This window comes from Pezoporus wallicus, unplaced genomic scaffold (assembly GCF_028554395.1).
Source record: "Pezoporus wallicus isolate ANWC-B61680 ecotype Strahan unplaced genomic scaffold, APGP_CSIRO_Pwel_v1 contig_8723, whole genome shotgun sequence".
NCBI classification, from domain to species: Eukaryota; Metazoa; Chordata; class Aves; order Psittaciformes; family Psittacidae; genus Pezoporus; species Pezoporus wallicus.
In genome coordinates, this window is record NW_026635404.1 from 421,812 (window position 1) to 635,096 (window position 213,285).

General features: G+C 46.5%; 7 protein-coding genes and 2 long non-coding RNA genes across 12 annotated transcripts; 4 read left to right on the forward strand and 5 right to left on the reverse strand.

Moving 5' to 3' along the window:
- Nucleotides 1-5,052: 5,052 nt before the first annotated feature.
- On the forward strand, nt 5,053-27,764 carry LOC130606713 (uncharacterized). The gene is made up of 4 exons (XR_008974038.1): nt 5,053-5,345; nt 6,184-6,293; nt 12,223-12,375; nt 27,673-27,764. It is a non-coding gene; the product is annotated as an uncharacterized LOC130606713 (long non-coding RNA).
- LOC130606642 (myosin heavy chain, skeletal muscle, adult-like) lies at nt 13,452-30,904 on the reverse strand. Its single transcript, XM_057423161.1, has 38 exons — nt 30,683-30,904; nt 30,453-30,596; nt 30,203-30,359; nt 28,947-28,974; nt 28,744-28,855; nt 28,566-28,658; nt 28,377-28,440; nt 28,186-28,284; nt 27,987-28,090; nt 27,769-27,907; nt 26,808-26,926; nt 26,555-26,704; nt 26,023-26,193; nt 25,235-25,544; nt 25,061-25,134; nt 24,314-24,401; nt 24,104-24,221; nt 23,803-23,926; nt 23,581-23,717; nt 23,224-23,479; nt 20,874-21,116; nt 20,617-20,793; nt 20,389-20,534; nt 20,212-20,302; nt 19,169-19,558; nt 18,878-19,004; nt 18,590-18,708; nt 17,805-18,001; nt 17,326-17,509; nt 17,074-17,239; nt 16,777-16,901; nt 16,289-16,597; nt 15,985-16,188; nt 15,580-15,705; nt 15,315-15,485; nt 15,124-15,228; nt 14,922-15,017; nt 13,452-13,734 (listed from the first exon to the last, which is right to left on the reverse strand). Exons 1-38 carry the CDS (start codon nt 30,887-30,889, stop codon nt 13,576-13,578), a joined length of 5,829 nt encoding a protein of 1,942 aa, XP_057279144.1. The 5' UTR covers nt 30,890-30,904; the 3' UTR covers nt 13,452-13,575.
- Nucleotides 27,807-69,041, forward strand: LOC130606721 (uncharacterized). 2 transcript variants are annotated; one of them, XR_008974039.1, is made up of 7 exons: nt 27,807-27,922; nt 36,883-37,042; nt 38,806-39,842; nt 44,958-45,110; nt 54,781-54,897; nt 55,019-55,122; nt 68,673-69,041. It is a non-coding gene; the product is annotated as an uncharacterized LOC130606721 (long non-coding RNA). The 2 variants fall into 2 exon arrangements; XR_008974040.1 differs by lacking the exon at nt 55,019-55,122.
- On the reverse strand, nt 46,208-62,616 carry LOC130606655 (myosin heavy chain, skeletal muscle, adult-like). Its single transcript, XM_057423171.1, has 38 exons — nt 62,395-62,616; nt 62,166-62,309; nt 61,916-62,072; nt 61,334-61,361; nt 61,124-61,235; nt 60,935-61,027; nt 60,745-60,808; nt 60,559-60,657; nt 60,369-60,472; nt 60,149-60,287; nt 59,045-59,163; nt 58,784-58,933; nt 58,063-58,233; nt 56,993-57,306; nt 56,826-56,889; nt 56,150-56,237; nt 55,942-56,059; nt 55,563-55,686; nt 54,981-55,117; nt 54,635-54,890; nt 53,004-53,246; nt 52,725-52,901; nt 52,497-52,642; nt 52,318-52,408; nt 51,840-52,229; nt 51,487-51,613; nt 50,958-51,076; nt 50,489-50,685; nt 49,888-50,071; nt 49,636-49,801; nt 49,339-49,463; nt 48,889-49,197; nt 48,585-48,788; nt 48,198-48,323; nt 47,933-48,103; nt 47,742-47,846; nt 47,511-47,606; nt 46,208-46,458 (listed from the first exon to the last, which is right to left on the reverse strand). The coding sequence occupies exons 1-38, from the start codon at nt 62,599-62,601 to the stop codon at nt 46,306-46,308; spliced, it is 5,817 nt and encodes a 1,938-aa protein (XP_057279154.1). The 5' UTR covers nt 62,602-62,616; the 3' UTR covers nt 46,208-46,305.
- Nucleotides 69,042-80,072: 11,031 nt separating the features above from the next.
- Nucleotides 80,073-106,238, reverse strand: LOC130606676 (myosin-3-like). The gene is made up of 40 exons (XM_057423190.1): nt 106,061-106,238; nt 104,187-104,235; nt 103,488-103,699; nt 101,326-101,469; nt 101,087-101,243; nt 100,036-100,063; nt 99,846-99,954; nt 99,245-99,337; nt 98,780-98,843; nt 98,610-98,708; nt 96,352-96,455; nt 96,133-96,271; nt 95,571-95,689; nt 95,223-95,372; nt 94,631-94,801; nt 93,689-93,998; nt 93,447-93,523; nt 92,302-92,389; nt 92,092-92,209; nt 91,462-91,585; nt 91,242-91,378; nt 90,911-91,166; nt 90,493-90,735; nt 89,979-90,155; nt 89,753-89,898; nt 89,578-89,668; nt 88,232-88,621; nt 87,998-88,124; nt 85,634-85,752; nt 84,941-85,137; nt 84,481-84,664; nt 84,085-84,250; nt 83,370-83,494; nt 82,871-83,179; nt 82,582-82,785; nt 82,339-82,464; nt 80,903-81,073; nt 80,724-80,828; nt 80,552-80,647; nt 80,073-80,429 (listed from the first exon to the last, which is right to left on the reverse strand). Exons 3-40 carry the CDS (start codon nt 103,689-103,691, stop codon nt 80,148-80,150), a joined length of 5,949 nt encoding a protein of 1,982 aa, XP_057279173.1. The 5' UTR covers nt 103,692-103,699; nt 104,187-104,235; nt 106,061-106,238; the 3' UTR covers nt 80,073-80,147.
- An 8,140-nt stretch (nt 106,239-114,378) lies between these two features.
- LOC130606750 (protein SCO1 homolog, mitochondrial) lies at nt 114,379-122,173 on the reverse strand. The gene is made up of 6 exons (XM_057423276.1): nt 121,892-122,173; nt 121,686-121,776; nt 120,378-120,575; nt 119,471-119,563; nt 119,246-119,361; nt 114,379-115,105 (listed from the first exon to the last, which is right to left on the reverse strand). Exons 1-6 carry the CDS (start codon nt 122,150-122,152, stop codon nt 114,977-114,979), a joined length of 888 nt encoding a protein of 295 aa, XP_057279259.1. The 5' UTR covers nt 122,153-122,173; the 3' UTR covers nt 114,379-114,976.
- On the forward strand, nt 122,106-124,145 carry ADPRM (ADP-ribose/CDP-alcohol diphosphatase, manganese dependent). The gene is made up of 3 exons (XM_057423285.1): nt 122,106-122,661; nt 123,211-123,327; nt 123,553-124,145. Exons 1-3 carry the CDS (start codon nt 122,106-122,108, stop codon nt 123,837-123,839), a joined length of 960 nt encoding a protein of 319 aa, XP_057279268.1. The 3' UTR covers nt 123,840-124,145.
- A 1,034-nt stretch (nt 124,146-125,179) lies between these two features.
- Nucleotides 125,180-129,817, reverse strand: TMEM220 (transmembrane protein 220). Its single transcript, XM_057423296.1, has 6 exons — nt 129,620-129,817; nt 129,485-129,514; nt 128,559-128,619; nt 126,647-126,770; nt 126,132-126,191; nt 125,180-125,350 (listed from the first exon to the last, which is right to left on the reverse strand). The coding sequence occupies exons 1-6, from the start codon at nt 129,695-129,697 to the stop codon at nt 125,218-125,220; spliced, it is 486 nt and encodes a 161-aa protein (XP_057279279.1). The 5' UTR covers nt 129,698-129,817; the 3' UTR covers nt 125,180-125,217.
- A 6,043-nt stretch (nt 129,818-135,860) lies between these two features.
- Nucleotides 135,861-211,481, forward strand: MAP2K4 (mitogen-activated protein kinase kinase 4). Of its 3 annotated transcripts, none has more exons than XM_057423251.1 (11): nt 135,864-136,161; nt 160,996-161,098; nt 178,405-178,579; nt 188,906-189,025; nt 195,515-195,634; nt 196,840-196,891; nt 197,180-197,307; nt 204,765-204,842; nt 205,859-206,007; nt 209,578-209,623; nt 210,522-211,481. In XM_057423251.1, exons 1-11 carry the CDS (start codon nt 136,062-136,064, stop codon nt 210,633-210,635), a joined length of 1,185 nt encoding a protein of 394 aa, XP_057279234.1. In that variant the 5' UTR covers nt 135,864-136,061; the 3' UTR covers nt 210,636-211,481. The 3 variants fall into 3 exon arrangements, with proteins under 3 accessions (XP_057279250.1, XP_057279234.1, XP_057279242.1); XM_057423259.1 differs by lacking the exon at nt 135,864-136,161 and adding an exon at nt 136,905-137,038; XM_057423267.1 differs by lacking the exon at nt 209,578-209,623 and having other exon boundaries at nt 135,861-136,161.
- Nucleotides 211,482-213,285: the final 1,804 nt, after the last annotated feature.

Genomic DNA, 213,285 nt, shown 5'->3' on the forward strand with positions numbered 1-213,285 from the left:
GGAACCTTCTTATTCTTATGCAAAATTAAAAAAAAAAAAAAGTACAGATAAAAAATATAGAGATGCCTTAAAAGAAAATGGAAAAACTTAGTCAGAAACCAGTTTCTGAGGAAAAAATACGCTTCACAATATGCAATAAAGGTGGATACCTAATTTCAAAAAATCTCTAGACCCACCACACTTACCGTGACACTCTTATTGGAGACAGTGCAGAGAGTTGCAAAGACTCTTTTATAGAGTCTGTTTGGCAGATGCTTTGGATTCCTCCTCTTTCTTCGGTCAAAATATTTTTTGGCAAACATACTTTGGCAAAGCATTGTCTGGCAAACTTAACCAAGGGCATAATTGTCATTTGATTTGACCAGATATATTTAGAAATATTTTGTATCTTACCTATGATGCGAATGTATTGACTATAAATAATTCAACAAGAGACTTAAGGAGAGAATCTGAATTAGTCAAGGCACTTAGAGAACTTGGATGTATGACTTACGGATTCTACTGCTGCATTTCCAGTGATTTCCTTCTGGACGTCAGGCAGGTTTTTATTGCATGTCTGTGCTGCAGCTCTCTCAGTTGCACTGTGCAGATAACATTAATGTTTTCTACATAGTGAGACTAATGAGGAAATGAATTAAGGACAGTAGACAAACTGTGTGGAGAAAAAAAAAGCTAAAATGTATTTGTATAATAAATTTAACCCTTGTGGTCATCTAATATTTGTAACGAGAGAAACAAAATGTATTACAGTCCAAATTCCTGCATAAAACATTTTTTGGAAGAGAAATGCAGGTCATGACAAAGAAACAAACATATTCTTTTTCTAAACATTTCTATTAAAGATAGATTAAATGCAATAATGCATTAGATACACAGCTGAGTAAGAAGAAATGTGTAATATTTGGTGCCTAGCACTAAAGTAACAAAGTTTATACGGTACTTCCACATTTAGTACAGTTTTTTATGAACATGATAGAGTGAAAAGTGCAAAGTAACGTGCTAAACAGCTTAAGCCTCACCTATGTGCCCATTGTTAACATATATTAAGCAATGTTGTCAACCAACTCAGGAAGCAGGAGGTCCTCTAGCCCTTCACTACCTAGAACTCCCCCACAAAATACCCATCTACCTAGACACAACTCTATATACAATCACACACCCAGCGTACACTCCAAGATCTTCTGCACTCCGACACTCTCAGCCCAGCACTCCCATCCCATCATAATGTCTTATACCCATAATCACACAGATACAGCAACAAAAGCTATCAACACAGTGCTGCCTATATCAAGGCATTTGAGGCAGTCCTGTAACAATGCTGATACACTGAAAAAGAGGGAATTTGCCAGTATTCTTTGGAGGGTGACTGATCTAGTTGTAGGAAAAAGGCACTGGCACTTGAGCTGCTTTAAGCACTGTCAGTTCAAAACACACCTTTCTCCTGGTCATTGGCATTTTGGTTACTAAAAGAGCACAGTGGATAAGGCTTGGGGAAGAGCAGAGTGGCAAGGTCAGAAAAATGATGCCTGTGATTCAAGGTAGTATTCAGCATCAAACACTGGCCTGTGCATGAAGAGCTTGTTCTAAAGAGGGCTGTGACACTGCAGCACCCACTTTTCTGGAGCTCAAACTCAACAGCTCATCCATAATATCCTTTTGCAGTAAGCTGATGGAAGCACCCTGTGCCCTGCCCAGGTGGAGCCCAGAAACAACCAGTGGGAAACAATGAGCACAGAGGTACACCTGAAATCTCTGATCAATCACTGACTCCCATGGGCATGCACAAGTTAGAGGATAGAGTCATAGAATTATTCAGGTTGGAAGGAGCCTTAAAAAGGACTTTCAAAATGGGGCTCTCCATCATCTGTGCTAGGAATCTGTCCTCAGTGTACTCTGGTACTTTCCTGGACTCTGTGCAGCTTTCTATGCTCCTTTTCCAGTATATGTTTGGGTGATTAAAGTTTCCTGTCAGGATCAGGGCCTGTGATAGCAATCAGGTCATAGTTTTCCATCTGGCCAGCAGATATCAGGTCTTCCTGTTTATTTCCTATGTTGCATGCACTGGAATAGAGGCACTTTAGCTGGGCTATTGGCCATGTCCACTTTGTAGAGGAGTTTGCCCTAATTCCCTTACATAAATTCACATCCATTTCCCTGTTATTTCCTAAAGCGTCAGCAGCCCCTGGCTCTTCTCAGGTGCTTAGAACTCCATTCCTTTCCTCCCCTAAATTGAGTTTAGTGTGCTATTAATGAAGATATTAAATTTTATTGATTTCAGTACAAACCCCAAAGGGACACCACTGCAAGGGCTGTCTTTGCTATGATGGAACAAAACTTGAAAGGTGATTGCTATTAATCAAGAGTCATGTGGAATGTTGAAAGAAGGAAAAATTCTCTTAACTGCTACATACACAGGTTCAGCCTTCACACTGAGAATACTTCTGTTAGTAAGTTCAGCTAAAAAAACACCAGACCTCTCCATCTAACAGTGATATCACCACCATTGTGTGACTTCTGCAAGGGGCACCAGCTGTGTCTTTTCATCCTTCTGTCAGTTGTCTCGTAGTGCAAAAATGGCACAAGCTCAGTAGGCTGGGCCCAGTGTTGGTGGTGACAGGGTTGAGTATTACACTGTTCCAGGCTCAGCTTTAAACATTCAACTGTAATACAAAGTAAAAAGAAACAAAGTAAAAAGAACACTGGACAATTCCCATTCTGTGTTGTGTTAGCCATTCAGCGTTCCCACCATTCATAACCATAAGCTGCAGCATGTCCTGTTGGAAATTAATGATAATTCTTGGAGCAGCTTGTAACCTGTCTAGTTAGAAGAACACTGCAGTGCCCAGTGTCCCCATGTCATTATCAGAAAAACACCTTCAGGCCTCCTGCTTTGGTACTCCACTCCTTCCACCCTGGACCGAGGTGACCAGGTCCTCCTGGCAGTTGCAATATCAGGAAAAGAAGCATGATTTCAAGCCTCTAGCCTCATTTTCCAGCTCATTGTTCCTTTCTGCTCAGAGAAAAGCAACTAGAGCAAAACCAGCTGAACCATGTGGGAATCAAACAGCAAAGTTCAAGAAGGCATCTTCCTGGGGCTCGGTATGTGTGGTGTAAATTGTAACCTTGAAAGCAGTGAATTCCAGTACAGAAAGGTGGCTGAGCTGGTGAGCTCCCATCTGAGTTCAGTGCTGAACCCAAGGCTTTCAGGGGTAAAACAAAAGCATTTTGCACATGATCAGAGACAAATCATGTTAGAAAACATACACTGTAAGAAGTGCAGCTTTCAAATCGTGTTGTCACTTATGTTGCAGTTATTTGTTAAGCATGCTGAGAGAAATGTCACCAGACCCAACAGGCAGTCTGACAAGGAATGCCCAGCCTCCACTCCAGCAGTGTTTCTTCAGACAGCAGTCCTCTGTGTAAAAGAACTCCTCCCAGGAATGCTAGCCCTGGCTGAACAGAAATGCCAGCACCCTGATCCTTTGGAGGGAAACTCCTCTTCCCTGACCCTCTGCTAAGACACAGCTGAGTGCTGGAGCCTACAAATGGTACACACACTTTCTCATTAAAAAGCCAGTCTTTTCTGCTGATGGGCATTGACTCGTGGAATTAAACACGAGGAGTGCTTTCTCCACACCTAGCATACTATGCCTACTCCACTTAGGTGTTTGTGGATTTTCTGGTTGAGATGCATCCCATCTCAGGATAGCCATGAAGAGACCAGGATGGCCTTTAGCCATCTCCTCCTGCTTCTCTGCTCAGGGACCAACTTCTGCAGATCTTTCCTGACCTCACAGCAGGGAAAAGGGGAAGAACCTATGTGTATTTGTGGTTTTGAATACCTTGCTTTGAGGTAGTTTCATTTGATGTACACACACAGTCCGTTCTCCACCTTGTGCTCTCTGTGCCCCCATTTCTTTTAATGGGAATTCTTCATTTCCAAGTTTTTGGCAATGCTTTTCAGTTACATGCAGTCTGTAGCGTCCAGAAATCAAACAAAACCATGGTCATTATAATCAGACTTTATAAGTAAAATCTTCAGGCTATTCACTCTCTGTAAGAAGTTTTATAGACATCTAACTGAAACATCATCTGCTCGTTCTTCATCATATGCTATGGTTATTTTCAGACTTCAAAATGGCCATCCTGCACTGTGGCCCTGTTAGGCAAAAACTTACTACTTGACAAGGTCATTTGATTTCTATTGGAGGAAAATAGAGGCCTAGGATCCAGACTAGGACATTAATCATGGAATATTTTGAATAAATAGCAAGACAAAAGCATACAGTACTGTTTTGTTCTACACAGAGGGATGATCTGCTTCCATTTTGACCAGAGATCCTGTAATTAAATTTTACCCATCCATATCACTTTGAATCAAACTTTCTCTAAGGGTGGATAGTCCAGGAATTCTCCACATATCAACCAATGCTTCATTCTCTTGTTCAAAGTGGGTAAACCACAGGGTTCAGTCACTGGCTCTTGTCAAGCTACTGGCCATCTGTTCAGAAAGTGAAGTGATTTCCAGGTGGTGTGTGAATAGATCAAGATGAGATGTATGAGATGCATCCTTGAGAAATCCATACTTCATAGCACAAAATACACCTTCTCAAACTTTCTATACAAGCCCTTTGTGTTCCAAGCATTTTCAGATCTAAATCCCGTAAAGCAAAAACTCTCAAGATTTAAATGTTTTAAATAACTGTCTTCATACTGGTTATTGAAATAGCTCAGTTTCAGTAGACTGAACCCAGAAAAAAAAAGCCAACAAGCCAAAACAAACAACTAACTCAAATGCTACGGCTGGAACACATGCACGTTTCACATGGATTTAGGAAATGGACTTAACACCCACAAGTTTACAAGAATATTTAATCTTGGGAATGAGAGTGGTAGGACATGACAAGCTTTTAGCTAAAAGAGTCAAATGATCAATACGAAACAAAACAGGTTGTCTCATAATGCTGACTTGCTCACAAAATGCAGACACCCATGTTTCTTGTGGAAAATGAAAGACATTCACAGATTTTTATTGTTTAGTGTTAGTTTTTAAACTAATCTTGAAGAAGATTCCTGATGGTATTTGCAGCTTGCAAACGCTGATCTCAGCTATGCTGTTAATATTTATAAAACATGCCAAGAGGCACCTTTGTGCCTGTGGATCCTTAATAAACAGACTGATAAGGAATGTGTTGACTCATACTGAAGATCCCTGGGTAAAATAAGACCTCTCGGGAATGCTGGCTTAAGACAAGGAGAAATGCCAGAACACTAATTCCGTGGCTCAAAGCTTTTCATTCTGACACTTCTGCTAAGATGTGGCTAGGCTCTGGATCCTGGAGATGGTAAGGACAATTTTCACAAAGTTCTTTTTATTCTACTGAAAGGTAGTTGTTGCTCTGAATTGGAATCATAGAAACATAGAATAGTTTGGGTTTGAAGGGACCTTCAAAGGCCATCCAGTCCAACCCCCCTGCAATGAGCAGGGACATCTTGAACTAGAGCTTGAATTAAAGGGAATATGGTGAGTGCTTTCTCTGTTCCTGTCATATCATACCTAGTTTGGGAAATTGTATATGTTAAGACATGTCTTTCAGGGATCTGAGCTATTATTCCAGATGAGCAATGTTAAAAAAGATGGAGTAGGAAATAAGTTTGAAGTTATTTCTGGGGAAAAGCCAGTGATAAGCCTAAGAAATAGAACACTAACCTGGTAATAGGTAAGGAAGGTTGGGACAGTTATTGATTTGGCTACTGCAAAGACAAAGCACAAGTGAGTTAACCTTTGTGTCTGTTGCTGTTCAGAACATCCTTGTACCTCAGGCTAATTGTGAATGGACTTATATGGCCTTTGCTATCTTCTGATCCTGCTACTTTGTTTGGAGACTAATTTCTGCAATGCTTCATACAGTTATTTGTCCTCACAGCAGGGAAAAAAGAAGTGACTCCTACTTCAGAAGTTTCAACAATAGTTTTTAAACCCAGGAATATCTTTACTTTGTTCTGATGAAACTTAAGTAGCTGCCCACTGAATAAAAGCAACAGTCATGCAAAGAAGAATGAAGAGGGAGGGCAAAATCAGCTGAAGACAGTTAACACATAGTTCTTGGAGATCTTAAGAGGAGCAGCTCTTGAGTGTGCATGAGATTTCTATGGTTACTCAAATTCCTCCTATCTCCACAGCAAATGTCAGAGAAGATATGTGAGCAGTAGGTCCTGGCCGAGGAGGTGACATTTAGGATGCCCTTTCCATCACATGACAAAGCAGCTGAACAGCTTCAGTTACAGAACAGGTGAGTGGGGCATGGAAGGGGAAGGAAAAGGCAAAAGGAGTTGGAGAATGACATGAAAGGAGAAGAAATAAGGACAGCAATACAAACTAAAATTACCAGAAACTTGATGAATTGGCTTATTTCCCTGTTGACAGTACACCTGTGAGAAAAGCAGGGAGAGGCTATACTATGGAGATACATTTGTTTAAATTTTCACAACTAGCTTTTTGTTGCTATAAGCAGATGTTACAATTACATCCAAACTTTTTGCCCACTTTTGTGATAAAACAAGAAAGTCTTCTGAACATTAAAACTATTTAGATTACACAAGGCATTCTCAAGTGAAGGAAGAGTTTGTAGTATTGATAACATGTGAGATGTCTTCTATTGGTAATTCCCATATTCATTATTTACACTGAAAAAAAGAGGATTCTCAAAACTTGCTTTCCATTTGGAGAATAATAGGATAACACCTTGCACTGGAGGACAGGATACACACTGGTATTCACACAAAATTACCCTTTTCTAATATTAGACTATTATATGACTAATAGGCTATTAGACTATTATATGTTGTTAAACGTGTAACAACCACTTCTTCTGGTCACTGCCATTTTTGGCAGCACAGATCAGTCTCTTCAGTTCCTTGACAAATCCCTTCAGTTGGCCATAAATTCCTGAAGCAAGGTGCCTTGTAAGCTCTCAAAGCAGAGCCATCCCATGATCCCACAGTGCTGTCTGATTCACATGTTAGCTAAACTTGAACTTTACGTCCTTGGGCTTCCAAAGCTTTCATGTGTGTTGAACTGTATGTCTCCCAGCAGTACTGGGCTGGTGTTGGGGCTGTGCTGCTGGCATGGTGGGGCTGGGGACATACCTATTCTGTGGAAGGTGCAAGAGCACTGTCATGAACCCTGAGTAGCAAAGCTGAGGCGCTAGGTGATATCCTCCTCTTTGCTTGGAGTGTGATGGGGAGCTTTACTTTATTGACAAACAGTGTCTCATGGGAAATATCTTCAATCATTTGTGCTACTATTACTAGAACACTGCTTTTGTGCTCCAGATATTTGCTGTCAGTCCCCTACTGACTATATGGGCCACAAGCTCTATTTGAGCCCATTATCTACATTTATTTTAAACTTTTCTCTGAGAGGTCCACATATAGAAGATAATCACAAGTCAAGAAAAAGAAAACTTCCATTTTTCACTAGTGTTCTAAATGCCTTCTAATAACATAATATACCACATCCTCAATAAAACTGCACTGTAATTCAAGCACAGAACAAGATGTAGGGCTAGAATAATCTATTTACAGGTGGCTTTAGAAAGAGCACAACTTGACTGAGGTCATTAGTTCAGATTGAAGTGCAGCAAGTTGCAAGGATGAAAAAAAATCCCTGCACAATAAAACACCTTATAACAGTGATATAAGTTTGAAATCCTAAAGAATATTATACCTTTCGAGTAAGGCAAATAATATATTTAAAGTATTTCTAATTTACACTAAATATTTTCATTATCTTACTTTGTTCAAAATATATTTTCCACAAAAAAGGTAGTGTTTTTCCTAGTCACATAATCACCAAACAAACCCATTGAAATTTGAATTGTTTCCCACTATAGACACTTTCTAGATCTTCAACAATACATCCAAATACCAGTACAGACCAGAAACTTGCCTAGAAGCATTCAAAACTATCAAAATATCTTCTTTTTCCCCAGTTAACGTCTATTATGTTACAATCCCCACTTCCTTTCCTTCTTAGCTCAACAGCCATAAACCATGCATTGTCTGCATCTTCCCCAAAGTACCTTGTTTCTCTTCATATATTTCCTTCTGAAAATCTGAGAAAATTTCTCCAATTTCCCATAGCTACTTCTGATTCTGGTGCCATTTCTCCCTGAAGAAGTGCCAAGATGCCCCTCTCCTATAGACTCTCAGGCCCTTCACAAACTTTCACATAACAACCATATGAGGTAACCGCAGCAGGCAGTCATGGTAATCGTGGTGTGGTTAAAATGGCTGCTGAAGTTTGCAGCTGTATGTTGTGGTTCTCAAGTGTAGCACTGAATACCCCTTCTTTAAAAGCCAACAGAAATCCTGGGACAGGATGCCCAAGTGTTCTTTACCTGGTATTGTGTATTTTATCCCAAAGACTCTTGGCCCTGAGGGTCCAGGTCTCTGGCAGGCTCATGCTGGGACACCCTGTTACCATCTCAGTACTTGTATCATGAAGGAAATCTCACATTCTTGCCACAAGCTCCTCCTTGAGAGGCAATCCACAGAGTCAGGGGCATGAAGCACAGCTTACCTAAATAAGTCAAGTACTTGGCCTTCCAAAGCCTTCTCCTCCTGCAGTCATTGCTAACTCCCTGCCACATAGCAGGGTAGAAGTAAAGACTTCACCCCTGTCAACAAGAGGAAGGAGAAGGTTTTAAGGCAGTGCAACTGGAGAGCATTTCTGTAACTGCAGCCTCAGCTGCACAGAGACACCCAAACTGGACCATCCCCTTTGGGGCAGGGATATATCTTTGAGGTAGGTGTCACCCACCCCCTGCCTCACCTGAGGACCACACATGCATGCCATGGTGCAATCACCATTAATTACATGGGGAGTCGTAAGTGCTTAGTTTCAAACAGGAAAATGCTATTGAAGCAAATCGCTCCCCAGTCTGCCTCCAAGAGCACATCTGATGAGCATCCATCTCCAACTGGCATTCACTCCTTGTCACTGCCACTCTTTCCCCCCAAAGGCCATTTAGTCCAGATGCCAAATCCTCAGCACATGCTGTTCTGCCCCACTGATTACCTATCCTGCCACTCTACTCACTAAGGAAGACAGCCTGTATTTCAACTGTGTGTTAGTGACTTACCGTGCCTGTCACAGGAGACCTCTCTCCCAGGGAGTTGGTCCTTCTAGGGGAAAGAGGATTGCTCTCATCCCAGCCCCAGGCTTCTGCTACAAGAGGAATCCTCAGGACAGGAGAAGCAGATGAGTGGCAGGATTTCTTCTTCCCACTGTAGTCCTACCCTGCTTCCCTGTTTAAACATTGAAGGTCTAGGGGAGCTTACCTTGGGTCACAGTGTCATTTTCACATACACTAAGCAAGGAAGAAAGTTGTGATTACTTGTGTGTTTTGAGATAGCACAAAGGTAGGCTACAGGAATGGCTTGTCTACACTTTAGGCTGCAAAAAGCTTTCCCTGTCACCCTTGCTGACCTAATTGCCTAGTAGGTCCTCATCTGTGGAGGCTGGATCTCATAGTCATCCGAAGATGAGCAAGGGTGATCCAGAACTCTGGGCCTCTCCTTGTACCCACACTGTGAGGCTCAGACAGGCAGATCACGGCTGTCACAGCAGATGCTGCAGTCGCTGTCCTTAAGCTGCTCTACCAGGTGCGTGGTGGAGTTGACAGGGCCGTTCCTCATGTTGTCCTTTTGATAGCCACACGCTTCTAAGTACCTATGAGGTACTCAGGGGAGCGCCCAGTGCAAACGAGCCCCTTCACACTGACCTGTGGCTGCTCCTGTCAGCTCAGGGTCTTTTCGCTCAGAACTATGTTCCTAGCAGTTCCAGGGCCCATTCCAGCTGTCTTTGTCCTGTCCCAGTGGAGAGCACACGACACTGCCTGACCCAGCAGGCTGGGGTTTAAGCCGCCTGCCTGACTGCCGGCCTGCAGCGACCACGCACCCACAGAGGAGGCTCCACCTCGGCGGCTCCATGGTGCCACCCCCTGGCAATGGGGCCTCGGGCCCGGCTGGGCTCCGTGGGACTGACAGGAGCTGCTGCAGTCCTGCCGCCGGTGCTGTGGGAATGAAGCCACCGTGTTTCTGCCAAGGATCCCTAAAAGCACTTGTCTGTCCCTTCAGTGCCAGGTGACAAGACCAAGCTGAGAATAAAGCTGGAGGGGCCGTGTCCTCTGAGCCGCAGTGCAAGTGCTGAGGCGAAAGGCACAGCCTCCGGCCCAGCTGATGTCTCTGGGCCTCCATTTCCTCAGCCTGATTGCTGCTGGTGACCGCATCAGGCAGTGACTCCGGCTCTACCGAGCTCTCCCAAGGGCTTGTGGAGGCAGGCTGCAGGCAGAGCTGGGTCTCCATAACCACCCTGTGGCGGCCACCGGTCTGGCCAGGGCTGCTTCTGCAGCCCTGATGCTCCAGTGGCCCTTGAGGGATCTCTGGTGTACAGCACAAACGTCTTCATACTCACCCAGACAGGGCCTCAAAGGGAGGCAGCTATAAAATCCTCCATGTTCAGAGCTACAGCTCAGCCCACCTATTTAATTTTTTGTTTGCAAGAGAAGGATGCCCCCATCCACCCCAAAGTGAGCTGACTGCTGGAAGTACCTGGGCAGCTGCTGTGCTCCCCATGGGAGAGCATGTTTTTAACCTTTCAGCTCAGGAAGGAGCTGTGCCCGAGCAAGTCTCCCTGGGGTAAGAATAGCATCTGCCACCTTAGGACACACCACAGTTGTCCAGCTCCTGCATGGCAGCACGTTGTGCTGAGATATAGAAGGCAACCTACCCGCCAAGGAATGTCTTGGAGCGCTATTAGTGGAAACGGATCATCTCCACAAACAGGCATGACCCTGTGCAGGAGTCTTGTGAGAGCAGGGCTATTCTGAGCTCCTGACACTGAGGTTCAAGGGACACACATGATGGGCTGGTCCTCCTGGCTCAGGAGGAGGGGTCCAGGAGGGAGCTGGGAATTTGCTGGGGATACAAGGCCAAGCCTTAACCCATCAGCACTGCCCATGCTTATGGCAAGTCCTGCCTGAAGATGTGTATCTGTCCCTGAGCTTAGGGCACACGGCTGCCTGCTTCATTTTCAACCACATCCATGAAAGCTACACAAAACCAGAGGCTGTGTAACTGCATGCAAGTGAAGAAACAGTTGACTTTTCAAAACGGAGTCTGAGAGAGGCTATGTTAGATCAAAAGAGACAGAGTCATACTGCTGCTTCTTCAGTGCCTTGCCTGTCCTTTCCCATCAACGTTCTTTGTGACAGTGCTTTTGTATAAGCCATCAGAGAAGCTATCTCCAGGCATCACATTTTGGAGATGCCTGCAGGTGGGGCTAGAGATAGGCGCAGTTAGCTCATAGGTGGGCTTAGCAGGCAAGGCTCCCACGAGAGACCCTGGCTGCGGACACAGACCAATGCACTCTGCCAGGCAAGAGAAAGGCTACAGGGGTTGAGGACTGGTGAACAACGTTGGGCGTCTGCGAGGGACCCATGGGGAAATGTGCAGTGTCATGAGAAGGGGCAACTAGTCTGGAGTCTCTGCAAAGGTCCTGGGAGGCTTTCTCAAGGTCCTTCTGTTTAAAAACTGAGATCTGCTCCTAAAGAACCATTTCCTATTTCTCTCTATGTCAGTGACAGCACTGACACAGGATCTGCTCTCCAATACTCAATAGTGATAATGGAAGCAGGCTGGACTTCCTTTTGACAGCTGATGTGCTGATGTAGCTGCACTTGGGAGATAGGAAGGTGAAAGCCCTTTGCATATTGTGTCATAGATGTACAGCTGTGAAGCTGTCAGTTACAACTTCCCAGCACTGTAAGCACCTATTTGGAGACCAAACCGCTGGCACTGACTTAGGCCAAGCAGGTAGTGTCAGCCCTAAGGATAACCCCAAGGATTTACTGGCAAGCTCTACCTTGAAAACACTGTAGGTGAATTAAGGTGGAAGGCATTCAGCAGCTACCTCCCTCAGGCTTGGGCACAATCATTTTCTGCATGACTTGCGTCCCTTCAGCACACATCACCAGCCCCACTCCCATCCTTGTGGCCCTGCTAGGCTATAATGCCTCATGAAGGACCCACCTCTGCTCTGAACACTAGTACTTTGTATGGTTGCAGAAGGGGTGAAAAGATGTGGACTGTCAGAAGTTCTCAACATCACTACGTACCCTGACCTCTGCTCCTGAGCTGCTTCTTCTTTCATTTTAGTGCCAGCTGCACTTCACTCCTCAGTTGCTGTTAAAGTGCTTCTCATTCCCTCCACACTGGTCTGCATCAAGAGCTCCTGCAGCCTGGAGTCACCTGGGGTGCCTGGCAGTGAATGCTTCAGACAGGCAGAGTTGCAGCACTGGATGCAAATTTGTAAGTTGATATGGCCAAAAGGATTTCCAAATTAACTAAACAGCCCTCAGTTACTGGTAACCTGTGGTTGATGCTCTGTAGACACAGCCCTGCAGGCTGAGAGGCTCCTCAGAAAATCCTCCAAGGCAGGGTGGTCTCCCTGAAAAGAAGGGACAGAAGTTATTTGGAAGCAGAGAACTGTGGGTTCTATGAGCACATCATCTTAGGCAGACATTTGGTGGGCTTGTCTACAACATAACTTGATATCGTGCGTGTGTCCTTCACCCAAACTAGAGGCGAGGCTTAATGCATCAGAATAATCGAGTTGAGATGGCTGATAGAGTGCACGAGAAACCACAGCTGCACATGCCCACTGTGCCTGTGCTGTTCAGGCCATGGTCTGAATGAAGGAAAAAGTATTTAACAATTTCCTCCTTCCTTTCTCCATAATATACTGTCTCTTTAGCCAGTAGGAAGGCCAGAAGCAAGGTACGGGATGTGAGGAAGGAATAGAGGTGATGTGTTGAGGAGGCTGCTGGTGCCATGCAGTGCCTGAAGGGACAGTCTTTCCCCCAGGAGCAGGGGTGGAAGCAGCTGAGAGGATCTTCAGGTAAGAGAGCGACACAACTTAGAGGCACTATCAGTGTTCCCTGACAGTGCCCTGTGTGCCAAAAATCCTGTCTGCCAAGGAAATGTTGGTTGTTCATTGTGCACTGCACTGGAACTGATATTTAGGGTTTGTGACTGCCAGGATCACAGACAATAGCAGGGAAAGGAAAAAGGAAAGGGACCAGCCTCTTTCGCCTCTCACATGGGAAGTAAGCTGTGATGAAAGGACAATGGGAGAGGCATGACGGGTACGTGAAAGCAGGAGCAGGGCAAGGAGTTAGTGGAGATGGAACAGGCTAGACTACCAGTAGCCTCCACAGGAATGGACAACATCCAGGTTTGTGAGTTCTTAATGCAGAGTTTTCATTAGCTTCTCCCTTCCCCAAGCCAGGAAAAGTGAGATAACTTGTTCTGCAATGCAGTATCCTAAGCTTGATCAGAAAAAAAGAAACAAAACCAAAGGTGGCACCATTTATAGCGTGCATGCAGAGGAAACTACGGTCTTTATTCTCTAGACATTAGGGTGGGTACAAAGACTCATTGAAGAAGAAAGTGACCAAGAGGTTCACATTTTGTGCAGCCTCCAGGTCACTTTGCTGCCTCATGACAGCCTCACTCTTCCTCTCCTATCTTCTTGATGTGAAACACCTCCCGGGTCTTCACTCGGAGCTTGTTGACCTGGGACTCTGCAATGTCAGCCCGCTCCTCGGCTTCCTCCAGCTCGTGCTGGATCTTGCGGAACTTGGAGAGGTTGACATTGGACAGCTCCTCCTGTGCGGGGAGAGGGAGTTGGTGGTGAGGAGCCCAGGGCAGGGATTTCTCTCCTGCACCTCAGCGTTGTGGCTGAGGTCTTTGCTGAGGGAAGGCACAAATCTCCATTCCCCATCCACACTGCTTACACGTAAGCCTTACACAGACTTCCTCATCCTCCCTTGCTTAAATTATTTCACCCAAACCAACCAAAACAGCTTTTGAATTGTCCCAGTTCTGTCTTCTGGAATGCAAAGTAGGGTGGACAGCACAGCAGTTTCTGATTTTAGCTGCCAAGAAAATCTGTTTGGGCTGCAGTTTGTTACTCTCCGCACTCAAACTTTAGGGCTAAGAAAGAGCACCAGCACCAGAAAACAACATGTATACTCCCCAGAGGGGAGTTTATATCATCCTCTGAGAGAAAGTATCTGCTCCCTCCTGCTACTCCCCACTAGGTAAGTGTAGCTTCTCATTCTTTCTCCATGCCTGCTGTGACAGCACTGTCAGGTAGCAGCCTGTTTCTTCTTCCAAACTGATACAGTATCATGCACAATCAACCCTCCTCTTCTAGATATTGTTTCCAGTCACAGATATCATTGCTTTGTCTTATGAAGATAGTTGCTTTGCAGAAAAAATAAAAACTTATTTCCAGCTCATCAGATGAGCTAAACATGTCTGTCTCCTGTTCTGGCTCAGTGTTCTAGGTCTGCACCCTTTGAAATAAGGTGAAGAACTTAGAGGAGATGAATCAGAACACAGTCATGTCCCTCTCACAAATCATTCGCTTATCATAAAACAACAAAACCTGTCTATACTGGGCAATGCAGGAAAGAACCTGCAAAAATTTATCAGTTGAGAGGATGGTCGTGAGCTGCATCTCCCAGTCTGTTGTCTTGTACAAAAGATTGTAGGACATCACTTTAGTTCATCCCTGACAGGAGAGTGACCAAAAGAGTAACCAAAAGTATGTCAACCATACTCAGGATTGTGTTCCTAGAGTAATTAAATTTCTCATAGGTAACCACTCCTTACAAGCTTTACAAGGAGGAATTTCTTGTAGGCATACACTAAACTATTCTGTGATGACTGACATTTCTTTCCATGCACTTGCAGACCCTATGGTTTCCAAAAAAAAACACATATTCATTTCTTATATTTGTGTTCCTCCTCAGAAAGAGATGTCAGTTACCACCACACACAATACTTACAGCCTCTTCAGCTTGTCTCTTGTAGGATTTCACCTTCGCTTGCAGCTTGTCCACCAGATCCTGCAGCCTCAGAATATTCTTCCGGTCTTCCTCAGACTAAAAGAGTTGAAAAGCAGGAGAGTGAATTGCTTTCCCCACACGTGTTAGCAATTACCCTTGTCAGAGAGAGTGTGTGTGAGCCGAAGGACACCACCTGCCTTACCTGGTAGGTCAGCTCCTTCACCCTCCTCTCATACTTGCGCACACCCTTCACGGCTTCAGCGCTGCGCTTCTGCTCAGCATCAACCTCCCCTTCCAGCTCCCGCACCTGCAATCACAAGCCCATCTTTGGAGCTTCCCTGCTATCTCTCCAAGGCACATGCTCACTCTTGCACAAACACCAGCCCTACGCACTCTGGCCTCCAGCTTCTGGATTTGCTTCTTGCCTCCCTTCAGTGCCAGCTGCTCAGCCTCATCCAGACGGAGCTGCAGGTCCTTCACCGTCTGGTCCAGGTTCTTCTTCATCCTCTCCAGGTGGGCGCTGGTGTCCTGCTCCTTCTTCAGCTCTTCTGCCATCATGGCCGCCTGAGGAGTGCAAAGGGTCAAAGCCATTTTGGGGCTGGAGACATTTTTGGGGAGAATACATCCACCATCAGCAATGAAAGAGCCCCCAACTCACATCTGTGATGGCCTTCTTGGCTTTCTCTTCAGCATTGCGGGCTTCCTGGATGGTATCTTCCATCTCACCCTGAATTTGGGCAATGTCTGTTTCTAGCTTCTTCTTGGTGTTGATCAAACTGGTGTTCTGTGCAAAGAGATATGGCAAGACTTGTAATCTGAGGTCTGCAACGCCAAACCCACAGCAGCAGCCAAGTCTTTACTCTTCAAGCCCTGCAACTCAAAACCTTTGTAAAAATGGTTGTTTACAAAATGCCAGTGGTGGCCTTAAATGATGGGCATTGGGCATGCCTCTCCTTGTGGACAGCAGTAGACAGCTCATTCCAGTATTCCCTATCCTCTGGTATATAGCAGCATTCTGTGTTTGGCGAGTGTCAACACAACTGGTTTTGCACCATGCCCTGACCTGGGTATGGAGGAGCTGCACACGTTCAGTGGCATCCAGAAGCTCCTGCTCAGCTATTTTCCTGGACCGTTCTGTTTGCTCCAAAGCTGCCCGTAGCTCCTCAATTTCAGCCTGCAACAAGTTTGCTCTGCGCTCCACCATGGCCACCTGCTCCTTCAGGTCCTCCTGTGTCCTCAGAGCATCATCCAATTGAATCTGGGTATCCTGTAAAAGAGGCAACAGAAATGACAAGGTGGCAGTGCAAGCTTGGGTCTCAAAAGTGTCAGAGATGTCATATCTCCTCCTGTAGCTTTGATGAACAGACCTTGAGTGCTGCCTGTGTGTTTCTCAGGTGCTTTTGTGACTCAGCAGCCACTCGGTTGGCATGGCTGAGCTGGATCTCCATTTCATTCAGATCTCCCTCCATCTTCTTCTTCAGACGCAGGGCTTCATTCCTGCTCCTGATCTCAGCATCCAGGCTGCTCTGCAAGGACTCCACAATTCTGAGGTGGTTTCTCTTCAGCTGGTCAATTTCTTCATCTTTCTCTGCTACCTTCCTGTCAATCTCAGCTTTGACCTGGTTGAGCTCAAGTTGGAGGTGCAGGATCTTTCCCTCTTCATGTTCTAGGGAGGCCTGGAGAAGTCAGCAGGAATAGTGACTTAAACTACTGCTTCTTTTCTAAGTACTCTTTTATGAAGCGCTTTAAAAAGTGAAGTAAGCAAGCCTCACTTGTAGCCTTGCTTTCCTGCCATCTCTGCAAATAACTGTTACCATACGTTCAAGCTGGACACAATTATTAGCTCTGTGTGTACCTCAGCTTCCTCCAGTGAGGCTTGGAGCTCAGATTTCTCCTGCTCAATCTGCTTCTTGACTTTCTCCAGCTCATGAATCGCTTTCCCTCCCTCGGCAATCTGCTCCGTGAGGTCAGAAATCTCCTCTGTGGGAACAAGGACCAATGGCATGGTCAGGCACAGAGCAGAATGGGAAGGGCCCTCACACACCAACGTGACAGGCACCTTTGCCCACGTGCAGGCACAGACCCATGTGAAGCGGTGGGTACTGGTGGGTGCTGAGAAAGCCCTGCCAGGAGCAGAGGGACAGGCACTTACGCTGCAAGTTCTTGTTCTCGCGCTTCAGCGTTTCCAGGTGGTCCAAGGACTCCTCATAGGCATTCTTCATCTTAAACAGCTCCGTGCTAAGAGAGCGGGCCTCCTTCTGGGAGGATTCCAGCTCAGCCTGTGTTTCCTCATACTTCTGCTTCCATTCTGCCAGGATCTGAAGAGAAAGGGGGTGTCAGTATGGATGTGACAATCAGGACAGGATGCTCTGTCCAAGAGACCCCAGTCTGGAGCCTGAAAGACCTTGTCAAAGTTCTTCTGCTTCTTATCCAGAGCTGCACAGGCAGCATTTGATCTCTCCACGTCAATCATCAGGTCCTCCACTTCATTCTGCAGCCTCTGCTTTGTCTTTTCCAGGGAGGCACATTTGGCATTGACAACTTCAACATGTTCCTCTGCATCCTGCAGGCGCTGTGCCAGCTTCTTCCTGAGAAAAGTTCCTTACTTAGCACAAAGAAACTAGTGTGCTTTTCACAAGAACTTACTTAATTATTTTGCAATCTGCCGTCAAACAGAAGGAAGGGCTTCATATATGCTTTTCTTATCCTTTGCCTTTACTGAAACACTAGGCCTTCTACAGGATAAAGATTCGTACTCTATGTCACCCTTCCCCAAGGCAAATCTGTGACTTATTCCTCAGAACATCTTGGTGTGTTTCTTTCCAATGTTTTCTTTATATTTTCATCCCCCCATTGGGTTCTTCACATCCTTCCACAACATACTTTGCCTCCTCCAGCTCCTCCGTGCGCTGAATAGCATCCGTCTCGTATTTGGTTCTCCACTGGGCCACTTCGCTGTTGGCCTTGGACAGGGCACGCTGCAGCTCCCCCTTGGCATCCTGCTCCTCCTCATACTGTTCCCGGAGCAAGTCACAGTCGTGGCGAGCGGACTGCAAGGCGTGGGCCAGCGCGTTCTTGGCCTGAGTAGAGAGACAGTGCAATTAAGAGAACTAATTTCTTGTGAGATAATAAAATGGCAACCTAGAGAACACTTTTGAAAATTTTTTGGACCTGACACTTAAAGTCTGAGGAAGACAGGTACACTATTCCATGTTCTAAGAATCTTCTTATTGCTTCATTCATCAGAATCTAGAATGTTACCTCAGGAGAGATTATGGGCAAAATGTAAATTACAATTTTAAGGCTGGGAATTGCTGAATCCTTTTAGATATGTCCTAAAGTTTCAGCTTCCATTACAAAAGCAAAATAAGAAGCAAGGTTTTTTAGACATATCTCAACCTGTTTTATGTCATTTGCAATATGAATAAAGACCTAATGTTGTCCTTTCCTGTCTCAGTAGCCAGATTAGAGGTGATACTACCCTCAACTTTTCTTCTCACATGTGAGACGGAAGTGGCAATATTGTTAGTCTAGTTTGAAAGCTTCCATATTAAAAACACATGGTTAAGATATTCTGATTTTATGTGAGTGTAGGAAATACCCAGAAAGAAAATGAAATCTGAATCCAAAGTCAATCCCCGTACAGGAAATATAAACATGTTTCCTACCTTTACTTCTTCATCTAAATGTCGCTTTAGTTCCTCGATCTGTTGAGTAAATGCCTGTTTGCTTCGGGATAGCTGAGATATCAAACCATCTTTTTCTTCTATCTTGCGTGAATATTCACCTGACAAATATTACAGGGAGACTGTAACTTCAAAAGCAATTCTAAACCTATATGTCTTCAAAGCACATATACCAGCTTACAAAATATACACCAATTTGAGTAAAACACCATTTTTCTTGTCATCATCAATTACAGGTTCTCCCATTCCAGGGAGAGGGAGGGGTGTTACCTGCTTCTGTCTGAAGGCGAGCTCTTTGACTATTGAGGTCATTGATCATGCGTTGATGCTCTTCTTCTTTTGACTTAATCTCACTTAGCTGGTCTTCTAGAGTGCGACATGTCTTCTCCAGGTTTGCCTGTAAGTCAAATGCATTTAATGAAAAATGACCATCAATAAGTTCCCGAATCTGTTCTCATGATGAAAACAACACAACTATGTGTGAAAGAAAAATGTAATCAGAAGTTTCAAAATCTATCAGGTCATGTACCATAGAGCAGTAACCTGACAGATGCTCTGTACCTTGGCCTTGGAGACAGACTGCATGTTACTGGACAAGTCATCGATCTCCATCTTCAACTCACTCTTCTCCTTCTCCAGCTTCTGCTTCACTCGCTGCAGGTTGTCGATCTGCTCCCCAAGCTCAGCGGTGCTGTCCGCGTGCTTCTTGCGCAGGGCAGCCGCTGTGGCTTCGTGCTGCAGCGTGGCCTCTTCGAGGTCACGACGCATCTTCTGGAACTCGGCCTCACGCTTTTTGTTCATCTCAACCTGAGATGCTGTAGCCCCTCCTGCTTCTTCCAGGCGCTCGCTGACCTCCTCCAGCTCCCTCGAGAGGTCAGACCGATGCTTCTCTGCTTTTGCCCGAGAGGTTCGCTCTGCCTCAATTTCCTCCTCCAGTTCCTCAATACGAGCCTGGGGAACATCAGGGACCCTTCACACCCATGGCCTCCTCCTACCTGACCTGAGGATGGGTGTGGAAGGGTGTCCTGGGTTCAGCTGTAACAGTTATTTTTCTCCTCCTGCAGTGATGCATTTTCAGCTTTAGCCTGAGAACAATGCTGATAACACTGATGTTTTTAGTTGTTGCTAAGTAACATTTACTCCAGTCAAGGACTTTTTCAGTCTCATGCTCTGCCAGTGAGGAGGGGCACGGGAAGCTGGGAGGAAGCAGAGGCAGGACACCTGCCCCAAACTAGCCAAAGGGGTATTCCATACCATGGCACGTCATGCCCAGTATATAAACTGAGGGAGTTACCTGGAAGGCCTAGATTGCTACTTGGGTTGGGCTGAGTATTGGTTGGTGAGTGCTGAGCAATTGTATTCTCTCTCCTTGTTATTTTTCTCATCGTTACTATTACTGGTGGCAGCAGTAGTGGTTTTGTGTTATACCTTAGTTACTGGACTGTTCCTATCTCAACCCATGGGATTTACATTCTTTTGATTCTCCACCCCCATCCCTTCAGGAATAGGGAGGAGAAAAAGGGGGGAAGTAAGTGAGCAGCTGTGTGGTTGTGGGTTACTGGCTGGGCTTAAACCATGACAGAGCAGAAAGAACAGAGACTTACCTGCAGCTCCTTGATCTTCTTCTGTAATTGCATGGCCAGGGTTTGCTCGTCCTCAATTCTACTCTGGATCTGGCTGATTTCAAAGTCTTTCCTTTGGGCAAAGAAAACCGTGTTAGAGCTGAAAGAAAAAAAAAAAGCACAGCAGCTCAGCACTCGCATGCTCCACACCACACTTACTTCTTCAGTTTCTCATCCAGCTGCTGCTTATCATTTTCCAAATCCATGATGCTGTCTTGGGCCAGCTTCAGGTCCCCTTCAAGTTTCCTCTTGGCTCTCTCAAGGTCCATGCGCAGTTTTTTCTCTTGCTCCAGGGACCCTTCAAGCTAAAATGAACAAGACCACCAATGAACCAGACAGTTCTAACTCCCTACCTGTTCTGTTCTTACTGTGTGCTTGTGTGCTTACATCGTCCACTTGCTGCTCCAGCTTGATTTTAGCTTTGGTGAGTGTATTGACTTTGTCCTCTTCTGCCTGCAGGTCATCCAGTGTCTGCTGATGGGCCTCCTGGAAGGCCTTCTTCTCTTTTGTCAGCTTGGCGATGGTCTCGTCCAGGCCTGCCATTTCTTCTGTGAGGTTTTTCACCTTTGAGAAGAAGGGAGCAAGTTAATCTTGTATAACAAAATGTCTTTTCTGGAGTGACAGTGACATCTTCTGCCTCATACCTTGTTTTCAGTGGCATGTTTTTCCTTTTCAACCTTGGCCAGTGTTAACTCAAGGTCATCAATATCTTTCTTCAATTCTGAGCATTCATCCTCTAGTTTCCGCTTCTTGGCTGTCAGCTCAGCATTTATTTCCTCCTCTTCCTCAGCCCTTTCAGTCACCTCTTTAACTTTTGCTTCCAACTGGATTTTGTTTTTGATGAGCTGGTCACATCTTTCCTCAGCATCAGCCAAACTATCTGCTTCCTGGTGGGGAGACACATGTGTTCTTGGTTTGTTTTCTGAACTTTTTAATGTGTGTTAAAATGTGACCTGAAGTTGACGTCTCCTCAAACAACTTTAAACTTGTTTTTTGCTTGCTTCTAGAATGCTTCTCAGTTGGAAACAATTTTGTTTCAGAAACTTTTTTTCTCTCCTAAAAATGACTCACTAATGCAGTAGGTGTGAGAAATTCTCATTTACATAAAGGGGAAAGTGTTTGAAGACATTTCTCTTCACAAATGTAGTATTAAATATGTTTTTGTAACTCAATCCTTCTGAACCCTTTATTATGCTGGGAGTAAAGGCTCTGGTAGTATCAATAGTAATTCAATGGAAAAAAGTTTGCTGTCTCTACATGTATTATGATTGCTGCTTGTGCAAGTGGCTCTCACTTTTGTCAGTCAGGTGTGTGTCATCCTTTCATACTGTGTCTGGAGTGGCATATGTGGCTTTCAGCAGATCACCACATCATCTTACTCTTTGGTGGGCTTTTGGTATAATGAATTTGTTTTGTCCCAAATGAACGTGAAACACAAATCTTATAAGAAAGTCCAATGGGATGTACTAAGGCAAACAAGTAACAAAAATTTTCCCTTTTCTATAGCAATTTTCAAATAAACAGGTAATTAAGTACAGTGTTCTGATTTTAGTTGGTAATTTAAGAAATTTAATGTGTACTTTAAGATGAATTTGTAAAGTGACATTTGAATATCAAATACTTTTGTGTATATTTAAAGCAATATTTTATTTGTGAAGTGCTGTGTGCCTACAAGGGTCATAGGACTGTGGTGGTAAAATTATTAATATTTAAAATTGAGGGGTCTGGCTATGAAGTATCTTTACTAAAAGAATATTCCTTTCAACTAAAAGCAATCCATGATTGTTTTCAACTCCTCACTTTTGAGCTAAAATAATACTGGCTATGCCACTTCACCAAGAGCCAGTCTCTCCATATTGTCATGTTGTTTACTGTTTGATTCCTTAGAACTGTTGCAGTTAACAAGCTACTTCAGTAGAACATCCCCCCCAGATAACTGGCTTTGTTAACACTGAGCTGATTGATTTTCTTCACTCCTTTCTTTTTTTTTGTGTTACAACATATAGGCTGCGTCTCTGCAATCAGTTGGCAGAGAACAGGAGAGCAGAAGAGGAGATGCTGTCCTAATGCACTCTCACTGTACTTATAGCTAAAAAAACTTCAGTCTAACCTGTTTTAAATTGTGCCACCCAGACTGGGGACCCCAACACAAGTACATAACAGAAAGGCAGCTTGTAGAGGAAAAGAATGTTCTTTAATAAAAATACATTTTTAGCCAGCCTCTCAATATTAAATATTAATATTTTACCACCACAGGATTTTGTTTATATTGGAAATACCATAGAAAATCCAGATTAGAAATGAAAAAAACTACAATGCTGACGAAAAACGAAAACTTCTATTTCAGTATAAATTCCATTTATAACCTTGATTCATACCAGTTAAGTTTAAAGCATACAGAGCTCTTGTGTATATAACAACTAAGGGAAGAAAAATGGTTGTGAGTGTTTCACAGAAACAGAAATTCTGTGTCTATATATACATAGACTAAAGAGAAAATTGAAGCTTTCTTTCCCAATCACTGAATGAATGATTAACTGTTAGTTATTAGGCACAGGGTGGATGGCTTTTTCGGCACCTGAATTTACAAGTACCACTTCAACTCTGGCTCGCATTTACACTCCAAAATTAACATTGTTCTACATCCTGGTGAGATGGAGATAGCCCCTGAAGGAATCACAAGCTCAGACAGAGTTGGGGGTCCAGGCAAAACTCTGTTCTGAGTATTTCATGTTGGCTAGCTGAATCTGCCTCGTTCCTCTGAAGGCAAGACCACTGACTTCCCCTTTGAGCTCTCTGCTTCTTTTTACTGGCTGTCAGAGTGCTCACAATGCCACTGCCAGACACTTGTTTCCCCAACTTCACGCACACATGATAGATAATTCACCAAATATTTGACTTTTGGTCTTCTATAGTCTGACCTTCTGCTTTGTAACTAACAGTCTGAATGCATAACCCTTTTTCTGAGTGATAAATTAATGGTTACAAACTCACAGCCTGCACTTGGAGCTGCAGATCATTTTTTTCCTGCGTCAGTTTGACCATTTTCTCTTCCAGTTCCTTTCTCTTTGTCTCAGACTTTGCAAGCTCTTCCTTGGTTTTCTGAAATTCTTCCTTCATAGTGGCCATCTCCTTCTCAGATTCTGCACTCTTCAGCAAGGGCTTGATCTTGAAGAACAGCTTCATCCAGGACCAGTGCTTCACATTCATGAATGCACGAATATTGTACTGGATAGAATAGATGGACTCCCTGAAGAATAATAAAAATGTACATTGAATATTTTCAGTAGAACGAGTGTTAACACTTTCCTTCAACTACAGTGAGTTTAACTGAAGATGAGAAATGTCTACCTTCTCTCCACCATTCTCTGGTATGCCACTCTACTCAGGTAGCCCCTGCACACAGCTTGTGTGCGGGTGATGAGCTGTGCCAGCTTCTCATCCCTCATCTCCTCCAGGAGTCCCAGCAGCCCAGCTTTGAAGAACACCTTGAGAAAGGGAATGTTGCTGCACATCACTGGCAAGTAGAGCAGAGCACAGAGATGTAATGAATGACTCAAGAAAGGTTTGTACCTTGGTGTGACCAAATTTGTACTGGGTATGGTCCACATCAATTGATGCAAGAAGCTTCTCAGAAGCCTTCTTGCTGTCAATGAACTGTCCCTCTGGGATTGCACTGGCATTAAGCACCTTGTATCTGTCAAAGGAGAAGGGAGAAGTAAAGGGTATTCTTTCCTACCCAACACACTCTAGTTACTGAACCCCAGCAACCCATATTTATCTGTAACTGTTGACAACAGAGTGCAGCCTGAATGAAGCCATATGAATGAACCAGAGTTACTTTTAACGATGCCGAGAAGCGCAGCGCTCTTACCTCTGTTTGAAATCAGCATAGAGCACTCTGCTGGGGAAACCTTTCCTGCAAATCCTGATGCCTTCCAGCACACCATTACAGCGCAGCTGGTGAAGTACCAGTTCATGCTCCATGGCACCTAGCAATACAGACCGTAAATGAACACCAATTTCCAGTGCAGAGGGGAATGGCTGTATCAGAGCAAGTTCTCTTTCTGCTTGAGCATCTTACCAGGTGTTTTTGTTTCATTTGGGATGATGCAACGCACAAAATGAGGATGAGTGCTCCGTAGGTTGGTCATCAGCTTGTTTAAGTTCTCCTAGAGGGACCAATTAGTAATGTGAGTGGCCTATGTCCAGCATTTGATGCATCAAACCCATGCTAATAACTTTACAACATCTCAATATTAGCTGTGTTTCAGAACATAGATAAAGCCCCAGAAATCAAATATTTCTATTATTTGAAGATACTGAACATCATTTTTAAAGACTGAAATACTACTACTCATCCAGTAGGAGCATAAACGATTTCACATTTTCCCACAGTGTAATTAACTTTTAGGTTTTTTAAAGGTGATCTTCTTGAGTTTAAAAAGTAGGTTGTTTATTTTTCAGGTAAGAAGAATACCTCCTTGGAGAATGTTTGTAGGGGGATTTCCAATTCCCTAACATATCAACCTCACCGAAATGCTGGAATGCTAAAATTATAGTTCTAGTCTAACCCAAATATAAAGATCTGAATAATATCCTCTCCAAACAAAAACCAAATGAAATTATTTCATTTTTTATAATCTTTGAAGACTGAATGCTTGTTTTTGAACATGACACGTTAGCAATATAAAATAGATCCTGAAAAACCTGATGTGGCATTTTACCACTGTTACAGCAATACAAAATATTACCTTATTCCCTATAAAATTTAATATTACATCCCCTCCTTCCTTCATATTACAAAGAGAGAAATAATGCATTACTGTACCCGGAAAAGTGCTGAGACAGTCTGGAAAGAAGAACCCTTCTTCTTGCCACCCTTCTTGCCACCACCACCAGCCTCTGTAAATGGAAGAAAAGAAAAAAAGCAGTTCAGGGTTCACTGTTTTAATTCTGTTTCAACATTGTCCTACACTGATAGTACAATTTTCACAAAGCTGACCTGCATCTGCTCCACCATAATTGGCAAAAAGTAAGGACAGTGTCTTCAGAGATGACTTCTGGTACAACCCAATGACAGTTTCATTCAGAGGGTCTTTGTTCTTCTCAAGCCAGCCAGTGATGTTGTAGTCCACTGTGCCAGCATAGTGCACCAGAGAGAAATGGGCCTCAACCTTGCCTTTGGCAGGCTTTGGCTTCTGGAAGTTGCTGGACTTGCCCAGGTGCTGGTCATAGAGCTTGTTCTTGAAAGAGGTGTCAGTTGCCTTGGGGAACATGCACTCCTCTTCCAGGATGGAGAAGATGCCCATGGGCTGGAAGAAATTACAACAAGAAGGAGAAAGAAATTAGAAAGGAGAAAGATTGGAAAGTTTCTGGAGTCAGAAGAGAAAGCTGTTCTCATGTGTTTTACAACACTAAGTTGAAGAAAGTTAACCAAGTCTCTACTTTTTTCAGTGTTGCATTTCATTCAGATTTATGTAAATGCCTTTGCCAATGAAAAAATTGCAAATACATCATTGTGAAATACAGTCCTCTCCATAAAACCTCTGTACTGATAGGTACTTACAGAACATGGCAGTCTTTTATACAACTTCAATTTGTAATCTGGAAATTAATGCTCTCACCAGAATCTTAATATCTGAGTATCATCTCCGAAAACATTTCCACCCTGTCACCATTTTCACACAGTACAGATTTGAAAAAGCTAGAATATTCTCACATGCTTCTTCAATATGTCTCTTGGCAAGTGTGGAAGATCCAACATATTATAGACTTGAACAGGAAGGATACCTTCTCAATGAGCTCAATGCAGGCAGCCAGATCCATCCCAAAGTCAATGAATGTCCATTCAATTCCTTCCTTCTTGTACTCCTCTTGCTCCAGCACAAACATGTGGTGGTTGAAGAACTGTTGCAGTTTTTCATTGGTGAAATTGATGCACAGCTGCTCAAAGCTGTTGAACTGCCAGACATCAAAAAAAAACAACAAAACATGCAGAGTTTTTAAGTGTTAGTAATAGTAGCCAGGTGATTTCTTGTGTAATCCTAATTCACCATGGGTCATACTTTAAATACAAGGCTTCTTCCTTTGTAGTTTTCCTATGTTATCTCTCTAGGATAGTCTTTGCATTTAGAAAAGAGAGGAGGTTAGGAGACTAGTTTTCTATTATGATTTGGGGGGGGGGGGGGGTTAAAAATGAGATTCTGAAAGCCCTGCAAATAAGTGTAGGAAGATACTAATTGCTACTAAAAAGGTATCTCAAAATTTCCTTTATTCTCAATTGTAATATCAATGAAAATGCTGGAACAATTATTTTCCTTACATCAAAGATCTCAAAGCCAGCAATGTCCAGGACACCAATGAAGTACTGTCTGGGTTGCTTTGTATCCAGCTGTTGGTTGATACGAACAACCATCCACAAGAACATCCTCTCATAGACAGCTTTTGCCAGGGCACCAACTGCATTGTTCACCTACAGCAAGGAGAAAGGTTTGGAGTTGTATATAACCATACACAATAGAGGAGAATCAACAGGAACCATCAAAGCATGTTTCAGGTTACCACATTTTTCTTACCTGCTGCACGGTTTGACCCTTGGTCACATATTCATTCCCAACTTTGACTCGGGGGTAGCAAAGGGCCTTCAGCAGGTCAGCTGAGTTCAGACCCATCAGGTAGGCAGCTTTGTCAGCCACTAAATACCAGAAAAGAGACAGAAATAAATACTGGCAATTCCTAAAATTTTGTACTTGAGGGACTGTCTCAAAAGCAACAGGAAATGTTCACTGTTACAGAGCTGCACAAAAGTACCTGAGCCAAGTAACAAAGTTAATTTCTCTGTGGCTTCAGGATACAGAGTCTGCAACACCTCCTGAGCTTCGGTTTGCACAAATGTCCTCCAAGAGAACTCATTGCATTCATTCTTTTTCAGGCGTGACTATGGGACTTCACACTTTCTTTTTAGTCTTATACCAAGAGGATCATTGCTCAGAGCTGGAGGTATGGATTGTACTTACTGCTGTGGCAGAGACTAATCAAATACACATCTCAAATCAAAGCTCCCCCTATTGGGTGAGGGTGCATAGGAGCATAGTCTCTTACTCTGTAACAACTGAGACACTTCACAGCACTATACAGCAGATTCTTTACAACAGTTATTCCACTATACAGCAGATTACAAGGTGTATTCCAAATAAACTGTGATTAATAATATTAGTGTGTTAATATTGTTAGTAATAATGTTAATAATAAAATTCTAATCTTAATAAAAATACTTATGACTATAATAATGTTACAGGAATTGACATCCATGCTTCCTCGCTTCCTGGCAGGGTACACCAGATCATTATTAAGTAGTAACAGAATAAAGTTACAGGTATCATTGAATGAGATACATGTCTTAACAGATATCTAGCCACTAAACAATTTTTTTTTTTTTAGTTTACAGATTTCCATACTTAAAGCCTGAAATTTGCCTAAAGTCCTTCATTTGATGACAAAGAATCCTTTTGGAGAGTTTGCTGAATCTGCTGATACCTTCTGTGCCTTCTGGCTCTGCCTGCTCCTCACGCTGCCTTTGCTTGAACTTCAGATTGCCATAGTGCATGACAGCCCCTGTCAGCTTGTAGATGGCTGTCTTCTCATCGGCAGTGAAGCCGAGTATGTCAATGGCACTCTGGCAACAGAAACAGTAAATAAATGTATGAGTACCAGGACTCATATCCACTACATGACCTGTTTGGTAAGTTACTTACATCTGTAGCCATAAGCTCCTCCTGGTCATTAATGCTAGGAACAGTGATTTCACCTTGACTCACGAAGTGGAAATCATAAGGGTTGGTGGTAATGAGGAGCATATCTGAAAGCAATAAAAGAGGAAAATTGGGCTTACTTTAGCTTCCCAGATGACAGTTGCTCATTGAAATTCCTTCAAAATGTTACTGATCTTCCTACCAATTAGCTCCGGCTTCTTGTTAGAGGTGACCTGATAGAATATATGATAGCTTCTTTCTGCCTTGAGCTGGAAAGTGACTCTGGACTTCTCCAGCAGATCTGGCAAGGAAGGGAGAAAGATTCAGTCACAGGAAGGCACACAGATGTGGGATTTTAGGAAGGAAAGGGATCAGGCCAGGAGAGCATCTTACAAGTTTCAATGTCAGCAGAAGCCAGTTTGCCTGTGGCACCAAAATGGATTCTGATGAATTTGCCCTGTTAAGAAGAAGCAGCAACATTTCAGCCAAAATGCATTTAACCTCATCTCCTTATGTGAGAATACCACTAGCCCATCACTACTGTTATAATGAGAAGGGATTTCGTCCAAAGCAACAACTTACGAAGCGTGAGGAGTTGTCATTCCTCACAGTCTTGGCATTCCCAAAGGCCTCCAGCAGTGGGTTGGCGCTGATGATTTGATCTTCAAGCGTTCCCTGCAGAATGATAGTTATTCAGTTATAGTGTTTCATTGACACAACAGTTACATGCCAAATGTTCAATCTGTTGTTCTTGACTCACCTGCATTTTGCCTGAGTGAGCATCCTTCTTCCTGTCACCACCCGCTGCAATTGTTGCAAAGTACTGGATGACACGCTTTGTGTTCACAGTCTTCCCTGCTCCGGATTCTCCACTGTGCAACCAAAGAGAAGCAGAAAGCATGTGGTTAGGCAGGAGGTCCCTGGCACCGGGCAGCCCCACAGGGATCAGAGCAGCATACATACGTGATCAGGATCGACTGGTTCTCACGATCTGTGAAAAGACAGAGATAAGAAAACTCTTCCTAGTGATCATGAACAACAAATAGCTCAGAAACTAGGAGAAAAATACAAGGTAAAACTTCCAGAGAATGCAGGAACAAAAGACAGTGAAAAGCCCTGGTAATTCTAATGGATACTTTTGATACTCCCACCTACTTCAGATGTTATCCACTGGATCAATTAGGACATCACTTCAGAACAGCTTTTGGAGCTTTCTGCCTTTCAAGATATTGACTTATCAGGCTACCTATTTCACTCTTATACTGTAAGTATAAAAACAAAATTATTGAGGTTGGGCTCTAACAGCATGTGAATTCTTCTGAAACCAAAACTTTCCTGAGTGATCTTACGGATTTTTTTTTACCCCTATATATACAGAAATTCTGTATTTCCAAGATCATACATAGAGAAGATTAAATTTTCCTTTTTTTTCTGAATCTATTTCCTATTTCGTAACAAAATATCAAGAATAGAAGGTCTAAAATCCTGCACAACTTTGGTTTCACTACACACATAAGAGAAAATAAGAGGCAGAAGGAATAAAGGGAAGGCGATTTTTTTTTTTTTTTAAGCTGTTCAGTATAAATCATAAAAGCTTTATTTTTTCCTTGGCATTTTTTTCTGAAGTTTACTTTTGACTATAAGGTACAACTGATTTACAGTTGCATAGATCAGTGTAGGAGTTACATAGATCATTAAGGGCTGCAAATACTTTAGACCACCCGGTCATCTTTTCCATCATTAATTCCATTTGCATACTAATCTTATTAAGCTTATGTACCTGTTCAATGCAGAGATACTGTTTTACTTGTTAGCACTGATACTTGTAAATTTGAATTGAATGTATACACATCACTTATAGGATAGGTGTGACGTTATTGTACTTCGTAGACTACAGCTGACATTAGTTTAGTGATTATTATACATAAACTTATGCACTTAGGTATGACCCCCTTACAGTCAGTAAATTCTACACCATAAAATAGGTGACTTCTTTCCAATGAATTTCCTCCTTCTAGATTGTTTTCATTAGGTCCAAGTCTTTATTGACTCTAATGGAAACACAGACACTCAGTTCAAACAGACCATTACAATTAAGTTCATTAATCTTCCATTCTTATCACACACACTGTATTTTAAGTGTTGCATCATATTTTCAGAGAATTTCCCTCTACAGATACATCATTGCATGAGATATTCAAAAGAAATCAAGCACTCACCAGTCAGCATGAACTGATAGGCATTGTCGGAGATGGAGAAGATGTGTGGAGGGGCCTCCTGGCGCTTCTTGCCTCGGTAGGCCAACACCACCTCCGGGTTGTACACCGGCAGCCACTTGTAGGGGTTGACGGTGACACAGAAGAGACCCGAGTAGGTCTGTGGGGAAGGGAGACAGTGCGTTGGCTTCCACTTAGCCTGGTAGAGCAGTTCCTCCCAGCTACCCAGAGAAAGACTGCTGCTGGTACTTACATAGATCATCCAGGCTGCGTAACGCTCTTTGAGGTTGTACAGCACAGCGGGTTCATGGAGGTGGGTCATCATGGCCATGTCCTCGATTTTATCATACTTCGGAGGGTTCATGGGAAAGACTTGGTCTTCCTTCACAGTCAGGGTCTACAAAGGAAGCAAAAGATCTACGTATGTCAGCTAAGAGCCAAGAGTCAGAATCAAATGGTGTCTTTCAGCCTTTTCTTACTCACTTCTCCACCTTCTGTCTTGACAGTGACATTCCCTCCTTCTTTGCTCTGGACTGTCCCTTTCACAAAGGATTCTTTAGGGTGGGCCACAAAGACTGATGTTTTGGCATCGAAAGGCTTGTTCTGGGCAGCAATTCTCTCCTTCTCTGACTTCCGGAGATAAGGAGCTGCCTCCCCGAAGACAGCCATCTCAGCATCTCCGGAGGCCATGTCTGCACTTTAGCGAAGGTGCAACAAATGTCTTGTGGGGAAAATAAGGTTATGGATCAATGTCAAAAATAATATAATCCATATAAGTGAGAAAACTTCCTGCTCTTAGGCTAGGGAAGTGCTAGCTACTCTCCCAGAAACTCTCTTGGAAGCAACCACTGAAATCCACTTTGATTTGAACTGAAAATTATCCTAGTCCCACCAATGAGTAAGACTTAGTTGTCTAAACCACACAGGCCTTGGAATGATAAACAGAAATTCTTTAGAATATTTACTACATTTTTGAAATTTTATGAATTCTGCCCAGATTTGAAGTCTTCATGTAAAGGAATCTACAGCCAGAGGAAATCCATGTTTGTTCTGTTCCTTAATTATGAATGATGCATCTTCAACAGAGTACTTTCTTGTTAAAAGTATTACCTTATGTGCTCAAAATTCAAAATTACTTCACTTTTCAGATCTTCCCTATTTTCAACAGTCTTGCCTATACTAAAGTCAGCAGAAATAAGCAGATTTATGAAAATAACTCATGCAGCTTTATAACTTTCTGTATAATATTCCTGCAGTCTAGGAATGCATTATTTAAGGTATTACCTTTGGAGAAGGTTTGTATCTTGGAAACTGGCCAACTCTGTAAAATAGGAATGGCAACTGTTTCTTATTGCTGCATGGGATTCCAGAGACAAATCATGGGCTGAAGATCAGACATGCATTAAAATGATAATAAAAAGTTTTGTTTGCATGGGCACTCCCTCATGGGAATGGCTGCCAGAGGCAGAAGAAATGGAACAGGGAATTGCAAGGGCTTTGTCCTCTTTCTTTAAGCTCACAAAATCCATGCACTTACCTTGGAGCCTTCCTTGGAAACAGGTCAGACTTGTCTCTGGGAGATTTTATAGTGTCTCATCTGCAGATGCTCCTTCTTTCTTCGGTCAAAACATTTCTGGCAAACCTTCTTTGGCAAAGCATTGTCTGGCAAAATAAGGGCATAATTTTCATTTGATTTGAATGATATAATTAGAACATTTTTATATCTTACTGTGTGAATACATCTATAAATAATTTGCCGAGAGTGTTAAGAAGAGAATCTAGACTACTCAAGGCACTTAGAGAACTTGGATGCAGGGACTTATGATTCCTCTTGCTGGCTTTCTCAGTGATTTGCTGATTGGCCCATGGGAGTTTCCTGGGTATGCTTATACCACAACTTTTCAGTCATGCAATGGTGATGATAACATTTGTGATGCTTTGAAAACATGTGCATTGAGAAAAACAGGAAAAGTATGTCAAAAAGCAGCAAATAATTGTTCTTGAGACACTTTTCCGTGGTATTTTCTAAAAAGTAGAAGTCAAAATGTAGTACAGCTGAGGTTTCTGTGTGGGACACCCTCAATAGCTGAAAGAGTTTGAAATACAGTGAGTTGGAAGCCTGAACAGAAGTAATGGGAGACTCTGCTTTGAAACACAGCTCCTGAATAGGATCCTGAGCTGACTTCTGAGATATCAAATTAAAATACACGCTTGTGCTTGCATAGATAGTTTTGTGCATATTTCATGTAAAAAGTGATTTCCCAGAAACTGCTTTCTCACTGTTCACACTCTTATTATTTGCATTTGACCTATGTTTGCTCCTATATTATCTGCATAAATAACCAGCTTCCTCTGTCAAATCTGAAGTTCCAGAGGCACCAATAGCCTTTCCTTACCTCTAACTCTCCAAAACAATGTGGCTTAGCCTGCCATGTTCATACATACAATCACACATATCACCTCAGCATATAGTTCTAGATACTATGCATTGAGAAATCCTCAATCTAGCACTGCCTTGCCATCAAAATATAATATTTACACATTCACAGTCCCAGAAAGCTTTGTACCAAAGCATTAGAGGTAGCAGCCAGTCCTACATAATGCTCATGGATTGGGAAAAGGAGATTTGCTGGTAGTCCAAACTGATCTAGTTTTAGGAAATGTTGTAATGACTTAAACCTCTTCAGATTCTCCATATCTAAACACATGTATAAACACATGCTTCTCCTGGTCATTTACATTTCAATCATTAAAATAGCTTAGCAAATGATACAGGGAAGAGTTAGAAAAACAATGTCTGGTGTCCAGTGTAATATACAGCATCAGATGATGCCCTGTGCTGTAGGAGCCCCTTCTAAGGGTGCTCTGGCACTACAGCACCCACATTTTGGGCCCCAGACTGGAATCCAAACCCAGAGCTTACTACACAAGGTACAGAGATAGTTGAATCTCTCAGAAGGCTAATATTTTCACATAGATTAGGAAGAAGAGCTGCCCATTACCATAGAACTAGCATGGTAATTTTTAATTCTTGTCCAGTGCAAAACAGCAGTGTAGAGGGCATTTGACATCTTATTCAGTCACACAACCTTCACAAAATGATCTGTTATAGAGGAACAGAGGTCTGCCAAATTTCCATCTATGTCCAGCTGCCATGCACAGATTCTTGGAGAAAGGTGTTGGGAACATATACTGCCTTGTCTTCCTTTTTGGTTGAACAGCAAATTTATACCAAGTAGACTACACTCAAGAGAAGTGGAACTTGTCAAGCTGAATTCCTTTTAGCTCTTGGCACGTCCAGCACTGAAGCCCTTTGTTAATGTTTTTCCATGCTCATGCTGTTCAGGGAATTCAGGTCCCTCAAGTTTCCTGCTTCAGGCGCTTCAGAAGTCTCTTCTCATTTCTTAAGTAACACCAACTGCTATTGAGATAACTAGTAGACTGCTAGAGCAATTAATGTGACACTAATAGGAGACCCCACTACTACTCCACATAAATGGGCAAGTGTTATTTTAGATTGTAGTACCAAAACTGTATTTGCAGACACTGTCAACAAATGCTTCATGAGTTAGAGTATAAAGGAAAAGCAGCGTTGGCTTACCTGGTTTAAATACAGACTTGGACATAGTTAAAAATAAAGCTGTTTAAGGATTGATCTGTGGCAATATATGTTATATAACATCCTCTGAGGAGTTACAATAGCCCCCAAAATCCTACATGATTGTGTTTTAAAGCACATACAAATAAGGAATCAAAGGGAAGTGGTTAAGTTTTAATGATATCATAGTAGAGGTCCAGGTCAAAGATTGCCAGAAGAGAACTGATAAAGAAAACAATCACTTCATCATAGAAACCAGTCAGGTTAATCAAGTATGATTACTTTCCCTGTTAGATACATGTTGGCTGTTTTCAGTTATCTTCTAGTCCTTCACATCATTAGAAATAAATACCAACGACGTATTTGTGACCTTTCAAATAACTAAAGTGAAACTGAGCAGCTTACAGTTTCACTGCTTTTTTTAAAAAATGGGCATAACATTAGCCTTTTTCTAGTCATATGGGACCTTCCTTGTGTGTCATCATTTTTCATTAATGATAAACATAGGCTTTGCAATTACATGGGTGAACTCCTTTAACATCCTTTAATGAGACAAACCCACCCCATAGGTATGAATACATCCAGCTTCTCTTAGTAATTCCAGCTTCACTAGGTAACAGGTTAGGACTTACTCACTGTTGGCTACCCCTTTGCTTCTCAAGCTCCACTGGAAGATGCAGATGCCTGGGGACAAGTTTGTCTATAAAGACTGATGCAGAAAATGTGCTACATACTTAAGTGCTTTCTGTATCATCTCTCAGTAGGTGGTCTTCCACATTCAGCAGTAGAAAGATATTTTCTTTGAACTCCCTTCTGCATCATTCATTCAGAACCCTTATGCTTAATGTCTCCAAGTGCCCAAGCCTTGTTTTATATTCCTATTTTTGTTACCAGTCCTTGCCTGAACCTCTCATACACTTCTGTGTTTTAGTTCAAGAAGTTTGCTGCTTCCTAAGATCAAAATCCCAGTCTTCCTGCAGAACAAGGTAGTTTGTTCCTGAGGTGTCCATAATTTTCCTTAAAACCCTAACGATCTCTCCTGAGCAGTGTTCTCTTTCACAGCTGCTGCCAAATGTGTTCTAACTAGCAGTTCCCTGAATACAACAAATTCCAGTCTTATGAACTGTAGAGTGTTAATTCTGTTGCTTACCTCCTCAGCTTTCCACTAGATCCTTCACTCAGTCATCATGTGGTTGCTGCAGCCTGAGCTGTCATCTAGGATCATATTTAACCCTGCTTCCAACACTCAGCATTGCCCATCCAGTATTTACACTAGGATATTGTCATTAGCACAGTCTAAGAACTTTGGGCATTAGTTTCCCAGTGCTGTTGCCCTCCTAGCAGATGTCCAGATGGAATCCTCCCAAAGGCTGAAATCCTCCCAAAGGCTGAGGGGACTTCTGCCTTTCTAGAGTTGTAGAAATATTCCTTTACTACGTTGTCTTGGTTGGGTGGCCTATAACAGATCACATCACAATATCCCTCATTTTCCTCCTGTCTCTGACAGATTCACTCTGGAGCTTTGCACAAGGAAGATGCACTTTGACATAAAGTTGTCCTCATCTTCCCTGTCTATTGTTCCTAAACAATCCATATCCTCCTATCACCATGTTCTAGTAGTGTATACTATCCCACCAAATCTGCATGATTCTGACCATGTTCCCTTTCTCCCTTGCAATTTGCAGCTATTCCTCTGCAACTTCTGGGCTTAAGGCTTGTTCCCATGATGAAGCTGATTTTACACCCTTGTCACCAGGTTAGTAGTCTCATTGCAAAGAGCCCTTTCTTTCTTATTTCTCAAATACAGATGTCCAAAATGCTAGAAGAACTCAAAAATGAAGTTGCTAAGCTTCCAAACATGGCGTGTAAGCTCCTACTTAAAAATCCATTTCGATATCACAGGACTGGCAGATGACCAATGTAATCCCATGGTATTAAAGCGGCTTACGAGGAAATCAAGGGATATACAGTATGGTGAGGCTGATGACTATACTGGACAAATCAGTAGAAATTATAATAATGAAATTAAAAGATACAGGAAAAATCAACAGTCTTTCATAGGTATTTGTAAAGGGAAGTCTTACTTCACAAACCTGCTTGCTTCTTTGAAGGCATGTATATTTAACTACAAAGACTGCGTCTGTAATGCTAAATAAATCTGCTCTTGAGTGCAGTCTCTGGTATCAGGCAAAATGGTACAGGGTGCCTTGCAGCCAACCTTCACTGCTTGTGACCACCAGAATTGTCTGGTTGTATCCATACTGCATAACCCTTGGCTTGGGTCTCAGCCCATGCCTACTTTCTCTTTCACACCAACTAAATTAAGTATCAAGCTGAAGCTTCTCCCCTGGTGATTTTAATAGGTAACATTAAACAGTGGTATAGAGGGAAAACCGTAAACTGCAGCACTGGGTGCATGCACACTGCTCACAAAAATGGAGCATTAACTATCAGCAGTTTTCAAAAGGAAACCAACCTTACCCTATGGAATAGATCTGGAGGGACTAGAAAAAAGAAAACAAGAGAAGAAAACAACAGAGAGAAGAGAGATAAAAGGAGGGAGAAAAGAAAACAAGATCTAAACTTTTACCCTTTCCCCCACATGTTCTTTATGGACGATAAAGATTATATTAATTCGTATTTGCAGGCAAACTAACTTGAAGATTTTTCTTCCATAGATTTAAAAATCCTGGTCATATGGACACTCAAATAGGTATCTTGGAATAAGCTCTGGGATATACACCAACTGCTTTGGATCTGTTTTAGTTCGTAGGGATTATCAATCCCACACAAGTGATTAATTTTTGTTACATGGCCTATTAGGCATTCCAGCTTCTTGCAAAGAGTAATCTGTAATTTGACTTACCAGATCCAGACTCCAAACAGATTTAGCTCCACAGTTCTCAGTGAGTTAGGCCACAGAAAACTGGCCAATTTCCTCTGTCCAAGCATGGGGCAACTGAGACACTACATGTCCTTGGGAACCATGTATCTGCTGAAAAAGGCAGCTATGCCCTGATGCAAAACAAAGAGGGAGATGGATCCAGACATTGACTTCCTACCACTTCTGTTTCCATCCCTATAGGGTCTGGAACTCACTGGGAGTAGAAGCAAACCACAGCACAGTTAAAAGAGAATGAGAGATATCCCTGGATACAGATGGTCCTGCACAGACACATGGTGTGGGCAAAGTGCTGGAGTGATGCCACCCAAGATTGCTGAAAAGCGATCCCATCCCACTTTCTGTAAGTCCCCACAATGTGATTTCCATTCTGTTTTGTTCAGTGAGCATGAGCTGGGGAGAAAGAGCGTGGTGAAAGTCGAGCACCATCAAAGGCACTTGAGTTTGTGGCCCAATGGAAACCTCACTCCCTGCTCTGCTTCTTAGAGCAGCAGGAGCAGCAGCCTTATAACCTACCTAGTTAGAAAGATATTAGAGGAGTAGTATCTCCATGTCACTGTCATGGAACCACCTTCAGGCCTCCACTCCTTCAACCACTGACCAAAGTGACCTGGACCTCCTGGCCAGTTGTAATATCAGGAAAAGAAGCATGATTGCAAGCCTCCAGCCTCCATTTTCAAGCCCATTGGTCTTCTGCCCAGAGAGAAGCAAACCCAGCTGGCCCATCTGGGAATCAACCAGTAAAGTTCTAGAAGGCACCTTCTTGGGTCTCAGTATGTGTGGTATGAATTATAACCTTGGCAGCAGTGAATTCCAGTACAGGAAGGTAGCTGAGCTAAGTCTTTGAAAGAGCACATCAAGGTCACCCTCACAATAGCATTCAGTACCTTTGTTACTCTCATTAGGTCCTTTAACAATTCAGCCATTCTAGACCAGCTACGCCGTGGATTTCATAGACATTTTGTCAGGGGTGCATCCAGTTGGTGGATATCAAAACAGAATATTCCGATCCATAGAATCTCCCCACCAAATGGAGGGTGCTTTCCAAAAAATAAGTAGTTCCCTCCTTTGCACTGAGCTTGCCCATCTCTCCCATGCTGCTTTTCCTGAAGATTGTCACCAATGGTATTAAATTCTTATCCCCTGCAAAAGTGGAGAGAGTTTATTCACATAAACATACATATATGAAAGTATGTGCTTTTTTTTTATTTGTAGGTTGCTCTGTTGAGTTAGGTAATTTATAGTTCTCTAGTAGGCAATAAGATCTTTGATCAGCTTTAACAGCCTTTTCTGTTAAATCACACCTCCAGCAGCATATTTAAGATTCCTTTCATCATCCTGCGAATTTTAGTTGAGAAGCTCAATATTCCAAATTTAAGATTTTTTCCATATTGTCTACGTTGTAGCCTATGGTGAGATGAGCACTCAACTCCCACTTACCAGACAGGGCAAGATTCCCAGGTGAAGAGATAGATCAGATTATCTGTGTTCTACAGAAGCCACAGGGAGCACTGTACAATCTGAGTTCCATGAACAAAGTATCTGTGCTGCAGAGATTACCAATGACTAACTGGATACATTTACCAGTGCTTGAAGTGTTTAGGTGGCTGTTGTTCAGGAGGAAAAGCTCTAATTCCATCCATATTCATAAATCTGCATAGACCAGATGCTGAGGAAATAGTGCAAAGTGGAACCCAGGCTGGAGACTAGAGCATGATGCAGATACTTGTAAAGTATTGCAGACAGAAAGAAAACCATGTATGGCAATGTGACACCTAGCTACTAAAAGATCACTTTCTGGTGTTATGCTGCTTCTTTCCAGATTCTATAACTCATACAGAGTAGAATAGCATCAACCCCAGAATATATGGCATCATTTCTATTCTGGAATAAGTACATTAACATATAGCACTTTCCAGGTGAAAAAAAAAATTACAAAAACCAAACCACCAACACTCTCTAACAGCAGAGGCCGAGATAGTGACAGACCTGAGAGATACAAAAATGCCGTGGAAGAGAGCTACACTTATGACTCTTCTAGAAAGAACAAAGTTACAGGATGGAGTCTGAATTTCCCTGACTTCCTCATAATTTTGCTCGTTGCAGGATTTTTAGCTTTCAAGTGCTGTTGTTGGCCATGCTGTCATTATGGTAGGACGTATCTAGACATATCAGTTCTCTCTAAGGCTGTCATGGACAGTCTGACAAAGAATGCCCAGCCTCTGCTGGCCTCTGTGTAAAATGAGAGCTCACAGGAATGTTAGCACAAGACAAGCAGAAATGTCAGAACACTGCTCTGTAGCAAAACTGTTCATCCCTACACTTCTGCTAGGATGTGGCTGGACACTGAACTCTAGAGATGGTAAGAGCACATTTTCCATATTAAAAGTTTCTTTATCAATTCAATGTAGATTTGCAAAGGTGCATGCTTTCAACATTGTGTGCAGAATGTGCTCAGTCCATATTTTTGATGTGTCACTGCTTAGGAAATGTGCCATTAAACTAACATTTCTGATAAATGTGGCTGAAAGAATAGGCTGAGAGAATTGCTGGAAGCTGTAAGTGATGTCCCAGGAAGAACTACTGAGGATCATAGCTACCGAGACTTGAAACATGCTAGTTTTTAAATAGTGTGCACCACCCATGGCAAATGTAAGCAAAAATGCAGGGTCTACATGTGAGCACTTGGGAAGACAAGCTGATGTCACTGGCTAGCCAGACCAGGGCTATAATAGCCTTGCTATCCCCTGTCCCTTCTGCTCTATTCAGAAACTAAGTCTGCAGATCTTAACACAGTTGGGATTTACCTTCACTGCATGTCAAGGAAAGTGAGTGCATCCATCCCAGGGGGAATTTCGATGACTAATTTGTCTCTAAGTAGTTTCTCACAGTGTATTCTTGGAAGTTCTCAGCATGAGTTAACTGAACATGAGAGTCAAATAATACCCACAGCCCGGGATTAGAGGATGGGCAGCTTTCAAATGTGCACCCACCATAGGTGCCCATTACTCACACTCCTTCTGTCTCCACAGCTAACATCAGTGGAAAAGATCTGGGCAGTAAATTCTGGCCAAGGAGATGACATTCAGGATGCCCTGTCTATCACCCATCAAAGCAGCTGAGGGTCTCCTGTTACACAGCAGGTGAGTGGGGTGGGCAAGCTGTGTGACCACTTGGGTGGAAAAAGGTAATTGAAAGAGCAAGCTGTCGGAAGAGGAGGAAGGAAGGGGAAGGAAAAGAAAGTAAGGAGGAAGCATGACATTAATCCCTGCAGGCAACTGTAGCATAACCTAAAATAAACTGCACTTATGAGATCAAAGGTCCATGTCTTTGAAAGTGATGCCCAGGAAGGAGTGTCTTCTTGCCTAAGGCAACGTAGAGCAGCACTTCTCTAAATACTCAGTAATTTGTATTGTACGGCGGGCAGGACACCATACCTGAGTATTTAAAAGCTCATGATGGATTTTTAGCTGATTAATTTCTCCTAACATTTTTTGAACCCATGAACTCTTCCCTGGACATATGGCAGTTTACTGTCATACTCTACAAAGGCTAACTCATAGAAAGCAAACATTCTTGTATGCAATTGAATTCACTTTATTATTATCTTAGACTGTTAGAAATAATATATCTTCTTTGCACTTTATCCAAATTCTTATATCGTCACATATCTGAGGAAGTAAAAATAGCGATTTAACTGAAGAGAGAATCTCGCAGATGCCAAGTTAGACTATGCTACAGTTAATCTCCAGTACATATTTATACTACAACAGGATTTTCTTCTTGTAGTATTTCAAGGGACATTTTTTTTTTCCAAACACTATGGCTCCTGTCACTTTAGAGACTCTACCACAGCCTCCTATGTAAAATCAGCAGACAGATTTCCTTGGTGTCAGCATAAGTGTTTCCTTAATTTCTCTCTGCATCCTTCTGAGATGGCAAGGGAAAGATACAAGTCCCTGCTCCTCCTGAAGGGCAAATCAGTTGTGTAAGGCAGAACAGCTCCAGCAGGAGACAGTGATGGTGACATGCCACCAGATAGCCTGGAATAGCTAGCTGAGGAGGTAACAATGTCCCTCTAGTCTAGGAGTTCATAGAGGATCTGAGATCCTCTGCCATGGGGCAGCAGTTCTGTTGAACATATGCAATGTTTCCAATTTAAACTTTCTCTTCAGTTCTGTCTTTTACAGCCACTTTGGAGCAATATGTTATGGCAATAAATAACCAAGAGGAAGGAATCCTTGGTTTTCCTCCCCCTGGTATGCTATTTGCATCCTGGTAATTCATCATAATTTACGGCCTCCTCAAGAGAGGAGTGCTGTTAATTCAGCATGAAAGAAAACCTGACAATACAACTTTTTTTCCTTTATGTTCCAGCTATATGAGATGTACCCTGTTTAGGTTACCACATTGCTAAAATTCATATTGCATCACTAGAGAGGTATTTTTTTACAAGTTAAAGAATTCTTAAAAACAGTGTCATAACAAGAGTTCTCATATTTAAAGGGTGATTACACTGTGTCTTAAATTAAAGGCAGATTATTTACCCTATATATATAACCTAAAGTACATACTAAATATAAATTTAAATCAGTTAAATTCAATTAAATTACTTTACATTATTAAATTGATATATTAATGAATTAAGAAATAATTTTAATTAGTCCATTTTTAAAGTTTAATTACATATAAATTTATAAATCAAATACTCATCTTAGCGAGTATTCCCCAAACAAAACTTGTTGTTCAGGGAAGCAAATAAACAGAACCTTAAAATGGGAACTCTTTCCAACTGGGAAAAGGAGCTTTTAATAGATAAAAATAAAATTTCAGGTATTAACACATCTACATAAGTTTGCTGGGTATGAGGCAAAGTGGGGTATATACACCTTCTCAGAAATTCTAGCACCTTAGCACCTTTCCTAGGCAAGATCAGTAGCTGACTATGAAATTAAACATAAAAATAGACATGATGAGCATCACAGTTTCAGTTGCATGAAAGCTGTTGATACACTTGCTATTTTTCTATAAAAGCGCATATGATACCATCCATATCTAGACAGCCTATCAGAGATGCATGTCTAAAACAGAGACTTAAAAGCACAGAGTAAAGGAGATGATGAACTATTATACATCTTCTATTCTACCATACACTTTTTCTCATTCAAATATTTCCTTAATATTTACTCCAAGTCCTTTTCACTTCAAATGAAACAGTTACAGTCCTGGCAATATAACATTCTATGTTCCTTACTGAAAATCTTTTTCATTTGAAAAAAAATATTTTCATACTCCTATACCCAGTCTTAACATTTATTGTCTCGTAACTTAAAATATGAAGCTCTATCCATACCTTTTTTTCTACGTCACAATTTTCATATTTGTCATTCTGGCTTCTTTCCTCCTTACTCTTAAAATGACATTTATTTTTCAGAAGAAGTCTACAAATTAAGCTCTATTAGGGATACTGTGGACTACCACTGAGATTAGCCATTGCTGAGGAAAGCAAACATTCACATCCAGCAGTATAGAAAGGATACTTATACCAATATGTGCAGTAATGAGGTGAACCATTTTTGCAACGGTTTGATATTGTTGAGCTGGATAAAATGGTGCCCTTGATTCCTTTTCTCCTGCTCTCAGATGACAAAGCCCATGCATTTCCCCGTCTGATTTCATCCTCCAAAAGTACTTTGTTTACCTTCATTAAATTTCCTTCTGAAAATCAGAGGATACTTACTCCAATTTTCCAGAGCTACTTTTAAGTCTGGTCTCACTATGCCCTGCAAAGTTCTTAGATACCACCTTTCCCAAAGGGCACACTACCAGTGGCTGCTCCTGTCAGCTCAGGGTCTTTTCGCTCAGAACTATGTCCCTAGCAGTTCCAGGGCCCATTCCAGCTGTCTTTGTCCTGTCCCAGTGGAGAGCACACGAGACTGCCTGACCCAGCAGGCTGGGGTTTAAGCCGCCCGCCTGACTGCCGGCCTGCAGCGACCACGCACCCACAGAGGAGGCTCCACCTCGGCGGCTCCATGGTGCCACCCCCTGGCAATGGGGCCTCGGGCCCGGCTGGGCTCCGTGGGACTGACAGGAGCTGCTGCAGTCCTGCCGCCGGTGCTGTGGGAATGAAGCCACCGTGTTTCTGCCAAGGATCCCTAAAAGCACTTGTCTGTCCCTTCAGTGCCAGGTGACAAGACCAAGCTGAGAATAAAGCTGGAGGGGCCGTGTCCTCTGAGCCGCAGTGCAAGTGCTGAGGCGAAAGGCACAGCCTCCGGCCCAGCTGATGTCTCTGGGCCTCCATTTCCTCAGCCTGATTGCTGCTGGTGACCGCATCAGGCAGTGACTCCGGCTCTACCGAGCTCTCCCAAGGGCTTGTGGAGCCAGGCTGCAGGCAGAGCTGGGTCTCCATAACCACCCTGTGGCGGCCACCGGTCTGGGCGGGGCTGCTTCTGCAGCCCTGATGCTCCAGTGGCCCTTGAGGGATCTCTGGTGTACAGCACAAATGTCTCCCTGCAGTGTGAAAGCACAGCCGGAGCAAAGGAAGAGCCATGTCCTTCTGCAGGGCTGATGAACCATGGAGCAAGCCCTGCCTCTGCCTTCCTCCTCACCCAGACAGGGACTCAAGAGGAGACAGCTGTAAAATCGTGCATGATCAGAGCTATGGCAAAGCTCACCTTTTACATTCACTGTTTTTCAAGAGAAGGGATGCCTCCATCCACCCCAAAGTGGGCCCTGGCTGACTGCTGGAAGGACCTGGGCAGCTGCTGTGTTCCCCTTGGGACAGCATGTCCAATGGGGGGCACGGTGAGCACCCAGGTGCTCTTGATCTGTCTCTTACCAGAGAGAGCACCCTCATGCCTGCTTCTGGTTTTTAACCTTTCCGCTCAGGAAGGAGCTGTGCCCGAGCAAGTCTCCCAGGGGTAAGAATAGCATCTGCCATCTTAGGACACACCACAGTTGTCCAGCTCCTGCATGGCAGCACGTTGTGCTGAGATATAGAAGGCAACCTACCCGCCAAGGAATGTCTTGGAGCGCTATTAGTGGAAACGGATCATCTCCACAAACAGGCATGACCCTGTGCAGGAGTCTTGTGAGAGCAGGGCTATTCTGAGCTCCTGACACTGAGGACAAGGGACACACATGACAGGCTGGTCCTCCTGGCATGGCCCACTTCCAGAGCTCTCTGTGGCCCTGTCTCCTCCCCCGGGAATGACTCTTGGGAAGGCTGATGGGTGGATTTGTGGGACCTCAGAGCCCAGGAGGAGGGGTCCAGGAGGGAGCTGGGAATTTGCTGGGGTTATCAGGCTGAACCTCAACCCATCAGCACTGCCCATGCTTACGGCAAGTCCTGCCTGATGTGTATCTGTCTCTGAGCTTAGGGCACGTGGCTGCCTGCTTCATTTTCAACCACATCCATGAAAGCTACACAAATCCAGAGGCTGTGTAACTACATGCAAGCAAAACACAGAGGAAGCTACCTGAAGAAATAGCTGACTTTTCAAAATAGTCTGAGAAAGGCTATGGTAGGTCAGAAGAGACAGAGTCATACCCGTCATGCAAGAGCTGCTTCTTCAGTGACTTTTCTGTCCTTTCCCAAGGAAACCCTGTCCTTTATGACAGTGGTTTTATAGAGGTCAATAGAAAAGCTATCCAGGCTTTATACTTACCAGTGTAGCCAGAAGACACTGCTCAATCCTCCTCAAGCCTGATACCTTTCCTCTTCCATATGCCTGGCTTGCTTTGCTGGCTGCATTCCTTCATTCTGATCACCCATCCTCAAGTTTCCATGATGGAGGAACTGTGGGGCAAAGGATAGTGCAAGGTCTATAAAGTAGGATTTCAGAGTGCCTCAGAAGTTTATGCTTGTACAAACCATTACAGATAACAGCGGTACTTGTTGGTGCCTGGGTGTCATCTAGACCCTACCAGCCTCACCTGAAGCTCTTGGAGATGCCTGCAGGTGGGGCTAGAGATTCTTGGGGCCATCTAGAGGAGCAGTTAGCTCATAGGTGGGTTTGGAAAAGCTGGCTCCCATGAGAGACCTGTCTGCGGTGGTAGACAAATGCATGCCACCAGGCAAAAGCAAGGCTGCAGGGGGATGAGGAGGGATGAACAAAGTTGGGCGTCTGATTCTGAGCACTAGCACTTTGCACCAATGTTCAGTAGATACAGGCGCCAAGCTGTAGACTGTCAGAAGTTCTCAACATCAATACATGCCTTGGTCTCTGCTCCTGAGCCTGCTTCTTCTTTCCTTTTAGTGCCAGCTACGCTTCACTCCTCAGTTGCTGTTAAAGTGCTTCTCATTCCCTCCACACTGGTCTGCATCAAGAGCTCCTGCAGCCTGGAGTCACCTGGGGTGCCTGGCAGTGAACGCTTCAGACAGGCAGAGTTGCAGCACTGGATGCAAATTTGTAAGTTGATATGGCCAAAAGGATTTCCAAATTAACTAAACAGCCCTCAGTTACTGGTAACCTGTGGTTGATGCTCTGTAGACACAGCCCTGCAGGCTGAGAGGCTCCTCAGAAAATCCTCCAAGGCAGGGTGGTCTCCCTGAAAAGAAGGGACAGAAGTTATTTGGAAGCAGAGAACTGTGGGTTCTATGAGCACATCATCTTAGGCAGACATTTGGTGGGCTTGTCTACAACATAACTTGATATCGTGCGTGTGTCCTTCACCCAAACTAGAGGCAAGGCTTAATGCATCAGAATAATCGAGTTAAGATGGCTGATAGAGTGCACGAGAAACCACAGCTGCACATGCCCACTGTGCCTGTGCTGTTCAGGCCATGGTCTGAATAAAGGAAAAAGTGCTTAACAATTCCCCCCTTCTCTTCTTCTCCAGAATATACTGTCTCTTTAGCCAGTAGGAAGGCCAGAAGCAAGGTACAATATGTAAGAAAGGAATAGAGGTGATGTGTTGAGAAGGATGTTCGTGCCATGCAGTGCCTGAAGGGACAGTCTTTCCCCCAGGAGCAGGGGTGGAAGCAGCTGAGAGGATCTTGTGTGGCACAACTTAGAGGCACTATCAGTGTTTCCTGACAGTGCCCTGTGTGCCAAAAATCCTGTCTGCCAAGGAAATGTTGGTTGTTCATGGTGCACTGCACTGGAACTGATGTTTAGGGTTTGTGACTGCCAGGATCACAGACAATAGCAGGGAAAGGAAAAAGGAAAGGGTCCAGACTCTCTTGCCTCTCACATGGAAAGTAAGCTGTGATGAAAGGACAACGGGAGAGGCATTAAAGGTACATGAAGGCAGGAGCAGGGCAAGGAGCTGGTGGAGATGGAAGAGGCTGGACTACCAGTAGCCTCCACAGGAATAGACAGCATCCAGGTTTCTGGGTTCTTAACACAGGGTTTGCTTTAGCTTCTCCCTTCCCCAAGCCAGGAAAAGTGAGATAACTTGTTCTGCAATGCAGTATCCTAAGCTTGATCAGAAAAAACGAAAACAAAAACAAAGGCTTCACCATTTATAGTGTGCATGCAGAGGAATCTACAGTCTTTATTCTCTAGACATTAGGGTGGGTACAAAGACTCATTGCAGAAGAAAGTGACCGAGAGGTTCACATTTTGTGCAGCCTCCAGGTCACTTTGCTGCCTCGTGACAGCCTCACTCTTCCTCTTCTATCCTCCTGTGGAAATCCCGGCTCTTGGCTCGGAGCTTGTTGACCTGGGACTCTGCAATGTCAGCCCGCTCCTCGGCTTCCTCCAGCTCGTGCTGGATCTTGCGGAACTTGGAGAGGTTGACATTGGACAGCTCCTCCTGTGCGGGGAGAGGGAGTTGGTGGTGAGGAGCCCAGGGCAGGGATTTCACTCCTTCTACACCTCAGCCTTGTGGGACTGCAGGTCTTTGCTGAGGAAAGGCACAAATCTCCATTCCCCATCCACACTGCTCACACGTAAGCCTCACACAGACTTCCTTTTCCTGCCTTTTTAGCAGATACAGTGTAGACTGTGCACAACAGGCTTTAAAAAGAATACTGCTCTGCAGTGTGGGAAAGAAATAAAACTAGGCAGCTGGTAATCAGATTTTGTTAGCTCTGAAATTAAATGTTCAGCTACCCCTGTGGACCCTCAGATAGGGCTAGGAATGCGTAAGTGACATTGAGCCCCTGCTATCTCCTCAGTATCCCAAGTATCCCTGATAACTCTTCTGTATCTCCTAAATTGCCTCAGTGTCCCTATGAGTCCAGAAACCTTTATCTGTAGTGGACTGTTTGCAACAGCAAAGAAGCAATGCTGAGACATTCATAAATTAAGGGGCCTCAGGGCTTCCCTCAGGCCACCCCTGATGACTGCATGCTGAGAAAAGGGCAAAGGCTCCTTGCACAATTCTAAATGCAGTGCTCAATATGGTTTATGGGCATACTTCAGACACCTTCTCTACCTGCTGAAATTGCTCTGACCATGTGGCATCCCCTGTGGTAGATGAGCATATAGTGAATGACAGGATTTCTTACACAAAGTTCCTAGGCGCAGTAGTCCTAGGCACAGAACTCTGGAGTTTTGGCAAGTCCTTTGCTTTGCACTAACGAGCAAGCTTCTCCAAACTCCAGGGTCACAGGCATCTTTTGTAAAGTTACTTATATGAATTTCAAATCTGCTTTAGTTCTAATGCAAAAAAATCAATTAGCCTTCTTATTTGCTCATTGATTTCATTCTCAAAGGCTAGGCTACTGTATAAGCATTTCACAGAACCTGAAGAACTCCATTATTGACCAGGGACACTTTCCAAGTTTCCTATGTTCATCTCCTCAATGTCCATTCTACCCAATTAGAAAGTGTTTCTTGCCTTGCACAGAGAGTGATACTTACAGCCTCTTCAGATTGTCTCTTGTAGGATTTCACCTTCATTTGAAGCTTGTCCACCAGATCCTGGAGCCTCAGAATATTCTTCCGGTCTTCCTCAGACTAAAAGGTTCGGAAAACAGGAGAGTGAATTGGTTTCCCTACCACTTGAGTTAGCAATTCCCCTTGGCACTCAGGTGCAAAAATTTTTACTTTCTGCAAGAGTGTGTGTGAGCCCAAGGACACCACCTGCCTTACCTGGTAGGTCAGCTCCTTCACTCTCCTCTCATACTTGCGCATACCCTTTACGGCTTCAGCGCTGCGCTTCTGCTCAGCATCAACCTCCCCTTCCAGCTCCCGCACCTGCAATCACAAGCCCATCTTTGGAGCTTCCCTGCTATCTCTCCAAGGCACATGCTCACTCTTGCACAAACACCAGCCCTACGCACTCTGGCCTCCAGCTTCTGGATTTGCTTCTTGCCTCCCTTCAGTGCCAGCTGCTCAGCCTCATCCAGACGGAGCTGCAGGTCCTTCACCGTCTGGTCCAGGTTCTTCTTCATCCTCTCCAGGTGGGCGCTGGTGTCCTGCTCCTTCTTCAGCTCTTCTGCCATCATGGCCGCCTGAGGAGAGAAAAGGGTCAAAGCCATTTTGGGGCTGGAGACATTCTGGGGGAGAATACATCCACCATCAGCAATGAAAGAGCCCCCAACTCACATCTGTGATGGCCTTCTTGGCCTTCTCTTCAGCATTGCGGGCTTCCTGGATGGTATCTTCCATCTCACCCTGAATTTGGGCAATGTCTGCTTCCAGCTTCTTCTTGGTGTTGATCAAACTGGTGTTCTGTGCAAAAAGAAATGGCAAGATTTTTATTATAAAGCTTATAATATGAGACCTACAGCAGCAGCCAAGTCTTTACTCTTCAAGTCTGCAGTTCAAAATCTGGAATCTTTCTAAAATGATTGTTTACAAAATGCCAGTGATGGCCTCAAGTGATGGCTGTGAACAGCAGTAGATAGCCCATTCCAGTATTCCCTATCCTCTGGTATATAGCAACACTGTTGGGTGAGTGTCAACACAACTGGTTTTGCACCATGCCCTGACCTGGGTATGGAGGAGCTGCACACGTTCAGTGGCATCCAGAAGCTCCTGCTCAGCCAATTTCCTGGACCGTTCTGTCTGTTCCAGAGATGCCCGCAGCTCCTCAATTTCAGCCTGCAACAAGTTTGCTCTGCGCTCCACCATGGCCACCTGCTCCTTCAGGTCCTCCTGTGTCCTCAGAGCATCATCCAAGTGTATTTGAGTGTCCTGTAAAAGAGGCAACAAAAATTATAAGGTGGAACTGTGAGCTTGAGTGTCAAGAATGTCAGGGATGTCGTATCCCTTTTTGTAGCTTTGATGAACGGACCTTTAGCACTCCCTGTGTATTTCTCAGGTTCTTCTGTGCCTCAGCAGCCACTCGGTTGGCATGGCTGAGCTGGATCTCCATTTCATTCAGATCTCCCTCCATCTTCTTCTTCAGACGCAGGGCTTCATTCCTGCTCCTGATCTCAGCATCCAGGCTGCTCTGCAAGGACTCCACAATTCTGAGGTGATTTCTTTTCATCTGGTCGATCTCTTCATCTTTCTCTGCTACCTTCCTGTCAATCTCAGCTTTGACCTGGTTGAGCTCAAGTTGGAGGCGCAGGATCTTCCCTTCCTCGTGTTCTAGGGAGGCCTGGGAAAGTGTATGCAAACATTTGGGATGCTGATATAGCTTTCTAGGCAATTACAGAATATTTATCACCAGGCAGTTTTTAGACATATTTGCCCATTGCTCATATTTCTAAGGCAGAAGCCAGTGATTATTGGTATTTACCTCAGCTTCCTCCAAGGCAGCCTGGATTTCAGATTTCTCCTGCTCAATCTGCTTCTTGATTTTCTCCAGCTCATGAATCGCTTTTCCTCCCTCAGCAATCTGCTCCGTGAGGTCAGAGATCTCCTCTGTGGGAACAAGGACCAGTGGCATGGTCGGGCACAGAGCAGAATGGGAAGGGCCCTCACACACCAACATGACAGGCACCTTTGCCCACGTGCAGGCACAGACCCATGTGAAGCGGTGGGTACTGGTGGGTGCTGAGAAAGCCCTGCCAGGAGCAGAGGGCCAGGCACTTACGCTGCAAGTTCTTGTTCTCGCGCTTCAGCGTTTCCAGGTGGTCCAAGGACTCCTCATAGGCATTCTTCATCTTAAACAGCTCCGTGCTGAGAGAGCGGGCCTCCTTCTGGGAGGATTCCAGCTCAGCCTGTGTTTCCTCATACTTCTGCTTCCATTCTGCCAGGATCTGAAGAGAAAGGGGGTGTCAGTATGGATGTGACAATGAGGACGGGATGCTCTGTCCAGGAGCCCCCAGTCTGGAGCCTGAAAGACCTTGTCAAAGTTCTTCTGCTTCTTATCCAGAGCTGCACAGGCAGCATTTGATCTCTCCACATCAATCATCAGGTCCTCCACTTCATTCTGCAGCCTCTGCTTTGTCTTTTCTAGGGAGGCACATTTGGCATTGACAGCTTCAACATGTTCCTCTGCATCCTGCAGGCGCTGTGCCAACTTCTTCCTGGAAGGTGGTAAGCACAGGTGCAGGTGAGGAAGCAAATAGGAGCCTCTGTTGGGCAGCCAGTATGTTTCTCAGAGGAGCACCCTATGCCACTTTGTTGTGTGTGATCCCCATTTACACAGAGATGTACCATGTCTCCCAGCCAGCCACTGTATTTCTATGTCTGAATCCAGGGCTGAAGGAATTCATGCCGTGCTATTCACTCTGATACTCACTCCAGCAAGTCTCTGCTATTCTGCATCTGAAGAGCTTTGCTGCTTCTGCTCTTCCCCCATGCATACCTGCTCTTGGTTATATTCTCTCACTTCTTGCCACCCCATCCCAACTCAGAGCAGTGACTTCCTCGTGACAATATCACAGTAGTCTCCTGAAATTTCTATTCTGTCTCTTCCAGCCTTGCCCAACATCCCCACATACTTGGCCTCCTCCAGCTCCTCCGTGCGCTGAATAGCATCTGTCTCGTATTTGGTTCTCCACTGGGCCACTTCACTGTTGGCCTTGGACAGGGCACGCTGCATCTCCGCCTTGGCCTCCTGCTCCTCCTCATATTGTTCCCGGAGCAAGTCACAGTCATGGCGAGCAGACTGCAAGGCGTGGGCCAGTGCGTTCTTGGCCTAGAGATAAAATCAGTGCCATAAGGAATAAATGTATCCTGGGAATTTTTCTCTTAGTGGCACTTAGACTCTGGAATATATCCCAGAGAAGCTGTGATTAACTCACTGCTTTTATAAGGCAAGGTCTGACATACTGCAAAAAGCTGGGAATCCTGCACTGACAGAATCTCAATTATATGACCTAATGGGATCCGCTTTTGAACTCATGAACAATGAACAAAAACTGTGTGATGCAAAGTATTTCTTTCCCATCTAACTTGAAATATCTTCACCTTTATCTCTTCCTCTAGTTGCCGCTTCAATTCTTCAATCTGCTGGGTGAAAGCCTGTTTCCCTCTAGACAGCTGAGAAATTAAACCATCTTTTTCCTCCACCTGGCGTGAATATTCACCTGGAAAAGTTTGCAATTAAGAAGCTATTTTACCAGCCAAAAGAGTCAGTTACAGGGTTGTCCCATATCACAGTTTAACCTCAGTTGGCAACTAAGTACCACACAGCCCGCATCCTCTTGCTCACTCTTCCCAGTGGGATGGGGAAGAGAATTGGAAAAAACCCATGGGTTGAGATAAGAACAGTCTAATAGTTAACATTAAGGAAATAATAATAGTAATAATAATGGGATAACAAAAAAAAATACAATTAAAAAGAATAAAGCCAAACAATAATCCCAAGTGATGCCCAATATAATTGCTCTCCACCTGCTGAGCCATACCCAGCTCTTCCCAGGCAGTGATTTGCCACTTCTGCCTAACAACCCCAAGTTTCTATCCCATTTCCAAACCAGAGGAGGAAGTGCCGTACCAGATTCTGTCTGCAAACGAGCTCTTTGAGCACTGAGATCACTAATCATGCGCTGATTCTGCTCCTCCTTTGTTTTATATTCACTTAGTTGGTCTTCCAGAGTGCGGCACATCTTCTCAAGATTTGCCTAGGTGCCAATCACACATAAGAAAATAGTTAATACCTCAATTCTGACTGCTACAACAGGAAAGTGTGTCCAGAGATGCAGTTTATATATCTGCACATAGCACACAGTTCTATATATTAGATTTGGAGAAAATAGTTATATTAAACTTCATAATAGCTAAATAAAATTAACACAACTATTACATCGTTTTCAAATTATTAATAACTGAGACAAAGTATTTGTGTACCTTGGCTTTGGAGACGGACTCCATGTTACTGGCCAGGTCGTCGATCTCCATCTTCAGCTCGCTCTTCTCCTTCTCCAGCTTCTGCTTCACTCGCTGCAGGTTGTCGATCTGCTCCCCAAGCTCAGCGGTGCTGTCCGCGTGCTTCTTGCGCAGGGCAGCAGCCGTGGCTTCGTGCTGCAGCGTGGCCTCTTCGAGGTCACGACGCATCTTCTGGAACTCGGCCTCACGCTTCTTGTTCATCTCGATCTGAGCTGCTGTAGCCCCTCCTGCTTCTTCCAGGCGCTCGCTGATCTCCTCCAGCTCCCTCGAGAGGTCAGACCGATGCTTCTCTGCTTTTGCCCGAGAGGTTCGCTCTGCCTCAATTTCCTCCTCCAGTTCCTCAATACGAGCCTGGAGAACGTCAGGGACCATTCACACCCGTGCCCTCCTCTTACCTGACCTCAGGATGGGTGTGGGAGGGGAAAGAACAGAGACTTGCCTGCAGCTCCTTGATCTTCTTCTGCAACTGGATGCCCAGAAGCTGCTCATCCTCGATTCTGCTCTGGATCTGGCTGATTTCAAAGTCTTTCCTTTGAGCAAAGAAAACGATGTTAGAGCTGAAAGAAAAAAATGACAAGCACACCAGCCGAGCACTCACATGCTCCACACCACACTTACTTCTTCAGTTTCTCATCCAGCTGCTGCTTATCATTTTCCAAATCCATGATGCTGTCATGGGCCAGCTTCAGGTCTCCTTCAAGTTTCCTCTTGGCTCTCTCAAGGTCCATGCGCAGTTTTTTCTCTTGCTCCAGGGACCCTTCAAGCTAAAACGAACAAGACCACCAATCTACCAGGCAGGTCTAACCCCATACCTGTTCTGTTCTTGCTATATTCTCGTGTGCTTACATCGTCCACTTGTTGCTCCAGCTTGATTTTAGCTTTGGTGAGTGTATTGACTTTGTCCTCTTCTGCCTGCAGGTCATCCAGTGTCTGCTGATGGGCCTCTTGGAGGGCTTTCTTCTCTTTTGTCAGTTTGACGATGGTCTCATCCAGAGCTGCCATCTCTTCTGTGAGGTTTTTCACCTTTGATAGGAAAGGAATAAGAGTAGATAAAAAATGTTGTTTAAAACTTTATTTCTTATAAAAACTATTTTCTCTGGAGTGACATTGACATCTGCCTTATACCTTGTTTTCAGTGGCATGTTTTTCCTTTTCAACCTTGGCCAGTGTTAACTCAAGGTCATCAATATCTTTCTTCAACTCTGAGCATTCATCCTCCAGTTTCCGCTTCTTGGCTGTCAGCTCAGCATTAATTTCCTCCTCATCCTCAGCCCTTTCCGTCACCTCTTTAACTTTTGCTTCCAACTGGATTTTGGTTTTGATGAGTTGGTCACATCTTTCCTCAGCATCAGCCAAAGCATCAGCTTCCTGGTAGGAAAAGAGCATTTTTATGGATACATTTTTTGAGGCAATATTGAGGTGCTTACCTTCATAGATCAGCGTCCTGTACAGCAAATTTGTCATTGAAAGTCTGGGTTATGTTCCAACAGAATGAAATATAATACAGAATTGACTGCATATTGTTAGCTTTGAAACCACCAATTTTGAAAGTTGAAACTGAATAAAATTCTTCTCAATCTACATAAAGACATATGTATTTACATATTTCTGCAAGGTATTGTATCCAACATTATCCCATAATATCAAACATTAGAACAAAGTACATAAATTTAGGTTTAATCATAGGAATATCTCCCATATTTATGGAGTGCCAAGTCATAACCATACTCCAAGCTGCATATAAATATCAAAGTCACAATTATGCTTACATGATTCCTGTATTTCTCCCTGTATTTTTCACTCTACTGTTTTTCTGGAACAACCATTTCTGATTTAGATTTTCATCACCATGGCCCAAAAATACTCATCTAACAGAGTTTGCTTTTCTATGCAAGCCTCTCATCGCCTAAGAAGAAAAGGTGTTGCTGGGAAATTTGCCTCTAGGCTTTTTTTTGCAACAGATGTCCTGGGTTATTTGTTATACTTTGCCTCAATACTCAGTCTAGCAGAAATAATATGAAAGAAAGAAAGGCATTCTTAGCAGCAAGTGGATTTTTTCATCTTTTTACAGTTCAAGATACTTTAAAAAGTGAGCCATATAAATATTCCTATATGCCACATATAGGTGCATAGTGTTACTTTGAAGATACAGATTTTTCTATTCTGTGAATGATTTCATTTAGAAGGCACAGTATGACAACACTGCAGATGTAGCACATAATTTTATGTAATGATACTGAATGATTTAGGAGAGCAAGTGAGAATATAAAATTCCATTTCCTCTCAGTTCAGTATTACAACATAGTAATGTTTGTAACATCTGTCACCACCTACACTGGTAAGAAACAAGCTATCTTGGAGGATAAACATGTGAAATAGATGCCCTTTTAAGTTGTCATAAGAATTCCTAATCAGGTTTGCATAGGGATACTTATACTCAATTTTGGAGACGTAGGAAAAAAAATCTTAGGAGACCATTATATAATAAATGTAAATGTTTTCTGTTTGCTCTAATGCAGTTTAACTGAATGTAAATGATAGAGACCTCAGAAAAATCTCACCCATGTATTATACTAACTGCAGCCTTCTGAGTCCTTACTGAAGCTAGTTACATGTTTAAGAGCACCACTTAATGAAATACAATTGAATTTAATTTAATTAAGTTGTAATTTCTATGTGTTTTTTGAAAATGTAGCTCTAAATAACAGCCTGCTAGTCACAATGCACTTAGGATAAGGCACACTGGTAGTACTCACAGCCTGCACTTGGAGCTGCAGGTCATTTTTCTCCTGCACCAGTTTCACCATTTTCTCCTCCAGTTCCTTTCTCTTTGCCTCAGACTTTGCAAGCTCTTCCTTGGTTTTCTCAAACTCTTGTTTCATGTTGGCCATCTCTTTCTCAGATTCTGCACTCTTCAGCAAGGGCTTGATCTTGAAGAACAGCTTCATCCAAGGCCAGTGCTTCACATTCATGAATGCACGAATATTGTACTGGATGCAGAAGATGGACTCTCTGCAAGGTAAGTCAAATTAATATGAAGTATTTAGACCATGATGACATAATAAGCCATATACAGTCAACTAAATTTGAAGAAATGTCTACCTTCTCTCCACCATTTTCTGGTATGCCACTCTACTCAGGTAGCCCCTGCACCTCGCCTGTGTGCGGGTGATGAGCTGTGCCAGCTTCTCATCCCTCATCTCTTCCAAGAGGCCTACAAGACCAGCCTTGAAGAACACCTTTGGTAAGAACAAGAAAATAGGTGCAGTTTATGTGTTTGTTATTCAGTGTAGCCCAGTACCCTATTCTCCATGGCAAATAATATGGGAAGTTAAGAGAAAGAGCAAAAGCACAAAAAAGGTATGTAGTGACAGACTCTCTTGTATCTCTAAGTATCCAGTTACCTGCAGTTGAGGAATTATAATAGCCAGACATTTTGCTTTTGTTTTTATTAACCCTTGATTATTTTACTCTACAACTTTGCCTTAAATTAGCAGTTGTATTTATCCCTTAATTAAATAATCCTATGGTAATGAATTTCAGTATTATTCAAGTGTTGAGTAAATAAGTACTTAGATGATTTCTTTTAAATACACTATTTGATCATTTCACATGCTACCTGGAAAATCTGAGTATCATTCTCAAGGCACACAAACCAAAAATGGAAACAAACACTTCTTGTACCTTGGTGTGACCAAATTTGTATTGAGTGTGGTCTATGTCAATTGATCCAAGAAGTTTCTCACAAGCCTTCTTGCTGTCAATGAACTGTCCCTCTGGGATAGCACTTGCATTTAATACTTTATATCTGGGGGAGAAAACAGAAGGACTTGCATTGGACGCAATCTTAAGGGTCTTTTCCAACCTAAATGATTCTATGATACTATGAATACACCACTGAGGTCCACTGTTGAGACCAATTGGCTGGTACACTCCAAGAAAGAGTCTAAGAACTGTTATGAACATAAACTTTAGATAAGGCTTCAGTCACCAGAGTTGAAACTTTAATTTCACAAGCTACTCAAAACGGACAAAATGATCTGGTAAGGGGAAGAAGTCTGACCTTTGCTTAAAATCTGCATACAGGACTCTGTTGGGAAATCCCTTCCTGCAAATTCTGATGCCTTCCAGCACACCGTTACACCGCAGCTGGTGAAGCACCAGTTCATGTTCCATGGCACCTAGCAATTCAGAGCAGAAATATATGCTATGTTCTGTAATACAGAGGGGAAGAGCTGCACCATACTGAAAAACTTCTATATGTATCTTACCCGGTGTTTTTGTTTCATTTGGGATGATGCAGCGCACAAAGTGGGGGTGGGTGCTTCTCAGATTGGTCATCAGCTTGTTTAAATTCTCCTGGGAAAGTCATTAACAAAAGTTTGTATTAGCAAATGTAAGTTCCACTATAAGCATCGGCCCCCTGAAATGAGATCATAAGACAAAAATCAGCTTGCAGAACCCTGAAGCCCCCTGCATCACTTTTTCTGACTTTACACAGATTTCTGCTGCTATTAACTTAATGAATAAAGTTCTGAATAATCAGGCATACAACAAATAGGCATTCAAGATGGGTCATATGGAACACTACATAGAACCTTCCTGTTTTCCTGAAAGGCAAATAGAAGGCAAAAGGAACAAAAATTACATGCTTTTATATTCTTATCTTGTAAGGTAGATGAGAATAAGGTGAGATGAACACCAGTCTTGGTTTGTAATTAATATCTGTATACTTATTTATAAATAATTATTGTCTGTAGTTAATGGAGTGAAGCAGGTGCCTCCAGAGACCATCACAGAGTATATAAATTAAGCAGACAAAACATTAGGATGTCTATACACCAACATGTCTAAACAAGAGGGACAGTGGAATAAATAATAAATAGCCATGCTAAATGGTGGGTTTATCCCTCATCTTAGGAAGAAGCAGTGAAAACTCTACTGTACTCGGAAAAGAGCTGAGACAGTCTGGAAGGAAGAACCCTTCTTCTTGGCACCTTTCTTGCCACCACTAGCCTCTGCAAAATTGAAAATAAATAAAACAGGTTTTAGACTCTTGCTTTTGCCTTTCATGATTCCTCTTTTCAAGGTGCACATGAGTGAAAATATAGGACCAACCTGCATCTGCTCCACCATAGTTGGCAAAGAGTAAGGCCAATGTTTTCAGTGATGATTTCTGGTACAACCCAATGACAGTTTCATTCAGAGGGTCTTTGTTCTTCTCAAGCCAGCCAGTGATGTTGTAGTCCACTGTGCCAGCATAGTGCACAAGGGAAAAGTGAGCCTCAACTTTTCCTTTAGTAGGCTTTGGCTTCTGGAAATTGCCGGACTTGCCCAGGTGCTGGTCATAGAGCTTGTTCTTGAAAGAGGTGTCAGTTGCCTTGGGGAACATGCACTCCTCTTCCAGGATGGAGAAGATGCCCATGGGCTGAAAGAAATGCACAAAGGAGACAGATCGTAACTTAGTTTTCAGGGCAATAATGACCTCCAACTAGGCAGAGTAGCAGAACATAGACTGAGATACACATTGGAAAGGATTATAATTCAGTTACATTTTCTGCTAGAAAGGGAGATTGAGTATGTTGATACTTACATGCTGTAACCCCAAATGAATCATAAAGACTAATGGAAAGTGACTTAGTTTGTGTGGAGAATGTGCTTTAAAGAATCAGAGCACTACCTTCTTATCCAGAGGGAGTCAGAGCACATACAGATGTCTTAGACGAATTGAACATGGGGCAACAACGCACCCTTGTGGCAAAGGCAGCCAACTGATCCTGGCTGGATTAAAGAGTGTTGTCAAGGGAGCTGATCAACCTTTTATCAGCTCTCATGAGAGCCACCTGGAGTGCTGTGCCCAGTTCCCAGCTCCTGGTACAAAAGAAATGCGGACATAGTAGAGAGAAAGGACTCTAACTGTTTTGGAAGAACAAATTAAACTTGTTCTTCTTGTTTGGAAGAACAAGTTTGGCACTTGGAAGGAGATCAGTAAAGACTTGCTGCCACAAAGCTGTGTGAAATGTCCTTCATGTCTCACTTCACAGAAAAAGAATAAACTACAGGGCAATGTGTTTTAAGTAACAAAAGCTGAATAGTTGGACATGAACATAGAAGATCCCTCTGAAAATATGACACTAAGTTATTATAGAATTTACCCATGTAGTGCATTTCAATGGAAAGATACCTTCTCAATGAGCTCAATGCAGGCAGCCAGATCCATCCCAAAGTCAATGAATGTCCATTCAATTCCTTCCTTCTTGTACTCCTCTTGCTCCAGCACAAACATGTGGTGGTTGAAGAACTGTTGCAGTTTCTCATTGGTGAAGTTGATGCACAGCTGCTCAAAGCTGTTGAACTGGAAATAAGTAAGAAATATCCATATATTCATGAGGCAGCAATAATTGCAAAACCTCATCCTTTTAAAAATAAGGAAAGCAGTTATATTGGCTTCATTGTCAAGTCTGTGAATTTCTTCAGTCTGCTTTATGTCCGTGTAATGAAACATAAGGAGAAATGCATCAAAATAATTGGCCACAAGGATTTATTTTTTTTCCATTGCTAAATGTGTGAGGATAAAATATATTTCCTGTATAATCTGGGACCAAATTACAGGGAGGAAAAAATCAAGCTTAGGCTTATCATGGTATACATGTTCTTATATTCTCTTGTGCTTCATCATTTTAACCAAGACATTTTTCTTATTGGACCATTCTGTACTTTTGAGTTTGTACAACCTGAAATACAACAAGTCTTTTGAAAGATAAATTTTATTTCATGAGAAAAAAGGCAAATAGCTGCAAGTAGTTATGTGATGATATTATGTACTCTTTAAAAATGTGTCTCAGAGTGATCATAATACCTAATGTTTACTTCCAAATAGCTCTTACCTAATCTTTGTTACTTACATCAAAGATCTCAAAGCCTGCAATGTCCAGGACACCAATGAAGTACTGTCTGGGCTGCTTTGTATCCAGCTGTTGGTTGATGCGAACAACCATCCACAAGAACATCCTCTCATAGACAGCCTTTGCCAGAGCACCTACAGCATTGTGCACCTATAAGAAAAATAAATACCTGGAGTTAGAGGAGAATAAATGCCTACAGATCAGAGGATAATCAAAAGGATCTTCATTCTAAACATGGTTGCAGGTTACGACGTTCCCTACCTGCTGCGCAGTTTGACCCTTGGTCACATATTCATTCCCCACCTTGACTCGGGGGTAGCAGAGTGCCTTAAGCATGTCTGCTGAATTCAGACCCATAAGGTAGGCAGCCTTATCAGCAACTAAAAAGAGGAAAAAGGAAGAATTTAGTGCCACATAGACTTTGAATCCTGGACCCTTCCCTAAAGGCTGCCAGGTTCAGAGTTCCGTTCTTTGAAATCTTTCAGTAGACTCCAATAGAGGAGGGGATCTTGGTAACAGCAAAGCCATCATAATGCATATAAAGCTTAAAAATGCTTATCGAGGCTTTCTGAAAGAATTCGCGTTCAAAAATCTTCACTGAAGTATGTAGAAAATAATGATATTTTTAAAAATCTCCTGGCACAAAACTGAAAGCTGTGGCTTGCCAGTCTGCATAACTGTAGTACACATGCATCTCCTGAGCGGCAGTGCCATCAGTCAGGTACTGACCAACATTCAGGTGATCAAACAACCCACTATTTAGGGTGGAACACAGGTACAGTATCTGTTCACTTTCAGATCCAGAGTCTACCACCCTTTCTGAGCTTTGGTTTCTGATGTTTGGTAAAACTCACTGGGTTTCATTCTTTTAACTACAGGACTTCCCACTTTCTGCCTTGTCCTATAACAACAGGAGCCATTTCTCAGAAAGCTGGAGACGTGCGTCATAGGTACTGCACCAACAAAGGAAAGGAATCAAATGCACCTCTCACACCAGAGTCCCCTGAGTGTCTGACAGGTGAGTGTGAATGGGAACATGGGCCCCCATCCTCTTAAAGCTGAACCACTTGGCTGTTTCACAATTGCAAGCCATATTCTAACAAAGATATGACTCATAATGCTACAGGAAGGGCACCCATTGCTCCTGACTTCCTGGAAGTGTATAAAGGACACTTTAAAGTACTAATTGTTCATAGCATAAGATACAAAAATCCTGAGATCAGGGAGCTTGGTATGTTAAGAGGACAAGAGACAAGTGTTTATTCTGACTTACTGTTTTCCTTAGGATCCTAAAGTCCAACAAAGAACAACTTTTGCTGTTGTATAGTAGCTTACAGAAGGGGTAATTATTGAGCTTGATAATACCTTCAGTGCCATCAGGCTCTGCCTGCTCCTCTCTTGGTTTCTGCTTGAACTTCAAGTTTCCATAGTGCATGACAGCCCCTGTCAGCTTGTAGATGGCTGTCTTTTCATCAGCACTGAAGCCCAGGATGTCAATGGCACTCTGGTAATACAATCAGCAAAGTATTTGCATGTTGTGTGATGTATGACCTGTATCTGTTGAACTGCTTTGTAAGTAACTTACATCTGTAGCCATCAGCTCCTCCTTGTCATCAATGCTGGGAACAGTGATCTCACCTTGACTCACAAAAGGGAAGTCATATGGGTTGGTGGTAATGAGGAGCATTTCTGAAAACAAATGGGTTCATGGGTTAAATTTCTTTTTTTTTATGTAGTGCAATGTTCCTCCATGATCTTCTTCAAAAGCCTCCTACCTATTAGCTCCGGCTTCTTGTTAGAGGTGACCTGATAGAATATATGATAGCTTCTTTCTGCCTTGAGCTGGAAAGTGACTCTGGACTTCTCCAGCAGATCTGGCACATGGTAAGACAGAGTTAGAAGACTGCACTTAGAGGTGGGATTTTAGAAAGGAAAGGGATCAGGCCAGGAGAGCGTCTTACAAGTTTCAATGTCAGCAGAAGCCAGTTTGCCTGTGGCACCAAAATGGATTCTGATGAATTTGCCCTGTTAAGAAGAAGCAGCAACATTTCAGCCAAAATGCATTTCATTGTCATCTCCTTATGTGAGAATACCACTAGCCCATCACTACTGTTATAATGAGAAGGGATTTCGTCCAAAGCAGCAACTTACGAAGCGTGAGGAGTTGTCATTCCTCACAGTCTTGGCATTTCCAAAGGCCTCCAGCAGTGGGTTGGCGCTGATGATTTGATCTTCAAGCGTTCCCTGCAGAATGACAATTATTGCTGGTTATCCTCCCAAAAAAAAACTGTATCAGAAACAGAGGAAAGCATTAATTCAACACAGTGTCTATTAACTTACCTGCATTTTGCCTGACTGCTCTTCCTTCTTCTTCTCCCCGCTCGCTGCAATTGTTGCAAAGTACTGGATGACACGCTTCGTGTTCACAGTCTTCCCTGCTCCGGATTCTCCGCTGTGCAACCAAAGAGAGAAGCAGAGAGTGTGTGGTCAGGCAGGAGGTCCCTTGGCACTGGGCAGCCCTGCAGGGGCCAGAGCAGGGAGTGTACATACGTGATCAGGATCGACTGGTTCTCGCGATCTGTGAAAGAGGCAGAAAGAAAGATTAGGAGTTGGCCTGGGTAACACTGAGTTGAAAGAGAAATAAAGGAGTAAACACATAAGTTGGGGCTTCATCAGAAAGTCAAAAGGTACCCAGTTCCCTTCCAGGTTCTAGCAGTACTACAAGCCAAAAACGATGCACAGGGCTGTCGTAGGCACATAGACCCAAAATAAAGCTGTGGACCCACTCACCCTCACTTCTCATCAGGAATTAAAATGCTTGTATTAGAAATAGTGGGATACATAGAACAACAACTTTTTCTTCCCTACCAGTGAAACAAAATATAGTAAGCTGAGTCATGTGCTATTCCCTCAGTAGAAGAGTGACAAATTTCATACAATAAAGTGTAAATAATACACAGTGCTGAGTCCAGGCTTGCTTCTGGGACAGTTTCACTTGAAAACAATTCCTGCATGACTTGCTCAAGCTCTCAGTCATATAGCTCAGAGGTGGTTTTAGCTGGCTTGTCACATGCCCCAGTGAGGTCAGTGGGGGCTTTGATCTACATTGCTGTGAGGGAATCAAGCACTCACCAGTCAGCATGAACTGATAGGCATTGTCAGAGATGGAGAAGATGTGTGGAGGGGCCTCCTGGCGCTTCTTGCCTCGGTAGGCCAACACCACCTCCGGGTTGTACACCGGCAGCCACTTGTAGGGGTTGACGGTGACACAGAAGAGACCCGAGTAGGTCTGTGGGGAAGGGAGACAGCACGTTGGCTTCCACTTAGGCTGGCAGAGCAGTTCCTCCCAGCTACCCAGAGGAAGACTGCTGCTGGTACTTACGTAGATCATCCAGGCTGCGTAACGCTCTTTGAGGTTGTACAGCACAGCGGGTTCATGGAGGTGGGTCATCATGGCCATGTCCTCGATTTTATCGTACTTGGGAGGGTTCATAGGAAAGATCTGATCATCCTTCACGGTCAGGGTCTGTCAGAGGAAGAAGGAGATGTACGTATGTCAGCTAAGAACTGAGAGAGGGAATTAAACGGTGTCCTTCAGACTTGCTTCTTACCTCTCCACCTTCAGTCTTGACAGTGACCTTCCCTCCTTCTTTGCTCTGGATTGTCCCTTTCACAAAGGATTCTTTAGGGTGGGCCACAAAGACCGATGATTTGGCATCGAAAGGCTTGTTCTGGGCAGCAATTCTCTCCTTCTCTGACTTCCGGAGATAAGGAGCTGCCTCCCCGAAGACAGCCATCTCAGCATCTCCGGAGGCCATGTCTGCACTTTAGTGAAGGCAGGACAGCAGAGGACTGTAATGGGGAGGGACAATATGGAAGCGAGTTAAAAATTATTTACAATGAGGATGGTAAAACACTTGCACGGGTTGCCCAGAGAAATGGTGGGTGTGCCATCACTGGAGACATTTAAGGCCAGGCTGGATGTGGTTCTGGACAACCTGATCTAGTTGAAGATGTCTGTGCTCATTGAAGAGAGGTTGGACAAGATGAGCTTTGAAGGTCCCTTCCAACCTAAACTATTCTGTGATTCTATGACTGTGGCAGTGATTATTAACGTCTGCTCTGTACGACTGGGAAAAAAATTCATATCCTGTGCCTTGGTTTCTCTTTATACTCTGAGTATTTGGAACATCTAACATGAGCTATCTAGAGACTTCATTCTTAGGTCAAATTAGAAAATAAGAGGTTTTCATTGGTGAATCTAGGTCTTCAAACATTTAGGAGAGCAACTTTTAATAACCTTTCAGAACTGTGGGTTTGGTGCTTTAAGAATACTGTGTCTGTGAGATAAGAGTGGATTTGCAGAGCAAGTTTCAGTAAGACATCAGTGTTAGGAATGTGACCTTTTAATATTGCATTATAATTGAATTTCTTATGTGCATTTGTCATTCTTAGGTACAGTATCTGAGTAATTCCAGCCCCCAGTGTTCTGACTTAGGTGAAATAAAATCCATGAATTGAAAGCAGAATCGCCAAGCCTGTGTGAAGCTCCAGACTAAATACTGAAAAAAATCTAGGAATAGGTAAGTTTTAAAAGCTTTAAAATAATTACAGCAGTTCTTCTGAGGCTTTATTAAACATGTAAGTAGTTAAATTTAGCCAACAGCACTTGAAAATTCTCTACCTACATCAGTAACATTTATTCCCTCTTTATTCATTAGGTAACAAATATTTATTTATTTATTTTGTCTGGAGTAAGCAAATGGATACCTAGGAGAGCTCTGGCATTTTACAAAGGTGGGTAAAAGGTTTGTGTGCTCAGATGATTTCTTAATTCATGCAATCTCAGGTAGAATGCAGAGTTTTCATGTTTTCCTGCTGTGCTCATCTTGGTCCAGTTCTATTGCTGCTATAACAAAGATGGGAAGCCAGCATGCCTTGATCCCAGTTAAGAAGAAGTGAAGAATTTCCCCATGGGGATTTTCTGCTGTGTCATCAGTGGTCAGAAACTTCAAACGCATCCACTTTAAAACCTTGGCCATCTCACCACTTTCTACTCTCATCACACTGGGTTTGAATACAGGGTGAAGCAGTGACCCTTCCAGAAATCCCACCCAAAGGATCTTTCTCTGCCCTCTAAGAATTAATAAATCAGGCTCTTACCTCTCTTGATACCAGATGGGTGGCTTGCAGGCTGGCAGCTGGTCAGTACTGTAAAACAGAAAAGGCAAATCCTTACTTGCTGCTGCACAGAATTCCAGAGTGAAAATAGGCAGGTGGCTGGAAAGCAAATGTAAAACTTCAGCTGCGAAAATGCATGCTGTCCTCGAAATGAGCGCTGGAGGCAGCAGGAATGCTGTGGCAGGCTCATAAGGGCACCATCACCTTCCTGCAAGCCTGTGGACACCATACACTTACCTTGAAGCAGTCCCTGGAGACAGGGCAGACTTGTTGCAGGGATGTTTTATATGATCTAGTCTGCAGATGCTACAGATGCCTACTCTTTCTTCGGTCAAAAAATTTTTGGCAAACCTTCTTTGGTAAAGCATTGTCTGGCAAACTGAACTAAGGGCATAATTGTCATTTGACATGACTAGATATAATTAGAAATTTTTGCTGTCTTACTGACTATATGAATACATCTCCTATAAACAATCTCACAAGGGTGTTAAGGAGGGAATCTGGACTAGTCAAGGCACTTAGAGAACTTGGATGCAGGACTTACGGATTCTATTGCTGGCTTTCCCACCGACTCACTGTCAGTCCCAGGATGGATTGCTTGGTATGTCTATGCTGCAGCTATCCCAGCTGTATAATAGATAAATCAGGATGTTAAAGGATAAATTAGCATTATTAAAAGCTTTTGGTGGTTGTGATGGTAAAATCCTGAATGAAGAAGTGCAGATGTATAACAGTTCATGAGGGTTACAAGACACAACAAGATGGCCAGCCAAACACTACAGCAATGAGAGGCTGGGTTCTACCTGGACTTTAAAGCTGGTGTCTCAGGCAAAGATGTGAGGCGTCTTCAGGCATTTCAGGAAGAGTGTGCATGCACACAAGCACGCAGAGAGGCGTGTGCATGTATGTATCTACATACTTCAGATTGCAAACAAGTGGGGCATTCTCCAAGAAATATTGTTGGGAACCTCTGCCCCACCTTGTTGTAAGGGAGGGATTCTGGCTGCTGAGACTTCTGATCTGCAGGTCAGTGCCAGTGAGCAAGAGATGCTCCCTTCTTTAGCAAGCAATTTCTTAGCTTATCCAGCTGTTCCCATGCCTATAACCTTAGGAAAGATAACTCTGATCTAGGAATGGCCCCTTCCCACATTTTTTTTTTCTATGTACAAGTGGTAGAAAAATCCTCTAGTCAGCCATAACTATACAAAGAATTGGACATGTGCACAAACACATCATTTCAGTGTGCAGTCCCAGATGCTCTCCAGAAAATACATCCTCAGTCTAGCATGTCCATTCCACCACAAATCTTTCACACTTACAAAAAAACACAGTGATACCTTTATGAGAGCATTGTAGGTGCAGACGTGCCTGTACAATGCTGATAGACTGGAGGAGAAGGGGGATTTGCTGGTAATCCTGTAGAGAGATTCATTTAGTTTTAGGAGAAGGGCACTGTCATGTGAGCTGCTTTAAGTCCTGTCAGATTTAAACACATTCCTCCCATGGTCATTGACATTTTGATTATTAGAGGAGCTCAGTGAATAACTCAAGGGCAAAGTTAGGAAAACGGTGCATGGATCTGATGTGATATCCAGAATTGGGCAATATCCAATGCTTGTAAAGGCCATTCCAAGCAGAGCTGCAGCACTGCAGTGCACATGTTTTTGGAGCCCAAACCCAAAGCTCCATACTGAGGGCATGGGGAGGCTTATGGAAAAACCCCACACCTTGTCCAGGAGGAGCCCAGAGCCAGCCAGTGGGAAATGGCGAGTGCAGGAGTGTACATCATGTCTGCCTCTCTGGGGAGCAGGCATCAAGGGGTGCTGGTAGGGATATCTACCTCCAGTGAGATCTGGCTTCACCATCTCTGCACCTTCCCCTCAGGTGTTTATACACATTGATGAGATCCCCCTGATCCTTTTCATCCCCAGGCTGAGCAGTCCCAACTCTCTCAGCTTTTCCTCATTGGAACAATGCTCCAGTCCCTCAGTCATCTTAGTGGTCCTTTGCTAGAGTCCCCAGTAGCGCTGTATCTGTTATACCTGGCAGCCTGGAACTGGACAACCCGTGCTAAGCAGAAGTTAAAGGATCATCTCGTTCAATCTGCTGGAAAACGTCCTCCTAATGAAGTCCATTACAAGGTTCACCTTCTTTGTAGCAAGTGCACATTGCTGGCTAATATTCAACTTGGTGTCCACCAGGACCCCCAGGTCCTCTTTTGCAAAGCTGCTTTCCAGCCTGTCAGTACTCAGCACATACTGACGCATGGAGTTGTTCCTGCCCAGGTGCAGGGCTTTGGCCTTCCTTTACACCACTAAACCCAGAAGTATTGACTTCTGGGTTTTGCCTAACCAGTACCCTGTTGCACATCATCCTTAACACAGAAAACACTTCATGTTAAATGGGCCCTAACTGTTGCAGAATCACAAAGACTTCAAGTCTTATCACCATGTTTACCAGTATTGTTAATTGAGTGAACTAAATCATGTGTGGACTTCCAGCTAAAGACCTTCTTTGACATTAAAGCAAAGCAACCAAAGTGCACAGGCACTTCTACATTTCAACGGTAAACTCCATGCTTTGAATACACAGAGGGTGAGATACCTGTAGGTTCAATATAATGTCCATGGAGGTAAGAATGTATATGCTGGCTTAGAGACCAAATAATTTTTCATTTACTTCAGGGACTTGGCTCTCCCTATCTCAAGTATTGAACTATCCAGTTCACTAAAGCTAGTCTCTGTTTGATCCTTGGAGGAGAGTCTGAACGGCAGGACTACCAGCCAGCAGGATCTGGTTCTAAAAGTGATTCTGGCCCACTCAGTTTTAAGCTGTTTTCAGTATAGGGCCTTAACAGCCAAGTGGAAATAATAGACATCCTGAAGGTTGAAGGGTAAGAGCTTGTGATCCCATTCAGTAGAAGAACTAGCATCATTGTCCTGAAGGTGTGAATCTGGCAGCTTTCCTGTCACCAAAAAGAATCACCACTGACACAGAGAAATGGCAGCTATAGAGCTATTCACTGAAACAAGAAGGAGCAGGCTCCCTGTCGTCAGAGAAGATAATTTCTGCCAATCTATTCTTCTTGGTCTGAGTCTACAGACCTCAGGCTCTGAAAGTCCAGGTATACTATGGCTCTGGTCATCTTAGGAGGGAAAGCTACCTTGCATACAGAGAAATGACACAGGATTTACACAAGAGAACTCAGATAACTGCAGACAGTCACATCCTGTAAGGAACACTGGGAATGCTGCCTTACTGCCCGGTGTGTGGAGGGGCTGTAGGACATACTGCCCCACCCAACAGCTCATCAAACGTTGGAGGACGTCTTACTATGGCTGAAGGTTTCTGTGGACAAATGCAATATGTATGCTGGCTTCAGAGAAGAAGAAATTATTGTTACTGTGAATCCCTAATTTGTATTTCTGTGCCCATCAGAAGTACTGACCTATGTCTACAGTAATAGCTCTGCATTAGTGCCTCAGTATCATTATAAACCCCAAAGTTATAAACCCCATAATGTGACTACAGGCATAAGCACTTTGCTTGGTATCTTGGAGTTAAATCCCTGAAAGGTCCTTGGTATAAAAGAGTCTGAATGATTACTGAAATACAGCAAAGTTCTCCAGAATGTTGTATATGGAGATGCAGCCCTCATGCCAAGAACAATTTGCATATTGAGTTCAGCTAAAACTTATGTACTTTATATTAAATAATACAACCTCCACCACAAAGCAGCACTTATAGATGACACAAAGTGTGTCTGCTTACTTTTCTGTCATCTGCACTGTAATACAGAAATAATCCTGGTGGGTTTGACCAGCAGGAGTGAAAGGGCCTGACTGAATTCAGCATTAAACAGTCCAGTGCCATTCAAACTGAGTATCAAGGCTATTCTAGAAACTCCTCTGGAAGAACTAGCATTAAAAAACTCTATTAGGCAGTCAACAAGAAGATAAAATGTTAAAGCACTGACTACTTTCACTTGAAAACTATAACTTCAGATCCACTTCCTTTTCTTTCCTCCTTTTGCATTAACTAAATAAAACATGGGAAACAAGAACTTCTCATTCAGTGTTTTCAGGAGATGTTTTTAAAATACCTTTTTGAAGGAAATTATTGGCAAAAGCAATGTCAGTTGTAATAGCATATGCTGTGAACACAGGTAGTACGTGAACTCCCAGTGAATGTCTACAGGCGAAAGACATCTGATAATTGTACTGTTTGTGGAGACTGAGAGAGGAGGCAGAAGAAAGTGCAAAAAAGTTTGGAAGAATAACCCAGCATTCAGTGGTTTGATGTATGACATCAAGATCACAGAAGATAAGTGTTTGCTCAGCTGGCATAAGCATCCATGGAAAGCATTCTAAGCTACTGAGCTTCTGCTTTCATTTTAATTTATGAAGCTCATCTGTCCCACCCAGGTATCAGTTATTGACATTGGCACAGTGGCTTATTAGAAAGCTTCTTACAAAGAGGCAGTGTCTAATCTGAAGGAGATGATACAGATTTCACTGTAGCTTATTGGTCACAGTAAGTTATATGAGAGAAAACTCTGCCCTGTTTCCCATGTCCTGGTGCAGCTAAGGAGAAATCTGTCCTGGAAGGGATCTGTTGAAAAGAAGTGCAAGTGCCTCAATGCAAAAGAAGAATACAACATTTCATGCCAGTCACTCATTTTTTGTCAATCCTATTTCCATCTCTCCAGGGCTGGACTTCACTGGGACCAGAAGCAAACCACAGCACAGTTAAGAGGTGGACTGAAAACCATCTCTGGATACAGCCTGTCCTGCACAGCAAAGCATTGTCGGCAGTGCACAAATTCCTCAGGGAGGAGAAAGGATTCAGTTGTGCTGAAAATAGACCCTTCTTGAGACAGAGATCAGGCAGCTGCCTCCCCTCTGCCAGCCTTTAAGATGTATACTTTCTTCTCCTGATCCCTGTGGTTAGCTATCAGACAAGGAGTGAGAAGGCATTTTTTAGCTGGACAGCACGGCAAGGCTAGAGAAGGGAACTGGATGTAGCTACAGATTGCTGGAATTGGCTAGCAAGAGCCTCCCTCTCATGCATAGTCAGGGTCATCAAGCTCCTGAACTGGAAATATGAGAAACAGGAGGTTTTGTGTTAGGAAAAGGAATAGAACTATAGAATTATAGAATGGTTAGATTTTGAATAGACTTTAAAGATGATCTGTTAGACGTGTGTTTAGCTGATTGTAGGAAGCTGTTACCCCTTTTGCTTGACACTGGTGAGCCCTCATCTGAAACAGCTTGCCCAGTGTTAGGCTCTCCAGTTCAAATGGGATGTGAACTAATGGGACAGGGTCCAAAAGAAGGCTAGAAACATGGGCAAGGGTCTAGAATACTTCTGTTATGAAAAGAGTTTGATGGCATGTTAAGTCTGAGGAAAAAAAGGGCTAATATAGATGAGAGCAGCTACAAAGACAATGAGTCAAGCTTTCTTTTTCTCATGTGTAGCAAACAGTGCAACAAGGGGGCAATCACAGCAAATTGTTGCTTGAAAGTATCTAGTTAGACATTAGGAAAATACTTGACTATTGAGTGATGCAGAATGGCACAGGCTCCTGGAGAAGCTGTGGGGCATGTGTCCAAATAGCTTGGCTAATCAAAGCCATGACTAATGTGACCAGCATCAGCAATAGATCTGCTGAAGGGCTAGAATGAACTACAGATCATGAGATGGTCCTTCACAACAGAATTTCTGTGGCTTTAATGTAGAGGCTCCCTCTATCTATCCAGAGCAGATAACTGCTCAAAGCTAAGCAGCAAAGGTATCTGTAGCTTTTAAGAAACAGAAATTTTCATGGAGTGTGTCCTGAAAAAATGGCTTTTCTCAAGTGGACCCCAGGCATAAATTTTTGATCTCGAGGCATTGCTCAAGGCAGTTAATCCCATGCAACTTGTCAAAGCATGTGTCCCCAGAACACCAATTCCAGAGCAGCAGTAGGCTTTGGTAGTTTTCAGTCCTTGAAGAACAGTGTGACATGGAGGCACAGAACTGTAGAGCTCTCTGGGGCAGCGAAGTGCATCACATCACATCATAAAGTTTTGCCAGGTTAGGAGCAACATGGCAGGCAGAGTACAGGAGGGTCCTCTTGTTATCACAGGCTGGACACATTCACAGTGCTAATTGCATGCTGGTGAGTATCTCCCTGGTACCATTTGTCAGAAAATGTGTGTATGATATAGTGAACTATGGCTGACATCACCACTGGGTGTTATTTCTGATCATAACATTGATGGGAGTAAGATTACATGATGCCCCTGCCAATGGCATGGGGTTTTGAACTAGATGAACTTTAAAGGCCCCTTCCAACTCAAACCCTTCTGTCATTCTGTGAATGGCTGTACTGGCTAAGATCAAAGGAACATGTAGACTCTCATACCTGGGACATTTCTTATCATTCCAATCTCTGCAGATACCCACCCTCCACACGATGTCCCACCCATGTGGTGAAGCCTTCTAGGGCATAAACCACCTCAAGCTGGTGAAAAATGCCTTGTGAATGGAGCAAAACCAGATACGCACACACTTTACTGAAAACAGCAATGAATTTTCTCTGTCACTGCCAATAACACAAGATAGAAGCACAAGCATGTTCTGTATGTCTATATGAAGCCTAAGAAGAAGCCTTTGGCCTTCTCAAGTGACCTACTTGTCCCCCCACATGGAATCTATAATGCTAATGGGATACAGCAAACATCCCCTTCAACAGGGATCCCCTTGCACACCCTGCTAGTGATCCTGTGGGCCAATGGCCTGTAGGACATTCAGGCCTGAAATGCCTACACAGACAGCAGCATCTCCTGTGCCTGGGTACAGGTCACTTCAGCTGCTCACCCTCAGGTCCCTGATAAAACGCTGCAAATACTCGAGAACATAAATTTTGTATAATACCTCTGTTCAGTGTTTATATACACATCAATGTCTGCTGGTTTACCAACTGTCTCTAAGCACTATCACAGAGGTGACAGACTTGGTGACAAGCAGCTTTGCTTGGATGTGCTTCTGAAGTTAGGTCCCTCTCTTTTATAACAACCAATTATGACCTGGTGTTGAGAAATTCAGAGATGTTTGTCCATCCTGTGCATGTGTTACTTACTTTCAGAGGAATTAGCATATATTCCCTCAAAATTCCCAGAGGAAGCACATCCTGCCCAGTCATTAGTGCAAAAGAAAGAGGCTGAACAGCAAACCCATTAGGAACAAGCACCAGTTTTGCTTTCGTTTGCCAAAACTCCCTGAGGTACTATAGCACTAGAATGCTTCCTAATTAGTCTGATGCTGTTTCAAGCTATCTTCTCCCTTGTGTTCCTACCAGTTATCTGATAAACAGCACTTGAGGAAAGGGGAGTTTTAGCAAAGAAGAACAGGGACTGGCTTGCTCCTGCAAAGGGAGGTGGAAGTGGCTGAGCTTGAACAGATAAATGTAGTTTACAAAGCCTGAGTTTCCAGGCTTGCAGCTGCTGAGATAGATGGGGAAAAGCAGAGGCTGTAGTTTCTGGGAGTGGCTATTTTAACACTACCCACTGCTCCATGTGCCTTCTCACAGTGTGATCTGGCCTTGCAGAGCTCTGGCACAGGCAAAGCTTTTGCTGTGATTGCTGTGTGATTATTATCCCCTGCTTCCCAACACTACTGATTACAGCAGGCTTTTCTTAAGCACCAAGGTTTTGGTTTACTCCCTTTTTTCCCTTTCTCCAGGAATTTTACTCCCAAATAATTTGCTTTTCCAGCTGCTGTATGAAACTTAACCTCAGGACATTTGAGCAAATATGAAACAGCAGCTGTGCATCCATCTCTTAGCTGAAAACAGGGAGGATCTATAAGGCTTGCTCAGCTGTCAGAAAGCAGGAACAGAAAAAAAAAACCATCAAGCAGAGATAGTCTCATAGATTTGAGAATCAGCAGACAGAGCAAAGGTCCAGCTGGTGTTTTGTGCTTGAGTACGTCGGATGCTTGGTGAAAATCCAATTTCACTTTTTCTATAGTATTTGTAGTATTGTGTAAGCATATCATCTTCCCACCTGGTTGTTGCTTTCCCGAAGTGAAAGGTCATTGTCCACACAGCTGTGTCTTCAGTGCTCCCATCAATTCTGTCATCTTTCTCTGTGTCCTTCCAAATTGCACAAGACAAAACTGCAGAGAGCAGGTGGTTTGTGGGCCTGACACAATTATTTCTGTTTTGTTTTCAGTTGATCTCAATAATTTCTAATACTCTGCCTTTTGTGGCCACCTGTAAGCACTGATTTGATGTCCGGGTTCACTATTCCAGAGGCCTTCCTATCTCCTAATCCTGGTTCTCCTTGCAGAGACTGAATTTCTGTAGGTTTTGGTCTATATATGGCTCAGAGTCATCATACAGACAGAGAAGCTGATGTTGTCTTTCATCTGCGTAAAGGGTTTTTATGACTGATGATTATCCAGTCTGCCTTAAAAGGATGACATCTTTCTTAGTGGCTCTCAGCTAAACGATAGCTAGACTCAAGAGTAGCACAGCCCAGCCAGTAGAGCAGTGGAAACACAGGTAAAGCAGCAAACTTATGTGGATGTAAGCAGCTCTTCACTGAGTATCAGAGTTGTGCCATTTACTCACACTCCTCATGTTCACAACAAGCACCAACGGAAGAACTGTCCGAGGAGGTGACATTCAGGATGGCCTTTCTATCACCCACCAAAGCAGCTGAGAAGCTCCTGTTACAGAGCAGGGGAGTGGGGTGGGCAGGCTAAGATGCCTCCGGGTAAGACAAAGAAAAAAGAGCAAATGGCAAAAGGGGGAGGGAAGGAAAGTCAGGATTAGGTGCATAATATTAGCACTAGCAACAACTGTATCCTAAAAAAGAGAGCAATGAAGTGATATCTTCCTAGGCTGACACTCATCTGTGACAGATGCACAAATCCCACTTCTGGGCAGATTTCAGTGCTGTGAAGTGAATTATCCTGGTATGGAATTTGTCTAAACCTGTTCACTTTAAGCATTAGACTTTTCAAGGTTAAGACAGCTCACTGGATTACCATAGGGTTTTGAGTCACTGCAGTGTACACAGCATACGTAACAGAGTTTTCCAGTGACATTTCCTAAACTAACTTTTTATGATGCAGAAAAGTTCCTTTTTCATCTTCAGGAAATTTGTCAACAGCCTCCTTATTTCATGTTGGCAGACGAATTTCCTTGGTGTCGGCCTAAATGTTAATTTCTCTTTACGTCCCCCTGAGATGCCAAGGGAAGGATACAAGTCCCTCTCCTCCTGAAGAGCAAATCAGTTGTGTAAAGCAGAACAGCTCCAGTAGGAGACAATGATGATGACATGCCACCAGGCAGCAGCAGCCAGGGTGTTTTACAGCTCAATCACAACCATGGCCTGAGAAGATACATGCTAAGTCTGCTGCAGCTCAAGATGCAGTGCCAACTCCATCACTGCTCTGCTGCGCAGCACAAGCCTATGTTGCCTTCCCTCCACACCAGTCCCTCAGGTCCCTCAAAGTGCCTGCTGCTCCCTGAGAAGTGCCTCCAGGGGGACAGCATCTTGCAGGGTTCCTCATAGGGTCTCACAGCAGACTCATCCCATGACCCCACACTGCTGCCTGCCTCTTACAATAGCTAAACTTGGACTTCACCTCTCTGGGCTCTGATCCCAAAGCCTTCCTGTGCCGAACTGTGTTTCTCTCAACAGTACTGTGATGACACCAGGTCTGTGCTGCTGGCAAGGGGCTAGGGGAGGCAGGCCCTACAAGACCAGTCATGAGATGCTAACAGCAAGGCTTAGATGATTCCTCCTCTCCTGGGGCTCCCGACAGGAGCTCATGGTGTGAATGGCTGAATTTGAATTTACTGACAAAGAGTTTCAATCATTTGCTGTATTATTACCAGAATGCTGCATTTGAGCTCAGGAGATCCCTGGTCATCCATGTGGGACAGCAGCTCTACACGAGCCCATCAGCTGCATCTATTTTAAACTTTCTCTCAGAGGTGTTCGTTTATGGCCGCTACGGACTGATGTTTTCCTTAAGACCTTTGCACAAGCCCCTATCAGGTGTCAGGCAGCCTCACTCCACAGATAGAGTGTCAATGCAAAATGACTCTCCTTCTCCATAAAGCAGTGAGCAATTCATCTTCCTCACACTGGTGTCCCACTTTGATCCTGATAATCCAGCAGGTGTTACAGCAGGGGCTGCCGGTGGGGATTTTTTCCCAGCCTCTGCTCCTCCTGTAGCCTCCCCTGGCTCAGAATCATTAATTTGTTCATCTCCCTTTTATATGGCCTAGTGAAGGTGTCCCTGCCCGTAGCAGGGGGTTGGAACTTAAGGTTCTTTCCAATCCAAACTATTCTATGATCCTATGTTTCCATGATCTATCTACACCCTCCTCCCAGGATGGGCAGGACCAGCTGGCACCACTCAGACACTCAGCTTCTGCTCCCACCTCCTCTCCCACTTCTAGGCTGTTTATTTTCTTGGAAGAGTCTTCAAAACACACATTCATGGGTGGTAGCCCCAGGCTGGGCTCACACAGAGTGACAAGCTGGGTCCCCATGGGGCAGACCACAGCAGCAGTTCAAACCTTGGGCCACTCTGCACCATCCCCATTCACTTACCCCCTGCCAGAGAGAGCAGTTGCTCCTGTGGACACATCCCGGGCTGCCTTCCCTTCCCAGGGAGCTGAGATCTGGCCATGTTCGGGATTTCCAGCCTCCAGCTGGGGTCTGCCAGTACCCCTGAAGTCTTCAACCCTCCGGGAAGGTACGGATGTTCACTGCCTCCTCCCAATACAGCTTGTGCTCCTGGCTTAGGGACGCTTTCTTCTCCGACGCACAGCCAGCTCCCCACAGCACGGTGTGCAGGCACGAGTGACAAGCCATGTGCAGGAGCAGTGAAACAACACACAGCTTTACTTCACAGATTCAGTGCAGTCAATTCTTTTTTCAAAACTAAAGCTAAGCTTCACAAAGCTCTCTTGAGGTGGCCTACAAGCTAGACTGGCATTTGTGGGTTATCACTGTAGTGTTTCCCAGCAGTTCTCACATTCTTTTTTTCCCCAAACCTGATGTTGAGTTGTCATTTCTTCTACTCCCACATCCTCTATCATCAATTATCTGGTTTCCTCACACACAGCCATCTCACTCCCCACCTCCCAAACCCCTCCCTTCACTCTCCAGGCCAATATCAACCCTACCTTACCACTGTGCTTACTCTGACCTCCTCCATCTCTCACCCACACATTTATTAACTTTTTCTGCAGTGAGAGTGGCATGAAGGCAAGTTCAGGTGCTGGCATCACATTTAATGCACCGGGGCCCCAGCTCCATGCTGGATCTGAACATGCTCATGGGCTGCTGCTGCTCCATGTTTTTCTGCAATGCTGCCAGGCCTGGAGCAAGCTTGGAGCAAGACCTGCCTTCCTCACAGGGGAAAGGATTCATGGATTGGGGTCTCTTGCTGATGAGCAAAAAATGGGCTTTCAGGTCCCCAAATCATAGAATAGTTTGGAAGTGACCTTCAAAGCTCATCTTGTCCAACCCTGCTGCAGTGAGCAGGGACATCCTCAACTAGATCAAGTTGCCCAGAACCACATCCAGCCTGGCCTGGAATATCTCCAGCGATTTCTCTAATTCACTGTTTTTCAAGAGAAGGGATGCCTCCATCCACCCCAAAGTGGGCCCTGGCTGACTGCTGGAAGGACCTGGGCAGCTGCTGTGTTCCCCTTGGGACAGCATGTCCAATGGGGGGCACGGTGAGCACCCAGGCACTGGGTTGGCCCAGCCTCATTGCACAGGCTTCCGGGGGCCACTCTTGATCTGTCTCTTACCAGAGAGAGCACCCTCATGCCTGCTTCTGGTTTTTAACCTTTCCCCTCAGGAAGGAGCTGTGCCCGAGCAAGTCTCCCAGGGGTAAGAATAGCATCTGCCATCTTAGGACACACCACAGTTGTCCAGCTCCTGCATGGCAGCACGTTGTGCTGAGATATAGAAGGCAACCTACCCGCCAAGGAATGTCTTGGAGCGCTATTAGTGGAAACGGATCATCTCCACAAACAGGCATGACCCTGTGCAGGAGTCTTGTGAGAGCAGGGCTATTCTGAGCTCCTGACACTGAGGTTCAAGGGACACACATGATGGGCTGGTCCTCCTGGCTCAGGAGGAGGGGTCCAGGAGGGAGCTAGGAATTTGCTGGGGATACAAGGCCAAGCCTTAACCCATCAGCACTGCCCATGCTTATGGCAAGTCCTGCCTGAAGATGTGTATCTGTCCCTGAGCTTAGGGCACACGACTGCCTGCTTCATTTTCAACCACATCCATGAAAGCTACACAAAACCAGAGGCTGTGTAACTGCATGCAAGTGAAAGAAGCGTATCCACCTATTGCTTCCTGAAGCTCACTATCTTTGAGTGGTCTTTGGTACCATGGATGTTTGAGAGGCCCCTTTTCTTCTTCCCAGCCATCAAAATTCCCTCCCCGACTTATTTCAATCCATTTAACATCACCTTTCTTGTGGTATGGATTTCTTTCATTTCAATTTATTTTTGTCTCATTTTTTGTTTCATTTCATTCCTTGTCAAAGCTGGATCTGCACATTAAGCTCTCAGCAGGGATTAAAACCTTTCTCCCAGAAGTTTTCCAGCTGGATCAGCTGGCCAAGTCAATCTCCCTTGGGATCCTTCATTCAGCTGGGCTGATGCACAGCAGCAGCACTAGCAGGCAAGAACAAGTGCTCATGGAATTCAATATGTACCAGGTAGCTTATAAAGTGCTGCCACTAAATGTTGTCCCACACCCTTAGGGGATGGATCTCATGCTGGCTCTTGGAACAAGGCCTCTTGGCAGAGACCCAGTCTTCTTAAGCCAGTCCCAGGCATGCGCAGCACTCCTGCAGATGAAGACTTGGTTGGTTCAGCAGACCAGAGGCACAACTGTTCATTCCAGCACCCTAATAAGTGAAACTGACTCCTCCTGCAGCCCCCAGCAGTGTGGCCTTGCCAGGAACTTCTGCACTAGTTGGGCATCTCCCTTTGTCTACCATAGGACAGTACAACTGCTCACCTAAAGACAGGCAGGTGATACAGAGAAAGGCTTTACCCCATCTTGGCGCCATGTGATCCGGCTTAGGTTCCTACAAAGAAGCCTTTCCAGGTGGAGACTCAAACAGGATCTTGAAACCCTTTCCCTGGCATGGTAGGCTGTGTGATGGGCATGCAGACAGGGCTGTGTGCACCTCTGAGACGCTCCAGCAGCAGAGTGCTTCTGTTTGTGTTGTCCTGAACTGCCACGGGTCAGCATGGGCTGAGCTTCCTTCACAGCAACTCAAGATGTGAAGATTGTGACCATGCCATGCATTTCTTCGTTTTATTCTTACTGCATGAAATTGGCAGTGCACAAAGTGGGCCACAGGCTCTTCACATTGCTGCAGTGCTACCAGCAAGTCTCCTGCACTCATGCTCTCAGCTCCTCAACTCCAAATGAGGACCTGAACAGAAGTCATTCCTTTGGAGAGCAAAAGAGCAACACATCCAACATCTGTCCCAGTTGGTGTGAAAATAACATTTGATTCCAATTCCCCCAGATCACAGGACTGTAACAGTGGATGGAGGGCCCTCTTGAGAAGATCATGCTGTGAAGACAGCTTTTGGGGAAACTAATGGCTAGGCTGACTGAGAAGGTTTATCAGAGTTCCAGGTTTCTCAGACAAGCTGAAGATCTTGCAGCTCATCAACTCAGTACTTCATGAGCTTAGTGGTGCACAGAGGCAGAGTGACAGGAGACCTTTGGCCACTGCATAACAATTACCAAATGCTCCCAAAGGAAATGTGAAAACCCACATGTGTAACTAGTTCAGAGACTGGGGGGATAAACTTCAAGCAGCTACTCAGATTTTGCTGCTATTATTATAGACCAGTTGATAACTATTTACAGCTTAACAAATGTGTGAGACACTGAAGTTCAAGTCCTCATCTGCTTAGAGCTGTAACACTGGAAGCTCAGAAGTGGGGCAACTTTCTGAAATGCAGGTTGACTGCAAGGAGAGCAGAAATAATTAATTTGTAATGCACATAGATGGCTGTTGGTTCACAGGCTGGACCAGTTGTTCTCCCATGAACAGATACAGCAGTGAAGCTAAGCAAGAATGCTGTAACTGTTCACATTGCACGTTTGACATACCACATCTGCTCTGACAGTAGTTGATTCTCAGCTTCACTTGACAAGGTCGGGATATCTGCTTTCAAGCAGAAGGTATGGAGGGAGCCTGTCAAAATACCTAGATTTAAAGGCCAGGACAAAATTGCTCAAACACGGTCAGAGAAGCAGTGGGACTTGAACCCTTAGCTTAGAAAGAAAACGACTCTCATCTGAACATCAACATTTGGAGCATCTGAAGTTGCAGGTATCTACTTTATTAACACTGCTATAGCAGCAGAGTGGCAGAAAATGTTTGTGTCTGTAAGCAAGTGGAAGATTTCCTCCTACCAGCGTAGCTCTAGCTACTGCAAATCCACAGCTGGGAAGATGCTTTGTGCAAGCTCTGGTTATCCCAGAGGAAGCTCATTTTTCACTTCTGAACACTACCTGGAAAGGAGAAACTTTGTTTAGTCCACACATTAAGATGAGTCTTTTGGTCCCCAAAATTATCTGTCTCAATGCACCATCCAGCTAGGATGTGTAACCAGCGCCCAGGTCAATGTAGTGGTGTCTGTAACCCTGAAGACCACCCACCACCTGATGTCATGCTGGTAGACTAGTGGGTTGAAATGGAGAAACGCTCGCTTTTCTGAAGTGTGACTTTACTGTTGCAGTGCTTCAGTACTGCACCCCCCTCCTCTGGGACAGGATGTATCCCAGCATTTCCAAAAGTGAATGCAAAGGATAGAAGGGAGCAAAAGGAGGTATTGATCCACCGGATCCATTAAAAGATTTAGGCATTACAATCCTTAATTTTTAGGCTTCCCGTAGCAAAATCCAAAACTTATGCCAGGTGCCCAGGCTCCCTGTATACTGCACAGTATCAAAGCAGGATATAAGACTACAGCATGTTGCAGAGAGAGTCACCCATACTCACTAGGTTCAACCTGCCTTAGCTGGGGATACCCGATAGGAGACATCTGAAATCTTGCCCCTGTCAGGCTTTCAATTCAACTAGAGTTTCAGCATTCCCTCTATAAGGTGATCTCGTTAACTTCATTCAGGAATGGACTCAGCTTTCCAAGTGCTTCCCCTGGGGTCTTGGTGAGATAACCTTATAAGCACTGAGTCATCAAAGCCTTTTACTGGAGCATCACATTAAGGGACTCACTGAAAGGTGCACACCGTCCTCTGGTAGAACCAGCACTGTCTATCGTGTCAGGACAGAGCCTTCAGGAGAAAGCATGTCTTCCATAGCATCTCTAGAGTTAAAATGCTGTATGAGTAAGAGGATGCTGTGGGGAAGCAGAAGGCAGCCTGGAGCCAAGGTTTTCCATTTCCTAGATATGTGCAGTCAAAAGGTGTTACACCTGCTCAGATCACACTAGGAAAAAACAGGCTCTGGATTTTGTACCAACCAGTCTTGGGCTGGAGATAGACAGCTGCCCAGGAAGTTCAGCTGAAGACACAGTGCTGCTGCATATTACTTAATCAGAACATTAATTCTGCCTAAGGCCCACAGGAAAGCTGTTTTAGGGATGCTCAGGGTTAAGTTGGCTCTCATTACTGTCACTTTATGAGGTCGCTTCTTAAATCTGAAACAAATGGAATGAAACTAGCCAGAAGGCTCATGAGCCTTCAAGCACCAGAACCTGAAATGCTACTCACAGAATCATAATAGCTCAGAATCATTTGGGTTGGAAGGGAGCTTCAAGCATCATCTAGTTCAAAACTCCTGCCATGGACAGGGACATTTTCAATAGATCAGGCTGCCCAAAGCCCCAGCCAGCCTGAGCTTGAACATTTCCAATGATGAAGTATCCACAATTTCTTTGGGCAACCTGTTCAGTGTCCCACCACTCTTTGTAAAATGTTTCTTTCTTATGTCCAACCTAAATCTTCCCTCTTTCAGTTTAAAACCATTGCCTCCTGTCATTGGAGGTTCTGGTAAGTCTTTCTGTCTTTTGTATAAGCCCCCTTTATATACTGAAAGGCCAGAATAAGGTCTTCTCAAAGCCTTCTCTACACCAGGCTGAACAACTTCAGTCCTCTCAGCCTTTCTTCAAAGCCCTTCCTTCCAGAACACTCCTTTCGGAGTGATGGCTATGTCCACCAGCAAGCCACAAATCTACTGCTTGACTTGCTTGAGCAAACAGTACAGACTGCACAACCTGCCTCCTGCAATAAAGGCTTACCTTTGCGGAAGGGACTGCTTGGGTTTTAGCTCTGAGCTTGTTTACTTGGCTTTCAGCAATATCTGCCCTTTCCTCAGCCTCTTCCAGTTTGTGCTGTGCTTTTCTGAATTTGGAGAGATTGGTATTGGCTTGTTCATCCTGAAATGGCAAAACAAAAGGAATTAAAAATCCCCCTGACAACATGCTGGCACACAGAGATAACTTTTAAACTACGGTCCTAGAAAATGCTGAATAAGTTTTTGCTTCATTTAGTGACTCACAGCTTCCTCAGCTTGACTTTTGTAGGATTTGATTTTCATCTGCAGTTTGTCTACCAAATCTTGTAACCTCATCATGTTCTTCCTGTGTTCTTCATTCTGTAGAAAGGGAATGTGCAATTATGTATCCTTGGGAGATAAAAGATCAGAAGAATTGCTTTCTCTTTCCACCCACCTGGAAAGTCAGCTCTTTGACACGCCGTTCGTATTTGCGGATGTTTTTCATAGCCTCTGCAGATCGTTTATGTTCTTCTTCCAGCTCAGCTTCTAGCTCCCGGATCTGGTGAATTAACCAACAGTTGGCTTGAGCCCTCGCGTAAGACTTTGACACCATTGTTCAGCACTGGTACCCACCCTGGCCTCCGTCTTCAAGAGCTGTTTCTTTCCTCCCTTCAGTGCCAACTGCTCAGCCTCATCCAGACGGAGCTGCAGGTCCTTCACCGTCTGGTCCAGGTTCCTCTTCATCCTCTCCAGGTGGGCGCTGGTGTCCTGCTCCTTCTTCAGCTCTTCTGCCATCACAGCTGCCTTGAAAGGAAGATGACACAAGAAACTGGAAGCATGGGAAAGAACTGCACGCTGTGTACTATCTGAGGATGTGCTATGAGTTCCTAATGATCCTGTCACCACATTTCCTGCTTTGTGACATGACAGTGGCAAAAACAGCAGGAAAAAGGATAGGAGAAAATCTGCCTCACTGCACAAGCAGAGCTTGGAAAAAAGAAAGGGTAAATACTCCATCCCAGTGTAGGGTCATTACTGTGACCTTCTCTGACACACAGGGGCTCTGTGGTAGAGCAACAGCCACAGCAAAGCTTGGGAGCAGTACATGGCACAGCTGAGAGGCTTCTCTGCATAACACACGTGCAATGTGATGGAGTCTGTGGTGTGCCTTAGTGCATGCCTTGTTATTGCCACGATGGCCTGGATGACAGTGTTCCAGTGCAGAAAACAGTTTAAACCAGCTATGTTATTTAAGACAAAACTAGGACGTATTTTGCTCTCAAACATTTGATTCCACAGGATCAAACGAAGTGTTTTAGTGAAATACTGAGTAATGTTGCTCACAAATAATGTAAAATTCAGAAAATTGCTTTGGCAGCAAAATACATTAAAAAGTCTAAATTGAAAACTGTGACAATGAAATAATGGCATTTAAATTTAATATGTACATGTATGTGTCTAATTCATTATAATGTTCTATTTCTGTTTAATTAGGAGAGAATAAAAACGATTTTTTTTTCATTAGCAAATGGAGAAGTTTTCCTTCTATTTTAACTCCAAATGTTTTAAGTGTTAAGAGTTTGGTTTGATCCTATGCATCAAAAATCATCAGCAGGTTGGGTACCAGCTCTCTTTCCTGGCTGGAATTCACTGGCCGTTCAAAGGAGCATATAGGACCAGTTTTGAATGGAAATTCACAGTTTTCAGTTGAAAAGTTCTTCAATAGGATTTGGAAAAGATAAATCTTTAAATTCATTACCCACTTTACTGGTTTCAATACTGCAAGGTTATTTTGTGGTTGACATTCTCATGGAGCACTGGACAAATCTGGTTTAGACTGACTAAATGTGGGTTTAGTTCATTGTGATGACAACAACCCCAAGAACTCATCTGTCAGCAGGACAAGTTCCCTGTTGTTCTAATCCTCCTCTGAGGGCCTCTTCAGCCAGGCCCACAGACTGTTTTTTTCTCTGTCCAACTTGTGACAAGAGCATTTACATTAACTCCCTGCAGCAATGCCATTGGGAAGCCCCAAAAATTCAAAGAGAAAAGCACAGTAACATCCTCACATCTGTGATTGCCTTCTTTGCTCTTTCTTCAGCAGTTTTTGCTTCATCAGTAATATTTTCCACCTCAGTTTGGATTTGTGCCATATCAGCTTCAAGCTTCTTCTTTGTATTGTGAAGGCTGGTATTCTATAAGGGAGAAAAAGGGAGGCTTTAAGTGTTTGTATTTGGCCTCTTACCATGAATTACTATTACTTCATGAATCTCTGGACCCCCAAAACATGTCTTCCTTAGCAAGGTAAACACCTGGGCATGGAGGAGCTGCACACGTTCAGTAGCATCCATCAGTTCCTGCTCAGCCACTTTCCTGGACCGCTCTGTCTGCTCCAGGGCTGCCCGCAGCTCCTCAACTTCAGCCTGCAACAAGTTTGCTCTGCGCTCCACCATGGCCACCTGCTCCTTCAGGTCCTCCTGTGTCCTCAGAGCATCATCCAACTGCCGCTGCATGTCCTAAATATGAAGAGCCAATTTTGTCCTAATGAACTTTTTGGACACTGTGCTTCCAAATAAATCAACCTGAAACGTAAACCAGGACCTTGAGAACTCCCTGGATGCTTTGCAGGTGTTTCTGTGCCTCGGCAGCCTGGCGGTTGGCATGGCTCAGCTGGATCTCCATTTCATTCAGGTCTCCCTCCATCTTCTTCTTCAGCCTTAAGGATTCACTTCTGCTCCTGATCTCAGCATCCAAAACACCCTGCATTGTCTCCACAGTCTTTTGATTGTTCTTTTTTAACTGGCTGATCTCCTCATCTTTCTCGGCAATCTTCCTGTTGACTTCTAGTTTAATCTGAGTCAGTTCTTGGTTGATGCCAAGAATTTTCACCTCTTCATGGTCAAGAGTTGCCTTTAAATGGTGAAAACCAAACACAAAAGTAACAGTTCAGAGAATACCATCATTGTGATGCTACTCAGTGACTTACACAAACTCCTAGTTTGTGGCAAGCAACCTTGCACATGAGCAGTGCCCAGGAAAGAGAACAGAAAGCTCTTCAGACTGCTGTCTCCTTTTCCCAGGAATATTTAAATTAACTCACCTCTGCTTCCTCCAGAGCTAATCGCAGCTCAGATTTTTCTGCTTCAGCTTGCTTTTTGGCTTTCTCGAGGTCTCCAATCATTTTGCCATTTTCAGTAAGGTGTTCAGTCAGATCAGCTATTTCTTCTGTGAGATAAGAATGGCATCAGCCTGGGGCAGCCAGAGGAAGCTGAACTCTCTGCTTTGTGACTGTGTTCAACGCACAAACGTGCATGTGCACACAGTCCTATACATATGTACAGATAAAACCAGATAAAGCCAATTCATGCACAACAACATAGACACAGGGGCATCAGTGTGGTTTCATAGCCCTCCTTACACTGGAAGATATCTGCATGTGTTTATGTCTCTGGGTAGGCCATCAGGGTCTTGTTGTTATATGTTCACAGTTCACCTGTAAAATTCACTTTCACAAGCTGCACAGCCTCTTGAGGGCACCATCCTTTCATGGGAGCAGCACCTAAATGCCCTTGATCTTACTTCTCTGAAGTAGATAATGGAGAGCCAGGACGTTGGTTTTATTTGCTTAATCCCTTTCCTTACTTGCTCAACAACTTTTGGTGAGACATTTATATTCTCCATTAAAACAGAGAGAATAGCAGTGAGAGAGTCCTGTAACTTAGTGTACCTCTGGCAGCCATGAGCATGCTTGTAGAGCATGGCTTGCAGTGGTAGGACTGTGGACAGCTAATGGGAAACCAGAGCCAAACACTTACGTTTGAGAGCCTTGTTCTCCCGTTTGATCATTTCAAGCTGATCCAAGGTTTCCTCATAGGCATTTTTCACTTTGAAAAGCTCTGTGTTTAGTGAGCGTGATTCTTTAGAGAGAGCTTCCCGCTCCAGCTGGCTCTCCTCATACTTTCCCTTCCATTCTGCCATGACCTGAAAGACATTGTGTTTCATTTCCTGCTAGTACAGAAAATGGTATTTGTGGTTATTTTCTGTACTAGATAAACCCTACAGTCTCTGAAAACAGGGCAAATCCCCCTTGCCATGCTCTAGAGGAGCTTCCAATTTAGTCTCATTTTGATTTCAGTACTGACTTAAGTGAGGAGTGTTAGTTTGGCCTTCTAGAAAGGCTAGGCTTAAAAGGTACTGTGCTCCCTCCTCACCTTATCAAAGTTCTGCTGTTTCCTGTTAAAGGCAGCAGCCAAAGTGTTTGCTCTCTCTCTGTCCACTGTCAGATCCTCCACCTCCCCCTGCAGCTTCAAGTTAATCTTCTCCAAGGATGTACACTTTGAATTCACTGTCTCTGCCTGCTGCCCTGCTTCCTGGAGACGCTGACAGAGCTTTTTCCTTAAGGAATATAAAGAAAACAAGCATATGATTCAGAAAATCATAGTATTATCATAGAATCATAGAATGGTTAGAGTTGGAAAGGACCTTAAAATCATCTAGTTCCAACATTATAGTTATGGACATAATTTCCTGAGTACAGTATCAGAAGTAATTGTTTTCCTTAAGTGCCTATACAAACCCCAATAGAATAATTTAGGTCAGGCTACTAAAAGTAGGTCTATGTTCTGCACAATGTACATAACATCTGGACAGCTCAGTTCAGCTACCACATACTTGGCCTCCTCCAGCTCCTCCGTGCGCTGAATAGCGTCCGTCTCATATTTGGTTCTCCACTGGGCCACTTCGCTGTTGGCCTTGGACAGGGCACGCTGCAGCTCCCCCTTGGCATCCTGCTCCTCCTCATACTGTTCCCGGAGCAAGTCACAGTCGTGGCGAGCAGACTGCAAGGCGTGGGCCAGTGCGTTCTTGGCCTAAAAGTTACCCATAATATCATGTATGTATGTTAGCTGTGACCAGCAGGTGACACCCTCACCATGCACACTAAAGATACGGTCACTGCAGCGTGGGCAGAAGACGAACGGCCAGAGCTTTGTAAGTGTTCGGGCAGCTATCTTTGGCTGCAACCAATTCTTCCCAGCTCTACCACTGACAAAGACCAAGGGTGGTGCTTTCACCTTGGCATGTGCTGTAGCTTTTCTTCCCTGGGGCTACAGAAGCAAAAGAAATCACATAGACCCTTGCTTTAAAGTTAAAAAAATTCACCAAAACTGAAACCACTTTTCACATGTCAGGGACATCCTCAGCAAAGCACTTGAGCACAGTGCTCCCTCTGCACATCCTGCCCAGTGGTAACTTCATTGGGTTAGACTGTAGGCAAAATTACTTACAGACTTCCAGAAGTGTTTAAGTGAACTGAGGCCCTGATTCATTTTGAAGCCTTAGCATGTGCTCAGTGGTCAGCACTACCTTGCTTTCTTCCTCTAGCTGCCTCTTAAGCTCTTCTATTTGCTGTGCAATTGCCTGCTTGCTCCTGGCCAGCTGCACAGTTACGGTTTCCTTCTCTTCGAGTTGACGGCTCAGTTCACCTGTGACAGGAGAAGACAAGTTTCCAGCACTGTCAGGATTAAACATTCTGAAAACAGGTATAATATATAATAATGCGTAACAATAATCAGTAACAGTCAAGTGAAATCACACATTGCATCTTTATCTGATCACTTGTTACCTTTATATATATACTTTTACCATTCTTGTTTTACCATTCTCACTGCATATGTTTTTTTACCACTTTATCCTCGGAGTAATGCAGGGTTTAGTAATGAAATTATGAGATGGATGTAACTGACACTTATCTCCTTCAATATTACTCCTGCTTCAGTCATGAGTTTTACTGTTCATTCAGACTCCATATATGCATGGTCAACCCACGGGTCTCTCAACTTTAACTACTTAAGTGCATACCATTTAATTTCTCTAGGGTTTCAAACCTTCTTAGTAATATCCTGTACTATCTCCACAACTGATTCCAGATAGGTTTGCCTATTTTTTTCCTACACAGGCATTTGCAATATACAGTGCAGAGCATTTGGGCACCCAGTGCTACAAGGAACCTGATTTATCACTGCTACTGCCAGAATACCAGAGCTACCTGTGCTCCACCAACAAACAGGATTGTCTAGTGTGAGGCATGTGAGGGGGTTGGAACTGGATCATCTTAAGGTCCTTTCCAACCCAAACCATTCTATGATTCTATATATCCTAAAGTTTCACTTCATAAGCTTTACAAGAACTGGAAAACATTTATTCTACATCACCCTCTGTCCTGTGGGCTGAAGTAACATCTCCTTTCTTGGAGAGGTATAGCCCATGCTGTCACCTCTAGAATTCTTGGCTTTGCTTGTAGCCCTCTAAAATTGTCTTTTTCAGACTTCTGAGCCAATTCAGAGTTTTGTCAAGCTTTCCATTTTGTTAGAAGATTTCCCCAGACCACTATGCACAATGACATTACAACAAACTGGTCGGATCTACAGCATCATCTTGTAAGCATGATCACCTCAGAAAGGCTGCTCTGAAGAAAAGAAGGAAGAATGTGGTTATAGACTGTGTATCCAACATGACATTCTCCACCAGAAGGTGTTTAAATGCCTTTTCCCTGTTAAGGGATGGAGATGTGGGAGTCACAGATCACAACCAGTATCTAGTGGAACAACTTTTATTAATAAAGTCACTGCAGTTATTAGCCTCGAGCTGTTAATGCCAGGCAACTCTGAACACAGCACAGGTATGCATTTTTTCACAGCTCACTCACACACACATTCACTCATATCTCCCTAGTAGGAGCAATACCTGAAGGCCAAACCCAGCTCTTTGCTCAGAAGCAGTCTTAGTCAAAAAGACCCTAAGGGGCTCCTGGTTTCATCAATTTATTTATTATTATTATTTAATGCTGTAGTCTTTGCATACAGCAGCCATCATCCTCCTGGATGTGGTCCCAGTTATACAACCCACTGTTGATGCTGTTGATGGTGTTTGCCAGTGGCTTTGGGCTGGTTTGACAGGTCTTAGCGTTCTAAGTTTGGCAGTTCTTGCGGATTCATCAGGACGACTAGCCTCCAGAGATTACCAGATTTTGGGAGACTTTCACATGCAATGCCCTCTTTGCCATGCTGTTCCCTTGTAACTGTATTACCATCCACATACAGATGTGGCTATAGAGCTCATTCACATAAAAAAGGGGTTTCATGGCAGGTGCAGCTCTGTGCTTCCGCTGATAGAACAGCAAGTGTCAGCACTGCCTGACCTGCTGTTGTGTAAAATCCCTAAAATTCAGGTGAGTTTAAGTCAATTCAGTGGCATTTTAATTTGAGATGCCTGACCTTGCAGTCAACCAGACCAAGGAGCATTCATGCTCATCACACTCACTGTTGCAACAAGTCTGTGTGGGAGCAGTTACAAGCTTCATGAGGGTAGCGCACACAGAGATACTGTACACACAGTGAATATGTGCACTCTTGGAGGAATAACTGCAGCTCTAACAGGTTACTCAAGTCATTTTGGACAGTCCTGAATTCCCAGTGCCTCTGCATGGAATCCACTATGTCACATCATTCTAGGAATTAGTCACCTAAGCAAATAATGCTTGCAATTGGCATATGAACCTTAAAATGTCACTCATGGACTCGCTGCCTTGGATTTATTTCTATTGCTGTCCGTGCCTATAACAATGAGTCTGGAAGTAGAACATGCACCCTGGGTACAACAAGTCTCACAGTACACATTAGAGGGTATGGGAAAAAATGTGCCCTCGGCAGATCTTTGTGCCTTCCTTACCGGACTCTGTCTGAAGCTGAGCTTTTTGGATCACCATCTCATTCATGTTTCTCTGGTTTTCCTCAAATTTGGCTTTCATATCTCTCATCTGGTCTTCCAGAGTGCGGTACATTTTTTCCAGATGAGCCTGAAAGGGAGTAAGAAAGTGGAATCTGTGTATGTGTGTTTGTGATGTATTAACCTCCCACAGGCAGAAACAAAGCCAGGGCAAGCATTTAACTTATAAAGAAACACCTTGGACTTAGTAACGGTCTCTGTATTACTGGCCAAGCTGTCGATCTCCATCTTCAGCTCGCTCTTCTCCTTCTCCAGCTTCTGCTTCACTCGCTGCAGGTTGTCGATCTGCTCCCCAAGCTCAGCGGTGCTGTCCGCGTGCTTCTTGCGCAGGGCAGCAGCCGTGGCTTCGTGCTGCAGCGTGGCCTCTTCGAGGTCACGACGCATCTTCTGGAACTCGGCCTCACGCTTCTTGTTGAGGTCACTTCGAGCAGTGGTGGCTCCCGCAGCCTCCTCAAGCCTTTGACTGATTCCCTCAAGTTCATTCGACAGCTCATGGCAATGCTTCTCGGCCTTTGCCCGCACCGCCTTCTCACTCATGGTCTCCTCTTCCAGCTCTGCCACACGAGCCTGTATAACAAGGAAACAGCACATCAGGAATGAATAAGGGAGCAGACAATTCAGTGCTTAGTTTAACACAGAACTGTCATAGTAGAATACAAGGCCATTGTTTTGGAGACTATAAGCACCTGCAGCCCCATGAAGGAGCAGGCGGATGCCCAAAGGAGGCTGTAACCCTGTGGGAAGTCCATGCTGGAGTAGGCTCCTGGCAGGACCTGTGGCCCCATGGAGAGAGGAGCCCATGCTGGAGCAGCTTTGTTGCAGGACTTTGTGACCCTGGGGGGGGGCCCACACTGGAGCAGTCTGATCCTGAAGGATGCACCTCATGGAAGGAATCCACCCTGGAGCAGTTGGTGAAGAACTGCAGCCCGTGGGAAGGTCCCATGCTGCAGAAGTCCATGGAGGACTGTCTCCTACGGGAGGGACCCCATGCTGGAGCAGGGGAGTCCTCCCCTGAGTGGCAGAGGGAGTGTGGGATGAACTGACCAGAAGGCCCATTGCCTGTGCCCCTGAGCTGCTGTGGCAGAGAAGGTAGAGAAAATGGGAGTAGAGTTGAGTCTGGGAAGAAGAGAGGGGTGGGGGAAAGGTGTTTGAGATTTGGGTTTATTTCTCTTTACCCTACTCTGATTTGATTGGTAATAAATGAAACTAATTCCCCCAAGTTGAGTCTGTTTTGCCCATGGTGATAATTTCTGAGCGATCTCTCCCTGTTCTTAGCTTGACCCACGGGCCTTCACTGGATTTCCTCTCCCTGTCCAGCTGAGGAGGGCAGTGACAGAGCAGCTTTGGTGGTCACCTGGTGCTCAGCCAGGGACAACCCACCTCACTTCTGTGGAGAAATTACAGTGTATTGAGGCAACTACGGTGGCTAAGCCAGAGATTTTACATTACCAACCATCGACAAGCACTTTTCAGGCTACTGCAGCTTAAACAAGCAAAAAAAGTAGTTCCAGAAAGTCTCTTGCCTGCAATTCTCTGACCTTCTTCTGCAGTTGAATATCTGAACTCTGCTGTTCCTCAATTTTAGTTTGCATCTCATTAAATTCCAAGTCTTTCCTGTGAAGAAAATGTTCTTTTAATAAAGAAAACAGGTCCAGAGGAAAACCAAATGATAAATTTGTTGCTATTTCTTAATCATACTTCCTCAATTTTTCATCTAAGTGGTGTTTATCATTCTCCAGATCCACTGTGGTTTCCTGGGCAAGTTTCAAGTCTCCTTCAAGCTTTCTCTTTGCTCTTTCAAGGTCCATACAAACTTTTCTTTCTTGTTCGAAAGATTCTTCAACCTGTAACATGAGCATATATAAGGATGGCTGACGGAATGACTGAAGAACCTTCCTCTTCTCCTTGTGTTGAACATGCTCACATTGTTCACTTGTTGCTCCAGCTTGATCCTGGCTTTGATGAGGGTATTAACTTTGTCCTCCTCAATTTGCAGGTCATCCAGTGCCTGCTGATGGGCTTCTTGTAGGGCCTTCTTCTCCTTGTCCAACTTCACAACAGTCTCATCTAAACCTGTCATTTCTTCAGTTAGATTTTTAACCTATTGTAAGGCAAAATACTTGAAGGTCACTAATAATTTTGGCTTTTCCTTAGGCTAGTGATCACACAAAGGCAATAAACTCATTGCTAGCCTACATGGTCAAACTATACAGCCTTTCTGCTTGTATATTACCCTTCTGAAGCCACAAAGCAACTCAACTTGCATTTTAATGCATTATTGCATGCTCAGAGGTTGGTTGTTCTGTGCAACAGAGGTGACCAAATTCTGCACCAGGCCCATAGATCATGTTATTGTTCAAGTTGACTGGACCTCCACATCCTATCGACAGACATAGCAACTATTAATAAACATGTAAACAGAAGGAAAAAAAAAGTACCTTGTTTTCTGTGGCATGCTTTTCTTTTTCAGCTTTAGCTAATGTTAACTCAAGGTCATCAATATCTTTCTTCAGTTCTGAACATTCATCCTCCAGTTTCCTCTTTCTGGCTGCCAGATCAGTATTTATCCCCTCTTCATCCTCCAGTTTTTCCATTACCTCCTTTATTCTTGCTTCCAGCTGGAATTTGGCTTTGATCACCTGGTCACACCTTTCTTCAGCATCAGCCAGATTTTCATTTTCCTTTTTACAGAAAACAGACTCGTGTTTCATTGTCACACATTGGAACTGACACAGAAACCATGCGCTCATTGTGCAACTGGGACACAAAATAATACAATTTCCATTCAGCCCCTTCCAGAACACCGAGACAAAACTAATGCAATTGAGGAGCCAAAAATGGTCTTAAATTACTTACAGTCTGTACTTGCAGCTGCAGAGCCTTTTTCTCTTGCACCAGAGTCACCATTTTTAGTTCCAGTTCTTTCCTCTTGGTTTCTGATTTAGCCAGGTCTTCCTTTGTTCTCTTAAACTTTTCTTTCATGGTGGCCATTTCTTTCTCAGTTTCCACACTTTTCAAAAGGGGTTTTAGCTTGAAGTACAGCTTCATCCAGGGCCAGTGCTTGACGTTCATGAACGTACGGATGTTGTACTGGATGCAGAAGATGGACTCCCTGAAATCAAAGCAATCCATCAGTACTGTGAATAAAGCACATCTTGAGAAAGCAGACCTCACAGAAGACACACACCTATGGTCCACCATTCTTTTCAATTCAAGCCTCCTGAGGTATCCCCTGCATAAAGCCTGTGTCTGCGTGATGAGTTTTCCTAAGCAATCATCTCGCATCTCTTCTAGGACACCCAGCAAGCCTGCCTTGAAGAACACCTGCAAGGAAAGAACAGAGATCAGTCATTGCTGGGCTTCTATCTGAATGCAGTGAATGATTTCAAACTGGGGGGGAATATTACCTTAGTGTGTCCAAATTTGTATTGAGTATGATCTATCTCAATGGAAGACAGCAACTTTTCACACGCCTTCTTGTTATCCATAAACTGTCCTTCTGGAATGACAGCAGTGTTCAGAAGGCGGTATCTGACAAAATGAAGGGAAAAGCTTAACCATCAGTCTCATGGTAGGGCACAGGATGCTCCAAGAACAGCTCTCACTTTGAAGGTACAGGTACACCTCCAGCCTTCAAAAGCAAACCAGTAAGAAGCAGGTCAGATCAGTGTTACAGAATCATAGAATCATAGAACAGTTAGGTTGGAAAAGACCTTAAGATCATTCAGTTCCAACCCCCTGCCATGGGCAGGGACACCTCACATTAAACCATGGCACCCAAGGCTTCGTCCAACCTGGCCTTGAACACTGCCAGGGATGGAACATTCACAACCTCCCTGGGCAAGCCAGTCCAGTGCTTCACCACCCTGACAGGAAAGAATTTCTTCCTTATACCCAATCTATTAGATGTGTCTTTATACTTTCCATAGTTGTTAAAAAACAAAACACTCTTCCTAAAAACCACATCATTGACTTTAGCAAGTCTCTTCTCTCAAATGAATTGGGTTCAATGCAAATACAAGAATGATGTTACAGACCTTTGTTTAAAATCCCCATATAGTATCTTGTTAGGAAATCCTTTCCTGCAGATGCGAATGCCTTCCAGGACGCCATTACACCTCAGCTGGTGCAGAACAAGCTTGTGATCCATCAGGCCTGGGACAGAACACCATGGGAATAAGACTGACTTTTCTAGCATTGGTTAATTGGTCTTCCTGCCAGTTTCTCATCTTTGTTGTGTGAATTACCTGGGGTCTTTGTTTCATTGGGAATGATACAACGCACAAAATGAGGATGGGTTGTTCGCAAGTTGGACATCAGCTTATTTAGGTTTTCCTGTGAAAAAGAGACCATTTGCAATCTCTATCTTACTTCAAGACATATCTCAGTATAATTTGTCTGTGATGGAAAATGAAACTTCACAAGTTTTTTCTTACTATTCTAGTGAATATTCTACAATCCTGTACAGGCATCAGCACAGTAAATAATACTAACAGTGGATACAAGTGATAAACTTGCCTCCTGTCTTAAAATGAAAAGATGTTCTTAGTGGTTAGAAGCTAATTATAAGAGCTGTTAGGAGAAGAATGGAAAGAAATGCACAATGTTCTGGGATACCAACAGTGGTCTTTCTTGATTAAACAAACTTTTGATCAAATTAATTGATGGGTTCATTTGTTGGTTCTGTTAGTTAGATATATAGAGAGATATTATATGTATATATAGATACACTTATTAGTTACGTGTATTCAAAAGAGAACTGAGCCACAAAATCAACGTTTGTCTATGACATCAGAAGTCATCTGCTCCGCAGCATAGTTTTTGTGAGCATTGCATTTCCTTAATCTTCTCATGCAATAATGATATACTGCCCATGTCACTGCCAGCAGGATGCAGCACTCATCATCCTGTCAGGAAGGGCTAAGTCTCTTCCTGACCCCAGAAGACACGTGTCACAACATCGAGGAGCTGCAACACGTAAGTTGTGTGGCTCACACTGACTACAAGGCACTGATTGCCATACAACATCCTGTACTAAAAGAGGCACATCCTGGAAGAAGCCAGTTGCAGCCATATAAGGGCAGGATATTGTTACCACCAAACATACTAACACCAAAAACCATACTGTTTTGGCACCAAAGCCAAAACAGCCTTTGGGCTGCCTTGAAACTGTGCAACCTGATCAAAGCACGTGAATTCCCTTCTCCACCACTGGACCTCATCAGCGAAGCAGAATTCAAACTAACCTTTACCAGATCCCAAAGGTAACATTCCACAGCATTGTATGGCAACAGAGAAAGATGAAATGGTGACCTAGTGTATAAGGTCTGACAAAACTGCCTTCTCAGCATTTTCTGCAGCTGGCCCAAGCTGTGCCAGAGAACACACCTACCCGAAAGAGTACAGAGACAGTTTGGAAGGAAGAGCCCTTTTTCTTGGTTCCTTTCTTCTTAATCCCACCACCTTCAGCTGGAAAATGAGATGACAGTCCCAACTGAGGTACTGCTGTAGATCCTTTTGACAGCACTATAATTGTGCATCCAATACATAGAGCATGAATACTGACTTAACACTGATTCAAGTCAGGTGATACAGTTGGAAACACCAGACAGGAGACATGATTCTCTATCTTACCTTCATCTATGGAAGCAAAATCAGCATAAAGATTGCATAAAATTTTCATAGATGATTTCTGATACAGCGCCACAAGAGTTTCATTCAGAGGGTCTTTGTTCTTCTCAAGCCAGCCAGTGATGTTGTAGTCCACTGTGCCAGCATAGTGCACCAGGGAGAAATGGGCCTCAACCTTGCCTCTGCCAGGCTTGGGCTTTTGGAAGTTGTTGGACTTGCCCAGGTGCTGGTCATAGAGCTTGTTCTTGAAAGAGGTGTCAGTTGCCTTGGGGAACATGCACTCCTCTTCCAGGATGGAGAAGATGCCCATGGGCTGAATAGAGAAAAGGTGTTTTCAAATAAGATAAACTCAAGCTATAATAATATAAAGAAATGCTAAAGTACTGGAAGTATTTTATAGAGAATTAACTTGGGAAAAGCAGGGAAGCAAAGTTTTTTATGAACAGCTGACAAGATATTCAAAAGCACCAGATTTTTCATAAGTAGGGTTTTGAGCTACCCAGACATTGGCTGGGAAACTAAGAAAGCCAAGCAAAAACTGTGCAGCAATTTCCTGGATTATCTGCAGCAACTTCCTTATCCAAAAGGTGCAAAAAGCAGTCAGACATGAGGCTTTCTAACATTTGAATTTAACTGAGAGGAAAACCTGAAGAGGAACCAATATGCAAAGACAGAAGAGAAGTGGGGTAAATCTGACAATGGAATGATAACTTCTAATGGCGCGTAAGACAGAACAGAGAAAAAAAAGCAATGCATTTTTAGAAGGCAGAATGCATTTCCAGTTGTGGATAATCAGTCACAAGTGTTAGGTTTAAAGGAAGGGAGGAGGTAAGGAGACCTGGAAGCTTCACAGAGAGACTGCATTGAAGGCATTTGTGCAAATGTTTTTGAGGATCCCTTCCAGTTCTAACCTCTGTGATTGGAAACACTGCATGAAAAATTCACCTTCTCAATGAGCTCAATGCAGGCAGCCAGGTCCATCCCAAAGTCAATGAACTCCCATTCAATTCCTTCCTTCTTATACTCCTCCTGCTCCAGCACAAACATGTGGTGGTTGAAGAACTGTTGCAGTTTCTCATTGGTGAAGTTGATGCACAGCTGCTCAAAGCTGTTGAACTAATATTTGAGTAAATGTTTTAATACTGTTAATCTGACAGAAATAGATTTATTTCATAGAGTTACTAAGGCAAGGCCAGACAGAATATCCCTGAAGGGTTTTGGTAACTGTAAAGAATATATCATGGGTTGTCCTGGCTTACAGGAAAAGTGCTGTGCAGCACATGGTTAATATAGTCTGCACTGATGGTGGTTTTGGGTGACCTTAAATACAGATTCTGTGGGAATGGAGACAGCAGCTTCATAGCTTTGCTTCTGCTGTTTCTTTTCTCTTATGTAGTGGGTGATGGACCTACAAAGGCAGAAGTCGTCTCAGAGGGATTTGCCCTGTTCTTGGGGGCTGCATTGGGGTGAGGAAGAGGAAAGGTCAGAAAAGTCAAACAAGCAGAAAAATGCATTTAAAAAGAGTGCAAAACCAAACCTCGAAAATCTCAAAGCCAGCAATGTCTAAGACCCCAATAAAGTGCTGTCTTGGAAGCTTTGTATCCAGTTGTTGGTTGATGCGCATCACCATCCAGAAGAAGAGTTTCTCGTAGACTGATTTAGCGATGGCATTCACTGCATGGTGCACCTGCAGAGACATGGTTCACACAGCTCTGCCAGGGCACTGCTAGTGCACCACCAGAGCAACAGCCCTCCACCATGCAAAGATGCTTTCAGCCCACAAAATGCACTGTAGGCCTTAATGGTCCTGACCATCCTCAGCTGTGACCTGCATCCACTCCCATCTCTTAGGGAAATGCGGTCCCTGCTGCTCCCTGACACCCACCTGATGCACTGTTTGGCCCTTCATGACATAGTCATTTCCCACTTTCACCCGGGGATAGCACAAAGCTTTCAGCAAGTCTGCCGAGTTCAGGCCCATCAGGTATGCTGCTTTGTCAGCCTCTGTAAAGCAATACAAAACCAGTGAGTGTACTGATGATGGATCAACCTGATGTAGTTGAAGATGTCCCTGCTCATTGCAGTGGGGCTGGACTTGATGAGTTTTGAAGGTCTCTTCTAACCAAAACTATTCTATGATTCTGTGAACAGTGTTTTTCCCTTCAAGTCACTTCTCCACAATGTCACCCAAGCAGATCAAGTCTGGGTGTGTAACCAGAAACTGGGCAGCACTATCATAACATGTCCCAGCACAGGGTCCTTCAGCAGAGCCAGTGGGAGTAAAGGGGATGCAGAAAGTGACTCTACAGGGTGGTAAGTTGACGGTTGAACCTTATTTTCATTTTCATCAAGGAACAGCTTCTTTCCCAGAAGAGTCCTTGCATTTCTAGGGAAAACCAGCATGAAAACAGTTGGAAGTAAGTCTCTTCAAGCCACAAAGGTTTTACCTTCTGTGCCATCTGGCTCTGCCTGCTCCTCACGTGGTTTCTGCCTGAACTTCATGTTTCCGTAGTGTAGAATTGCCCCTGTCAGCTTGTAAATCCCCATTCTCTCATCAGGGCTGAAGCCCAATATGTCAATGGCTGCCTGCATACCAGAGAGATCAGCTGGTTATAGTGGTGGTGATAGTAAAAGTGATACTGTCTCTCCTTGCTAAACGTACTCACATCTGTGGCAACGAGCTCCTCCTGGTCATCGATGCTGGCCACAGAAATCTCCCCTTGGCTGATGAACGGGTAGTCGTATGGGTTGGATGTGATGAGGAGCATCTCTGAAAGGCAAATGAGAGAGTAAGAGCCAGATCATGGCAGTGAAAATGGAACAACAGCTCAGCAAGGTTTCACAGGCTCTTTTTCCTTTTGCATCCTCAGGCTCTTGGTTTTCTATTAAGAGACAAGACAGAGTAAAGGCATTCATCTGCCTTCCACTGGATGAGCAGAAAGTCCCGGGCAGCTTCTCAGTCCTACTAGTTCAGTATGCTCTGAACTGGAGCTGAACATTCAGCACTGGCAGACAAGGAAGAAGGGACATCCAAATAAACATCTTTAAGAAAGATATTTAGGTGAGACTTGTACATGCTTATCCTCTTACATGACATAGAATCATAGAATCACAGAATGGTTTGGGTTGGAAAGGAACTTAAGATCATCAATTTCCAACCCCCTGTCACTGGCAGGGATCCTTCACCATGTCACCCAAGGCTCTGTCCAACCGGCATTTACCGTTACATTGGGCAACCCGTGCCAGCACCTCACCACCCTCACAGGGAAGAACTTCCTTATATCCAACCTTAACTTCCCCTGTTTTAAGTTTAAACCCATTACTCTGTTTTGTATTACAAATTGAGGCCGAAATTCACAACTTATTTTCAGCCCCCAATCCTATGGTAGAGTAAGAGAAGTGAAGGCGGGCAGATGTGCAGTGGGGTTGTGCAGCATGCAGGAGGTGAAGCCCTCCACACATTGAAGAGAACTCTGTGTCCTTGTACACACATGCAGCCCCCTAGCACACAGCAGTCTCTGGAGGGGAAGGGAAGAGGGAGGTGGTAACGTCAGGAGGAGACATAGTGGGAAGATGAGTGTAGGAACTCCACCTTGGAACCTGTTCTGTGGATATTTAGGAGGGATGGGCAGAGTGGAGGGGGGAGGAGTGCAGTAGTTCAGTGTGTGCCAAAAAGGATTGGGAGAGATGTGGGGCATAGGTAGGGTATGACGGGGGAAGTTTAGATAACGAAGACTTTCTTTACTGTGAGGGTGGTGAGGCACTGGAATGGGTTGCCCAGGGAAGTTGTGAATGCTCCATCACTGACGGTGTTCAAGGCCAGGTTGGACAGAGCCTTGGGTGATATGGTTTAGTGTGAGGTGTCCCTGAGCACAGCAGGGGGTTGGAACTGGATGATCTTAAGGTCCTTTCCAACCCCAAACCATTCTATGATTCTACGACATGGCAGTGGGAAGGGGGAAAAGGCTGGAGGGGCTATGCTGGAAACAGGAAGAACTTTTGCCCATACAATGGAGAGTTCAGATAGGTGGTTTGTAGATCAGGGTATGTGCCCATCCTGCACCCAGAAAACTCTGACCTTTCTACTGAAGATTATTCACAGGATCTGGCCCATGTATGCTGGAATTTCCACACCAGCAAGAACAGCAAAGTGTAAGGCAGAGTAAATAGCCACTGCTGCACCTCACCTGCATAGTTTGCATAAGAACTTACCCAGTTAAGATAAATTGGAAGTGGAGTAAATCCTAGTGCGACAGTTACACAGAGAACAGCGCTGTGTGCAGATTTGGTAACCCAGTCATCATAGAATAGATTCACAGAATAGCTTGGTTTGGAAGGGGCCCTCAAAGCTCATCTAGTCCAATCCCCTGCAATGAGCAGGGACATCTTCAGGTAGATCAGGTTGCCCAGAACCACATCCAGCCTGGCCTGGAATGTCTCCAGGGATGGGGCATCCACCACCTCTGTACAACCTGTGCAGCGTTTAACCACCCTCATTGTAAAGAATCTTTTCCTCACATTCAGCCTGAATCTCCCTCTTTCAGTTTAAGCCCATCACCGCTCGTCCTGTCTCAACAGGCCCTGCTAGAAAGTCACTCCTCATTTTCCTCACAGGCCCCTTTCCAGCACTGAAATGCTGCTCTAACGTCTCCCCAGAGTCTTCTCCAGACTGAACAACCCCAACACGCTCAGCCTTTCCTCATAGGAGAGGTGCTCCAGCCCCCTGATGGACGATGCTGGAATGCAGATGACACAAGTAAGAACATGAACAAAGCTTCAGTGCTTCACACAGCCTGAGGCACCTGCCTGAAGGGGAAGCTGGATGCCTGTGACACACGGTGCCACTGGACCCTCTGTCACTGAGCTGGCATATTCAGAGAAATGATTTTCCTGTGAAATGTCACCATGGGATGGCTGTCCTTACCAAGCAGCTCGGGCTTCTTGTTGGAGAGGATCTGGTAGAAGATGTGGTAGCTTCTCTCCGCTTTCAGCTGGAAAGTGACTCTTGACTTTTCCAACAGGTCTGTAATATGCATGTACATAATTTCAAGCATTTCTTTATAGTAAAGCAGTAAGCCCCCATCATTTACTCACAGGTCTCAATGTCACCAGAGGCCAGTTTTCCGGAGGTCCCAAAATGAATACGAATGAATTTACCCTGTCAAGCAGATAAAGGTAGTGGTCAGTGCAGCATTCTCAGGTAGCATGCCAGGTTCTTTTCTCTCTTGAATCTCAGTCACAGCATTGCCAAATTAGTCTGAATTAGAAGACAGATAAAGGGCAGAGTTTGTTGCAGCCCAAGTGTTCAAAGCCAGGTTGGATGGGGCTTGGAGTAACCTGCTCTAGTGGAAGGTGTCCCTGCCCATGACAGGGGGTTGGAACTGGATGACCTTTAAGGTCCCTTCCAACACAACCCAGTCTGGGATTCCATCATCTGACAACCAACCAAGAAACTTGCCAGCAAGAACATTTCTCTCAGCCCAGTGGCTCCCAGTTACAAGTGACAAGCAAGCACACAGGGTTAGAAATGCAGGAGGGCAGAGAGAAACAGTGACTCACAAAGCGCGAGGAGTTGTCATTTCTCACAGTCTTGGCATTCCCAAAGGCCTCCAGCAGTGGGTTAGCACTGAGGATTTGATCTTTGAGTGTTCCCTGTGAAAACAGGTGAATAACTACTAAGAAACACCCAGGGCTACGTGACAGGAAGAAGTGACCATACTGCTATTCACCTTGTTACAAGTACAACCACATGCCCTTCATTTCAGCTGTACAGATTTACTACAGCATCCTTTTGACTACAGCACCAAGAACCAGCAATGTGTTCAAATGGTAAAGAATTCCTTTTCCTCTTATTGAGGATTTCTCCCCTGGTCAGAGCTCTCATCTTTTAGCCACATGGATAGATTGGTCTGTGTGAAGAAACTGGAGCTCCTGATTCTTCCTGGAGACCAATCCCCCAGGCCTGGTTTCAGTCCACTCTGGTAGCTTGTATTTGTGGTGGTCCTAACTGCACATCAGCCCCTGGTTTTATTGCCTTTTGAGGGGGTGGCTGAAGCTAATGAAAGATGTTTTTGGGGTAAATGTTTGTCACAAGTGCTGCCCTCAGCCACAGGTCGGTAACATCCCAACTGCCCCTCTGCCAAGCCCTTCTTCCTCACACCTTCATCCAAGACTCCTTCTTCTTGGCTAGGTCTCCACCCGCTGCAATTGTGGCAAAGTACTGGATGACACGCTTTGTGTTCACAGTCTTCCCTGCTCCGGACTCCCCACTGCCAAAAGAAAGCACAGAGTGAAGAATTATCTGCCCCCTTTTTGTTGGAGACAGAAGTCAAAGGGGCAGGTGTACTTACGTGATCAGGATGGACTGATTTTCACGATCTGTCAAAGGAAAAATGCCTGCAGTCAGAGAAGCTGTAGGGAAAAGTGCTGGTTCTCTGGTAACCCTGAGCGTCCACTGAATTGAAAGAAACAAAACCTCGGCAAGCAAAACCGAAAAGATGCATGGTCTTTTTCTCCTCTCTCTTCCCCTCCCTGCACTGCATTTTACGTCTTCTCTCCTCCACCTGTGCTCCATCCTGCACTCTCCTTTTTGCTTCTGTCTTTACCATTATTTATTACTTTTTACTAGCATAAAGAGTAACATTTATTACTATTTGGAATCATAGAATCACTGAATAGTTTGGGTTGGAAGGGACCTTCAAAGCTCATCTAATCCAACCCCCTGCAATGAGCATGAATATCTTCAACTAGATCAGGTTGCCCAAAACCACATCCAACCTGGCCCTGAATGACTCCAGGGATGGGGCATCCGCCACCTCTGGGTAACCCGTACCAGGGTTTTAGCACCCTCACTCTAAAGAATTTTTTCCTCACATCCAGCCTGAATTTAGTAAGGGCCAGGACTTGATTCAAATTAAAACCATGTATTTTGGTAATGTTTTTTCCAGCTCTGTTCTGAACCTACCTGCTGTTGCACGAAGCCACATGCTGGTGTGCTAAGGACTTCCCAGATAATGTGTCCTATCCAACTGCAACTGCCCTGTGCAGTGGTTCCTGTTATGGTGCTTAGCTTAGTACTTGGACCAGAAATACAAATAATGTGCAGTACAACAGCATAGCACCTCAAGAATAAAAAACCTAATTCTGGAGACAGGGAAAACTGCGTGGAGCTGGGTTTGCATCATCTAGAGATAAAATAAGCTCATCACATTCTACAGTACGACAGTTGGGAGCTCAAGCAGACAATCTGCAATATGACACAGGACAAGGAATTGGGGTAGCACATTGTAAGAGATGGAAGAGGCAGCTGAGCCCACAGCAGGTGAGGAATGACATTTGTCAGGAGCAGTGTTTCTGACACAGCCTTTTTCCTCTGAGTCTGGTCAAACTAGAACCACTCACCAGTCAGCATTGACTGATAGGCATTGTCAGAGATTGAGAAGATGTGTGGAGGGGCCTCCTGGCGCTTCTTGCCTCGGTAGCCAGCCACCACCTGCGGGCTGTACACCGGCAGCCACTTGTAGGGGTTGACGGTGACACAGAAGAGACCCGAGTAGGTCTGTGGGAAACAAAACTGGAAGAGTCACTGCAGTCACCTCCTGGCAGCTGGATTTTCTCCTCTGCCAGGACAGGGAACTTACGTAGATCATCCAGGAGCTGTAGCGGTCCTTGAGGTTGTAGAGGACGGCAGGTTCATGGAGGTGAGTCAACATGGCCACATCTTCAATTCTGTCAAACTTAGGTGGGTTCATGGCATAGACGTCATCAGGTTTGACAGCAAGTGTCTGTAATTCAGAAAGAAAGAGTTGATTCAGCAGCTCTCGATGCTCCCTTCCTGTATACACACAGAGACACAGGCACAGAGAAGTAATAACATCTGTAAGGCTGCTGTAATTCATAGTTTTCTTTCTGTTTCACTGTGCAAAATGAGATCATGGCTATTGCAGGGCAGACACTGATGCCAGCCAGGAATTCTACACTGGCAAATTTACAGCATGTAAATTTATTGTCCTGGAATTGCTACAAACACAGACAGCATTTGTGCTGGACCAGCTCTTTCTACACGTTGTTGCTGCTTATGAATTTCAGGTCCCTGCTGCTCATAGCTGAAATGGCCAGGGGCACAACTGCTCGTGCCTGGTCTACCTTTCATCCTCCAAGACTCGCACTGCACTGTGCCTGAAGACACTGTGCACAGGACAAGTACAAGAGGCATCAACAGCAAATCCTTCCTAGGAACAGAATTGTTCCACTCTGGCCTGTTACCATTCCTAGTTAAGCAAAGGCTCTAGCTCTACCAAAACTGGCTCTCCTTGTAGTTGATGTCCTGTCACACTACCAGAGCCTCTGGATGTAGTGGCAGGGGGCAGATGTGCAGGAAAGCAGATGTACACCGATGGCAGCAGCTTGTCTCAGGCACACTGAATGAAGGAGCTTGAAAATCCTGCTGTCATTTCATAGAATCCCAGCCTGGTTTGGGTGGAAGGGACCTTAAAGCTCCTCCAGCTCCAACCTCTTCCACAGGCAGGGACACCTTCCACTAGAGCAGCTTGCTCCAAGCCCCTGTGTCCAACCTGGCCTTGAACACTGCCAGGGATGGGGCAGCCACAGCTTCTCTGGGCACCCTGTGCCAGCGCCTCAGCACCCTCACAGGGAAGAGCTTCTGCCTTAGATCCAACCTGAACTTCAGAAGAGGGCAGGAAGCTCTGAAGTATTAGGAATTATTTAAAAAGAGAGAAAAGAAGAGAGCGTTCCGTAGGATGTGTCCGTCAGTCCATTCCCTCTTTTGTTACTGAGCACCCCTCTTCAAAAGGATATAGTTGTAGTGGAAATGCTCCAGAGAAGAGAAACAAAGATGGTTACATGTATGAAACAGCTTTTGTATGAGGAGAGCATAACTTGATTGGGATTTGGGCGTCACAAGGAGACTTTTGCAGTCTGCAGAGTCAGGAAGAGCAGAGAGCCATTGGCTATGGCGAGGAAGAAATATTTGCTTGTGAAAAAATAAGTTGAAATGAGCAGGCTGCCCATTGCAGAGGAGAGGAAGCACTTCACACACATACTCCAATCTTAAACCATGTAAATCTTGCCCACAGGACACTACAAAGGCAAAAACCCTCAAATGGATCTGAAGACTCAGCCCCCAGGAAAGCAGGTCCTTATATACAGGTGCCTGTGCAGGCTCTGCTCCGTCACATACCTGGGGTTGCTGGAGGCTGGGCTGAACCAGTGGATGGCTGCTTTATTCTTTACTTGCTTTCTGAAGAAGCTTGTAGCACCTGCTGCCAGGATGCTGGGTGCTTTGGGCTGCTGCAGCTGTTTTCACAGCAGTTATCAGGCCGTGAGCTGCTAAGACCTGTCAGCATTTTTGCAAGATTAACACCTTGGAGGCTTCTCTAGGAGACTGCAGCCAGTGACACTTCACAAGCAAAGGGGACTTTCGAAGTAGCTGCCTGCTCTGCTACCAGTGAAGGAAGAAGTTTATCAGGGGTACGACAGGGCTACATGAGAAAGAGTTAAAGGCAGCAGCTGAGAAATGCTAGGTTGCTTGCAAGGCTACAACCAAACCTGGTTTTGAGCACTGCCTTACCTTTAAAGCCTAAAGCAAGAATAACTACCCAAAGAACACCTTCATCCCAGGATCCTGAGCAATGCTTTCCTCTGGAAGCTGTGCTGGTCCCACTCAGAGGGCAGGGCAGGGCAGATGTCTTGCCTGAACCAGCCTAACTCTTTCTGTGCTCCTTGTCCTCCCTATCAGACATTTCAGCAGGGCCAGGAGGAGGACCAGGAGGAACGCACTTACTCTGCCGTCCTCCGTCTCAACAGTTATCCTCCCATCCTGTGCAGCCTTGATCTTGCCTTTGGTGTACACCACCTCGGGGTCAGCCACAAAGCAGTGGGTCTTGGCATCAAATGGCTGGTTCTGGGCTTCGATTCTCTCCTTCTCTGATTTGCGCAGGTACGGTGCAGCCTCCCCAAAAACCTCCATGCCAGCGTCTCTGCTCATGGCTGGAGCTGAAAGACAGACCCTGCTGTGGTGGACCCCTCCCAGAGCACCCTTCCCACCCCTCAGATGTGTGCTGCGAGGTCTGAGGGAGATGTTTGCCTCTCAGAGCTGGAATGCACCAAGCAACAAAGAGCTGCTGCCCTTCACGGCCCCAAGGAAAGGGGATCCATGCCTGAAGGAGCAGGAGGGTTCCCTGGGGATGTGTTAAAGGGGAAAGCTCTCTGAAGGATTCACATAGTCCTTAGTAAAACTGAGGCCCTGAAGCTCACTTTAGTTCCAGTTCTTTACTTATGATTTCCCCCACTCCCTTTTAACATGGTGCCTGTCCTAGTCCTCTGGTGCACAGCCGCAGCAGGCAGGAAGGGACACATGCCATGGTCTGTTACAGTGGATCGTGCAGAGGGAAGAAGGGGACCTGCTCACAGTGAGTGCAAGGGAAAAGCCGGCTCAAGCCAGTCTGGGCAAGCTGTTAGTCTCCATGCTTTAAATTCTCACCTTAAGGATCAGTCAACAGAAGGAAGGACCAGGCTGACATCTCTGATCTCTGAAAGAGAGAGTGGAAAGGTCAAACTCCAGCTAAACTACAACCTCTCTGATGGCCCAATACCCCTCCCTTACTGCAAGCAACCACTCCAGTTGAGGACTGGAGAAGTGAGCTCAGATACCAGTCCTTCCTATCCAAGGAATGACCCAGCGAGGAATCTACAGCCTTGCAAAGCTCCAAGCATGGGCAACAGCAGCACTGGAGGAGCCCTCCACCCCTCTGCAGGTCACTCACAACATGGCCATGAGATCAGGAGGCACCAACAAGGGCTTTCTCCCTGACAGCTTTTATAGGCTCAGCCCCTTCCCTTAGCTCGGCCCCTTCCCTATATTTGGAAGGAAGGGATCGACGCTCCTGCCTGCTCACCAATTCCTGTTCATTTTCTGCCATATACAGTATGCAAAGAACGGAGCTGCTCTTTTTTTTCCAAGTTTAGTAGCTCTGGGACCCGACTGCGGTTTGTAACCTCTTTGCTGTGGGATGTCCTCTCCTGGGAACATGCTCTCCTGACAGCTATGACTGCAGATGGCTCTTCACTGCTACCTGCTCTCACCTAGATGTCAAAGACATAACAGTCCAGAAGGGACCTGCCCCACGGCTGCTGCTCCTGGGATGCCTGGGCAGAGTTCACAGTGGGAAGGGAATGCAAAGCAGCTGCGCGTGGGGTGGAGGGCAAGGCCATGGGAAGGGAAAAAGGTGATGAGGATTCATGCAGGATCAATTACAGCGATTATTGTGGCTTTCCCATCACTGTATGGATCAGGGAGGATGAGAGGAAAGGCCATGACTGGAGTATAATGTGACAAACCATGGCAAAATACAGGCTCATCAGAAAGGATACCCAAATCTAGTCAGGTCTAACCTGTCATTCTGATTGGAGAGTTTATTTCCTGGATTTCAGTGTCACAGGGATGGATATTTCATGAATTCCATGCCCTGTATATTCTACAGAAATTGAGCCACTTTGGCTGCCTAGAAGGTTCACTACCCTTGCTGCCAAAAGGAGCTGCAGAAGCCATGTCACACAGTGCTATCAGGTCCTTAAAACACAGCTGACTGTGATTCCAGGTGAGAAGAATATTGGTAAGGGGACATAGTAGCCACCAAAACACTGGGCATCAGCCACCTTTGCATGCCAGCTAGGACAGGTGAGCTCTGCTCAATCCTGAGCACTCAGCCCTCACCCAGAGCACCCTTTCCATGTGAATCCTTGGGGCTGTAGGCTTGGCAGTGCCTGGGGAGAGGCAGAACTGTGTCTGAGGAGATGCAGGCTGTGCAAGGATAACTACACTTATGCAGCTCTTGCTTGGGCAGCACAGACCCAGGACTGGCAGCAAGGCATGGCCAGCATAGGCTTGGACACCCCTCTCTCCCCTGCCCAGAGCAGCGCTGTGCCAGAGTCTTCCAGGACCACACTACCGAATCCACTTCAGCCCATGTGTTTGCCCTGGAAAGCATTGGGGGAAAAAGTGGGAATTAGCATGGAGAAAAAGAAAAATGTAGGAAATTTTTTCTTTTATAATATTTTTTTTTATAAAAATGTAGCAAATATTTTTTATAGCAAAAAGGAAAAAAAAAAAAGCAGCAGGAGAGGCTGAGGGTCAGAGTTGAGCTCTCCCATCCCAGGGCACAGCACCATGACTATGGCAGCACAGCCAGGCTTCTGCTGAGTTATGCTGACTCTGGCAAAGCTGATCCATGAAGTCTTGCAGAGGGCATGAACTGCCTTTGGGCTATGGTGGGCTTTAAGTGGAGGTCTTCCAGTCCCTAGTGCTCTATTTGGTTGGCACAGAACAGACAGGCAATGGCTGCAAACTGAGCTCACCTCGTAGAGCAGGGCAGGACAGCAGTTGGCAGAAGCAATGGGAGGCTTCATGCTTGCACAGAGAGTAGCTCCTGGTTCATGAGCAGAAGGGTCTCCTCCTCCCCGAGTCATCCTGCCTGCTTTGCTCATCTTCTATCACTGTCCAGTAGCACCCGTTTGCCCTGTGCACTGCCTGGCCACTCATCCAAGGCTGCAGCACCAGAGCAAAGCCCACAAGACCTGTGTGAAGCCAGAAGCCCATCCCAAATAGCTCCTGCACCCCCCAAAGCACCATTCCCAGCTGGAGCACCCTGGGACATCTGGTTCTGCCGCATGGGGGACCTTACCTCATCCTGCAGACACTGCTGGCCCTGCTTGTGTTTGCCCGAGGAAAGCCGACCCTGTGGCCTTGCAGGAGCGTCATTGTCACTGGTGTTTTGACAAACATATTCCATGTTGCCCTTAATTTCATTTAAGGTCACTAAAAATGGACACTGCAGCCCCATAGCTCATGAACCATGAATTCCTAGAATCCCCCTAAGCCTGGAGGATGAGGGAAAGCTTTTTTTAGCAAGCATCCCCCGTGCTCGGCCCTTTGAACTCGGCACAGTGGATGTACTGAGTGTCTGCAAAAGGCCAAACACACCACACCAAGAACCAGCTCGGGGCTTTGTCCTGATACTGAACTGTCAGTGTGATTCAGACAGGGCCTTTCCTGCTCCCAGGCATGCCTAAAGCAAGGGGGATGGACCCTGCTCCCCATACCCAGCTGTAGGATCAGAGCAAAGAGCACACACAGGCAGAGCACGCCACTCTTCCTATATTCCCTCCCTGGTTCAGGCGCCCAGCTGGGAGCAGAGTGCAGGAAACCAGTTAGCAGTGAGCAGTGACTAGTCACTGGCATCTGCTGAGCACCACACCGACCATACTCCACTGTTTAAAACCATTTGCACACTGCCACTGTCTCAACTGCCCTAAATCAGGACCATGCAGTATATCCGCAAGATGGAATTCCATGTTCTGCCCAGCCTAGCAAGGGATAGCAACTAAAAAAATACACAATCTTTCAGATCTCCAGTCCTGATCCATGCATGATGCAACCAGCTACAACAGCCACTGCTACTACCTGCCCACTACCTGCAAAGGCTCCACTTTTCACTGTAACAGTCACACTTATTTCGAGCAGGTCTCCATCATTGCACAAAAACGTGTCTCAAGAGAATAACTGCTCTAAAATCTTACCAGAAGGCAGCCTGGAGCAGGGGCTTAGATACAGAAATGTGTCTGTTACACTGCAAAGCAAGAATGCCAAGAAACTTGGGCAGTGCAGCTGAATGTGCACATCTAGATTTCGGGTTTTCCTTTGGTGTTAAGGACATGCACTAGATTCTTCTCAAGAAGTTAAGTGCACAAACCTTTGTGTTTAGACTCGTCTGTGCTTTGGAGCCTTTGGATGCTTGACAAGCTGTGTGAAAAGGAATGACAGAGCTTTGTGTGAGTGAAAATCACAAAATGCCATGATAGATCCGAAACTTCTGTGTTGATGCGTGACAATGTGAGACACTGCAGGTCTTTCAACGCAACCAAGGAAATGCCAGATTTCCAGCAAGCTGAATAAAGATTATTGCTTTTATTCCATTTCTGGGACTTAAACTTGGAATATTCACTACAGGGAGCTGCGGTGGGCACACTGAGCACGTGTACTGGCAACAGCAGGCCAGGATGAGCAGACCCAAAACCAAAATGAAGACCACAGTGTCAATCCCAGCCTGCGTCACCCTGATCTCCCTGCAAAGCCCTTCTCTCTGATTTGGTCCTTCAGATCACCCAACTCAGAGCACCAGCCTGGGACCCAGAACAGGGAACAAGGCACCTGCCTGTCCCCCAGCCCTCCTCCAGAGACCCCAGTGGCTCCACCGTGCTCTGGGGTTGTCCCTCTTTTCCCAGAGACACCTCCTAGGCTAATGAGTGCCCCTGTGCCTCGCTTCACAGGCCCAGGCTTGGGTGCAGGAGGCAGGTCTCATGCCCCTGAGTCAAGGAGACAGCCCAGAAAAGCTCCTCATCCATGGGGTGGGCAAAGGAGCAGTGCCGGCCATCAGCCGGCTGAGGCTGAACCCGAGGGGCACAACTGATGGTGGGGCACCTGCTGCATCTGCCCCAGCAACTGGTGGGAAGGCCCAGCGAGGGCTATGGGGACCACAGCTTGCTCAGGACCAACAACAGTGCCCACCTAGGGAGTATGGAAAAGGGCAAAACAGCAGCAAACGACACTGCAAGCTCCACAGGTTACAACCTGAGGGCTCCTACATAACCCTCACCATGACAAAGAAACACCTCAACACAACCAGGCCGCTTCAGAGGACATGGGAGCCAAGGGTGTTACACATTCTGGGAAACATTCACTCCCAATATTTTCTGACAGAAGCAAAGGGTGCTTATTTCTTGGCCTTGTAAGAGCTAGGTAGGAAAAAACATCCTTTTAATTTACTTGTAGAGTGCCTGGATCTCCTTTGTCAGCTCCGAGCTCTGATCTTTGCTCCTCTGAGCACAGTGCAACTTCTGCCCAGGGCCACGCTACCCTGATGTTCCATGCAGAGATGAGATTCAGGATGAGTCCTGGGCCAATAATACCCTGCTTCAGCTTCTCCCAGGCAGAGGACAGTGAATCACCTTCTTTATCACCAGAATCCCACTGGGGCACTGCAGTGAAGCCCCAGAGCACACATGTGGGTGCCCATCTTCTTGCTAACAGCCCTTGGGAGCAGCAGCTGCATTTCTGTATGTTGCTCCATGCCGCCAACATCATTTGGCAGACCCAAACAGACCCAAAGCTGTCCTGAGGTGAAGGTCACAAGCTACCACAGCAAGCTGCATTGCCTTGCAAGGCTCTCTAGTCCTGGTGTTGCCAGGGAGCTTTTATTACTGCCCTTCATCCAGAGAAGGGCACTCGTGGCTCATCATGCCCCCACAAATTAAAGGTGGATTTACTGGTTGGTGTCTATCTATTTTTGAACAAAGAACTTCGGGAGAACAAGGAGGTTTTGTAAGCTTGGAGCTGAGTAAGTTCCCTGGCATGCTGAAAGAACCTGCTTTATTAAACTAGTAATACACAGCTTAAAACATGGAATGAGCTGGCTCTTGCACAGAGACAGATGCAATCATTCCTGTCCAGGTCTCCTCAGCACAGCTCCTCATGCTCCCAGGAACATGTACAACTGATGCAGAGCTGCTATAAGCCAGGGGCTGGATACTCTGCAAGCAGCACAGATTGCTTTAAAAGCACGAGTTTCTGTTTGAACCAAAACAAACCTTTAAAATTCTCTTGTGGAGGGAAACACTTCACTTTTGACTTTCATTTTTAGGCCACCAAACCTAAAAGTGATCCAGTAAAACTGACCTGCTTATCAGTTCACATCTAATAGCATGGACTGCAGTCATTCCCCTGCAGCACAGCCCAGACTATCTGCTTCAATGGGGAGCTCCTGAGCAGCCCCAGCATGTGCTGTCCTGGAGCCACAGCTCCTGAGTTTTCCAGGTGAGCACACTACACCAGCAACAGGGACTGGAAAGCTTTGGCTGCAAGCAGCAACTTCACTGTATCGTGAGGCTGCTCATAGCTCTGCTTCACTCCTCAGCAGTCCACACATTGTTTTACCTGATTAAAGATACATCCTGACTTGCAGCGAGGTGGTAAAGGCCCCAACAAATGCTCAGCCGTCAGCTCCATCATCAGCAAAGGGCAATCATTCATCCCACAGACCTGGCTACAGGCTAATGGGAGCACACCTTCATGACATAGGAGCACATCTTCATGATACAGGGTCAGTGCTTGGACCATGCCAGTCTGAAGAAGTGAGAAAAAAACTCTAGAAAATGTAGATACCTGTAAAGTTACCGGAGAAAGAGCTACAGTATTTCAAACCACAGCCCTGAACCAAGACAGGGATGAGAAAGACTTGCCAAGGATTAAATGGTTCTGGGTGGCTGCAGGACACCAAGGTTCAGCCAGCTTTCTTCAATGCCAGGCAGCTTTGCCACTGAAGCTCAGTGCCACCAGCTGCCGCTCCTGAAGGGCTGCCATGACAACAGCCTCATTGTACCACAGCCTGCAGTTATCTGGGGCCAATAGTGCTCCTCAATCTATCACTGCCAAAATGCCACCAAGCAGCACTGACTGTGGCATTTCTATCAGCACTCGAAAGCCTGAGGCTCCATCACCTGAACCCGTGTGAGCAGCACATCCCAGGGAAGGGGATCAGGGAAGAGCAATAGGGCTGGGAAGAGCCTGGAGGGATGCTGGGCATGTGGCAGCCTGACAGGAGTGACTCAGGAGTGGTCCTGAGGTTGCCTTTTTCCCAGAGAAGGTGCTGGCACACCCCTGGAGCACCCTGCGGGGCCCAGGCCAGCAAGCTCCATGTCAAGACACTCACCGAGCCCTGGAAGCACAGCAGCCCTGCTGGCACCATCAGCAAGTGTTTGCTTCATACAAGTTGTCAAGAGAGATGACGGATGACTGCAGATCTGGAGCATCCCAGGACACTGCTTGTTTCAAGACAGCAGAAATGTCTATTTTCACTCCCTCCTGGGAGTTACTCTGCCAGATACGTTTTCTTGGAAACAGTAGGTAAACCTGGCACTGCAGGCAATACCTGCCCTGGAATTGTCCTGCTCAGTCCCTCCAGGGCACAGCACGCTGCTCTGGCTGGGGACAGTCATGAGTGATTAAAGACACTTCCATCACTCAAATATGCAACAGAACTGCATCCAAAGCACTGTGTGAACACGTATGACCCAGGTAGTCCTCACCACCCAAGTGCAAGGTACAGGCTGAAGCAAGAGACCAGCTCCAAAAGCACATAGTCCCATAGAAGTCTGGAGGAGTCCATGAGGATGATCAGAGGCTGGAGCACCTCCTGTATGGAGACAGGCTGAGAACATTGGGGCTGTTCAGCCTGGAGAAGAGAAGCTGTGTGGAGACCTCAGAGCAGCTTCCAGTATCTGAAGGGGGCCTATAGGGATGCTGGGGAGGGACTCTTCATCAGGCACTGGAGTGATAGGACAAGGGGTGATAGGTTCAGACTGAAACAGGGGAAGTTCAGATTAGATACAAGGAAGAAATTCTTTACTGTGAGGGTGCTGAGGCATCGGAACAGGCTGCCCAAACACTCCATCCCTGGCAGTGTTCAAGGCCAGGTTGGACAGAGCCTTGGGCAACATTGTCTAGGGTGAGGCATCCCTCCCCAAGGCAGGGGGTTGGAACTGGATGATCTTAAGGTTCTCTAAAACCCAAACTATTGTATGGTTCTATGATTCTGTGCTGGGGTATAGCTCAAGCTCAAGACAAGTGGAGAACAGAGCTGATCAGCACCTCCTGGTCAAAGCAAGCTGCTTTGAAATGAACACTGAGGAGCAGGCACTGAGCACATCAGGCCTGGGAGCCACATCCTCACCTACTCTGGGCACAAGCAAGCTCTGGAGAGCTGATTAATTCCTGTGTCACTGGGCATTTGGGCCAGGGCAATTCTGCTCAAGATCCAAACTGGATTTGGACTGAACTCTTTGGCTATCATAGCAGTCCCACAGAGTATTTTCACACTGGCAGTACACATGTGACAGAGCATGGAAAAATAAAGCCAGATTTGGATTTTGCCCCAATGACTGTGGACTGATGCCCAGCCTGGCTCCCACATCCCCTCAAGAGGCACCAGCTCAGATAAGGGGCAGATTTTTCCTGAGAGGTTTCTTTTTTAAGTGCAGAAGAAAAAGGTTCAATGAAGAAGAGGAAAAAACCAACCACTTCAATGTGTACGAGCACATAAAAGCAAAGGTGATTGGGAACAGTCAGCATGGATTTACAAAGAGAAATCACATCTGAGCATTCTGATTGCCTTTCAAGATAAAGTGACCAGATTGGAGGATGTGGAGGGAGCAGTGGATGCTGTCCAACTTCAGCTCCCAAAACTACCTGCCACAATGGTCTTGTGTCCAAGCTAGTTTATGATCTGGATGGCTGGGCAACTGACCTCTAGGTCATAGCTGCTATCCAGAGGGACCCAGGCAGACTGGAGGGATGGGCTGACAGGAACCTTCTGAAGTTCAACAAGTCCTGCACCCAGCAAGGAAAACGTCCCTGCAAAAACCCATACTGGGAACTGACTGGCCAGAGGCAGCCTAGGGAGAAGAATGGTCAAGATGTTCAAGAGGTCAAGATGGTCAGAGGCCTGGAACCTGCCATCGTGTACAGCACAAGGAGAGGCTGATGGACCAGACTCGTTTAGCCCAGGAAGGAGAAGGCTGCAGGGGGATGTAACAGCAGACTTCCAATGCCTATGAAGAGGCTATTGAGAAGATGGAGTCAGACTCCTCACCCTGGTGCACAGCGGAAGAACAAGAGTTAAAATGGCAGATGAAATTTGAATGGTGCTAAAGATGTACTCTAGTGAAAAATATACTTTACCCACCTAGAGAGGCTCATCCTTTGAGGTTTCCAAGTCTTTGCTGCTTAAAACCTTGAACCACCTGCTCTGAATCTCCTGCTCATGCTTTGAGCAGGAGGCTGGATTACAGACCTCCTGAGGCTCCTTCCCATCCAAGTTATTCCATGATCTGGACTGCAAGTGCAACATCAGGTTTTGCAGCCATTTAAAGCCACAGTCTCTGTACTTCTCAATCCCTGGCTCTACCCATGTTGGTGGTGAGAGCATTCCTAAACCAGCCAACTTCACCCATGCTGCTCAAGTATCACTCATTAGTTCAGCTCCTCCATGTGCTGCCTTCCTCAGCTACACAAAAGGAACCACCCCTCATTCCTCAGACATCTTGTCACTAGTCCCCAGCCTGGCATGGCATCAGCTCTGCAGTCACTGGTACAGACACAGCCACTTTGAAGAGCTGCGGTTTCCCACCAGTAACAAATAGGGTGCAGGCACACAGCAGTGCTCCATCAGCCATCTGTTTAGGGGACACCCAGGGGTCCCCTTTTGCCCAAAGTAACTGAGGTTCACCTTCACAGTGCCAGACTCTAATTACCTTCCCAAGTGAAAACCAGTGCCATGAAGTTTCCATAGGGACACTCGGGGAGCACAGCCACGAGCAAGGAATCCTGCCATAAACTTTCCCCTGAGCTCCCTCTCTGTGGGCTGCGCACAGACTCTGGACTACTGTGGTGAGCACAGGGGGAGTTTGCTCTGACACTGAACAAACACTGCCTATCACTGACAGCCTTCAAGCCTCCCCCCCACAACACATTCCCTTTCCCCCACTATATGTCTTCCCCTTGAACAGCTCTGCCTCCTCCTGGTGAGCATTCAGGATGCTCATCCTTGGTGCTCAGCATACAGGGAGCAGAACGGTGCTCCCTGCTGGCACTAAGGCCTGGCAGTAGAAGTCTGACAGCTGCCTAAACAGGGGGGTAAATTATTTTTAAACACACTCCCCCACACACATCCCAATTCCAAAGAAAGTGGAAAGACAGAGAAACAGAGATGGGCAGAGTCAATTTAAGAGGCAGAAAGAAGTGGGACATGAGCTGCTCCAAGTGCCAGAAGACAAAGCATGACTTCTTTCTCAGCTGAGTCGAATTCTAGCAAGACTTTCAAAAACTCCCACTGTAAACTGATACAGAAAAATTCCTGTGATCCTTCAGAACAGAGGAAAAAAAAAAAAAACCTTCAGAAAACTATTCACTCTTTGGGGAAGGGCAGAAGGATAGGAGCTGCGTTGGAACTTGAAGAATCTTCCTTCCTTTATAAGAAGGGTGAAGTCTTAGACATACTCTATCACAGTACCCTTCCAAACACCTTCAGGAGGTCAACATAGCATAGGGCACCTGATGTGGAGTTACACTACTTTATCTTGCTTTATAACTGTTCTGGAACACTTGTGTTCAGTGTGAAACACTCTGCCATGAAGAACATGTCTGGTTTGGCTCCTGTGGGCCATTCTCTGGGGTTCAGGTACTTTACAAAGGCACATTCAGCTTATGTCTTGCACTACCAGAGATAACCGCTACTTTCTAGTAAGAGCTAAACCAGCAAGAATTTGAAGCTTCCCCAGTATATAAAGTACTGATGATATTCCAGTCAAACCTAACCAAGAAAAAAATATATATTGCTTATACAAAACAATCTTTATTTTCAAATGCCATACTGCATCAAGTTGATCTGACTGACAACCCTATGCATGGACACAGACCCCCTTCACCCTTCCGCACTACACTCACTACTCAGCATAGCACAATCATGCTGACTATGCATCAGACGATTTAGGCCAGAAGAAAAATTGGATTTGCAAACTATTCCTCATTTCCTTATGTTTACAGTGTTCACCCAGGAAAAAAAAAAAAAAAAAAAATCAAGAAAAAAACATTTCATTTCAGCATTCAAATGAAAAAGACCCATTTCATTCAGCATTCAACCAGGCACACTACAGGGCTGGTCCCATGCAAGGAAGCTTATGATGCTTTCAGTGCTCTTCACCTCCTTAAGTACTCTTAAGGCTCTTCTGCTTATAATACTGTAAGTGCCTCTCCCAGAAGGCAAAACAGTGCAGAAAAGAGGGTTCTCTGGCACACGTGGCTTTTCTTCAAGTAACTGTCCTCCTGCAGTGACTGCCCTTTGCTGAAGTCTTGCCAAGAGATACCAGTTAATTTTACCAGTGGTAAATATTCTTCCCACATGAGAAGTGCTGTCCATTTTCTGCTCCCAGCAATGCTTCACGGAAGTCCCAAATCTTGCTGCAAATCATATGCACAAGGAAGGCTCTATTGAGAGTTTTGATGATGGTATTTTGCAGAAGTATGGTTGCCTTTCTTACCTGGAAGAAAGGAGGCATGCGGTGCCAGGATGTCACACCTGCATGCTTCTGCTTTAACTCCAATGCCCAATTCCAGCCAAACCTAGAGGTGATGTTCACATCAATCGTTGAAGACCTTGTGTTTTACAATCTGTATTTTCTCATGTGTGCAGCAATAGAAGCAGAAATCTCAGTACTCTTCTTATTCTGGCCATAATAGTCCACGAAGTCACCATCTGGCCCAAGGAGGTACATGATTATTGTGTGATCCACCTGCAAGAGAGCACAGCATAGCTTGGCAAAAAAGATCACAGAATCATAAATCCTAGGCTGGAAGGAACCTCAAGGATCATCTGGTCCAAGCTTTCTTGGCAGATCATGATCTAGACAAGATGTCCCAGCACCCTGTCCAGCCAAATCTCAAGTGTCCAGGGCTGGGGAATCCACCACTTCCCTGGGGAGATTATTCCAGTGGCTGATTGTTTTCACGATGAAAATCTTTCCTGCTTGGTCCAGTGAGAATCTCCCAGGAGTAACCTGTACCCACCACCCCTCCTCTTCTCCATGTGACTCCTGAGAAAAAGGGAGTCTCCATCTTCTTTGGAGACACCCATTCAGTATTACACCCTGCACATCTCTCAGTCAGCAGCAACAGCAACCCATCCAGCCTTTGCTTCAGCAATCTGACAAGGCTTCTCACAAAGAAGCTAAAGTATCACCTTGGTGACTCCTTGTTTTACTCAAGAAGATAGAGAAAACTAGTTACATACTCAGAATGTATGAAGGAATACTTTAAGAAATAGCATCCCTCAGCTGTTGGCACCCTTCCTGCAGCACAGACAAGGCAGGGGCAACATGTGAGCTAAAGGTCTTTCCCCCTTGCTTTTCACAATTTCCTTCTACTTCTCATGATGCTCCACATGACAAGGCATTCCAAGCTCCTGCTGCTAATATGATGCAGACCCAATAGAAACAGGTATTTCATTAAACTAAGCTCACTGGGAGTATAAGCAATGGGAGCAAGGGCATCCATGGGATACAGGAGCTGCAGAGAGAGGAACTGGTGCAGAAAGAAACACGCGTGCTAGGTAGGGGCTCCCTCTACTGTCCGCACTGAAATAACCTTAAAACACGTTCAAAGTCACAATTCATGAATCACGGAATAGTTTGGTTGGAAGGGACCTCCAAAGCTCATCTAGTGAACTGTAAATTGATTTTAAATGCCACTGCATGTACTGCCTGGTATCTTCATGAAAGAAGAGTAGACTAAGATGAGCTCTTAGGCAGAAGTTTTTTCCTGTGAGGGTGTTGAGAACCTAGCACAGGGTGCCCAGAGAAGCTGTGGCTGCCCCATCCCTGGCAGTGTTCAAGGCCAGACTGGATGGGGTGGAAGCTGTCTCTGCCTGTGGCAGGGGGTTGGAACTGGATGAGCTGTAAGGTCCCGTCCAAAACAAACCAGTCTGGGATTCTGTGAAAGACACAAAATACTGAAACTGGAGGCTATGAATCTGTGATTGCTCAAGTGACTACATCATCTCCCTGCCACTGGAGAAAAGCCTCTGAAATGTACTATGCACTCAGAGTACAACTGTGTTTGAAATCAGACCAGATGAACATTTCCAGTACCACCTGCATTAAACTTGATGGCACTTGTCAGTGAAGAAAATATTTCTCAAAATTACTGCAATAAATTTTACTCTAGCTTCAAATTTTCAGTATCAGATTACAAAATCCAGGTGTAGGAAACAAATCTGAAACACGATTCAGATCCTTCAACTGGAAGTTGGCAAAAAAGAAGGTAGCCTGCTCAGAGCATCTTTACTCCCTGGCCTGTGGAAGGTTAAATGTAAAGAGGCTGGAGTGCAGTTTGCGTGCACTGCTTTTCAAGCTGTGCCTGAAGCCTGCACTGTTCCCACTCTATGCACATGAAGACTGTCATTTGAGTTTCAGTGCAGTCTTGTAAAACACAGAATAAAGCAAGTACATTGGGTATGCTGGTATTGAAAATTAGAAAAATCGAGATAATAGGAACTAGCAGCATTCAAGTAATACTTGAAAAATGCAAACAGGTGTTTAGAAAACACAGCCAAAGTGCTCATCTCGAGGCTCTTTTCCAGTCAAAACAAGCAGCACAGTTGAACTGGCTGTAGGGGACCTATTCATCTTCCCTACCTCTCAGCAGCCTGCAGAGAAAACAACCTGCTCGTGCACAGCTGGCAGTGTTAGTCACCAACTGGCAGGACAGGGCCAATGAAAAGGTAACAGCTGATTAAAAAAATGACAGTGTAGTAATTACCTGAGTAAGTCCCAGGTAGACACAAAAGCAGCCTCAAGCTCCCCCTCCCAGGTCTGTTCTTCTTCTTCTTTCCACCTTGTTTCACAGCCCTGTGTCCTCTGGCCTGCCTGCCCTGAGCACACGGAGCTCTCCGCCTCTCAACAGCCGCAGCCTGACAACTCTTGAGGACATGCCTGTAATACTCTTCCTCCTTGGCACCATGGCTGGGGCTCCCAGGATGCTCTCCTGCTCCTAGTTCTCTGGTCCTTCCTCCTTGCTGCCCTCCCCTTCCCTCAAGCTCCCAACCCTAGCACAGACCAGCCATCTTCTCCCTGGATCCCAAATCTCTTCTACTTCATCACCTGTGTGGTCACTTTCTCCAGTTCAGTTTCACTCTCCAGCCTCCCTTGAAGCTGCTGTCATCTGCAGAGTTGTTTTCCTTGGCTGAACCCCTACACTTTCCCTTCACAGCCATGTCAGAATCCAAGTATGGTTTGCTAGAATCCACATGCGGTTTGCTTCCTAAGGAGCAGCATTCATTCATCTTTCCTGGCCTCTTTCCATCATCTCTCCTCAGCTTCAATTCACTCAGTGTCAGATTCTACTGATTATCTTCCCTCTCCTAAGCAGGCATCCTGTGCCAGTCCTGCTGCTATAATCTATTCTTGCATTTCCGCCATCCCCCTTCTATAAATCCAGCCTTAAGCAGTATGTTTAGATTGATTTCAGATTGATGCTTTTCAGATTGACTGGAATTGGTGTTGAATTTCCCCAACAAGCTTGTCTTCTCCATTCAAATACAGTACCTTACACACAGACTTCTGTAGCTATTGAGTTGCTACTAAGCAAAAGCAGCTCTTCATCTCCCACTTCACACCCCTTTTAGTAACAAATCACAGTGCACACATTACCAGTGCGATTCCACCTCCCCTTTACTGGCATCATGTGCTACTCCTGCTGGTTATTCATTTGGATAATCTGTTTTCTGGTCAAGTGGTTTTTAAAAACAGATTAAGAATAGACAATACTGGATTAGACCCAACCTAATCTGCCACAGCATCCTACCTCAAACAGTGGCAAGCCATGGTGGCGTTAAAGAGTATAAAACCAGCCACAAAAATGTTTCCTCTATTACTTCCCAGTTTCCAACATGCTTTAGCTCACAGTCTTCCTGAACTAGGCAACATTCCTGTGCATTTCATAATCCTCACCAGGTTGGGCTTTCCACAGACTAACAAGAAGTCTCCCTGTGAACTCCTGTAAGCTTCTACCATTCTCCTCTGTATGGAGGGATTCCACTTCTCACATGTCCAATGCAACAAGAACCACCACCTGGTGGAACCTGGTTTTAGGTCTGATGTGCTTAGTTCTTGTAATGAAGAATAAGAAAATAAAAGGGTCATATAATATGCATCCTCCTTTACCATATCGCTTTGTCATGGTTTAAGCATACACACTTGCACCTACTTTACTATTCCAGTCTCCTCGGGATGTGGCAAGTCAGGAAGGCCTTGGCAGCAGCTCCGAGCCCTATAGCCAGTTGTATTCAAACCCAGATTTTGACTAGCCAGTTTAGCCTCACTTAAACCTCACTTTCCCCATCACACTATTACTCTACATATTTTATTCCCATTAATAGGCTCTCTCTTTGAGGTCATTTCACACAGGAGGAAGATCCTTACAGTATCTGCAGGCAGACTTTACATCATTCAAGTCTCTTACCAGGAAGACCCCACTCCCTCGTGCCTGTTTGGCAGGGTATGAGTCGTTCCTCACTTTTCCCTCTCATTTCTCCCTCTTCCTATTGCCTGAATTTCCTAGTTCCATTTTCATGTTGGAGCACACAGGAAAATGGCCAGACTAAAACACTACATGGCAGGCTTGATATTTCATCTGCTATTCCATATGCAGGCCTAGGACCATACATTCTAGAACATGTTTCAGTGAGGTTCTGAGCCTGAGGTAAGAGGGCACTTGGATTTTGACTGAAACCTCTAAACCAACAGCTTAACATATCACTGCAACAGGACTCTGTCATGTGGGACTTCAGTGTAGATTGCAACAGCTGCCTTCTGATTTTAAAATCTACATGTTGCTCTTATCCAAATTCATTAGGCAAAGGCCCTACAGTTACTTACTATGTAATCATTATCTTCATCTTTGGGACCTTCGCTGTAATACACACGGTAAGCTTTGGCCACTTGATCAATCTGTGCCCTGGTACCAGTCAATCCAATCAGCTTTGGAGAAAACTCTAGACATAAAGAAGGCATTTGGACATTTTAGTGAGAAGAATCCCAACAAGAGCCTCCTTTTCAGTGCTCTATATTACATGCTGCAAGACACGAAGAAAACAGTAATACCTTTAACATATCTGGCGATGGCTTCTTCACTGTCTCTCTCAGGATCAATGGTGATGAAGAGTGGGGTTAGATTAGGCAAAGATGGAATTCTATCTGTGACATTAACAATATTTCTCTTAGAAAAATAAAACCATTTCTCATCTCCCTGCAAACAAGCTCACAGCCAAGCTACATCTGAGCCCACCCTAAGTGGCAAAAAAAGGCCATTTTCTGCAGCATAATGTATGCAATTTGTGAATGGAATCCAAGGCTCTGTGCTCATACTGGATGCAGGCTCTCTGACCTGCTTAGGGCAGAGAACAAACTGGCTCTGATGCAGAAAATGCCATGGCATGATGCATGCATCAAAGCACAATGATCATTACAAAGAGGACCTGTGATGTTCCAGCCACACCTTTCACTGTACTCTCCTCACTTCAGTGCACCCTCCCACTTGCCTGGTTGCTATTATCCTAGCTCCACAACTCCTCAGGCCCTGCAGGCTGAGAAAACCACCTCTATCCCCAGCATTCCCCAACCTCCATTCCACAGCACAGTCATTCTCAGAAGAGACTTTGGGAGATTTATCCTCAGAATGAATAAAATGGAGAGGGGAAAAAAATCCTCTAATACACCCTGTAACTGCTACTTGGTCACAATACAATGCAGAGGCCCTTTAACCTGCCACCATCAAGTTTTATTACCAAGAAGTCAGTCCCGCTGCAGGAAGATCAGTGCCATCATGCTCTAAATAACAGATGCTAGTCATAGGCTGATCGATCTATGTATCACTTAGCAATTAATTCAGCTATTGAATAGTCAATGGCATTTTTTAAGCAATTATCAGTTATTAACATCTGCAATATTTTACCATAATAAACCCAGACCTCCCATGAAGAGGATCACAATGCCAACCAAATTCCCATACCAATGTTATCTACCACTTCAATCATTTTCTGCAGTTCATCTGGACAGATGTCAGGGCAGTGTGTGAAGCCAAAGTAGATCAGCACCCACTGCCCAATGTAGTCTTTGTTGGTCTTGGGCTGTCCCTCATGACTGAGGAGAGAGAAAGGTCCTCCAAGCAGTGGTTTCCCAATGCCTCTGTTTCTTTCCTTCTCCAGAGCTACAAAAAACAAGAGGGGATCAGACACATCCATGCCACAATCCACACTGCTTCCCAGGCAAGCCTCAGAAGCTGGAGAGTCTGGCAACCTCACAGCCTAGGGCATTGAAACATGCTCTACCAAAGCCCATCATGCAGAAGATCAATGTGGACAAGACTTTCAAAAAACACCCCATTTTGGGCAAATATATCTCTAAACTCATTTGAAACATAACCACAGAACCACGGAATAGTTTGGGCTGGAGGAGACCTTACAGCTCTTCCACTTCCAACCCCTGCCACAGGCAGGGACACCTTCCACTACAGCAGGGTGCTCCAACCTGGCCTTGAACACTGCCAGGGATGGGGCAGCCACAGCTTCTCTGGGCACCCTGTGCCAGCGCCTCAGCACCCTCACAGGAAGAGCTTCTGCCTAAGAGCTCATCTCAGTCTCCCCTCTGGCCATTTTAAACGGCCAGCTTAAAGGCATTCCCCCTTGTCCTATCACTACATGCCATATTGCCATCTGACTGTATTTTTTCCATAAAGAAAAAAAAGTCAGGTACCCAGTGCAGGGTGAAACAGAAAAATCAGCATCCTTTACAAAGTGAGCACACCCTAAAAGCTGCAAGATCTCCAATTTCCCAACTGAAAGCATGAGAATGAAGAACATGAACAGTCATCATAGGGCAGGTGACCGCATACCAGCACATGGAGCAAACCCCACATGCACAGACAGCCTCACCTCTGTACCTGCACTGCATCAACGGGCAGCGTGACCAGACACAGCTATCCCAGCGGCAGACACGTTTAGGAGGTTTAAAACGCTGAACCTTGAAGGAGTGCTCCGAGTATTTTGTTTGCTTGTTTTGAAGTTTTCTGAGGCACTTTGCATATGCAACGTGCACAAAGCATGACACGACTCAGCAAGACAGCAAAGCGCACAAAGCCACGGCTGGGCTGGAAAAGGCCTTTAAGTCCACCCAGTCCATCCGTTCCCCAGCACTGCGAGGCCACCCACGGCACTGAGGGTCCCATCGGCCTGCCCGGCACATGGAGCGCGGCTCTGCGGCTCCTCCCGCCGTGCTCCCCCGGAGGCGCGCAGGGTCCGGCCCCTCACCCCGCACTCACCCTCCTCCTTCCACTGCTTCACCTTCTTCATGGCGGCCAGGAACCCTCCGCACAGCACGAAGGTGGCGGCCAGCGACCGCCACGACACCAGCTGCAGAGAAGAACCTCTTTAGAGGCTGAAAAGGCCGGGGAGACAGCGCGGCGCGGCCCACCCCGTCCCGCCACCCCGCTGAGGAAGGACGCGGCTCCCCCGCTCCCGCACTCACCCTCCATTGCGCGCCCTTCCGCGGGCCGCTGCCCGGCGGCAGGCGGGACACGGAGCGGCTGCAGGACGCGGGCAGCACCGCCCGGCTCCTCACCACGGCACCCGACAACCGCCAGCACAGCCCCACACGGCCGCACCACCTCCCGGCTGCCGCCATCTTATGGCCGCTCTTCCGTGCCCGCCCCTTCCGCCTACGGCAGCCGGGCGCGGCCGCCATGGAGGCGGTGCCGCCGCTCTTCTGCTTCGGTGTCATCGCGGACATCCAGTACGCGGACGCGGAGGACGGGTACGACTTCGGGGGGCGCCGGCGGCGGTACTACCGGCACAGCCTTAACCTGCTGCGGGCCGCGGTGGAAGCGTGGGCCGCTGAGAAGCCGCCGCTCGCCTTCGTGCTGCAGCTGGGTGACAGCATCGATGGCCTCAACGCCCGCAGCGGCCAGTCCGAGCGTGCCCTGGAGCAGGTGCTGGCAGCGCTGGGGCGGCTGCCGGTGCCGGTGCATCACGCGTGGGGCAACCACGAGTTGTATAACTTCAGCCGGGCCCGCCTGCTGCACACCGGCCTCAGCAGCCGCTCCTGCGGGGCCGCGGCCGGGCCCCCCGCCAGCGACTGCCAGGCCTATCACTTCAGCCCGGCCGCGCAGTTCCGTGTCGTCGTGCTCGATGGCTACGACCTGAGCACGCTGGGCAGGGAGCCCGGCAACCCCCGCTACCAGGAGTCCCTGCGGCTGCTGCGGAAGAAGAACCCCAATGACAACCTCAACGACCCCACAGGTACCCCCCTGCTCCACTGATGTTTAGAGCACGGAAGCGTGAAGCGCTGAACTTCATCCATGGAAGCATGGGTGGCAGAACCTCTGCTCCCTGAGCTGGCATCTGGTTGCCAGAAGGCTGAGGCACGTGCCCTGATTCTGCTCGCCTCCTCGCTGTCAGCCCAAAGACAGTCAGTGGGTCTCTAGGTGGGCGCAGGAGATGCTCCCTTACCTGCCATGGTGCTTTTGGGATGGGTTTAATGTTGTGCTGTGTGCCCTGCAGTATCAGAACAGCCTGCGTAACTGCTATTACAGAGTGTAAGAGTGATGCCTACCCTAGCCCATGACTTGGGGGACCCACTAGTGGAAATCCTGTGTGTGTAGCATGACCAAACCCTCCCAGAACACTAGCAAATGATTTTCTCTTGCTTGTCCAAGGAGGCTGGAGTTCAGATCCAACAAAACAGTTTGAAGAGTAAACCATCTATCATAAGCAGACTTACATAAGGCAAGCAAATTCAGGAGCCACAGAAGTGCATGCACCTATGCCTGACCTTCTTCTTCATTGCAGGACTTAAAGAACCTCAGTTTGTAGAGTTTAACGGAGGATTTAGCCAAACCCAGCTGGACTGGTTCAATGAAGTCCTCAAGTTCTCTGATGAAAACCAAGAAAAAGTCATAGTCACAGGTAGGTGGTTATAGGAGATGTATGGGGATATATGCAAAAAGACCTAGCCAATGCATGTTAGCTGAAGAAAACATGTAGCAGCTTTATAGCTCTACTGAGGTACACAGGTAACCTGTGAAGTAGCATAAGACCCATGTCTCACACTCATGTGAGCTTCCCAGCAATGAAGGCAGAGTTAGGTTACATGTAAAGTAACTCTCCTGTTTCTTTCCTTCTCAACTACAGGCCACCTGCCCATTCATCCAGACGCCTCAGACTGGGTTTGCTTTGCCTGGAATTACAAAGATGCCCTTTCAGTCATACACGCCCATCAGTGCGTGGTCTGCTTTCTTGCAGGGCACCTGCACGACGGTGGCTATTGTTTAGACTCACATGGAGTTCACCATCTGACTTTGGAGGGGATTATTGAAACTCCACCAGAAAGCAATGCCTTTGGGACTATTTATGTCTATAAAGATAAAATGATACTAAAGGGAAGGGGCAGAGTTTCAGACAGAGTTATGCATTTCTGAAAACAGTAAGCAAATACAAATTGCTGTTCTGCAGGAAGTACTTGAATAAAAAATAGAGGATTCAGCTTATTATGTGCTTGTAGAAAGATGTGCATGGCAGATCCTTATAGCTTTAATTCAGTCATTTTCCTCTTGGATACTCAATTTTAGGAATTATGTTTCTGTAAGAAAACAGACCTAATTTCTTCATGGAGAATAGAGAAGGCCAGTATCCATATGTGAAATATACTTGAATGCAGAATGTTGACCTGAAACACCTGTTCCTGACTCACTGGTATGTACTGTGGAAAAAATGAACCCCACATTATGAATTGTCAAAAAAAACAAAGCCACTTTTTTGGATGAATCAGAATTAAAGTATGCAGAATTGTATCTGCCCAGCCATTTCCATCTCAGGTGGTTTTTTGCACATCATGATCAGTAATGTCTCATGTGTGTCAGAATTACTCTGCCTTGTAGCCTAATGCAGCCTTCTTAACATTGCTTTAAAAGACTAAAACAATCTTCAAAACCAGCTAAACCCAAGGGAAACAGATGATTTATGATTTATGCTACATCCTTTAATGCTGCAGATACACCTGCTTGGGAACTAGGCAGCAGCACTGGGTGAAGAAGCCCCGACATGGAAGGACGTAGCTGCACTGCATCTGGACCTCTGTGGCTTTCTCCCAGCCCAGAATATTCACCTGAGTGTCGTCGTCCAGGATCAGTAGCAGTGGAAAATGGTGGCTGCTTCTGCGCTGCCTTCCAGGAACAGCAGTGTTGTGAGAAGCAGAGCTGTGATAGTGACCACATCCGCTGGGGACAGTCAAGAGTGCACATCCCACAGCAAATAAAAGATACAGAAGCTTTCATTGCATTTTCTTAAGAAAATTAGTATTTATTACTCTGTAAAACTAAGAATTTTCAGTGAAAGATGACAGCAAAAATATTTCTTTAGCTACATTCTACATATTTAGGGCAGGAACAGACTGCTCAAATATTGTTAGTCTCAGGGGACTATCCAGGTAGCTATCTGGAAGATTTATGGCTGTAAGCAGTCATTTATTGAAACAAAGTGTCTGCTTTACTTTCCTCTTATGATACAGAGCAGCAGGTTTTCCTGCTGGTCAGAAAGTGATCTGGGGATGACAGGGTATCTTGGCTGTAACATTCGAACACACATGAACTCAACGGTGCTTTGAAAATGCAGGAGGAAGCCAGGTGAACACCACTTCCCACAGGAAAATCCTCCACTCAGATTTGACAGTGTTCCTCAGTTTCTATAACAAATCTTAACCTGCGCTGCTGGAAGCAGCCAGACATGAACCCTTCATTTAGAACCAAAAAGCAAAGGCAAATAAGGTCAGAATATTTATTCTGTCCTATCTCCCACCCACTAAATCACTGTTTTACAGTGTGTTGGCCAAGATTCTCGCATCTCCTTGTTCACATAAATGTACAGCCATGACACAAAGGGGAAGAGCGCGACCACCACTGCAGCAGTCAAACGAACTCCAGCCAGTGGGTTCCTAGAAAGAAGCAAACACAACAGAGCTGTTTCAGATCAATGCTATGAAACATTCACACCTGGGTGCTGTTGGAAAGACAGCAAAGAGCCTTTGCCCACTCCGATGTAGCTCCTGTTGGTGCATTAGCAGAGTCCTTTCCCCCAGAGGCACCGTGTTGCAGCGGAAGTTTCTGCCACCTCATAAACCAGGTAAATAAATAGATAAAAGCACCCTAGTTGCCCAGAGGCATGTGTGTGTTTGCCAGCACAAAGGTACTGTTTGGCAGATTGGGAATTTTCCTGCTCCAAGCTAACAGGAATTTAGCAAAACAGCTGTAGCACAATGCTCTGAAGAGGCTGGAGGAGGAAAATGTGGAACCACTGCAGCCACCCAGAGCCCTGTGCACATCCAGAGGCAACAGCAGCACAGAGACCCTCACTGGGAAGTTCCGTAACTTGGGAGCAATGGCAGAAATGCCTTTGCAGTTCATTAGCAGTTGTGGCCAACACTCCCTAGGCTGTTCGACTGAAGGGGCACACTGTCCTTGTGCAAAGGGAGGCTGTCCCCTGCCATTATGGATGGGCAGCAGAAAAGCTTTCATATTCCTTTACTCCCCGCTACAGACTTGTACCTGTACAAGATCCTCCACGCTGTAGCACCAGCTAGTACTGCTTAGGTATCTGAGAGAGTGTTCAGGCAGTGATAGGAAGCAGAAAACCAAGCAGCCAAAATGAACTGAGAAGCTCTAAGCATGAGATGTGAACATGTGAATGGATTTCAAAGAAAAAAAAGGAAAACTTACTTGGCTGAACTGCAACAAAGCCTCATCCATACTGCGATTATCACCAGACCAAACAACTCGCTAAAAAGCCAAACAAAAACCAGGTCAGAAAATAATACAAGCAGGTGTTTATTAAAACATATGTAAATAAATACAAGTGTTGCCTCCAAACCAGCACTGTTGCTCCTGTGAGAAGTTCAGTGTATTTTACTAGGATTGTAACTGTAAAGGTATTTACACAGAGTAACTTTGTTTCCCACCGCAAAGCTACAAAGCCAGTGCCCTCCTCTTTGAAAGCCAGAAGTTTCCCCACTAAAATCTATGTGCCACAATCAGGCAAGCAATCAGGACTGCTCACCCTCCCTTTGTCCAAGAAACCCCCATCTGGAGCACTATGGTCACTTCTGCTTGGTTTGATTCCCCTGGACCAAGAGAACTCACTGCAGCAGCCCAGCAGATAAAGTTAGGGGGTGACTACCAAAGGAGGTGGCCTGGAGTGCTGAGTTCATGCAGGGGGGGATTTATCCACCACTTACCGGCCTTCCTCCTCATGTAAAATGTTTCCTTGAGCATAAGCAAACAAAGAGCAAGCCAGAGCAATGGTCCCAATGATACATCCAGCAGAATGAAGGTCACAGAGGCTCCTCCAAACACCATTACCTGGGGAAAAAACAGACTGGCAGCAACTGCAGTGTCACATGAAGGAAACCTATAAATGAAAAAGGCAATTGAGTCACTAAAAAAAGATGCCTCCAGCAAACACACACACACCTTAGGCAGGAAGACTGAATTAATACCAGCATCCCTATGACCAGGGAAATCTGTTTAGAAGTGCTGATGAAAACAAACACTAGTGGGCTTGGAGCTTGCTTCTTTGGCAGCAGCACCTCAATGAAGAGTTTCCTATTCTCTCCAGTTAACACAAGAGGCTCCAGCATTTGACGTACATGAGAAACAAATCATGGAGTGGAGCACAAAGGAGAGTTCTCTTAAGCAGGAGGATCAGCCTTTCTGGAGCTCCAGCCAGAACCAGATGCTCAGCATGACCCAGAGGACACCAGAGGCCAGGGGAGCAGCCCCAGCTCCCTGTCAGCCTCAGGGGCACACAGCAACCACCACCCTGCAAGGAGCCTCTTCCCTCACACTCCTTAATAAGCCTGCCTGAGGTTTGCCTCTGATGATGAGCATCACTGCTGACACCTCTGCCTGGGGAGCTGATGTTTAAAAAGAGAACTATAGATTATGTGAACTATCTGGATGGGCCCAAAGATTGCTGTGGTTTTCCATGTCTATTCCCAGATGCTAGTGGGGGGAGATGGGCAAAACCTCAGTGCTTGACCCCTCCAGGCAAGCATTAAAGATGAGCTGCCAAGACTGAAGAGCTCAGCATGACCCAGCATTGTAATTGATTTCCCATCTGGCTGAAGTTACTGCAGCTCAGCAGAGGCAAAATTTGGGTCTTCCACAGAGTGGAATGGCAAAATGTCCCCTGGTGAATGTACATAAATGTGCAGTCATACAATAGTTGTGCTATTTTAATCTTTATTTTCCACAGATCTTGGCACCAAAAAAAAACCTACTTGTGAGTTTAACATGCAAATTCTCTTGACCAAATGCCATTATGTTGAAGTTACACCTATTACACAATAAACCTCCCCTGCAGCACTGATAAACCACTGGCAAACAACCCTCATGGGTTTTGGCTTGATGAATGCTTCATATGCTTAATGTAGCCAGAATGCTGAGAGGCTGCAATGGTGTGATCTGTGACAACAGCATACAAGATTTTTTTTGGCATACGTGTAGTTTAGTCAGAGTAAGGATCCATCCAGAAAAGATCCAGTCACTTCATGCATACAAAATGTCAGGTTTGTTATTTCTACTGGATGAAAATACAAAAAATTAACTATTTTCCAGAGGCCTGGACCAAATCTGATCTGATTCTCTCAACATGATGTGGCATTAGAGCACTTGGTGTATGCCCTTGGAAACTCAGCCACAGCACTGAAGCATCTAACAGGTCCCATCTCTGTCATGTGCTTTGAGGGGCAGCTGCAGTACTTGATACTGAACAAGACCTTTAGCTCTTTCTGTGCAGAGATCAACTGCTCTTCTATGAGGTAGATAAGCAAAACCACAATTTACATCAAGGAAACAACATGTATTAATGTGCTAACGTCAACACCAGAGCTAGGCTTGTGTTCTACTCAGGCTTTGATCCCTGGAACCAGGGTGCAAAGGTAAAATCACCCCAGCAGCTGCCCTTTATCCAGGCTCCTCCACTCATCTGCAGCTCATCCAACTGATGACCAGCTTTTGTAGAAGCAGGTTCCACAGATTTTTTCCCTCAAGATATATTAGGATACCTTTCTTAACTGATTTTAATCTACAATTCAATAGATAAAATTGGGTTTTGAGCAGAGACTGTTCTGCACACTGACATCATACCTGTTATTGAAGGGTTAATGCTGACAAGCAGTGTCAGGGCAGCTGGCACCAAGTAGACAACCTGTTAATGAAATATAAATCTGCTCTGTAGCAGAGCTTAGTGAGACACACAGCAGTGCCCATCCACAGCAGCTGCCAGATGTGGGGAACTGCTGCCAGTTTCCCACCCCTGGCATGCCCTGGCACTGCCAGTGCCCATCACCACTGCCACCCACCATCCTGGACCATCAGCTGAGGGCCAGCCCCAGCTCCTCAGTCCCTGGGTTACCAACTACCCCTTCACTGCCCCCTGTGGGGCTTTCCAGACCCCAAACCTCCACCTACACTGGGCGGCTCCGCTGGGAGCAGGAGCCTGGCTGGGCTCCCCCACTCAAGGGATGTCCCCAGCACAAGGGACAGCCCCTGTCACACAGCGCCTGTGCCGCTCAGCTCCAAGCCAGGCACACGGTGCCAGGGCCGCCAGGCTGCTCCCGTGCCCGAGGAAGGGCTGACAAAGTAGACTGGGAACTGGAGGGGTTCTGATTTCCCCTTGAGACCGAGGCAGCCCTGTCAAGCTGACAAGGACAGGCCAAGGGGAATGGCTTTAACCTGCCAGAGGGGAGACTGAGCTGGGCTCTTAGGCAGAAGCTCTTCCCTGTGAGGGTGCTGAGGCGCTGGCACAGGGTGCCCAGAGAAGCTGTGGCTGCCCCATCCCTGGCAGTGTTGAAGGCCAGGTTGGACACAGGGGCTTGGAGCAAGCTGCTCTAGTGGAAGGGGTCCCTGCCCGTGGCAGGGGTTGGAGCTGGAGGAGCTTTAAGGTCTCTTCAACCCAAAGCATTCCCTGACTCCATGACTCAGCCGTTGCTGCAGCAGGGACCGGGTTCCCGGCGCCTGCTTTGCTCTCCAGGTAAATGCAGGGAGCAGGGGAAGGGCGGTCCCGTACTCACAGTCCACATCCCGGCGTCGGGGTCGTTCACCTGCAGCGGAAGGCGCACACTGAGACCCGGCCGGGGCCGCGCTCCGCGGGGAGCAGTTCGGGGGGGAGCCTCCTGCCGCCCCCCTCCGGGCGGCCCCGCTCTCACCTGCACTGCGGCCGCCAGCCCGAAGAAAGCGGCCATAAGGAGGTTGCAGCCCCGCCACAGCCGCCCCGCCATGGCCATGGCCGCCGGGGAGGGCCGCGGCGACGGGGCGGAGCCGGTGGCGGGCTCGGGGATGGCCGCAGCCGATGTGGGACAGCGCGGCTCGGTCGCAGTTACCGGTCTCTCAGGAGGCACTTTGCGTCCTGTCCAGCGTCCCCCGTGAGGGAGGATGCGGAAGACCTGGAGCGGGTTCTGCAGCGGCGGCCCCGGCCGGTCCGGAACGCGGAGAACTTTGAGCAGTAGTGAGCAAAGAGGAAGCAAACCGCAGCAGTAACGTGGAACTGCCCCTGGAGTGGCTGCGGAGAGCACAGAGGCGTGTTTGCCTCGCCGGCATCAGATGATGTATCAAGGGGTACTGGCCGCAGATGGTGGCTTAAAAGGTTTTCACAGGCAACCCAACGGGAGGGTGGTGCAGCCCGCAGTAGCTGACCCAGCCGGGCTGTGTGATCCCCATCCTCGGAGACTTCCAGGGAAGCTGTCTAGACAAAGCCATGGCTCACCTGATCTGATGTGGTGGCAATCCTGCTTCAGTTGGGTGGTTGGACTGGAGAACTCCAGCCGTGCCTTCAGAGCAACACTGCCATGGTTCTGCCATAATTCATGTGCTTGAAAGATAGATCTTTGCCTCAACAAACTTGTACAGTAAAACTGGCCAGTGGTTATGCAACAGCTAAACCCCTTGAGGGGGGTCCTACAGCCCCTCCTGAGCTGTGACAGGAGCACTCAGCACAGCCCATGGAGCCTGTTGATCCAGTCCTTTACCCATGGGCTGAGTTCCCAGCTTGACCTCAGAGCTGCCACATCACCATGGATCTCACCAGCCACCTCTAAGCTATGGCTGATGACGTTCACCCTCACCAGGCCTGATCCTAATACACAGGTTGATTTCCCAGCTTGACCCCAGGCTTGCCTTGTCTCCATGAATCTGGCTGGTGATCTGGGCTCTCAATTGGATCTGGCTGCAGCCCCTGGGTCTGCCCTGCCTGCCCCACACCAGGACAGTGGGACAGGCATTGTCCATGCACTGTTGGCTGTGGTGTCCTCCCTGGTGTAGCCTGGCTGAGGTTGAGATGACTGTGGAGCTGCACCATCAGTCACCACAGTGAGCTGGTGGATGCTGGGGCATGTCTGTGCTCAGAGAGGTCTGTGTAGGGGCGGGAAGAGCCATGGCCAGCAGTACAGCTGCACATGACTGTGGTGGTGTCACTGCAGGGCAGGGAGTGCCTATTACTGCTGTTTCTATAGAGTCACAGAATCACAGCCCACCTTGTTTCTGGGCTGGGTTGTTGTTGGTCATGTCATGGGTGAAGGGGAGCCAGCTGGGAGAAACAGGTGGAGGCATACCCTGAGCCCTCGTGCGGTGGGACAGGTCTCATGCTGAGGGGAAGAGGCTGAGCAGGCAGAAAGCAGCTTCTCCTGGGCACTTGGGAGCAATGTGGAGGGTTTGGCAACCCTGCGAGCGAGCAGGGTTCAGTGGCACAAGAGCAAGAAAGAGCAAAAGGCCTGCCTGTCTCCTGTGAGGACAGGGCAGGAAGGACGAGGTTGATTTACCAAGCATGGTGTCTGTGTCTGTCTTGTTCTTTGCTGCTCTAATTCAAAAGCAATCGGGCTGTAGTATCTTTTAGAAATATAAAGGAATTTTAGTGTTAGGTGTGCAAAGAAAAGGTCACGGTTATTCACTTTAAAGCTTTACTAGCTTCCATGGGCAATTCCTATAACCAGCCCCTTCTGCGGACCCGGGAGAACCTTCAGCAATGCTGCTTTCGCCCATAAGAGGGAGGCCGAGAACATTCAGTACACCGAGTAGAATCCGAGCTGCTGAAAAATCAGTTCCTCACTATTAAATAAACCGCTTTCCCCCCTTACGCCTCTCTAGAGCTGCTACTTAGCCCATTGAAGCCCGAGCTTAGCTTCAGCTCAACAGCTCAGCTGTGAAGGACAGAGGTTTCCCATGAGAGTGCTGCAGAGGGAGAGTGCTGCTGGAGAGGGACTCTTCATCAGGGACGGTAGCACCAGGATAAGGGGTGATGGGTTCATACGGAAATAGGGGAGATTTAGGTTAGATATAAGGAAATTCTTCGCTGTGAGGGTGCTGAGGCGCTGGCACAGGGTGCCCAGAGAAGCTGTGGCTGCCCCATCCCTGGCAGTCTTCAAGGCCAGGTTGGGCACAGGGGCTTGGAGCAAGCTGCTCTGGTGGAAGGTGTCCCTGCCTGTGGAAGGGGTTGGAACTGGGTGAGCTTTAAGGTCTCGACCAGCCCATCCCATTCTATGGATCCAGCAGCCAAGATGCGATATCAGGAGAGGCAGGCTGTTTCCCAAGAGCCTGTACCAGAGATGTTACTGAGGCATTGACATAGTCACCCATCCCAGTGGCCCTCTCCATCCCTGTGGACACCAGTGATGCTGCCACGAATGGCCATAGATGTGTTTTGATTGAATCCAAACTGGATAAGAGGCTGCAGGTGGACAGGTGAAGGGCTCAGGGGCTTTGGGGTGTTCTTGGCTCCAGGACCCTGAACTACAGTTCACAGAGAAGCAGCTGGAGATAAGTGCATGTTGATATGCATGTGCATATGTATGCACAGTTGATATTGTCAAAAGGGCTTTGGGTTTAGTTGCCTTAACTTATGGGCTAGATGCCATGAGCAGGGCAGGAAGGAGCCCACTTTACTGAGAAGGGGAGAAGCTGCACATTCACTCATATACTACACAGGATTGGAGTCTAAAGTGTTCAGTAGATCGACCTCCTTCTTGTCATTATAATCCTAGAGTGGCAACCTTCCTCCTACCTTATTGGTTTTATAGACCTCACCCAAATTCTTGTTTATGCTTTGTCAGATGGTTCTTTAATCCTAATTTGAAGTCCATCTCAATTCCCAGAAACATTCTAGGAACTCAGGCATTTGTATGCACCTAGAGTAGAACGAGGGGATGGACAACACACACTGTGAACCCAGCAGGAACAAACCAGTCTGGTGTCCTGGCATGGCACAAATTCTTAGGCATCAAGTGAGAAGTGGCAGATGTCATGTATGGTGGCTTGAGGAAGGGTTTTAACATTGGATGTCCTGACCCCTTCTTGAGAAGATAAGAATGGGAAGTGCAAAACTGAGGTAATGGTACCTCAGGTTCTAATTATCAGTGGCTATCAAGATGGAAGGACATATGGAAGGGATTTTTGCAGGGGTCCATTCTGATGCCAGATCTTTTTATTTCCTTCAGTTACCAGCCTGGATAATTAGCATCTCTGAGTGCCTTATTAAACCTGCATGTTACTGCAGGCTGTGAAGGACAGCAAAGACAACAGAACGCAGCGTTAGCTGACAAATGTGAGAAATGACCTGAAACTTGTAGGGTACAATTCAACAGGTACAACTTCAAGCATTACCTTTATGAACAGTGACACAAGTAAGGGAACTGGGTGGCTGCAGCTTTTCAAAAGGACTCCAAGGTGTAAAGGAGAAAAAACTGAACACCAGCAATGGAAAAGGCAAACACCACCCTGGAGTGTATGAACCAGGAGTAGCCTCCACGACAAGCTGGAGTAATGTACCTAGCTAGTAATGTGCACATCAAAATGCAGGTGAACAGAAAACAAAGTCAAAGGAGGTCAGTGAGGATGCTGGGAGGCACAGTAACAAAGAAAGGCTGAAAGAATTGACAATTTAGAGGAGGAAGCCAGAGTGAGGAGGGGAAGCATTACAGTTATCAAGTGTATAAGAAGTTGTTTCAAAGAAGGCCATAGCCATAGCAAATAGGCCATGAAAGATTTCAGCTCAGACAAACCTGTTAGGCTTTCAGGTAACATTAGGCTAGAAGTGTGCCAGAACAGATTGCTGGGGATGGTGCAATCTCCAGCACTGAAGGTATTTCAGAACTGGTTTCACAAACCTCTGTCAGGACAGGTATTGCTGATACCAAGCTCTGGGTGGTTTTTCTGGGGGGAGGGTAAGGCTTAACAGTATGATTTTACCTAATTGTAAGCAAACCACATGCAGGTGGCACAAAGCAGAGGGGAAAGCCAGCTGCTGCCACTGTTTGCCAGCAGACACTGGGCTTCTGTGCCACAGCCTCAAGATGCCAGCTTTGGACCTGCACTCTTGTATAAGGCAGAAAATTGTGGAATGTGGTGGTGGTGGGGAGGGAATATGCTTTGTGTCAGGACCTGGGCTGTGCTCCCCTCCCCAGGAGTTAAACCCAGCATTTAAGGCCAGTTTGCTGGGAAGAGCCAGGTGGCTTTGGAGCACTTTGGAAAACAGCCGGGAGAAGTGTGAGGGGTGTGGGTAAGAACAACCCTTCCCTCTGTCTCTTGGGGGCCGTTTTCAGCTAAAGTTTTTCCTTTGTCTTCTACTTAAGCTACATTACAGCATGCTGTGTCCTGGGGTGTGAGCCAGACCCTGACCTGGGCACCTGACTTAACTTCAGACCTGCTTCATTGCGGTAAACTTGCCTAGTTACAGCCATGGGACCTGCCTTGCTGCTGAAGCCACTGTGCTATGCTCCACTCCTGTGATTCCCTCCTTGCAGAGCAGCCACTCGTGGTGCTCCCTGGCATTAGGTAGGTAAAGATACAGGGTTGTGAATCTGGCTTTGAGCTAGGTGGGGATGTGTCCCAGATGGGAATATGGGAGGAGAGGATAAGGGCACACCTTCACTTTGATATATGTGCATGTGCTGTTGTGGGGTCTGTGGTTGGTTTCAGGCACTGGCACTGATGGTTACTCCCCATGGTGCCCACACAAACCACATTACAGAAGGCCTGCTCTTGTGGGGAGCTCTGGGTGCAAGTGCTTCCGTTCCTAACCAAAGCAATGGAAGGAGCAGACTATATGGAGCTTGGAAAGAGTCAGCAAAGTCCCCAGAGAGAGCATAGGCCAGGGTGGGAGCCTGGCTTAGGGTAGCAGCCTAAGTTCAAGCATAGCAAATGGGTTACTGGGATTTTGGCCTGACCACATGAGGAAGTGATGGTGTTACCTGAGACAAAGGAAAGCTGCATCCCTGGCAGGGAGGAAGAAGGCTTTGCTGGACTAGCAGGAGTTGGGAGGATACAGCAGAAAGAGGGAAATGGTCAGGACCAGGTCTGCTTCCCTTTCCCACCTCCTGACAAAGGAGAGCTCTGCAGAGTGTGAGGTATTCACAGGAGAGCAGGGCTCAGGCAGAAGGCTGGGCTCCTCTTGGGTGTCAGCCCATCCTCTTGACCCCATGGGCAGCTGAGCAGGGAAATGAGAAGACACTAGGATGAGAGAGGATGCATTCCCAAGCTCAAAGCACAAGATGAAAGAGGCCTTAGCATGAAGCTAAGGTCTAAATGGGAGCTGAGACGGAGGAGAAAGAAATAAAAGGCCAGAAGGGGAGGCAGCTCCTGCCCTGATCTCTTTTCCCATTGCATTTGCACTTGCACAAAGTGTAATGGTTGGCAGCTTCTGGAGGCACATCCAGTGCATGCTGAGGACTCTGCTCTATCACCAACTTCACGAGAAGCACAGAGAAGCCTGCCTAGCTCTTGGGTGTCCAGCTCTTCCCTCAGTGGGTCTCAACCATAAAGGTCAGTGTTATTTCTGTTACAAAGGTGAGGAAATGAGGGCTCCTGTAGGTGAAGGGACTTTTGCAAGTTAATACAATGGTTGCAGAGAGAAGCCGGGTCTCTGTGGGACCCATTTCACAGTTCTGATTCCTGGCATGTACTGTCCCCCTAGCACTAAAGGCTGTAAGTTTGTCAGCTGTCTGGAGTTAGGGGTAGGATCAGAAACAATGTTATAGAATGAAGCGCAGCAGCTAAGGGAGGAAAGAAAACGCAGAGATGGTGGCAGAGAGGGGATGTTGCCCCGGATATGTTGGCAAACACAGGGTGCAGTTATGCCCTGTAGTGGCCAGGGAAAAGGTCTCCGGGAAGACAAGAGAAGTTTGCACAGAAGTAGCTGCTTGCGCGCGAGGAAAAGCCGTAGGGGAAGATGAGAAATCCGGTAAAACTCCCGGGCCCAGCCGCGGCCCTCGAGGGGCTGCCGGGGCCGAACGTCTGGGACACGCCGCGGCGGTGGGGCCCGCACGGCGCAGCGCTCCCTGGAGGGGCTGACGGCGAAGCGAGCGGGCGATGCCGCTCCGGCCGGGGGGAGCGGGAGCGAGCGGGGCCGGAGCCACCCGGGACACGCAGCTCCCGGGGCCGGAGGGAGGCAGCGCCGCTCCCGCCCCGTCGCAGCGGCTGCCGCAAGGCGCCGGGGCTGCGGTCGCCCCGCCTGGGAGGGGTTAAGCAGCGGCCCCAGCCCGGGGGCGGACGGGGCGGCTGCGGCGGCGGCGGCTGCTATACGGCAGCGGGGCTCTAGGTGTCCTGCCTGGGAGGGTCCCTGCTGCATTGCAGCCGCCGCGCTGCTCCCTCTCCGCGCACACAATGGCGACTCCCAGCCCCAGCAGCGGCTCCGGCGCCGGCGGCGGGAGCGGGCCGGGCCCGGGCGGGCCGCAGGCGCACGCCGCCGCCAGCAGCATGCAGGGTAAGCAGCCCCGTGCTAGGCCGCGGCCCGGCCGTCGCTTCCGGGCCGGGCGGCGCGCCCCGTTCTAGGCCTCGGCGGGCCGGGCTGGGCCCGTGGAGCGCGGTGCCCCCCGCAGGTCTCGCTCTGCCCGGGCTGAGCGTGGAGCCGCCGGGCGGGCGCTGACCCGGGCTGGGATGGAGGGTGGGCCCTTGGACCCCAGCCTGGGCGGGCCGCGGCTCTGGGGACCCCTTCGGGCGCGGCCGTGCAGCCGTCCGGAGCGGCGCTGCCCCTCGGCGCGGAGCTGAGGTGCCCGGGGGGGGTGTGTGTGAGGATCGGTCCGGTCCCGGCAGGCTCCGCTCCGGGCAGGCCCCGCTGCTCCCTGCGGCTGCCGCCTCCCCCCGCGCCCGGCCTCGCTCGGCGGCTCCCCGGGAGGAAGGGCGGTCCCGGCTGCGCGCCCGGGGCTGCTGGCGGGTGGACGGGTCCCGAACCACTGCCCGTGGCCGGGGTCCCGCTGCCCCGTGGGGCAGGAGGGAGCAGCGGGGCGGGACAAAGGCCGGCGGGACGCGGCTCTGGCTTCCTGCAGCCGGGGACGGTTTTGCGGCCTCCCCGGGGTGACCCGCGCAGGCCCCGTCCCCTCGCCGGGAACCCCGCGGTGCTGTGGCCGGGCCCGGGGCCAGGGTTTGTGGCCACTCGGCCGGCGGCAGGGTGGCTCAGCCCCGGCCCCTGGTCCCCGCGCTTACCTGTGCTTCCTAAGGCAGGTGTATGGGAAGAGCCGTTCCGCAGTGAACTTCTGCTTCAGTTTGGTTTCCTTGTGATGGAAATTTACAGTGCTAGAGCAGGGTCGTGTCACCAGGTTCCCGCCTGCACTTGTTGATGCTGGAGCCGTCTTGCAAAAACGGTGGGTGTTTAGTTTTTAGAAAGGCTATAGCAAACATCTCGGAGTTTTGCTTTGGACTATTGGAAAATTCCCTCTGCTTGAGCAACGTTTTAGGCTTTGTTAACCTAAATGATGCGGTGCTGGGGTTTTATTTTTCATTAATTTCACACGGGGATGGTAATACTCGAGCTGTTTGCCCTGTTTGGGGCATTCTTTCTTTTTTAATAGAAGGAAAGGTTGCCCTCGCAGCAGACAGTGCTGGGCACAGTTGTTTGCTGTAGTTCTGCTAGGACAGAAGGCTCCAAGACTGATGGCACCTGTGTGGGCAGAGAAGTGATGGTACAAACTGAAGAGTTTGGTGTACTTGGAACAAAAAGGTGCGTTTTTGCTGGTTGCAGCATCCCTTGTGTGAAGCTCTTGTGCTTGCTGGATGGAGGAGCAGGTACCTGCTGGGCCTGGGGAAGATGATGGTATCTGTGTTCACAGCTTTGGAAAACCTGAATCCCAAACCTTCTAAATTAAATGCATGGAGTAAAAACACTCAACCACAGTATATTAGAGTTGTGGTAAAACAAGTCATTGCCTCACTACAGTGCACTTAGTCCTCTGTGTTGCTCCTTGTATTTTCACTTGACCGCCGTTTTTCCTGTCTGTGAGATGTCCCCCTGAATCCTGCATGTCCTCAGTGCTGAGAGTTGGGTTTGCATCCTGACCCTAGGGCTGGTGATGGTGCAGCATCTGCATCCCTGGTCGGGTGGAGGAAGGGCAGTTGTTGGTTTAAAGTGCCTATTTAAATACGAATTCAGGATAGCAGGGCCAGGTTGGTGATATCCGGGTGTTTGTGGTGGGAGCTGGTGTTGGGGTGGTTTTTGTTCAGATGCCGTGGGAGAAGCTGAGTGTAGGATCTGTGTGGGCTTGGGAGCAGCAGGTTGGTGAAGCAAGTTCTGGAGCAGCAAGAAGCTCCATCCCAGGAGGAAAGTCCTCTGCCAGGCTCCCTCTGCTGCCACATAACCCCTGTGCAAAGCTGCTCGCTGAGGTGCCGTGGCCTTGTTCCCTGCTGTGTTTCCCAGCATGTGTCCTGCTGGCTCCCTGCTGAGGCCAAGTCAAGCTGAGCTGCTGCAGAGCAAACCCACCACAGAGTGGTGAACGTACCACAGCTTGGATGCCCAGTGCTTGCTCGTGGTGGGGTTGGGCAGGAGCTGGGATGAGTGAGGTGCGGGAATGCATTGCTGGGTGGGGAGGAAAGTAAGGCCGTGTCAGTCTGGGTTGAATTGGCTTAAACACTGCTGAGGTGGGGCAGGGAAGTCGTTAAGCTGGAAACAAGTAACAAAAAACCCACCCGAAGTTTTGCTCAATTTTCAGCCAGAAGCAGTCTCTGACCTGGCTTATGCAACTGCTGCTGCAAGGGAGGCGGTGGGCCAGGGAGAGGGTGGGCTGTCTCCTGCAGCTTTGGCCTGTGCCCACCACAAGGAGCTGAGGCAGTGCTCCTCTGGATGACCATCCGTTGCTTCTGGAGAATGCCCGTAGGGCATGTTCTTGGGCAGGCTGAGGTGAGAGCCTCGCGCTGGAGTTTCTGTTTCAGTACGAGGGCCAGTGGTTTCATAAGGGGTATCTGCTGTTGGAGAGTTTGGCAGGGGCTGAGGGGAGAGAGGAGGCTAGAGGTGGTGGTACAGGGGAGAAATCTTCATGAAAATTGAGGCCCACCATGCTGATGTCTGGAGCTATGGCAGCACATCAAGGAGGTCTTGACAAGCTGCCCTGTTTTGTTTTAAATTTGATATTCTGCAGTGTTTTTGATGCCCCTCCAGGTGACAGTGCTGAGGCGAAGGGCCACCTCGCTGTCCTCACACTGGGCTTCCTGTATAGCTGTGGTCCTCAAGCCTTGTAGTCAAGCAAGGGGTTGCTTCAGGCTTCACACCCTTAGTGTTCTGCATGTCCCAGCTTCATGAACATGTCTTCTCGTGGCTAACTGCAGCAGCCGTTCATGCCTGTGAACCTGGGACCTTACTTTCTCCCCAGATGTCCCCTGGCCTGGTTGATGGTGCCATGTTCAAGGCAGTCACCAGCTTAGAGACAACACAGAGCTGCAGTTCTCAGTGTTGGAAATAGGTTCTAGTTTATGATCTTTGAAATTCCTGTTTGTTTTCTGGGTGCCGGGGCCTGCTGCAGTGAAGAACTGTTGTCCTTAGTTACATGTAATGTTGGAGCAGTCCTGCGTGTGTAGCCTGCTGGGTGTTTTGTGGAGAAAAAGGAGGTTCCGTAGGAAGCAGGATATCCCACTTGGACAGTGATTTAAAAGAAACCAACACCCAAACTGTAATTGGAGCAGGTTTGCATTTCTCTCATAGCCAAAATTAGTGATTGTCTTTACTGCTGCCATTGTTTGAACGATGGTAGTGTGGAATCTGCTGCCATTGTTTGAAGGATGGTGATGTGGAATCTAGACATGGAATGAATTCCATGACATAGGAAGTATTTTGATTGTAATTGCAACCTGTGGAGTCGGTCATCCTGCTTCTAGTGCCAAGCAGGAGCTGAAACCGCTCTTAACTGGGCTTTACAGATTCAGCTCCTGCATCCAGCATTCAGGAAGACTGGAGGCAGCTGGGACTTCATAGAATGGTTTGGGTTGGAAAGGACCTTAAGATCACCCAGTTCCAACCCCCCTGCCATGAGCAGGGACGCCGCACACTTGACTGTGTCACCCAAGACTCTGTCCAACTTGGACTTGAATTCTGCCAGGGGTAGAGAATTTACCACTTCTTTGGGCACCCTGTGCCAGTGCCTCACCACCCTCACAGGGAAGAACTTCTGCCTTATATTAATTTGAGCTTCCTGTGTTTGTTTTAACCCATTACCCCTTGTCCTATCACTCCAATCCCTAATGAAGGGTCCCTCTCCAGCATCCTTGTAAGCCCCTTCAGACACTGGAAGCTGCTCTGAGGTCTCCACGCAGCTTCTCTTCTCCAGGCTGAACAGCCCCAGTGTTCTCAGCCTGGCTCCATATGGGAGGTGCTCCAGCCCCTGATCATCCTTGTGGCCTCCTCTGGACTTGCTCCAACAACTCCATGTCCTTATGTTGAGCACACCATGGCTGTACGCAGTACTCCAAGTGGGGTCTCATGAGAGCAGAGGGGTAAGATCACTTGGTGAGGTACTTGCTGCTTGCTATGCTCTGGTGTCTTTCTGAAGCAAAGCGTATTACTGTGGGTGTCTTTCAGAGTGTACATGGTGATTCAGATGTATTGAGGTGGGAATTCCCATCCTGTTCAGCTGGAATTTGGGATTCCCGGTTCCGTTCACGTGTGGTCCTGTCTGCTCCCCGCATTGAGGTCTTTGCCTTCTCTACCCCACTCCAGCCATATACCTTTCTGTTTTCAGCAAAAATCAGAGAAGGTCCATATCTAGTTAGAGAGTCCTCAGTGGATATGGCAAGGAACCTGAGGGGAGAGTTGCCAAAAGGGTCTCTGAGTGCATCAAGAGGTGCTCTTGCCATTGGATGCCATTTGTGCATTGGTGGCTTACTGGAGCTGGGAGGTGTGTTTCTGCCTATGTATGAGCAAATTCTGCTCTGTTCCTCTCTCTGCCTGGTGGAAAAGAGCTGCTGGGAGGCTCTTTGAGAGGTCAAGAATTGTTCGTGTTGGGCAGAGGACAGAATTGGCAAACCCTGTGGTGGACTTTGTCAGTTGTTGCGGTCAGATGGATTTGGTGTCGGGGTGTAATCCATGTTGTGTCTTTGGGGTAATCATAGTTACTTCAGCCATCACTGTAAAAAGCAGAGTATTACTTGAAACCATTTGTGGGCATCACTGTAGCTAGTACAGGGGTTCAGTAACAGATACTGTGACTCCTGTATCCTTGTCTTCTTTGTGTTGCTGCCTTTGTGGGTGCAAGGAGTGGCTGGAGCAGCTCTTCTCCCCACTGCTGAAGATGTTCCTCGATCCAGGCCCAGCAGGAGAGGAGCAAGATGTTGATGCCTTGATGCTGAGATGTTGGATGTACTGGATCACAATCAAAAGGCTGGTGTGTGGACTTACATCAGTTAGCAGAGGGGCAGAACGGGTGGAGAAAGTAAGAAGAGCCCCAGTAAATGTGGCAGTTTGCTCAGGGAACATCAGAGGGGATTTGGAAATGAGGAGATAGGAGGTGGAAAGGTTGTGAAGCAAAGGGAACAGTAAGTGAGCAGCAGATTGGGTATGAACCAGTGTATGAATGGCCAAGTAAAATGAAATGTATGATGTAGGCAAGACAAAAAATGAGAAAATAAAAGGACAAGAGGGGAGAATTAAATTAATCCTTGTCCTCAGTAGTTGGTAAAAACTGTTTGCCACTGTATTAATGACCTGCTTTACTCGAATGCAGGCAAAATGAGTTGTCTCTCCAGCACGTGGGCGCTGGTTGGGTACAGTGACTTCACAACAGTGGCCGTGTCACCGGTGCAAGCTGACACTGCCAGGTCTGTCACGTTGATGGCTGCATGGCTGCTTGGACGTGTTTGCGTTTATAATGGAAAGCAAAGATAGTTGTGTGATGAGCAAAGTGTATTTCAGTTTGTTCATGCTGACCAGTTTATTCCTATATGGTGTCTGTGCAGGGATATGGGTGACCATATCTTCTCTGTGTTTGAGTCCACTTAAGCATGTAGGACTGTAGGTATATGGTTTTGCACTTCAGCTTTCCATTTTGGTTTAGTTGTAATCAGTTGACATTCTTAATATAGAATTACTGGATAGTTTGGGTCAGAAGGGACCTTCAAACCTCATCTAGTCCAACCCCCCTGCAATGAGCAGGGACATCTTCAACTAGATCAGGTTGCCCAGAACCACATCCAGCTTGGAATTGAATGTCTCCAGAGGTGGTGCATCCACCACCTCTTTGGGCAACCGGTGCTAGTGTTTTACCACCCCCATTGTAAAGAGTTTCTTCCTTGTGTCCGTCCTGAATCTCCTCGTTCAGTTTAAACCCATCACCCCTAGTCCTGTCTATTCATAGGTGTGTATTCAGTGAAGCATTACTTACAGGAGTCTTGTGTAACCACAGCAAGCTCTGCATGTATCCAATGAACATAAACACCTTGTTAGCATCATATGGCTGGGATGTGATTGCTGCCTTTGCAGTCACATCTGTTGGATGTAGGTTTGGTAAGAGTTTGTGTGTTGAAAGTAGAACTGGAGATCCCCTTCCCTATGGGAGGGGACTGGAAAGAAAAACTGCATGAAAGCAAGCTGTGTGGAGTGTTTGTGCACTGCTCTGCCCTGCCGATGTCCAACCAAGTTTCACTGAAGTGATGTTTATAAAGAAGGTGCAAAAATCCCTGAATGGATGTGGTGCTTCTGGCATCCCCTCAAAGGCTGGAGCACATTGATCTGGACCAGGTTTTCAAAGGTGCTGCTTATGTTCCCAGATCTTATGTACCTTGTTTGCAATGGACTGTGTTGTATGAACAAATGTTTTGGGGATTCCTGTGTTGATCCTTATCGTCTGTGGTTGGTCTGTAACGTCTTTTACAGTGAGAAAGCCAGTCCCTGTAAGGACGCCAGTTCAGGGGAAACTGTGTCTTTAAGTCAACAGGTGCAGTAGTTCCTGCATTAATAAGCTAATTTGGTTTGTTTTATATGTATCAGTTTGGTTGGTGTCTGTTACCAGTTGCAGTCCCTGTGCAGTTACTGTGCTGCTTACTTGGCCGAGTTCTTCAGTGAAGCAAATCCTGCGCCATATCACGAGAATGATCAGGGGCTGGAGCACCTCCCGTATGAAGACAGACTGAGAATGCTGGGGCTGTTCAGCCTGGAGAAGAAAAGCTGCGTGGGGACTTCAGAGCAGCTTCCAGTGTCTGAAGGGGTATATAAGAATGCAGAGGGGGATACTTCATCAGGAGCTGTAGCTATAGGACAAGGGGTGGTGGGTTCAAAATTAAATGGGAGATTTAGATTGGATATAAGGCAGAAGCTCTTCCCTGTGAGGGTGCTGAGGCGCTGGCACAGGGTGCCCAGAGAAGCTGTGGCTGCCCCATCCCTGGCAGTGTTTAAGGGCAGGCTGGAGACAGGGGTTTGGAGCAAGCTGCTCTAGTGGAAGGTGTCCCTGCCCGTGGCAGGGGTTGGAACTGGATGAGCTTCCAACTCAAACCATTCTATGATTCTGTATTACTGAAGTCTGCAGGCATTCCCTGCAGAGGGCTTTGGTTTGTCTTCTAGATCCTCAGATCCCTTTATATGTTTCAGGCTTGTCTGATTGCAGAAGAAAGGTATGAACAGTGGGTGAATGATGGTGCAGTGCCTGTCCAGCGCTGAAAGATTTCTTCCTTTTAAAAAGGTCTGTTCTTGCAGCTGGATTAATTAATGTGCAGTAAACTCCCTGGTAAATCCCTAGAGAGAGACACTTCACCCCTGTTTCTTCAGCTAGGAGATAACTTGAATATTGTGTTTCTGCTAGGCTTTGGCAGTGGAATAGCTAATGCATCCCTCTGTATGCACATGACACTTGTAGGTGATGATGGCACTTCTGTTTGGGGATATCTGAAACAAAAGCTGTGAGGCTTACCCCTCTCAGTAGGCAATGGACTTGGATGTTTAAGGTGGATGTTAAACGATCAGAATAGTTGATTATCAGGAGCAAAGTGCCCTGCACTATTTTGAAGGTGCCTCGGGGTTAAGACATTGTCCATAAAGCATGTAACTGCAGGGAGGGAGTGTTTCATCTTGTTCTCCTGGGATGGGGTTGCAGGAGAGATTTGTGCAGCCTTGAAGCCCTCTTTAATTTTTACCTGGGGGTTCTTCTGGTTGTCTGAACAAGACACAGTAATTTTTGCAGTGAGTCTGCACCCACTTCTATCCCCACCCCACCTCCTTGTACCATTGCCAAGTTGCTGGACAAGCTCTCTCTGGTACAGATCTTTTGCCAAGGTTAGCTAGGTGAACGTGTATAGAAAGTGTATGTAAGCACCTTTGAGAAGTGCCACTGCAGGAGGTACCATGTATGGCAGCCCCTTGGGATATTCCTGTGTTACAAGCTTTGTATTGACTGCAGGTGCTGGTGTGGATTTACCTTTCATATCTGTGCATCTTTAACATTTAGAGCTCCTCACAGGTCACCATCTTGTTGAGGCCGTGCTGGTCCCTTTGCCTGGTGACTGGTCCCATTTTGAGAGCTCCCCTGAGAGGCAGGATGATGCTGCAGGGAGTGGCAGGAGGGAGGAATCCCACCTTCCCAGTGGCAAGCAGAGGGCATGGTGGCTTGGGTTCATCCCTCACTTGTGCTGTACAGGCATGGTGTGACACTGAGTGTATGCTGATCCCAAATCCCATGCCCACTAAGTTGTGAGAGTTGATTGCTGTCGTTGGGAAGCAGGTCCCATCGCAAGCTCTGTTGGGTGCTGATACAGCTTTGAAACCCAGGCAGTGCTCATAGCTGACATGGTTAGTGGTGGATTTGAAAACACTGGGGTAAAGGGAGGACTTGAAGGTCTTTTCTGACCTGGCTGGTTCTATTATCCTGGTGCTGCTGGCAGGGCAAAAGTGTGTGTGATGTCCAGCTGACAGCCTGATGCTCCTGACTCACTGAGGAGCTGCTGCTGCCAGAACTGTTCTGCAGCCTGCCCAGCACTGTCCTTCCTGGGTGCAGCATTTCCCTCTCAAATGTGATTAATGCTCTGACTCTGGCTGCTCATTTATGTCCTCACAGTAATCCTGTGCTGGCATGTCCTGAATCTTTGAGACCCAAACCCAACACAGCGAACATTCTGTGATGATGTTCCTCAACTGGTTGATTGCCCACACTGTGGAGCAGTGCACCAAACTGCAGGTGTAATAGCAGTGGGGGCAAAATCTTGCTGTCCCATTGGGGATCATGTTTTTAGCAGCCAGTATTGATTGCTCTATGTCAGCTGAGCTGGTGAAGTTTGGGTTGCCTTCATCGATCAGTGGTGCGGACAGTGGGCTTGGTTTGGTCATTTGGCTCCTGTTTTTCTGTGGTTTGGGGGATTTTTTTGGAATGTGTATGTTTTTACTTGTCAGGAATCAAGCAAATTTCCCCAGTTGCACTGCACTGACAACCCACGAGTGTAAGAAATCTGTGCTCTGGTGTGCAGTAACCTTACGAGTTCGGAGAGCACCATATTGCAGCTAATGTACTTCCTGCCTGCCTTTAATCCCAGGGTTTTGCCTTCACAGTAACTGTTTCTGACTGGATAGGTCTTTTTCCTGAGACACTTCTTGAATGTTGAAGGGAAGACTGCAGTGGGACAGACTAGAACTAATGACTGTGATTTAATATGGTAAACTCCACCCAGAGGACAGGAGGGCTTTTAAACCAGAGGATATACAAGAAGACTGATAAACTTTGGCAGCCAAATACATTTGGAAATAACAAGGGAAGGAAGAGAGAATTGACAACTTTCACTGCCTCAGTGTTTGAGGTGGTTTTGTCTTGGCCACAGCAGCAAAGCTTCGTGTCATCCTGAGCATCAGTGCTCAGGATGGTGTTCTGGGTAGGCTGTGTTTTAAAAAGAAAGCAGAGTGAAAAGTGAGGCTAAGCCATCTCTTCTGGGCATCTACAGTTTTACTGGGATTCCATTTTGATGGGAGGCTTTAGATCTTGAAGATGAACCACGAAGTACATTTCTTGGGCTACTTAGGTGGCTGTTGCCTCAGGACACATGCTGCAGTTCAAGCAGCTGCTGTGTTTGTGCCTCCCCACAGCCGGGTGTGAGGTGTAAGCATGACTTTTGCAAGGTATCATGGGTTTATTTCAGTTCCTGTGGCAGTGTGTGAAGTTTTGAGGAGACCATCCCATCCCAGGGATGAGCAGAGGTCCTTGTGAAGCTTTGTGCCGGTGGGTGGGGTGACCTTGGCCTGGATTTGCATCAGCACCATCATGTGGTGCTGCAGAGCATCTTCCAAAATGTGTGCCCTTGACTCCTGGGCAGCCCTCTGAGGAGGGATCTCTGCTACTGCCATTTGTGAGGAAATACAACGTGGCGTTGCCGAGCATCTGCTCCCATCTCCCTCTTGGTTCTGCTCTCAGCCAGTTCAGGTGAACACGTGCGATAGCTGTGCTTAGCTGGGTACAACCCATTAACGTTTGTATGAGCATCAAGGGAGATGGAGAGTATGTATATTGCACAAATTGTGTATTTATTAGCTGCTAAATTGATTTCCTCTTCTGCAAATCGAAGCTGTTGTGTTTGCCTTTCACTGGAGGCTGGGCCAGGCCTGCAGGAAGCAGACAGCTGAGCCTGGGCCGAACAGGGAGTCCAAGCGCCAGGAATTAGGCTATGTTTTGGGTAGTGTATCTGACTTTTCTGAGGTCTTGCAGGAGATGCCCTGCGGCATGAGGAGGGCAGCTGGTGGGGAGCAGAGCTGAGCTGGAAGGGAGGTTCCTTTCATCAGGTTTCCTCTAGGCTTGTTTTCGTTTCTGTGGACCAAAAGGGGTTTATGGCTTGCTTTGGAGCCGTTCTCTGGAAGTGGTTCTCTGTGCTGAATTAGCCATCACTTTGCTTTTGGAGCAGAGAGCAGAGGGTTTGTACTTTGAAGAGGTTTGTGGACAGAGATAAAACAGTTTCCTTTAAAAACACATGGCTGTGTTGCTTTAACCTGGGAGGGGTTATGGACTAAGATAAAAGCATTGCATTTGGAAATCCTTTCTGGGGAGTGATGGGACCATGTCCGAATTTTCCTGTAAAGACCAGTTGCCCTCCTGAGCAGTGTCAGTTCAGGACCTGGTATCCTGCCAAACACTGGAAACCTCACCCTACCTTTGATGTCCTCTTCTTTCCTCCTGTCCCGCCCAGAAACATGGATGGGTAGGAGTGTAGGAAGTAGGAGGTTATTCAGAACCACTTCATGTAGGGCTGGCCAAGACTGGCAGCCCAGAGCTGAGGATAGACATGGGATGTCTGTCCCTTCTTCAAGGTGCTTTTTGCCTTGAGGTAGGGGGAGCAACCAGCCTGTGGAAGCAGGGATGTTTGGGATGTCTGCTTTCAAAGCTGGCTTCTTTACCTACTTAGGGAAAAGCAGAGGTCAGCTCTCCCCTTTCTGATCTGATGTAGCCCAAGTGTTGTAACTCGAAAGTGTGACTGCATGGTGTAAGTATGTGTGCAGGTTTCTGCAGAGGGGCTGTGAATGAGCTCAGATGCCTGTTGGAAGGAGTTGGTGTAAAGATTTGGAGCTGAGCTGCTTTAGGCAGCAGCTTGGTAGTGGAGTTCTTGCTGCACTGGGGGCATTCACGCATTGTTGAATATCCAGCCTTCTCCTGGAGGTGCAAAGCGTATTTCCAAGTATGCTTCTCATAAATGTATTTCATTTTGAGAAGAGTTGAAGTAACATCCTGGTGCTCATCTCCCAGCTGGTTACACCAGAGCTATGGCTATATACGCTTCTTACAGATTAAACTTTACCACTGGGCATCAGCACTGAGCATCCTCAGGGCTGAGAACAAGAACTTACTCTCTGGCCTGATACTGTGGCTTCATCCCTGCTGATGGGGGCTTCAGCTGAGGAAACAGGAGAAGGATCTTTCTCAGCAAGTGTGAAGTGGCAAAGATTGAGACAGGAATGGTGTCTGGCTGTATGCTTTGTGCAGGAGGGCTCGGGTGGCTTCCCCATCAGGGATGCGATTTGGGATCTTCTGTGACTTGAACTGGAAATTCCAAGTCTGATTTGTCGTATGCTTGCCTTTATTTCTTTTTTCTTTTTTTTTTTTTTTCCTGCCCTCAAAACCAAGCTGTAGGTGAGGACTGTGTGAATGCAGGGTTTATGTCAGCAAAGACATGGAGTGTTTCTGGGGCTGGTCATTTGCTTTAATATAGACAGGTCTTAGCTAAGACTGACTTGAACGGGAGCCTGTGACTGGGCTGGCACCAGGGAACTTGTTTCATTGCTGAGCTGCCAAAGGTCTGAGCTGCACCCTGCCTTGTGCCAGGGCACTGCTGCTCTCACAGCACATGGGACTGAGGCCAGGAGCTGCTTGTCCACGATGCTATTTCCATTTAGTAAATAGAAGCTTTCTGGGAAGGTTTGTGTTGGGTTTCCCTCTCAAATCTGATTAATGCTCTGACTTTGGCAGCAAAGCTTTGACTGCCCAGCATTTATGTCCTCACAGTAATCCTGTGCTGGCATGTCCTGAGTCTTTTAGACCCAAACCCAACACAATGAACACTCTGTGGTGATGTTCCTCAACAGGTTGGTTGCCCACACTGTGGAGCAGTGAGCCAAACTGCAGGTGTAGTAACAGTGGGGTCAAAATCTTGCTGTCCCTTTGGGCATCATGCGGGTTTAGCAGCCACTGTTGGTTTCTGGTGAGGTTGGGTTGTCTTTGTCCACGCTGGCAGAAGCTGCAGCCACTTTACAGCCCAGCAGGAACATTGACTCCCATGCCAGAACAAGCACACTTGGTCAGTGTTAGATCCAGAGGGGTCCATGGGATGACAGTCGAGTGTCCCCATTCACCATGGGTGACAGCAAGGTCTGCGTTCACAGCAGGCTCACAGCAATAGTTTCTCCTCATAGTTAATGTCCAAATGCAGCCACTGCGGTGTGCTTCAGGAGGTGGCTGTTCCCGGTACTTTGGATAGTGAAATAACTGTGAACAGAATTTCAAGTGATCCTGGGAAGTAATTTTGCCCAGTGCTTCAGAGGAACAAGGTAACCAGTATGTACTGGAAGTTCCCTCAGTCCCATGGATGGTGGTTTGGTACGCTCTGGTCCATGTCAGCACTCAAAGAAGACAAAGACCCTTGGCAATCTCTTTAAAAATGAGCTAAAAATAATCCCAGAATGGACACGGAATGAGGGAATTCTGTGCACACACACACTCTCACTGCCGGGATCAGCTGGGGTGCAGTTTAGAGGGTAATCCCTTGCTTCCTGCTCAGGTACCAGCAAGCTGGATGCCCAAGAAATCATAGAACAGTTTGGGTTGGAAGGGACCTTCTAAGGTCATCTGGTGCAACCCCCCTGCAATGAGCAGGGACATCTTCAATTAGATCAGGTTGCCAAAACCACATCCAGCCATAATCCGAATCATGCAAGCTTCATATTTTGTTGCCAGAGGTTCCTCCTTTCTGCCTCATCCTGAAGCATGTTGAGCTCTTTTTAAAGCAGTTTGGGCTCTTTGCTTTCCAGAAGACAATTTCAGTCACTAACTGGAGATGTTCCTTTAGTTGCAGACCGTGGTGGTTTCATGGCAGTTGTGTAGCTGTTGATGTGTCATCTTCAACATGTGTGCTGCTACTCTCTGGAATGCCTGTTTCTTGGAGGTGTTTCAGGGTGTGATGGTATTCCTGCCCTGGCGTGCCTTGGGCTAGGCAAGGAACCAACCTCTGCTACCCTTTCCAGGAAACAGATGCTCTGTTCCCACTGATGGGAGGTTCTTTGTGGTGCCTTTGGAGTTCATTTTATCTCTGGAGTTTGCTGATGGCTTTGCATGGGGCAGCAGAACCAGGCTGGTACTTCCAGGTTCCTCCTTCCGCTGGGGAGACCTCCCAGGGCAGCAGCAGCACCACCTAGATGTTCTGGTGCAGTGTTTGATCAGCCCCTAACAGGGATGAACGGGGCATCCCGTAGACAAGGGCAGTGTCAAGCAGCTCGCACCTTCCCAGTTGGAGTTGTGCTGTAGTGGAGGGAATGTGGCATCTAAAACCAAGGCATCACAGGTTGGTTTTGTCTGGGGTGAGACTTCAGGCACTCACTGAGCAGCGCTGCTCTCGCCAAAGGCTGCTTCCAGATGGATGTGAGGGTGGAAAACTTACGTTTGTGGTGCTCTGTGACACCTTGTAAGAGCCAGGAGGACCCTTTAGTGGTTTTGTGGGGACAGTCAGATTTTTGTATGCAGAACTGGTGCATGTGTTCCTTTTTACTGGGAGCTCCAAGGGAGAAGGAGTTAATGGGGACGAGGGCAAGGGAAGAAGGTAGCTGGATCTCTGTTGGGGCTACTGGCTGGTATTTTTGCAGCAGTCTTCTGTTACCCAGCATGAGGCCGTGGGGATTAGCTAGGCAGACTCTCAGGCTCCTGCCGTGCTGAAGACCCGCCTGCCCTCTGCACAGCAGTGGAGCTCTTTTTTCCTTCCTTCTGAGGACTTTCAAAATCCAGCAGATTGGGGCAATTTTTGTTGTGAGACTGATGCTTGTTTCTTTGGCGGAGAAATTCCCCCCTAGTGCTGGGATTTTGAAAGAATGGGAAATAACTTGTATAACCCCCAAAAGAATCATGCCTGGTGGGGTAGCTTATGATAACATGATGAGGAGCTGATCAGAAAAGTTGGGAACAGATATGAACAGCATTCATCACCTCTGAAAGCCTAAATGTGTTCAGACTATGTTTGGACTTCAAAGCCTGTTTGAAGAAGCATGGTGCAGCTGAGCATTGCGGCAGTGTGAGCACGTGCCCCTCAACCTGGAGGAGACACCTGAGGTGACACCTGCAGAGCTGGGCCAAAGGAATGGGAAGGAGTTTAAGGCGAGACAGTGAACTTGTAAGCTCATCAAAAAGCTGAGTTGGTTTTGTAGGGGTGTAAGAAGAACTTTCCTTGCAGAATGACATCAGAATTTTTTCTTCTCTTGGATGTCCATGTTTTCTACTAGTCAGGTGGTTAGCATTGCTTATTTTCTTTAGTCAGTATTCTCAGTATGATTTCAGAGCCTTAAAACTGGCATTAGTAGACTTTGTGGCTTGTCTGGGGGTGACAGTACTGGTTCAGGTGTAAATGTCCTGGATAAAGTCAGAGGTAATACCCCTCTCCATTGGCTTGGTCAGCATTGGAGGAGAGGGATGGGGCTGGTCTTGGCTGTACCTGCATCACCATAGCCTGCTAGATCTTAGGTGCCTCTTTGGAGTTTTGGTGAGTTGTCTTCACTGCTTAAGGAGTTCGAGCTTTTCTGTGATCTGCCATTTACATCAAGCAACAGGTCCGTACCCAGGTCTGAAGTGGGGTTACTCCTGGTGTGATCCTTGGCAAACTATTGTATGATTCTGTGAGCAGATTTAATACAAACCTCCAGCTTCCTGTGTACAAAACCATCTCTTTGATCTTAAGGAATGTTACTTGTTACCCCTTTCACAACAGAGCTGTTCTGTTCCAGTAGGCTTTTTATAATAATGGGCAAGAAATGCTTAAATAGTGCCTGTTGTAATTGTACTGACAGGTGGAGGATGCTCATACTCCTTCCAGTAGGTATCCTGATCTCCATTCTGCCTGCCAGGTACCAGTGCAGATTTCCTTGCTTATCTCTTCAGCTGTGTTGTCTCTTGAAGTTGGTTTATAATCCTGATGATGGTGACAGGATTGTTCTGTATTCAAAGCAGCACAGTCTAAAGTTTAATCTGAGTAATTCATTTTCTTTATGATTTTGCAGTTAATATTGAAACATAAAAGGCAGTTAACAGTGATGTGCTGCTTTGACATTCAGTGAACGAATGGCAATGAGTCTCTTTTGCTTTAGGTTTTCACTTCTGTCAAAAGGCACTAAGAAGCTACTTGAAGGTGTCCCTGCCCATGGCAGGGGTTGGAGCTGCATGGTCACTGAGGTCCCTTCCAAACCATTCTGATTCCAAGCTGTGCTTTTTATTATGAATTTTCCTGCTTTTTATTATGAATTATCCTGCTTTTGTTACCAGGGCTGTTACTGGGAATTTGTGTTTCCTTCCAACTGACAAGCTATAGCATTCCTGCTTCTACGCCAGCCTCTGTTTTTCACAGTGCTAGTGAAGAAAGAGCTCAACTGGGACTTCTTAAACCAACACATTATTGAGGTAGCTTCATGCATCTGCTTTACCTGTGCTAGAAGAGCAGTGCTCCATCCCCACACAGCTACATCACTGTGTATGGCACACTGGGGATTTGTTGCCTGCCGAATTTCTGTGGAATACCACTGGGGTGGGATTCAGCACTTTCATTTGCACCCCGTAAAACTCCTGCTGAATGAAGATCCGACTTCTTAGTTCTTTAATGTGACAGTGAAGGGTGATCAGCTTACAGGTGAATACCTCAAGTTTCTGTCTTGAGCATGGGTGCATGGGCACTGTGTCATCTCATGAGTCACCTCTGATCCTGCTTCCTCATGAGAGGTGAGAGCAGATGGAGAGGTCCAAGCCATTGTTCCCACAGGCAGTGCTGAGGCTGAGCAGCCTTGGGATCTGGGGAGCTCTGTAGGATTCGTCTTTCCATTCTCTGTCATTGATGCATCACTTGGACATCACTCAGAGTCGCTCTGCAGCACGGAGAGACCTTTATTAGAAACCAAATCTTTGCATGTTGGTTTTTTTTCTTTAAAACCCGACTTGTAGAAATCTTGTGCCTCTGCATTTCATTCCATTGGCATGCAGTGTTTTTAGCTTGCATTTAATAAGTATATTTGTTAGAGCAATTCCAGGATCTAGAGACAGAATTGTTACTGGTTTTTAAACTATTTGAGTCTTTGGGGTTTTATCCCAGTATATCTTGTGACCAGTGTTCAGACAAGTTTCTTCTAAATATTGTGCTTAGTAAACCCTTTGCTGGCCATAGCAATAGGACAAGGAGTGATGAGTTTAAACTGCAACAGGGGAAGTTCAGGTTGCATATAAGCCAGAAGCTCTTCCCTGTGAGGGTGCTGAGGCACTGGCACAGGGTGCTCAGAGAAGCTGTGGCTGCCCCATCCCTGGCAGTGTTCAAGGCCAGGGTGGACAGAGCCTTGGTCAACAGAGGCTAATGCGAGGCATCCCTGCCCATGGTAGGGGGTGGAACTGGATGATCTTAAGCTTTCCAACCCAAACAAATAATTCTATAGCTTTTCACACTGATGCTTTTCTGTCTTGAAAGAGCTGCAGAGGATGTATGCTGCAGTATCACAGCACAGAGCGAGCCTGTGTGTTGGAATTGCTCCCCTGGGACAGCGTTGGAAAATGTGTTAATTCTTGACACATCTATTAGCACAGGATATACAAATCTTTAGGGAACTTGATGTTTGAAGCAGGAATTTCAGATCTCTTTTGCAGCTAGAGCTGTGTGGCAGGGCTGGGGTTACACGTGCAGGTCTTTGTGGTAAATCCCGGAGGTGACAGTGACTGAATTGTGGAGAGAGGTGAAGAAAAGCATCTGCCCATGTGGAGCGGTGGCCTGCTGGGGTCTGGGTGCTGGAGCTGTGTTTGTGGCTTTGCAGGTGAGACTGAGTTAGATACAGGACTTCACACTGGGAGGAGCAGGCGCACGGCTTTGTATGAACCCTGGCAGCTTAAGAAGGTTGATTAATATTTATCGAGGACAGTGGTTTGCTTTTGTGTCAATCTTTGCCAAGTCCCAGTTGTCTGGCATGTTAGAAAGACTGTAAATGCTTCTCCAGGGTTTTAGCAACTTCCCTAGCAGTGTTTTCCATCTGAAGCTGGGGTGATCTGTCACGCATAGGCAGTCTGTGTGCACTGGGGCAGTTGAGATCTGCTGCAAACCAGAACCACCTCAATAAATAATATATATATGTTTTTGTTGTTTTTTTTTTTCACTGGGGGAACCATTTTCATCAGAGGGGTTTGCAAAATAGGTTTTCCAGATCTTGGCACCTGGATCTGATGGTAGATGTCATCCATGAAGCAAACTGGTAATGAATGGGGCCTTAGCTAAGGGAGTTTGTTGTGTTCCCATTGCAGGAGTGGACAGGCTGTGAGGCTGCCATAAGCTGAGCACAAGCTAACCAGGGAACCCTTTATAAACAGCTTGGGTGACTCTGTTGGGTGTCTGAAAGTACAGGACAAACATGGGAACTGCTTTGCTGGTGGCAAGAGAGGACAGTGCAGCACTGTGCCAGGGATGCTGCCATGGGGACTGAGCAGGGAACAAAACACCTTCCAGCATCACCGGGGATGCCCAATGGTAGTTGTTTTGAAATGAACACTTGTTAGGGTTTCCTGCTTTGGAACTTGCACTGTGGTGGGGATCTGCAGCGTGAGGGGATGGGGTGGGTGCTTCCCACCTCTGGTTTCACAGTGACACCATGGAGGTGGGTGCTGGGTAGTCCCTGCGGCAGTGTGGGCAGCCATGGACCCCGCACCGGGGCCCATGGTAGGTGAGGCTGTAAAGTATCTCCATTAAAATCTCTTGGCTGATGCCAGTATCTGAGGGGTCCAGAGAAGCTGTGGCTGCCCCATCCCTGGCAGTGTTCAAGGTCAGGTTGGACACAGCGGCTTGGAGCAAGCTGCTCTAGTGGAAGGTGTCCCTGCCTGTGGCAGGGATTGGAGCTGGATGAGCTTTAAGGTCCCTTCCAACACAAACCAGTCTGGGGTTCTATGATCCTGATAGGAAAATGCCCGCAGAAATGGGGAGCAGCCACCTGATGGCCTCTTGGATGCACTTCCAGCAGTTGCTGGGCTCTGGGAGGTGGCAGCACCGTGACCAGTTCTTGCATTCAGCCTTCAGTGGAGCATAGAAGAGTTTTGGTCCCTGCTGCTTTCTGTCTTTCCAGCAGAGCAGCAAGGTTCACTCCTGGTGTTTCAGGTGCTTAGGTGGGTAAATAAAAACACTGGGCAAGAGTGCCATCACCATGGGTCTTTCTTGAGCAGTTTTGATGCTGCCAGGCTATTAAAGCTGCAAATCTGTTGGAAACACAGATCATTGCCTGGCATGTCTCAGCAGTGTGAAATGGGGCTCCTTCCTATGCTGCTCTTCTTGCTATAGCATGTTACTGATTCATATTGAAGGCTGCAGAAGACAGCATAAATCTTTTGTTGCGCACACAAGATGTTAATTCATTTTTCCTTGTAAGCAAAATATGAACCCCAAAGTTGTGAATGTGAACAGTGCAGCTGTGGTATGTTTATTGAGGCCTTGGAGCGCTTCTTAGAAGTGTGTTATGTTGGTGCTGAGAAATTGATGTCTTTGGCTGTTCCTGCTGGATTTCAGCACAAAGAAGGGTTTGAGCTGAAGTTTGAAGTTGTTTTAGGGTTTTTGCCCTTATGCCTGTGGTGTGAACTTTCCTTTACTCTCCCTTCTCCAGTTCCTTGAAAATCAAAGTACGTGTGCCCAGAGACAGGCTATGCCGTGGTAGCAGCATAGTCCTCATAGCCAAGGTGAAGCTGTGCTGGGCAGACCCTGGTGCTGGTCACATATGTCCACTGGAGCATCGAGGATCTGCTGCCTTGTGAGGCAGGGCAAGAGCATGTGTGCACCTGATGGGACAACCAGGCCTGCTGTGTGGCTCTGGTGGGGTCCATGCTGCTGCTGTGGAAATTGAACAAACTGTGTCTCAAGTGGAAGCACCAGGGAAGAAGATGGGTGATAAGGGGAGGGGGTGGATGGTGACAGGGCACTGGGCATGGGTGGCAGGTCCTTACCTCTTGAATTAAAACATGTGAGGGTTGCATCAGGAGCATTTATCTGTTGGGTTGGTTTTGCCTGACTGACCCTGTGCCAAAGCCACTGGTAGAAAAGCAGCACTTTGCCAGGCAGTATCCTCCGTGGAGGTGATACGAGGCTCAAAAGGTTCCCACTTGGTTTCACAGGGTTAATGGGGATAGGCAGAAATGAGGCTTCCTGTGCCATGGGGATCTGGAGCAAAACACTGCGTGTGTGGGGAAGAGCAGCACTGGAGGGAGCTGGGGAAGGGGAAGGTAGCAATGGGGACACGGAAGCTTGTTTCACAGCATGCTCCTTCCTGAAGGGTGGCAAATGACCTGATGAGCAAAAGGCTGGAAGCCCCCTGTGAGACAGCCCTTGGGAGAAAAGCGAGGGGCAAGAGAGGGAGACCTGGGCAGGAGGAGTCAGACACTTCCCTTGTTTCTGTTGGTGTCTTGGGGAAGAACTTGCTTAAATGAGACCAGAGTGCTCTGCTCATCCCACCTGAGACATCGGTGAGGCACTGCCCCGTGAACCCCTGTTCTGTTGGAGAGTCCTCAGCAGTTAGACTTAGAAATACAGAACTGCTGTGTCAGGAGATGCTCCTGGCTTAGTGGCTGAGGACTTTCATCATCCCCTCTGATGGACATCAGGACAGCGATTCCTAACTCCCAGTGCTGTTTATTGCTTTCAGCAGGATCGCCTTGTGATCTCTTTTGGTCTTCACAATTAAAAAACCCAATACGCTAACGTGGACAGAATGGGTTGCTCCCCCAAAATAATTATTCCTTAAAATAGAAAAAGCCCCCCTCCTCTGGTTCCTGCTCTTCTTCCTGATCCATGGCTGCAGGGCTCTTGGCGCCTGGGCCCGAGGTGTTTATCAGAGCTGGTGGGATGCGGGCTGTGATTGACGTTGCCACTTTTCTGGCATAGGTAGCTAGAGGGATGATGGAAACATACTTGTTGCTTTATCCAAAGAAACTGAATCCTTTCCATTGACCTTAAGCAAAGGCATCAAGGGCAGATTTTTTTTTTTTTCTTGCTTTTGGTCTGAGGACAGGCTCCTAAAATGAAAAAAAACCCAAAAAACCAGGAACCCCCCCAACCAAACCCCTCCCCAGCTCTCCTCCCTACAGTGTATTTTATAACTCTTGCTCTTCTGTTTTGTAATGAAAACAGTTCCTGGCACAGCCTTTTGCTTTATTTATGCTTGTTTTACATCAGGAATGGCTCCAGGTGCCTCAATGCATGTCCCAGGGCAGCATCACTGTTTCCTTCTGCCAAATGCTTGGGCATGGTCTCCACTTGATTATGTCACAGTACCTCAGTCATAAAATCACAGACTGGTTTGGATGGGAAGGGACCTTGAAGCTCCTCCAGTTCCAACCCCTGCCACAAGCAGGGACACCTTCCACTTGAGCAGCTTGCTCCAAGCCCCTGTGTCCAACCTGACCTTGAGCACTGCCAGGGATGGGGCAGCCGCAGCTTCAGTGCTGAGTTTCCAGCCTGAGGGAGCTAATCTTAATCTGGTTGCAGTTTCTTGCACTTGAAGCCTAACCTACCAGAGCCAGGCTTCATAGTGGAGGTATTTATAGAAGCTGGTGCAAGTGCTGCTGGATGTAGCATACATGATGTATTGCAGGTCATGGAGGTGCATGTCTGCTGGTGCAGGAAGCGTCTGTGCAGCTCTGAGTCCTCTCCCAGCCTTACATCAGTGAGATGTCCTGCTGGTGGTTTGTTTAGGACAAATGTGTTCCTATGTAGGGGTTTCAGGAAGGGACCGGCCAGTAACCCTACAGAGCCCTTGCTGACCCGCTCTTGTGTAGCGTTGGGCTCCCTAAGTGGAAGCACTCTTGGAGCTGTAGGTGAAGTAGGTATAAATACTCATATTAATGAGGTTATGTCTAAAAATGAGCATACTTAGTACATTCCTGCCATGCAGAATTGGTGTCTTGGATTTGGATGTTGCCTCTTGGAATATACTAAATTGCAGTTTTTGTTGAATGGCAGTAAATGTCAGTAACAGACTTGGACCCTTGAAAGTGAGTTTCTGTAGTTACTGTCCTTAAAACTACTAATTCCTCCCAGGCTTCTTTCATTCAGACTCCTCAAGCACAAGTGCACCATATGCTGAACTTCTTTGTGTTTTGTTCCAAAATTTAGGTTTTTTTCTTGGAAAATGGTTTGTCTTGAGGGCAAGGCTGGAAACTGCTTTCCTCTCAAATTAGCTGCTGCTGTTGGAGTCTGTCCATGAGCAAGACTGGAAAGGAAGGAAATACAACTGAAATCCTGTAGGTTGGAAGGGCCTGTGGGAAGGCAGCACTGTACTAACAGCAATGGAGACAGGGAGCTGTGAATCCTGCTCAGGATATCAGCAGCTCTGAACGTTCCACTGCTGTCTCTACATCAAAGCAAGCATTTTGTTAGCAGACAAGATCTAACAGTTTGGGTAGTAAAAGCTGTGTGTGTTGCTGTGTTTGTTTCGTGTCTCAGGTGAGAGTTGGCACTAGCTTTGCTTTCAGATGCCCTGGAAGAAATAAGACTGAATAGTTTTGTCTTGAGAAGATAACCCCAAACATTCAATTCCCTTTCCAAAAGGAAGCAAATCATCCAACCCATTGGGCCCCCTGGCATCCCTTCCTCCCCATTTTAATTTTACAAGGGTGAGGTAAAAAGGTTCCATAGTTCATATAGGGGTGTGGAGCAGTCAAAAGCCTTTTTTGGGATGAAACTGAAGACTTAGTACGTAGATGAAGTACCTTATTTTTGAAAGGGTAATGGAGAAGATGGCTTGCATTGACTCTCGTTGGACTCCCAGTTTGTTTTAGTGTGTTGTTTTGTTTAAAGTCCATGTTTCCATGTGACTTGTTCTGAATGGAAATTCCTGGCATTTCTCAGGATCGTAGAATGCTTTGGGTTGGAAAGGATCTTCATATCATCTAGTTCCAAACCCTCTGCCATGGACAGGGACACCTCACCCGAGACTGTGTTGCCCAAGGCTCTGTCCAGCCTGGCCTTGAACGCTGCCAGGGATGGAGCGTTTACCATGGATGTCTGTTTCTCCCTGGTCACATTCCTTGTTCATCACCTGAGCAAAAGCAAACCATCCTGTTTGCTTCCTGGGGACAGGTTGTGTTTCTGTGTTTGATTTGTAGAAAATCCAGCTCTGGGTTGTGGATTGACATCACTGAAACTATTCTTAGGAACCTGCAGAAGTAGAAATCAATAGATTGTGTTAAAACGTGTTCTGCGGTGTGAAAAGAGGAGGAAACTCGGTAACAGTTGCAAATAGTCATATAGGAGCAGGCTTTGAGAAGAGGAGATTTTCTGGCAGGAGTTTGTAGTTCACTGCTGGGCCACTTCAAACATAGATGCTCTTCTCAGTTGTAGAGATGTTGCTTGAGGGAAAATCTCAGGACTGTGTATTATTGCCCTTAGGAGAGGGGTGTCAATAAAACATAACTAGAATAATGGTGAACACTGTAAATCCCTGGACCCACTCCAAGAGTGGGGGACCAGGAGCAGCCCAAGTGAGTGTCGGGCTGTATTCCCATTGCACTGCCACCCAGCACATGGGAATCTGCTGCTGAATTGTCACCAAAAAATGGTGGATGCAAAGCTTTGGGTAATGGGCTTCATGCTGCTGGCTCTTGTACAAGTTTCTTGTGTGGGGTTTATGTGTAAAAAATTTGGTGATTTTTTTAGGAAATGTAGTGTGCCTGCAGGTACTTCCAGGTCATTGTATTGCGCTAGGATCAGAACTGAAAGTACATACCGGGAAGTTAGAAGTGCGAGGTGTGGCAGAGGAAGTAGGTGGTCATCTCTGTGTGGAAATAACAATCAGGGAGTGATTGGAGTCATGCTGTGGAGCTGCATGTGCTATACATTGGGTAATTCCAGCAGCAGCATTCGTATCCTGCAGCCGCATCTATGTCCTCAGGACACAAGTTCACCCAAATATACCTGAGCCTGTCACTCAGCATCCAGCTTAGCCCATAGGGGTGGCAGGTTTTGAGGGGGTAGGTGGGTGTTTGCTGGCTGCAAGCTTTCCTGTGCCTTCCAGACTGCAGGGTCGGTGTGTTTCTTTTGAGTGCATCCTTAATTCTGAGGATTGTTGGGTTTATCAAGCTGGCTTTGGATGTATGGTGTCACAATGATCTTAAAGGGCCTTTCCAACCTAAATGATTCTGTGGTACTATTGGCAGGGTGGGAGTCAGTGTTTTCTCCCAACTCACAAGTGATAGGATAAGAGGAAATGGCCTCAAGTTGCACCCCACAAGGTTTAGATTGGAGATTAGGAACAATTTCTTCACCAGAAGGGTTGCAAGCTTTGGAACAGGCTGCCAAGGGCAGTGGTGAAGTCACCATCCACGGAGGGATTTAACAGACACGTAGATGTGGCACTTGGTGATGGTTTCGCGGCGGACTTGGCAGTGCTGGGGGAATGGTTGTGCTTGATGTTCTTAAAGGTCTTTTCCAACCTTAAAGATGATATCATGCTTGTAGTATTTCGTGCCCTGAAATTGCTGTAAAGTGCTTTGACCTGTACCTAGGTTTTTTGTTTTCCTTTTTGGTCTTGGAATTACCCAAAACACCTCTTTAACCTCTGTGCAAGGTAGAGGAATGCTTCAGAGCAGGATGGTGCCTTCTGACTTTTCCCAGGAGGGCTGTGGGATAGTTGGGGATATGCCACCCATGTTGGGGTGCAGGCAGAGGGAGGTGGTTGTAGGAACCCAGATATGGTGCCAGCTTTGGACTGCCAGAACCTCCTGAAGTGAGCAGCAGAGTTGTTTAGACTTCACTCAGGCAATGGGAAGCCCAAGGGGGTTCAGTTGCAGGCTCCTGGAATGTGGGGTGGGAGAGGCCCCCATCTTCGCATGTTTTGATGGAGAGGAGTGCAGCTTTCCAGTGGCCAAGTGGGGACAAGACTGGGTCTGCTGCAGCCCAGTGACAGGGCTGGAAACGGACATCTCCCTTCATAGTCCCTTACCCTGCTGCTGCTCAGCAGGTCATCTCAACTTCAGTGAGAAATACAGCCACTGGCTGGAGCAGTGGCCAGGACTCCTCCCACCCTACTGTTAATTTCTTCCCCTGTGCTTTCTCAGTTGGCTGCAGAGCAGAGCTTTCACCCCTCTGATGGGCTGAATTGTGCTTTCTGCTTGGAGGCCACTTGGCAGAAGGAGCACACAGCAGGGCTCCTACATCCCTGCTCAGCCTGGCAACATCAGTTTGCTGTCAGGCTGAGGACAGCCCTCCTACAGACACCCCAAGGTGGCCTTTCCCCTCCTCAGCACTGTCCACCCGGGGTCTGGTGGCATGCCCAGGCTGTGCTGAGCAGATCGGGCCCCTTTCCCACTGTGGCTGAAGTTGAGCCTAAGCCATGGATCTGCTTAGGGGAGTGATGGTGTGAGGATGATGCTCAGCCCTGGTGTGGAGGTGCCATGGTAGACCTGGCAGCCACTTGCTGGTACTTCAGCTGTCGCAAGAGGAACTGGCTTGGAATGAGATGGTGGGAGCTGACTCCAGTTCTCCATCCCTGTCTCCCTAATCCAAGCTAACATTTGCTAATGTTACTGTGAAACGTTTTCCTTTTCTTACAATACACCGTTTTTCCCTGTTGATTTCCAGATACTCTCAGTACTTCGTTGCTGACCAGAAGTTCACTTTTTCTCTTGTCTCCCAGGTAAACGCAAAGCGCTGAAGTTAAATTTTGCAAATCCACCTTTCAAGTCCACAGCAAGATTTACTCTAAACACTTCTGGAGTTCCCTTCCAAAATCCACACATGTGAGTATAAAGCCAAAGGCGCAACTAGTGGGACAGCTAAGAAATTACTTAGCCAAGATGCAGTGTTATTTTAAATGTACTTTGATGACTTCGGTTATTTGTAGTTTGTTCAGACCTGTCAGTTTGAGTCACTGTAGAGGTGACTTCCCCCCCCCTCCCCCCCAACCCTCAGGATTAAACAAAGGTGAAATTTGGGATCTTCCTGTTTTGCACTGGAGCTACTGCCTTCCAGCATGGATTAAATTGAGTTAAATTGTAGCTGATAATGCAAGATATGCCTAGAATTAATTTCCAGACCTATTTACTGTCATTTTCCTGTCTCTTTATTCAGTGCTTATTACTTTTTGTTAGAGGGAGGTTCTGATTTCTGTGTTACTTGTGGAAGACGTAACTGTGATAGATTTTTTTTTATTTTTTATTTTTACTTATTTTTCAGCACTAAAATAAAAGGCTTGAGGTTTATCCCTCTGCCACCATGGCAATGGCAGGGAGTTCTGCAGTGGTTAGTTCTCACTGGGTGTTCTAGCCAGGTAGCTGCAGGGTGTCCCTGTCCCCAGTTTGAATGCAGGTGTGGCATAGAGCTGTTCCTGGCACTAGTAGATAACACTAGTACATCACCACAGGAAGCAGTAGCTTTGTATCCTCAGATCCACCAATGTAGATGCATGGGTGATGCACCCACAGCCTGTATGTGTGGCAGCATGCAAAGACAGCCCAAATTTTTCCTCTCTAAATTCCCCAGCAGGTCTCAAGAGTTTTGTCAGTGGCAAGTCTCAAACTGTGCCTGCAGCTTCCCTCACTGCCTGGACTCTCCAGGGTGTCCCTAGCCATGGGCTGCTTCTGCTTGGCTCTGCATGGCGCTGCCTCTCCCCTTGAGCTCAGTGCCTTCTGCTTCCCCAGGACATGCCCTCTGGGGTCTCTTCTTATTTCACATAGTTTCTTTATGCTGGGTGTTTTCAAACAAGCCTTTATCAAGTTAGAAACATGTTTCTGATGACTAATGATTCTGCAATGATGATTACAATATCTAGAAATGTTATGGAGTACTTCAGATTATTATTCTTACCATCCCACCTGACCTTTCCAGCAAGTCCTCCTCTCTCTCTTTTCCTCTCTGAAAGAGTATTCTTACTGGTTGTGGAGCTAGCATTTATATATTCACCTTTCATGTCTCATCACATCATCGAACCCTTGTAACAGTTTTCTCTAGAACTCCATCTGGGGCTCTTGCCTCTCTCAAACCTCCCTAGTCCATTAAATACAGGAGGACTTAGACTCAGGTAGTGAGTTCCCACCATCAGCCACCTATAGGTATTTGACTTTCCTTTTTTATCTACGTGGATTTCTGTCTCAGATTCACTGGAAGTCACAGTGGCTCCTGCCTAGCACGCAAGAGCTTGTGTTGTTAGTCAGTGACATCTTAAGCTTCATGTTTGTGCAAGTGGCTGTCAACGTTGTCCATTGAGAAGGTGCTGCCCTGTCTCCGTGGGAGTTGCAGTTGTTGGCAGGGGTATGATGCTGGGCTGGTTAACGGGATAACTGGTTCTGAGGGCTTGGAAGTGTTTTGGGTGGGATATGATAGCTGTTCAAGTGTCAAAAATGATGTGATGTGTCTGTGCTAAAGCTTACTTGGGAGGTCACAAGTGGTAGCAGCCATTTGTGTTTGAAAGAGTTGGATGCTGTTGCCTGGATTGCTTTCTTTGTGTTGGGGCTGATTAAGCTCAGATACAGCTAATTCACCCTCATGTCCTTTATGTTGTCCATAGTGGATGCTGTTCCTCAAAGCAACGTTCACAATTCCTGGTTGCACGCTTCTCTCAAGTGTTTGTCTCGCAGCTGGTGCATCATGGTGATGTATCTGCATCTCCCACCTCTTCCCAGAGAGCTTGGAATGGTTTTTCCTCTGTTGTCTAGAAACCTTTCTAGACTTTTTGAATTGGATGTTCCAGACCTCCTGGCCCAGATGCATTCCTGATGCAAGGTGTGTTTCTGTCCATGGAGTTGCTTCCCTTCCCCAGCCTGATGGAGCAGTGGCCTCAGCTGCCTCCCAAACACTGCTGGGGCTTTCCCTGTGTAAACCCTGTTGGTCCAGATGGGTGGATCCGAAGATACAGAGAGGTCAATTTCTCACATGAAATTTGGGGTTCTGTGACTTGGATCCATCGATCCAGAGGTTCCCGTTGCTCCTGCTTCCAGGAGGGCAGAGGCTTCGCTTGTCACATGTGTGGCCTGTGCTGGGGCACATGAGGAGGCAGCAGCAGTGACCCGCAGCAGCCACGAGATGTCAATTGCCTATTAGCTGTATTTTGCTTGATTAACAGGTTTTGGTCGGGGAACTGATCAGGCTGGATTGGTGGATGCTCAGGTAAGAGTGTGGTTTCTTACTATGTAGACAGAAAGCAAAGGAGCAAATAGGGCTTTTCATGCCTCTGTGTGTGTTAGGAGGGAGCAACCTCTGTAAAATGCATCACTGGAGCAAAGACACTGCTGACAAGGAGGGAAGGCACGCTGTAGCCTTGGGAATATCAGAATATTGGGTGTAGCTGTGCTCCTCCTCAGTGCTGAGGCTTTGTACCCCAGTACAGAGGCATGGACCCCACGTTCCCTGCCCAGTGTGAGTTCAGCTTTTTCCTTACAGTTTGTTTCTCAGTCTGAGAGATCTCAGGAGTGTTGGAAAAGAAGTTGGGACTGTGGAAGAAACCATGTTGGAAATCATGCTCAGCCAGGGGAGGAGTTTAGCTCCAGTGAGCACACATGGGCTGGAGGGAACTCAGTGAGGTTTCCAGGTGATCTTTGTGTGATTTCTGACTCTGTTCATTCCTGCTAGTTCCTTGGGTTTAATGGCATGTCCAGAGGGACAGTCTCAAATCCTGAGGAATCTCAAGTGTAAAACGTGGCATTACGAAGGCACTGACCAGTGCTTCCCAGTTGCCTTCCACCCTGTGGCACAGGAATAGCTCCTGTAGCCTGGCGAGCATCATGCATTTGGTGCTTCTGCCTGGAGGCTATTCCCAGAGCTTCACTGCTGCCATGGGCAGAGGCATTTTGTTAATATATAGGCTCTACCCTGGAAAACCATTTCCAGGGGGAGTGCACATAGATTAAACACTGCTGAATACAGAAAGGTGGGACATGGGTTCACAAGTCTTTTTCCTGCCACTCCTTTTCCATCTGTGGTGGCTTGGAGCCGTGTCTTATGGTTTAGATCTCGAGCTGGGTTACATCATAGAATCATAGAATTGTTAAGGTTGGAAAGGACCTCAAGATCATCCAGTTCCAACCCCCCTGCCATGGGCAGGGACACCTTCCACTAGAGCAGGTTGCTCCAAACCCGTTTGTCCAGCCTGGCTTTGAGCACTGCTAGGGATGGGGCAGCCACAGCTTCTCTGGGCACCCTGTGCCAGTGCCTCACCCTCACAGGGAAGAACTTCTGCCTTACATCTAACCCTGTTTCAGTTTGAACCCATCACCCCTTGTCCTGTCGCTACAGTCCCTGATGAAGAGTCCCTCTTTGCATCCTTGTAGCCTTCTGGATACTGGAAGCTGCTCTGAGGTCTCCACGCAGCTTCTCTTCTCCAGGCTGAACAGCCCCAATGTTCTCAGCCTGTCTCCATATGGGAGGTGCTCCAGCTCGTGATCATCCTTGTGGACTTGCTCCAGCACCTCCATGTCCTTCTTATGTTGAGGACCCCAGCACTGCACACGGTGCTGCAAGTGGGGTCTCATGAGAGCAGAGCAGAGGGGCAGGATCACCTCCTTTGACCTGCTGGTCACGCTCCTGTTGATGCAGCCCAGGATACAGTTGATATCCTCCTGGATGTATGAGTGTGCTGCCATGGGAGTGCAGGAGGTGGGTGCCAGGGCAGAATGCAGAGCAACATGTAGGAACACAAGACCACACACAGGAGCAGCCGGTGGGTGGCTGGGACCTGTGAGCTTTGCTGTGCCATCTGCATGATGGCCTTGGAGCTGAGAGCTGGTGAGGATGGCAGTAAATGAATGGCACTGGGTGGCATAGCCCTGCTGCTCCTGTCCTATCCTTGCCCAGCCCATGGCACTCTCAGACCCTGGTCAGGACACCTCCTTTCTTGACCTTTTCCAGTACATCAGCTACTAGTTGTGTTGGGATGGCCTGAAGGAGGTTGCCTTTGTCACACATGGCCAGGAAACCAAGCAAGGAGACAAGCAGAGCAGAGGCTGCAACTGCTCAGACAGGAGGCAGTGGCAAACCCCCTTAGAATCAGAACATGTGTTTAAATTGAGGGGCTTTGAAATGACCTTTAAATAGGAGACTGACTCAAGGGTGGCTTTCAATAAGATTAGAAATTGGAAATACCTTTCCAGCTGCTAGAATTTGTGCTGTGGGTCCCTGAAATCACCCCTGAGATGCTGAGAGCTGAGACATCCCTTGTTGCAATTGAAAAGGTTCTTTGAATGGTTTTCCTGTGCAGATCCTGTTGGGCAGGAGGGCAGAGCCCTGGGATGCCATGTTGAGGCAGGGGATTGGAAGGAAGGTCTGTTCTGGTTCTGGGACTGCCTGTGACTGATGGAGCTACAGAGAATATGTGTTTTGTTTGCTTCAGCCGTGACTACTTCCACCAGATCCACTTTATAAGCATAAAGAGATTTTTTGTAGGTAGGCATGGTCCCAGTCTACCCAGGAGGTACAGCCCAGTGATACACAGACATATGCAGGGTAAAAGCAGAACAGAGCCTGAATTACAGGGAGTAACTGGGGAGTAAGATTCTTACTGGAAAGGGTGCTGTCTAGAGAAGATGCTTTACTGGCAGGTGGACCCCCAGTCCATTGAAGAGCTTCTGCTTGTGCCTGGTCTGGGTCAGCCTGGGCCATGTGTGAGTGCTGTACTCTGCAGGCTGGGTCACACTCCACGTGATGGAGACCCCAGTTCTCATCGGTTCTGCCTTAGGCCACGTTATCAGATGCTGACTTGGTTTTCCGTGCAGCAGAGGTGACTGGAGGACACCAGCCATGGTTAGGGTGAGCTCTTAAACTTCTGGCCCAGTGTTTTTTCAGTTGGTATTTCCTGAACCCAGGACACGCCTGAAGAGCATCCCACCTTTTACCTCATCTCTTCTGCGTCCAAGTAGGATTTAGGTCACAAACAAAATAAGCTTACTCAATTATCTGTGTGCAGGCTCTACAGAGCTACCTGCAGCTGGTGGGCTTTGCCGAAAGCTGGTTCAAATAACATTAGCAGAGGAATGATGTGGTGAGCTGTGACTGCATGGCTGTGCACGGCAGGTTTCCCTAGGTCTGTCTTGTCCTGGCCATCGCTGACATCCCTTGAACCAAGTTGTTCAAGATGAGTGGTTTGGTTTTCTGGGAAGCTTTGTACTCTTCTGGTGCAGCGCTGCCGTGATCTGGACTTTAGAGTTCAGATCCACCTGCTAAGAAATGGGCACACATAATGGCTTTTGTTTGGCACCTGGTTCCCAGCCTGGTGCAGAACTGTCTCTCGACTGTTGGAGTGTCACCTCTCTAGAAGTTAAAGCCTCCTCTGGAAAGGTGACAAAATGAAATCTCTTTCAGTGCTCACAAACACAGCTTCTGAACTCCCTGGTGGTCTGTTGGACTCTGCAACCCCCTGTAGCATCTCATGGGTTCTTTGTGACTTAAGCTCCAAGGGATGCCTCTTTGTACCTTCTTCTTGTGACACTTGGGAGAGTAACTCCCTTTCCACAGAGATGCCCCAAGAGTGTGTTGGCAGATGTTTGTTTAATAGTCCTTTGGGGGTTGGATCTCTTATTAAAAGCAAGTGGAGGCCCAGTTGCATGTCAGACTCTGCTGCTTCCCATTTTCCTGCATAGCTCAGGGACTGTCATTATTCCTGAAAAGGGTTTTTCTCCCTGCCCCAAGTCTGTCTCAAGTATCTGCTTCTCTTTTAATCTCAGGCTTTTCCAAACCTTTCTGACATGTGGTTTCAGGCTCTCTAACTGCAGAGCCTGCAGCTGGCTGAGTTCATTAAGACATAACCTGTGAGAGTAACTACCCTTTGTCTGAAAACCATTAAAACCCCAAGTTGGAGGATCCTGAATTGGCATGTTCCCAATTCCTGGTGTGAATTTTCCTGTGAATATTTCTCTATCTGTTCCCTATTTCTCTCAGTCATTTCACATGTTTATTGTTACTAGTGTCTGATGCCTTTCTGCCGCATGGTGCTTCTCCATTGCAGGGATGCCTGCAAGCCTCAGAGGGAGGCTTCTATGTAGAAGGTACCAGCTGATTTTTCTTTCTATGAGCGTTCTGCAACATAAAATCACAGAATGGTTTGGGTTGGAAAGGACCTTAAGATCATCCAGTTCCACCCCCCTGCCATGGGCAGGGATGCCTCACACTATACCATGTCTCTCAAGGCTGTGTCCAAACTGACCTTGAACGCTGCCAGGGTTGCAACATTACCTACAAGTTGCAGGATCTGAATGTGATCATGAGGAAACTTACTTGTATTTGCAGTAAGCACAAGTAAAATGGTAATTCCAAGGACTCAGCAAATACATTTACATGTTTGAGTCTGTAGTAAACATGCTCTCGCTTCTAACACAAACATCACCATCGCTGAAGTGCTAGAGCAATGTTTATTTTTTTCTGGAGCTTTCTTGACAAATCCATGAGCTTTGCTTTGTGTTTAACCTTCCTGTTTCTTCCAGAAGCTTGCAAGTTCCTTTGGTTAGTGATATCTTTAGCATAGATGACAAAAGAGATGATACAGATGTAAAACACCCATACTCAGTATCTCTGACTTGGAGTGGGTTGCCTTTTCAGGGAGGTGCTACCGAAATCAGTGTGAGGTTTTGACTGAACATGCTGCATTAAGGTCTGGTTTTGTTTTGCCTTCTAAGTTTTGGTGTTTCATTTAAGGTGCTAATCCTGCTCTGCAGAGGAGCCTTTTGGTATCTGCAGCTCTAGCTGCTTCCATGTCCTTTGAGCATCAGTGCCCTGGTAGGACTGTTCTCTTCTTGATGATATCTCAGCACTCTGCTTCTGAATTTAGGTCTTCCATATCTGGAACCAAGATTTGGAGTTTGTATATGTGCATTAAACTAATTCACATTGATTGTTTCAGCAGTGCTGAGCACCCAGGTTCCTGCCACACTGCTGCAACCTGGTCTCCTCAGAACTAATGGAAACCTAATCACTTACCTTGGGGTGGCTATATTAAATCCAACCCCCTGTTATATACTAATCAGGCTCCCACAGGTTCCGAGTGCTTCACACATTTTGAGTGATTAACTTTGCAAACCTAAATGGTTGCAAAAACTCCTGTGTTCTGACTTGGTGGGGTTTAAGAAAGTCAGTTTAATTCTGTTGCCTCTGACCCAGTGAGTCAGAGGCAGCTCAGGCTCTGGCAGGATCAGAGCTGTTGCATTAATGCTCAGTAGACCCCAGGGATCCTTGAGTTACAGCCCTCTTCACACAGCAGGAGGGATGCATGTGGTCCTGGCATACCTGTGTAATGCATACCAAGATGTAACTGCTGCAGTGCTTATTTAAGAGAAGTGAAAACAGGTCAAAGAGTTTGAGTCTGCAGCAGCTCTTCCAGTCCTTCATGCTCTTGTGGTTACAGTTTCCTCTCCTTTTTTCCTTCCTTTGATTGTAGGTGCTGCATCCCCTAGCAAGGGCAGCAGTGTACATGTATGTATACAAGCTGGTTGTAAATCTTGGTGTGTGGAGGTTTCAAAAGCATGCAGGACACCAAAATACTCTAATCTTCTTAGGAGGGTTAGAGAGAAAATGGGAGACCATAGCTTTATTCATGTTAGACTTTTCAATAGCATCTGAACCTGTGAGTGTGTTTTTCAGAGTATTTTAAGAGCTGTGTGTCTGTGCTTTACCATTTCATCAGTAATTCTGTAAGCCATTCTAAACCTTCTGTTTCATATGTTACAGAGAAGGTATGATACATTGCTATCTCTGAGCCTTTAAGTGGTCTCATTATCTACCTCTAAAGTAACTTCTTGTGATTAAGAATTACAGGTGAGATCCAGAATTCCATTTGGGAGCTGGGAGTTGCCAAACTTGTGCCTTCCTTCCTCCAGTGATGAGCAGTCTTTGGGACTTGAGCTTTTTGATCAAAAAGAGCCTGTGGCATATGTGGTTTCTGCATCCTAGGGTGCCCCAGCCATCCACTGGGCTCTGTACATTGCTGCTGTCCTGTCCAAGAGAGGGCATTGAGCATCCCCACACCTGAAGTCACCAGTTCCTAAGGCATGCTCTGAAAACACACCAGTCCCTACTCACTGCAGTTAAAATTTATTCAGGGAGCAGGAGATGCTGTTGCTCATCTTCATGTAATATCTGAGAACGTGAACTGTCCTCTTGGCCTTTCTCTTTCAGCTTCTTTCCTTCTAGATGCATGAATCCAGCTTTCTGAGTTGAGGATTGATCCAGGGTCACCAGGGGCAATAGGTGTCCCATCCTCTATGTCCTAGAGACCAGTGTCCAGGAACATAGATGAAGGTCTGAGGCTGAAGAGAGCCTGTATCCCCAAGTTCCCTCCTTGGGCAAACACAGGAACTGCTAGCTTAATATGCAAACCCTGCTGGTGTTTGGAGAGGAAAATGGGATGAAACAGATACTTACGTGCAACATCTCTAAATATATATGTGTGCACACACAGGTTTGGTCTCTTCCCTTTTTCTGATAAATATGTTGTTCAATAATTATTTATAAGTAACAAAGCAGGACATGGCTTACCCATTGGGCTGAGGTTGATGCCTTTGAAGAGGAGTGGTCTCTGCTGTGTTTGTGGTGTCTGGCTGTCACTGTTGGACTCCATTTAACCTGAGATGGTCAGGCACAGACTTCTTTTTCTGGTTGTGTGGCACAGAGAAATGTCAGCAAGGCTTTTATATATGGAGCAGCACTATTCATAGCTGTGAGTTAAGTTGGACTCAAACCCTATGTTTCCATATGTGGACCTTGCAAACCAACATTCCTTCAGGAAACCCCAATAAACAACTGCATTACTAGCTGTAGGAATGAACTTTGTTCATTGCTATTCTTCATACTCGGCATCACGCTGCATTACATCAGAGCAGGAGTACATACTTCAGCTCTTCAGACGTTCAGCGTCACCTGGTAATAAAGTATCTTGCATTTTACTCTGAGAAGTGAGCCAACTCTTCTGCTTTATGGGTTCAAACTGAAGGAATCAGTCGTCTCTCTTGTCTTCTGTACACATCAAGGAATGGAGAAAAAAGAGAGGACAGTCTGCAGACTGGGAGACTGCTTCAAGCCCACAAGTCATCGTCAACAGCCTCTGTCTTCATCCTTTGCATAAATGAGTGACTTTCAGCATGTACCATGGAGGATATTTGGACTGAATGAACGGGATGCACCCAGGAGAAACAGCTGCTGTTCAAAGAACTCATGGAGAAGACATGGTGGTGGATTGGATGGATGTGGTGGAGGTGGGGATTGTCCTGCAGGGCTAAACTGGTTTTGTCATTCTGCTTGTACGAGGAACTGACTTCTGAAAAGGACTTACGTTAACTGGGTTTATGGTATATTATGTTGGTGAAAATTAGAGACATTGTCTTTGAGGTTCAGGTAGATGTTCTTCCCATCATGAAGTTCCTTCCATTTTGGGAAACCTCAGATATGTGAGAGCAAGTGTCCAAGCCAGTCTATACTGGATTATGCTGACACTAAAAGATCTTCTCTTTGAGCCTGTTTTAATTCCCTCCTTTGTAAAATATGCCTGGAGTTAATCTGGATGAGCAACTGGTCCTTCGTGCCCAATGTAACTGATGCTTTTGCAGAGACAAGTGTGGATCAGTTGAAGTGATTGTTTCAAGTATCTCTTGCTACAGTAGTATGACGGTGGTTTTCCTCTCTGAGGCTTCCCTATCATCCAGCTGGGTTTGTTTTGTCACTGATGTTGTAGGTGGCTATTTTAAACCAGTGAATGATGGGAAAGGTAATTCTCTGGGACTACTGGCCTAGCTCCTTACAGCATCCTTAATTTTCTGTGAGCATCCTTACAGGGCTTGCAGAAAATCACCTCCTGGCTCCCGAGAGTCAGTGGAGAAAACTGCTCTGTGCAGCCATCTTGGAGGAGACCAACATTTAAAACCTCACCCATAATACTAGAAGATGGAGATGGGGACCTTAAACAGGCAGTTGCTTTTACTGGCCTTATGTCTTAGAGAAAGGGTACTTCAAAACTGCAAGTCACATTTGGTCTACTTCAGTCTTGTTATGAGCTCTCTGTTAGTCACCACATTTCTGGTCGCTGCATCTCTCTAGAAAAGCCATCTGTCTTGCAGTTAGGTGATGGCTCCCATCTGTCCTTGTGTGCCACGGGAAGAAAAGCACTGCTAGGTACATTCCTGGCACTGAATTCCAAGTTATTTCAGGCTGTGATGCAGCCCAAAGTTTAGTTCTTGGGTTTTGATTGGGTGTTGTTTGGTTGATCCTGAAGGAGATGAAGGAGAGCTTTTATCTTGCCCAGACTAGGCTTGGATTAATTTAAATTGGAAAAATCTCTTGTTGAAGTAGTTGAAACAAACCCATTTCATATAGTTGAAATAACAGTGCTTATTACCCACCTCTCCAAGTGTTTCCGACCAGGAGCTGAACAAAACCATGAGTTTTCATTGCTGAATGTTTGTGGGTGGCTGCATTGGTCCTTGGCACAAGTACTTGAGTGCTTTTTTTTCTGTGTGCCCTCCACAAGGGGCTTAGCAGGAGCCATCCTTGGCTGAGCTACTTCAACTGTTCTGAGATAATGAGTCCTCGTATCAGGAAAGGAGATTGCCAGAGCTGGACAGCTTTAGGGGGTTGGAGATCCAGAACCTGGTTCTTGTTCTTGGAATAGAGTGGGAGTTAACCTTGGTTGAGCTGTCAGTTGTGTGACTCTGGAGGTAATAAGAAAGGATGTAGTTATTCAAGTCATGCAACCTTATTCCTTAAGAGAGGGGATAAGAAAAGATGACAAGATAAGGTAGGATGATAAATTGATAAGCCCCACCTGGGAAAGACCAGATTGGTGGATTCAGGATGGAAGCTATATTAAAAAGCATTATATATATATATATATATCTCCACATATATATAGTAAGTTCTGCTTTATAAACCACAAGAAAAACAGAGCAATAATGATCAATGTGCCTTGAGGAAACAGCATGTCACCAATATATAGGTGTTTAGTTAGGAATTTGAATGCATTTATTCCTGTTTCTAATCATGCTAATAATGCAGTTGGAAATAATAACTGCCATTGCTGTAAGAAAACAAATTGCTTATGATTTAATATGCTAAAAGACAGTTCAAATCACCAGGGGCTGCACTGTCCTCCCAGTGAGGGGAGGTTGCTTACATGAAGAATGTTGAACTCCCTGTTTTCTTGTGCCAGGCACTCAGTGAGCAGTGTGATTAGCTGAGTATTGTGTTATACATTACTGTGGCATGTGATAACAGCACCATGTTTTCCTGTCATTTCCACAACTTTTCCTGCCTGAAGTGATACACAAGCAAGCCTTGGTAGTAGTCACATTGTCCCGTTCAGCTTCCAAAGGAGAGAAGTGGACCTCATCCAGAAACTTTCCAGCAGGCTACAGTAAGCGTAACTCCCTGTGAGCCATTATCAAGTATTTTCCATCCCCACAAAAATGGCATTGATGAAAGTAATGGAATTTGTCTCAGAAATAGTGTCATTCCATTGAGGGATTTTTGTATAATGATACTGCATGACAGTAATCATTTTACAAACTATCCCAGGTATGTATTGGGGTTCTTCTGTTAATTCCTATGGATATGTTCCTGTCTCTGTTTCCTGTTCTTGGGTAGCTGACCGTGGCTCTGGAGGTGCAGTGTTTCAGAAGGAGAGTCGGCATGCTCGCAAGGGTTATTTAAATTGATGAGCTCAGGTTTTGCTGGTGTTACTCTGCAATGCTTGTAATCCAGTGTAAGCTTTGAATGCCTGGCCATGGTGGGCTTAGGGGATGTGCTGCAGCCTGGTTCATGTCCAAATCAGAGTGAGTTTGAGATTAATGTACTCAGTTAACCTCAGGACAGGCTTCACCGTGAGGAATTGAAAGGTTTCCTCTGTGTCAAAGGCAGGGTTAATCAAAATCAATTGGAACTCAAGTCATTTACCAAAGGAGCTTAATAGAAAATACTAACATTTTGAAAGCCTCTGACAAACCCCATTGCAAAGAGCATCCCTGACTTCAGCCTTGTGAATGTGCTGGGCCTGGTCTTGAGGGCTGTGAAGGGGCCGTGCAATCTTCCACTCTTGGTTATTGCCTTTATTTTAAAGCTTTGGAGGAGCGTAGAAAGCCAGAGCAATGTTCGGGAAACTCTCTGCCACTTGGTCGTGATGAAAGGGAGCATATGTGCTTTTGCTGTTAGTCTGAGGTAGGAGATGCAAAACTAAATAATTTCCTTCCTTTGCCACGTTTTCTGTATCTCTTCTTCATGACTAGGAATCTGTTACTAAATATAAGCCTCAGGACATCCTCTTGCAAGGATGCTGTTGCACATGGGCTTATTGGAAGCAAGAATTTCTTCCTGTGATGGATTTGCAGGAGCGCCAACATTTTGAGCCCTCTAGAAAAAAATCTGACCTTTCTTTGGGAGACTTTCTCCAGGGAAATTGAAACGAGTTATTTTATTAGCATCAGCCTGCAGGGTCTGAAACCTGTATGAGTAACAGAGACATCGAGATAGAAGCACTACAGCCTCTTGAGGCTATTTGAAAGACGTGGTTGAAATGTGTTAGCCAAAGTCCTCAGATGTGTTTTCACTCTGAAGTTAGGAACAGTGCACAGTGTCATTAGAACCCTGCAGTTTGCATGGAAGCTTTTTTTATTGTTAGGATTTAGGTTTTACCTTTGGCTGATTCACCACAAATTCAGTTTCTGAAATCCTACTGTGTCGAGCAGTGGTTTTGCCAAACTTGTGGAGAAGTAGAATGTGTTCTCATCAACCACAGTGTAAATAGGAGCTGTAAAGAGAGATGTCCTAGAAGAATCCAGCACCAGGCAGGAGTGTGAAGGACAGTTTGCTTGGGTCTGTCTGACTCTACAGATGTGTTTTACTCATGTCCACTGTAATGTTGAATACCTCAACTTTTGGGCTTCTTTGAGCCCCACAGAACTCTCAACCAAGTAAACCAAAGAGGAGATAGGTAGCTACTACCTACAGCATCTTTCTGGCCTTGCTTCCTGTCTGATAACTGTCAGTTTTGCTCTAAAAACTCCACCAACTTTTCTCTGCTTTTCCCCACAGTCCTTCTTTTTCATGCCAAGGAAATGCTTGTTTTAGGAAGTCCAGGCATCCCTGCCCTTTGGTGCTAACATCAGGGCTTGGGGAACTAACACAGCCTGTCCCAGAGCTTCCTCCTTGTTTTTCCCAGGAGGTTCTCTGTGGCAGACCTTCCTGCAAGGGGAATGGAGCTGGCCTGGAGCAGGGAGCAATATCCATCCCGAATGCGTGTGACCCCGTCCTTGGCCCGGCCGCGGTGCCTGGCGCCAGCCGGCCGCCTGCCTCCTGCCAAGCTGGACCCATGAGCGTTTTCATTTCTGACAAAGGGCAACTGTTCCCAGGAGTTGTTGTCTTGCTCGGTGCTCCTAATCCCTGGAATAACTGCTGTGACAAGCATAGTAACCATCTGCAGGAAGGCCGATCCGTTAGGGCCTTGTGAGTGCAGTGATCTCAGTGCCCTCCTGAGCCCATCCTCTCTTCAGGTTTTTATTCCCTTTACAACTTTTCAAAAGCAAGATAGGGAGTTGGAGGCTCAAGTTCTGGCCAAGTCATGAGGAGTCCCTAAGGTGCATTTGAAGGTACTGCTTTTAACTCTTTGAGGAGTATTTAGTCCTCTTTAGCTGTTTATTTATATTTTAAAGCAGACATTAAGCCTCACGAGTCCATCTTGCCCATCCTGAGCCTTCAGAGAATCTGTACATTTTGCCCAACATTCCCAGGCCTAGAGAGATTGGGCTTGCATAGCTTAAAAGCCAAATGGTAAAGAGGAGGTGTTTGTCAGCTCACGTCTGTGCAAACTGAGCACTAAACACAGGGACTGAAATCAGATCGGAGGCAGGAGCTGTGGCTGGGCATTAGTTACTTTTCACCTTCACTAGATGCTGTTCTGTGGTTCCCCTTCTATTTTCTGAAGCAAGCTGTTGCCGTATCAAGTGCACTGGGATGTAGTGCAGGCTTTAGCCAGGCTTTTTTATATTTTGGGGGCCTGTCCACCTGTGGATTTATGTCCTCATGGATCTGCAGCAGTGCAAATCTAGTAATAGATGTGCTGCACTGGTGATTCACTTGTTCTTATTGCCACACTCAGTTCTACATCAGAGAATTCCCATTTTATATCAATACAGAGAGTCTATGTTCTAGATTTGGTTTGTTGGTTTGTTTTTTTTTTTGAGCTGCTTTCTTGGCATGGAAATCCCTTGGGAGTCTTGATTTATATTGAAAAACTGTGTTCAGTTTCTCTTAAAGCTAGGTCATGCTGCTTAAAGGAAAACTGCACCATTTACATGTGATAAATCAGTTAAACATGCAAAATCTGTGTGAAAGTGTCTGTCAGACTTATTATTGGGCTATTTGACCATTTCCCTGGGTATCTGAGAAAAGGTAAGCATGAGCTGTGGCTGCGTCACAGAAATGAAGCTGACTTCCAGCACATGAGGTTCTGTGGGTGATGGTGATGGTCCATCTCGGTCCTAACCCCTGGAGCCCCGCTGCTCCACAGCACAGCTGTAGAGGGCAGACCTGCAGAGGGGCATTTCCTAGCTCCCGCCTTCCCGAGCTCCAAGCACCCATCCTGCAGCTGCAGGAACAATGGCACAGATCCGCTTTCACGCTACAGCTGGGGAGAGACAGGCTTCTTGTGTAACAAGGAAATAATGAATTCAGATTTGCTTTCTCTTCTGATGTAGGGTAAGAAAAGCAAAGTTTTCTGGGCAGAAAAACAGACAGCGGGAAGAGTGGGGATGAGTTTAATGGCTTCATTTTAATAAACCACATCAGCATTTGAATCCGTTAACTCTCTGAGAACTTCAACATGAAATTTTGCTTTGAAGCAAGAAATGGAAAGGGTTTGCTCAGAAGAATCCAACCTCACATTTCACTCTCCCAATAAGGCCTCTCTGCCTTTTTTCCCTGCCTTTTGGAACAAGGTTCCTCTCTCAATGGTCGTGCTTCTTCCTGCCCAGCTGGCAGGAGGTCAGCAGGAAGTGCCCCTTCGCTGGTGCCTCTCGGCTGATGCTTCTCACCTACCTTCTTCCAGCAAAAGAAGAACTATTTTTATGGTGCTGATAGAATAGGATGGTTGAGCAAGCAGATAGTGACTGATTCATGCAGTTTCCGGCATAATCAGCCTACAGAGTCTGGAGGTCATGTTGCTTTTCTTTTTCTCTCTCTTCTCCTCTTTCCCTTTCTTTCCCTTTCTTTCTTTTGCCGTTCTTTCCTTTTCTTTCTTTCTTTTCCCTCTCTTTCTTTTTTCCCTCATTTTACTGCCTTATTTTCATTCATTGCTTTTTAGTAAGCAAATTCCATGGAGATCCCACCACTCAGTGCAGTCATTTATTAGGCACAGACACCCTCAGGTGTGTGAACAGTGCTAGTGAAGGGCTGTCACCTCTGCTCCCTGGGCTGCTGTGTCTGTCACATCCGTGCTGCATTGTAGTGCTATCAGTAGGTTTCCCTAACTATTCCTAGGGGATGTGGAGGGGATACCATAGGGAGTGGCAAATGGGAAATCTCAAGCTAGGCAGGTTATAGAGCAAGAAAGGCCAGAGCAGGCAGAGCAGTGGTGAGAGGAGCTGCTGAGCAAGGCTTCCGTGGAGCAGATGAAGGGTTCAGGACATGCAGCTGCTCAGAGCCCCAAAGTGCTAAACCAAAGGGGCGCAGAGAAGCTGAAGTGCAGCAGATGAAGCCATTTGAACCGGGGCTGTTCCAGTCACTTGACCTTTGGACCTGACCTCGTTGCCCTCACAAAATCCAGGTTCCAAATAAAGCCCGGCAGAGGTCTTGGTTGGGTGCAGCCTCGCAGCCGGCAGCACCCTCAGCTGCTGGTTGGCACACGGCTGCTTTTATCAGCATGGAATCGCCCATAACGTGTTTATTTAAGGCTCCATAAGCTTTGTGTGTTTGGTCAAATACTTCACCTGCGGCCTGGCTGTTGGGCGAGCCCCTGGATTAGTGAGTGGTGACTTGATCAAATGCCCAAGAGAAGTGATCAGAGTCTGTGGGATGACTTTGATAGAATCTCCCTTGTACACAGGGTGGTCAGAAGGACCTGTGTGCTGTCATATTGGTGTGCAGTGCACTGGGAGCTGTCTTTAATGCTGTTAATGCTACTTGGAAGTGGGAAAAGTCAGGCTTTTGGCTTACTTTACAACCCAAGAAGTGCAAATCAGCTTCTGAATTAATGAAAACCTGACAAATTGCATGGCATTTTTGAGATGAAAAGTGTTGAAAATACTTGTGCATTTCCTACTAATTTGGCAATAGCAATAGCATTGCTGCATTTGAACGAGTAATTGGGACGGCTCAAAACAACCATTGAACTCTTCTGTCCTGCGCATCTGGAGCATTGGTTTGCTCCTTCCTAGTTGTCCAGGATTTGTGGCTTCAGTAGGAGCAATGTTTGCCTGAAAATGTTAATTCAGGTGTTTGGTAAAGAGGCACTTGAACAGGCAGGGTTTGTTTTCATACACTGCAAACAACTTGGGGTTTATCCATGGAAATGATTGGCTGTTTATTTGGTTTTGAATAAATTAAATTATTGCTTAAAATGTTTTGGGGTTTTGTTTTTAAAGTGCAGTTTTCCATTAAGAGCAAATCCTTCCTAAAGTGCCCTGGATTCACACAGAATGTGCCTGTGTTGTAGAAACCAATGGGAAGGGAGGCAGTTGCTGAGAGCATGGCAGTGTAGAGCAGCAGAAGCTATGGGGAGATGGGGCTCTTCAGTCTCTTGGTTCTGCATGTTACCAGATCCTGCTTGAAGCCCGATGTATTTTGTGCCAAGTAGAAAGAACTGTGTGAGTGATTAGAATGACTCTACTATATGAGACACATTGAATTTTACACTGCAGCTGGAGAAATGTAGATGCAAATTGAAGCTGTGGGCAAGTGTATGTCATTTTTGATTGACCATTTTCCCCTCACCCCTGCACCTCCCCACCCCAACCAAATCCTTCGTGGAGTCCGATTGTTGCTGTAGCTTTTGTGAACCCCTCTCTTCTAATGTTTAATCAAGTGCTGAAAAGAGACATTTACAGACTATTTAAAATGTGGAAAAATTGCTTCCCAATATTTTTGACAGAGAGAGACTGAGAACACACAGCATTGAATCATCAGGAAAATTGAAGATTTCCCCTGAACAACATTGGGATTTTACAGCAGAGGACTTGAAAGACCTTGGAGAAATTGGACGAGGAGCTTATGGTTCTGTCAACAAAATGGTCCACAAACCAAGTGGGCAAATTATGGCAGTTAAAGTAGGTGATGCCCATACTTACATTTGTACTTCAGTCCATTAGGGATGAAATGTGATGGAGAATTAATGTTCTTCCATCTAGCACCCATCTACTGCTCTTTTCTATTTATTTCCAGTGTAAAGGCTGCTATTTGCTGAAAATACGTTGTGTAATGGGCATATTGTCAAGTGATTTGTGAAGCTCTCATAATTGCTTGTGCCCTTTTGAAAATGTCTATCAGGAACCTGCTATTTTGAGGGGATCACATGTCTCTGGAGACTGATAATGGGGCATGGGCCTTTCACCTCTGGGTCACTGGTTCAGATACAGCCTAGGTTGATGCTAGGTACAGGTTGTCATCTAATAGCTCCGTGGTGGCCTTTGGGATATAAGGTAGAGACTTAATTTGCTTTTTGTGTAAGCATGTGCCATGGTGTAGCCTCACCAGGAGGAGCTGCAATGGAGTGGGCATCTTCTAGGGAGTGTTCTGCTCTTGCTGATATATGATGGAGTGTCTTTGCTTTGCGCTTTCCATGCTTGGACCTGCTCTGGAGATGGCAAGTGTAGCAGTTTTCTGGACTGCCCATTTTCTACCTTGTGCTCCCCAAAATCTCCCCTTGAAACCAGGAGCAATGTTGTAACCTCATTTCCCAGGTGGAATCCTTGGCATGCCACATAGTGTTGCCCACTGGGCATCTTGGAGGACCTCCTTGTCCCTCAAGCTCGGCAAGATGGGCAGCAGCCATTCTCCCTTCCCTCTCTCTTGTCCTTTCCTTTGCTTGCTGCTGGCTGGTAGCTAATAACACCAATCTTAACTCTGTGGATGATACCAACTGTAAGTGCTTCCATGAAAGAGTAGAAGTGGGTTATGTAGGAGTCTGTTTGCTCTATTTTCCAGCCCTCTGTCTTCTTTGGAGTCTTCTCTGTTCTGACCTGGAAACATTCCTGCTGGTCTCACGTGCCAGGTAGACTAGTCTGAGCCCCAGCCCAGCTGCTGTGAATATGATTTGTACTTGTTTCTAGTGTGTCACATTACTGGAGTAACCACCACCCTTCGACTTTCTCCAGTACATACTGACTTCCTCACAGCAGTGGGCTCACTGGCCAGGTCTCTGAGCATTTTGGATCACCATGCAGTGGTGTTTCAACGTGGTTTTGAATCCCTAAAAGTCTCCATTGGAGCTAGTGGCTGTCTGCAGCTAAAGGCTTGTTTTAGTTAGTTGTCTTTGGTGGAACTTGGAGTTTGCAGATTACAGGTTGAAAACTGCTGATGAAAAGATGTCTGGGTACCCCCAGCTTCTCAAGCCCAGGGTGTGGGACCTGGTTGACTGTAGTTTTGCTACAATAATCATGATAGCCATGGGTAGGAAAAAGACATGTATATGGTGGGTGGCTTGGTTCAGGGATCTGCAGCATGTACCACTGTGGTGAGAAGAGCGCTGTGCTGGCTTAGCTAACATCATCAAGGAGGAGATGCATCTGCTAGCACAGACACTATGCTGTCCTGGACTCTGTTTGCAGAAGGGATGATCAGCATCATGGGATAATCTGGTCAGTATGGAGGGTCTGTGATGTGGGTAGAGCTCTCATCTGGGAGGCAGAAGGCACCAGTGCTGTGTTCTTGAAGCGCACAGTTGAAGGTGACATTGCACAGCATGTTGAGCTGGGTTTCCCAAGGGAAGAGAGGTTGCCTGAGCCTCATGGGGGTGGTGAACCTGGGGGCCCACTTGTGAACAGATAAAATCCAAGAGGTTTACAGTATCGGAACTTTGAAATGCCAAAGCTGTGGGCTGGCCTGGTGCCACTCTCTGAGCCTTGGGCAGGCATGGTGAGGCCTGCAGGAGAGGGAAGTTTAGAGAGTCCCAGCAACTGCATCATTTCCAGAATGTCAGTGGCAAAGGACTGTTCTGTTTGCCCCAGTGGGGATAAAACATGAAGCTCGTCAAAGGGAGACCTGTGAGTGGAACACCAAGTGAGACCCAGTGCAGCAGCAGCTATTCCACAGTGTGGATGCTTCAGTTACTTGAGGTGAGGTTTCAGGCCAGGGCTGAGCTTGGGCTAACAATTAGTTCGTTCTGAACTGCAAAGTCTTTTCTTTCTCAGATTGCTATTGCTTTGGGGGAAGCTGAGGTTGTGCATAAATCTCCCTGCTCCTGCTCTGCCTAAATCTGCCCTATGGGCCATCCATGTTTGGGGCTGTCACCTCCTGCTCACTCTGTGTCCCCCAAGCCTGTGGTGTCCTGCCAACTTGCAGAGCTGTTGCTGTCTGAAGCCCCAGCTCCCAACCTGGCTTCTGGGGAGCCAGCTACTCTCCATGTCTCTCCTTGCTCTACAGGCAGGAACTGAACTTATTTTCTTCTCATTCAGCATAATGTGCTTCTGTTGGGAAGGTTTAGAAGTGGAGTAGTGCTTTGAGAAGAAAACATGTCAGTCTGGTGATTTGAGGTCTTTAGTATGATCTCAATAACACCTCATGCAGTTCCATGGTGTAGCACCATGTTGTGTGCAGAGCATCAGGAATGCTGCCCTGCAGTTAACTGGATTGGGGAGCCAGTGCCTCTGTTGGTGCTGCTCTCCCACTCCTGTGCTCCCCCAGGAGCAGTATCACTGCAGCAGGCAGGTCATCCGTGGAAGGACATCCAGCAGTACAGAATAGCTTCATGGAGGTTACAAGCCAAAAGTTGTTTGCTGTTCTGCACTGATGAGTGAAACAGAGATGGCAACAAAAGCTGCTGATCAGATGCAGAGAAAATGGGTACAGGGGTCTCCCACAGCTCCTGCTCCATCTTCTCCACTCTGCTTCTTGGAAGTGCCAAGTCCTGTTTGGAGCTACCATGCCCAGGAACAGGCTGCATCCCTTGTGGCTTGTCAGACCCTTCTGCTGTGGACAGATTCAAATCTTCCTTGTTTTACGAGTGTGCAGTGTGAAATCCATGGAGTTGTAGAATGCTTTGGGTTGACGGGACCTTAAAACTCCTCCAGCTCCAACCCCTGCCACGGGCAGGGACACCTTCCACTAGAGCAGCTTGCTCCAAGCCCCTGTGTCCAACCTGCCCTTGAAGACTGCCAGGGATGGGGCAGCCACAGCTTCTCTGGGCACCCTGTGCCAGCGCCTCAGCACCCTCACAGGGAAGAGCTTCTGCCTAAGAGCTCAGCTCAGTCTCCCCTCGGGCAGGTTAAAGCCATTCCCCTTGGCCTGTCCCTCCATCCCTTGTCCCAAGCCCCTCTCCAGGTTTCCTGCAGCCCCTTCAGGCACTGGAGCTGCTCTCAGGTCTCCCCTTCAGGAGCCTTCTCCAGGCTGCCCTAGCCCAGCTCTCTCAGCCTGGCTCCAGAGCAGAGCTGCTCCAGCCCTCGCAGCAGCTCCATGGCCTCCTTTGAACTTCCTCCAACAGCTCCACGTCCCTCTTCTGTTGTTGCCCCAGAGCTGGACCAGGAGTGCAGGGGGATTTCCCCAGAGCGCAGCAAAGGGGCAGGATCCCCTCCCTCAAGCTGCCTTTGCACAAGGAGCAACCTTTGGTTCCCTGAAGCATGGGTTAGCTCAGCCTTCTGCTTTCCCTCTGCTGTGGCACCGGTGCTGCAGAGCACCAGCTCCTGCTGCCCAAACAGAACCCTTTTGCTGTGTGCTTCCAGTCAGTAGTTCTTACCACTGCAGGAGAAAAACTCCCAGGTGCTAAATCTCATTCAGGATAATATCGGTAACATAAATAACCTGACATCTGCAGGTGGAGGCACCACTTTCACTTTTTCCTTTCATGTTTTGGCCTTACCGGCCAACGGATGGATCCTGGCACCCTTCACAGGGTGTCTGGCTGCTCGCAGGGGCAGGGCTGCTGCATGAGTCAAACCTTTCAGCTGTTCTCCATCCCAGCAGCAAAGGAGGAGAACGGGCAAAGGAGGAGGATGAGTTTCGTTGTGTCACTGGCATGAAACCACTGCAGCAAAGCTTCATCTGGTGGAGCATTTTTGAGGAGAGGTTCGGCTGATGAGATCTTGTCCTGCTTCTCCCTGTCTCTCTTGTCCTGCTTCTCCTTCTCTTTCAGCCTTTGTCACGCTTTACCTCTCTGTCTATTTAAATAACAAAAATACGTTATGTGCCTCTGTAGGAACAGGCCGGGGTGGCTGCAGGAGCAACTTGTGAGGCTGCTGGCCACAGCAGGTTGGTAAAAGAGGCACAGATAGTCTCTGGAGTGATGCTTTTGTATCCTGCAGCCTTTTTGCCATAGAGAGCCTCTTCCTGGAGCTATCAGGAAGAAGGGGAAAGGCTAAAGGAAAGAGGGAGCCAACTCAGGATTTATACTCACACCTTTCTCTTTTTTATCCCTAGACTGTTACACTGAGTTTTGCAGTTCTTCCTAGAAGACAATCCCCTTATTCATTAGGCCCCTTCCTCTCTCAGATCTTCCTAGAGATACAAAGCCCCGGCTTGCTCTCAGTCAGCTTGCATTGTGGTCTTCCTCTCACTGCAAAACCCCTCTTGATTCTCTTGAGGATTTATTGATAGGAGGTCAAGACCCTTCCAGTTGCGGAAGGGAACAGCCCAACATTGTCCATCATGAGTATCCAACGCATGTATCTGTAAATGCACGACTGCACAGCCAGTTTGTACATCAGTTCCTCACCGCCTTGGCACGTTTCTCTTCTGGGCACCTTCTTGAAGAAGTCCCTGCCCTGGCTGGCATTTGCCTACAGCACAAGTACCAGCTTTCTGTAATATTGCCTGGTCCAGCGTCCAGTTCCACCCAGTGTCCTTTCACTTGGCCTCTGGTTTCTTCTTTTCCTCTTTAGTCTGCTTTTGCCCAGTCTATGGGAGTTTATAAGTGACTTGTGAATGATGTCCTGAGCCGCTTCACTCTGTGGGGAGACCTGGTCCCTTCTCAGGATCTGCTCCTGTGCTGTCACTCCTGGGTTTATTCCAAAGGCTCTTCGCAGTTCTTCAGCCCCCTTTTGCATTTGCCCTTCAGCATCAGCACCTCTTGTTGTCCCAGCTGCTCCAGGGGTTTGTGCATCTTGTTTCATGAGGGTACCAATGGATCTCATTGCTCTCATGTGTCTTGGGCACATCAGAGGAATGAGAAGCCTCATTTTATTGGGGTGAAATGGTTTTCTTGGGAAGCTCACCCAGCAGCTGGGGGGTTTCTTTCTGTGCTGAGCTTTCCCTCTGGCACTGGGGATAGTTCACACACACAAAAGAAATAACTCTGAAAGATCTTTGACATACTTAGTTTTTCCATAAAAGCAGAAATGAATAAAAACCCCAAACTGGAATGGAAGCTGGGAGGTGAGCAGGACTTTTACTTGAACACTGCATGTAATACCAGGTGAGGGTTTTATTTGCCAGGGTTCTTAAAAAGGCCTCTTGAAGGCCAGGAAAGCCTCTTGTTTGAACAGTCCACAAGCTAAATAAGTATTTAAAGCAGGGCAGGAGCTTGAGCATGGCAGTGATGTCCTGACCACCTCCTGCTCTGCTCCCCTTCAGCCCCTGGGGCCAGGCAGCCCCTTCCTGCCCTGCAGCAGGGATGCCTCTGACATTTGGGCTTCAGCACTGGCAGCTTCTTCCAGTTTCTTTTCAGCCAGTTCAACTGTCTGGAACATACACCATCAAGAGACAAATACTGACTGCTTTGTGTGCTGGTTGACCTTCAGGCTTCTTGTCACCTCCTTTCCATTCATTTTCAGTCAGGAATAGGACATTAAGCCAGCTGTGGGGAGAGGATGTTTTTGTCCACAATCCTTGTGTTTAGTTGTGCCCGAATCCAAAAGTTGTAGTGATTTTCTGCCATATACCAGAATTTTCTGTATCTTCTAATGTGTCCCTGTATCTTCCAGTGTGTTCCTAGGTGTCCCTGCCCATGGCAGGTTGAAACTAGATGATCTTAAGGTCCCTTCCAACCCAAACTGTTCCATGATGCCATGAATTGTATAAATCAGCCTAGCTGATTTAGTACTGCTCTGCAGTACTGGAGTCTAGTATCTGATTCCAGCCAGTATCCTTAGCTGTCATTGCTGGTTTCTTGTTTTCTGCTTAGACTAGCAGTATTTTTGAGCAGACTACAGGTGGGCTTCCACTTCTGCTCCGAACTTGTCCTAAGAAAACCAGCAGCAGTTTCAGGATCAGCTGGGAATGATCAGGGAAGCTGGCCAAGGCACTGCTTAAATAACCATACAATTCAAGCCTCTGAGGTGCCCACAAAAGATCCCTGGAGAAGCCAGTAAGCTGTGGAGCCATTCCTTGTTCAGAGGACAGTGCCTCTTTCACATAATTTTGCCTTGTCGCCAGTGCTTCCTCTCTCTTTCATCCATAGCTTTAAACCAGATGTTATGTCTTTGGCTTTCACAGGTTTTCTCTGGTGGCAGTCTCACAGCTGGGATAGGTTGCTAAGTATCAGATACCCCTGAGAGCAGACATTTTAACATCTGTTTATACCTCCATAATCTCTCCATCCTTACCTGGGTGCTTGGTGGCATGTAAAAGCCCACCAAAATGACACCTCGGTGTCTTTAGCTCAGTTAAGGGGCAAATTCCATTGTCCTGATTTCCCACCTGACTTCTGAAGTCTTGGGGCTTTTTGCAAGCTGGCTTGCTTGTAAATCATCATTTCCATTCTTCACCCTTTCCCAAGTTGACTCCTTCTGGTTTACTGAGCAGAACTTTATTTCACTCATCTGGCTGGGTAGCTGGCTGAGAGTTGGGGAACCAGTGTCCAAGCCCTGCTGATAGCCCATTGGGGAGGCAGTGAATAAGTAAGGGCTAAAAGGAAATGGGGAGAGAGCAAGAACCTTACTAGAAGAGGTGGGAAGGTGGAGACCTGACATACTTCTGTCAGTAGGAAGTCTGTTTCGAAGCAGTAGATAAATATTCTCACCCTCAGCAGCAAGTGGATAAAACCCCCTTTTCCTGCTGGTTTGGTGTTCACAGTCCCAGCCATCCCCTGGGAGCACTGTTCAGGGCTGGGCTGTGCTTCCTGCTGAGGACACATGTGAGCCCTGTGCACGGGACAGCGCTGCCTTGTCTTGGAGTCATAGAATTACAGAATGGTTTGGGTTGGAAGGGACCTCCGAAGCTCATCTGCTCCAACCCCACTGCAGTGAGCAGGTACATCCTCAACTAGATGAGGTTGCCCAGAACCACTTGAGTCTTGCAACTCGAGGAGCTGGTTTTTAGTTTGGTGTTTGTACCATTTTCCTTTTCTTTCTTTTTCTTTTCCTTTTGTTTTTAACTTGTCCCTACCCACTGCACCTGAATCTTTCCATGTGTGTACCGGGGCTGGGTGATGTGGCTTCTGTTTTGGGTCTAGTTTCTGCGATTTGTCTGGGTTTTGGTTTGAGAATGGTCCAGTCCACAGCATAGGTTATCCTTTTGCTGTTGATGTTGCCCAGAGCATGGCTTTCAGAGGGCTTTGTCCTAACTTGTGTTTGTATTAAAAGGGCTGGAGAGTTTTCCTCTGGAGAGTTTGATGCGGTTTAGGTGTGAAGCCAACAAGGAATTGTTAAAGAGGCTTTCCATAAGCTTCTACTACAGACCCCACTTTTTCCAGATGTGGCTTGTTTGGCCATGTCAGTGACTACATGCAGTAGAGTGACCAAGCTCTTCAGGTAAGACCTGAAGCTAAGTCAGATCTGTCCATCCCTGCCTTACATGGTGCCTTCAGGCTGTTGCCTCAGCTTGTGCCTTCCTTCCCTGCCTTCTCACATGTTCTTGGGGGAATGAGTCTGTGGTAGCTGCTGCAGTGTTTTGCAGTATGCCTTGGAGTTAGATAGCAAATTGGCATTATGGCTCATGTGCTCTTCGGGCGACTGGTGACTTCAGTCACCTTTTGCTCTTTCTTCCTTGTTTCACTCATTCCTTACCTGGGGAATTGTAACCAGGCTCCATGGTTACAAAGCCATCTCTTCCAGCCTGGGCTCACCTCCGCTCAGCGTGGTGCTGCATGCTGCTCCTGAGTTTCCCCTCCTCTTGAATTTGCCACTCGGCAGTCTCCAGCACTCTGGTATGAGACCTCCCAGTCTTGCCTCCTATCATTATGAGGCATATCCCTGAAGCAGTGTTTGTTGGGGAATCCATGCTGGTGTCTCAAGGTGTTTTCTGGCTCCCATGTCTGCCTGCTTTACCCTATAGCAAACCCACTCTGCATCCTCTGGGTCCTCTGCCTGCAGTTTCTTTTGCTCCCTGGGGTGATTTTGTTTGGGAAAAGGATGAATCTTTGGGTTCAGTGTTGGTCTGGGGTGCTGTTAAAATCACCTGCTCCCTACAACGTATATTTCACATGCTTTCCAGAGTTGGAGAAGTAATAGCAGAGGAGGAAACATCAGAGGTAGAGGAGATGCTTTCAGGGAAAGTTGAGAAGTTTGAAGAGCATGTTGTAGGGATGGCTATGACAGGATTGTGCAGATACAAGGGGAGTGCAGAGAAGTCTTTGCTGGATGATCAGGAAAGAGGCTCTTTGGAGACAGACATGCTGTTGGCACAGAAGGGAGATGTGAGTTACAATGTGGAGAAAAGTTCCTTTTGGTATTGCTCCTCACAAAAGGTGAACTTTTCAGAGTGCTTAGTGAGAGACTAAACTATTCCTTATAGGTCTCTCCATGGTGGTTTTGGCATCCATTGTCAGAGCAATGGCGTGCTCATTTTACCCAAGGCTGATGATGAGCCACCTGGAACGAGACCTTCAATCTGCTCAGCCTTAGCATTTTGTGGAGCTTTCTATGGTATAGACACAAGACAAAGAAATAATCGAATTCACCAGGCTTTCTTCAGTGACATGCCTGGGCTTCTGTGAAACAGACTTGAACCAGTGACCTAGAGGTGAAGCATTTTAGTTGCATTACTTGTCCATTGAGCCATCTTCTTGCTCTGTTTGGGACTACGAAATCCCATCTGCCCCATAGCAAGGCAGGGTGCGGATGCTGCAGTTGGGGGTGTGCTGGGCAAGTCTCTTGCCACTTTTCCTGAGTATTCCCTAGAATTCACTGGGAGGGAAAAGGGCATGAACCTGACAATTGCTGCTCTAGGCCAAACTAGAGCTACTAGAACATTAAGAACGTGTGGTGAAATACCAAAATATCAGGATACACCAAAGGTAAGGAAAATTACAGTGTCCAAACTGTCTTTATTTTATGTGGGTCATCACAAAATAGTCTTCAGGTGCATAATCACGTTTCTCATATAATGCTCTATGAATGGTCAGCCTTGAAAGTACCTTCATGTTCTTAGCCTTGTGCTTGCTGAAGTGTGTGGTCTTGATGCCACCAGCAGATTGTGGGAGCAGGTGCTGGTATCCTGCAGGTTTTTCCCACAAGCTTAAATAACTTTTCTTTCTTGGATAGCCAAATAGTTTTTCTCCTCAAGGAGGGTCCAAGCTACCTCTGTTGCTTTGGACTTTCTGCCAAATTTTAATGTTTTTATTAAAATGTGCTTTTTTTTCAACATGAGTCACACCTTCAGGATCATTCATGTCCTCACCTTGTGATCCAGGGAATGCATTTATTACTGCAAGATGTTACATATGTCCGTAAAATCATATGGAAAACTGTGGATGGCCTTCTCCATCCTTCACTTAAGAAGCTTCATGTTTAAATATGTAGTTTTTCTAGTTTCAAACTTGCATTGTTCTTTCAAGCCCAAATGAGACTTTAAATATAGTGCATATATAAGTATAGTGTGTATATACATATATATACACATAGTATGTGTGTGTATACATACATATATATATTTATTTTGTATATATATATATCTTTTATATAGTGTTAATATTCCTTAGACCAGTGCTAGGTAAAGTGTTGCTAGTTTTATGAGAAGAGCTCACAGGACTGTTGCCCACCATTAGCATCACCAGAGCAGTGTGTTCCCTTCGTTATGTGATCGTCCCTTTTCCCCCTGCCCACCATGGGTGGTAGGTTCCAAGACCTTTTTATCTTCTGTGTTTGTCTTAGAGATTTTAAACATAGTGTTCTTTGGTTAAATTTCAAACCAGCCTTCGAGCTCCATCCAATGTGGCCAAGAACTGTGTGGGAATTTGGAAACAAAAGGCTGAATCTGTTGGTTTGCTGTAGTTTTCCATGAAATCTCTACTCTTGAATTTCATTCTGACATTTCATCTGAAAATGTTGATGCTCACGAGAGGACTGGGGATTTTATAGACTGAGTTAAATGGCTTTAGGGGCTTTCAGTTGCATTTCTTAGTTGAGAACACAGCTTAATTCTCTATAGAGCATGTGTGAGCATGCTTTGGGGATTGCCTACTCAGCCCTGGGTTTGGGGTCCCTGGCATGTTTGTCCAGCAGTGGGTCTGAGGATACAGTAATGGCATGTAAGTGATAAAGTCTCTGCCACTCTTCCTCTTTCAGAGAATTCGGTCGACAGTGGATGAAAAGGAACAGAAGCAGCTTCTCATGGACCTTGATGTAGTAATGCGAAGCAGTGACTGCCCGTATATTGTTCAGTTTTATGGCGCGCTCTTCAGAGAGGTGGGCACTCCAAACTTGCTTCATTCATAGCAGAGTTTGGGTTTTACCTTGGGGTTGCTTTTTTTTTTTTCCCTTTGCATTTTCCAACTTGCAATAAGGAGGAAAAAGTTAATTTGTGTCAGGTTTCTTAGGTCTCCACTTTTAATCAAGAGTATAGAACCAATAGACCAGGATGTCTGGGTGCTGCTTAGCACGTCCATGCTACTCCTGGTTGTTGTTATGTCTCTGTGCATTTGAGTCTCTTTCTTTTTTGCTTTTCTTCTCTTGTGATGAGCTGTGGCGTCTGTGACTCTCCCATGCAGACTGATGTGCTTCGTGGCATTGGTTGTGGGATGGGGACATGTGGAGGACCTCTGTCCCTGTAATGAAGGTGGTTGCTGTGGTAGTAGTCACAGCTCCCCACAAGGTTATCTGATAGATGTACAGATCCAGGCTGTATCAGACTGCCAGGCATGCATCTGCCTTGAAGTGGTTTGTACATGCAAATACATGAGAAAACAAGGACAATCATGCTGGGTCAGACCCAAAACTCCTAGCAGGGTCTTCTGTCTCTGACAGTGGCCTGCAGAATCTGTTTGCAGAAGTGCTTGTGATACTTTGCCATAGCCTTCAGTTGTATGCAGCTGAGTGTCTCCTGAACAAGGGGTGCTGTCTGTGTGCTCAGGAGTTCTCACTGCCTTGCCATGGCCTGTTCTGAAAGGCAGGCAGCCATTCTAGTGAGTGAGCTGTTGCTGCAGAGCAGCAGAGCTAAGCTCTAGAATGCTGGCAGTTTGCAGAGTGGGAATACTAAACCACTTGGGAAAAACCTGTTCAAGGTCTTCTTCTGAAGCCAGCCAAGTATCTCAGCTTGCAGTGAGGAAAGTAACCGCAAACAGGCATGTTATTGTGGCAGGCTCTGTGAGTATAAAGAGTTGGATTTGGATAGGCAAAAACTACTACACAGATACTTCTCCTTTGTTGTATTCTTACACGTTCAGCAAGCATTTTCTGATAGCGATGGTCTTGTGGTCCTGCTTGTCCCTCAGCAGGCAGCATCTTAACACATTTGCTTCTTTGATCACAGAATTACAGGATGGTTTGGGTTGGAAAGGACCTTAAGATCGTCCAGTTCTAACCCCCTGCCATGGGCAGGAATGCCTCACGCTAGACCATGTTGTCCAAGGCTCTGTTCAACCTGGCCTTGAACCCTGCCAGAGATGGGGCAGCCACAGCTTCTGTTGGCACCCTGTTCCAGTGCCTCAGCACCCTCATTCTAAAAGATGTCTTATTTTATGTCCAAGCTACATCTCCCCTCTTTCAGTTTAAAGCCGTTGTTTCTTGTCCTGTCATTGCAGGTGCTGGTGAAAAGTCTGTCTCCATTTTTTTTATAGGCCCCCTTTAAGTTATAATGTTATAATTAAGTTATAATGCAATAATGTCTCCCTGGAGCCTTCTCTTCTCGAGGCTGAATGACTCCAAGTCTCTCAGCCTGTCTTTATAGCAGATGTGCTCCAGCCTTGGATCATTTTTATGTCCCTCCTCTGGACCCACTCCAACAGGTCCATATCCGACTTCTGTTGCTCCCAAAGCTGGATGCAGGAGTGCAGGAAGGAGTCTTACCAGAGCAAAGTAGAGGAGAAGATTTACCTCCCTTAACCTGTTGGCCATGCTGCTTTTAATGAAGCCCAGGACACGTTTGGGTTTCTGGGCTGCAAGCGCACGTTACCACCTCGCATCCAGTGTTTCATCCATCACCATCCCCAAGTCCTTCTTTCAGGGCTGCTCTCAATCCCTTCATGCCACAGTCCTTACAGTGGCAAGTGCCCAATCCAGGTGCAGGACCTTACACTTGGCCTTGTTGAGCTTCATGAGGTTCACACTGGCCCCATGGAACCAGCTGGTTTCTCCATGCTGTGCCAGTGAGAGTCCTGTCTCCTGCAGATGCACATGGAGCTTTCCATGCCAGTCGTCAGAGATACTGTGTTGAAGAGGATGTGGTTACTCATGTCCATTTGTTACCTCTCAAAGCAGTACTTGACAGGAGGGGGAGAGCAAATTATGATTGGTAGGGTATCTGCAATGACTGGGACACTTTCTTCTAGAGAGGAGGAGGAAAAAAAAGCCTTGTCTGCCTCGGGATAGCAGCAGGAACTCCTACACAGTGTGAGTGCAGCAAGCCAAGTTAAACCAACAAGCTCAATAGTTGATAAAGTTATTCCATGACAAATTCATTTCAAGTTGCAAAACACGCCTGGGAAGGCAGGAGAAGTGGCCTGTGTGGAGCTCCTGCTGGTAGGAGAGAAGGGCTGGTATGGATGTGTCAGTAGCACAGTACTCACCATGGTCTGTTTGTGGACGTGTCCGTGGTCAGTTGATACAAGATAGTTGCTCTTTTTGCTATTGATGCACAACAGCCTATTTCTATAGAACCTCTGGCTGTGTTGGCACTACTCAAAGCATCTGTCCCTGCAATCAGTCCCCAGTCCAGAGGAAAAGTGTCTTCTGAGCTACATAAGGATGGTAAGGGGGTTGGAACTAGATGATCTTAAGGTCCTTTCCAACCCTAACTATTCTGTGTGAGGGCGATTACACTCTTCATTCCCTCTCATTAGTGTAGATGCAACTTGCATAAAAAGGTTGGCCGCTCCTTGCAGTGTGCTAATTTGGTAAACCTTCAGCATTGCCCAGAGAAGCTGTGTCTGCCCCATCCCTGGAAGCTGGGGCAGGAATTTCAAGGCCAGGTTAGATGGGGCTTGGAGCAACCTGCTCTACTGGAAGGTGTCCCTGCCCATGGCAGGGTATTGGAACTGGAAAAGCTTTACGGTCTCTTCCAACCCAAACCAGTCTGGGATTCTCTGGGTCTATTGATGGTACCACAGAATCACAGATGGTGGATGTTGGAAGGGACCCCGGAGGTTGCCTTGACCAATTCCCATACTCAGTTGGGGCCATGTAGGACTGCTTGCCCAGCGTGATGTCCAAATAGGTTTTGAATATCTCCAGGGATGGAGACTCCACAGACTCCCATGGCAAACAGTTCCAGTGCTTGGTCACCCTCACAGGTAAAAAGTGTTGCTTGATGTCTGGAGGAGATCTCCTGCATGTTGGTGTGTGCCCAGTGCCTCTGGTCCTGTCACTGGGGACTCTTGAAAATAGCCTGTCCTTGTTCTCGGCACCCTCCCCTCAGGTATTTATACACATTGATGAGATCCCCCTGAGCCTTTTCTTCTCAGGCTGGACAGTCCCAGCTCTCCCAGCCTTTCCTTACGGGAGAGATGCTGCAGTCCCTCAGTCATCTTAGTGGCCCTTTACTGGAGTCTCTCCAGTATGTCCATGTCTCTCCCGTATTGGAAGCCCAGAACTGGATGCAGCACTGGAGGTGTGGCCTCACCAGTGCTGAGCAGAGGGGAAGGGTCACCTCCATCAACCTGCAGGTAGTGCTTTGCCTAATGCAGCTCAGGATGCTGTTCACCTTCTTCACAGCAAGAGCACATTGCTGGCTCATGTTCAGGTTGGTGCCACCATGACTCCCAGGCCAAGCTGCATTCCAGCTGGGTGGCATCTTTGTGACATGGGAACTTGGGATTCTGCATTGAGAAGTTGCTGGTGAAGCAGATTTTCAGTACACCCTGGAGATGGGCAGTGATGTTTTGAATGAGATGTGCAGGTTTCTGGACAGTTTTTGGAATGCCTGCAGGTGCATTAGCCCCTGGGAACCCAATAAGGATTAAAATACATAATTTGGAAGAATAGCTCTAATGGGAAGAGAAAATTAAGATGCTTTTTTGTAATTTTATAACTGGAAATCAACCTGATCGAAGAGACCTAAAGAGAAAGATTCATTAGGTTGGTTTTGTCCTCAGCTCCCCTGGAAGCAGAACTTCCTCTTTTACATGAGCATGTTCTTGTATTTGATTAGGAAGTGGCTGGGTGACTGTTGTCCCTGCCCAGTTCTCAGGGATATTCATCCACTTTGCCAATGGGTAAGTCCTTTCAAACCCAGAGAGTTAAGAACTTGCAGAATTTTGAATCTTGAAGCTGCAGAATTGGAAAGGTCTCTTATCTTTTTCCATTGATCAGGTAGATTTTTATATTACCAGATCAATAAGTGCCCCAATCCAGGGTTTCTATAGAACATATATTTCAGGAGACCAAGTAAACTGAGTCTTTCCTTCATTGCCTTTGATCATAAAGAGGTTTTTATGCTTAAATTAACCTTGGATCACAGTTTATTATAGAGTTTTTGGTAGCACACACATGGCTTGTAACACACAGATCGCTTGTAGGGATCTGGTGTGGTTCCAGAAAGACTTGACTTACACTGGTGCTGGATCTACATTGCCTCTGAGTCACTCCGGATAATATGGAAGTGCCTCAACTGCATTTTGCCTTTGTTGCCAGTGTTGGAAAGAGAAATTCCCTGCATGTGTTGCCTCTTTTTTTTTCTGCAGTTTCAGTCTGAATTGATTCATCCATAGCCAGTCATTTGTTCTCTAGTAGCCTGAGCTCACCTTTCTCCATGCCCCCTGCAGCACTGGTCGTGCCCTCTTCCCGCTGTGCTGCACTTGCCTCCTTCACTGTGGTGTCTCTGCTGCTGTGTCCAGCACTGCACCTTTTCAGTCAGTCCCTTCTGCTTTGTTTTGGGTGGAATGTGCACTTTTTGGGCTCCAGCTTGTAGCAGCCACTTCCCTCGGGTTGGGGACATTAGCTCCTGCTCTTCCTTGTGCTGATGTAAAAAGCCTAGTGCCAAATGAGAAGTGTAAAATGGGCTCTGAACTGACAGTCATCTTCCCCAGCCAGCCCATGGGTGGCCAAGCCCTTCCTAGGAGAACAGATCTCCTCCTGTCAGAAGGGAGAGCTCTCCTGTAGGAGGTGGGGATGGATTTGCTGTCACTGAAGCAGCAGCATCCCTGATGCTGGTGGCAGTTTGCTGTCTGTTTTGCTGAAACAAACAGCATGTGTATGAGCACACCAAGACCAAGCTGGGTGGCCCTACTGTCTCTGGATGTGCAGAGCTTGACACCTTTGGTGGACACTTCGGTTCCCACTAAACCAAGCACTTGACTGGAGGCATCCAGACAGATGCAGTTCCTTGGCTTGTGTTTCACAAGAGGTCATTCCGAGTGGCAGAAAAGCCCTTTTTGGCCTTAAAATCTGTGTCTCTACAAGGTTTTGCATCCACTACATGTAACTTGAGAGTTGCTCCTGACTCTCATAAGGGCCAGGTAACTTCTTCCAGCAGAAAGTGACTCAGGTGTGCAGGATGGGAGCATGGGACATTGCCACACGTCCAGCATATGCCCATACCCTAGGGTTTTTCCCCTAACTTCATTTCCATCTATTAATACAGAGTTTGGTTGGTTTGTGTTTTGGCTGGTCAGCAAAAATCTATCTTCTTCTGTAGGATAATTACTTGGGGAAGATTCTCCTCTCCTTGTTGGGTGTTATATCACAGGAGTGTGCAGCTTAGTCACAACCAGACAGGCATCCCCTGCTCTGGACCATGCAGCCGCCAGGGCACCATGACCTGCACAAGCTGCTGCTCCTCACATCTGTGTTGTACGTGGTGTTTAGCCAGGATGAGACGACCAGACTAATCAAATCAACTCTTCTGCTCTTAGCTTTTGACAGCTAATGCAGTTTTACCACTCATGGTGATACAGCCTGTAGAAGATAGGTGCGAGTGTGTCGTTTCTAGTGGGGACCAGGTAGGTCTAGATCTAGTGTTTTAGTATTTCTAGCAGTGAAGACTTGCCTGAAGTGCATGAGAGCCTACAAAAATAGCTCATGAAAAGCCTTCTGTCATCCTCAACTGGAGCTAAAATGTTCAAAAACCCCTGAAATAACTAAGATCAGTCCATGGCTGAGCTGTCCATCACCATATGGTAGATACATACTAAAATGAAAGATGAAGCCCTTCAACAGTGTGGGAATCCATTTCTCATCGCCACCAAACTGTGAGTGGGTTGATGTACAGATCTCAGGAGAGCTGTGCTATGTAAGCTTAGCTTGGTTTAACACAGATACTTAGTACATTTTACAACTTTCTGCATTTAAAGTGTCTAACTGTAAGATGCAAATCAACAAAACCACATACTTGGGTCTCTTTCCATTTTCTCTTGCTCAGATGGCATCTCCGAATGTTGTGTGAGATGTCTGCTGTCCTCTGCAGGGTACTCATACCCCGAAGGGATATTTTTGGTTTAGTCTTCCTGTGCATGCTGGTCTCTCACTGTGCCTGCAGCCTTCTGGAGAGCCAAACAGTTTGTGAGACTTGGATTCATCTAGGTTCAGGCATCTAAAATGTGTTACCAGGTCTGAGGTAGTCAGGTAGATGGCGAGTAGAGTGGGGAGAGGTGCTTATAGGGGTGAGTCTTCCATTCCATCCTTCCTATCAAATGCATGTGGTTGTTAGTGTATGTTATGGCATTCAAGGGATCTCTTCATGCTCTCTGCATTTTTATTTCTCTTTATTATCTTGGCAGTAACAAGATTCTTTTCTCTTTCCAGGGTGACTGTTGGATCTGTATGGAGCTCATGTCTACCTCGTTTGATAAGTTTTACAAATATGTATATAGTGTATTAGATGATGTTATTCCAGAAGAAATCCTAGGCAAAATCACTTTAGCTGTGAGTATTTTGTTTAAACCTTTTTGTATATGTTGTTGAAGCTAATGGGAAAGATTCAGATCCCTTCCACTCACATGTGAGAAAGCTGGTTGATCTGTGTGCAGCAGGACTGCTGCTGTTGGATTGCACCAGGCTTTGAGTGATCCTGGAGGATACTCTGACTTTTCCAAAGCATACTGTGTGACAGAACAGCAGATCCTGGGTCTGTAATCAGTACAGAGACCCCAGGACCAGCTTCCTGCTCTGCTTGAACATTGCACCAGCCCCCTCTTTCAGGTGCGTTGGTGATGGCATCAGTGTGAGCTAGGTGCAGGTTGTCTCATCTCAAGGAAGGTGCCTAAAATAGATGGTCTGTCTCTCCTTCCCTTGTTTGTAAAGGGAATGAAGGATTGGGCATTTATAGCCAGGACATGTGAAACCCGCCAAACTATTACGGGCTGTAGTAGTTTCTGCTGTTAGAGGAGAAACCTCATTGGAGGACCAAGGTGTAGGAAGTGACAGCCCTTCAGCTGCCCCAGAGGCTGGCAGAGCTTTTCATGACCTAAACACTTGGCCACGGGCTTGGGCAAGCAGAAAGAACCAGTCTTTGGGTGTTGTTCCTCAGTGTTGGACTTGGGTAGCACAGCTTCAGAGAGCTTTGCAGCACAACACGAACACCCTCTTGCCATCATCAGGCCACTCCTTTGGTCATAGCTTTTGATCTTTTCAGCAGAAGCAAAATGAATCGAAATAATAAACTTTCAGGGGATTTTATTTTTAAATCATCCTGTGAAATCGGACTCCCTGGGTGTCTCTTCCATCTGATGGTGAACGGTTAAATCAGAAGAGCTGCTGCTGCTCCCCAGTGTTGCTGCTCTGGAAGTGGAATGGGAATGGTTGTTAGCTACTGAAAAAGTACAGCATAGGGCTTGAAAGAAGTTATTACTCCAGATAATTACATCAGAAATGGCTTCTCTTCACCCCTTGCTCCCTTCTGGAAGATTGTGGTCTGTCAGGTTATAAGTGATAGGTGTTAAGCATGTTGCCTCCTATCACTTCTTTGCAGGAAAGGTTGGGAGAAAAATGCTTGTGTTACATGGCATACTACAGCATTGATATCTCAACATATTTAATGCCTTTCCCTCCTGTTCTGGGGGCTCCAGAAGTTGAATAATCACAGGAATCTTAGGACATTTGCTTATTTTTCATCTGGTTTTCTTTCCTAGACTGTGAAAGCACTAAACCACTTAAAAGAAAACTTGAAAATCATTCACAGAGGTGAGTGTCTGTCTTTCCTTCTTGCCTACAAGAATCGTTGCAAGACTTTTTAAGTGGCCTTTGTTTCAAGTCAGAGGGTGATTAGTGAGATGTCAAGGTAATCGGGTGTCTGCATCTGGCGTGACATCTTTGGGGCTGGTTCCAGCTCCTCTTGCTCCCAGTCAGCACATCCCACCAAGGGGCAGTGGTGACTGTGCAGCGCTGAAGGGGTCGGTTCTCTGCAGCTGCTGATCCTGACATGGAAACCTCTGGCTGTGACTTACTGGTTTAAATGCCTTTCTCTTGCAGACATCAAACCTTCCAATATTCTTCTGGACAGAAATGGGAATATTAAACTCTGTGACTTTGGCATTAGTGGACAGCTTGTGGACTCCATTGCCAAAACGCGGGATGCAGGGTGCCGGCCGTACATGGCGGTGAGTGAGGATGGGCTGGGCAGGATCTTCGAATCACAGAATCAGCTGGGTTGGAAAAGATGTTTAGGAGTATCAAGTCCAACCGTTCCCCAGCCCTGTCGGGGCCACCCCTAACCCATGGCACTGAGGCCTCGTCCCCACGCTGTGTGAACACCTGCAGGGACGGTGACTGCAGCCTTGCCCTGGGCAGCCTGTTCCAATGCCTGAGCACCCTCTGGGGCAGGAATTGTTCCTCAGCTCCATCTAAACCTGCCCTGGTGCAGCTTGAGGCCGTTTCCTCTTGTCCCATCCCTTGTTCCTTGGGAGCAGAGCCCAGCCCCTCCTGGCTCCATCCTCCTCTCAGGCACTTGCAGGGAGCCATCAGGTCCCCCTGAGCCTTCTCTTCTCCAGACTGAACCCCCCAGGTCCATCAGCCTTTCCCCATCACCCCTGTGCTCCAGGCCCTGCACCAGCTCCATTCCCTTCTCTGGCCCCACTCCAGCACCCCAATGTCTCTCTTGTAGTGAGGGGCCCAGAGCTGAACGCAGGAATCGAGGTGCGGCCTCACCAGTGCCCAGTGCAGGGGCACAATCCCTACCCTGGCCCTGCTGCCACACTGGTGCTGATAACAGGCCAGGATGATGTTGGCTTCTAGGCTGCCTGGGCACAAGCTGCTCATGTTCAGCCCTGACAGCAGCTTCCTTCTGCAGGCCTGACTCAGCATGGCCATGCCTGTGGTCTGCCTGAAGTGTCAGTCTGTTTCCTATGGGATGAGCAGCCACTTCCCAGAAGCAGCTCTGGGCTGAACGCTGCTATTGGCAGCATCAGTTAAGGCACCCAGGCAGTGGCAAAGTGACCAAATGCCCTTTATTTTAGCTGGGTTCTTCTGGTGCTGCCAGGGAACTGCTGCCAGTGTGCTGCTGGAGCTCAGAGCTTCAATGTGCCTTTATGCTCCAAATCAAACAGCACATGGAGGGGGTGGTGCTGTCTGGGTGTGGGGCGCTCTTGGTCTGCAAGAAATCCATTTGCTGCGGTAGGATTAGATCACAGGAGTTACTGCAGAGCAGAATTACAGTGAGTTTTGCAAACCACTTTAATACCAAAGTGTGCCAGAACTTAATTCCAGGAGAATGTGATTCCGGAGAGCAGCAGCAGCAGAGCAGCTGTGTGGGAATGGCTCAGGCTGAGCAGTGGCTCCTGCAAGTCTGTCCTGCCTGTTTGCTTCCCTCCTTCCCTCCCTCCCCTTGCAGGGGGAAAGCTGTGGGGGTGACTTTTTGGAGCTCTCTGAAAGTTTTAAACCTTTTGTGCATTGGGTTGCTTTGGAAACATCTCTGGGTCTCATGTGAGCTGAAGGGACCTCTTGCAAGGAGCTGTGTCTGCTGCTGCCAATGTAACTTGAATGTCAGTGGCTGTATTTAACTCTCGTCTTACGGCTCCATATGCTGAAAAATACTGCTTTCTGAATTCTCTTATCTGCCACCAAGGAAACAAAAAAAGACCTCTCTCTTTTAAGGTCCAGGTAACGGGCTTTTATCTCACTGGGGTGTCCAAGGCAAAACCTGTCTGCCCTGATTTCTGATCCGTGCAAGCACACAGTCTGCCTTTCAGAGCATCTGACCTTTTCTTTTCACTGTCCTTCTTGCAGAGCTGGTTACTGGATGAGCTGGACAGGATAGGACAGATGAGATCTGTTAGTGGAGACCGGTGCTGTGATACAGCAAAGTCTGTGCAAGCTCCAGACCTGCAGCAAATGGTGAAATGGGGTAGTTTGTTTAAATATAGACCTTGTGAGGCTGGAGAGGGCAGAGCTCCCGCAAGGAAGATGGTCAGAGCTGCCTGCTTTGTTGTGCTGGTGGGATGTGGGGTGCTGAGAGCAGCAGTGGGATGCCAGGAGAGGGTGGGAGCCAGCGCAGTCCCAGCTACTCTGACCAGAGGTTGGGTATCTGCATCTCATACCACAGGGATGCTTCTGATAGCATTCCTCATGGTGGTTGTGGACTTCTCCCTATGATTGGAGGCATGTATCAGGTCAGTAAATAGGGCTCTTGAAAAGCTGCCCTCTCTTTTCCCCCTCCCAAGTTCAGTGGACTGTAATTCCAGGAATTAACATTCCCACTTTTCCTTGGAGCCCTCAGCTTTGGTGGTTCCTTTGCTCAGGCTGTTGGGTTCAGTTACTATGAGACGGTTCCTGGCATGTCTGTAAATAGCTGCACTGCTTCTTTTCCCCTGGGGCTTGGGTCGGGGAGTGCTTCTGATGTCCCCTTGGGATTCCTCCCTCTGTCCACATACACTGTGCTCTTTGTGCATCTCCATCAGCAGCTCCAGACTGTTGGATTTTGTAGTGAGCAGCAGTGCTTTGGTTCAGTTAGTTTTGAAGAGCCTTGGTGTGGTGCTCAGTGTGTGGGACAAGCCAGCAGCTGGCAGGCAGTGTGGGACGTGGCTGGCATCTTCCCGTCTGCACTCTGGACATGGTGACTCCTTTCCAAGTACACAAGCATTTCCATGTACTGGAAAGCCTGGGAAATGGGGAGATGTCCCCAGCATGCTGGGTACATCTGGCAGCTCTTTCTTCAAGCCAGCAGAAGCTGATGGCTGTCGTGATGCTGTGATCAAACCTTAATATATCTGGGCAGGAGTGAGGCCAGTCAGACCCCCTTCAAAAGGGAAATAGTATTTTTAATGTTTTTTTTTTAGTGTAAAATAGGCAAAGGGCATGAGGTATGGTCAGCCAGGGAGGGCCTGATAAGGGCTGCTGGATGATGCTCTCTGCTGATGAGACCATGTTGCTCTGCAAGGCCCATTTGGCCCTTGGTATTTGCAGTAATTCTTCCAGCATGAGCATTTGCCCACTGAAGGAACCTGATCACACTGTGTTCTCTGGAGCTGGGTCCCCAAATAGCTGTTGATACCAACAGCATAGGATGTTGGCCAGGGAGCAGGAGCCACGTCCAGCTGCTGAGCGAGGGCTGTGTGGTTTAAGGAGGGTTGTCAGAGCTGTCACAGGAAGCAGCAGATCAGTGGATCTGCACCTTGGAGCTGCCAGTGCTGGAGAAGTTGTTGTGTTTTCGCTTGGGATTGAGAAGTCCACCCCTTGCACTGCTTCCTGCTGGACTCTGTCAGTCTTGGTTTGAAAGCTTGCGTCTTGCTTAGGTTTTAAGGCTATGGAAGAAGAACTGGGCTCCCTGCAATTGCCTTTTGTAACTAACTACTTGAAGGACTTCTAGAGCATCCCCACCAAAATTGCAGGCCTTTGGTGAGGTTCTGTGACAGAGTCACTTAGTTGGGCTCAAGCAACACCTTAAAGAGCTGCTGCATCTCCTGAGCTCGGCCCTCTTCATACAGTTCTTGGAAGCATCAATGGAGGTGGCATTGACGGCACATGCCAAGCTCAGGGGTGGCCTTCCAAAACAGTGCCAGATGGAGAAGACCCCTGAAGTCCTGCATTAAGGATGCTTCTTCAGGTGCTAGAGAATCTACCGCAGTGCCCATGGAGTTGTCCTAGTCATTAATTACACTCCTAATCCATACTTTAAATACCAGTAAGTCTTGTTTGAAAGGATGGCTGTGGGCTCTTGTTTCTGCTTTGTTTGCAGAATCAAGGAGTCCTTCACGGTGCAGTTTCTTTCCCCAGGAGGTGCTTCCTGACTCGATGTCATCACCTCTTAAGCTTTTCTCTGAGGAGATTAGGGGCTGAGCAGCTTATGTCCTTAAGGAGGATTGGATTGTATTTTATGGCTTTGCTGTAAACCCCTTACTTTTCTAGCATCCTTCTACAAACATAGAGTGTGAAATTGAGCAAACTTCAATCCTCGTCTCACCTGTGGAGTAGGTAATAAGAGCAGTGGTTCCTAATGTGATGCTATCTTGTTGAGTGAGTCAGCATCCAGGCAGAGCCCAGCTCATCAAGCAATCACATCACACCAGTTCTTCGGGAGCCCTTATTTGTTACACAATATGCAGAATTCAGTAACTAATCTTGTATTTCATTGGATATTATTAGCTGTAGCCCAAGGAAGGTCACCTCTGAGGTCCCATTATGAATCCTGTCTTTCACTCAACAGAGCCCTCTGAACAACTCTGAACTCTATCAGTGAATCCATTTACTAGGGCAAATTATTGATGCTTGATTTAGTTACAGGCCAGACAACACACTGCACTAACCCAAGCTTACTGCAGCCACACAATTACCTTTTTGAACAAGACAAGTAAGGTTATCAGGAATCATAGGATCATGAAATGGTTTGGGTCGGAAAGTACCTTAAACCTCATCCAGTTCCAACCCACTAGACCAGGTTGCTCCAAGCCCCATCCAGCCTGGCCTTGAACACTGCCAGGGACGGGGCATTCACAGCTTCATTGGGAAGCCTATGCCAGAGTCTCACCACTCTCACAATAAAGAATTTATTCCTTATATCCAACCTAAATCTCCCTGTTAAGTTTGAACCCCTTCCCCCTTGTTCTATCGCTACAGACCCGGATGAAGAGGAATGTGCTGTGCCAAGCCCAGCAGGACCTTGTTGCCTTCATTAATGCTCCTGCCAATCTTTCCATGCCTAGTAACTGTCCCCTGTCCACCAGTCCATTTGTGTTCCTGCTGTTGAGATGGAGGAATTGAAAGGCTGGTAGGAAAGCCAGCTGGGAGGGGATGGGAATCCCATGTTGAATGGAAACCAGCGTCTCCACCTGGAAAAATGCTGCTGGAGAAGTTTTTAAATGAAACATTCTCTCAAAGCAAATACGTAAAGGAAATAGGAGGGGAGGAAAGGCCATTCTCTAGAAACGTGATCTCTGCTGATAATCTCTGCAGCCACAGGCTTCAGGGCTGACCTGGCTGAGGGGCAGAGACAGGAAAGCGAAGAACAGAGGGGATTTTGGAAGGAATGGCTGAATTCAACAGTCCGAGCAGAGATTAGTATTTTGCTGAAGTATTTATTGACAATACTACTCTTACCTCCTGTGTAGGTATAAAACCGGTACCCACAGGGGAAGTGTTACTACTGCTCTTCTAGAGATGGTAGAGGGGGAAACAGCATGTCCACCTAGTTAGTAAAGACTGAAGAACTCATATTCTTCACTTCCCTGTCAGCTCTTCCACCCATCATACTGTGTGCCCTTTGGTCTGCTGGCCATGGAGCTGTGTCTCCTCCTGAAGCAGGGGTAGGATGCTGCACCACCGCTGGAGCAATTGGTGCTGCAGTGCAGGCCTAGAGAAAATGAAGTGTGAATGGGCTTCTTCATTGGCACCTAGTACTGGAAAGGACCTTTGAAAAGACTACCCAGCACACTGTGACTGTGATGCTTCACTTGCTTCTGTGAGTAACTCACATCTGTGCTCTTAAGACTGAGGCTTTTGCAGCACTGAGGTCATCTTCTGTGAGCTCCTGCATGCCTAGAAGGAGATCCAGAAAGCTTATTAGGCTTCACTGTGCATAAAAATCAAGATCAACATGCAATTAGATGCCTCGCCTCTTCATCAGCCAAAGAGTTTGGTGTCACCAAAGTGAGATCGCCGTCATCAAGTCCCAGACTGGTTTGGGTTGGAAGGGCCCTTAAAGCTCATCCAGTTCCAACCCCCTGCCATGGGCAGGGACACCAGGTTGCTCCAGGCTCCATCCAGCTTGGCTTGTCATCATAAGGGAGAGCCTCTGAAACTTCCTGTAGAGCGGACTAGTGACAACTGGCCAGGAGCGGATGGATGCTCCCATCCATCTAGAGCTCCAGCACTTACTGTAGGGCTCATCTTGGACACTGAGGGCTGCTTGAGAACTAGCATGGTGATTCCTCACAAGGACAAGTCACCTCACAAAGCAGGGCTGCCTCTTCCAGAGATCTTGGTCATGTCCACAGGGCTTGTGGTGAACACCTCCTGGGGAGGGGAGCATTCAGACTCTTTATCAACCATACAGGGTCTGAACTGCCAGCCAACACAGTCGAGGTGCTGGTGCTTAGGTGGACACTGAAATAGAAGCACCATGGCAGCCTCCACCCTTCTCTGATGTGTTCATACCCTGCCTCTTTGGGCCGTCAGCACATCCAGTGGTGGGTCTCCATCTCAGCCATTTCCTTTCATCTCTGCATGTAGTGTTAGGACGCCTGGCATGAGCTGGGCTTTGACTGCAGCTTTCGTTCCAGGTCCCTGGAGTGTGACTTTTCCCCCACTGGTGTTAATTGCTCCTGTGTCATCTACATGGAGAATTCTCAGAATTCTTTCTGCTCTGTGTTTAGATGAGATTTATTTTGGTTCATCCTGCTTTCCCTTTAACTGAGCCACCACAGTGGAGGGGAAGGTGCCTGTTGCTTGGTCACTGCCCTGTGTGGGGGCTTCAGTGGAGAAGCTCTATCTCACCAGTGCCGCCTCCCTCATCACTAACACAGTCCTTGCCCACGATACCTGCTGTGTGTGCAGTCCTTTCACTGTGCCGCATGGACAGCGAGTCCTTCTGCAGCGGCACATCCCTATGGATCTGCAGTGTGGGAGTCCCAGTACTGGCAAAGCCAGCATCCTGTGATTTTCATAGAATTCCAGACTGGTTTGGGTGGAGGGGACCTTAAAGCTCCTCCAGCTCCAACCCCTGCCATGGGCAGGGACCCCTTCCACTAGAGCAGCTTGCTCCAAGCTCCTGTGTCCAACCTGGCCTTGAACACTGCCAGGGATGGGGCAGCCACAGCTTCTCTGGGCACCCTGTGCCAGCACCTCAGCACCCTCACAGGGAAGAGCTTCTGCCTAAGAGCTCTTCTCAGTTTGTCACTTTACCCTTTTGTTTCTTTTGACATTTGAACCATCACATTTTCAACCAAAGAAGGCAGAACTGAGGTTTCTCATCAAGATGACGTGCAGGTTTACATCACGAAGGTGGTTTATGTGGGTTTACCTCTCTGCATCACTTGCTCTTGGATGCAACTCACCCATGTCTGGCTCAATGTTATTTTCCATGGAAAACTTTTGGGATTCCTGGAGAACTTGTAAAATCATAGTTGCCTTCAAGGGATGTCCAAAACCTTTTAGAGAAGAGCTGCTTTTACAGTGCATTGTTTTTAATACCTCCTGAGCTTTACCAGCCAGCAGACAGTTGGGAAGAAGAATTCTGATAGATGCTGCTAAACCCGAATTCCCCTGGCTGGTGGATGAAAAGATGTTTATTCCAGTCCTGATGATTCCCTAAGGACAACTTTGCTGTAAAAACACAGAAAGCAAAGGCTTTGTGCTAAAGAAACCCCAAAGTTCAACAAAACTGAATAAATAGCAATAATTATTCAAGCTGCTTGCACAACAAGCAAAAAAAAAAAAAGGATTGGACTGTGCTGAGTTGCTCTTTCAGCTCACCTTTTACATTGCACCTCCATAAAATCAGTGTTTGAGTCCTTAAGATGTTTTTCTGCCCATGGGATGTATTTAGAGTTTTTTCTAAGCTTGCAGATGTTTCTCATTCCTTCCTGCTTGTTCCCCAGTGTTTGACTGATCCTTCTTCCTATTTCAGCCTGAAAGGATAGATCCCAGTGCATCCAGGCAAGGCTATGATGTCCGCTCAGATGTCTGGAGCTTGGGAATTACCTTGGTAAGTGAGTGGGGTTTGAACCCTCTGCTATGTGCTGCTTTCCTAGTGGACAGTCTTGGTGTGCTTTGCAGTGTGATGTGTCAAACACAAGCTTGAAGCAAAGCCCAGCTCTGCTGCTGTGATTGAAGTGGGCACCTCCTGTCTCAGAATATCAACCCCTTCAAGGCAGGTGGCTCTCCTGAACCCCCTGAGCATACACTTAGGTGCAGCTGTGTTTTACAGAGAAAGAGATGGAAAGAGGAAAGAGGTGTTGGATCATAAATGAATTTTGCTTTCATAATCTCAGATGAGAAGGGATGGTGAGTGTGGTGGTGCAGAACAGAGCATCCAGCCTGTGTAAATAAGCCTCTCATAGCCCTGGCATGTGGTGTACTTCAGCTGTGCAGAAGACTTCAGTTAATGCTGGGTCCTGCTGCTGATTCCTCTCTGGCACTGTTGGGTGCACACATTGATAAATGGATAAGCTCTTCCCTTCTCGAGGTGGTGCAATAAAAAGAAAACAGGATCAGTTACGTATGAACCAGTTGCTTCTATCTTCCCCACTGCTGTTTTAAAATGCTCATTTTCGTTGTCTTACAAGGAGAAGGTGGTTGGACTCGACAATCCTTATGGATCCCTTCCAGAGAGATATTCTGTGGTTGTGTGATTCTCATTATCCATCTTCTGTAGTGGTTGTTGGGGTGCTTGGGAAGGTACTGGAAGATTTTACTCTCCTACTTTTGAACACCTTAATAAGAGCATTGGTGGTTCTATAGTCAGTGGAGGAGGAAGCACTGTCAACATGAAAGCAAGGCATAGCTGGGGTAAATCTGGAGGTGCTCCTAATGTAGACAGCAGAAACTACTATTGGATAACTAGTGTTTTCTTCTCTCGGCTAAGCTTTGTACAGGGACTGGGATGAAGAACTTCATCGTAGTCTCCCTTTGGGGGGGGGGTCAGAGTTCTTGCAAACATTTTCTTACCCTGTTTGAACTTACTGTGTGTAATCTCCTGGTGCTGTTGCTGTCTCTCTGCAGTATGAGCTGGCCACGGGGCGATTCCCCTACCCCAAGTGGAACAGTGTGTTTGACCAGTTGACACAAGTAGTAAAAGGAGACCCACCACAGCTGAGTAACTCAGAGGAAAGGGAGTTCTCCCCAAGTTTCATCAATTTCGTCAACTTGTGGTAAGTGTCTCCTACTGAAAGCACTTCAGCTGGGTGGCTTTGTCACTGCAGGTATTTGGCAAGGGTCACAAGCCAGGCCCTTCCTAGCTTAGCCTCACATTCCTGCACCAACATTAGGGTGAGGACCTTTCACATTTCACTGGTTTGTAGGTGATGGGAGACTTGTCTGGGTGAGGGCTGAGGGGGAAACCTTTGGAAACTGCACTTCAGGGGAGGGATGAGGAGTGAACCTCTGAAGAGCCTGTGCTCAGGGGAGGCACAGGAAGACCCATGGCAGAAGGTTCATGCCTACACACAGGTAAGGGTCTGGCCCGTGCATCCTGTTCCTTGGTATGACACAGTCTCAGGACAGACCTGCTGTTCGCCCTTTCTTCTGCAAGCAGAAGCCTGAGACACTTGGCAGTATTTTCTCATGGTTGAGCAAAGAGTCTGTTCTGGTCCTGCCTTTTTCCCAGTAAAGCCAAGACCATTCCCTCCCAGTTCAGCTCCAGTGACTGTCGGGACCTGTAGTGAGTGGCTTGCTTGGTTGTTGGCTTCATGTCTTGTGTCAGTCATATGTCAAGATCAACACTAGAGATGGTTTCCTGTAGGCAGGGCCTCTGCAGTGTGGTCAGCCTTGGATGGGGACTGTGCAGTGTTTGGCAGGAGGGGCTTGGGGCAGTCCATCTGCCTGCCATGTGTCTGTGGCCCTATTTAGGTTAAGGGCTGATTGTGAATGTTGCGATGAAGTGTTTTTCTATCCAAATTTGAAAGGTGGTCAACACAGTTTAGTTAATACCAGAGCACACAGGAGATCCATCAGTGCGACCTGGGTTGATCTTCTGGGACCTTCTGTCCTGGACAGATCCAGGTGATGGATATCCCCAGCACAGGAGTGTTGATCTCAAAGCTCTGTGACACAGAAAGACACTGCTCTAGACAATTTTAACTTTCATGAGGTTTTGTTCTAGGGTTTTCTGTCTGTTGGAGCTGGTTTTTGGGTTTGAATTTTACTCTCTTTCAGAGCTATGAATTGTTATGAAGGCCAGGATTCACCTTCCAGCTGGCTGTAAGGGGAAGGTCTGGTTATTGCCTTTGGGCTGCAGAAAATAGAGCAGCAAAATGGTTTGCTGCTCAAAAGAAGTTTCCGTTTTTTTCAGTCAAAACCAGTGTAGTTCTTGCTTAGAAAGTTGCTTTTCCCATGTACAGAACAAGCAATAGTTTGTTTCCCTCATAGATCTCCATAGGGAAAACGGGTAATTACAGAGTTTGCAAAGCCAGGAGCTGTGTGCTCTGGTGAGTTTGGCTCCAGGTCACCCAACAGAGGACCCTGTGGGACATCACGGAACAGCATCATCTTTGGCCCATTAGTCTGGGTCAATTCCTATTTCCAGCCCATTTACCCCTCCCAGGGCCTGCTGCTCTGCAGCAGCCCAGTGCTTAGAGCACAGGGCAGTTTTCAGTCTGATTCTGGTTTTCATAGAATCACAGAATGGTTTGGGTTGGAAAGGACCTTAAGATCATCCAGTTCCAACTTCCATGGGCAGGAATGCCTCACACTAGACCATGTCACCCAAGGCTCTGTCCAATCTGTCCTGGAAAACTGCCAGGGATGGGGCATTTACCACTTCTCTGGGCACCCTGTGCCAGTGCCTCACCACCTTCACAGGGAAGAGCTACTTCCTTATATCTAACTTGAACTTCCCCTGTTTCAGTTTGAGCCCATCACCCCTTGTCCTGTCGCTACTGATAGACAGATTTTTTTAATCTCTTTTTTGTAAATGAACTGAATTTGGCCTGGAATGTTATTTATGATGTCTTGATAGCAGCAATGTAATAAATATTTCTCTTTATGACCTTTAGCTGAGTGCAGATAGTGCTGTTGGTGCCACTAAGCAGGCAGGTGAGCATCCAGAAGGCAGTGCTTTAGGTGATGATGTCAGTCTCCTGGGCATTACCAGTAGATTAGCTAAGAATCTATTTTTGTGCATTCAAGAGTCAGGAAAAATATTGGAAGAGAGTCCTGCAGCGTTGCTCCTGCTCACTGGGAGGGCTTTGTGAGGAAAGGGGATTTTCCAGAATGTTAACAAGTTTCTGGGATTTCTCTATGGGTTTTGGTGCACTTGCTTTGGATCCCGACACTGCTGTGAGTGCCTTGGTGGAGCATTTTCCCTTTCCTCCCAGTCACAGAATCATTTGTGTTGGAAAAGACCTTCAAGTTCATCAAGTCCAACCATAAATCATCTTGCAAAGCTCTTTGAAGTTCCAGTCAAATTCTTCCTTTCACCAGCACCCCATGTTCTAGAGCTATTGCAAGTGAAAATCTGTGGACATTTGTAAATAGCTTTGACATAAAAGTTTACCAAAAGCAGCTCAATTTCCAGATAGTCACTGCCTTGGTACACTAACAGTGACTATTGCTGTAAGTACCAAACTCCTGATTGATACAGAGTATGAATGATAATTCATGACATGCTTACCTGAACTCCCATTTGTGCTGGAACTGCTTACAGCGACTCAACTTCCTGCTCCAGAGCTTGCAGCTATCCGAGCTCTGTGTCTGGCTCTTGGGAGTCTCATGCTGGCCACTGCAGAGCTGTGAGGTCCTGGGGCCTGGTGTGCCTGGGGAGCACATCAGATGTTCTTGAGAAGGAGCTTTGTGGCCAGACACAGCTTCAGCTTGAGCTGGAAAAGAAATGAAGGAGTTAGGGCTGCTGAAACTCCTTCATTTCTTTAGCCTGAGCTGATGTTGTGACCTGGTCACCTTTAAGGCAAGGAGCAGGTTTGAGCCCTCAGGCTCGCTGAGGTCAGAGAATGAATTGCTGTTGGGTAGCAAAAGCCTGAAGTGAGGATGTTTGTGTGGCAGCCAGGGCATTTCCTGCCCTCTCTGCATGCAGGTCCCAGCACAGCACCAGGCGTGCTGCCCACCTTACCCTCTGCTTCTCCGAATGCTGCACTGCAGTAGTGCCAGAGCTTGAGAAAGGTCCCATGGGGATGGGAGTAAAGCTGTTGGGAATTGGGCTTACCCTTCCCTCATTTGGGAAAGATGCTGCGTCCACCCAAGCTCTTCCCAATGGTGGCTCCTGGGGTTGCTGGTTCTGTGCGTCCCTGAGCTCCATCCTGCAGCCCCTCCACCTCTGGTTCCTTCCTGGTGGCTGTGGCCCTCCCAGGGCTGGATGCGCCCCTGGAAGGCAGCACTGACTCTCCTCTACCTCTGGGCCCTCCTGCCCGGTGGATGAGGGACAGGCTGGTTGCTGCTGCCCCAGACTTGTGGTTTTGCTGCAGCCAAACCTGTTTCCGTATGGAGGCAGAGGAATGGTGTTCGCTTGCAGCTCCCCTGGGTGCTGTCCCCAACAGCATTTGTTGGTGGCCACACTTGCTGTTCACCCAGGGGGAGGGAGGGAAGGAGAAAAGGAGGGAGTTGCTGTGGTCTGTCGCAGCACAAGGATGGTTTCTCCAGCATACCAAGGGTGGTGAGTCCCACCACGACAGCAGTGCAGTCAACATCGTGTCCTGTGAAAATCGATACTGGATGTCTCTAACAGTTTCCCCAATCCCGCCTTCTCCTCATTCTCTTTCTGCTTTCTTTAGCCTTACAAAGGACGAGTCCAAAAGGCCAAAGTATAAAGAACTTCTGGTGAGTGCAAAGTGTGGCTGCCCATGTCTCAGCTCTGCCGGTCCCGCAGCGGGGCTGGGTCTCATGTCCAAGGTCATCCCTTCTTGTTTTGGCCCACCAAGGCAGCGTGTTCAGCTTCACGGTGTGAGGAGGAGGAGCCCTGTCTCATTGCTGGCAGCACTCTCATGTAAATGCCTCCAGCACACAGGTTGGGAGTGCTTGGGCAAAGTGAGACCTGAAGGAGCATGGCTCTGGAGTGGGGCACCAGCAGAGCCTGTCTGTGGTGGGGGGTCTCAAGGAGGGAACGCAGTAGTGCTTTTGGGTTGGGTAAGTCACACTTGGCAACCCTGCACCTTCAAGGAGCTGGTAGCCAGTTCTCCATAGGATGTGTGGAACCATGCCTGAGGTCCCTGATGTTGGGGGTGTGATATGAAAACAGATTGTGTGGTGTCCTGGCTAAGAGAGCCACCACGGCATTACTTCTCCATTACAGCCTGCTGGGCAGAGCAGAGCTTCAGGGTTCAGGAGAACCAGGTTTGGGTCCTTTTTGACCTGCACAAGCCATGTCTCCCTGTCACTCCTGTCTCCCCATTGCCAACAAGGCTGATGGTGAAACTCTCTCTTGAAAGTATTTCAGCACAAATCCATGCTGCAAAAGAGCCAAGTGCTGCTGATCCTGCACCCTCTCTGCCTCCTGCCCAGCAGTTCCTGACACTCCTGGAGTCCTGTCCTCCATACTGCACATTGGAGATACGGATTCCCTATTAACAGCCGTGGACCAGGCTATGTCCTGGTGTCCTACAGCCACCACCAAACCCTGTGCTCTTGCATCAGGCAAATCCACACACTGAGTTGTTACCTGGGGTAGCGAGATGGGTCCGAAGGGCCAACATAACCTCGTGTTTTCATCTGATTCCAGAAACATCCCTTCATCCTGATGTATGAGGAACGCACAGTGGATGTTGCATGCTATGTTTGTAAAATCCTGGATCAAATGCCAGCAACTCCCAGCTCTCCAATGTATGTGGATTGATATTGCTGCTACATCAAACTCTAGAAAAAGGGCTGAGAGAAAACGAGCTGTAAAGAGTTTTCATCACATATTGCAGTGTTTTTAATGCTCGCCCAGACACCATGTGCAATAATATTGGTGTTATTTCCATCCTGTCTGTATACTGTTGTCACATATAAAGTGCATCCCTGTAATACCTGATCACACAGTGTTAGTGTTGGTCAAAGAGAGACCTCATCTTGCTCTTTTGTGGACATATTCATGAAATGTGGAGATAAGTACATTTATTTGTTGACCGTGATTGGATAGCACCTAAAATTCATTTCTAGACTCAAACCTTGGAGACTTCTCAGCAGCTACTGGAAAGATTTTTTTTTCTCTCAAACTCTTCCAATTGTTGTTTCAAGTAATAATAAAAAGCAAACAAATAAAAGTTAGGCGTTGTCTGTCTGAACATTAAAGAGACTTTGCCTGGAGGGAGAAGAACTTGCTTAACCAACGAGATGCTTTTGCCTTCTGGAACTAGCAAGGCAAAGGAGGATTTTACTCTTCACAAAGTGCAATAGATTTTACTGCTATGAAATTCTGTTGCTTTACAGTCGCAGTGTACTTTCTGGGGACAGTGTGCTCAGCTGAGCTTCCTGTTCAAGAGAGATCATGTTAAATATAGTGAATATGTCTTTACCAAAAATACGTTGCGTTGAAAAGAGGCTAACATTAAACTATTCTGAGATGGGACATCATGTATTCTTTCTCCTTTTACCAAGCCAGCCACTCTTCACTCTTAACTAGGTGTCCTGTAAATTGTTACCTGGTAAGATAAGACCTTTGACCTGAAGAATTATTAAACTACTCGATTGAATTTAACCTGCGTGTGACCTGGTTTCTGGCAGCTCAGCGCTCCCCACCGCCTGGCTCTGCTTTGACTGCAACAAGTGCCCCTCGCAAAGGCTGCGGCTGCTTTGAGGAGCCTCAAGTGAATGTCTCTGATTTCTAGATGCTGTTTCTTATGCTTCTCACTGGGCTGCTGCCTCCCAGCCCTGTGTCCCTCGCAAGACCGAACCTCAGCGCTTCCTTCTTGCCATGGCGGGCGGGATGGTGGGGATGGGGCTCTGTTCCCACCCCACTGCCTTGAGTGTCACGCTCTGCTTTAGCTTGCTGAGACTTTGTTCACAGCCTCTGGGCACATTTAACCTCTTTGTGACCCTCTTGTTGCTGTATCCCAGAGTGAACCTCACTGAGATTGTTGGGTGCTGATAGGGATGAGGGAGCGTCTAATGCCCTGGGAGCTTTTAGCTGGCCCAGCAAGGCCAAAGCTGCTGTCTTCCAGCCCATGGCATATTTTTCAAAGAGTCATTTTTCTTAGAAACATTCTTTTTTTTTTTTTTTTTTTTCCCCAAATCATTGTAGTTTTCAGACATTTAGTCACCTGCCAGGGCTAAAATGGAGGCTGCAGGGCCTCTGATACCCATTTTGAGTTGTCCATCTCAGAGCAACCTATGCAAAAGCTCTGCAGCGAAACTGGATCCGGGACGCAGAGGGCTGGAGGCGCAGTGGGAGTGAGAGCACAGCAGTGCTGGCGGCATTCCCAAGGAAGGGATTCCCACCACAAACCAATGCTACCAAGTGCAAACTGGGCTGATGCAGGAGCACTGGAGACCAGCACATCCCTGCCCCAGCTGCTGGGCTGGGAAAGGAGAGAGCCGAGGCCATGCTCGTGTGGACACCAGGTGCTTCTCCCGCCACAGAGGTGACACCCTCACGTAACGCAGCACCGAGCATCTCCTGCTTGGCTGTGGGAGCTGGTCCCTCTGATGCCAATGGGATCCTTTGGGGTGCAGCCCTTCCTGGATTATGTTCCTATGGAGCTGCTTGTCAAGTGAGGCAAGTCACTGAAGTCTTCCCAAACGGACAAGCAGAGCTTTGTGAATGAAGCGATCATTCCAGCAGCTCTGGTTGATCACTTGGAAGGATCAGTAGAGCAAGGAACACAGCCAGCGTGCTGATCCCCACCGCCCCAGCCTTGTAGCCTCAGAGAACTCGGCTTTCCTCAGGCCTGGCCAATCCTCACAGCTGGGATCCAGCTCAGCAGCCTTCAGCCACCCATGGCAGGACCTCGGGCACGCTGGGTCCCATGGGGTGCTGCCTGGGGGGGCACAGAGAGGGGCATGCAGAAGCTGTGCTGCTGCCCCTGCTCTCAGGTCTTGGTCTGATTCACACCTCCCCGGTGGCAGGGATCCCCAAACCCTTCCAGTCGGCTGAGATGGATCCTCCCCAGGATCAGTGTCCCTCCAGCACAAGGGGTTGCCTTGCTCTGCTCCTGGGCTCTGTCCTCTGGTGCCAGCCCCGCTGGAGCTCGTCTATGGCAGCACCAACCTTTGCTTTTGGTGGGTGGGAGATGGAAATGCAAAGCTTTGAGCTGCCAGTGCCGAAGCCAGGGTTGAGGTGCTGCAGCACAGGCAGATTTAGCATGTTCAACACAGGTTGTTATCGACTATTGAGGGTGCACCATTTGTGATTATGTATCTTTATTAAAAAATAGAGGGGGGAAGATGTATGGTGTTCAGAAGCTGTGAAAATAGTGCAGGAACTGTACATTGTGGACTCTGCTTCTTTCTTTTTCCTCTTGTACCATAGAAAAATGTATAAAAATGATCCAAAAGCTGATGTG

Bases quoted from the DNA above. Each gene is read 5' to 3' on its own strand.
- LOC130606676 (XM_057423190.1), bottom strand. From the start codon at position 103,691: ATGAGCAGAGACGCTGGCATGGAGGTTTTTGGGGAGGCTGCACCGTAC. The intron at 100,064-101,086 runs GTGAGTGGTTCT...TTCCTTTGACAG, and splicing joins CTATCAGTCAATGCTGACTG to ATCGTGAAAATCAGTCCATC. The intron at 93,524-93,688 runs GTAAGATAGAGA...CTCATTTTCCAG, and splicing joins TTTTGCTTCCATAGATGAAG to CTGAAGGTGGTGGGATTAAG.
- ADPRM (XM_057423285.1), top strand. From the start codon at position 122,106: ATGGAGGCGGTGCCGCCGCTCTTCTGCTTCGGTGTCATCGCGGACATC. The intron at 122,662-123,210 runs GTACCCCCCTGC...TCTTCATTGCAG, and splicing joins CAACCTCAACGACCCCACAG to GACTTAAAGAACCTCAGTTT. The intron at 123,328-123,552 runs GTAGGTGGTTAT...TCTCAACTACAG, and splicing joins AGAAAAAGTCATAGTCACAG to GCCACCTGCCCATTCATCCA.
- TMEM220 (XM_057423296.1), bottom strand. From the start codon at position 129,697: ATGGCCATGGCGGGGCGGCTGTGGCGGGGCTGCAACCTCCTTATGGCC. The intron at 126,771-128,558 runs GTATGATGTCAG...TTTTTTCCCCAG, and splicing joins CATTAACCCTTCAATAACAG to GTAATGGTGTTTGGAGGAGC. The intron at 126,192-126,646 runs GTAAGTGGTGGA...TTGGCTTTTTAG, and splicing joins TTACATGAGGAGGAAGGCCG to CGAGTTGTTTGGTCTGGTGA.
- LOC130606655 (XM_057423171.1), bottom strand. From the start codon at position 62,601: ATGGCCTCCGGAGATGCTGAGATGGCTGTCTTCGGGGAGGCAGCTCCT. The intron at 62,310-62,394 runs GTAAGAAGCAAG...TTCCTCTGACAG, and splicing joins TCAAGACTGAAGGTGGAGAG to ACCCTGACCGTGAAGGATGA. The intron at 52,230-52,317 runs GCAAGTCTCTGT...GACGTTCTCCAG, and splicing joins AGAAGATCAAGGAGCTGCAG to GCTCGTATTGAGGAACTGGA.
- LOC130606750 (XM_057423276.1), bottom strand. From the start codon at position 122,152: ATGTCCGCGATGACACCGAAGCAGAAGAGCGGCGGCACCGCCTCCATG. The intron at 119,564-120,377 runs GTATGGGAATTT...TTAATGTCACAG, and splicing joins TGAAGTGGTAGATAACATTG to ATAGAATTCCATCTTTGCCT. The intron at 115,106-119,245 runs GTAAGTAACTGT...GCTCTCTTGCAG, and splicing joins ATGAAGATAATGATTACATA to GTGGATCACACAATAATCAT.
- LOC130606642 (XM_057423161.1), bottom strand. From the start codon at position 30,889: ATGGCCTCCGGAGATGCTGAGATGGCTGTCTTCGGGGAGGCAGCTCCT. The intron at 26,927-27,768 runs GTATCAGCAGAT...TCTGGTATTTAG, and splicing joins AGAGCCAGAAGGCACAGAAG to TGGCTGACAAAGCTGCCTAC. The intron at 16,189-16,288 runs GTCTGTTCATCA...CCTCTTTTACAG, and splicing joins ACACACAGGCAGCACTCAAG to GATACCCAGATTCAATTGGA.
- MAP2K4 (XM_057423251.1), top strand. From the start codon at position 136,062: ATGGCGACTCCCAGCCCCAGCAGCGGCTCCGGCGCCGGCGGCGGGAGC. The intron at 178,580-188,905 runs GTAGGTGATGCC...TTCCTCTTTCAG, and splicing joins GGCAAATTATGGCAGTTAAA to AGAATTCGGTCGACAGTGGA. The intron at 195,635-196,839 runs GTGAGTATTTTG...TTTCTTTCCTAG, and splicing joins TAGGCAAAATCACTTTAGCT to ACTGTGAAAGCACTAAACCA.